At 44.2% G+C, this 288,358-nt stretch overlaps 2 protein-coding genes across 6 annotated transcripts; one reads left to right on the forward strand and one right to left on the reverse strand.

Moving 5' to 3' along the window:
* Positions 1 to 11,534: 11,534 nt before the first annotated feature.
* Positions 11,535 to 29,069, reverse strand: Cep55 (centrosomal protein 55). Of its 2 annotated transcripts, none has more exons than XM_051199829.1 (9): positions 28,953 to 29,069; positions 26,258 to 26,452; positions 24,042 to 24,317; positions 22,087 to 22,155; positions 16,875 to 17,025; positions 15,189 to 15,499; positions 14,080 to 14,151; positions 13,113 to 13,238; positions 11,535 to 11,830 (listed from the first exon to the last, which is right to left on the reverse strand). In XM_051199829.1, exons 2-9 carry the CDS (start codon positions 26,438 to 26,440, stop codon positions 11,630 to 11,632), a joined length of 1,389 nt encoding a protein of 462 aa, XP_051055786.1. In that variant the 5' UTR covers positions 26,441 to 26,452; positions 28,953 to 29,069; the 3' UTR covers positions 11,535 to 11,629. The 2 variants fall into 2 exon arrangements, with proteins under 2 accessions (XP_051055786.1, XP_051055785.1); XM_051199828.1 differs by lacking the exon at positions 28,953 to 29,069 and adding an exon at positions 28,758 to 28,796.
* A 10,304-nt stretch (positions 29,070 to 39,373) lies between these two features.
* Myof (myoferlin) lies at positions 39,374 to 177,889 on the forward strand. Of its 4 annotated transcripts, XM_051199900.1 has the most exons (55): positions 39,374 to 39,498; positions 60,385 to 60,440; positions 63,301 to 63,392; positions 83,917 to 84,025; positions 86,988 to 87,075; positions 92,364 to 92,530; positions 93,132 to 93,260; positions 93,473 to 93,535; positions 93,615 to 93,665; positions 94,652 to 94,682; positions 95,198 to 95,313; positions 96,066 to 96,192; positions 98,340 to 98,443; positions 101,815 to 101,883; positions 101,979 to 102,022; positions 104,324 to 104,406; positions 106,715 to 106,753; positions 108,186 to 108,310; positions 109,527 to 109,643; positions 119,069 to 119,246; positions 120,275 to 120,399; positions 122,792 to 122,898; positions 124,730 to 124,922; positions 126,412 to 126,567; positions 127,957 to 128,088; positions 129,957 to 130,120; positions 134,087 to 134,201; positions 135,064 to 135,169; positions 136,350 to 136,495; positions 139,372 to 139,545; positions 140,929 to 141,037; positions 142,576 to 142,653; positions 144,448 to 144,629; positions 144,723 to 144,881; positions 144,979 to 145,077; positions 146,066 to 146,227; positions 147,401 to 147,566; positions 149,051 to 149,127; positions 151,766 to 151,822; positions 153,256 to 153,267; positions 153,721 to 153,819; positions 155,291 to 155,416; positions 156,834 to 156,989; positions 157,500 to 157,591; positions 161,760 to 161,930; positions 162,640 to 162,788; positions 163,625 to 163,764; positions 165,777 to 165,865; positions 165,954 to 166,049; positions 169,410 to 169,551; positions 171,749 to 171,848; positions 173,268 to 173,458; positions 175,111 to 175,220; positions 175,625 to 175,772; positions 177,361 to 177,889. In XM_051199900.1, exons 1-55 carry the CDS (start codon positions 39,411 to 39,413, stop codon positions 177,397 to 177,399), a joined length of 6,243 nt encoding a protein of 2,080 aa, XP_051055857.1. In that variant the 5' UTR covers positions 39,374 to 39,410; the 3' UTR covers positions 177,400 to 177,889. The 4 variants fall into 4 exon arrangements, with proteins under 4 accessions (XP_051055857.1, XP_051055859.1, XP_051055858.1 ...); XM_051199902.1 differs by lacking the exon at positions 151,766 to 151,822; XM_051199901.1 differs by lacking the exon at positions 106,715 to 106,753.
* The last annotated feature ends 110,469 nt before the right edge of the window (positions 177,890 to 288,358 follow it).

The following is a 288,358-nucleotide window of genomic DNA, read 5'->3' on the forward strand; positions in this document are numbered from 1 at the left end:
TTCCACAACACCAAAATCAACCCGGAGAAAAAGGGGGAGAGAAGCAAGAAGGATGGTACAAAAAAGAAGTAAAGTTGTCTCAGAGACACAAGGAAGCACGAAGTCCAACGGGCGGGTCCACTCTAGGCACATCTGGGCTGAGCTATCCAAAGACTTGGCTGGGTATCACCTGCTTCCTCCTCTGGGTTGGCTTTGTGTCAACACCAAGTCTTACAGGGGAAGCAAGACCACAGCAGCTCTTGCCTGCCTCCTGTCCATGCCACAAACTCTTTTCTAACATCACTGGCAGGATTTCCAGATAGGATGTCAATGGCGGGGCTGGAGTCACCCACAGCTGGAATCTGGACAGGGACTGGAGGACAGGTTTCCAGTGCTGATACCACCAAAAGGTGGAGTGGTGGACTCTGGGTAGCTAAAGTAGCAGGGCAGCGCAGCCAGCTCGTCTATGAAGCGGCATAGAAAGTGGATCCTCCAAATCCAAAAGCAAGCATGGGCATCCAAGGACCAGGAATGGCTCTGGAGATCTGGTTGTCCCCAGCTGCCAGTAATTAGCCAGGTTAGCTTTACAGATTTATAGAAAAGATCCTGTGGTCCAATTTTCTGGAGTTGTAGAAATCAAATTAGACCTTGAATTAAAATGCATTTGAAAGAGTCGGATGTAAGGGTACTACGCTGTCCCTATGCATATCTTCCATCTTGGTTGGTGAAATCAGCTTAAATCTGACTTTTTTTTTTTTCAATAAATCAAACAAAAACTGCCGGTCTCTAAGATAGTTCCCAACAAAGGGTGAATCCTGGCCATCATGCTCTTGCATAGTCTTCTCCCCTGGAATCTAGCTTAATCTTGTGGCCATTTCCAGGTAACAGGAGGCAGTAGATGTGGCACTGAGTGGCCAAAGCTAGGCCACAGGATGATCCAACTTCAAATAAATGAGAAGCTAAAATGGACCAAGCAGCTGAGCCTGTCAGCCGAGGAATGTGTGAGTGGAAAGAGAAAGACTCTGCTGCTACAAGCCAGTGGATCTTGGCCAAGAGTCCCACCAGTTTGTTTCCAGGACCACGAGGCTGTATCCAGCTCAAGCTTGGTGACTAAAATCTGTTTCTTTTGGAATTGGAGAGACAGCCTGCTTTTCATCATCCTCACCATCACCCCAGAAACTAAATAATCCCTCTGTAGCCGTCAGCAAAATAGGCACAGAAGTGGGACCTGACTCGTCGCCGAGTTGGATCAGTAGGTATGGTACCCAGCAGAATTAATCCTCCATACAGTTTGGCCACAATGATGGTGACAAATCTTACTGGTAGTGTACCTCACTTGCCAGAGTTCCTTAATTAAATTTCCTGGAAAGTATACATCAAGCTTCCCTATGTATTTTAACCTCTTTTTAAATTATTTATTTTTGAGAATATAATTACATCATTTCCTTCCCTTTCCTTTACCCAAACACTTTTGTATACCCTTCCTTACTCTCTTTCAAATTCATGGCCACTTTTTCCATTAACTGTTATTATATGCTTATATATGTACATTTATGTGCATATATATTCCTTAGTACAACCTGCTTGTTCTGTATAATATTAATTGTGTGTATGTATGTATGTATGTATGTATGTATGTATGTATGTATGTTTTAGGACTGGCCATTTGATATTGGATAACCAACTGATGTGTTCTTCCCTGGGGAAGACTATTTCTTCTGCTCTCAGTATTTCTTAGTTGACCCGAGGCCTTATGGGCCTCTCCATCTACTTTGGCATGCCTATTGTTATCATCCATGTTCAGCTCATGCCTGGCCAGTCATGTTGGAGGGACTTTATGCATGCAGCCTCTGGCAGTCCCAGGAGACATGATCTTACAGCAAACCCCCTGATCCTCTGGCTCTTGCACCCACTCTTTCTACCCCATATTCAACAATGCTCTCTGAGCCTTTGGTGCCAGAGGTGTTTTATAGATGTATCTACTGGAACTGAGCTTCACAGCTCTGTATTTTGATGGTTGTGGTTTTCTGTCATGGCCTCCCCCCTGTTACAAAGAGAACTTTCCTTGATGAGGGGTGAGAACTACACTTATCTGTGCGTGTAAGGATAAATGTGTAGACTCTAGTTAGGGATAATGCTGGTTTAGTAGAGATTGTTGGTTCTCCCCCGAGATCCATGACTAGCCCTGGGTAGGCTGGGTTTCCAGTCCCAGGCATTGTTTCCCTGTTGTATCAGCCACCATTGCTGTGACTGTGTGCTGGGCACATGAGAAACTTTTAACACCAGCCTTGGAGAAGGACTTTCAGTTGCAGTCCCAAAGCCAGGAGTCTTAAGGCACCTTGAGTCTCCAAAGGTGAGTTCCTTTAAAGAGCTGCTTTGCCCAGGTCATGTCATTGAGCAAACATTGACTTTATGTATGGCCACATATATGAGGTCTGCTTTACAGCCTCTTTTACAGTCATGTTTGCAAGATGGCTGATTCATACCCCTACTCTGCTACGATTCTCCTGGAAATTCTAAAGACTAAAAAGCCAGGCAAATTTCATACACAAATGGTTGACGTCATTATTTATAAAGATGCCCATGCTTATTGGGGTTCCTAAAAACATCTGTGGAGCCCACACCATGTGCCAGGCATGAAAGATGGAAGGGAAACACAGTCTCCTACCTTATAAAACCTTATAAAAGGGATGGGAGGGTGACATGGCAAGTGAAAGATGGCTGTGATAATGAGAGAAAAGGACTATGCAGAGAGGCACAAGAGAGACCATGGACGCCGCACAGAGGAGATTCTTCCTTTTTTTTTTTTTTTTCATCCTTTCTTTTTTCTTCCTTTCTTTCTTTCGTGTTTTTTTGTTTTTGTTTTGTTTTGTTTTGACTATATTCTTCACCAGGCTTCTGGTCTGGTGATGGATCCCTAAGTCTCTTCTTCCCCAGCATCTCTGAATGACTTTGTGTAGCATGGTGAGATGCATCCACCACACTATCTCCCTTCCTGGGGCGATTGTCCCTTCCAGTCACCTCTGCAGTAAGTGGAGCCATGGGACCAAGTTCTGCCTAATCAGAATGCATCCCTTCTGGCCTAGAAGTTAGAACTAGTGTGCCACTTTCACCCCTCTCTCCCATGCTTGGAGGTCACATATTCTAGGTGTCATAATAACACAGTGAAGGAGACCCTTCAGAACCCAAAGACTGTGACACAAGTAAGGAATAAGCCCCAATGTGCCAAGACACTGTGATTTCAGGGTGTACAGGGTACCAAAGTCTAGCATGATCTTTGTTAATATACAACATTCTAGTCAATAGAACACAGGGGACATGCACCCTGGAGTTTCTATATAGATCCATTATTCCATCTAGCTCTCTTCATGGTTTTAGATACAAGTAATTAAACTGTGAAAGTAGGAGCTTCTGCGGCCTGAATGCGAACATGAAGAAGAGAACAACAGGATTACAGAATTACAGACTTAATAGTGTGCAATTACTGATATAAATTGGTAATGTCTGGGGCCATATTTCATTTATCACTTTTAAGATTTTAATTAATTAATTAATTACTGGAGTAGGGCACATGGGTGCCACAGTGAAAATCAGGAGACTACTCTGACTCCCCACCTCTGAGGCAGCTTCCTGTTTCTGCTCTCTGTGCATTCAGGCCAGCTGGTCCACTGTACAGGGAGAATTTCTCTGTCTAGTCTATCTCAGTCCCACTGGACAGGTTTCTCTCTACCCACCCAGTCCCCACAGCCACAATGAAATAAACACTCAGAGATTTAATATATAATTGTTTGGCCAATGACTTAGGCTTCTTACTGTCTATCTACCTCTTAATTATTATACCATTTCTATTAATCTGTGTATCACCATGTAGCCTTGGCTTACCGGTGATGCCAGGGTCTCTTGACTCGCTTGCAGCTACATGGCGTCTTCTCATTCTGTCTTCCTTCTCCCTGCCTCTCTGTTTGGAATTCCCACCTCGCTAAATTCTGCCTATCGGCCAAAACAGCTTTATTCATCAACCAATAAGAGAAACACATAGTCACAGCATACAGAGGACATCCCTCATCAGTCCACGAGCTTCCAGGCTATTCTCCTGTCTCCATCACCCATATCACTGTAAGAATGTTGGGTGTATGGATTCATACCACTCCACATCTGTCTTTTCACATGGCTTCCAGGGATTAAACTCAGATTGTCAGTTTGTAAAGCCAGTGTCTTCATCTGCTGAATCATCTCTCTGGCACATTTATTTTTCAAACTTATTATTGTGGGGGGGAGGGAGGTAAAGAGAGAGAGAGAGAGAGAGGCCAGAGGACAGCGTGATAGAGTCTGGTCTCTCCTTCCACTTTACATGGGTTCCGAGGATGGAACTCAGGGTACCAGGTTTGCGCAATGAGCATTGTTATTGGCTGAGTCGTCTTTTTTTAAAGCAATGAATATCCTTAATTGCATAGCTCTCTTCAGTTATACGTGTTTGAATGTCTCTGTACTGAGACTGGATACGGATGAAGTTTAGATGAATAGGCAAAACAAATGGGGGATCTTGGGGTCAGGTGGTGTCACCCTCTTCTCCTGTAAACCCCCTCCCCCATCTACACTGTAATCATTGCTGGAAAATAGAAATAATTCTGGGTGTTATCTTCATCTGCAATGTGCTCTCCCCTATTTTTTTTGGTTTTGAATGCTTGAAAAGTAGTGGCCACTGTCTTCATTGTTACCTTGAGCAAGTCACATTCTCCAAACACAGCTTTCTTACCTGTGTGATGATCACAGAATCAGTCACAGCATGACTGTGAGAATAAACCTACATGGCCCATATGAGGTGTCACTTGGGACTCACATAGGAGTCTCTGATAGAAAGCAGACATTGATGGTCAGAAGACCCTATAGTGCTAGCTGGGTGCCTCCATTCCTGTCTTGGAGCTGAGGAAACAGAAGTGCCTTCTCAGGATCGATGAGTACCAGAATTTCAAGCAAGGCCAATGGTTCCCTGTCCAGGTTTTCCCAGGGTATTGTGCTCCGCTGATATTGTCTAAGATACAAAAGAAACTTTCCAAATGGAAATGCTTCCCTCCTCATCTGCAATAAACAGACTCGTTTCCATAAAGTGCCTTCCTTCAAGGGGAGAAATCATTACTACAGCACACAGGCATTAAAGTCATGGAACACATCTAAACCTAATAAGCAGCTCATGAAGTTTAGACTGATGATGATATGCTGAGGAAGGCTGTCCTTGGTTCTGCTGTCCAGGCCTGGCATTCACCTCTACCTCCTGAAGATGAAATAAAGGTATATCTTCATCATCTTTGCCTTCATGCTCCTGCATCATCCATGGGAGGTAGTTTGCCTTCCTTGTCCATGTGAAGCTGCTTTTGTCACTCATGTCATTCATCATTCACACCAGGTTGCCTGCCTTCATCATCCATGGCAGGTGACTTACCTTCATCATCCACACAGAGACTGACTGACCTTTGTCTTCCTTACAAGGTGGCTCATGTCCATTAGCATACATTGTGACTGAAACAGCCAAGTGATGTTTCCACAAAACCCCAGCTAATTTATTTTCCCATATAACAAGATCAACATTTAAGTTTGCCTTCCACATATATATATATATATATATATATATATATATATATATATATATATAAGACTACGTGGCTCCCAGCATTAAGACACTAGGAAATGCCCTCTACTGTCAGAATCCGGGTCAAAACTATTGCCCTTCCCCTCAGACCTTGATATCAGAAAGTCACCAATATAACACAAGCCATGTTTTCTTTAACCTCTGCTTAGCTGTTCTCTTGTAACAACAAACATGATTCTTACTTAAAGAGTGTGCTTCCCTAATAAATCGGCCATCACCTGGTTTGGGAAGTCTATAGTCTCCCAACCTTGGGGAGATGTCAGATGGGGCACTCTAGGCGCCTCTACAGCTGTAAGGCACCTAATCTGCTGTAGATGGTTAAGCATTTGCTGGTCAAGTGATGAGGCCTTGGTTTGGTAGTCTCTGAAACAGGTAAGATTCTTCAGGAAATATATGGCAGCTTTTGGTCACTAGAAAAAAAATGGCTAAGCTCAACTCATAAAGGCAGTTTTATTCTGGGTGTTTCAGTCATGATTGGTGAGCCCTGCTTCTTTGGGGTGTGTGCATAGCTGGGAGCCCAGAAACAAGTGAAGACCACAGTCCCACAATCCCCTTCAAGAAGATGCCCAGAACATCTGAAGACCTCTCACAAAACTGTCCTTTGAAGGTTCTACACCCCCTCCCAATAGTGACACCCTGAGGACCAGCCCTTTAATGCAGCATCACCTTTCTGGCCCAGTTCAGACCCACACTATGGCAGGGAGCTTACCTGTGAGAGCTGCTGAGTGAGTGAGCCGGGAAGTAGGGAGAGTGAAGGTCACTGTCAGATGCCAACCTGTTCCTTCTGGCACCTTACGTTGTTCCTTCTCCGGTTGTTTGGTTTGGGTGACATTAAGTGAGTTTGGTTCTTTGGGGACTCGACTTTTTCAGGACTATGGGACAATCTTGGAGCTTTGTCCTCTCGGCTCACTCTATGTAAACCTTGTCCTTGGTCCTTGACCTCCCAGCCTTATTTGAGCATTTGCACTAGAAGCAGACAGACTTCTCTTGAATGCCAGCCTGGTATTTCTCATTCAACCATCCAGAACCAACATCACTAGAGCACAAAGGCGAAATTGGAGTGAGGCCCACAAATAAGTAGATCTGACTTAGGAAAACAAAATACTAGGGATCGCCAACAGAATAACTTCACTGGAATCATAACACATAAGGCCAGACAGTAAGTAGGACAGCTCCTACCTTGAAGAACCTTGGTTCTTCCCTCTTCTACAAACCTGCTATGTGACCTTGGGTAAGTAACTCCATCTCTGGGATCTGTTGTGCCACTAGTTGGATCAGTTCCAATCAGTAATGCCCAGAATGCCCCAGAGAGCTTAAGTATACACTCTTCCAAATATTCAGATGGAGATCTGGAGGCCTAGGATCACATTTACAAGAGGCTCTGAGGGCATTTCCTGGACCCAAAAATGTTAAGTAGATGGTCTTGAAGCCAGTTCCTCCCACTGCGGACCTTCCTTCTGTGTGGGACTGGGGGAACAGAAGGCAATCAGGAAATGCTGGCTGCTAAGTCAGCTCTGTCCAGAGATGTAGCCATTAAGAGTAGCCAGATGGCAGGTGGCAGGGAGGTTAGGGAGGGTTCTATTTGCCTTGTCGCTCAAACAGCACCTGTTGAACTCAGGTGGACAAAAGGAAACCTCGATGCTCACATGGCAGGCAAGAACCCTGTCCTGTCCTTGGCTTCCTTCCCATTGCAGGCAAGTCACTCTTTGAAAGTAGCAAAATGCAAGGGTTTTTTTGTTTTGTTGGAGGTTTCATATTTTCAAATTTCAGGTTTTTTCTCAGAAAAATCTCCAAGTTAAGCCATAGTGGTGGCTTTGATGAGAAACCACAGGCTGCAGTGTTTGGATGTTTGGTCCCTTGCTGGTGGCACTGTTAGGGGAGGTAGGACCTTGCGGGAGGGCGTGGCTTTGGGAGCTTATAGCACTGCTCCACTTCCAGTTTGCTCTCTGCTTTGTGCTTGTGGGTAGGATGTGAACTGTCAGCTTCCTGACCTGCCAGCCCGCCATGATGAACTCGTCCCTCTGGAACTATAAGCAAAAATAAACTGCCTTCTAGAAGTTGCCTTAGTCATGCTATTGCATTATAGCACCAGAAAGTAACTAATATGGCCATACTGTATTCACCGTTCTTGGACAAACAGCTCTCCTGTGAGAACATGCACTGTAGCAGCTGCCCTATCTCATTGCCCATCAGGCCCCTGAGAAGCAGGTATTGCAATTCTCCACTTTAAAATGTAGTTGGGGTAAGACAGAACAGACAGTTGGACACAGCCTGACCCTGACGACCGGGAGTTGCCTCTGGGCCTCAGGTTTTCACCTATGTCAAGACATTAAGAAATCAGTGTGTATTTATAGCAAAGTTGTTGCAGAGGTCACTGACCCTGTGGAGGCTCATTAGAAACAAGAATTCCTTTAGTCACTGAAAAAATACTGTTGGATAGTTGTCAGTAAGGATAAACATTACCTATTGTGACCCATTGTAAACATCCCCCTAATGGAAATGAAAAGATAGGCCCTCAAAAATATTTGCATAAGAGGATTAAGCGGTGTAGCTCAGCAATAATGCACATACATAGCAGGCATAAGGCTCTGGGTTTGGGTCCCACACCACCAGAACTAACAAGCAAGCAAATACCCATACTCATGCAAGATACAATGCAAAGTCCTACCAAGAGGAGTACAAATTAATAGAAATGTAGTGTTTATAAAATGGAATGTTATTCAGTTATTTAAAAAACAAACTGTACATGTATTTGTGAATGTATTTGTGTGTGAATGTGTACGTCACATGTGCAGGGTGCAGGTCATCATGAAAAAGGAGAAAAGTAACCTTATTTTTTTGGTGGTGGTGGGGGACAGGGTTTCTCGGTGTGACAGTCCTAGCTGTCCTGGAACTAACTCTGTAGACCAGGCTGGCCGCAAACTCAGAGATCTGCCTGCCTCTGCCTCCCAAGTACTGAGATCAAAGGTGTGTAGCACCACCATTCTTCATATCTTAAGAATGAAAAGAGAGAATAATGCAATGCATGTGGATGAAAGCAAAGGTCAGCAAGAAATAAATGACAAAAAAAAAAAAAAAAAAAAAAAAAAAAAAAAGAAGTAGCAAGATACTTATATATAAAGATACTATAATGGAACCCATTGCTTATATGCTAACTTATCATTTTTAAAGAAGTATTGAAAATTTAAAACATAAAAATATGGACGAGTTTGAAGGCACTAATGAGTCAAAGAAGAAAGATCCAATATGGCATATATGTGAACAAGACCTTATAAAACCAATGCATGGTAACAGATACAAGACTGCTTCTGTGAGGAAGGGATTCTGCACTGGAACTGGAATAAAGGAACTTTTAGGAGCGGTACTGTGGTCTGTATGTCTATTTAGCTGATAGTTAAAAGGATGCATATGCCAAAACTCATTAATTTGGTAAATGGGGAGATGGCTCTATGGTTAAGAGCACTGGCTGCCCTTCCAGAGGACCCAGGTTCAATTGCCCAACTACATGGCACCTTACAACCCTCTGAAATTCCAGTCCCAGGGGATCTGATGCCCTCTTCTGGTCTCTGTGGGCACTGTAAGCATGCACAGATATCCATGCCAGAAAACGCTCAAAGATAAAAATATTATTTTAAAACCTCCTTAATTTGTACATATTATGCATAAAATATTGTTTTTCTGTGGGGCTTTTTTTTTTTTGTCTTTTGTTATTTGGATAAGTCTTGCTATGTAGTGACTGGCCTGGAACTCAGGTCTCCTAAATCAGCATCCTGTGTGTTAGGACCACATGTGTGCACACCTTGCTTCCCATACATTAGTGATGACCGAGGTGCACATTTTTATCTGCACATGGTACTGGTATTAGAACATACTTCACAGAACTGCAATTAGGAATAAGTATTAAACATCCAGCAGCTTCCGGTGCAGCATAATTTTATACTGTCCTGCAGAACCAACCATGGCCTTAGCATGGGTGGCTGTATGCCATAAAAAAAAGGAAGACAGCGAAGAATGTATTTGACTCTTCAAGGGTTTTCAGGTCTTTGTTTTTCAAGGCAGATTTCTCTGTGTAGCCTTGGCTGTCCTGGAACTGGCTCTGTAAACCAGGCTGGACTCACAGAGACCCACCTGCCTCTGCCTCCCAAGTGCTGGGATTAAAGGTGTGCACCACCAACGCCCAGCAAGAGTTTTCAGGTCTTGATTGCTTGACTGACCCTTGCGTCTGTAACATGATCCAGGAAAAATAACTCTTCCTGTCCTAAACATTTACAGATGAAAATACGTAAAAGAGCCAAATATGGAGAACACTTACTTCAGAACTGTTCCATTTTCTTGACATCTTCCCAAAGTACGCTTTATACTTGTGTCCCGATGGTGCCTGAAGCACACAGGGGAAGCACCCGGCTCCAGCTCTCTAGTGAACCACAGAACTGTACCCCAGGAGTCAGATTCAGGGAATGCCAGATCAGAGGGGCTGCCAGCCCTAACTTCTGCCCAAACAGGCAAAGACCAAAGGCTTGATCTCTACTTTGGAATGGACAAGCCATTACCCACTGTATGGACAAGCCATTCTCGGTATCTATAATCTGTATCTAATGCCTGGCTTACTGAAAAGCTGCGAAGGGAAAATTGTTCTTATAGCACACATTTAGAATTAAATACTGTTGCCTCTAACATAGCACTGTGGGTCAAAGTAAGAGCTACCTAAATGAAAAGTATCCTTCATCTTTTGTCCAATTGCAGTTGAAGATACTAGGCATCTGGGATTACTAACACCAAGGCTTTTTTTTTTTTTCTTTTCTTTTTTTTAACATTAACAGATCTATACAATTTTTCTGCCCCCTAAATTCAAAAGCCAAAAATCACATATACCTTCAGACTTGCTGCTTTGCCTTTGTAACCAACAGCTCAGGAAAGTATCATTAAGAGCTGCGACCTGTTTGGCAGAGGCATCTCCACTATTCCTCCTCCCTCACAGCATAACTCTGGGGTCTCTCAGTTCCTGTCACCCACGTGTGTCAATCGAGAACCCCCAACACCGCTCTGTGACTAGAGATCTGAAGACTATATAGGGACACATATACAAAGCAGACAAGGTAAAATTATTAAATAGTTTTATTATTTCCTCCTTCATATTGCTGATAGTAGCCCGGGTTTAAGCATGTTAGAAAATTTAAAGAGAACAACTTTTGGCTTACATAACGCATATATAAAAATATCTATTCAGAAAACAATATCTGATAATTACACTGCTCAGCCAACTTTGAAAAGGCCAAAAAACAAAAACTCACCAAGATATAATAAAAATACCTGCCAAATGAATGAGGAGGCAAGATAGCTTTGTTAAAGTTTTATTCATTTTGGCATTTTAGGGAACCGATCTGTGCTGATGAAATTTAAGTCAAAGTTATGGTCAGATAATACAAGTGAAAATGTGCAGCTACTTAAAGGCATTCTTCAAACAAAACCTGCTTTGTGCTTAGAAGAGTTAACAGCAATAAAGATTACAAAACTCCCCAGCTTTCCTAGTAACCATTCGACAATAGGAAGAGGTAGCAAAGTGGAGTGTAGTATACTAAGCACTTACATGAAAAAAATATCAGCACAGTGAGAGCCATACTTAATTACCTTCTCTTAAAACCCCAAAGCATAAAATATCTGCTTCCTGGTCACAGCTTTAAGCCATAATCAATGACCCAAATAGCTCTTGTTCACCAGGTACTAGAACAGTATGAAGTAAGTGCTTGTTAGAAAAACAGTATGAAGTGCTAGTACTCGGGGTACCCACTGCTCACTGCAGCCTCATGTTGAAGCAGCTAAGGGAGATATCACTACCAAGGAAAATGCAAAGTGGCCAGAAAAACAAGGATGCCCTCATACACCAGAGTGCCAAGGGCAGACAGGGAGCTTCTTGTGCAAGAGATGTAATCTGTGATTCAAAGTGCCCATAAACAAACAGGATACAGTGCGGACTTTTTCAGTGCAAAGGCAAGTACGGTCCTGCTACTTCGTGCAGTATTCAACATGGACAAGCAGGTCTCGATGTTCGTTGGCTGGGTACTGTACACTGCACTTGGGACATTCCACCAGGCTTTCGTTGAGTGCAGCAGTGGGACTTCTGGGTGAGGTACCTTTCATTCTGTTTTCAGGCTCTCTCTGGAGTGGGAATGACTGCTCTGTGAAGGCAAAGCCATGAAGCTGCTTCTGCAGAACAAATTTCAAATGCACACGTTTGAGCATAATATAGTGTTCAGCAGCTTTAACTGCTTTGTGCATCTCTGCATGCTTCAGCCCTACAGACAGCTTATTTTGGATTTCTGCTCATTATTATTCTAATGGTAACATTTGAGGCAGTCATAAATAAGATGGATATTATATTAATTATTCAGGAAAGTAGTGAGTTAGTGCTCATAAAGATAGGCTTTGCTAACAGGCATAGAGTCAAATGTAAAGGGAAGACTATCCCTTTTTAAAATTGTGTACAAAATGGGATTCCTCATGACATTTTCAAGAGCGTGTATATATTTGCCAGTATTGTAAAAACAGAAGTAACTTAAGGAATAAAGAAGTGCAAAGTTCCCAGCACCCAGGAGGTTGAAGTGGGAAGATGGAGATGTTCACTGGGGAGTGTTTCACACCCTGGAGAGTGAAACCATGATGCAAAGAGAGAGAGAGCAGCAACAAAACTCTACACAGAATAGAGAGCAGCAGAGAATTCCAGTAGCTCAGATAGGTTATATACACAGATGAACAAAATGCTACATACCTTTGAGACTCTCCTGCTTCATTTTTTTAAAAATAGAATTTAGAATAGTCAAGAAAGCTTAAACATTCATATTTTATAGCACATTATGAAGATATGTATGTATTTATTTATCTGGTGGTTTTTCAAGATAGGGTTTCTCTGTGTAGCTTTGGAGCTTGGCCTTGAACTCAAAGATCTGCCTGCCTGCCTCTGCCTCCTGAGTGCTGTGACTAATGGCGTGTACCAACACCACCTGTCAAAGATATTTATTTTAATAGCATACAAATTGTTACTTTAACAATTGCTTCCCCCCCCCTTAGAAATTATAACTTATATTTACACTATTTCCCCATTTCCAAGTATTCTGCAGTTCTAGGACAATATATGAATGTGCACTAATGGGAGGGACTTCTGGGCACATTCACAGACACATAAATGCACTAAAATTCATTAGAAATATGAAAAAAAGAATGCCACGATGCTCTATTTCCTACTTTCTGCCTTTTATGCAAGGCACTGTTGGACAGCTCTAGAATGGTAGCAGTCAGCTTGGTTGGGAGACACCAGTATAGTAACTATGAGCAAAAGTATCATAACGCCCCTCCTTCTGAGTCCTAGATTGACGTAAGGTTAGGCGTCACATAGGGGGCAACTACTGATCAGAGAACTGAGCTGACTCATCAATGGGGAGGTAGCAAAAAAAGAATGAAGGATAACTTTTATTAGCCACTCAAAACTTACCAAGGATTCCAACTGTGTTATTTGACTTCTTGCTTTTCGGAGTTCCTTAAGAATCACATATAGTTGGTGCTGCATATTCTGGCGGTCAAGTTTTTCATTTTCAAAGTCTAGAGTACATGCCTGCATCTGGAATATGTCAAGACAAAGCAGTTAGAGCTGGTAGATCCTACCCAGTTCTCATCACTGAATACTTTGACTTCATCAGTACAAGAGAATACTTGCTGAGTCTGCTTATCAAGAACTCATCTGAGCACAGCAAGATTATTAATTAGCAAATGACCAGGTAGTGGTGGCACACACCTTTAGTGCTGAGGGGCAGAGGCAGGCAGATCTATGAGTTTGAAGCCAGCCTGATCTACAGAGCTAGTTCCAGGATAGCTAGAGTTTATTGTACAGAGAAACCTCATCTCAAAAAAAAAAAAAAAAAAAAAAAAAAAATAACAGTAAAATTATTAGTAAATGAAGTTTATGGCTAAAGAGCTGGTTTATGAACTAGCAAACCAAAACCTAAGGTATTGATGAGTGGAGGGCAGCTTAAGAAGTTACTGGTTAGAGTTATTCCATCACATTCTTAGAATTTTTGGTGGGGGATGGGAGATAGCCACTCTCTATTTTGAAATACATTAAGAAATTCTACTATACATTCTGAGAATGAATGGCATCCACTCTGCTTGAACTCACAGGGTACTTAGTGAGAGATCCTATAAGGGTAGAATAGAAACTACAGTCATGGGAGAGCCACATTTGCCAAAGCCAAGCTTTCAGAAAAGCTCCCACCATGCCTCTGAATCGGTTGAGCCTAAGAACAGTTTCAGAATACGTGAATGGTACAGTCTCTAAGAAAACATGTGTGTTAGTCTTTTAAAACATTGCATTTTACAACTTTCAAATAGTTCTCCACAGAACAGTATAAATACCAGAGGAAGTTTTAGCAGCTCAATGAACTTTCAAGCATCCACAGAAGTACCTGCTGCTCCAGCAGAGCTACCCTGGTCTGTTCCTCTTGGTGCTTTAACAGAGACTCGTAGAGAATGCGGACCTGGAGGATACAAAGAGAACGGGCATTACCTCATCTGCCTGTTCTCACTAGGGCAGACAAGAAACCTACATCGAAAGTCCCACCTCTAACCAGGACAACGCCTACTGAGCGGATGACTCATTGCAGCTGGCTATCTGCGGCCTTCTGCTTAAGCAGGATGAGCAGTATCATCCTGAGTTCCCTGAGAAGCCAGACAGAGTGATGGACACAGCTCTGTGTGGCCACCCCCCCCCCTTTCCTGGAGGTTTTGCTATCAGCCATTGTTTCAGAGCAGGATAACAAAGAGGGTGTGCCTCATCTACATACAGAGCTAGAGCAAAATTTACTTATTTTTATTTAACCTTTCCAAAATGTCACCACTCACACTTAGAGGTCAAAGTTAGCAATGTGAACAAGAAGGAAGAAAATATTAGGATTACTGACTCTTCCTCAGCTCTCAACTTCTGCAGGATATTAAAAATTACAATGATTGTAGCAACAACCTCCACTGGCATCTACTGAGTTTACGAAGCGCTTTCATATTGCTCAGTTGCCCCATACAACAGCCTTCTGAGGCAAGTAGAGATTATTATTCATTTGACTAGTGAATGCTGTGTGAATCAGAAGACAGTTGATTTGCTGCAGGCCATGTAGTCTAGAGTCCAGGTGTGAATTCCAAACACTGTTCTATGGGTTTCTATGTTCTTTCTAAGGTGCTCTGGGAATTCATCTGAACACACTGCCTTTACTTCCCACATAATCTACCTCTTCACTCATGTGATGTTCTCCACTGAAGGGGAACTCCCAGAGTCACTGTGCAGGATCCCACCATCAAGTCTCTAAACACCATCACTTCCATGAATGAGGCCGCCACAGACCCTGTTTCTTCATCTCACATCACCATTGACTTGGGTAATAACTCATGGTCTGCCTCCTGCTACACTATGAATGCCCAAAGGAGGCAGGGACTGTTCTGCTCCTTGCTGGCTCCCCAGTGCTCTGGGCTCCCTGACCCTCGGTGGAAGTGTGAAGAACAGAGAGCTCAGAGGCTGGCTCACCTGAGATAAGAGCTCTTCAGACTTTTTCCTCTCCTCTTCCAGTTTCCCCTTGAAGATACTGCTCTCTTCCCTGAGTTTCTGGATCTTCTCTGTCTTATGTCTATCCTCTTCCAGGTGTTGTATGTCTGCCTTTCGTTGCGAACTCAATAGCTGATTTAAATCGTCAACCTCTTTTTGAGTTTCTTCATATTTTCTTCTAAATTCATCAAGTTCTGAACGCAACTGAGTTATGGTTTGTCGTTCGACTTCAAGATCTTTTTTGGCACTTTCCAATAGATGATCATATTTTTGTTTCTCCTCTCTATGATAACCTGTAACAAACAACATTAAGACACAATGCATTTTGTAATATTCCAAGAAATTAAACCTCCAAACATATTCCTACAAATGAGACCTCAACATTTCTTCAGCTTATAAAATGAAGTCAAGAGGTGGGGGCTGTGACTGGCATTTGAGATGTGTAGTGATATATATTATTTACGATTTATTAAAGCTTGATTGACTAAAGATTCAGAAAAGCAAAGTCAGCCTCAAGCTATGGTACACACCTTTAATCCTAGGACTCAGGATTAAGAGAAACAGATCTCTGAGTCCAAGGCCACCCAGATCTACACAAGAGTGAGTCAGTCTAAAAGAGAATTATAGCTCACATTTTTAATCCCAACATCAGGGAAGTATGTAAGACAGCAGCAAGGTCTCAGTAGAGGTATTCATTCTCCAGCCACACGGAGGAGAGGCACCAGTTTGAGACTTAGTGAAGAGCTGCTCATTCATAGATCAATCAGCCCCTTCAGCCTGAGCTAGAGGTGAGAGCTAGTGGCTGGCTGCTTTGCTTTTCTGATATTCAACCTTAAGTTTGAACCTCAATATCAGTCTCTGAGCCATTTATTATTATTTTGTGTGTGTGTGTGTGTGTGTGTGTGTGTGTGTGTGTGTTACATATATGATAGATCTTTTCTTCCTAGCTCACTACTGTTGAGCCTATTTCTTTATCTGTTAATTGAGACCCTTCTGGACCCACCTCCTAAGAGGTGTTGTCTAACTCAGGAAATCAGTGTAAGGAAAACTGTAGAACATTGGGCAGAGAGACAGCATCATGGGTAACTACTCCAAGCAGAATTAAATGGTCAAGGCATCATCTACATAGCCTGTTCTTTCTCCTGGAGCTGATATAAAAGCCAAAGGCAAGCAAAACAGAGTGACAACTGATGTCCACCTATAATTCTAGCACTCAGGAGACTGAGACAAGAGGACTACTCTGAATTGGAAGCTAGCCTGGGCTAAATTTTAAGTACCAGGCTAGCCAGGATTATGTGACAAAACCTTATCTCAATTCATCATCCAACCCATCTACCCACCAAAAAGGAAACGTGCCTAAGTCAGCTCTGGAGGGGCTGAGAAGAACTTTGAAAAAGGGGGAAGGTGTGCATGTAGGGGAAAATCCCCACGACTTCAGAACTCTGTGATGGATACTCCCTCACCTGTGGCCTCATATCTGAAAACAAGGAGAAAGGAAACAGACTTGCCAAATGCTATTTCTCACTTCAAGCTTAAAGGACATGATGTTATTTTACTTCCTAACATGTATCTACCAAAAAAAAAAAAAAAAAAAATCTAAATTTGATGAATCACTCCTGTTGGAAAATGTCAGGCTTATCCCAGAAGAATACTTTCGTAGCTCAGTACCTTCTGATTCAGTCTTTTTCATATGCTGTGGGAGTGAAGTAGCGGCTGTTTCTATTCTCTTCTCCAGCTCAAAGATCTTTGCTAAAAGTCCTTTAACGTAGGCCTCTCGCTGCTGGTCATACACAAGCCACTGCTGATTTTTCTCCAGAGCCTTACAGTAAATGAAAAAAATCAACAGTATAAGAAAAAGCCCAGACCTTAAAATGTGTAAGGGGAATCCCCATGACATTCTCTTTTCCAACACATACAAAATCTTATGGCTTATACAATACCTACTGGCAGCCACTGCATGTACTATCCCTTTAGAATACATGACAGTCAGTTTCCAGGGGATTAATTTTGTCTGTATGCTACTTCCCATACACAGCTCACTTTGTGTTTATTATACATTATTGCCTGTGAACTAGCATGTTCAAATCTCACTTCTAGAAAGAGTTTTGACTCTAAGTCTCTATCCTTTACTCGTCTCTTGAAAATTTAACCAAATCAAAACAAAAGGAGTCTGTCAGGCAGCCCAGCCATTCCTACAAAACACATACTACTCCTCCTTGGTACCTTTCACCCCTTTTTGCTAGGGAAGGTGACAGTTTTGCTACTGAAAATAGGGCATGTTCAAGTGAGTAGCTACACAAGGGCCAGGCTGAAGCCTGTAACCCCGGCACCATAGAGTCTAAGGGAAGACCCTGAGTTGGCTATGTGGTACAACCTTGTTTCTAAGTAATTAAACAGCTGGGTGTAGTGGTGCACATTTAGTCTTAGCACTGGGGAGTCAGAGGCAGGAGGATCTCTATGAGTATGAGACAAACCAGGGCTATATAGTGAAGACTATGTGTTAGCTAGAGAAAACTACAAACCTGCTGTTAATGGGGAAGGGGACAAAGTCTAGAAATTCTAATACGCAATACACAATAACATTACAACTCCTTCCAATCTACTTGTTCAATCTAATAGAATAGATTAATTGTCCCCTCTTGTTCTATGATCCAGAGAGGCTAGAAATAAATCTAAACAATTATTTGTACAAAAAGGTCATGCACATCCAAACCTGATACTAAGTGCATGTTAAATGTTCTGGGTAATGCATGCCTTAAAGTGTAACATTCCTTCACAATGGTCAACCTCCTCTGGATTGAGTCCTGAAGAGTTTTGGCTCATGTTCAAATTTAACACTGTGTGTTACCAGGTCTAGTAGCACATGCCTTTAACTCCAGCACACGGGAGGCAGAGGCAGGTGAATCTCTGTGAGTTGGAGGCCAGCCTGGTCTACAGAGTGAATTCCCAAATACCCAGGGATGTAACACAGAGAAACCCTGTCTTGAAAAAACAAACAAAACAAAGAATACCATGTAACCAAGAGAGCAGATGTGTATATCTAACTACCTATAAACTGCAATATTACATATTAAAGATATCTAATTTTCTATCAAACTTTATACTTGTCCATCTTTAAGAAGTAGCAATACAAATAATTAAAATCTACATTAGTCATCAATGTTTTTCAAATGAACCTGTTGATACTTTACTCAAGTATATGAACTAAAAATATATTTAAGATTTCAGTTACAGGAAATTAATGATTGTTGACAAGGAACCAGTCTTTCCCAGGATGAGCCTCCTAACTGGCTATCCAATACCAAGTGATGAACCCTAAAAACAAATGGGCAACATTAAATGAACTGCCCATATTGTATTTATATTATTTATATGTACACATATATATAAATAAAGACAAAAATCTTTTTAAAGCATTAAGAGGTAATGCTCTTAAAAGCCACACGATGGCAATGTTACGTAACAAAGTAAGCTCTTCTTACTCCTATCTTTGCCTTGCACCAGCTTAAACACACTATTGTGGCCTGGGCAGCCTTTGACCTTGTAATCTTCCTATCTCATGTCCTCAAGCCACTAATATTACAGATCTAAGTCACCATGCTCATCTAACCAAACATTGTTTTCCTCTCCAGTTCTTTTATGCATCTACCCTTTCTTCTCTAATACTATCAATGACCAGCAAGAAAGCTCTCATTGTGATGAATGTCTCTAAACATTCATGGCTTTGAATGTTTAGAGACATCATCACATTAGTTATTCCTTCTAGCTTTGTGTCATCTATGCATACAGGAGGCATGACTTACATTTACCTTTAAAAAAAAAAAGTGATCCAGGTGTTGGTGCACACACCTTTAATCCCAGCACTTGAGAGGCAGAGGCAAGCAGATCTCAGTGAGTTCCAGGACAGGCTCCAAAGCTACACAGAGAAACCCTGTCTTGGTGGGGAAAAAAGTGAAGAGCATGATGAAGTACATTCCTCCTTTGGTGAGGATCTGCTAAGTACTCTGTGAACAAAAATTTCAAAATGCAAGCTGTACTGGAATAAAATATGTGAGTTCATTTGGTAAGACTGGATTAGGAATGGTAGGCTATGAGTATTATGTCTATGTTAAATTTACTAAGTTCCTGTGTAAAATGTAAGAAATGCATATGTAGGCAGGGCTAGATAATTACAGATAAGTACAGCTCCCTCTTAAATGGCTCAGAAAATGAAGAACTTTGTGTATTTGTGTAAGTGAAAGGTAAAAGGAAAAAAACTACAAAAACAAGATTAAAAATGTCATAAACAGCCAGGCAATGGTGTCACACACCTTAATCCCAGCACTGGAAAGCAGAGGCAGGCAGATCTCTGTGAGTTCAAGGTCAGCCTGGTCTACAGAGCTAGTTAGTTCCAGAACAGCTAGGGCTGTTACACAGAAAAACCCTATCTCAGGGGGAAAAAAATTGTCATGAAATTACATTTAGGCAAAGTATAAAAGTGATACGTGTTTCATTCTCATTCGTAGAACTTTTCTATTAATTTATATTTTTCTAAAGTAAAAAAAAATTAAATTACATACCTTTTCTAAGTCATTTAAAAATCCAATTTTGTAATGTAATGAAATGCCTACTATTTTCAGCTAGTTTTTAAGTTGGTAGTTGTAAAAAAAAAAAATGGTAACAGTTTTGACATTTGACAACATTTATGGCATTACTGATAGCTTCCTGCACAGACTATACTTCCCAGCTAGGCAACCCAACTCCAGAAGGGAACTGCGGGGGTGGGGATGGGGGTGGTTAATAAACTCATGGTAGTCATTTCCAATCCTTACCATTTTCCATGGGCCCGCATGCTGTGAGATGTTTGGCATAACCACTCACATGGGTGAGTTCTGCAACTTCCAAAACATGCAAGCCACATAGAAAACACTGGGACAAGGTAATTCATTAGACTTAACTTGGTGAAACCCCAATTATGTTTAGCAATCCCCATATTGCTCTAAGATTCCAAGAGCTTTCCAATGGCTAAGATTGGCTGAGAACTCCTGGAATTCTCCACTGACCAATAGCTAAAAGCTCTGGGAACCTTTCACTGGCCCTGCAGCCTCTTTGAATCTGAGATGATAGAAGGAGAAGATGTACCCCCTATTTTTATGGGGCATATGGCTCAACCACCCTCATGGGTGAGATCATGCCTCCTGGCTATGTGTCTACCAATAAACATGATCCTGCCTAAGGTCAGATGCACTGACCCTTCTGCCTTTGCGTATCTTTAAGATGCCTAAGAAATCTAACAATTATTACTAGGTAATTATTTCAAAATGTCTGACAGATCTAAATGGTGACTGGAAAATAAAAAACATACACATGCAGCTGAGCACTGGTGACCTACACCTTCAATCCCAGCTCCTGGGAGGCAGAGGCAGGCAGATTTCTGTGAGTTCAAAAGTCCAGCCTGGTCTACAGAACTAGTTCCAAGACAGGCTCCAAAGCAATACAGAAAAACCCTGTCTCGAAAAAAACAAACAAAACAATACACATGCGTACTTCTCTGGGAACTCTGAGATGGGATTAATTTCCAAGCTCTAACGAGGTGATCGCACCAGTGTAGAATGAGGAGTGAGTGGGATGAGATGTCTCTTTCCTGCTCTCCAAGTCTCCCAACTACAATTTTCTCCTCCTCAAAGATTTGCAGAGATCATCAAGAAACCAGAAGAGCTGAACTGCCTGGAGCTCTTCAGAAGTTAGGAATGATCCAAATGTGCTCTGGGACCAGCAGCTAAAGCAAGCAGGAAATGCAGCACTGAAGTCCCAGCCCAGACCATTAAACCTAAATCTAAATGTCAAGAAAATCATCTAGATTTTCATACACCCTTAGGAGCACAGCTGAGATTAGATTTAGCCTGCAGATGAACTGAGTTAGAATTTACTGCATTTGTGTAAGTCTTTCTCATGTAAACAGAGCTCCTAGCCTGAGAAAACATTCAGCAACAAGGCTATTCCTTTCAAGGAGTGGCTGGAAATCCAGCAGGACAGAAGGACACAATGAGAAAATGAAAGGTGTATAGGTAAATTCCCTAAACACAGGCATCTAATTGGTAGGTACTAGTATAAACAGAGGATCCAAAATCACTGTAAAATGACACTAAAATAAACCCTATTTAATAATTTTTTAAATTATATATATATTTCAACTACCTCCAGGTAAATACTTTGATAAGGTATAGGCAATCAAGATATTTAAATTCCTCTTTTGTAAGTCAAATAAACTTCAAGGGATACCTGCTAGATTAAATAAAACAGGAGTCTTAAGAATGTGCTTATCAGTATCAAGTGTAGACACACCCAGAGACACAGTTCTATAATCAGAATAGCTACCTAGTTACCTAAAAATAAAATCAACAACTTTCTACTTCACATATTTAATCTAAAACTTGAAAAAAATACAAATAGTCCTATGCCCTCAGTTTTTTCATTTCTAGAAAAACTTACTTATCCATTTATAAGCTTGTAATAATAAAGCTTTCTGATACATCTAACCTTATGTCTAATTCTAGAGAACTACTGAGTATACACAAAACATTTCCAGTCTTCTCAGAGAAAGACTTGAAGATAATTAATGAATACATACCAAATAGATTAAAAAAGAAAATTAATTAAAATAAATTACATTATAATAAAAGCAACTATTTAGGCAAATTAGATTCATGTGAAAAAGAATGCTAAGGTAGTTGGACGCTTTCAGAACTTTCTAGTCTACAGATACTCGACAATGATCTCGAACACTCAGCTCTCCAGCCTCAATAGATTTGTTTTACGTCATAACATTAATGCTTCCAATTTCTATGAAATTTAAGAACACATAAATTAATCCTCTTTACCCTCCCCCCAAAAAACTTACATCTTTCAGCTGCATTTCCTTTTCGTGAATACTACTCATTGATGAGTTGAAGCAGTTTGCAGGCATGCTCTGTAAATAACCCAATATTAGTTAATATCCACTTAACAAGTTTCATTATATTTAGTTCCATAAAAATACAAAATACTTCTCAAAGCATCCCAAACACACATTTGTACTACTGGTGAACCACTAAGGTGAGAATTACCAAGGGATTAACTACTGCCAGAACTAAATTCACAGGTAATGTTCCTAAGCCAACAGTTCTCAACATGTGGGTCTCGACCCATCTGCTAAATCTCTATCTCCAGAAATATTTACATAACGACTCATTAGTTATGAAGTAGCAACTAAAATAATTTTATGGTTGTGGGGGGGGTCACAACATGAGGACCCGTATGAAAGGGTTAAAGCATTAGGAAGGTTGAGAACCACTTCAGATATAATTTTACTCTGAGACTTCTGGATCCCACAATCCCCAAAACAACCTTTACTACATATAACTAGACCACTGAGTTTTCATCAAAAGGAGTCAAACAACTAGTCTATTTCAAAGAAATACACCAAACTGTTCAATATAAAGTCTTAGTATAGGTAGAGTATTCCTAAACAAAAATGGGATGGGACTAAACTCTGTATGTATGTGAAATTCATTTTATCTTTCCATTTGTTTGTTTGTTTGTTTTTTTAAGACAGGGTTTCTCTGTGTAGCCCTGGCTATCATAAAATTCACTCTGTAGACCAGGCTAGCCTAGAATTCAAAATTCTGCTGGCTACTAATGTCAGGCTATTTGTCTCATATACACATAACCTTTGACAAAATGTTTATAGTGTGCCTGGATTCTGGTTGTGTGTGTGAAATTTTCCACTTGATAACATTCAAAAGTTTCAGAGTTGGGAGACTAAAAATATTAATAAGTAACTCTTCAAATAGATTTCATGGAACTCAAAACTATTTCATAATAGCTCGCCTTTCTTCTTTCTCCCATAGAGATAAAGAGGGAAACCAAATGGCTATAATCCGGGACTACCGAGCAAACTCTAAAAATCCTACTTTCTGGACTTGGGGGGATTTTGGTGTTTTTCTAAGTACTGTAAGGGAAGACCTGTGTGGACATCAGGGCTGTTTGGGAAGACTGGAAACCTTTAGGGATGGAGTCTTGCTGTAGGAAGTGGGTCATGAGCGTCAGCCTTGAAGTTTTATAGGCAGGACTCCATTTTTTGTTCTCCATCAGCTTCCATGCCCTCCCCACGGTGATGGAATGATCCCCTCAGACTATAAACTAGAACAAACCTTCCTTCCTTAAGCACAGTCACAGGAAAAGTAACAGCATCACAACACAGAGAAATTACAACTCAAACTTATTCTTCTATGTACAGTATTACTAGTTGTTGGTAATAACCACGTGTCAAAAGAATCAATAAGTAAGCACTCAGTATATTCCAGGCTTCCTGCAAGGCGCTCTTCACTGGTTTTACTGATTCGAAATCAAGGCTTATAAAAGGACACTGACCAGCTCTAGCACTCTGTCCTTCCAGAGAAGCTAAGGGAATCACTCAGCTGGCAAAACTTAGTTCCTCTCAAACAAGAGGGAAAGAAACTGTATGTGCACTTAGGAAAAACTATTTGGTATAACTCTTTATCTCAAATAGGAAAACCAACCAAAACTTAAACCTAATAATACAAACTATAGAAAAAAGTCTCAGCAAAATCGTTCTGGACTATTGTAGTTACAGCATGGACTGTCTTCTGAATACCCATCTGGGTGAAACAATTGTGTGGGAGTGCAGGGAACATTGTTTTTATTTATGGAAGAGGACTAGACTAGAAAAACCAAAAGGAAGTGATCTGCAGGTGCAGGTGCATCACTTCACAAACATTAAAAAACACATTCTTCGTAAGAACTATAAATTGTAACAGACAGGGGGAAAACTGAGTTTAAAGAAAGTCTCAGGACCTGTGACAGATGGAGTGTACAGGCTTTGCTTTCCAGTTCAGAAAGTCTCTTCGTCGTGGCGGACAACTGCTTCTTCAGGACATCTGTCTCCTTGGATAAGGACTCTAACAGTTGCTGCTTCTTCCCACACTCCTTTGTCTTCTCTTCCAGCTGCTCGAGCAATGAGGAGGAACTATATTTTGCCTTTAGCTGGTCTTTGAGTCTCTGTATTTCTTTGTCCTTCTCTGTGAGGTAATAAACATTCTTCTCTCTCTCAGCTTCAAGAACTTGAATTTTCTAAATAAAAACTAAGAAGAATCTGAGAACTCAGCCAGGTCAAGCATCCAGCTAAACAATGTATTTCTGTAAGCATTTATGAAGTATTTACTACACATCAAATTTGATTTTATGACATCGGGACCAAAAGAATAAGGTGAAGCTCAGTGTCAGCTCACAGACACACAAAGTCCTTACATTCATGGCAGCTGTGTTCAAGTTAGCACATACACACACTGAAGAAAAGGCAGACAGAGAGGAAACCCATCTGCCTCAAGGGTGGTGGTGGGAGGAGGCTAAATCAATGCTTGTCACATTGCTGCAGCAAACAAAGCAAAGAGCCAAGAGAAAGGTGATTAAAAACAATTGTCAGAATGAATAGGCCAACAGGGCACCAATATGAATGTTAAGAAATGGGTCTCTAAACATTTACAAGGAAACCTCAATACTATTTAGTACTTTGAAGTGGATAAACCACTCAGGTATCTTAAATGCATAGATTATATATTTTTTTTAATTTCGTGAACTTATCAAATATAAAATAAAATCATGTAATATTTGAGAAAATATTTTTCTTCAACTATAGTTAAAAAAAAAAGAGAGAATGGCATAGCATCCCAAAAAGCATGGAAACAGAACATATAATTCCAAGTTATATAGTCAATAAAAATTATAAATGGTAAGCCAGTGTGTTTTACAGTCTTAAATACAACATGCTACAGCTTAAGTATGAACCCTCAAATGTACTTAACCCTCAAAGCAACAGTGTCAGACGTAATGGGATCATGAGGGCCAGACCTCAAGTGGATTCATGTGGTTGTCACGAGTCACTTATCAGTTACAATGAATTCAGCCCTGGCCTTCTTACATGCAAGAACACAGCTTGATCCTTACCAGATACTCTGTGCTTTTGGACTTTGTAGGTAAATCAATCTCTGTCTCTCTCAATACCCAGTCTGTAGCACTATTTTGTAATAACACAAAACAGACTGATATTGTATAACACATTTTTATCAGGAGTATTAAGAGAAGTAAGATAAACTTTCAAAAAGTTTAATGCCAGGTGGTGATGATGCATGCCTTTAATCCCAACGTTCGGGAGTCAGAAACAGTCAGATCTCTTGTCTGTGAGTTTGAGGCAAGCCTGGTCTACAGAGCAAATTCTAGGGCAGGCTCCAAAGCTACAGAGAAACTGTCTCAAAAAACAAACAAAGTTACATGATGAATACATTAGTTTATTAGTTTGTTTTCAATATTTGAAAACATATGTTAGGTGTAATGGCACATGCCTATAATCATAGCACTTTAATGTGGAGGGAGGGGAACCAGAAGTTTCAAGTCATTCTCACTTAGTTAACTCAAGTTCCAGACCAACCTGGGCTGTGTGAGACCCTATCTGAAAAAGCAAAACAAAACAACAACAAAAGTATGAGGGTTTGAAGAGTTGGCTCAGCAGCTGAGAGTACTTGCTGCTTTTGCAAAGGAATCATGTTTAGTTCCCAGACCCCTTATCATCACTTATAACCATCCAAACTCCAATTCCAGGGGATCTTCTGACCTCTGCAGGCACCAGGCACACATATGATACACATATATACAAGCAGGGAAAACACTCGCACACATAAAGTCAATCTTTTTTACAGTGAGGGGGAAAAACAGATCACAAGATCACAGCATCATACTAAAAGTACAAAACTATTAATCACAATGTCTTATTTCTGAAACAACTTAGTATCTGATAACCTCAAAACACATACTCAATAACTTTTAAAAGAGAGAATAATAAAGTACATCTAAAGGTTGTTAAAGTCAAAGTAGGAACCTAAGATTCCAATTCCAGATCAACTCTCAAGAACTAAAGAACAGGTCAAACAGGGACAAGAGAAGGAATGAGAATGCGGCATCCGCCAGCCAAGCTTTCTAGAATGTGTACACATTTAAAGGGCTCTGTGACCATTTACCTCCAAAAGTCTGCATCTGTCCTTATCAGTCACTTTTCCTTTCCCACTTGTGATTTCATCCAGGGATGTTTTAAAGGCTGCAATTTCTCCCTTAAATTTCTCTAATGCAGTGTCCGATTTGGAGCTGCTAGGCCTTGATCCCCACTTGCTTTTAATTAAATCCTTGGGACTTCTGGAAGACATCTTTGAAATGATCTGTGAAAAATAAATAAACTGATTAATTAATATTTTAAATTCAGCTGCACTTGAAGTTTAAACATTTGTATTTCAGACCTGGAAGAGGCCTTACGCCTGTTTTGCTCTAAATAGAAGTGATTTATCTGAATCAGTGGAATCCAGAAAGAAAACCGAGGGAGATTTCTGGGATGTTCTAATGAATCTTTTTTTAAAAAAATCTCAGGTAGTAGATACAAGGGAAATATCTACTTTCTAGAAATATGACAACTTGTATACTTATATTTGCTATTGTTTGAGTAGGTCTTTTAATACAGCCCAGGCTGGTTTGAAACTCACTATGTAACCAGGATGGCATCGGACTCACATCACAATCTTCCTGCTTCAGCCTCCTAGGTACTGGGGTTATAGGCTTGCACCACTCTGCCTGGCAATAACTGTAAATTAACAGAAAGTTTTTGTTTACAAATTAATGGAAGGGTTCCCAAACTACATGGTCAAGGAGATTATACCCAAGAACAAAAAAGCCAGTGGTGATCAAATTCTAGCTTATGGGCATTATAAGTCATTAATGTGTCCTCTGTTTTAGAAGGTGTGTCTAGTTAAACTCTATCTTAGTAGTCTTTTGAGAGGACAGTGGGAAGAAGTGAGGAAATCCAACATGAGACGTTTATAGAAAAAGAGGTACAACAGTCAGAAATTTGGGGATGAAAGGAATTAAGAAACCAAATGAAATAAGAACAAGTTTCATATCTGCTAACAATACTAGATGACAGTTTAGAAGCAAAGGTGTAATACAAACTCTAGCAGGCAAATGTATAACAAAATGTACTGTACATATAGGTTAAAAAAACAAACATTTTTCTACCTTGTACGTCCTGTGATAAAAATGATGGCAGTGTGACTAAGGAATCTAAAGGAAGATGAGACCATTAATTTATGCATTCAACGATTACTACAGAGCCAGGCGTGTTGAATCCCAACACTCAGGAAGTGGAGGCAGGATGACCAGGAGAGGAGGCCAAGGATAGATAGTCTCATTTGCTATCTGTGCAGGCTGGGCTGCACAGAACTGTTTAAACAAACAACAACAAATTACTACAGAGCCTATTTACCAGATAAACTAATAAGAACTGGGTTAAAGCAACCAGAGGAAGAGAAGACAACTCAGGAGGAGGAGAAGACAACCGGGCTCTGATGCCAGGAAGACTTCAGTACAGTGAGGCAGGCAACAGCAATGTAACAACAGAACCACAGATTCACACATTCTCAAACTGAAAACAATCAGGGGAAATAACATAGCCATAAAAGCAGCCAATAAAAACAGGTGATGCATGCCTTTAATCCCAGCGCTGCTGGGAGGCATCGAGAGGCAGAGGCAGGCAGGTATCTGTGAGTTCGAGGTCAGCCTGGTCTACAAGAGCTTCCAAAGCCAAAGAGAAACCCTGTCTGGAAAAACCAAAACAAACAAAAAAACAGGGAGATATACTTAGGGTGGTCAGTGTGAGGTTATCCTGTGTGAAATCAGCCTAAAAATAACAGAACTGTATAGGCTAAGTAAAATAAAGGCTCTCTCTATATACACATCAAAGCATTCAGCCTCGATTTTTTCCCATTATCCCGTCAAAACACTAAGTAAGGTAGCTGGTACAATCCACTGAAGCAGACGCAATTATGTCTTAGGACCTGCTACTACAAAAGTCTCTCCCTGTGCTTCTGCTGATGTCACCAAGGAGGACTAGAAAAGAAACTACCTAAAGTCATTGAGACAAGGAAGGAATAGATCAACACCATTGCAAAGAACCTTCAGGACATTTGCTTCCGAACTTTGGGAGAGGCCTCCTAAATGACCCGTGTTCCTGACTCTGGTCTAGACCGACCTAGCCCATTCTTCCCCACCTGCAGCCCTGCTCACATCTAGTTCTACCGGCTTCCTTTCCCAGGACTTCCTATTCCACTCACTCATAAAGTTCCAGTCAGGGCCTCGCCATACATACACAGGCTAGTAGTCATAGTAGTCAGTTATACCTGCTCCCAACATTTTTGCCAGTCAATAATCGTTCGAAAGAACTGTATTTTAATTTTCTTTTATTTTTTTTGGTTATCCAAGAGCTTAAAGGCAGATGCTCGGAAATTTCTGAGTGGGCTGAAGAAAGAGACCAAAGAAGTATTTCCATTCAGTAAATCGCACTAATTATCTATGTGGAGGCCAGGAAAGAGACAGGAAAATAAAACCTGCAAAGAGAAGCGCTTGCTAACAGCAAAGGCCGAAGGCACCAGAGACCTGCGTCAGGTCACTGGCCTCTCTCTGCTAAGCGATAAATACCGCCAAGTCGAAATGAATCGAAAGGATGGTGGTCGACGTCGACGGAAACAAGCATGGGTTTCAGCGAGCCGAGACGGAGTCCAGAAGCCGCGACCTGCCCTCCGGCACCGCCCCCTGTGCGGTCCTGTCGAGCCCTGGGGCTGCGGCCCCGCCGTCCTCTCTACCCTCCCGGCCGAGGCCCGGGCCACTCAGTACCTGAGACCAAACACAGCGCTCGCGTCGCTGCGTCAGACCCCCTGCAACTCTCCAGTCTGGACACCGCTTCCGGGAGTTTGAATCCCGCGGCTACGCGACGCGACACGTCACTGCCGGCTTGGCACAGGGCGGGGCCTGCAATCAGGGCAGGCGGGAGAGGGCGGGGCCTGCAATCAGAGCAGGCGGGAGAGGGCGGGGCCTGCAATCTGAGACAGGCGGGAGAGGGCGGGGCCTGCAATCTGAGACAGGCGGGAGAGGGCGGGGCCTGCAATCGGGGCAGGCAGGAGAGGGCGGGGCCTGCAATCTGAGACAGGCGGGAGAGGGCGGGGCCTGAAATCTGAGACAGGCGGGAGAGGCGGGGCCTGCAATCGGGGCAAGCGGGAGAGGGCGGGACCTGCAATCGGGGCAGGCGGGAGAGGGCGGGGCCTGCAATCTGAGACAGGCGGGAGAGGGCGGGGCCTGGAATCGAGGATGGAGGCGAAAGGGAGGACCCAGGAGCCTGAGGGCGGGGCCTGGAACCTGAGGCAGGCGGGGCGAAGGCGGGCTCTGGGATCTGAGGAAGGGGCTTGGAGCTACAGGGCAGGCTGGATAGGGGTAGTGCAGGAAACTTTAGAGCTGGCGGGCACAGACTGAGACAGGAGCACTGGGTCTCCAGGCTAACCCGAGTGGGACTACGTGTGTGTGCATGTGTGTGTGTGTGGGTGTGGTTCGGGGAGAGCCGGGCGTGGGGCCTGGGGATGGTAGGAACAGGGCCAAGGACAGACTCGGACACCCCGTTAAATCTGGGACTGCCTGCTTTTCTCTGCGGGTTCTGACTCTGCTGCTCCCCATAAGACTAGCTCTGTGACCCTCGTCTGGGAATGACCAGTGGTGTGCGTTCTTTGAGAACCAGCTTGTCTCTGTGTAAGATGTGGAACCCCTCCATCTCCAGGATAACTGGGTTCCCCAGGGAAGAACAGCTTCCTACTCTTCACGGTGGACCGCCGATTTCCTCTAAAGTCATGAGCAGAGTGGGTCGCTGCGCTGATAAGATCTCCCAGTTTGAAAACTGAGATTGTGAGCCCCAGCAGCCACTTCAGATTGCTGCTCTACTGACGGAAGTGTCTTTATCAGTCAAGTCTGGGTCTTGGTTGGCGTCCTTGAGAACTTTATTGTTTGCTAGGGCGTTGTCTTTCTAAGACCGAAGGTAAACATGCCAGAAATTTACAACGAAAAATTCAGTAGAAAAAAAAAAAAAGAAGAAGAAGAAAGAAAAAAGAAAAACTCAGTAGCAAAAGCATCCTGGGAAGGTTCTGTAGTACAGGGGTTAAACTCCTGAATGCCTTTTATTAGATGTATGACCTTGAGTTCAACAGGTAGCCTCTTGGAGTCTGTTTCCTGATACTATCTCATAGTGTGGCTGTGAGGGTTAAATGATAGAATCGATGGGAAATGCTTAGGGCATAACAAATGTAGTATGCTAAGTAAAAGATAACAAACCCTGGCGTTACTGAGTCAAGTGAATGAGAAACCATGTAAGGAATTTCAGATTTTTTTTTTTTTTTTAAGGAGGAAGTTGGCAATCCAAAAAAAACAGGATTCTGCTTCCTCCTTCCTGAAGTCCATGGATGGAGAGGCAGAGATGGAGAAGGAATAGTGTATTATGTATTATGATTTGTTAAAGCTCGCCTGAGGATTCAGAAAGCAAAGTTAGCCAGAAGCCATAGAAGCCAGGCACACATCTTAAATCCCAAAACTCAGGATGAAGAGGTAGATGTATCTCTGGTAGCTCAAGGCCACACTGAGCTATAAGAAATATATCCAGTCCTAAAGATAACAGCTCATACAAAGATGGTCTCAGCACCTGGGATCACATGCCTTTAATCCCAGCACTAGAGGGGTATAAAAGATAGGAGCAGGGTCTTCAGGAGTCAGTATCAGCAATTGGAGGATTCATTCTCCTGTTACGTTGAGGATAGGAAGGATTCATTCTCCAGCAACACTGAGGATAGGAAGACATTCAGTCTCAGGATTCTCTAGCCATGCTGAGGAGCGGCAGCAGTCTGAGATTTGATGGAGTCAGGATTGCCTTTCAGTCTGAGACAGAGTAAGAGCTAGTGCCCAGCTGCTTTGCTTTTCTGATCTTCAGCTTGAACTCCAATACCAGTCTCTGGGCCTTTTATTTATGTTTTGTGTGTTACAGAATAACCTTATTAACCACATGGTGACATACTAGAAGGCTTTTGCCTTTCAATGGTCATCTGACCCCCAGTCATGTTTTTCAAGTGAAGGTATGCAGGCCCCAAATAGATGGAGTCTTTAGCAACCCAGTGTTCCAAAGAGCAGCCTGTTCTGGTGTGCTGGTGTAAGGATGGAAAATACAGCCTAACTCTCCAATGATCCCAGGAAGCTAGAAATTTAAAAATATTATCTAAAAAGCCCTAAAAACCTCAAATTCCAGACCCTGTCCTCTGCCAGTAAATAGGCGAAGGTCACACTCCTTGTTGCTTAGACAGTCAGACCCTTGAGTAATCCCGGCCTAGTAAGATAACAGAAAATGGGCTGACTAACCACTTATCTGACTTCGTAAATGGCTTGTGAAACCCCCCCACCCCAGTGACCTAAGTAACTGCCAATTATCACTCCACCCAAGAGCCCACACCAATATAGCTATAGAAAAACAAAAAAATTGATTGGCCCACACCATGTGGGATCTTGACACTTTGGGATGATTGTTTTGGTGTGTGGGCTTTGTTTTAAGCTCTATAAAAACTGTCTCAATTCTGCTCTCGAGGTCCTCAGTCCTCTACCCCTGCGTGCTGTATGACGGTGAACCCCAGTGCACTTGGAATTAAAAGTCCTCATGCTTTTGTATTAAGACCGCTTCTCGTGAGTGATTTGAGTGGGAGCGTGAAGGTTCGCGCTCTGCAGGTCTTTCACTGGCTGTTCGCATCTTACCATTCTTTACATAGAGCCGTAAGGAATGCAGGTCAACAATTCCGTGTCTGGCTGTTGTTGTGACCAGCTTTTCTGACAAGCACCCTTTCCAGCAAGTTGACCTCTCATGACTTGGGACTAGGGAGTGCTCAGGAGGGGGAGGGTTGTGTTTCTAGCTGACTTCAGTGAGCAGGTGATCTATCTACAAAAGCTGGATTTCAGTGGGCAGCTAATTCTGGAGAGTACAAGATGGAGCAAGCAGAATGGGGGCGTTGTGTGTGCTTTCATTTCCAGGAAACAGTTTTGGTTATCTTCGTATTTGTGTGTTAAAGTGTCAGAGGGGATTGGGGGTGAGAGAAAGTTTGTCACAATGAAGGAAGATGTGAATATTTGCTGCCCAGCCTCCAGATAAGAGGGAAAATTAGAATAAAGTGTGGGGGTATGACACACACCCACACACACCCCCACACACCCAGCGGTGGGGCTTTAAAGCCAAATGGGAAGCATAGAATAGAGGAGGCATAGGGAAGAGATGGCGGCAGGAAGGTAACAAAAGTACACCTGACTGGTACTGGAATCTATGGGACCAGACACTGCAACTCTACACCTGCCCTTCAGGACCTTGGTTCTGTTGGGAGCTGCGCTATGAATAGGAACTACTAGAGAGAGGAGCAGAGCAGAGGGAGGCTCATTGGGAGGCTTGGTTAATTGTTTTGTTTTGTTTTTCAAGACAGGGTTTCTCTGTGTAGCACTGGAGCCTATCCTGAAACTCACTCTGTAGCCCACACTGGCCTCGAACTCACAAAGAGCTTGGTTAATTTTGTAAAGGCTGTCGTTGGATCTAGACATCAGTGTTTGCTCTTTATAGACAGGAGCTGCCAGTCAGGAAGCTGCTGCAGCTGGCTGTTTCCAAGCTGGTCACATTCTCAAGGTGATGCTGCCAGTTCATCCAGGGCTCATCTTTATTCATGAGAGGAGAAAACTGGGACAGGCAGCAGAGAAAGTCTTTATCTCAGCAGGAGAGCTCATTTCCTCCCCAGTAGGAAAGTGCTCTTAAGAAACAAACACTGTCAAAGGCTACTGCATGGCTTCAGACTCACTAATTGGAAATCTGGAGGCTCTTTTGATTTGAAGGATTGCATCTTCCAGAAGGTCTTTCATGTGTCCTTTGGACCCTGCCTGAAAACAGGCCTCCATGTCTCATAGAACATTCTGCCATGACAGAAAACTGCTGGTATTGCCAAGCAGTGATGGCACACGCCTTTATTCCCAGCACTCAGGAGGCAGAGGCTGGCAGATCTCTGTGAGTTCAAGACCAGCCTGGTCTACAAGAGCAAGAACCAGGACAGGCTCCAAAACTACAGAGAAACCCTGTCACAAAGAAAGCAAAAAAGGAAAGAAAACTCTTGGTGCTCTGTCCAATATGGCAGCCTTGGCCTTGTCTGGCTGATGACTGCTTGTAGCATGGTCGCTGTGAGAAACTGAGTTTTAAATTTTACTTAGTTTTGTTTTAGAACTGACACCTAATTCCATTATTAGAAAAAAAATTAAGTATGTTTGCAAAAACATTTGGATACAGGAGCTAGTGAGATGGTTCAGCGGGTAAAAGCTCAGGCTACCAAGTCTGAAAACCTGAGTTTGATCCTCAGGATCAACACAGTAGATGAGTTACTGACTCTATAAGTTTGTCCACATACAAATTAAATTGATGTGATAAAAAAAAGGGGGGGCATGTACATATCTTTTGAGCTGTAAATCTTATAAAATTTAAATATAGGTCAAATTCTTCTGATGAAAACTTTATGTCCAAAGTGAGATCTTATACACATAGCAGATTTTAAAGACTTAGTATAACAATAGAATCTAAAAGAGTATACTAATCCTTATTTATCTTCTTATATACTCAAAACCATAATATTGTGGATTGACTAGTTAAAATAAAACACTGAAGTCAATCTTAACTATTTGTGTTTATTTTTCAGTGTGAGTACTGGGAAGTCCAAAATGGTGAATGTGACTCATGTTACATTTCTTTAGGACAGCACAGTTATGTATATAAGAAAGGTTCTTTACTGCAAGGTGTTTTGGTTGGTTGGTTGGTTTTTCGAGACAGGGTTTCTCTGTGGCTTTGGAGCCTGCCTGGAACTAGCTCTTGTAGACCAGGCTGGTCTCGAACTCACAGAGATCTGCCTGCCTCTGCCTCCTGAGTGCTGGGACTAAAGGTGTGTACCACCACTGCCCGGCTATCATAGGTTAATTTTTAAAATATGGTTGGTGATATAGCTCAGTGAGAGAGCACATACCTAACAAGCATGAGGCCTTGGGTTTGATCTCTAGCAAAGAAAAAACAAGGGAGAAAGGAAGGGGAAGGGGAGAGGGAAAGAGATTCTTTTTGGATTGTATATGTGTATATGTGTGTATATGTGTATTGTATATGTGTATATGTGTATATGTGTGGGAGTGTGCTTGAGTGTGTGCATGTGAATGCCAGAGATCAGCCTTGGGTGCTTTTCCTCAGGAGCCATCCATCTTGTGTTTTGTTATAAGGTTTCTCACTAGGACCTTATCTTAGGGTTTCTATGGCTGTAAAGAGACATTGTGATCACAGCAACTCCTATAAAGGAAACCTTTTAATTGAGGTGGCAGCTTACAGTTCAGAGGTTCAGTCCATTATCACCATGGCAGACAGACATGGTGCTGGTTACATCTTGATCAGAAGGCAACAGGAAATGGTCTCCCTATCACACTGAGGGAAGCTTGAGCAAAATAGTCCTCAAAGCCCACCCCTACAGTGACATACTTCCTCAAACAAGACCACACCCACTCCAACAAAGCAACAAAGCCATACCTCGTAACGGTGCCCTGCCTATCCCTCTCCTACATAGCTGTTGGCTGTCCAGCTTTTTTATAAGACCAATCAGGTGCCTAATGCAGGCAAGGTGAAACAAATGTAACACACCTTTACATAATTAATTACACATCCTTATATCATTAAACAAATACAGCATAAACAAACGTAACATAACTTTACACAGTTAAAGTAATATTCTGTAGCATAAACAATGCAACACATCTTTGTTTAGTTAAAGTAATATTCAACACCACCACACAGCCATGATTTTCTGCCCAAGATATCCTTTCCCCAGTTTAGTTATTTGTCAGTAGTCAGGACCCATGAAAAGGAGTCCATTTCATCCATGAGATTTGTGCACTGCCCGCTGTGATTTGTTTTTCTGGGACTTCATCATCCCCACTGACATTAGCCTAGTTCTGAAGCAGAGTGTGCTGGTTGGTTTTTGTCAACTTCACACAAAAGAAGTAGGGATTTCTCTGATGATGATTGATGGGGAAGGGTCCAGTTCACTGTGGGGATATTATTCCTGGGCTGGTGGTCCTGTATGGTGTAAGAAAGCAAGCTGAAGAAGCAAGCCAGTAAGCAGCACTCCTCTGTGACCTCTCAATGTTCCTGCCTCATCAAGTTCTTGCCCTGGCTTCTCAGGTGATGAGCTTCAGTGTGATAAGATGAAGTGAACCCTTCCCTCCCCATGCTGCTCATGACCATGGTGTTTTATCTCACCAATAGAAACCCTAACAAAGTCACAGAATCTCTATCTATTGATAGATAGAGGACTGAAGTTCTTACAGATGAGAGTAGCTTTCTACCGGAGTCTCTGGTGTTTTCAAAATACGTGTTATCCAGGACCCTAGCAGTAGGATGAGGTTCTTCTGGCCTTTGATGTAGATCTAATCTATCATGTTCATTTCTGGGGTGCTTTTTCACCCCACCTTCCACTGCCTGCTAGAGAATTCATGTTTTTCCTCCTAACTTGAGGTAGGCTGGTTTTGTTTTGTTTTGTTTTGGTTGCTTGTTTTGATAATTTTTTTTATTTAAATCTGAAATAAGCTTGTTTTGCATGTCAATCTCAGTCCCTGAACTCTCCCATCCTTCCCTATCCCCCACCACCAACCCCCATCCCATCCTCTTTCTGCTCCCCAGGGAGGATGAGGCCTTCTGTGGGGAGTCTTCAGTCTATCTATCATTTGGGGGAGGGCCTAGGCCCTCCTATGTGTCTAGGCTGAGAGAGTATCCCTCTTTGTGGAATGGGCTCCCAAAGTCCATTTGTATACTAGGGATAATTACTGATCCACTACCAGAGGCCCCATAGACTGCCCAGTCCTTCTAACTATCACCCACATTCAGGGGGTCTGGGTTGGTCCTATGCTGGTTTCCCAGCTGTCAGACTGGAGTCCATGAACTCCCTCTTATTCAGGTCAGCTGTTTCTGTGAGTTTCTATAGCCTGGTCTTGATCCCTTTGCTCATCACTACTCCCTCTCTGCAACTGGATTCCAGGAGGTCGCCTCAGTGTTTAGCTGTGGGTGTCTGCTTCTGCTTCTATCAGCTACTAGATGAAGGCTCTAGGATGGCATATAAGGTTGTCATCAATCTCATTATTGAGGACAGGCATTTAAGGTAGCATCTCCAGAGGTAGGCTGTTGTTATGAGTAGAAGTCATCCTTGTAGTGCATACACCCAGAGTCCAAGGTGTCCTTAACCTGTGAAACTCATTGCAGCACCCTTGGTGAGTGTCTACATCCATTTATGTTCTGTGCCATTCCTTGAAGCAGTACCTTGAAATCTAGTCTCCTGGGCATGGCACAGCCATTGCAGCCAGGAACTCTCAACAACTGCAGATGGGTACACCAGGTTGACATAAGAATGAGGCTTTAACAGCCAGCCATGGATGGAGGATGGGCTCAGGAAACCCTACTCCCCCTTAATGGACTATTTGCTTCTGACAGATTCCAAGTCAGGAGGAGTCATTGCCTTTAGTTATCTCCCTACTGGTAACTCCACCGGGCTTTAATGGCTAGTCCTAATTCAGTGGCCCCACAGATGGCTCTGGTTAAACCAGACAAGTCACAAAAATAAAAGTCATAAATCTAGGAAAGGAGAAAGCAAGGATTGATGAGAGTAACAATGGTCTAAGAAAGGGCTGGGGAAGCTGAGTGGTGGTGGTACACTGACTGCTTCAGACTACCCCAGCAGGTATGGGAGTTCCATGGGTTGAGGGTTCTCGAAGACTAGGTGGGTAAGGATTCAGCGGTGACAAAAAGAAACAAGAGGCACTTTGAATCTGAATTTTGCAGTTTTCAAGCAAGGTTTTTATAGAGATATTTTCTCAGGGGATGTTTTTGTTAAGCAAACCCAAACATATGACATTATTGTTACTTGGCACAGTAATGCAGAAATTCAGAACTTGAAATCACCCAGAGTTAATCAAAACATAGAGTCGTCCTTGGTTAACATAGAATCATGCAAGGCTAACTGCATATTTCTTAAATCAAATTAATATATTTTGTGGTCAGTTATTGTTCAATATCTATTACCTGGTTCTTGTGAGTTTTTGAAATATTGAGCTATTTTAACTCTTTCCTATTAAAAGTTTTCTTTACCAGACATTTAAGCCCACTCTCGATGACACGTGTGCAGCCATATGGAATTTTATTGTTGGGAAAGTTTTTACTATTTGTACTTATGTGAATGACGTGAATGATTTGGAAAGTGCTGCTTTTTCTGGAGATGAGGTCATGGCTAGTGACCCCATCTCAGGGGGTGGTTTCTTATCTATATCTCTCGCTTGAAATGTCAGTGTAGGCTTTCAGGAACATTTCATTAATATGAAAAAGGAATAGAAGAACAAACAGAAATTGGCACAAGAATCACAGCCCAATATTTTTCTATGGCTGAGAGTTTCACAACCAGTTCCTGGAGACCTCCTTCTTTTGAAGTTATCTCCTCAGTCTGTGGAACTTGTCACACAGAATCTACTGGATTTAATGTGACAATACACACTTTTCAGGCCAGCATTCTGGAGGCAAAGGTAGGTGGATCTCTGTGATTTCAAGCCTGGTCTACATATTAAGTTCCAGGACAGCCAGGACTAAGCAGAGAAACCCAGTCCTGAAAAACCAAACAAAGAGGAAAGGAGGGAGGGAGAAAGGGAGGAAGGGAGGGAGGGAGGGAAGGAGAGAGGGAGAGAGGGCCTGGGAGAACATAATTATAATGCATTATTTACAGGTATGAAATTGTCAAAGAACTACTTTAATAAAGGAAAATTGGGGTGATTTTCTAGTGGACAAAAATGTCTTTCACATGTGGGGTACAGCCATGGTCTTGTGCAGTGTGACATCCGCAGGGGGTAGTTATGTGGTCACATTTAAGATGTATTCATTTTTAGAGAAACATGTTTCACACTAAAAGGAGAAAACCCAACTAAATTAAACAAAATTAATGTTTTCTAAATTCCATGTAGACTGTCCATGGCCACCAAATATAATTCTGTATATAACTCCATACTTTGTATAAGACTTGAGAAACTTAACGGAGATAGAATTCTGTAAGTTTAGTTCTACTTTTCCAATACACTCGGACTGCTTGCTTCCAGCTGTTTTTTCTTGGTTGTATGCCAGAAGCAAAAATAGGTTCTATGCTTCCACAGCCTGATGTGGTCATTCTGAAACACAATAAACTGATTGACTGACTTGTGTTAACAGTAAGAATTATGGAATCATGAAATTCTAGCACGACAGTTGTGATTTTCTACATGCGTTCTGCTAGGTTCCAAAGGACTTGCGTCTTACAACACATATCTATTTATATCTATTACAAATAAGGACCTGGAAGGAGAGAGTGGCTAAGAAATTTGCTCCCGCAAAGTAGCTCTAAGTCATGTGCTCTAACCATCAGGCTGCATAGCCTTACGTCACTCTCTTTAGAAGTAGACAGTGCATACTCAGAACAGTGGACAGCCACTTCTCCATTTCCACTCAAGACTGTTAACTTTCCGTGGTCTAGAGAAGCTGGGATCTTACTTTCGAAGGGTTCCTATGGCAAATCTGTTGGGAAGGAAAGGGACCAAAGAGAGTTAAATCTGTATAACCCTTTTCTTCCAGTTCTAGGTCATCAGTTCGTCTATTCCTGCGCTACGCAGCAGGGGGCGACTCTTGGCAGCTTTTTAAAAGCCTTTAATGTTTCGGAGGGGGCGTGTCCACCAGCGCCAGAAGAAAAGGCAAAAGTAAAATTAAAAGCCAACTAAGTAGTTTTAAAACTTCACGAAATTAGGCCAACAGTGCAAGAGATGGTAGAAAAACAACGAATTGGGTTCCACGAGTTACTGCTCAGAGGCAAATAATATTTCTGTGGTTTTCCTGCAGTTCGTCCCAACCCCATCGTTGTTTCATTTGCTGCACAAAGTTACTTTTCGCCGTGGTGTCCTTTTTCAGGCTCACATTTTCTGAATTCATAAGCCGTGCCTGCGGCCCTTCGTGGACTCCGGGAGTGTGGATATCAGTTTACACTGGGCTTTCAGCAAATAACCCTCTAGAGCGCCCCCACCCCACCCCGCCTCCTCCACCCTCCCCGCCCTGGAGAAACCTCCCCTAGCCTAGAGACATCCTCTCCCAGGGCGGAGGGCCCAGCGCCAGCGCCAGCGCCTGCGACTTCTCCGCTTCTTGGCTCCCACTCGCTTTCTCCAAGAGCCATGCTTCGAGTGATTGTGGAATCTGCCACTAACATCCCTAAAACGAAATTTGGGAAACCGGATCCTATCGTTTCTGTCATCTTTAAGGGTAAGGCAACGTTTTCTTCTTTTTCTGAAACCTTTTCTGGAAGGCTAGGCACTTGGATCTCATTCCTTTCAAGTAAGCACTTGGCGGATGGTGAAGCCAATCCTCTCTGTTTCCCTGGCGGTTCCAGGTTTACCTGGGCAAGTCAGGATAGGTCACTGCTGAGGGTATTTAACTTTCTCCAGGGCTTTGAGGCTCACTGAATGACCTGGTGTTTCTGTAAACTCTTGGGGTGACTTCTATTTGTTATTCTCTAGATTTCAGGTATGGTGTTGTTAGTTCAAAGTCAGTGTCCGTGGATGAGGGTGCATTTTTAAAACTTTCTCTCCTTGTGAGAAAAGAGTAACGGAGGAAGAGGGGAATTCATTAACTGCCAGAGACATCATTGCACTAATGACCAGTTTGATGCCTCTTTTACTGTCATTTGGGCTTTCGGTGCGTTATGAAATTACTCATGTTCTCCATCTCCAGGAGTTGGGTGTTTGGGTATGTTCTGTAACTTTGGGATTGCCCACCGGAAGGAGCTTCTCTGAAACACATCTGCAGCTTGGGAGTCTGGCTGTGTGACCTTGGGCAAATGACTTCATCATTCCTCTATGTCTTTATGTTCCTCTGCAAAACAAGGGAGGAAAGTTTAGACTGGCTGGTCTTGAAAAGGCCTCTTGGAATTCCAAGCAGTTATTTATGACACTAACTGTGATTGCATTGGAGGGGTCCCAGTGGCTGCTAATGTAGGATGCTCGTCCCCCACTCCCCACCCCCACCACACACACTAGGCGGGGCAGATGACCCAATCTGGGGTTGGAGGGCTGAGGCAAACCTGGACTTGGGAGGTTCCTCTCTTTTCTCTGTGGCCATGGTCCTAGTAAGATCGCCAACTCACTTCTCAGTGGGTGGACCCTGCTGGACTAGAGCTTTGACAGGCAGGCATTTCCTTACCACACCTTGGCACAATTCCCTCCAAACCCAGGAATCTGACAACTTCTCCCTCACAGGGTCTGTGTAGTTTACCTCTTCCTCCATTCTTGTGTCTATTTCTATTTCTCTTCTCAAATCTTTTTTCCCCCAAGGGTGGGCAAGAAAAGGGAAGACATAAAAACTCAAAGCTGCTGAATGGCTGTTCAGTTAGAAAGATAAAAAGGAAGGGAGGGAGGAAGGGAGGGAGGAGGAAGGAAGACAGGAAGGAAGAGAAGGAAGGAAGAAGGGAAGAAGGAAGGAAGGGAGGAAGGAAAGGGAGAAGGAAGGAAGGAGGGAGAGGAAGAAGGAAGGAAGGAAAGAAGGAATGGAGGAAGGAAGACAAGAAGTAAAGAGACCTAGAAAGCAAAACTGAGACCCTTTCAGGACAGTTTGTTTTACATTTTACTCTGGATTACGGGAAGTCATTTGACTTTTAAGAACCTATTTATCTTAAAGCTGTTACCCAACACTGACACAACATGAGGAATTTGTGCTTTTCATCATTGGCATTGGCATTGGGACTGAGAGGCCACTTTCGAGGCAAATTGTACAGATTATGGAATAATCCAGAATTACCACTTAAAATCTAATTTACACAGGAAGAATATGGAGTAATTTAAATTTTTAATTACCTGAAAATATGTTGATGAATGAAAGCACTCAATTGAAATGGGGAAACTTTTAAATTGGCAAATGTGGTCTAACCAAACAATCACATTTCTGATTCCCTTTGGTTGTACAGATTGTGTGATAGTCATTCATTCATTTATTCATTCATTCATTTGGCACAAGAAAGATCACTGAACTCAATTTGGGAACATCTGAACTGTTGGCATGCATTTCTTTTTGATGGGTTCTCCCCATTTTTCCATCCTGGGGATCAAACCTAGGGTCTTGCACACACTGCCATTGAGCTGCATCTGTCCTGCACATCTGGACACTGGCCAGCATTCCTAAATATCTGATAACCTTGGCTATCCCCACTCTAACCTGTGGAGTATCAGCTTTCTTAGCTCTGGCATGTACAGCATACTCTCTAGCATTTTTTTTTTTTTTTTTTTTTTTTTTTTGAGACAGGGTTTCTCTGTGTAATCATTGGCTGTCCTGGACCAGGCTGGTCTCGAACTCACAGAGATCCTCCTGCTTCTACCTCCCTAGAGCTGGGACTAAAGGAATGTGCTGCCACCCTGGCCTCTCTTTCTAGCTTTAAGATGCTGTAATTTTCTAGTACCAAGACTTTGACCTCTGCTCTCAGTGAGTTCTGAGAACAAGTGTCTTAGAAGGTATGGGAAAGACAGTAATGGATACAATTTCTCTTGCCTTCCTTCTTTCCCAGTAGTCTGAAAACCTTGGTGATGGCAAAGCCTTTCTTTTGTGTGTCCAGTTTTGAGCGCTGTGTAAAATCAAGTAGGATTGAGTCCTGATAGAACAGAGGATCTTACATGGTGGTATCAATGTTCATAAATGACCAGGGGAGAAACCAGCTCTGCCTCCTTCCTGTGATAGTGGGAAAACATGGCTGATGATGCTCGTGTGGATATTGTGAGGCTGTGACCATCAGCTCTCCAGCCCTGTGACAAGGATGGAGATAGCCACCCAGGAAGACGGAACATTGCTTTGACTCAGAGTTTTGGAGTTTCAGTCTATAACTGAGCAGATGGATTGCTTTTCAGCCTGCAAGGGAGGAAGGGGGGAGCACTTCCTGGTAGGAGTGTGTGGCAGAGCAATCCTGTTCACATCATGGTCAGAAAAGGGAGGGAAAGGAAGAGATAAGGGTCTTGAAACCTCTCCAAAGACACACCCCAGTGACCTAAATCCTCCCACAAGTCGCCAGCTCTTACAAGCTCCCACCACCTAGGTTCTGCCACATCATAGGCTGGAGAATAAGCCTTTCACTGCTGGGACTTTGAGGACCACATCTCTGAACCCCAGCAGAGGCCCTGCTCGCCCACAACTACACTGCAGCTGGGAGCATTTATACTAGTCACCAACTAGCTTGGGGCTGACCTTAGGCCTTGTGTAGCCTTCCACTGTGGAGCTGTTGCTCTGAGCCTCATAGGAACCAGGAAGGCTGGTTGCGTTTCTGCTGTTGGAATTTGGATGAGCATATTATGAAGGCAACAGAACCCATGTCATTTTTCTCCTTCTTGGGTTCCACCAGCTAGTTATAAATTTTAAGCCAGCTTGGCTGAATGCTACAGGTAGCCGTCTGCCTCCAGCACCTTGTAGACAACCAGAGTGTGCAGCTGGGGCCTGGCATGGGGATTCATGCTTTTGGGATACCAGCTCCTTCCGGGTGTTGTCTGAGGTCCTACATATGGACTGATATGTGGAGAGAAGAGGTGTGCTCACTCTCTTATGTGGCAGTCCAGAGATCTGATCACAGCTTCCTGTATCTCTGGGGCAGAAGATTGTGGAGGCTCTCTATCTTCATTGCTATGCTTGAGTGTTCCCCAATAAATATTTGATATCCTTTTATTTTGGCTCTTGTGGACTTCCTTATACCAGCTTACAGGGACCAACAGGAATTAGACCGTATAGACATCAGAGACCTCTAAACTCTGAGACATAACCATTTGGAGATTTGTTTTTGTTTTTTTTGAGACAGTTTCTCTGTAGCTTTGGAGCCTGTCTTGGAACTCACTCTGTAGACCAGGCTGGCTACAGACTCATAGAGATCCACCTGCCTCTGCCTCCGGAGAGCTGGAATTAAAGGTGTGGGCCACCATCACCTGGTTCCATTTAGAGATTTTAAGTATGGGCTCAATGGTTAAAAGAGCTTGCTACCAAGACTGAAGGCCTTAGTTCAGTCCCCAGAATCCACATAGAGTAAAAGAACATACTCCTGTAACTTGTCCTCAGATCACCCCTACCCCAACACACACACACACACAAACACACACACACCACACACACACACACACACACACACACACACTCATACACACAGGAACACAGGAATACAAACGCAAATGCAGACACATACACACATTGACAGACACACATTCACACACAAGCACATACACACACATAGACACTCACATATAGACAGACACACACTTCAGACACAGACACAAACATACACACTCACACACAGACACACACACACAGACACACATTCACAGACACATACACACAGACACACACTCTCAGACACACACACAGGCACACACTCACAGACACATACACACAGACACACACTCACAGACACATACACACAGGCATGCACACACATATACACTCACATATAGGTACAGACACACACACTTCAAACACATACAGGCATACACACTCACACAGAGACACACACATCCACAAACATACACATACACACAGACACACACACACTTCAGACAGAGACACACACAGGCATACACACACACACAGAGACACACACTCACAGACATACACACAGACACACACACAAACAAAAGAAAATATTTAAATTTTAGTTAATATCATATCTTAATTCTTCAAATATCAGCAAAATAAAACAGAACACTATAGAAGGGATTATACAGCTGAAAAGTGAAAATTCCCATTCCAGCCCTTACTATTGTTTTCACTCTTCTGGGAATCACTGGTCCAAACTAGCTGTTTGTTTGTTTGTTTGTTTGTTTGTTTGTTTGTTTGTTTGAGGCAGGGCTCATGTAGCAGAGCTCAACCTTCAAGTCTGTAGGTATCTGAGGATGACTTGAAATTTCTGATCCTCTTCATTCCCCGTCTCCCAGATGCTGGACATCTGGTTTATTAGTCTGAGCAATTGGGTTTAAATCTCTTCCGGCCCCTTGCTGGGACATGCACACTGTTCCAGTCCTGTGAGCATGCACACTTCTGAAGGCCTGCCACTGTGGGTTTTTTTTTGTTTGTTTGCTTGTTTGTTTTGTTTTGTTTGTTGGCCTGTAGTCTTTTTTAAAAAGTTGTTTTGGTAGACGGATGTTACCATGCACTTTCATGTTCCCTCTGACTCATCCCTTGCTTCTGTGTGACAGAATTCCCTTGACAAGGTTAGTGGAGAGAAACCCTTCTTGTCTATCCCTACCCTGGTGTGCCTTTACGCCGTGGCAGCGTTTTATTCATGGAATCACCCCTCTCCTGGGAAACACGGTTGCCACATAGCAGTTTTGCTATCCTGTCCTGATGGTAGAGTCATTCCTGTCTTCTTGCCACTTGCAGAACTTACTCTTGTGGGAGTCTACTGCAACTGTCCACTTGGTAATTGTTGGGTTAGTATGTGAGTTTTTTGTATTCTTATTTCCCTTGAACATTTTTTTTTTAGTGTATAAGTCTAGATATTTTTAGTGCCTCTTCCAATCAGCACATCCAACTTTGAAATCTTTTTTCCCCTTTTTAATTTTTTTCTTTTTTTGTTTGTTTGTTTTGTTTTTGTTTTCAAGACAGAGTCTCACTACACAGCTCTGACTGTCCTGGATTTACTCTGTAGACCAGGCTGCTCTCCACCTCACAGAGATCTGCCTGCCTCTGCCTCCCTAGTGCTGGGATTAAAGACACAGTCATTATGCCCAGCCCCAACTTTGAAAACTTAAGGAAGCCACTTCCTCTCCTTAAGAATCTTTGGGTGTGGGGGTGGGAGTGGGGATCAGTAATGGTCTCTCTGGAAGGAATACATCTGTGGAGATTTTCATAGCCTGTGGGTCTTCTTACCTGTTCTCATTTACCTACACCCCGAGCCATCTCACTGGCCCTGTTTCTTAATAAGATCCTCTTTGTTATTTGAAATTACTGCTTGAAACTGTAGTATAAAAATTCTTGCAAGTGAAAAACATCCCACACTAAAATTAATCAGACTGGAAGTCTATGAATCTCAATGAATTTCACTGAGTAGTTACAATAGCCAATCAAATAGTTTCATCATCATCATCATAATAATAATAACAAATAAATGCAATGATGAACCAGAATCAAATAAATAAAAAGAAATTACTATCTGAAATTTGTCATTTGATTTTATTTTCATTTGGAGATATAATACAGAATGTGCCTCTGAGTGTGTGTGTGTGTGAGAGAGAGAGGCGGAGAGAGAGACAGAGAGAGAGAGAGACAAAGAGAGAGACAGAAAGAGAGATATTCCTGCTGCAAGTTTGTTTTCTATTTTTAAGTGTAATTTATTTATGTGGCACAGTGATGGTTTATACTTTTGAGATATGGTGCAGCACTGCAATACGGTGTAATATGCCAGACTACTGGGCATGTGGTACAGAGTGAAGGTTTGAATTCAAAGCCAGGTTGGGGAACATAGTAAGGATATTGTGTGTGTGTGTGTGTGTGTGTGTGTGTGTGCAAATTGGCATAATTACTACCTTAAGATTTTTTATTTCCTTGTATGAGAAACATTCAAAACCCTGTGACATTTTCTTTCCTTCTTTTTTCCTTTTCTTTTTGTGTGCATGTATCTGTATGTGTGTGCTGTGTGTGTGTGTATACAGTGTACATGCCGGTGGCGCATGTGTGGAGGTCAGAGGTTAGCCTTGAGTGGGGATTCTCATCTCACAGTCTATTGAGGCAGGTTGCTTGTTTGTAGCTGGCACACAAATTTCTGAGGATTCTCCTGCCTTTTCATGAAAAGAATTGGAATGATAGAATCACAATGTGTACAGCTTTATGTAGGCTGTGGAGATTTGAACTCAGGTCCTTGCCCTTGCTCAGCAAGCACTTTGCCCACTGAGCCATGCCCCTACTGTCCAGGGATAACTTTTAAAAAGAACTTTTAGATAAACTTTAAAAACCTGTGAGATTCCACTAAGAATGGTGAAATATGATGGATGAAAGATCTCACGAGGCTTATTCACTGTAGTCATATAGAACCTTGATCTACCTATGGTACATTATAGAGTCTAGAAGATTCTTCCCAGCTAATGATGGTCATGGAACATGGGTACTTCAATAGAACCATGATATTGTAATGGCAAATACTCAGGAAGGCAAACTGTTTAATCTACTGAGTCATTCTCCTCACTTCCGGGAGAAACGGGCTTGGACACTCACTACTGAAGGGTGGTGGCCCCACCCTGCCGAAGCATGGAGACTGTACATTTCCCAAAGGCACATTCTTTGGCTCTCGGTCATTTGCAAAACCACAGTTGCCTTTTAGAAATTAATTAGCATGCCCTATTCTTCCTTCCCTTCTCCACAGCATAGCTCACCACTGTGCCCTCAGCCAGGGGCACTGGCACTTTCTGGTTTCTCCCTGCCCCTAGGGGTTCTAAACCCTGCTCCAGTGGCATGGCATGTTTATGCCTTCACCAACAGCTGACACATTAATGTGGATATGCTTTTTCAGTGTTGACCATTGAAAGCAAAGAGCTGGTAGTAGAGGCATCTTGGAGTAATAAAGCCTATTGTTGTTGTTATTATTATTATTATTTGTAATACTGAAGGGGGGCATGGTGATTGGCCCATCTTTTGTTCAGAAGAGTTAACACTTAAAATTCTCTCGGTGCTTGGTGGATGGATTTGGGAAAAGAGCTACTTATTGCTCCGCACATTCCTGAACACTGAGCATAGCCGGTTGGTAGCATGTGCTATCCAGACAAGTTGACGTTTGCATTCTTATACCTGCGAAGAACTATGAGAAGCTGCTGCCTTCCATGCTGAAAATTTGTATGTGAAATGTGTGCTGATCTCCAGCACAAACGCTGTCTAGAACACTCTAGTGTTACAGCAGCCACCGAACAGCTGCTCTGTTGAACACGGGTGTACTCTGAGCACAGTTCTCACAGACATAGACGTGGGACATCTGTCACCTTAAGCCTTTATCAACTAACTTCTAATTGGCTATTGCAGAGCAAAGGCCCTGGGCTCTAGAGCCAGCCAGGCCTGAATGAGAATTCTAATTGCCACTTATTTTGTAATTGCTCAGGAGCCAATGAAACGTCTTCAGTGTTTTACATAATACTCAGTGTTAGTTTTTTTTTTTTTTTTTTTTTTTTTTTTTTTTTAAGCAACTTGACACAAACTAGAGTCACCTGGGGAGAAGGAACCTTAACTGAGGAGTTGCCTGCATCAGATTGGCCTGTAGGCAAGGTTGTGGGGGCACTTTCTTGATTAATGATTGATGTGGGAGGGCCTAGACCACTGTGGGTGGTGCCATCCCTGGGGAGATGGTTCTGAGTTAGAAAGTGAGCTAAGCAAGGATAGTGAGAAAACCAGTAAGTAATCAGTGCTCCTCCATGGTCTCTGCTCTAGTTCCCAGCTCCAGGTTCCCACCTTGGCTTCCTTTATGATCATTAGGGATCAGAACATGCAAGCCAAATATACACAGCACCAGAAAAGCAAAGGAGCATAACCGCCTAGCTCGCAGGGTTACCTGAGGGTTCAGTGGAAACCCAGAAGGCCTTGCACATAGGAATTCTAAATTCCCCTCCAGTTTGATAAGTTGCTTTCATGGAGTCCTACAGTGTACCAGACAGTTGTAAAGAGCCAAAGTGAAAACCAGACTGAATATGTTCTGTTCTTCTAGGCCTACCAACCAATTAGGACAACCAATTAGGACAACCAAAATAGGACCAACCAATTAGGACATTAGCATGAGATACAGACTAGAACAAGCATGGGAAATTTGCAATTTAGGAATAAAAAGAAGACAGAATTGGTGGCATATTCCTGTAACCCTAGACCTGAGAAACAGATGCAAGAGGATCACTACAAGTTCAAGGCCAGCCTGGTCTACATATCTAGTTTCAGACCAGGCATATATAGGGAGACCAAATTAAACCAAACCAAAGCAAGCAAGCAAACAAACAAAGAGTAAATAGAAAACGAAACTTTGAGGAGAAGATGTTGACATTTAATTTGGTCTTAATTAAAGGAAAAGTAGAAGTTAAGAGGCCTCTGGAAAAGGTTTACATCTTAGCATCTGGGAGCCTGAGATAGGAGGATCAAAAATTTAAGGCCTGAAGTGAAGTTCTAGGAATGAAAAAGAGAGAGAGGGAGGGACAGAGGGAGAAGGAAGAGAATATTCCGGGCTTTGAAACAATCACAAACGACTGGAATTGTGGATTTATGAGGTGAGGTGAACAAGAGTAGTCTGGTTAGGGAATTGTGATTCACTGGTGACTACTGGGAAACCTCTTTGTGAATGGCATCCCCAATAGTCTGGGAGATTGCTTGGGTTTATTGAGTCACATGCTCCCTAGGGCAGAGGGAGCTCCTTCAGCTGCCATCAGAAGGGAAGAGCTAATGAAATATACAAAGGAAACGGCCTGATTGATCCAAATTAGTGAGGAAACCACATCTCAAAGGTGAATGGGGCCACCCTTCTTGCACTTCACCGTGAAATGAAAACACCAGACTGCCCTGTGCCCTGTCCCAGTGTTTACCCTGTGGGTGAGCGGGGTGGGTGGGGTGGCTCTGTGAGAGACCATCAAAAGGGAGGCAACCAGGGACAACAGCTTAGAATGTGAAAGTGATATCTGAAAACAAACATAGCTGGCATTTCCTCAGCCAAGCTGAGATGTGGGTCTCATTCACTTCTTTCCCCGAACCTCTGTCCAACTTGGAAGGGTAAGCTGTCACAGTCAGGAGTCATTCTGCCAGCACAAGCCTATTTAAACTTGTTTGAGGGAACGGTGGACATTTCTAAAGCTACAGAGGAATCCTTACAGAGTCCAGGTTATGGGCTTCACAGGAGCAAGACTCATGTCAGGCAAGACTTATGTGCTCTCTCTTTCCCTCCCCTCTGTCCCCTGAGTGATTCCAGCTGGCTCAGTTGTTGTCAGATTGATTCACCCCAATCCGCTGTGGCCAAAGAGTGTAGCAGCCCAGGACATACAAAGCAGGTATACCAGATGTATCTACTGCAGCGTGAGACCTGAAGACCTACAAGTTGAACCACTTGACTCATCTCCTTTCAGCCCAGGGAACTAGGCCTATCTTCAATCAATCACTTGACCCGATCCCCTATACAAATGGCCCCTTCATTCTATGATCAACACAGTGTGGGGAAAGGGATGGTCTTTGGACTAGGGAGGTCAAGTTTCACCCCTGTTTTTATTACTAGGAGGTGAATATCTTTGAGCACCTATACTTAAAGCTTTCAAATCGTCGTCTATAAAATGTTGGGGAAAATGTTCCCCTCCTAGGGTGTTATAAGGAGCGGTAGAGATAAAATATCTAAAATACTTTCAAGAGTTCATACCCTCCCTCTCTGAGATCTCTCCTCCCATCTCTGGAGGGATGCACAGAATCCTGGGGGACTTTTCTCAGGCACAGCCCAGGCTTAGTTGCTCAAAATAAGTGGGATCCCCTTTAGCTATGATTGCACCAGATTGTTTTTTTTTTTTTTTTTATTTTGATATTTTGAGACAGGGTTTCTCTGTGTAACAGCCCTAGCAGTCCTGGAACTCACTTTGTAGACCAGACTGGCCTCAAACTCACAGAGATCCGCCTGTCTCTGCCTCTCAAGTGCTGGAATTAAAGGTGAGTGTCACCACTGCCTGGCTGCACTAGAATCTTAAGGCAGAGCCTATTTCTGACTTATTGGTGTGAGTGTACCAGGACCTCTCTTAAGCACAAGGTTTTGTTTTTAGTTGCGGTGAAAAGCAGCATTTACCATCTCAACATACTTCTGTTATTACATATTCATGATGTTTCTCTTACCTTTAGGCTATGGTGAATAATGCCACTATGAACAGTGGGATGAAAAGATGAGCCTATGTTCATTTTCTGGGGGGGGGGGTAGGAAGTCAGAGTTGGAATCACTGGATCCTACCATCATTTTGTTTCTAATTTCCTGCTGTGTTCCACAGCAGCTGCTCTATTTGCAGTGCATGGAGATTCCAATGTCTCAGCTTCGTGGACAACACTGTCTCGGGTTTTTGATAATATCTGTCTCAATGAATGGGCCAGGCAGGTTCATAGGTAGCAACCCCCTTCGTAGTGAACTTTCAGCTCAATTGCCTCATTAGCACAATGTAGACAATGGCTACAGTGATTGCTGAGGTTAAGTGGCCAGAGTTGTGCCAGGGATTAAAGGCCTGCGCCACCATACCTGGCACTAGAGCTTTAATCTTATGAGTTGCAAGAACCTCTCCAAGCCTCAGTTTACCCAGCTGTCCTAATATCTCTTTATAAAGATAAAACAAGATGGTGTGTCTCAGGTGTCTGGACCTAAAAGGAGGTTTATCTTCACCTCACCTCTTGAAGTCTGGATCTCTTTGCCCATTGACAAGTGAAAAGCCAGTGAGCGAAGTTGGGTACTAAAGAGACAGTAAATTTGTGTGTATACCTGGCAGGAGCTGGAAGCTCTCCTTTAGAAGGCTGAGCTGAGTCTAGAGTGGTTTTCATGTCGTGTTAAAATGACCAGTCCACGTGCTGAAATCAGAACAGTTAGTTAATTTTGAAGATGCCATTCTTCAATCACTTTCTGCAGACCAACTGTGTGCACCATTATCTAGAGACGCGCTATCCAATAGAAACTCTTATGACATAAAAATAGTCAATCGAGATCTGTGCCGCTGTGCGATCCACTAGCCATGTGTGGTTGCCACTCACCCAAATGCCGCCACTGTAACCAAGGGATTGAAATTCTAATATTAACTGCAACAAATTTAAATGTACCTAATGTGTGTGTTTACTCATGGCCTATAGGACAGCACAGTTAATGGGATGGCCGCAGTGTCCGAGAGTCCATATATCTTCTACTTGTTCATGGTTGTTAGCACCTCCTGATCCCAGTGACATCATCTATCAAATGGAGAGTCATTACCTCACACAGCACAGGTGTGAGGATTTACACTCTGGCCGTGAGAGCAGAGATCACACTGAGTGCGTACTCCGATGAGTGTTGTGGAGCCTTGGACTAGATGGCCAGCCTGAGGGATCATCACATGCCACTCTAGCGCCCCTTGCTCAGCGCTCCTGCGTGCTTCCACGGTGTGCATTATTGAATCCCCATTGTTTTCTTAGGGAAGTCTTTCATCTTCGTGTTGCATGCAGGGAACTTGGGCATAGGCAGGGCTGGGTTTAATTGGATTCCAGATTGATCCCTGGGCTCTGATGGAGCTCAGTGTAGATGAGGAGACCCGCACATAGTTGAGTCTGATACCAAGTCAAATGAATACTCTGCCCCCCTCTACAAGGATTGGGTTGTCCAGTATGCTGGGGTCATTCGGAACTAGTCAGAAAGCAGGAGAAAGTTTACCAAGAACAAAAAGTATTTCTTAATAGAGAGAGAAGGAACAAAACCTAGCCCTCATGGCTGCCACAAGGTAATGCAAACATTTATGACAGGCTGTGACTCAGAGGCCCAGAGGTGACACAGCTTAGCAGTGTATCGTTCCACTGATAAGTAAGATAAGACTATTTTATTAGCAGGAACTGAGGCCTAGTTTATTATACACTAAGTATTCTTTAATCTCACATTTAACTGGCAGGCTGGGGCCTCATTTCATTTCACCACACGTTTCTATTTTTGTTGATTTTTTTACCTACACCACATTTTTCATCCCAGCAGCACTACATATGGATTGGGAAAACAATTCTGCTCGTTTTCTTTCTTTCTTCCTTCCTTCCTTCCTTCCTTCCTTCCTTTCTTTCTTTCTTTCTTTCTTTCTTTCTTTCTTTCTTTCTTTCTTTCTTTGTGTAACAGCCCTGGCTGTCCTGAAACTTGTTTTGTAGACCAGGCTGTTCTCAAACTCACAGAGACCCGCCTGCCTCTGCCTCCCAGTACTGGGATTAAAGGTGTGCGCCACCATGCCTGCTACTATCTTTCTTCTAATAAACAATGTAAAACATTATTTTTCTGCTCATCCCTCCTCACTGCCTAGGCCCTCCCTATCTCTCCCTATTGGTGGTATCTGCTTGGGCCTTATAAACATGAATTACTCAATAACTATGGGTGAGGGCTCTTTGGAGAATGGGGAGCAAGCTGAGCTTACACCCTGCCCACAGGCAGCCAATAGGCTGCTCTGTAAGCAGAGGGGAGTTTGATTAATCGAATGTTTTAAGCCTGGAAAATTGTCCTTATGTTGATGATGAGAACTTGGCAGCTGTTATGGACTGTGTAACAATTTTACATCTATTGGTTTCATTTTAATTAATTTATTTTGTCACTGAAAATCTGTAGTTTTTTGTTTGTTTTTAGTTTTTGAAGATGGAGTTTCTCTGTGTAGCCCTGGCTGTCCTGTCCTGTAGACCAGTCTGGTCTCAGACTCACAGACATCTACCTTTCTCTGCTCTCTGAGTGCTGGGTTTATAGTGTGTGCTGCCCACCACCACCACCTGGCAATGAAGTCTTTCCTTAAGTTGTGTTTGTGTGTATATGTTATATGTCTGTTTGTATGAGGTAGGCGTGCTTGATGAGCATGTGGAGGTCAAAGGAGAAGACTGAGCATTCTCTATTGCTCTCACCTTCTTCCTTTGAGACAGAGTCTCTCATTGAACCTTGCAGTTTTTAGGCTTGGCTAGACTAGAAGCTACCACTCTTTCCAATCTTCCCATCTCCCAGCTGATATTGCTGGTACAAACTCAAGTCCTCCTTAGCAAGTGCTTCCCCCCCCCCAGCCTGCTCTTCAGTCCAGAATGAAATCTTTTAGAGCTAGGGAAACGATTTTGGGTAGTGTGGATTAAGTATCTAGGTAAAATCTCATAGTAGGTGCTGAGGCTGCCGTTACACTGTTGTTTCTTATGAGGAGCCAAGTGTTCTCTCAGCCATGTCTATTCCTGACCGACGCTCTCCTACCCTCGGCACGTTTGGTACTCTATTTCTTCCAAAGGAGTAACGTAATATAGTTTTCTTTCTTTTTTGTTTTTCTAAATAGTGACTCCCTATGCAGCTCTGGCTGTCCTGGAACTTTCTATGTAGAGCAGGTTGGCCTTTCACTCACAGAGATCCCCCTGCCTTCATCTTCTGAGTTTCTGGGTCAAAAGCATGAACCACCGTAGCTGACTCCATGGTCTTCCTTTTCTACTCTTGCATTTCCTTGGGAGAGTCAGCTCTTGGGTTTCTTACCCTACTGGGGTCAGAGTCTGGGCACTGGGACCTTTGGTCTGGACACTTCTGACCTCAAAGGCTTTGTTTGAGACTTCCGATATTATCTATACGAGTAGCATGGCTTGGAGAAGAAGCCCTTCCTCAAACACAGTGTCCAAAGTCATTTCATGAGCTTGGTCTTATTTGTTGTTCACAGCCCTAAGAGTTGCTGGGGTATATTTCTGTTTTGTAAGTGAGGAGGGTGTGCACCTCAGCAGGACTGGGGAAGAGCAGAGCTGTGTAGCCAGGAAGAGGCAGAGAAGGAACAGAACCTGGACATGCATCAGATGTCATAGTCTGGGCATGACCTTTCCATCCGCTCAGTGCACAGTGAGTTCTCTTTGCCATGGAATCTCTCACTTTAATTCTACCCTCTGTTCCTTCCTAGATACCCCTGACAAAGAGCAGCCCACCTCCATCCCTGACTCCCCATTCTTTCTTAGATCTGCATCTAACAACCGGCCAGCTTATTCAGGAGCTAGAGGCCAGAGCCAACTGCAGCCTAGGAAGGAGAGCTGAGATGCATTAAATTGTTGGCAACGGTGAAGCTCTCCTCAAAGACCCAAGATTAACTGTGGGGTGAGAGGTTGCCTCTTGTGGAGCAAAAGACTGCCCAGCCCTTTTCCCTGTAGGAAGCCTTGGGCAAGTCAGTTAATATCGCCTGCTTCCATTTCTATAAAGTGGGCACACTAGTACCCCAAAGTAAGTTTGGGCATGTGTGTGATTATAGTACCCACACAGAGTCGTCTGGCTGCCAGTGGGGCTGGGGACCATTTCCAGGTTGGCTTTAAGTGGGGTCTTTTGTGAGTCTCTCATGCTGCCAGGGTTTACAAGTCCCTTGGAGGACTAGTGTTTCATTCAGGAGCTCACAACCCGAAAGGACATCTGAGAGGCCAGTGGGGCATTGGGCTGCAGATGGAGGAGCAGGAACCCAGCCTGCTTTGGCCTGGGGTGTTCCTGTGTCTATGTTATCGGCTGCCTCAGAAATATACAAAGCTCCTTCTTTGTATCGTGCTTGCGGTTTGGCCCCGGTGCACTTTCCTTGAACTTGTTTGGCAACATCTTTCTGAAGTATTGGGGCAGCCGGGGCTGGAATGAAAAAGTCAGGCATGCCTCCAGAAAGTTCTGCTGGCTGGCTTTCCGGGACTCCCTTTAACTCCTGGGGTCTGAGAAGTCCCCCTTTCCCCGCTACAGACAGCTCTGGTCCCTGGTCCTCATGGGATTGCCCCATCCTGTCGGTTGCCAGGCTGACTGACAATCACGACAGTCACTGCCCATGCTCTCACTACTCTGGGTGGCCACTGAGATCGAGAATGGAGCCATGAAGGATTATTCCACCAGGCCTGTCCCCTGTGGCTGTGGGGCCTGGGAACGCCCAAGGGAAGGCAGAATGGCGTGCTGCCCTGGTATCTTAATGAAAAACACTCCAATGGCTGCTGTTTGCTCAGTGCTTAGACTCAACACTGTAGATTCGTATTCATGCTCTCTTTTAATCATTAAGTCAACCCTACTCATCGCACTTATGCATACCCGGGATGTCCAGCCACACAAACCATGGAAAAGCTCTCTGTCCACAAGCACTCTGTGGGACACCTGAATAACAGTATTGATACATTATAGTCATGACCCTCAAGGAGTCCTATTCCTCTTTTTTGTTTTGTTTTGTTTTGTTTGTTTTGTTTTTAGGTAATTTAAGAGCTATCCCAAGTGCATCCTCCCCGCCCCAACCTCCCCTCTAGGAGTCATATTCTTTAAGATTGATTTTTATTGTTTGTATGCATCTATGTATGGGCATGTGTGCATGCATGTGAGTATGTATGCATGTGTGTGCACGTGTGTGTGTATGTGTGTGTGTGTGTGTGTGTGTATACACATGAGTGCTAGTGCCTGCAGAGGTTGGAGGTATTAGATTCCCCTGAGAACCGGAGTTACATGTGGTTGTGTGCTGTCCCACATGGGTGCTGGGAGTGAGACTCAGGTTTTCTTCAAGAGCAGTGAGCACTCTTAACTGATGAGCTGTCCATCCAGTCCCAATGAGCCACAGTCCTACCTTGATCCTCCAGCTTTGGAAACTGTCCTGTGTTTTAACCACAATGTTGAAATTCCAGGTCCACCATTTGCTTTCTGTGTGACTTCTGATAATGGGTGATAATCACAGGACTTACCACGGAGAACTGTTAGGATGGAATCGGATAACTCATTGGAAAGTGTGGGAATAATGGCCACTTTGAAAACTTAATAATTGTTAACCATGTGTAAAGGCTTAGATGTTCTGGGACATTGTTTAGCAAGATGTGGGATGAATTTATATGTGGCTGTCCATTTCTCAGAAGAAAGGGGCATAGACCAGAGAACCCAGAAGCTTTGATCGGGAGGACAAATTTAGATTCAGGGCTAAACTCAAGGTCTTTTTTGTATATGTATGTGTTTGCCTGAGTGTCTGCATGTTTGTGCACTGTGTGTGTCTGGTGCCTGAGGAGGCTAGAAGAGAGTACCAGATCCCCTGGAACTGGAGTTACAGACGGTTGTGGGCCCTGGGAACAGAGCCCTGGTCATCTTCAAAGGCAGCAAGTCTTAACCACTGAGCCATCGCACCAACCCCAAAATTCTTTTGTCACTGTTTATGAGAAAAGGCCTCATGTAGCCCAGGCTGGTCTTGAACTTCCTCTGCAGCCAAAGGTGACTTTGAACGTTTGATCCTTGTACCGTCACCCCTGAGTACTGAGATGACACATATCACCATGCTCGGTTTATGATCAAACCTAGAGCTTCAGGGAACTCCAACAACACCTCGAAACTGTAAAATCTACTAGGAGAGTTGGCCAACAACTATTGCTTCCCTGCATGGGTTTTAGGGCCACTGATGTGTATGTTGGAAGTGTGTTAAAACCTGATACCATTGCAGATGTTATTATTAAGAACAATGGCTGCGATTAGTTAACTAGGTCAGGTTCTCTGTAAAAAAACAATAGGGTGATGGGGATATATGAGTGAGTGCGCATGTGTGTGTGTTGGTGTGTGTGTGAGTGTGCGCGCGTGTGTGTGTGTGCACGTGTGCACGTGTGTAAATGAGAGGGGCAGAGAAAGAGACATGTTTTGTTTAAGGAATTGGCAGTTGCTTATGTGATTGAGCACTTGCAGGTCTGAAGTTTGACATAGGGTGACAGTACTGGGTGAAGGCTGAGGACTGGAGGGTGTGGCTGTAAACGCATGCCCAGAGCGTCTGTTGTATCTTGAGGTAGAATGTCTTCTCTGGGGAACTCTGGGTTTACTTTTAGGACTTTGAAGTGTTCAGATGAGGACCACCTACATGATGAAGGGTGTGACAGTGAATACCAACGGTACTTGACTGATTCCAGAATCATGTGGGAGACAAGCCTGGGTATGTCTGAGGATTTTCCTAGACTGGGTTGAGAACACTCACACTGAATGCGGATGGTGTTACTTCAGGGCTGAGGTTCCAGAATGAATAAAAAAAAGGAGGAGCCAAGCACCAGTGTCCATTTTTCCTCTGCCATGATGGACTGTCTCTGGGCTGTACACCAAAGTGAACTTTTCAGGTGCTCTCGTCACAACCACAAAAAAGTAACCCACAGGGAAAGTAAAGCTCTATTCCGACTCCACCCATTATAAACTGTCAAGCCTACCTGCATGCACAGCATGGCTGGCCTCTGCACAGCTGGAACAGGCTGGCCAGCCTTGAGTTCTCTCTCAGGCCTTGTGTGTAGGGTCTGTCCTAGATTCATTTCTGTTGCCATAAACTATCCTGATGAAAAGCAACATGGAGGAGAAAGGATGTGTTATCACAGCTCCATGCTGCATCCATCGTGTTAAGTCACCCTGACAGGAACTTGAAGCAAATAGTCATGACACATCCGTGGTCCAAGGCCTCAAGACATTAATTCTGCTGGCTTGCTGGCTTTCTCCTGAAGTGTATACACTTCAGGCCCTCATACCTAGGGAAGGCTTCCAGATGTCTTGGTCTTCCCATACCAAAGAATATAATAGGAGAACCCCCGCAGACACACCCACAGGCCAAGGCAACGTACACAATCCCTTGAGAGTCTCCTTCCCAGGGTATGTCTGGCTGTGTCAAGTTGACAGAGGGTCTCACACAGTGCGAACAGTGACCAGCCAAGCAGTTATTCTGTGGAGGCAGACAGAGGTGTCTGGCTGTCTGGCATGGAGGCTGGTACACGGCTTCAGCTTTTCAGAGCAGAGCCACAGGCAGGCTCCACTAATCAGCAAACAGGAAGTGCCCTGAAGAATGCTTCCAGCCGTGGCCCAAAGTGTTCTGCTTTTGAGTCTGTTGTTTTGTTCTGGGATGAAAGTGCTCAGTTCCTTTCCAAAGGGAGGAAGCGTTATCTTAATAACTGCAGAAGTGGCAGCCCACCGACGTAGGTGATGGGAGAAGGGAGAGGGCACTTCCGGCCATTTAATCTGATGTCCAGAGTCTGCCACTCTGACCTTTGGTGGGAAGAAAAGAGGTGGAATACACTGAATAGATCCAATAAATGTCTGCCTGTGGCTACTGATAAGAAATTAGTTTTTCTACTTTTTTCTACTTTTTTTGTTGGACTGATGTGTTTATGTGTGAGAGTAGGATTTTGATAAAATACGATGTATGCACCTTTTGATGCAAATCAGAACCTCCTCATTGGGAGAGATCCAGCTGAGTTTCTCCAAAAGGGGGCAGAAACCGATGTCCTCTTTCCTTCATCCTTGTTTGCTGGGTAGCTAGGAGAGAGCATGGGTTAAATAGAGGATCTTTGAATCAGACTAGGCCTGGCTAGAGGCCTTCTTCCTAGCTCTGTGATCTTGTGTAGGGTTCATAAAAGGAGCCTGTAGAAGTTCAGCAATGCCTGGTTCTCACTGACCCCACCCCCAACCCCCAAGGAAATGCCTTTAGCATTTGTCGTGTGACTAGGCTGGAATCTACTGGAAGTTCCAGGTGAATAGCTCCACCTGGTCTGTGGTCAGCCAGGTTCTGTTTGGCTTCACTGACTATCCATTGTTCTCAACATCTGCCTGGGCCATGTGTTCAGCAGCATGTGTTAGGCGTTTTGGGGGTAACTTGGTTTTCCTTGTTGGGTTGTGAACTTCTGAAAGTCCTCAAGACTGGATTCTAATCTTCTCTTTCCTTCATCGGCTTGTATCAGCCAAATGCAACCACATGGAATCCAAGGCTCACAGTGTGGCTGGCTATAACCTTCCTATGCAGCCTTTCATGCCCCCTGGCTTCCAGCCCACTGAGCTGTGCAGCGTCCCCAGAAGTGACTGACTTGCCCCCCCCCTCCTGCCCACCTCATTGCCACTTCCTCAAATGAATGTCTCATCAATCCCACCTTCTCATCCAACCCCGACTCTGCCTCTTTTTCCTCTGTGAGGTATTTTGTAGTACCCAAGCTTGGCATCACCTTTCTTCCCTCTGACTTTTCATTTTCTGTATCCCTTAGATGGCAACTGAAATCACCCTTCCCTTGTCGGTTACCTCTGGATTCTCCCCCCCCCCCCCTTAGACCACCTGAGGGTCAAGAGCACATACAGGCTGGTAATTTTGTATCTCTCCAGTTACCTCTGGATTCTCCCCCCACCCCTCCTTAGACCACCTGAGGGTCAAGAGCACATACAGGCTGGTAATTTTGTATCTCTCTCAGTGTCCAGTTCAATGCCTGGCAAGTGGCATTTATATATATTGCTGGGTGGAGGGATGAAGGAGTTGATTAATGTGTGTGGAAGACCTCACTAGAGAACCATTGCTGTGAGGTGCCTGGGCCTGAGCTGGCCGGTCATTTGTCACATTATTCCTCTTCCTCTAGGAGGGAAGCTAAGAAAGAAAGCCAGCTGGACCATGTGATGCCCTCTCAAGTGGAAAAGTTAATGCTTAGCAGAGTGAGGGTCATGACTCACAGCACTGCTATGCTGAGGTCTTGGGAGAATGAGGTGGTTAGTCCCCCACACCCTGCCCCCGACATTCCCTATCCCCCCATCCTCCCCCCACTGGCTGTGTGTCTGTGTGCTGGGAGCAGAAGTGATGTGGCAAGCAGCTGAGCAAAACCCACTACCCCCACACTCCTCAGTAGCAGAGCAAAAGCAATGATTAGGCATGACTTCAAAGTGCACCTGCCTGGGTTCAAACCCAACCCCTACCACTTAGTGATTGGGTAACTGTGAAATATGTTATTAACCTCAATTGCCTTAGCTGTGAAAGGAGGTATGACAATAGTAACCATAAAAAATACAACTTCCAAGGAGATGAGATGAGGCAAGCTTTTATTTTGGTAAGTAGCAGAGGATAGACACAGGGACCCTAAAACAACTTGAGGTATTGGCTGGATTTACCCATTTCCTCATTAGGGTAGATGGACTTTCCAGGCTCAGGCATAGAGGAAAAAGATCTTAGGTCTCCAAAGGTGGTCCAGGAGTGAAGGGAACCTCCAAGTTCCCCACTGGTAGCAGGCAGAAGTCCTTTCTGGATGAGGGTGTGGATGAGGCTTCAGGGAAGGCACCCAGCTCAATTGCTAAGCCATGGTGTTGTCTTACCAACTTTGGGACAATGAGGGTTTCTGAGTTGAGCTCTCAGGTTTCTATCAGGCCCCACTGTCACCGGTGAGGTCATTGTGTCATGTTCCATCCTCAGTGTGTTCATCTGTAGAATGGCCACCCACTTCTCAAAGGTCAGTCCCCTTGGATTCTTTCTGCAGCAAAGTGGAAAGGCCAGCTGGGAGGCCCGAGTGAGGGAGGGCGGAGCAGAGCAGCATCACCATGATGTTCAATTCTTTTTCCTTAACTCCAGGTAAACTGACTCTGTTCCCCACAGCTAGTAGATGAAAGGGTAAATGGTGGCTCTGAGGAATGGCTTTTTAGAGGTGTCAAATGGATGGTACATGATCTTTAATTATTTCTAGTTGATTGAATCGCTTACTTTTTTTTATTTGCAGATGAGAAAAAGAAAACAAAGAAAGTTGATAATGAACTGAACCCCATCTGGAATGAGGTGACTTCATTGTTTTTGCTTGTTTTTTGTTTTTTGTTTTTGTTTTTGTTTGTTTTGTCAACTTTGTTTTAAAGGGTAAGCTTTGTCCAGTTGTCTCCTCTTTGGACTGTGCTTGATGCTCTTCTTTGGAGGAAAGTCTCCACACCACACTCCTATTCCTTCCAATCCCCTCCCAAAGATCAGAGCAGCTCATTGGCCAGGACTTGTGCCCATTTCCTGCACACCAGAGATGAGTCCACAGAGCCTGGGCAGGACGGAGGAGTCCTAGCCTAGTCACAAGCTTGACCTATGACCCCATCCACTTCCTCAGTAAAACAGTGGACATTAGAACATTTCTAGTCTTGGAAAGCTCCCTGTAGAACCATGTACATGGCATTCATCAAAAGGCAATCCCTCCATACTTCAATTATCTAGTTAAGTAATAACATTTACTGATTTATGTGATAAAAGTAAAGTTCTCTAGTAGAAGTTGTAGGACTTGAGGTAAATATTTGTCTTAGTTAAGGTTTCTATTGCTGTGATAAAACATCATGATCAAAAGTAACCTAAGAAAGAAAGGGTTTATTTCAGCTTGTAGCTTCCATCACCCAGGGAAGTCAGGACAGGAGCCCAAGCAGGGCAGGAACCTGGAAGCAGGAACTCGCAGAGACCTCAGAGGAATGGATTTCCTGGTTTGCTCCTCATGGCTTGCTTAGCCTCTTATAGCACGCAGGACCACCAGCCCAAGGGTGGCACACAATGACCTGGGACCTCCCGCACAATCATCAATCTAGAAAACACACCACAGGGTTATCTGTAGGCCAGTCTGGTGGAGGCATTTTCTCAATTGAGGGTCTCACTTCCAAAATGATTCTGGCATAGTTGGGCATAGTGGTGCACACCTTTAATTCTAGCACTTGGGAGGCAGAGGCAGGTGGACCTCTGTGAATTCAAGAGCAGCCTGATCTGTCTAAATAACCAGTTTCAGGATCCTGTCTCAAGAAAGAAATTAAAAAGAAACCCAAAAAACCAAAAACCTATCTCAAGAATACAAAAAACAAAATGACTCTGACTTATGTCAAGATGGCATAAAACTAGCTAACACAGCATTACAACAGACACTTTGACCTAACCCTCTGGCAGAGTGGTTCTCAACTCGTGGATTCTCAACAATGATTCAGAAAAGTAGCAAAATTACAGTTATGAAGTAGCAACAAAAATAAATTTATGGTTGTGGGTCATCGCAAGATGAAGAACTGTATTAAAGGGTCGCCATAGTAGGAAGGTTAAGAACTACTGCTCTAGAAACAAATAGTTAACTTCTATATGTGTCAATAATTGCTTTCTCAATGAACATATTTGATGTCTGAAACACTATTATGCACTATAAATTAACGTGATTTCCTATGCTATTTCTTCTTATTATCATATCCCAAGCATGTATTAGTATCATTCAGAAGTATTTTCATGGCTATGTAATATTCTACTGAAAGGAAATCGTGTAGCTTATTTGCACCCCTAACATACACACACACAAACACACATACACACACTGTTGACTTTGCATTTATTTTATAAGTGGCTCAGAGTTTCATATTTTTACAGATAGATGAAATGTTTCGTTCTTCCCACAGAGTAAGATTTTCCCTGTTTGACTAATTTTTTGATGACAAGTCCCATTGTTCCTTTCAAAAGCTGGGCTAAACCTCCCTGGACTGGATCAATGTCTTTGTTTTCCCTGAGTCATCACAGGGAGACTTCCTTTTCACCCATCCCAAATTCTTCCCTTTGCCAACTTCTTTTATTATGTTTAAATATAAGGACTGTATCTTGGCATCATTGAGGTAAAGCTGAGAAACCTCTTGAAGCACCTGTGGGAAACCCTTGTTGTCTGCAGGTTTGTGAGGATGTCTACTTTCTGTAATTCACAACACAGCCAACTGAACATTAAGACCTGTGAAAGCAAGAGGTCCGTGGTACCTTGCTGTGCATTCCTAGGACCTGAAAAGGAGCTCCAAGGACAAAACAGAGCAAAATCACATTTGCATGCTTTCATTGCTTTTGAGTTGGATAATCTGACATGCCTCTCAATCCACATGACTCAAGAAGAGAGGTCTGTTGTCACATGAGGTCATTACCTACATAAAGTCCTCACCCACCTTACTCCATTTTGTTTCCAATGTGTTTCCCCCCTTTATTTTGCAAATGCAGTGAACAATTAAGAATCCTACCTGCCGTTTTGTAGCTGAACCCAAATCTCAGTGACATGCCAGCCCCACACTCCTTGGGACTGGAGGGTGTTTTCTCATAGGAACTGTGAGTTAAATTTCTCCTTCTATTCAAACAAGGGGGTTTGAATAATCAGTTGATTATCTAGTCAGTCAAGGGCATCCATGATGCTTTGTTGTCCCATTTGCATCTATTATTAGAAAACAAGCTACTGAATTAAAGTGAGGTGCTGAGAAATAAAAACAGCAACTAGATAAATCACAGCACAGAGCAAGTGGGGCTTAAAGTAAAGAGCTAAAGCATCTTAGAAGTTGGGTTTCTGGGCTATTCATTACTGTTCAATAGTAATGCATAAAAAGAACAGGGTTTAAAAATAACCACTGAAGGAAGTGTTTTCTCCACAGTTGTAGGCGTTAAGTTCATTTTTCTGACCATGAGTCAGAGGTTTGATGACCCAGCTATAGCCCCAAGATCTAGAAAATGGGAAGCCAGGAGTGACCCACAAATTCCCTGAATCTCTATCTAGTCTCTTTTCTTGGCACACAAACCCTAGAACTTAGTTATTCAAAAGATTATCACTAAAAACTGTTGTCCAGTATATCTTATATTCTCTTTAACAGCCTTTTTGTTTTCATAACCTTTCTGTGAACAGATTTTGGAATTTGACTTGAGAGGGATACCGCTGGACTCTTCATCTTCCCTTGTGATTGTTGTCAAAGACTTTGAGACAATTGGACAAAATAAGTAAGTTACTTCCAGAGACTTTCATCGTTTTACATATTGTGATAGTTTGAATGTAATTGGACTCATAATTGTAAGGAGTATGTTTTTCCTGCCTGCCGCTGGTCTTGTCCCGCCGCCGGCCAGCCCCAATTAACACACAGAGACTCTGTATTTGATATGATGCTGTTGGCCAGGTACTAGTTTCTTATCGGCTAGCTCTGCTGATCTATGTATTTCTCTTACCGGGGAGCCGGCGGCATTCTGCTTTCTCCAGACTCTCCATCTTGGCTCTCCTTACTCACTACTTCCTCTTTCCTCCTTGTCCCCTACTCACTCCTATCTTCCTTCCTATTGGCCAACAGTGCTTAATTCATTAACTAGTATGAGAAACATATATACATAATGGCATCTCCCATCACATAATCTCATAGGGAGTGGTACTATTAGGAGGTGTGGCTTTGTTGGAGTGGGCGTGGTCTTATTTCAGGAAGTGTGTCGCTGTGCGGGGCGGGCTTTGAGGTTTCCTATGCTCAGGATACTGCCCAGTGTCCCAGTTGACTTCCTGTTGCCTGCAAGACGTAGCATTCTCCGCTGCAGCACCACATCTGCCTGCACACTGCCATGCTTCCTAGCACGGTGATAACAGACCAAAACTCTGAAACCCTAAATGAGCCACAACAATTAAATGTTTTCTTTATAAAAGTTGCCATAGTCATTGTGTCCTTTTACAGCAACGAAAACCCTAAGATACACATTATTTTACTATTATTTTGTTGAATTACATGTTGTAGCATTTTTACTAACAAATCTCAGTATTTTTAATACACTAGTGCTTCGGTTCCATGCCCCCATGCCCTTCCCCTTCATGAGCCATGTCAGCCCAGTGCTGCAGCCAGGGAGGGGCAGGGCCAACTCAGCAGCCCTTTCCTCTCTGCTTTCAGTGATAACAGGTGCCGCGGTTAGTCAACTCTTACCTCTAGTCATTTATCTGAGTCGCAGCTACATTGGCTGTAACAAAGGTCCTTTCTCTGCTTTTTCTGGTTGTATGTGCTTTGTTAGTGCGTGCGTGCGTGCGTGCGTATGTGTGTGTGTGTGCTTTGTTTGTGTGTGTGTGTGAGTTCACGCGCGCCACAGTATGCATGGAGTCAGGGGACAACTTATGGGAGACAGTCCTCTCCTTTCACCATGCACACACAGACAGACACACACGGGCACGTGTGCTATGCAGTCCCCGGTCAGACACGGGAAGGCCAGAGGCTGACACTGGGATGTCTTCCTCAATTTCATTACTGCTTCATTTTACATTTTTTTCTTAACTTTTAATTCATTCTTTGTGGCTTTCACATCACGCATCTTAATCCCATTCATCTCCCCATCCCTTCGTGTCCACCCACTGCTCTAGTGACCTGCCCCTCCCAAATAAATAAAATAAAATTACCCTTTAGTCCATATAGCTTTACTCGCAAGTGTTCATTGCAGAGTCATTGTCTGGTTTGAGGCCTCTGGTTTCAGCACTGGACCCTCACTGGGCCTCCTCTTAGATGTTCTGTTAATGCCCTGTGTCATGGAGGTCCTGCAGCTTTGGGTCTGCAGGCCTGGCCCCTTCACATGCTCCAGAAGATCACAGATGGGGTGGATGCTGTGGTGGGTCAACTCATAGCCCTGGTCCTGGGCCTGGGCCCTGGTTCTGGGCCTGGGCCGGGGCCTGGGTGGTTGCTGGGTTGGTCTCCCATGCTCAATACCAGGGTGAGCTCTCCAACACAGCCTTGGCTTGTTTCCCCTAAGCAGCAAGGAGCAGGGCTGGTTCTCCTACTTTCTTGCCCTCAGGGCAGGCTCACCCACACCTACACCTTCAGGGTCAGCTCTACTGTGTTGCCCAGGTGAGGTGCAGGGGCCGCTCTCCCCAGAGCTGCTGAGGGGCAGGGCCGTTCTCATGACCCCAGGGCCGTTCTCATGACCCCAGGGCCAGCTCTCCCACACTCACATTCTCAGGGCTGGCTCCCATTCCCCCACCCTCTTACTCCCCACCCCCTGTCAACAGGGTGAACTCTACTGTGCGGCCCAGGTGAGGTGCAGGGCCTGTTCTCCTGTAGCTGGCGAGGGGCAAAGCCAGATCTTCCTCCAGCCAGGGAAGAGCAGGGGCCAATTCTGTGTAGCTCTAACCTATCAGTGGTAACAGGAACCATGGATATCAACACAGGACCACAGACCCAGACGTGGGTCTTGGCAGCAACCCAGGTCCAGACATCACCATGGCTCTGGGTGGTAAGCTACCCACCCCAGCCGACTGCTCATCACCTTCACCTCTTCAGGTCTGCCTCTCTTCGCAGAATGTGTACCTTTTTCTCTCTCTGTCTCTCTCCCCCATACTCTAACACATATTTGCTCACCATAATAGTGCCTTTGTGATGCTCAGTGGGCCCATGTTTTCCCCTCTAAGGCAGGCCACCCTGGGCAATCATGTGGGTCCCTACCACCCAGCCTTTTTGTTTTGGGGTTTTATTGTTTGTTTATTTGGTTGGTTGGTTGGTTTTTTTGAGACAGGGTTTCTCTGTGTAGCTTTGGAGCCTGCCTGTCCTGGAACTAGCTCTTGTATACCAGGCTGGTCTCATAGAGATCCACCTGCCTTTGCCTCCTGAGTTATGGGATTAAAGGCGTGTGCCACGAATGGCCATCATCTCTTTGGTTTTTTTGTTGGTTTGCTTGCTTTTCAAGACAGGGTTTCTCTATGTAGCCCTGGCTGTCCCAGAACTCACTATGTAGGCCAGGCTTACCTCAAACTCAGAGAGATCCTCCTGCCTCTGCCTCCTGAGTGCTGGGATTAAAGGTGTGCGCCAAAACCTGGCACCTCCTGCCCAGTCTTAATGACCTCATTTTACTTAGAAAAAAAATTTTGAGACAGGATCTGTCACTGAACCTGGGACTAGCTGGCAAATACACATCTCATTCAAATTCAACTCCTCAGACCTAAACAAGACTGCCCACTGTACTCACTGCCTTTTTGAGTTTCCAGCGGGGAGGGGGCCCTGTTGCTACCCAGGAGACCCTGAAGCACAAGCTTCTCCAGTACAGCTGCACAAGGCAGGATGGAACCCTCCTCATTCCCAGAGCAGGACATTGGCCTTAAAGTCTATGCACCCAGTCTTGGGTTCCTCATTCCAAGTAACAAAGTACTTTGATGAGGCTGTAACTCATGGGAAAAGAAGGCAGGTTGCTCTCAATGATGATTAGAAGGGGTCACTGTCTGTTGGGGGTACTGCTGTATTAAAACAGATTTGGGAGGAGAGCCCAGTGTTCAACTGAGTCACAAGAAATACCTTGACTTTCAGTGTTAGTACATTTAAAAATGGAAGACTTATCTCAGACACATTGGCACAATCAGAAGGCTGTGATGAGAGGAATTAGAGTCGAGAGTTAGGACACAGGCTCTGGTTGTATCTCCCAGCACAGTGATTACTAGTGCCTGATTTGCTTCAGGAGGGGGGGGGTATGGCTTCGACAGCAAATTCTGTGGTCAGCATCATTGTTGGGATTTTTTGCTTAATGATGTCGGGGAGTCTTGACAGACATCTGCTCCCCAGAAAGTGCTTTGTGTGTGTGTGTGTGTGTGTGTGTGTGTGTGTGTGTGTGTGTGTGATGCACTCTCAGTTTGAAAACGCAGAGGTCAGAGACTGGAATGTCTTCTTCAATTGTTTTTCTACTTTTATTATTACTGATTATTATTATTATTATTTGAGGCAGTGTCTCTTATTAAATCTGGGGCTTTCTGGTTAGACAAGGCTAGCTGGCCAGTGAGCCCCAGGACCCACTTGTCTCTGACCCCCAGCATCAGTGTAATATTACCATCAAACCTGGATTTGTATGTGGGTTCTAGAGATTCAAACCCATGCTTGTGTACTAAGAGCCTTACCCACTAACCATCTTCCCATTCCCACAATTGTGAACCTTTTAAAATACACCTTATTACTTCCTTATACCCCTTTTACTGAAACAGTTTTTTATAGTATATAAATTTATTCTGGAATGTTCAGGTCCTGCCCACTCTCTTAGACTAAAGAGCAACGTGTAGTCGGATTTACACTACAGCAATGTAATATTTTGTTTGTTTGTTTTGGAGATAGGGTCATGTGACCCAGACTGATCTCAGACTCGCTGTGTGGCAAGAGACGATCTTGAACTTTGCGTTCTTTTGCTTATACTTCCCAAGTGCCGGGATTGTAGGGGTGCATTACCACACCCAGGTCCAATCTAGCCTTTTAAGGTTATGTTGCATATGTTTTTAACCATTATGTGAACAGCAATCTTCCCCCTCAACCTCCAGAAGAGAGTTTTAGTTCCCATAATTCAAAGTTCTGGGGAAGTGGTTAGTAGAGCCCCGCAGTAGCCTCCGATTGTCAGTAGCAGTATGTACTCCCTTCTCTTCCTCTCTCTGCAAATGGAGGGATTGTCAGTATTCTAGACAAGTCCTCTCCAATAGGAATAGGTGCAGGTGTACCTGTCTTTTATTATTATTATTATTATTTATTTATTTATTTATTTATTTATTTATTCAAGACAGGGTTTCTCTGTGGCTTTGGAGGCTGTTCTGGAACTAACTTTGTAGACCGGGCTGGTTCTAACTCAGGGATCTAAATCAAGCTTAGCAGCAAGTGCCTTTATCTGCTGAGCCTTCTTTTCATACTTGTTTTTTGTTTTGGTGAGATATGATCTCATGTAGTCCAGTTTAGCCTCTAACCCCCTCTGTAACTGAGCTTGATGCTCCAGTTCTCAGCCTTCTGCCTCTATGCATCACCGTGCCCAGTTCTATTCAGTGCTAGGGATTGAATGCATGCCATGCAAACACTCTACCCCCTGAACTATATCTCCAGACCATGGCTGAGATGTGCTGCTCTTGTTTCTGGGTGTAAGAACAAATGACAACATGTTCACTATACAGACTAGATGAGCACGAACACATCAGTTCTAGGAAAACATCAAACTGGCCCTTCCAGTGACTAAGATACCCAATGTCCTTGACTTCCAGGGCTCCCATAGGGTACCCACCCAGCCTGTCCTTCTGTCTATGCCCCGTACTCTCTGCCAGTTCTTTTCCTCAGAGAAACTCACCTGCCTGTGGCTCCATGGTCTTCACAGTCCCACACCGGGTCCTGTCTAAAACCTTAGCTGAGTGATGGTAAATGGGCGCTAGGAACTTACACATGGTCTTAGTTGTGATTGCTGTGATAAAACACTGTAAGCAAAAATAACTTGGGGAAGAAAGGGTTTATTTTACACACAGTTTTTTCTTTTTCTTTCTTTCATTCTTTTTTTCCCCCTTTTCTTTGTTTTTTTTTTCCCTGAGACAGGGTTTCTCTGTGTAGCTTTGGAGCCTGTCCTGGAACTTGCTCTGTAGACCAGGCTGGCTTCAAACTCACAGAGATCCGCCTGCCTCTGCCCCCCGAGTGCTGGGAATAAAGGTGTGCACCACCACCATCTGGCCACACAGTTCTTTTAACCGTTCATCTTCAAAAGCAGTGAGGGCAGGAACCCAAGCAGGGCAAGAACCTGGAGGCAGGGGCTGAGGCAAAGGCCCTGGAGGGTGCTGCTTACTGACTGCTCAGCCTGCTTTCCTATGGAACTTAGGACCAGGCCAGGGTTGGCACCACCCATAATGGGCGGGCCCTCACCCTTCAATCACTAATTAAGAAAATGTCCTACAGCCAGATTTTACAGAGACATTTTTTTTTTTTTTTTCAATTGAGGTTCCCTCTTTTCAGATGACTCTAGTTTGTGTCAAGTTGACAGTACCAGCAAGCACACAAGCCACCATCACAGAAACACTAGGTTTTAGACTGAGGCTGACTCACCTGAAAAAAAATGGACAAAAAGAATTTTAGGCTGTCCAGCCGCACCATGGGGGCCGGTGTTTTCTTTTAATGAGATCAGCTCTCTGCCCTAAAGATGTCTCTGTATAGTCGCTTGCTATCTTGACATTTTGGCCTGAGTCACCTCAGCATGGAGCAGAGGATGTGTTTCCATCATCCGAGACTTACCCTACTAAGAGCGTGCCAGGGCCATGCATACCCTTTGGCTTTCTAGACATTTCCACCAATCCAGCAATACATCTATGCCAGTCAGATTACCTGTGCATTCAGGGAGGGACAGCCATCGGGGAATAAGCTGTGTGTTTTTTTGTTTTTTTTTTTGTTTTTGTTTTTGTTTTTGTTTTTTTTTTTTACAAAGTATCTATGTGTTTGGCTTTTTTCCAGGGATCTGCTCACTGCCGGGGGAGGGGTGGCTTCTCAGGGTGGGGCTGAGGGTTTTTTTGCCAGTTTGAGAATGTTCTCTATGCTGACTTACTTGTTGCCATGGAGACTGGCAGTACAAACTCAAGTTTCCACTTGGCTTCTGCCCTTCTATTGCTTAGGGCCTGTCAGCAAACAGTGCCAGGCTGCCTGGGCTGGCCTGTGCGAGGCGGCCACACCCACAGAGACTAGCCAGTGTGCTGTGCTTTGACTCAGCAGCAGGGGGGATATTGCTCCAGGCTGGGAGCCAGTTGGTTGTTCTATGCTGCTTGCAGCCTGCCCCCCTTCAGGCCTCTGAACGGATTGAGGGTGGGAAAGGAGCTGAGTGGGAGAGGAGGCAAAAGCCTCATGCTCTTAGGAGGCACATGAAGGGGTATTTTTAGAAGTCCATTCTGAGATGTCACAGTGGAACGATTTGTCCAGATAAAAGGTAGTTCCCTCTACAGACAAGCAATGGCTCCACTTGGAGACCAACAGCTAGCCCAGAACCCACAAACAGGCACCCAGTGAGCCAGGGCCTCTTTCTTCAGAGTAGTTTGTTCAAGCTCACTCAGCAGGCCTGAGATGGAGTCAGGCCATTTTCATCCAGACTTGGAGTCTTGACTTTTTTTTTTTTTTTTTTTTTTTTTTTGTTACTCTGGAAGTCTCAGACATGTTGGAACAAGATTGTAGGTAGAATGACAGATCCTGTCTTTGCTAAGATGGAAGAAATTTTTCTCCCTAGTTCTAAAAAAGAGACAACACCTTCCCTACAAAAAATAACCACCGTCAGTGTCGGAGTAGTGATGCCTTTCCTGGGCTCCCCTTTAAGAAGGCCTGTTTGTGCTGTTAGAGATGCTTATGCTCATACCCAGCACTGGTCAAAATGTGGTCCAAGATCAGATCTCATCAAATCTTCACACCGACCTTAGGAAAGCATAGGACACCTGGGGCTCAGAGACTCAGGGACCCTGATCCCTGCCATCCACTGGAGTTCCTACAGGACAGTGGCCTGGTTCCTGGATGGGCAGGAATGAGAGAGATTGCCAGGTCCTTGAATGTACACATGTGTACACACACATGCATGTACACACATGCCCATTCACAAAGGAAGCCCAGAAGGAAATGGCACCAAGCAAGGCATCTACATCTACTGCCTGGCCTACATGGGCTATTACACTGCAAGTGTGACATCTTCTCATTGGTCCTTAGCAACCCTGATCACCAAACCATAGCACAGGAGCCAAGCCTCTCCCTGCATCACTGTCCTGTCCTACGCAGCTCTGAATGAATATAGAGGTGATTTGGGAAAGCAGATATCAGGCCAGGCCTGAGATAAGTGCTCAGCACATATGTTATCTCCATAGCTGCTGTGTTTAGCTTCGCATTCAGCGCCATCTTCAAGGCTCTTGTGTAAGTTAGTCACTTATGCCCTTCTGCCAGAACGAGGCTGGTTAGAGAGCCATCACTAGGGAGTGGGCCTTGGGTAAACTGCTTACTGTCTGCCAGCATCAGGATCCCCATCCTTGAAGTGCCCATAGTTTAGCAGTTCTGCTTTAGTGAAGGTGATATTGCAGCAATCATATTTACCCTCCCACCAGACACAATCAAAACGTGTGCACAACCCAGGTGGATATCAGATATTCTTGACACAGTGCTGCGGTCCTGAGAGAGGGAGAGAAATGATGTGAGCCAGCTGAGTGCCCTAGCATAGTGCAGTGCGAATGTCCCAGGGAGACGTTCTGGCTGTCCCTCCGAGTTGGAGAGATGCAGGAAGGATTCTACAGATGCCTAGGAAAGTCAAGGGGGGGAGGGGCTACAAAAGGGAGAGAGGAGGAGAAAGGTTATGGACCTAGATGGTATTGTGATAGATGTGAATGCTGGACCAGGCTGTGGAGTTCCAGTCTATAGATTAAAGAAGATAGAGGAGTGTGTAGGCAGTAGAGACAAGGATGTTATAAACGGGATCCAAATTGGACTGCTGGAGAATGAAAATGACAATGTCTGTGATACAATGACCATAATTATCTCTGCAGGAACCTGTGTTTCCAGGGTTCTTTCTCTGTTTGCATGAGTGTTCGTGTTTATGCAAAACCACCACCACATCCCCCCACCCCAACACACACACACACACACACACACACACACACACACACACACAGTGTAAAGTTAGCAACAGTGTCAGAATGTTGGTCCCTGGGCAAGGTTCTAGGTTTAGCTGGGATTTCATTTGCCACTCACTAATTTCCTTCATCTTTACAAGGGTAACTAACTACAGTACAGTAGCTAGGACACATTTGATATAATTAGAGAAGCATTACTTTAACTTCCTGATGAACAATATGATTGCTCTTTTTGTGGGTTTACAGAAATCCAGGGATTGGGCTACAACTATTCCATGTAGCTGCACGTAGTCTCCACAATAATTCCGTCAGTCAGTCATATCCTCAATTGACAGATAAGAGAAGTATGGCTCAAGGGGTTCAGCAAAACACAGAAGGTCACCGGGCTCCTTAAGTGGAAGTGAATGGAGTTAATCGGGGAATGCTAACGTCCCCTCTCACAGAGGCCAGAACTGTTCTCCCTCTGTGGGTGCGTGCGTGAGTGTGTGCACACATGCTCTAGGGATTAGAGTCAGGACGCAAGAATGAGAGCGAGAGGCAGCCCGGTAAACACTAGTATGTAAGGATGCACACATGACAATGGCAAATTTAAGTTGTGAAATATACTAACTTCCTGAGCAAAAGAACACAGAAAAAACTGTGGTTTGCAATGAAAATAATTCTTTTCTGGGACAAAGTGTGGTGCTGCTTGTGAGAAGCTTTGCTTCAAAGACCTTGCCTGATGGACTTTAATCCTGTTTTTTCTCAAGGCTTTGGCTCCCTCCTGAGAATGATGCAGCTGTCCTGACCTCTCCTGAGAGCACTTGGTCAGAGGTCAGCAGCCATGGGCTATACGGTTTTCCTTAAAAGAGAAAAGCTCTCAGGAAAAGTTTTCTTACAAGAGAAAAGCTGGGAACAGCTTTCACACCAGCCGTGTGGAAACCTGAGCAGAGCAGATATGGAGAGGAATCTCTAGTTTTGATTAGAAACAACAAACAAAAAGTCTGTATTTTCAGCAGAGCAACACCTGTATGAGAAGATAGGGCTGTTACTGATGAATGTCTTTGGATGTTGGATAGGTCTCAGAAACATAGACAGCTGTCTGTGTATTTCTCCAGTATCTAGATTTATAAACTAACTGGTAAAGTCTTAAGTCATGGTGGCTTTGTTGGCAGCAATTTGCTAGATAATCCCTGTTTCCTTGATAGCCCTGAACCGAGACAATCACAGGTTCTTTTATCCCAACCTTAATTACTAATATTAACTCTCAGGTCCCATGTTATACGTCACACAATAAAAGTTTGTTTTCATAAGTAAGCAGGTATGTACACACGCACTCACGTTACATCATCACAGAATGGCTCCAAAGGGTTCAAAAGGCAAGGCATGGCAAAGAAATCCTAGAGGCCAAAGCTGGGAAACTGACAAAATATGATGGTGTCCTGCTGGGTGTGAGACAGGAATCAAATCCAGCTACAGAAGAGGCTGGAAAAACTGTTGGCTGCTGGCCGTAGAGTGGGAGTGCGGGGTCTACGCGGAGCTGCAGCAGTGAAGTGAGGAGGGCAAGAGATGGCCAGCTGAGCAGATGTGTGGACAGCAGGTCCAGGTGGGTGAGCAGATAGACCGGCGGATGACATTTCCAGCATCAGCAGTGAGGATCCAATGAAACTGAAGGCCTTGGGACAGTTGGGAGTTCTCTGTCTGTCCATCCCCTGGCCATATAGCAGGTAGTCAGATGACGGGTCACCATCACAGTATTGGAAGTCCATCTTTTTAATGGGGTACAGGAGAAGGGGTTGCATCCTTCCTTGGTCTATTGTGTCTGATAAGTTCTTGACCCTGTTTTTCCTACTATGACTTTAATATGCCCATGTGACCCTATATTCTCAATGGAGCTGAGAAATTTATAGTGCAGCAACACCCTTTACTCCAAGTTTTTGGTCTGTGATGTGAAGGTGTCAGATGGATGGTGCCATTCACATGTCCACCCGGATGCAGGGTCATCCTGCTTCCTCAAAATGGATTCAAAAGCTGCCTGCAGATGGAATCTCTCAGGGCAAGATGCAGCCTAAAGAAACCACTCCCTTACATGATGTAGGGGTAACTTATGGCAGGGCCCAGCCCTGTCCTAATAAGAGACTGAACTACAGGACCTCAGGGAGACCAATGTCATTCCTAAGAGTCCTAGGGCCTCCATTTTGGTCTTGTGAGCTGGTCAGCATGGAGCACTGACCTGGAGAAGGATGTGCTGGGAGGTGAAAGAGAATAGCAACATGGTCATTGTTGTTCTATTATTTTAATGATAAAATAAAGCTGGAGAAGGAGGGGGTGTCCCTGTGGGGGTCCCTAGATAAGGGACCACGTGGGAGAGCGTAGCGGGTTCCATAGCAGGAGAGGGTGACGGGGCGGAGGGAATAACACGCCAGGCAGACAGGGCTCAAGTGAGAAGTTTATTTAGAAAAGGGAGTGAGAAGGGAAAAGAGACAGAGACACTGGGAACAGAAGAGAAGAGAAGAGAAGAGGAGAGAGAGAGAGAGAGAGAGAGAGAGAGAGAGAGAGAGAGAGAGAGAGAGAGAGAGAGGAGCCGGGAAGAGAGCAAAGAGAAAGCAAAGAGCAAAAGAGAGCGTAAGGAGGAGGGGTGTCCTGTCTTTTAAAGGGGTCCTTTCCACCTGCCTGCAGACTAGTACTCCTGGAACCCTGGGCTGGCCAAGGTACTGCCTGAGTGTATTCTGCCAGGAGACAGGGGCAGGCCAGCATAATGCCTGAGTCCTTACAGCCATGGTCCCATTGCTCTTCGGAGGCTGAGCTCTTAGTAGAGGAAGCTTTATACCTTACAAACAATTTGCAAGAGTCACTGGACATCTCCAATGACAATGTCAGTTCACTCACTCATTCCACAAACACTCACTGATGTCAGCAGCAGTTCAAGGCTCTGGGGACGCCCCACACCTTTTATAGAGGTCCTGTCTGATCAGAGAGGGTCAGGGTGTTGTTCAGTGGAAAGGCATGCGGGCCTGGGTTTGATTCTCACCCCTGCAAAACAAAGCAAAAGAAAACAGTAACTTCTAACAGATAACCAACAAATAGATACATATATAGTAGCAGCAGATGATGAGATGCAGGAAGGTCTGAGTAGTGGTTGGGGGGGGTTGGTATAGATGTCCCATTTAGGGATGCACACTTATAAAACTTATTCTCAGCACTTTTATGCATCCTGCACTGACTGCTGCCCACTTCAGAGAAACTCTGGCTAAGGCTGAGGGCAGCACTAACCGATGGGTATAAGCATAAACATTTAGAAGGCATTTTGACAACCTGTCATTTAACAAAATTGTAGTAGGTTCCTCTCTAGGCCTGGGAGGTCCCAGCCTTCATTCGATGGACAGTTGATATATAAAAGCTTTTTAACTTCATGAGATCCTATTTGCTGATTATTGGCCTTATTTCCCAAGTTATCAAAACCCTGTCTAAAAAGCCTTTACCCATGCCTATATGTATAAGAATGCTCCTTAAGTTTTTCTCTAGTAGTTTCATACTTATTTTTCTATGATTTTTCCTGTATTTATTCATGTGTGTGTATGTTTGTATGGGTGCTTACATGCATGAATATGCAGAGACTGGAAGAGGGTATCATTGTCTTTCTGTATCATTCTCTGCCTGTTTCTTTGAAGCAGGGTCTCTCCCTGAATCTGAGGCTTTTGTTTTCTTGGCTAAGCTGGAAGCCAGCAAGCCCCAGTGTTCTCCTACCATGTGGGCTCTGAGACTTGAACTCTGGTCCTCATGATTGCAGAGAGAATGCTATTAATGTTAACCTCTGAACCTCCAGTCCCTGTTTGTTTGAGACAGTCTTGCTATGTAGCCTGGACTGACTGCAAACTCATGGCAATCTTTCTGTCTCAGATTCTAGAGAGCTAGGATTATGAGCAGGGGCTACTATACCCAGCATTTTCTAAGAGATTTTATGTGCTCAGTCATGCCCACCTTCTCTGCCCCATGTCTTTTAAGCTTTGGGTGGGGCATGGATCTAAGCATCCACCTAAGCTTCTCTTAGCTTCCTTTTCTAAAGTGGTACCTGAAAGAGTTAAAGTTGATTTTTGAGAATTTGACATGTTGTTAGTCTTTTTTTTTTTTTTTTTTTTTTTTTTTTTTTTTGTTGTTGTTGTTGTTGTTGTTGTTTTGGTTTGGGTTTTTTAAAATTTTCTTTTGAGACAAGGTTTCTCTGTGTAGCCCTTGCTGTCCTGGAACTCAGAGATCTGCCTGCCTCTGCCTCCTGAGTGCTGAGTGCTGGGATTAAAGGTGTGAACCACCACTGCCCGACTTTATTGCTATTCTTTTATCTTGGCACCCTTAGAGAAGATCTTTCATCCCCCATTTATAGATAGGGAATCTGGAGCTCCAGGAAATTGGTCTGCACATGAGATAGTACAAAGTTGAGTTCAAATTAGTTAAGTTTCTGTCTTCATAATCACTATACTGTGCTGTCCCCTTCCCTTCTAAAGTTCACATGAGAATCAATGAAGGAATGTGTTTATGAATGATAAAAACAGATCTAATGTCTAGGGAATTAGACAGCGAGAGTCTGGGAACTTCACTGACATATTGCAGAAGGCAAGCATAGAGTGAAACCCTTGAACACTGAGACAACAGAATTGGTCAGATAGAAAGAGAAAGAAATCAGGGTAAATTATATTTACTTAGGGTGTGTGTGAGAGAGTGTGTGTATTCAAGTGTGTGTGTGTGTGTGTGTGTGTGTGTGTGTGTGTGTGTGTGCATGCCGTAGTGCATATGAGGAAGTCAGGGGACAACTTGCAAGGTTCAGTTCCCTGAATCCACATAGTGGTTCACAGCCATCAGTAACTCCAGCTCTAGAGGACCAAGCTCCCTCTTCTGGTCCCCATGGTCAATAAGAATGCATGCAGTATACTAATGTACATGTAGACAAAACACTCGTACACATAAAATAAAAATAAAAGGAAAGGAAAAGAACTACCTTAAGAAATAATCCAACTCCAGGCTCTGGAATCTCCAGGGGCCTGCTGCTGCTGTTGCTACTGATGCTAATGCTGATGATACTGATGATGATGTTAATGCATCTGGAAGCTTTGAGAGTACAGATGGAGCAAGAATCACAGACCAGTGAGGATGAGCCCCTCTGGTGCAAGTGAATCTGAGAACTGAGGTCATGTGTCCTTTGAGGGGCCCTTACCTTGGTAGGGGACTCTGCTGTCATTGGCTATGTCCAAGAGGAAACTGTTCTGTGCCACTTGTTGAGAAAGAATACCCAGGGCCATTGCCACAGGTACAGGATGGATGGGCTACAGTAGAGGAGAGAGAGGGGGTTCAAGTCCTTACACAGCACAGCCAAATGTGAACTTAAAGCCAAGGAGCAGGGAAGGGTCAGTGGATGGAAAATTTCTGAGAGGAAACATCAGGCATAGGGGAATTCTGGCAAAGCTAAGAGGATTATCTCTGAAGGCAAGCCAGGGTGATCCCCATGTCACAGTCACGTGGGAGAGAAAGCCTGATAGTTATTAAAGGTGGTCAATCCAATATCCAGAGATGTGGACCTGTTAAACTCTGTGGGATCCCCTGCAGATTGGAACCCGATGAGGAAGCACACTTTCTGCCTAGGAGAAGGTCCTAGAAGAAACTCTGGCTTCCCCGCTACTCCTGCCAGTCTGGTTTGTCTTAAAGGAAGTGGTTGTCCCCTCCCTTCTTCTCAGTAACCAGGGGGAGCTTGGTGGTCACAGGCCCAGAGGAGGGAGCAGTGTCGAGGAGTGTCACAAAGCTGTACAGGCCCAGGCAAAATGACAAACTCAGGCAGCCAGAGCCCAGGCCTCAAAGACTGGGGTAGCATAGTCTCCCCAGATCTTCCACAGGAGACTTGGGAGCAACTTGGAAACTCGTTTTTGTCCCCAGCCCGTTGCAGGCTGCGGTTCCTCCCAGAGGACGGCAGTCCCCTGTTTATAGTCCCTAGAGGCAGCAGCATGAGTGTATGTGAAGGAATTTCCAGCAGTCCATGGTCTGTGTCCGGGCTACACAGAGAAGGGATCTGGTGTGCTGTGTATGTGAGCTTCCCTCACACCCCGGTGCTGGGCCCTCAGCCAGCATGGTCCTTACTCACCACAGAGGCATGTGGCTATAAATGCTGGCCCAGCCTGTGGGGAGAAGTTCCCATTCCTCTTTTATAACCACTTGAGGCTTCCAGAGGAACACAGCTTCTTAACTGACACCAAGTAACTAAGTTGACTAGTAACTTAGTTACTAATTACTAGTTCAGTTCCTCCTGCCCCCCCCCTTTTGCTCTGTCATTCCCGTGGCTTAGAATTAGGTCCATGTCATAGGAAGAGGCCTGACTCTGAGTTCTACCACAGTCACAGATTGCAGGGGCGGTGACTGGGTTTCCTTCAGTGTCAGATGCACCCGGAGCTTGTGAGTTCCCCAAAGAGCTGCAGAGCCAAGCCCTGGCATCCCTTCTACTGTAGTTTCCTTTGGGACGGCGGCCCATCTGTTATAGTCTTGGGGGCAGTCCACAGGAGGCGCTTATTTTTCTGTGAAGCACAGGACGAGGCGTCCTCATTACCGCCACATCATATCATCTTGTCCTCATTACCGCCACATCATATCATCTTGGTCTAGTTACAGCACATTAGTAACGGAGGAAAAGAGGTCCTTGGCTCCGTGTCACCTCCTTTAAAGGAAATCAGCTTATGGCCAGACTGAACGGTTCCTGGCCCTTGTGTAGGAGGCCAAGCTATCATTCCCCATGTTCTCACAGTTTCCTGTAGCTAGGCAATGGCCCAGAAAACAGGCCTGGGTGGCTGTTCTACGAGGAGCTGCAGGACTGGCTGTAGGCAGTCTTCCTTTAGTTGAGTCAAAGGTCTGGGGGGTTGGGGGAAGTGCATCTATTTACATCTCTCCTCAGCTCAGTTTCACTGTGAAGATGTCTTTGAGATTATCATTCCAGGCTTTTACCAAAACACAGTCTTTACACATTGACTCCCTCTCTCTCTCTCTTTCTTTCACTCACTCACACGCATTGCACGCATGCACGCAGGCGCGCGCGCGCACACACACACACACACACACACACACACACACAGAGTTTTCTTTTACAATTCCCCCTTATAAGAAGAAAGTAAATCTTAGGAAATGGGACTCAAGCTTTTTAAAAAAAAAAAAAAAAAAGAACGAGGTTAGCATTTATAATTGGCTACTTTACTTTTCTCCATTCCTGCCCAGTCATCTGATACTGCCCTCTCCTGGAGGGAAACCCGCAGGCTGAGTCAGAACAGGTTATGAACCACTGAGCAGCACAGGCAGGCTTCCTGTGTACTCAAGCCTCTTATTTCCAGTTAGTCACAAGTCCACTGTCTGCTACAGCATCGTGTAGTGCCACTGTCTCTTATGGTTCTATTCTGACCTCTTCTTTGCTGCTACAGCGTGTGTGAATTAGCTTTTATCTGTGAAATTATACAGCAATAATCTTGAAGGCGGAAACCCTGACTCTCAAAAAGTTTCCAAAGCAATTCTAGAAGATTTTAAATACACACACCAAAAAGCAGTAGTTACAAAATATAAAAGAAAAATTTAATATATAGTAGTTTCCTAGACAGACCTGTATGGGATACATCATATGTATAAGCCTAGCCTGTGAAATTATTCACTTCTGTCCATTTGTTTGCCAATAAAACAGAGGCGAAAAGAATGGAGGGACTAAGACAAGGCTCCAGAGAGAGCTGGAGCACAGCACTTGTGGATACAATAGCAAGAGTGCTCTACCGGGGTGAGAACAATTTTGTCCTCCAGGAGTCTAGGTAATGCACCTCATGACCACAGCTAAAGGGACTGTCCTGGGCATCGAGTAAGTGGATGGAGGTCAGGGGTTCTGCTGCATGTCTGGTGAAGTGCATGACAGCCCCCACAACATGAACTTTACAGGTTCAAAATGTCATTAGTGTCAAGGCCTAGGACGCTGGGCCGACCCCACACAAGGCCTTTTACTGTGGTCTTTGTCCACATGGCCTGGGCATGGCACCCTGTCCTGTTCTCAGGTTTATTTACTGCTGATAAGAGGTTCAGATCGTTCTGCCTCTAGTGGGCTTTCCCCAAAACAAATCAGTACATGCCAAGTATATGATGTCATTTTCTTAATCATAGAACTACACCATGAATCACAGACTGTGAAGGATAAAGTTTGTTTCCCCATCTTGCCAGGCAAAGAGCATGTTTAGACAAAACCAGACAGGTTTTTTTGTAAAAGAAGGGAGAGTACTCATTTTATTTTTTGTGTGAGTGCCTGTAGTGTGTGTGTGTGTGTGTGTGTGTGTGGTGTGAGTGCCTGTGTGGGATATATGTATGTATGTGTGTGTGCTCTGTGTGAATGCTTGTGGTGTGTGGTGTGTGTGTGTGTGTGTGTGTGTGTGTGGGCCTGTGTGGGATATATGTATGTATGTGTGTGTGCTCTGTGTGAATGCTTGTGGTGTGTGTGTATGGTGTGAGTGTGTGTGTGAGTGAATGGTATGAATCCCTGTGATCCGTGTGTATATGGTATGGGTGCCTGTGGGGGTGCGTGTTTCAGTAGCTGGTGTGAGTGTGATGTGTATGAGAGTACCTGTGATGCGTGTGTACGGAGGTATGTGTGTGTGAGTGCCTGTAATGGGTGTGTGTGTGTGTGTTTATGTGCTTGTGATATGTGTGTGTGTGTGTAGGTGTGTGTGTGTGTGAGTGCTTGTGATGTGTGTGTGTGCCTGTGATGGGTATGTGTATGTGTGTATGTGTGTGTGAGTGAGTGCATGTGATGGGTGTATGTGTGTGTAGGTGTGTGTGTGTGTGTCTGTGATGTGTGTGTGTGTGTATGTTGGTGTCTGTGTGCCTATGATGTGTGTGTGTGAGTGCCTGTGATGTGTGTGTGTGTGTGTGTGTGTGTGTGTGCCTGTGATGGGTGTGTGTGGGTGCACACGGCACTGTGCACAGTCTAAGTCAGGACAACCTTTGAGAGTTAGTTCTCACATTTCATCTCATTGAGGGTCTGTCTTGTTTTTCATTCCGTCTCCATGTACCGCAGGCTAGCTGACCCACAGGTGTCTGAGGTGGAAATGGTAGGGCCCTCATCCTGTTGTGGGGTAACTATTTTGTCTGGTGGAGGTGGAGTGAGGTGTGTATCTTTGTCTTCACCATGTTAGGAGAAAATAATGTTCCGGGTGTATTAATTATTGTTTTAATACACTGAGGTTCATTAAGGTATGGTATAAAGTTCTCAGCATTGTGTGGTAGACCTGACTGCTACAAGTCTCTTCTGCTGCTGGCTAGAGGCTGTCTTAAGTTTATCAGATGAGAGCCTGCAATGGTCCTCATATGCTAAGAGCTGTGTGTGCATACAGCTCCATATCAGAACATACACTCTTCCAAGAAACCATAGGCAAACAGCCCAGATTATTAGGCCGACTGTGTGAAAATGCCATGATGCTCTAGTCTTGGGCAAGAGAATCAACTATTCCCAGAGTAAAACAGCTCAGTTCCAGAAGTTATGAAGTATGTGGAGAGCCTCAGATCCTACAGTCTGAGGTCAGAGAACATGGATATGCATGTGTCTACTCCGACACCAAGGCTTCAGAGAGGATATATCCACACTGACCTCAGCTTTTGCTTCCTATTTTGTTTCTGGTGGTGCAAGAGATTGAACCAAGGCCTTGAGTATGGCAAGAGCTGTATTCCAAGCCTACTTCCTGTTTTGTTTTTTTTAAAAGAAACTAATACATTTTTATGATTTTTTGACTTATGCCTAAGAATACATTTTACATAGGGGTTACATGAAAGTAATCAGCCAATCTCTCCATCACATGCTGTTGTTGGGATGGTTTTGGAGACAGGGTCTTACTATGTAGTCCAGGCTAGCCTTGGACCCTTGATTACCCTGTCTCTGTCCCCTGGGTGCTCAGATGGTAAGTGTGTACTGCCATGCTTGGCTTACCCTGATTTATATACACATGTGTCAATACACATGTACACATACATACATATGTACATACACACACACACACACACACACACACACACACAGTGGAACATGGCAGTAATGCCAGCACTCAGGATGCAAAAGTAGAAGGAATGTAACTTTGTGACCAGCCTAGGCTATACAGTGAGTTCATGTACTTCCTGAGTTACTTAGTTAACCCATGTCTTAGTTACTTTTCTATTGTTGTGACAAAACACCATGACCAAGGAAACTTAACAAAATAAAACATAAACTGTGCTGACAGTTTCAGGGGATTAATAATGGTGGAGCAAAGGCAGGACAGCAGGAACTGCTTGGGTGCCCACATCTTGATCCACAGCAAGAGGCAGCGAACAAATACACTCTAGAAATGGCAAGTCTTTTGAAACCTCAAAGCTCAGCCACAGTGGCACACCTCCTCCAACAAGGACACACTTAATCCTTCCCAAACAGTTCCACCAGCCAGGGGCCAAGTATTCTAACATGTGTGCCTATAGGTACCGTTCTCATTCAGATTACACACCCTGTCTCCAGAAGAAAACAAACAGAATGAACAGAGCTATGAATCCCTTTTGGCCTGGAGATGTATGGTTCAGGGGGCTTGTCGGGCACCATATAAATTCCTGCATAGCACCATAAGCACAAACATCATCCCCATCACTTGGAGCTCAGTGGTTAGCTTTCTATTTTATTGCTAGTGATATTCTGTTCTGTAACATTGCTTCCTATTAATATGAGTCATTGCAAACATAGGCGAGCTGTAGGTAACCGACATCATTCCTCCTGTGTCTCTATCCCCTTTGCAGTCTGCACTTGAAATGCAGTCTGCATTGAAATGAAAGCATCCAGACTCTGTGCCTCTCTGGTCCCTTCCTCCACCCACATTTCAGGTTCCATCCTCCAAGTTACGGACAGTTTTACATGGGTTACTTTTTCCTTTAAACATGTTACTGTTAACTCCCTATGGATGTGTTAAAAAAAAAATCCTTTTAAAACAGGCCTTACTTATATAAAATGTTTAGATACTCATCACTCTATCTGTAGACTTACTCATTCTTCCCCTCATTCCACAAAGACCTTTTCGGTGTCTGCCATGTTTCAGACAATGGGTTGAGCAAAACAGAAGCAGCCAGTGAGCCCAGGGAGCATATGCCAGAGACAGGCCCACCGGGTACTTTTCTGCACATGAGTCTTGTGCAACAGGGAGCCAAAGAGTGAGTGAGAGAGGCCTGCAGTGATTCCTGGGACCAGGAAGAGAGAGCAGAGAGCACATTCCCATTTGAATGCTGCATCAGAGTGTGTGGGCTAGGGTGTCAGCCCCAGCCAGCTAGCCCAGGCAGCTTAGACTTAAAATAACACTTCAAGAAAGTTGACATGGGGAAATATTGTCCAGTTGGCAGTATCTGGGCTTCCCTTGGCTACTGAAGGCTCTCTCTCTCTCTCTCTCTCTCTCTCTCTCTCTCTGGAGTATAGGGGCCTATATTCGGTTGTTCCCTCACACCTCCCGCCCCCCCCCCCTTCATGATAGAATTCCGTGGACAGTTTTAGTTTGACTCTCACATGACCCCTTGTCACAGAGAAGTGACACATGTTCTTTTCACTGTGATTTTAATGAGATGTTAGAGTCAAAGCCTGGGCCCTGGTGGTCCTAATAAGCCAAGCTCAGCCACCTGTTGTCAGGAAACCAATTAAAGACAGAACTAATAACAAAAGGCAGAGAAAGGAGGTTTATTCAGCACGATCACACTGGGGAGAATAACAAATAAAGAGGTAGAACTGTCCTCCACCCCAAAGTCCATCATTGGGGTCCTGATATGTGGTTTATGTTGAATAGGTAGCAACAAGTACACAGAACTAAGTAGTCCTGATGGAGTGGCGTGGGCCCACCCATCAGTGACCAATCATTGCTAGTCTCCCATAAGTTCCTCTTCCGGCTGGTACCACATTTTTACCTTTTCCTTCTCCTTGCACGAGTCTTCTAGGGAAATTCCAATTTCTTGGGGACCATTGTTTCAATAGTCTGATAGCCAAAGGGAGGGGCATGTGTCTCCCTTTAGAGCATCTGCATTCCTGCCAGGGCAGTTACAAGGATGGATGGATGTGAGGGCGTTGGATGTTTGAAGGGTCGGTGGACGTGCATGCCCCCACTTAGCTTGCTGTGTGTGGTCTTGTCTCCCCTGCAGATTAATCGGCACAGCAACAGTCTCCCTGAAGGACCTGATCGGGGACCAGAACAGATCCTTGCCCTACAAACAGATCTCTCTGCTAAATGAAAAGGGACAAGACACTGGGGTGAGCTCTGTGCTTTCCTGGAAAGACAAAATAAGATGGTCAAGTAAAACCTCATCTAGGAAAGACTCGTTTGACAACTTAGCTCAGCTCACTACCTGAAATACTGAAAGTCTGATTTCATGATAAATGGATCCTCTTCAATTTTCAGTCATAGTTAGCAAATGTGAGATTTGATTTGCTTTGAAAGAATTCCAATCTGGGCAGTGGTGGTGCATGACTTTAACTCCAGCACTCAGGATGCAGAGGCAGGCAGATCTCTGTGAGTTCGAGGCCAGCCTTGGTAATGTATCAGACAAACAGAAGGTTTTTGTTGCCTTCTGTGTTAAGATGGTAATATCATGGCCTTTGTCACCACATTGGTTGCCAAATATTTTCTGATTTTAGGCTATCTAAAAAAGTACATATTATTGACATAAAACCAGAATTCAAAGCTGGGTATGGTGGTACACACCTTTAACCCCAGCAATCAGAAGGCTGAGGCAGGCTGATCTCTGTGAGTTTCAGCCTGATCTACACAGGGAATTCCAGGCCAGCCAGGGGTCCATAATGAGATCCTGTGTTTAAAGGAAAAAGAATTCAAGTGTGTTTTCCCCAAGTAACTCAGATTTAGACGCCATATGACTGCTAAGAAGTCTTCAAACACTATTATGCTCAGCCCATGACTTTTAACCCCTTCATTTTCCAACCAACTTACTTTGCTTGCAAACCTGGGCCAAAGTTTTATACTAAAAGCATCTCTATAAGCTTCATCACAGGTGAGGGCCCTGCGAACCCAGGCAAGAGGATGACAGTGTGGCTGCACTGATCTCTGAGGCCTTTAATCCTAGCAGAGGCAGGCAGATCTCTGTGAGTTCAAGGCCAGCCTGGTCTACAGAGTTGAGTTCTAGGACAGCCAGGACTACAAAGAGAAACCCAGAGACTTGCCAGGAGTCAGGGTTCTGATCATAACACCTGCATCAAAAGCACCCCACATCATCTGACCACCCAAAGCCCAGCCAAAAAAACAATGCTGCCCTCTGACATCTGACCACCCAAAACCCGGCTGAGACAAACGATGCCAAGGCAAGATGGGTGTCTGTGAGCTTCCCAGATTGCTGGCGTTTTATAATGCTCAGAAGAGAACTCATGGACTTTCCAAAGCAGCAGAACTGTTGGGACAGAGATGAACACTGCCACCGGGATGCTCTCACTCCTACTGAGATTCCTAAGCATCCCCAAGAATACTGAGGCGACTGGGACCTCAGCATGTAAAACAGCAGTTGGGGATGAGTTATGGTGGGCTCTGCTAGGTTTTAAAAGTACAATTCCTCACGTTAAGTTTGAGCCCCAAGGTGCCAGCACATAACCTTCGTGTTGAGCATTGGTCTATAGAAAAAATAGCCATAGATGCTGCTCTTGTGACTTGTGGCTTGCTATGGATGGGAGTGTGGGTAGGCCTATTGACTAATCTGTTCGGTATTCCCAGGCCAGTCTCAGGCACCAAATGTGCTGATCCATGAGGAAACATTTGCTGATGGACAGACAAGAAAAAACAGGAGCGATACAGACACATGTGTATATCCATGCATATGTGCTATTGAGAGTCACTAGCCACACCAAACCCATAAATGAAGGAAGAGAGGTCCACTTAGATTTGGACTTAGAAAAATAAAGCATCATTTTTAGTACTGATATGTCCTAAATATTAGAATTGTATTCTTTATTTTATCTTCTTTAAATTTTCATTTTGTTTTGTTGTTACTGATTTTCAAGACAGGGTTTCTCTGTGTAACATCCCTGGCTGTCCTGGAACTCACTTTGTAGACCAGGCTGACCTCAAACTAAAAGCATTTTTTAAAAAAATCTTTATTTTTATTTTGTATATGGTTATTTTGCCTGTCTGTATGTCTGTGCACCAAGTGCATACAGTAAGCACAGAGCCCGGAAGAAGGTGTCAGATCACCTGAAACTGGAGTTACAGAGCCTCCATGCAGGTGCTGGGGATCAAACCATCAAACCCCAGTCCTCTTCAAGAGTAGTTGGTGCTCTTAACCACTGAGCTACCTTTCCAGCCCCTGTACTTTATCTTTTAATCTGATGTGTGTGTTGGGGGTAGGAGGTATGGGTGGGGGGGTAGGAGGGAGGGGTGGGGGGGTCCTCATTTACAAGAGACTTCCTTAACTTTAAATTTTGTCTTTCCTCACTTTTATGCAATGATTGCGGTAGTCAATGAGCATGTGTTTGGTGAAATAAAAGTTAGCAACCCTGCTTCAAGTTTGAGGATGTAGCTAATGGGCAGAACACTTGCCTAGCATACGTGGGGCCCTGGTTCTCATCTGGGGTACTGAAGGGAAAGGGGCAATTAATTTTTTTTTCCTAGCAAGCTTTTTAAAAGTCTTGTAAGTTCATGAAATATAAAGATATAAACTTTGCTTTGTTTGATTCCTAGATATCTTGGGATCACAGTTAACACATTAGGGATGACAATTATGTTTAACTTTATGATTTGTGCATTTGTCTTTTCTTTAATCAGACTTGGTTTCCCTTTTCGTTCTGTCTCATGATTATGCTACTATATACCTTCTGGCTAGTTCCTTAAAGTTCTTTCCTGGAGTGAAATATAAAAATAAATCTCAGCAATTAGTATTCATGAGCAGCAGATGAAGTAATCATTCTAAATGGGCATCTCTGTTGGTAACTCTATGAGCAGAGCCATCTCCACTGCAGGGCAGAAGCTTGCTACAAGTTCACACATGCTTGTTACAGCTTTCCTGTAGTCAGTAAGGTTGCCCTTGGCAACCTGTGACAAAGAAGCTTTCTTTCTCACTCTGTCTTGGCTCACCTTGGAGAAGACAGGAATAGTCCAGTTCCCCACATTTCCAGCCTCACCTTCTTGCCCAGTCCCTACTGGACTGTTCGTACTGAATCTGTAATATTCTTTTCCCTGCATTGATTGTCTGTGCAATGGATTCTTTCCACACAGGCCACCATTGACCTGGTGATCGGCTATAGCCCACCTTCAGCTCCACATCCGAATGACCCGAGTGGGACCAACGTGTCAGGCATGGGTGGTAAGTTGACCTTCTTGGTGACCCAAGGAGAATCAGCTAAAGCACACACAGTCTCTAAAGAAACTGCCTTTATAGTGTCCATAGCACCCTGCCCACTAGACAGGTGCAATTCTTTACAAAATGCCCTTCCAGCAGAGAGGATGCTGAAACAGCTCCCGAGGCGAGCGCTCTGCCAGCGCTCATCCAGTACACACAGACTGCAAAACTATTATGCTTCAGTTTTGTGATCTCTACTGAATACCATGTCCCGGGTTGTGAGATGCAAGAGTGGCTTCTCTGCCCTCCTCCAAGCGTCACAGCTCCCAACGGTGTGATTCTGGGATGTGTTCTCAGCCACAGGCCCTTGGACTTTTTTCTTTCTCTGAGCCCTGACCCTCTTTCCTCCCGCAAACACCCACTCTGTCCCCTGTCGGTTGTTTCCTTCAGCATGAGCCACTTGTCCTCCTGGGACATCTTGTCATCAGATGTCACTCTAGACAGGGGCAGCCTGGGGCCTCAGGGAAGGTCTATAAGGCAATCCCGTCTTTCACAAAGTTGGGTTTGGCTTCCCTTGATGATGTCTGTGGGATGACAGTGGTACCCGAAGTGGGTTTTGTCCCAGTGAAACAGAAAGGGTTTCAGAACAAGCAGGATAATTCAACTGCCTAAGGTGGAGGGAGGTTTGGTCACTTTAGATCGGCCATGGGAGCCTAAACTACTGTGCGCACAAATATGATTTCCCCAGAGCGAGTCTCTGCTTCCTTAGAAACGAGCAACCCTCACAGGGATGAAAGCCCCACCCCCAAGACCCCCTTTACAGAGGCTGTTTCCCAGTGCTTGGCATGATGTCATCTGTGCAAGCCTGGTATCCTGGTAGCACCGTAGACTGGAGAGTCTGCCCATGCCCAAGAAGCTGCCTCCCTGCAGCTCGATGGCAGACACTGGGCAAGCAAGTGCCAGGTTTCCCACAGTCCTGACATGCTGGACAGAGGAGGCAATGAAAAAGCACCTGGATTCCTTGCATTTGGGTTTTAACCAACGCTATTCACAATGCTGCAGGAGAGCGGGCTGTGTCAGGGGACAAAGTAAATATAATACAACGAGGTGAAATTTCTTGATTTGGAAAAAAAAAAAAAAGAACAAAATCAATTAATCTGAAAGTATTCTTTGTGACGCAAAATGACTCCTCACCAAGGCTGGGTCAAGGGTGACATTCAGAATGCTGGCTTCACGTACAGGCTGAAAATGAGGATGTACAGAAAAGAGAAGGAAGACAGAAGGAGGAAAAAGAGTAGCGGAGGAAAACTAATTACGAAAGATAAGACCACAACCACCAATCGCTCTTACTACTGCACACCTTAATGGCACACGCAGGAAACCAGGGATAGGATCATCACCCCTTGCTTCCCTTAACTTATAGATATTTCCAAATTTTTGTAATTTTTAGCTTGTTATCTTTTTTGAATACAAAAGAAATATCTGGTTATTAAAATGTATGCATCATAGAAAAGACCTCAGAAGACACAGAAAGGGGAAAAAAAAATCTCCTTCTCCTGAGATAATCTGCCGGCAGCTTTTGACAGGTGTGAGTGCTGTTGAAGGCTTCTACTCACACAGTGGCTGCTGCACAGAAATGTGAAACCTTAACAGTATAGCACAAAGGTCAGATGGTCAGAGAATGAATACCCTCTGCAAATTGAAGAAATTGCTTATTATCATTGATGAAAGAATAGAACCCTGCAGGAGTTCCCTTTGAATGAATGCTTTCAGGGAGCCCTATGTCATCATGGTAGAGATTCAGAGTTTGGGGCATTGGTGGTTGATTGACAGTGTGTTGTATCTAAGATGTCCCTTTCACTAACCACCTTGGAGGCTGGTCCTATACCAGAAAGATGGGCTGGGCCAGTCTATATAGACTTGGCAGCCTGGAAACTCGTCACCATGGCAACTTGTTCACCTTCTGCCAGTCAGCTTTACTGGAGTGTACATTTCTGTGACTAGAATGAACTATTTTTAAAACCTCACATCTATTTTTAAAGAGCCATCTGTTAGATGTATACTTTGCCCAACTAAAGAAAAGCAAAACTTCATTCATAGCTTGACTCCAGCGTTTCAAATTTATGTCCTTTCATGAGCAACAAAGTGCTTTCGCTTGGAGGCATATTTGCTCGACTTCAGAAAAAAAAAAAAAAACAGTTACGGATACCTGTACATGTTGCATGCAAAGAGCTCGGGAAGGGCACAGGTGATCAAAGCTTGAGAGGATTTGACCAAGTAACGTTGTCATTGTTAGGAAGCAGAGTGGCATTTGTACAGGGACACAAAGACTCTGAGCTGCAATGAGTCAGCAGATCTGACTCTGAACATTGATGCATTTTCAGGTGGGTCACACTCTCTGATTCTCTAATTCCATGCACAATCAGGAGACTGGATTAAATGACACATAGGGTCTCTAACTAGTAAGCTCTATTTGTTGTTGTTTTAAGGCAGGGTCCCACTGTAGACCAGGCTGGCCTGTAATCCACTATGTAGTTGAAGCCAATTTTAAATAGCAAGAGGAGATAAGATCTATCTAAATGTGTGGTCTGAAGCTGGAAGTCATAATTATTTCAGGAGATAGCCTACATGTTAGTAGGATGGTTGATTTGTAGTTGAGAAAACAGAGGCATTTGCATCTGGGTTTTGTTCTCTCAATAAAATAAGTAGGATCATTAACAGAGAATGAAGCTTCCCAGGTAAAAATAACTGCTAGGTGTTGGAGGCTGGAAGTGTAGCCTGGAGTGGAACGCTGGGCATATTCTCAGCAATGCACAAGGTTGGAAAAGATGAACAGATTTGACCTTGGTGGCTTATAGTAGCCCTCTCAGGTCAGGATCCAAGAAAACTTTGTCTTAGCAATGATGGAGATAGTCAGGAAACCCCAGATGTCCACTTAAGATTTGTGAGACCAGTCAAGATGGTGTGTGCCCTTCTCAGCTGGGTTGAGCTGTCTAGATGAAGAGGGAGAAGTACAGAGTTGAGCAAGCACACAGATATGATACATGAGAGAAGATGGGTTGAAGGGCGTGCAGGGCAACCTCAATGTTAGATCATGGGCTCCAATGCCTAGGAGACTACCGAAGGGAAGGAGGGAGTACCAGGCAGGAAGGTGGTGTGGGTGGTGTGGACTGGGGCTGCTTGTTTAGAGAAGTAGTTAAGCAAACTAGGAAGAATCAAGAGATGCCTTCTCTGGTTGAGTAATGTCCCCTGAAAAGTCATGTGTATGTGAAACTTCAGAACCCATCATTTGGAAACAGTATGTGTATGTGGTCGGTAAAGTTGAGGCTGTCCTGGATTATGGCAAACTCTACATCCCTTGACTGATGTCCTTAGGAGATGAAGTAAGGGCACTCAGATATGCAAGGAGTAGGTCCCATAACCACGGGCGGTAATTGGATGAGGCAGGGCTGCTAAGAACCACTCACTAGGAGCCACTGTGTGGGAAGAGACAGGAGGACTCTTTCTCAGAGGCTTCATATGGAGTATGCCGCTGCCAACACCTGAGATTTCTCATCCAGAGTCTGGAGCTGCCAGAGAACATTGCTCTAAGCCATCCAGTTTGTAGATGTTTGTTAGGATAGCACTGGGAAGAGGCTACACCCATTCAGTCAGCAGTTCCTAGGTTGCCATTGGGTTTTGTGGTCATGACAGTCAGTCATTGTTTGTGGCTCTGGGTCACACCCATGCCTGGATCTTAGTGTACCATGCCACCATGCCTGGATCTTAGTGTACCATGTCACCATGCCTGGATCTTAGTGTACCTTGCCAGCACAGGCACTAGCATGTTGAAAGGGAAACAGCCTGTGCAGAGGGTGCATTCAGCAAGGGTTAGGGTTCCCTCATCCTTCGTGGAACACTTACTGTTCAGCCCTGAAGCGAGAGGTTCAGAATCCAAAGGTCGATAGAACAAATGCCACTGGCTTCATCTTCTAGGCTTTCTTAGATTGAACAAATGCCACTGGCTTCATCTTCTAGGCTTTCTTAGATTCTATTCTATAGAGAACCAGGAGTTTGAAGTTTTGCCATGTGTGTGTCTAGAGGTCAGTGTCGGACATGTGTGTCTAGAGGTCAATATCTGATGACTTCCTCAATTGCTCTCCACCTTATCATTTATTTTTTTATTTATTTATGTATTGCTTTTTCAAGACAGGGTTTCTCTGTGGCTTTGGAGGCTGTCCTGGAACTAGGTCTTGTAGACCAGGCTGGTCTTGAACTCACAGAAATCTACCTGCCTCTGCCTCCCTAGTGCTGGGACTAAAGGCGTGTGCCACCACCGCCTGGCTCCACCTTATCCTTTGAGATGGGAGTCTCTCACTGACCCTGAGACTCACTGAATCAGCTAGGCTGGTCAGCCAATGACCGGCAGGGATTTGTCTGTCTCTGGCTCCCTTTGCCGAATGAGCCATCTTACCGCCCCTTTTTGTCTGTTAAGAAATGAAAAGCTAAAGTTTGTCAGCAAGTTTCAAAGATTTAGTGAATGAACGAGAGGGAAGAGGAGCCAGGCAGGGTTGACTTTTGGTTTTTTAGGGAAAGTAAAGTTAGCGTGTAGCTGAAGGCAGGAGGCAGGTGACACTAAGAAAGAGTCACTGGGGGTATTTAAGAGTTAGGGGACATTTGTGGAGTAGGACCTAAGAGACATCAGAGGGTGGGACATTAATTAACCTGCTAAGTGGGGAGAACTTTCTCCCTTGAATCTGTGAGGTGGCTGGGGGTTAAAAGAGGGGACAGATGCATGTTGAAGGAGCAGACAGAAATGCAAGGGGAGGACATGACCACTGTGGCTGCTTGGTGAGAAAAGGAAAGTCTTCATCTGCCGTGAGGGCAATCTTGGTGATCCTGAATTAAGAAGCTGAGCAGGGGGGATTCCCAACGTGGCTCCTGGGTCAGTCTCTCTCGAAGGACCTGCAGTGAGAAAGCGATGGGTGGGAGATGGGGGGGGTGTTAGGGGCAGAGGCTTGAAGGGCATCTACAAGTTTGGTTCTCCATGACATTTCCCTAATCTCTCTAGCAAGCTGGCTGCTGAGATGAGAGCTCACTCAATTATAGCCAATCCAAGGTCACAATAATTCTCTCCCTGTGCTCTGTTCTTCTGTGTCATTGATCCTAATACCCTATGAATGCATTTTCTTAAAACAGCAGTGTCTGCACCATAACTTGCGACCCCAAAAGTTCACCTGCTACCTTGGGAACAGGACATGACCAGGAAACCAGGGTGCTAGACAGTTGCAGACTAAGGACCATCACTAACTTGGCCCCCTTCCATATTTCAGAAGAAGAGGAAGAAGACCAGGGAGATGAAGACAGAGTAGATGGCATGGTCAGGGGCCCTGGACCCAAGGGGCCGGCTGGCACACTGTCAGAGGCTCAGCTTGCTCGGAGGATCACCAAGGGAAAGAATAGCCGGCGGATGCTGTCCAACAAGCCACAGGATTTCCAGGTGGGGAGGGCTCCATGCTCTGTGTATTTATTGTTATCCCATGGCCCATGGCCCAGACACCGTCACGATGTCATCATAGACCCATTCCTATAGTCCGGGGCTCATCTGCTAAAAAGGATAAGGGCATGAACCCAGAAAGGAGAGTCCCATGTCCTACAAGCACAAAGGGTTTTGTTAAAGACAAGCTGTTCAGAGGGATGTAACCAGAACCTTCCTTCCCTTTGGAGCTGATCAGCAAAGAGCAATAGCTCTAGCACCTGTTGCATTTTTCCCTGGCTCTCAGCATGAGTGTATCACAGAGACACCCGGAGGCCAGGCAAAGGGCTACAGTGCTGGGACCTCAGCCCGCCCTGCTTTTCTCAGGCTCACTCTGAAAACCCTTTCTCCTGCTCAGCTGATCTGGGTTGGGAAACCCAGCCGCAGTTCCCATGTTGGAGAGGGTCAGAGATAGCCCCTTCCAGACTGAGGGTCTCAGTCCCATAAAAACTGCCTGCTTGGTTTCAGCCATCCTTATGAGCCAGAGAGCTAAGGAGACAGCTGAGGATTCCTTTGCACCATACGGCCGGGAAGGTTTGGTAACAACACTGTGTTGTGATTGCAGATCCGTGTCCGGGTGATTGAGGGCCGGCAGTTATGTGGCAACAACATAAGGCCCGTGGTGAAAGTCCACATCTGTGGTCAGACACACCGAACAAGAATCAAGAGAGGGAACAATCCATTTTTTGACGAGGTGAGTGGGCGGAAAATGCATAGCCCTGCTCACAGTTCATAAAGGTGGGAAACACGGGGCCTGAGAACTAGAAAGCATTGTACAGGCTCTAGTGTTAAACACAGGGGAAAGCCACGTGGGCTTGAAGCCGTCTAACTAGCTTCCATTGATTTCTGACCTGGACCTGAGTCACTGGCTAATAATATTCACGTGTGTTCTGTGTTGTTTGACAGTTATTTTTCTACAATGTGCATATCACACCTTCCGAACTCATGGATGAGATCATCAGTATCCGGGTAAGGGGCTGGGGCAGGAGGACACTGCTCACTGACCTCTGGATGAAGGCCATCGCCTCACCCCTCTCCTGTCTTCCAGGTCTATAATTCCCATTCCTTGAGGGCAGACTGTCTGATGGGGGAATTTAAGGTGAGTGGTAATAGCTTACTTATTTCAATTGTGTAAAGATGAAAATTCATAACAGGGAATCTGATTCACAGCCAAGCCTCAGGACACACATCTTGGTGATATCTTAGGGTTCTAGGGAAAGGGTAGACACCATGATTTTTATGGAAGACCTCGTGGGTCTTATCTATATAATACCAATAGTTAAATAATTCACCATAACCATGGTACCTTGGTGTGTCACTGAGAGGCCTTGCCAGCTTCTATCTGTGGATGGAAACAAAGTCATTGCTACAAAGGGTGTGCTGGGTGCTGGCAAAAAGCACCTCAACTAGCTGTACTTGCCAGTGGCCCCAGAGCTCTGTCTGCGAAGCCAGTTGTACATCTGAAATGAGAAAGGAACATGGAATTGGCAAGAGATGCTACATTTTTCCAGGTAGTTTTCAGAGGATGAGCTACTTCCAGTCACTGAAATGCTCCTAGCATGATCTGGGTCAGACAGACCTCCCCGGTCATACCCCTGCCTGCCTGTCACCTGGGTGAAATCTCTTAACCACCATGATCCTCAGTTGCTTCATCTGCAAGATGGAATCATCATTATGAAGATGTGGAAAGAACTATCCAATCAGGGATTAGATTAGTGTTCACGTTAGGACTGACTGGAGAAGAAGGAGTTTGGACAGGAGACAGGGCCAGGTGATGTCCTGCAGGGTGATCAATGGTCCCAGTTTCTCTGGCACTTTCAATGCTGAAGCTAAGAAAGTCTCAGGCAGACTGGGACAAGTGAGTCACCCTGCTTTCATGGTCTCTTCCAACCCTAAGTCTAGTTCATTCATTCAATAGTAATTCATTAAGAATCTTCCCCATCAGGCTCAGTGCTGATATCAGAGAGGGTGATGTGAAAATTTAGATCTTGGACCTTTTAAGAGCAAGGATGTTGTATCTAAATATAATGCTGTTTTCTTTAAGTTGAAATACTGAATTTTAACTTGCTTTTAACTTTCCCCCAGATTGATGTTGGATTTGTATATGATGAACCTGGTAAGTAATGTCCTCCCTATCAACTTGAAGTCTCAACTCCTTCTGATTCTGAAGAAAATTCTAGAGCTTATGAAAATCTCAGAGGTTGAAGAAATATGTTCTCCAGTGGTGGGGATCTAGTTCAGGACCTCCTACATGCCAGGAAGAGCTCTTCCATTGAGGCCATCCATCCCAGGAGTAGGAAAACTCTGCTGCTGTGGTAGGGAGGTGAATAGTGAGAATAAATAACAGCAGCTTAATGCAGATGTCTAAGTTTTATTGTAACACTCATAAGTAGGTAATGTCTTTATTTTGTGCTGATCTCATGATCTTATTAAGATCAAATAGTGACACTGTTACATAGCTTGGGAGAGAGTCTTGGTAGAATTACACCAGGGTAGGAGGGTGGGACTAAGGTGTGGGCAGGGCATGGATATGAGATGTTGATACATGGACTTGGTTGGGGAATTAGAGGAAACCACAGATCTGCCACCACATCTTTAGAATGTCCCTGTCCTTTTGTTTCCTTATTTTAGGCCATGCTGTCATGAGGAAATGGCTTCTTCTGAATGACCCAGAAGATGCCAGCTCAGGTGCAAAAGGTTACATGAAAGTCAGCATGTTTGTCCTGGGAACTGGAGATGAACCCCCTGTGAGTCCCTTATCCTCTACCTTCTGTTATTAAAAAAGAGTTAAGCTGAGAAACAGAGCTAAGGCTCCAGACTCACGCTCACCCCTGATTCTTCCAATTTCAAGAAGCTGCCCTTTTCTGCTTACTGATTATCAGTGTAGCTCAGATTCCTTCTTGATGCTTCCTAGAATTAGTGGGCAGGATGCTGAGTCATGGTGTCATGGTCTCATGTAGCCCAAGCTGGCTCCAGATCTGGCTATGTAGCTAGCTAAGGTTAGCTCTGAACCTCTGTCTTCCTGACTCTCCACCTGTCATGTGCTGGGATTACAATTGAGCACCACATCACCCAGAAGGAATAAGTATTTAATTCAAGAAATATGTGTGTGTACAATGACTTCCTTGCATCATTAGGAAGACTTGAATTCATCTTCTGTGCAAGGATTCCTTACCTCATCACGTCCTTCTATCTGAAGGGTTAGTGATAGCTTTGAGAATTCAGACAGTAAACTAGGAACAGGAATGGGCCAGAAAGAAGCCAGAATACAGGAAAACACACACATCCTTAACGTGGGTTCTCATGAGACAACAGAAGGATGCAGAAACATTGAGACATTGATTTGTAGAGGTTTTGAGGCTGAAGGAAAATCAATGGGTGAACCTTTAAGCTCCAGACATTAGCGATTGTAACAGAAGCAATCTGAGCACCAATAGCTAGGTTTCTTTTGGAAATGCTTCTTTTTATATGTGTGGGTTTACCCCTGTGTCTCTGATAGCCTGAGAAACGAGATCGTGACAATGACAGTGATGACGTGGAGAGCAACTTGTTACTTCCAGCTGGCATAGCCCTCCGGTGGGTAACCTTCTTGCTGAAGATCTACCGCGCTGAGGATATCCCCCAGAGTATGTACTGCCTTAGTCATGCATGGGGTTTCGGTAGTCTTTGAGATGCTACATGTTGAACTCACTCTAAATGCTGATGGATGCTCCTTCCATACTTCCCCTCTGAAAGGCCTTCCTGAATTTACTTCCACTCATCTGGCCCCACTGAAAACTTTCAGAGCAGCTGCTGGGTGGCTGTTGCTCATCCATGTTCCTTCTTGAGCCATTCTTCTGTGTCCTTTCCTTCTAGAGACTGCTAAAGAGAAGTGAGCAGTCAGCATTATACTACTTTTGTTTTTAAACATTGCATTTAGTGTCTCTCTCTCTCTCTCTCTCTCTCACACACACACACATACACACACACACACATGCCACAGTACACATGAAGTCAGAGGACAACTTGTGGGAGTCTGCTCTCTCCTCTATCCTGTGGGTCTTGTAAGCAAAGAGGCAGTGGAACCCTGACCTGGACCACTCTATGGGCAGAAAGGTTTATTGGGGCCAAATTGCCAAGGCTCTCTCTTGGAGTCAGAGAAGAGCAAAATGGAGGAAAAGCAGGCAGATTTTATATGACAGTCATCAGGGTGGGGTATTTGAGCTGATACAGTCTGTTCAGATTGACTCGGAATTAGATGTCCTTGCCTGAAGTAGGTGACCTTTGAAGGTGGACTAAGAGAAGTTCCTGTTAAGCAGAAACCCATCTTTAGGCCTCTGTTTACCCAATAGCCATCCTTTTGTTTACATAGACAAAATCCTTCTGTTTAGGACATTGTCACTAGCACTGCCATTTGGGGGCCTGATATGGACCTAACAGACCTCAGATTGTAAGGCTTGGTGGCAAGTGCCTTTATCCACTGAGACAGATCACTGGGACCCTATCAACCTCTCTTTGTCTTAAAAAAAATGTAAAATATAAAACAAAAAAATGTGTTTACTATTGAACTATTAAAGATAGCTGAGCAGGGGCCATGAAGATGGCTCAGTGGGTAAAAGTGTCACTCTGCAAGCTTGAGAATCTGATTTCAGATGCCCCAAACCCAGGTAAAAGCTGGCTTATATGGGGCGATTACCTCTGAATGGTGGGATACCAAGATAGGGTTATAGCCTGGATGGGCCCACTCACCTAGCATTCATAGAAGAGAGGCAAACAACTCAAGAGACCCCGCCTCAAAAACAAGTTAGAGGATGAAACCAGACACCTAAGGTTGTCCTCCTCTGACTTCTATACATAGTCACGGTATGCATGTACCCTCACACATAAAACATGTATGCACACATCATACACACACACACACACACAATAAGTAAGCAAAAATATTAAAGAGGCATTGAGCAAAGGATAGTCAAGTCTCAGTCGCTATGCATGCTTAGTGAGGGATTGGACACTTTAAAGCCAATGGCTTAGAGATTCCACTTGTGGCGACCAAGCCAACCACTGCCTATCATTGCCGCCAGCACAGCGTCACTTCTGTCTCCTCCGCCTGGCTCTGGGGCACAGGACTCTCCCAAGTGCCCAGGTGGCAACACACACCACTGACATCTTCAGGATTTGCTTGTTCTAGGAACCCTTCCCTCCTTTCAAAGATCCTAGAATCTTCCTATACCATCTTTCCCTCAGAAATGCCTTCAATAGATTAAATTTAGCTTCACACCATTCTTCCTACGGTGGCCCATTCAATTGGTTTCTGTCCACTTTGGAGTTGGACGAAACAGAGACACCCCAGCTCTACTGTGTCGAAGTGTGAGAACTACACTATTTATGAGTAGATTGACTCTTCTTCCAGTTCTCTAAAATGCCATATTGGGCCTATATCGTCTTGACCTGCTACACATTCTCCAAATTGGACGAAGAACTGAATTTGACAATTGCCTCTTACCCAAATCAAATAGATGTCTGGAATCCTATTTCTTCTTTTATGAATCATCGGGTTTTAAAAACATAATTTATCGGTTTATTTTTCAAGGCATTCTTGATTATTTTAAAACTTCAAAGGGAGAAAACATTTCCTTCCCCACACCCCTCCCCATCTCACAAGACAGTTGCTCCTGCTTGCCACCCCAAAGAATCATTTTTTTTTAATCTCTTTTGATGTATTGGGGGAAATGTTGAATTTCATTGTTTTAAGAGAGTAGGTTTGATTCCTGCCATGTGACCTGTTCCTTTCCAGTGGATGATGCCTTCTCCCAGACGGTGAAGGAAATATTTGGTGGCAACGCAGATAAGAAAAATCTTGTGGATCCGTTTGTAGAAGTCTCCTTTGCTGGGAAAAAGGTTTGTATGTGATCTGAATGTGGGCATCTCTTAGAACAGACATTCAAAGTGCCATGATTTCCTTGGGGGAGAATGCCTAGTTATCTTTGGTAAGCAGTCTCTGGTCAGTGGGCCACCCTACATAGAGACTGGTTATTTGAATCTGGCTATACCAGCTTTCTCTGCAACCTTATTTGGGAAATAAAAACATACACAATGCAAATAATTGGAAAATTCCGCCTTTCAAAGATTAGAATAGTGAGAGATACCACTGGAGTGTTGTTATTTCTCAGGTTCAACTATTCCCTTAATCTTGGTCAAAATCCCCAGCCAGTCATTAATCTGCTGTGATAAAATGCTCCAACTAGATGCCTTTGAGGAGAAAAGGATTTGTTTCATATTCCAGACAAGTGCCCATCATTAAGGGCAGTCAGATAGGGATTCGAGCAGGAACTGGAAGCAGAAACCACAAAGGAACACAGCTTACTAATTCAGTCTTTGGCTGGGTCCCAAACTGGCTTTCATACACAGCCCAGTACCACCTACTCAGGGAATGGTGCCACCAGCAGTGGGTTGGACCCTCCTCCATCTACTGACAACCACTACGATTCCCCACAGATGTTCTCACATGCCAGTTTGATCTAGGTAATTTGTGAAAGGGACTTCCTCTCTTCAGATGACTCTAGACGGTGTCAAGTTGACAACCAAAGCTTACAAGGACACCCCCAACTCCTCTAACACTGTGCCCTAACAAGTTGTTGAGACAGGAGAGTGGAGCAGAGGAGCCTCGTCTCAGACCTCTGGAAAAATCATAGAGCCCCTTGTTTATAGGGGAGGCCACATCTGCCACAGAGATGGCCAAAGATGGAGACTTTTATTTCGTAGAAAAACATGCCCTGGACATGTATGTTACATACATGTTACAGGTATGAAGAGCCAGCATCTTCTTTGTGCTAGTTAGTCATTAATGCAGGAATCCTAAACAACATACATAGGACTGGATATGATTTCCTAGGAGGGTCATTGTAGATGCAGTGTGAAAGCCCCTGCCCCTGGGATAAGATGAAATCTGACCTGAACTGCAGACTTTATTCTACTCCACAGTCAGCCTTACTTCTGATAGTTTCAATTTCCTAAACTGTAAATGTGAGTGCTAATGATCTCATAGGATCTTTGAGTTGGTTAATTAGCTTAAGAAGTAATCTGTCTCGTTCTGGAAATGTGGAAATGAGCACATGGCCAGCCATAGTTCTCACAGAGCCTAGAAGACACACATAGTCTTAATCTGTTTTCTGTTGCTGGAACAAAATACCCGAGACTGGGTAGTGTAGAAATCTTCTTGGCTAGTGGCTTTGAGGCTGGACAGTCCGTCGTAACTATCTGTAGTAGCCTCACGTTGCAGGGCCAATTGGTTGTAACGGGTCTTTTGGGGACTTCAGTCAGACCCAGCTGACTTGCCCGGTTCTTACCTGAGAGGAGAGTGTGGATTGAGAAATGGCAGATAAAGATTCTAAGAAAAAGACAGAGACACAGGATAGAGTCAGGAGGACAATCAGTGAATACTGAACACTCCAAGTTTATTCTTCAACATTCTTAAGTACCCCAACCAAAAGGGATACATGACAAAAGATTTCACCATGTATAAGGAACAAACAGAGTTTCTTCCCTTAATCCTCCAAACATTTGATAACCACACCTTAGACTCAAGTTCCCCTTATCCAGCCTTGAAGGTCAATGAGTAACCTCACTTCAGACCAAATCTGTTGTTATTTAGATAAGACATCCACTACCAAGATCAAACATCCTACAGTAGCTACGCCTTAGACCTTTAGGTCTTATGATTTTAATAACCTGAGAAGATTAAGAACAGTTTTGAACTCTCTGACCTTGAGTCAAGATGAAGCGAAGCATTCTTTATGATCCCCCACAACAGTCCAAAAGCACAGCACGTATGTGCTCAGCATCTAGTGAGGACCTTCCACTGTTTGGTACTATGACAGGGATGACTTGACAAGAGAGAGTAATAAATGTGACAGTTCAAGTCTCTCTTCTTCTCCTAACAAAGCTACTAACGCCATTGTGGGGACCTCACTCTCATGACTTCACTTTTAATTTTCTTCAAAGGTCCCACTTCCAAATACTATGCACATGGGAGTTTAGACATTAAGTTTTCAACCTATGAACTTCAGGGGACTTATGAAACTATCACATAGACAACAAACAAGCAAACAGAAACTTAACGGTTTTAGTCAGTGCTTAGAACCAAACAGAAATCAAAGTGACAGTGAGTGAAGATGTATGTACGGATGTGTATATCTGCATGTGCACACGTGTGTATGTATGTGTGTGTGTGTCTATGTGTGTATGTATACGTGGGGGTAGCTAGTGAAGTTAGCAGGTGGGACACCTTGGAAGAAGTAACATTTGAACAGAAGCCTGGAGGTGTAGAGACCCTGAGAGCAGGGTCTTCCAGGCAGGGAGAGGAGCATTGGGAGGAGCTATGAAGGAAGCATCCTTGCAGGGGAGGAAAGCCTATGTGCCTAGATGACAGCAAGGAGAAAGTAAGACACAAGGTCAGTGAGGGTGGGGTACAGAGGGCTTCCTGAGGTAGAGAGCTCTGAACTTCATTCTAAGTGGATTCTGGAGGACCACAGTAGAGTGGGTAAGAGTCAGGAGGCAGGGAGGGAAGTGAGTGCCAAGTGCAGATGCTTGTGAGGAAGTGTGTCAGGAGCTTTCTCCTCTGTGAGGAAGAACGTCAGCATTACTGACAGGTTGGGTGGGATGGGGAGAGGAACGGAGAAAGGTGTCCTCTGGCCAACTGTAAACCTAAGCAACTGAGTGACTGGAAATGCGGAGACAGGAGTAGACAGGAAGCTGGTGAGTGGCGTTGAAAGGCCTGGCTAACAACTATGAGATGTTAATCAAATAGTACATAATAGAATGTTCAGTGACCCCAGTCCCCATTACAGTCACCCGCTAGACATTTAGCAAGTGAAAACTTGAAGACATGGCTAAAAACGCCTTTTGGTGGACAGAAGGAACAAAGACCAACAATAAACTCAAACCCATGTCATATTTTAGTCTGAGGTGTAGAGTACATGTACACACAGATATATGCAAAGCCCTGGTTCAGTCCCTGTCAGCAAGACAAAGGAGAGGGATTGGGAGAGAGGAAGACAGAGAAGGAGGAGGAGAGGGAAAAGAGAGAGAAGGAAGGAGGAAGGGGAGGGGAAGGAAAGAGAAAGGAGGGGAAAGGGGAAGGAAGGATTACAGGTTACTAAATATAAAATTAGTAAGTAGACACTAAAGTCACAGTCATAGGCACACACGTGAAAAGCTGTTAGCAGTTGGAAATGTGACTGCCTACTGTTTTTCTTTGGTGATTTTTGCAGGTTTGCACAAATATAATTGAGAGAAATGCAAACCCCGAATGGAATCAAATTGTCAATCTTCAGATCAAGGTTTGACTTTCTTTTCTTTCAAACAAGGAATATTGACTCGACTAGTTAATGAATAAATGGAGAAATAATTGCCCTTTTCTGTTTTATCTTTACAGTTTCCCTCCATGTGTGAAAAAATAAAACTAACAGTATTTGACTGGTGAGTTGAAAGTGTGTTGGACTCAGCATTAAAGAGTTAAACCTCTGGGGACTGAGTACATTGCTTTAGGTGACCTAACTCACACCTTTTGATATGTTTGCTCTTTTTCTACAAGAAATCCAGGTTGGAAGTCGGTGGCAGGGGTTAACACACACACACACACACACACACACACACACACACACACACTAAAACAATAACAGCAATAATAGTAATAGTAATAATAGAAGGCTTTTCAGAAAAGTTTTGGATATCTTAGTTCATAAACAAAATAAGGGAGATAGTTACTAGAAAATACTCAAAAGACAAGAAATTAGAAATTTTAATTCCATTAGGCTGTCCAAAATATATTTTATAAAGAGAGTAAACCAATATTTAGGGGGAATAACCAAAATATCTGAAAATAATTCTTTGTTATTATAAGAAAGGAAAATCAACAAAGTTGCTTACCTGAAAGCAAAAAAAAATTTTTTTTCCCATTAAGTTAGGTATGATATCACAGATCTGTGATTCCAGCATTTAGATGGCTGGGAGATATTTTATGAGTTCTAGATCATCCTGGGCTACATAGTAAGACCAGAGCTCAAGAAAAGAGGGGAAAAGGGAGAGAGGAAGGAGATGGAGGGGATTTATTGAAGTGTTTTTACTAGATGGCCATCATAAGACCACTCGTAGAATGTTCTTGTTGGATGGGGTGTTCAAATGACAGCCCTCAGACCTCTGAGGAAGAAGCTTGGGCAAACTTCATCATCATTTCCATGGTGATTCTGTGGGGCAGGGACTGCCCTCAGCTTCACTTTACAGAAAGGACATTGAAGCTCAGAGAGGCCAGGGGGCTTGCCCACAGATACTTGGTGACTACAGACACAGTTGATCTCACATATCGCCTGGTGACCCCACGTTTTTCCTTTGGTCAAATGCATTTGACTCTCATGTTAAGGCCCTATTGGTACCACAGCAAGATGACATGCCAGGTGGAGGAGAGCATCACAACTAAGAGTCGCAGCTGAGATCTGAGGACAAAATGTCCCCTTCTTTAATGTAAAAGTTGCAAGGCATTGGGGATCTCCAGGTCATATACTATAGGAGATTCCAGGGCCCAAGGGACCCTCAGGCGTATGGAGTTAGACCCTACATGGTTCTGGTACCCACTCTGGCCTATTGACCCTAGAGCTGGGGGAGTGCAGGTTGAGCCAGCCCATCGTTGTCTGTGGTCTCTGTGAATATGGGCTTTCCTGCCCTCTCCTGCCCCCTCTAAAGATGAGGATACACAAAGGGCCCCAGTTTCCTTGGACCCAGAAGAACAGACAGGAAAGGTTCAAATGTTTGAATTTTATGTTTGAATATTATGACTTAATAGCTGTAACCACTTAGAGTGGTTACTTCCTATAAGATATTACACTGTGATCTTCCCCCAAAACACTGAGCCTTAAGCTTCAGAATGGACATGCCACTAGATGGCTAATGAATAAAAGGATTGAAACAGATTGATGTTCATAGGACCGAAGGCCTCTCTAGGGTGCCCACAGAAGGGAAAGAGATTGATGTTCATAGGACCGAAGGCCTCTCTAGGGTGCCCACAGAAGGGCACATATTGGTATTTGTTCTTGTAGTGACTATTTCCCCACAATTTAGGTAAACTTAAACTTTAGTCAAGTGGCTGTGTTCCTTGTTCTGAGAAACAACATTTGTCATATAGTAGGTACTCAATGTACATTTGCATTGAATTAGAAGAGACTTTTACTTTCTTTGATAGGTCTCTAGATACAGCTCATTGTACTCATAAAGCAACATCATATAAACTGAAGTGTGGCCATTTGAAAATCCTTTGACTTTTCTGTGAATCTCAACTTCATGACAGCAGAATGAATGGTCAGACTGGATCAGGGATTCTAGAGTGGCTGGAGTCACCAGCAATAGACATGCAAGTTGCTATGTGTGCTCCTGGCTGCTAGCTCAGGCTTCCAAAATTGAGCTTGGACAGATGAAGGTAGAAACTTTCTACATAGTCCTTAAGTACAGTAAAGCTTGAGGCCACTGGACAGAATTCTTCTAATTCTTCTGTTATTGAAATGAGCCAGGCGGTGGTGGCTCACGATTTTAATTTCAGCATTTGGGAGGCAGGGGCAGGTGGATTTCTGTGAGCTTGAGGCCAGCCTGGTCTACAGAGTGAGTTCCAAGACAGCCAGAGCTATTACACAGAGAAACCTGTCTCTAAAAATCCGAAACAACAACAAAAAAGATTATTGAAATGAAGCTATAACTTCACAGGCAGATGGCGTAACCTCTTGTTTCACACAGGGACCGGCTTACCAAAAATGATGTTGTTGGGACAACATATCTATATCTTTCTAAAATTGCTGCCTCTGGGGGAGAAGTAGAAGGTAAGTCGCTTGAGGGTCAGGATGAGACCCTCTGGAGAAGAAGGGGCCGAGGTGTTCCAGCAGTGCCTTAGCGAGTAGAACTTATACAGCAGGTGTGAACTGAGTGAGGCACTCACCTAGAAAGAGGCTTGATGTCTTAAAAGGCAAGAGTATCTGGGCCTGATGACCCTAGTTTCAGAGGGGACTGAGACAGAAGAATCACATGTTCAGGGAGGGCCTGCCTGGGCTATGTAGGAAGTTTCCCTGTAACCTAGGCAATTTGGCGAGATACGATGAAAGATGGGGCTGGCAACGTAGCTAATCAGTAGTGTGTCCCTGGAGAATATAAAGCACTGCTCTCAATCCTTGGTATCCTCCCCGCCCCCACCCTACCCCACCAACAGTGAGTCCAGTGAGCCACACCAGCAATGTTTTGGTCTAAACAGCAAACTGATTAACAATGGAAGCAAATAACATTTTTAAAATGTTCGGCTTTCTTGCTTCTATCAAACCCCCTTTGCCAGGAGCTGTTGTAGAATCGTCTTGGTTGTCAGTATAGAGTGGCTGCACATTGTTGTACCTGTTGTTAAGGTTTGGTGCGGTGCGTACCCAGGGAGTGAGGTGAAGAGACTGAAAGCAGTTGAAATGATAAGGGGAAAAGATTGATGTAAGCACACCAATACCCGCAGCTTGAGTTCCCCAAGGGCCGGTAGATTAAACACACTGAGTAAATGGAGTCATTTGGAACAAAGTTTTGTCTTGAGAAACTGAACTTTCCTTTTATCCTAATTCTCTGTGTTTTAAGAAGAACAGAAACATGGAGGTGAAGGGTTGGCTCAGCACTTAAGAGCACTTGCAGCTCTGGTTTGGTTCCCAGTATTCAAGATGGCTCACCACCATCACTTAAGAGCACTTACAGCTCTGGTTTGGTTCCCAGTATTCAAGGTGGCTCACAACCATCAATCAGTAACTCTAGTTCCAGGGTCTCTGATGCCCTCTTAAGGTCTCTGCAAGCACTGTACATGTGTGAGCCACATATATACATGCAGTCAAAAACACATAAAAAAAGAAATAAATAATATCAATCCCAAACAATGTCAAGAACATGGAAGGTCCTAGAGATAAGATTTTTTTTTTTAAAGGCATTACTTTCAGATCTTAAAAAGAAAGGCAATTATAAATCTCAGGAGAAACTAACAGAAATGCATGGTTCAAATATAAAGCCACGTGTGGCATTATTTTGAGCAAACAGTTGAAAGTCAGAATGACATCCCACCTTCATTCTCTGCTGGAAGGATCTTAAGACTGAAACTTCAGCAAAGGAGATGGAATTGTGGCCCCTTTCTCTGCAGAAAGCAGGTAGTAAAATGGTGACTATAACATTCAAATTGTTTACTTTCTTCCTTTTTTAAACCCACAGCCCTAATTCTGAACAGAACATAAATGCCGTCACGCTTCTCAATTGTAAAACACAAGCACAGAACATAGAGATTAGAAGTGGACAGAGGAAGAGTAGGTGTGTGCAGAGCCTCTTTTTGTGGTGTAAGCAATGTAGATGTACCCACTATAGGTTAAAGAAAACCAACAGAAGTCCAAAGGGGCCACATCTGTAGATAGTGGACTCAACCCGTCCACTTATTAAGTAGGATGTCACTAAAAATATCTAAATGTAGTAGTTCAAGAAATACCAGTAAAAGTACTCTAGTTCGTGATAACATCAAAACCAAGCCCAGAAATTGTTTCTGATAGTTTCAACCCTCTTCTCTAGGAATTTCTGCCATTACAGGTCCTGCAGGTAGCCTGATTCAGGGTCTCAAAAACAACAAGGAGCTGCCTTCCCCACTCCATGCCTCCCCCACCCCCACACACAAAGAAACAAACCATGCTTTCGCATCACATAATCCAGGGTTTAACTACAGCTGTTTTTGCGTATTTACTTCAAACCAAATTAACTTGCATTTTCTGGCCATGGGCCCAGCTAAAGACTTGTCAGCGTTTTATTAAAAGCATGCCATGTTGTTAACTTCACCTGCTTCCTATGGTTGTGGGAAGCCAGCTCTTCTCAAATACCGGCTCCTTGGAGCCGGTGAATTCGGGTTATCCATGTGTGCTGGTTCTACCACTTATCACAAAGCTTTGAGCCAGTTGGCATTTAGCTGGTAAGACCAGTGCAATGAATTCAAAAGGCTCCTGGGATTTGGGTGTGAACTGGGATTCCCTGCTGTTGCAAAGCTGCTTATTCAGCCCAGACTACAATTAACTTTGCAATGTGCATTTTATATTGTCCATGTTCCTCTTGTTTCTAACCAATCATATTTTTACTACATAGATTTCTCCTCTTCGGGAACTGGGGCTGCGTCATATACAGGTTTACGCTTTGTAAAAATTTTGCTGTCTTCTAGAGCTTCCTATCTACTGTCATCTTACTAAGGATGTATTAATCGATTGCCTTAGGACCCTTCCTTTGATGTTTCATTGTCTCAAATACGGTTTTGCTAGAGTCAGAATGTTGCATGAGTCAGAATGTCCTTGTCCTGCATGGCTAAAAATTTAAATTAAATTAAATTTGATAGCCAGACCTTGCGCCATGTTTCATATTTCACCTTGATGCACACCATTCTGTGTGGCTTTACTGCAAATAATTGTTTGTGAGATATAATACGTTTTGTTACTGTTTATGTTCAGTGGGTAGAGATGCTGGGCGCTACTAAATCAGCAATTCCAGTAATGTGCAAAGCACTTTTGCCTCACTTTTGATGTGAATCTCTAGGTTGGAAGAGCACTTCCCACTTTTCACTCCCCAATAGGAGACATCATAACATGAACTTTGGTTAGGGCAGTGCTTGCCATTTTTTGCAAGTTTGCTTAGTGTCAGCCATCACAATTCTCTTAAGGTAGATGTTATTATCCCTCTAACAGATGAGGGCTGTGGGTTAGAGAAGCACTGGCTTTAGCAGCCGTCTCTTATGCATATTCTTTCTCTGATACTCTGCTTCAATCTTTTATTCCTCACCAACCCTATACCACTGGATGTTAAAGACAAAATCAAATGATTGAGCCAAATTTGACCTCTATGTATTGCCCAAGAATGCGCCTAACTCTGCTTTTTGGAGAAAAATCCACCCCTCTCCCATTTGAGAACTATTCAGACTGTTGTCCCCGTAGTCACCCATGATTTGGGTGTTGGATTTGGCTGTTGCCTTACATTGCACTCGGTATCATTTATTGAGGGCTAATCTTGCTGAGTCCAAGTAGCAGAGACAGAGTTTACCAGATGGTCAATGGAGAGAGAAAGTAATAATGGCAACCTGTTTAACACTTCCGAATATCGTATGGTCTTACAACCTAAAAGAACTCATTGGTTCACTTAAAAATGTCAGTGTATTTTTAATAGCACCTACAATACTACTTGAGGTTAAGTGACATACTTATGGGTGATATTAAGTAAATCTGGTACATCGTTTAAACAATATCATCTTTTGCTCCAAATATGACAAAATATTTAATATATAAGTTATAAACTTGCAAAAAATGTGAAGATCAACTTATGATTCTTTCATTCAAATAGCATTCTTTTTGTAAGGATAAGTTTTCTGAATTATCCCTTTTTTGTTTAATAGCTTAGGGTGATAATAAAGTGAAAATATGGCAGGTGCCATGTTATTCATAGTTTTCGCTAATACGACTAATTCACAAACTAGAGGAAAAACTTCATCTTACCTAACTGACTAATAACTAATATTTATTTCCATAGCTTGAATGTTAAACCCTGAAATCTAACGATGATGTTTATGTCTCAGCAAACACAGGAGAGACAGAGGTGGGCTTTGTCCCAACATTTGGACCTTGTTATCTGAACCTCTATGGAAGTCCCAGAGAGTACACGGGATTCCCGGACCCCTATGATGAGCTGAATACAGGGAAGGTTAGTTTCTCTATGAAGGCTATGATTATGGATACTGGTTAATGGGATTCCTTCTTATAATAGTAATAAACATCTCATGTAGGGACACTAACATTCCCCACCCCTAACACAGACCTACCATTCAGCCTATAAAGTGTTAAAGGAGAGAAGTCTTACACTTCTTAAGACTTACAATTAAAGAATAGAAAAGGGTCCCGGAAGGCCGGGCCTGGCAATACACACCTTTAATCCCAGCACTAAGGAGGCAGAGGAAGGTGGATCTCTGTGATCTTGATGCCAGCCTGGTCTATATAATGAGTTCTAGGCCAGCCAGAGCTACACAGCAAGACTCTGTCTAAGGAAGGAAAGAAACAGATTTTGATGACCAAGTAACAAGCAATGGGGTAAGTGGCACGCCCATGTCTGTCTTCAACCTCACATGAGTGAGAAACATCAGCAGCCAGTGCTGGCCTCCTCCATAGTCAGGCCCTGCACTGCTTTGTTCCAATGCATGTTCCAGGGTCGCAGTGACATGACTGTGGTGACACCAAGCTGTCCTCGAGCTTCATTTCACTGATGGGAAATTCCCATTTGACTACAATAGAAGTCAGATGTCTATTGATTATCCCCCAATTATATATATATATATATATATACATATATATATATATATATGACCCTGAGAAAGGAACAGCGAAGACAGAGAGGAATTAGGAACCTTCCATTTCTCTCCAGCAGATTCTATGGGCAACCACGGCTGAGTATGGTGAGAGGAGTATCCTCTCTTGACTTGTATGTTGGCATACCCAGAGCATCCTTTGTTTCCTGGCCACTCTGAAACTTGCTTGGTTGCCACATGGCAGTTTCGTTATTATGAGAAGAGGAGAAAAGAGATCCAAGTTGTAAATAAATATAAATGTAGAGCTGTTCTGATGAACTAAGATGGAGGAGACTTCAATTCTGTTCTCCTCACCATCCTGCTTAAGGAACTCCCTCCAGATCCATAGCATGCCTTCAAACCATGAAGATAAAACTCTTTCCTTCCCTAGCATCTCCTGGTGTCATTTAGAATCCATCTGAAGGTAAATGGTTCATCCATCAGATATTCAAAACTTAGATTAGTAAGTAGGATTTGCTAGCTAACTCACTTAGTAGGTTAGAACCATGGATAAAACAGTGTGTGTGTGTGTTTTGTGGTTCCTGCCCATGGGGATAATCCTATGTTCTTGTTTTTCAGGGAGAAGGTGTAGCCTACAGAGGCAGGATCTTGGTTGAACTGACCACTTTACTTGAAAAAAAACCACCAGAAAAGAAGCTTGAGCCCATTTCAAATGACGACCTTCTGGTCGTTGAGGTAAATGTCAGTGTGAACATTGCCTGGGATGGAAGGGATTGGGGACACTAACAGTTATCTATGGGAGAGTTGGAGAACGACCTGCTTCATAGTATGTCCCTCCAAAGTCCCCTGATATAGCCATGACAATACTGTGAAGATAATGAGACATTCTTCAGCCATTGAGATGTTAATAGGTACATTAGCCTCTAGCACCCTGACAAAAATTACTGAACACAGACAGCTTCAGGGCAGAAGGACTCATCTTGTCCATGGTTGTACAGTCCCAGGCAAACTGGACAGAACAGTATCAGGGAAGGAGTTTGAGGGCTTCTTCATCGTAGACAGGCAGCAGAAAGAGGGAAAACAGAGAATGAGGCCAGGCTCCCACAGTCCCTGTGAGCTACTTTCTCTGCCTCCCACTGTCATCAATTACTGATTAAGCCATCATGATATAAATTCAGCAAGGAATAATCATTAATTATATCCAAGACCTCATGATCTATTGCCTCTGGAAACACAAAGAAATACCGAGAGGCATGACTAATCTCCTAGGGTTGTTAAATCACAGTCAAGTTCTAAATCAAGACTGGCCACCACATACTCTTCTGTATCTGGCTAAAACAGAATGCCAAACAGCCCCCTTGGGTGGAGAGGATGTGAGGAAGAGCCCCTCCCCCTAATGGCATAGGTACCAGAGTTACCCATCCCCAATTTCATAGGCAGCAGTGACGCGGTTCACAGTGATAAGGTCATGCCTACTTCCGACTGCCATTACACCGGCTCTAAGTCCTTTCCTCCTTCAAGACAAGAAATCTAAGTTCTCTGTGTTCCTGAGACTTTCGGGTCAGTGTTCTTAGGGCACACAAATCTGAACTGTGTGGATGAGCAGCTGGCTTGCCGACACTCCTCTGCCCAGGGCCTCTCTCCTGGCTTGCTTTAGATTGCCCTGGGCCCACCAACTTCCTTAGGCTGCCACACCCTCCATTCTGAGAACTGGACAGGACTTTCTCTCATTTTCCCAGGTTATAGAAAAACTAAGTAGCAACTTTATAAAAGATGTCAGCTCTGAATCAAGTAAACAGTAGATGGCTGCCATGAAGTGGCTGTTCTCAGAGCCCATGAGCTCAGGTACCTTTTGTTAATCCTGAGACTGGCCAGAGAAAAAACAGCTCCACCATTTTAGGCCAAATATAAAACAAACTTTTTTTAAAATATTAAATACTGACAAAGATGAAATTTGGTCAGGACCACTCTCTGGAGTGGCCCTTAGACACGTGTTGTCGGGGGCTTTTAAGACAAAACATATAGGCCACTGTACTTTCCCATGAGGCTTTGTTGTTATTTTCTAAGAACTACAACTCCCAGAATCCCAAGAAGTTATCTAGCCCTTGGGCAGGTAGGGCTTACATGTTAATTTAGGGTAATAATACTTTCTGAATCCCTTATTATCAGCCTTCCTGTCCGTTTCCAGCCTGCCTTCTTATGGCTGAACCCAACTGGTGCCTTGAACACTGTAGCTTCTCATGAGTTCTCAGCTGAGCCAGGACAGTTTTCTTCCTTGAAGTAAATTAATGTCTGCCTGCTGTACACTCGGCTGCCCTTTAGCGAGACTGACAGTGAGAACATCTACTCATTGTAAGGAGACTCCTCCTTCTCCGCTACACTCACTCCATGGCCTTGTTTACTGGCTTGCACTAGGACAACGAAGTCAGGCTAGTATCCAAAGCAGGACTTTTCCGCCAGACAGTTTGGAACATCTGGAGCTTGCCATCGGGCTGCAGCAGCCCTTTCGCTCCTGTAAGAGCAAAGCATCCATCTACTCCACCCCCTCCCCTCGATCTCCATTCTCCCTGAGATTGCCTTTCTCTTCACCCCTCACTTACCTCTTATTTATCCCTCCTGGGAAACAAGCCACAGGGCACAACTCTACACAGGAAAAGAAGTATTTCTTCCCCACCCCTCCCCAGGTTACCAAAGATCATGGTCTGGACAAAAAGTCTCTCTTGGGAAGTTTATGTTTTAGGACAATTCAATTTAAGGTAATACAAATAGTAAACGGACCATAGTAGGCATTTGCTTTTAAATGTAGTTAAGGACTCACCCACGAAAATTTCCGAAAAGAATAGATGATCTCTACCTTGAATGTAAGGTCTCATGTCTGCTTCTAGAATCAGGAATTGCTTCCAGCTCTTCTAAGACAGCTTTTCTATGTTAATGCATCAAGCTTAGCAATCTCTTAAAGTAGCTTTACAGGCTATTAAAACAAGTCTTTAGGAGATAACTATTAAGAAATTTTTAGTCCATCATCACTCTACCCCCCCCCCCCGAGACATTTCTCCAGTTAACACCATGGTGCTATTCTAATATTTAGATTTTGATGGCCCCGGAGTCATCCCAGTCTCTTGGTGTATCTTATGGAATGGCTGTGCTGAGGCTTTAAATCAAGGATCCTCAGAATGAGCATGTGGCCCGCTGGTATAGTCAAACAACCAGACATGCCCACCGTGAGAGTGAGGTCCTATGGTCCATTAATCCCAACGCAAGTACAGCAACTCTGTATCAAGATCTGAAAGTGCCCCTCTACCTACCCCTAATTTTCAGTTACGTTGTTACAATTCCCATGGCTATCCCAAACTGTGGTGGAGCTCTTGTATTCTGAGGATGGCCATTATCGCAGTCCTTGTAAGTTGGTCTGGCCTGAGTGTTTTTGTCACCCCAAAATTCATATGCTCAAACCAACCCTCCAAGGTGAAGGGTTAGGGATTAAGGCATTGTGGTGGTGATTAGATCATGAACGCTCTAGGCAAAGGATGACACTAGTCGCCGTGTAAATGATGCTCTGAAGAGGTATTTTCCTCCTACCATGTGAAGACATATTTAGAAGATGCCATCTCTGAACAAGACAATGGCCTTCACTGGATACCTAATCTATTGGCTCTTCAGAACCATAAGAAATAGATATCCATAATTTACTAGTCATCAAGATGATGGTATGGTATTTTTGTTGTAGAAGCCTGAATGGACTAAGATATAAACATACCAGTTGATCAGCAAAAAAAGATTAAAAGTTACCAAATGCCTAGAGTGTGGGACTCATCCTGACTTTCCAATCTAAATCCTGCAGAGCAGGCCCTTCTCAGACCCTTCTGGAAGAGCCTCTTTGATTCCATGAGTCTATGCTATGAGATACATACAAGGCAAGTCCATTTTCTGCTGCTTCTTACTTGTTATGGAGACACAGCTCAAAGAAAGTGTCTCCCACCTACACCACTAAGGTCTATAAAGCCCAAAGATTTTCTACTACATATTGAAAACAAATTAAGGAAAAGGAAAAAGAGGAGAGAGAGGGCAGGTTGGAAAGTGGGGTGGCTTCGTGCTATTTAGTGTACAATTGTGCAGGAAGCTAGCTACACTTGTCCTGTGGACCTCCAAGGAAATCCAAAGTAAGGTAAGTGACTGCTTCGCATTAAGTCTGAGTAGTCTCAGAATATAGCTGGATTTTCAATCTATTGTTTGGAATTAGGCTTATGAAGAAATGTCACGATGGATGGACCTCCAGCCATTATGATACCTCATGGATCTTGATTTGCCTGTTGCTTTTGTTTTGTTTTACTCTGTCATCAGAGTGCAATTTAAATCCAGGTTCTTTCTCTTCATTTGAAACAACCATAATGAGAGAAGAGGGAACAGAGCTGTGTCCCACTGAAAATAGTAATTAAACAAAAACACCAGCAACCAAAGAGCTTATTTCATTCATTTATTTAAAACTAAAGGCAAAAATGAAGAACAAAGCACGGACAATGCAGACTGCCCATTGCATATGGAGGTGATAGAAAAGAACAGCCTTTTATTAACTTGGGTATGAAGCAGACTTTGTCTCCTTTGTTCCAAATAATTAAACACAGAGAGTGAAATAGCTTGTACCAGGCATTTAATTAAAACCAAAATGTGTGAAACAACAACAACAACAACTAACATTCTAAGGCAGGAGAGGAGCTGAGAGTCTAATCCCATCCCACCGTGGACCAGTGGGAGCCACACGAGAGTGAGGTGAGCATCTCTGCCCAGTGAGTGGTTAGCTCAGCCTAGAACATGATCCTGGTCATTGTCCCACACAGGTCGCGTGTCTGGGTAGGGCTGGCGAGGCTGGAACTTGTCAAAGAGCCGAGAATACCCCACTCCCTAAAGCAGAGCTGGCCTTGTCTGGGAAGGCCTGGTGGACGATCTTACCAGGTAGCAGCTACAGCGGGGATGGTTCCAAGCAGAGAGAAGAAGATAGAGTGTTGCAAACACAGCATTGTTCTAGCACCTTCTGCCTCCTTGATAGATTGATTGATTGATTGATTGATTGATTGATTTTTGGTTGTTGTTGTTGTTCCCAGGTCTGGGATCTGTTTTTATTTATTTTTTATTTTATTTATTTATTTTTTATTAACTCATGCACAATTACTTATTGTCTGGTTTTGTTGAAGAAACCAATCAGACAATTACTTGCTACAGTAATGCCTGTCAAAGTGGCTGGCAATAAACTCTCCAGAACCACATGCATCTTAAGGGCACTCTTCATAAAAACGCCACTAGTTTGGCCATTTTCATCTGTTATCACAAGTCAGCTCAGCCACCTTGCCCCGCCTTCATTTCTGCTTAACCTTCTCGGGAGTCGTGTGAGACTGCTTTTCCCAATGCTGCCGCAAAGTCTCAACACAAGGTCAATGTCTTTTGAAGGTTATAGTCAAAGTATGTCCATCGTCCAGCGGCTTAGAGGCAAGGATCAACCTTGGCTGAGTAGAAGGAATTCCTTCCTCATCCTGGATCTCCATCCTGGATCATTTTCTGTAAGGTCAGAGGGTTCGAATTTGAGTTTGACGGCCTTCCCCATAAGGGTCTTTATAAAGAAAATCTGTGTGTTGGTGGTGGCTCCATCTCCTCTGGTGGATTCTCTAGGATCTGTTCTTGAACCATATTGTCTGTGCTCCTCCTTCCCAGCCTCCTTGTGTATGACCTAACATATTCCTCCAGCATTTTATGAGCTTGCATTTCCCCTCAGGCACAGCTGAGATCCCCTTGAGGTTTCCCAGTAGTCTGGACAATATTTAAGGGCTCAGTAAATGTTGCTCGAAGCAGCGTGTTCAGATTCTCCCATTATCTCAGCCAGTTGTTGGCCCAAACAGACCAAAGGTGGCAAGATGTGTAGTTTTCATCTCCTGTTTCTTCTTTGTCGCTGAGCTTTAGTCCCCGTGCCTGTGGGTCTTCAGCCACTTTCAAGGATTATACCAGTATCCTACTTGACAAAAGTCACCTCCTTCCTCAAATTTACTTTTGAAATGCCAGCCTATGCCACCTTGTCTGCCTTGTGCTCCATCACCAAGACCCAGAAACCCTCAGGGCTCCATCATTAAAGACACATCCACCTGTTTCTAACAGATTGTAATTTACATTCTTTAGCTTTCCCTGACTGTAGGCTGTTTTGTCCCAAGATTTGCTATGAGAGAGGTCCCAGAACCCAAACTGAGTTATCCATCTTCTCCAAATAGTGTTTGTCTTCTCTTCCTCTCTCCACCTGTCTGTACTCTGAGATCACAGGGAAAATGGGAAAGGATTGAGTACAGGCAGAACTCTCAGTTACCCTAATTTAGAGCAGCTTGACTCTGGGGCAGGTAGCCATAGTCCTCTGGGAGCTTAGATTTGCACAGTGGTCCAAAGGGGCCTCCATCTCCAGCATTTGCTGACAGTATATACTCTCTCAGCTAATTGTGGCAATTGCAGGAAGCCCAAACTTCTTTCAGAGGTCAGGTACTCCAGGGTGAGGATCCTTGGAAGGCTTCTGTGGGCAATGTGCAGTCATTGAATGAGAACACCCAGGGCTTTCAAAGGGAATCTTGGCTGGAATGGACTTGTGCAGGACCAACTCAAGCCAGACACGGCATCTCCCAGATGCATGGAGTCCATGCTTTCTTTGTCCTCTACAGACCCTGGCTTACTTGTTATTCCACTTCAATTATGAACATTATTTCTGGATCCTATATTGGTATTGGGTTTTTGTTCATTTGTCTGTTTTCATTGCTGTGACAAAAGCAACTTTAAAACGGAGTTGAGGGTCGGTAAAATGGTTCAGGGGTTAAAAGCACTGGCTTCTCTTCCAGAAGACCTGGGGTTCAATTCCCAGGACCCACATGGCAGCTCATGACTGTCTGTAACTCCAGGAGATCTGATATCCTCACACAGACAAATGTGCACATAAAATAAAAAGTGGGTTAATTTTGGCTTACAGTTTGAGAATATGGTCCATCATGCTGAGGAACACATAGTAGTAGGAGTTTGGGGTAGCTAATCACACTGCATAAGCTGTCACAAGGCAGGATGAAGCGACTGCCATGTTCAGCTTGTCTGTTTCTTTTTAATCAGCTCAGGACCCCAACCCATGGGAAGATGCTTCCTGCATTTAGGGTGGGTCATTCCATTTCATTCAGTTAGCCAAGTCTAGAAATTCCACCAAAGACATGCTGAGAGGTCTTCTAGGTGACCCTGGATCTCATCAAGTTGACAGCCAATGTTAACTATCACAGGCTCTGACTCAGGCCTCAAATTATGTTTCTTCCTTCCTTCCTTCCTTCCTCCCTCCCTCCCTTCCTTCTTTCCTTTCTTTCCTAAGAAAAACTTCCCTTTTCTTAAACCATTCTTAGTACTTTATAAAGAAGTTATGCTGTGTGTAAAATTATGACTAGAACAAATAACTTCCTGCTTTTAAATCCTTGGATAAATTAAACTTAAGCTTCCAATTCTCTCAGCATTCTTGAACCATGAGTAATTGAGGATGCTTCAACAGGCTCCTGATAAACAGCATCAGTGTTCCAAGCTTCTCTGCCACTGAGTCAGTGGACTAAGATAGAGAAGCCTTTAAGGCTAAAGCTCCCCAGGTGATTGACCGTAAATCTGAGGTTGCAGCCAAAGATTTAGAAAGAATTCTGTAAGAACTCAGAGCTCAAAGGAGTGTCTAAGAGAGCCATCTTAGAGGGCTCTGTTATGTCATGTCAAAATCACCTTTCATCAAAATGGTGACTTCATACTCATGAGCTAGGGGACTGTTTCTACCTCTACAAGACTACAGACTGAAAGAAGTTCTCACAACAACCAGGCATGGTGAGGCATCCTTGTAATGCCAGCACCTAGAGACTGAGGCAGGAGGATTGAGTCAACCTAGGCAGAGTGAGAGCCACTATCGAATCTATCAGTGTACTTCTAAGTGCAGACAGACTCAAAGGGTTTGAATGCAAGAACTCACATAAACTCTTGCACACCCATGTTGAGAGTGATGTTATTCACCAAAGCCAAAGGTGGAAGGTGCTGGTGTGTGCATCACTGGGTGACTGGATAGGTGTTTTCATGTAGCAGGATAGTACTGACATGCTACATCATGGATGATATAGAAGGCAGTGTGCTAAGTGAATTATGCCCAGTGCAGGATACATGATAACTGCATAGCACACATTCAAGGAAGCTGACATCAGAGACAGAAAGACAGTGGTGGTGCCAGCAGCTGGAGGAAGAGAGACATGGGGAATTTTTATTTGATGAATGTAGAATGTGTGGTTTGCAACGTGAAAAGAGTTCCGTGCCTACAAGGTTAGTGATTGTAGCACAACAATATGCATTTACTTGATGCTCTTGAGCCAGACTCTTAAAGTGGTAAATTATATTATATGTATTTTGCCATGGTTTTTTAAAAGTATGGTGTAATAGGAAAGGTGCCATCTATATAGTGATGGAGACATACATTTATGTTTTGTTAGAAAAAGACCATTGGCCAGGCAGTGGTGGCACATGCCTTTAATCCCAGAACTCGGAAGGCACAGACAGGTGGATCTCTGTGAGTTCGAGGCCAGCCTGGTCTACTGAGAGAGTTCCAGAATATGCTCCAAAGCTACAGAGAAACCCTGTCTTGGGGAAAAAAGAAAAGAAAAAGACCATTATTTTGGGGGTGAGGGCTGGAGAGATGGCTCAGCATTTAAAATCACTTACTGCTCTTGCAGAGGGTTTGGTTTCCACTACACTTATGAGGGCTTACAACTGCCTGTAATTCCAATTTTAGGGTACCCAACACTCTCATATGACCCCTATGGATCCTGCACAGACATGACTCATGTACTTACATTCAGGCACTTACATACACATATATAAACATTTCTTTAAAAAGAAAAAAGACAGTTTAAATAAGGCAATAGTTCTGCGAGGAGCTGAGAGAGGGTGAATATTATACATTGTATAAAATTTTCAACAAACTAATAGAACAATGATAAAAAAATTAAGCCATGATCAATGGCTAGCTATCAAGTTTGATTAAACTGAGAAAAAAACGTTTCTAGATGCTGATAGGTGTAGAGGAATTCTGGTCACTGTGCTAGACAAGATGCCCAAGAAAGGCTTTAACATAATGTTTTCCTGAAGTGCTTCATTTAGTGATGGAAAACAAACCTCTTCAGGAGCACTTGGGATTGGAGTGACTGCTGTGAAAGCTCAAAAATGGAAATGTCATCAAGAAAGACAGGAGAATAATTATGTCTGATTATACTTAATAAAAAGGATCTTAGGGTTTTTTTAAATGTTTTTGAAGAAGTTGTCTGGGTATCTCCATAAATAGGAGACCAAATTTTTGACTCATACAAGTCAGACCACCCCCCTACACACACACAATTAATGATCCATTCAATTGAATAAAGCCATGGTATAAATAGAGAAGGAAAGGGTCATCAGTTAAGTTACTAATGGAGAGAGAGAATACAATTTCACTTATTTTTAAAATGAAGATTAAAATCTCGATTGCTATTTCTGATTATAAAACATATACTTCAGTGACTCAAAATCATTCATTCAAAATAACAAACATGTATAAGTTAGAAAATAAAGTTACCATTATCTCTCTGCCTTCTATGATAATGTTACTGTTAGCAATTTGAGTTATTCTTCCAGACCCCCTTCATGTGAATCAATATTAAAAACATACATAATTCATTTTAAACGTCCTTTTGGAGCTGGGGATGGAGCTCCGTGGTGGAGTGTTTGCCTACCATGTATAAGGTTCTGGGTTTAATCACCAACAAGATTCAGTAATAATAAAATAAAATACTCCCATTTTCTATATTTGCACTAGGGATTTACTTAAGTTGTTGTGGATTTTTATCCTATTATGACAGTAACATGTAACATAACTTGTTTAAGCAGTGTCTTATATTGTTTACCCATCTTTTGGTCAGTTCCATGGTGATGATCTTAATACTTCAGTCTCTGCCCACTATCTGAGAAGTGGAACCAATGGATCCAAAAATATTCTCCTCCAGCATTTAATGCAGCGCTAATTAACTGGGCTTAGAATTGTATTTGCTGGGAATCCACATATAAATACAAAGGAGCTGATACTGAGCCTTGTATTTACTCCCGTTTTATAGAAATACCAGCGAAGGCGGAAATACAGCCTGTCTGCTGTATTCCATTCAGCCACCATGTTGCAAGATGTTGGTGAGGCTATTCAGTTTGAAGTCAGCATTGGGAATTATGGCAACAAGTTTGATGCAACCTGTAAACCCTTGGCGTCAACGACTCAATACAGCCGTGCGGTATTTGATGGTAAGACTGGTGTTGAGTGTTCTCTCTCATATACTCTTGCTTATAGTAGATATATCCCGGGACAAGAAGTAGGCACTGTACTTTTCCTCTGGTGTCATTGTGCCCAGCGCCTCGTTAGTTAATGTAAATGAGAAAGGATTGGAGTTTAGGAACCCACGCGGTGGCTAAACTTGGGGCCAACGAGGTGGCTCAGTGGGTAAAGTAGATTGTCACCAAGCCAGACAACCTGAGTTCAATCCTCAGAACCCACGAGGTGAAAAGAGAAAACTGCTTCCTACAGGTTGTCCTCTAATCATCCCATTGTGTGCTAGCAGGGAAGAGGTGGGGATGGCCAGACCCAGATCCCAGCAGCTGAATCCCAGTTTCCCAATCCTATGCCCAGGCCGGACACCAGATCTCATAAAATAACAAGCCAGTGACCCTACTAAATCCTCATTCCCTAAAGCAGCTGTACCCCACCCAGCCCAAACCTCCCTTCGATTCAGTAGATGACATGGAGTGTACCCGGCTCAGATGCTGGGAAAGCCAGACTTCTGGTCCTCTCACTGTTACTCACCCACTCCCATGGGGTGGTTGCTTCTCTCCCAGCCAAACAATAATTTAAAAGAACGTTCTCATGGAGCAACAACCATCCTAACCTCCAGTGTGCTCTATTCTTGTTACAATGTATATGACCTAACCATCTTGGATGTTCAGCTGTGTGATCCTGAGATTATTGCTCGCAATTTGCTGGTTATTTTAGGGAGATTTACAAAGCAGATGAATGAACCACCTATTCCTCTGTTGCTCGACTGAATAAGATTGATTAATCAGAATAATGGCAGGGTGTGGCTCGGTAGTAGAGAATTGTTCCAGCTTGTGTGAGGCCTTTAATCTCCAACACCTAAAACAACAAACAAACAAAATCTGGCCAAGATCTTTCCCCAAACATGTAGATTAGTAAGTAGCTCTGTCAGCCTGTCTCTTTAATAAATACGTTGCCCACTTCAAGTGTCCAGCTTTCACTGACTTCTGACATTCCATCCCAGGGAACTACTATTACTACTTACCTTGGGCCCACACAAAGCCCGTGGTCACCCTGACTTCCTATTGGGAGGATATTAGTCATCGCCTGGATGCAGTGAACACTCTTCTAGTCATGGCAGAACGGCTGGTGAGTTATCTGTTCTGCATTTTCTTTTACCAAACAGTAAGTTAAGCACCCGTTAATGTGCAAGCTTGGCAATTGTAGCACAAGATCTTAAAACACAGTGGTCGACAAGGTAAGAGCAAATTCTGACTAAGGGCTGGGAATGGTAGGGAGCTAGCAGATGTTCATTGGTCCTGGGGCCCAGGCTCTCCCTGTGGTTGCTGTACTTGTTACCTCAGTTCATCCCATAGAGACAGCTTACCCTGACATGCACCCTCCAGCCTAAGGGGGGGGGGCAGGGTGAGGAAAGGATGACAAGGCCTTCTCGCTGGGAAAAGCCCAGATGTCATACACTTGATTTCTGCTCACTTTCCATTGGCCAGAATCCAGTAATACATCTAACCACAAGGAAGTTCAGTCCCAGGCTTGTGCAAGCACATGCCAGGATAAAGGTTTTCTTCCCGAGAAAGACAGGAGGGTGCACAAGGCCGGAGGACAGAGGAAAGGGAGCTCATGGTCTCACCATGATTTGCCCACAAAGAGTGCTGATGCTCTCAAGGGTAGCAATCCTGCTGAGAAAGAGAGGCGAGGGCTGGGTCCTTATAGGTTCTAAAGTCACAGTCCGGTTTCTGTCTGTGATGGGAAAAACGGTTACACTGGGGCATTTGCGGTCATTGATGAATACAGAGCTGGGAAGTTTGTCCTGAACCTCACAGGTAGTGTGTGATCTCAAGTGTGGGCTATCAGCCCCAGATTTAACAGGAAACAGAATAATTTGTTCCCATCCCATCACTTTGGTTTCATTTTGCTGACAACCCCACATGCATACACACACACAGATACATGCATGTTGACTTCTGTATCTATTAAAACATCGATGACCACGATGGTGCCTCTAATTTTAATATTCTACCAAGGACTTAGTCTAGCTTTCCTACAGTGATACTTCAGTTTCTGCCAGGGAGCATCAGAGACCATGGAGAAGCAAACATGATTATAAATAAAATGCCTCCATGTGTTGGGGTGGGGGCACCAATATAATTGAACCTCAGTATAAAACTGAGGGGACTAGATGGAACTCTGTGATTAAGGATGCTTTCCACTCTAACAGAAGACCCAGCATTCACACGGGTCATACAACTCACAACCACCTGTAACTCCCATCCCAAGGGATCTGATGCCTTCTTCTGGCATCCAAAGGGCTCTCCGTACATGTGTGGTGCACAGACATACACTCAGGCAAAACACTTAAGCACATAAAATAACCCAGTCTAAAACAAATAATAAAGTTGAAATTGAAATGCAACATTCTTATTACTTTCCAATTCCCTTCCTCAAGGGAGTTGGTGGAGAATTGGTCCCATCTTTTTTCTAATGATGTTTGGGATATTCTTCAGAGCTTTTTGTTTTCTTTGTTTTTCCCTGGTTCTTATAATGTCTCTCCTCTGGCCAAGCTGTCTGAGCTGCAGGCTAATCTTGACAAAGGTAGTGGCTTTTCCATGACCAGGACTTTGGCTGGCACAGAGGGCACTCTCTTCCTTCTCTGCTGACAGCTGTTCAGCACTAGCACGCTAGTATGTTCTGGGCTTCTCTTATACTTTCGCAGCCCGAGTCCTGAAAGAGCCATTCTTCTCAATAGCTGTGGTTACTTTAATGAGAAGTGGCATTAAAAAAGAAAAATCTGGGTACCAGAGTGCTCATGGCTACTGGTATATCATTGCTTATGGGCTTTGCCAGCCAAGAAACTCATGCACACCCACATGCATACACACACACAGATACATGCATGTTGACTTCTGTATCTATTAAAACATCGATGACCACGATGGTGCCTCTAATTTTAATATTCTACCAAGGACTTAGTCTAGCTTTCCTACAGTGATACTTCAGTTTCTGCCATCCTAAATATAATCATTTGTTTGTTCAAACTTAAACTCTGTCGTACATCAGCCACTGTGAACAGCAAGCCTACTATTTCGACTTTAAGACAGTTTGGATCGCATTTATTTTGTAACTCAGGATAAATAGTCAGAATGCTATTGTCATAAGTTACATTGGTTAGTTCAACTATTCATCTAAAATAAAACTAAGTCCATACTGTTTCTGATTATATCCTTTTTAGGCTTCCCCCACCTAGTCCTGATTTTCTTCTTTCTGTTTATTTTTGGATTACATAAAATATTTACATGGTTTCAAAGGTCGAGATACATGATAAGATTTTCTATTGTTTAAACTTTGAATTCTGAAGAAAGGAAAACAGCTATGGTAAATATTACTAAGGAACGAGGCCTCTGGCTTTTCTGTAATTATATCTTTTTATGCCCATACCCCACTCTCTACCCCACCTTTGAAATGATGCTTTCTTGGGTATGACAGCAGAGTTACCAGCTATCTCTCCTCTTTCTTAATTCTGCAGCAATCGAACATAGAGGCTGTAAAATCAGGGCTCCAAGGCAAAATTCCTGCAAACCAGCTGGCGGAGCTGTGGCTGAAGCTGATAGATGAAGTTATAGAAGACACGAGGTACGGCGATCTTTCTATCTCCACATCCTAAGTGCTTCTAGATTCTTCTCGAGTATTTCTCTGAGAAGTGCATTCGAACATTGTTTTGGGCTTCCTGTAAGCCCCACCCACACTGGGGGGGGATTTCTGAATCATCTGGAAAAGCACACTTCTCTGGTTTGTTGTCAAGTCTAAGGTAGCCCAGGGAGGTCCAGGTTGGACTCAGGAAGCTGATCTCAGAAGCCCCAGGCAAAGCATGGGGGATGGAGGGAAGAGCAGAGTTAACAAGCCTGAGCCACCCTCCTAAGGGACTCCTGACTTCCACAGGAAGATAGGAGCATGGGTTCCACCACACTCAGAGCAGTGTTCTAATTCGTGCTTTTAGAAATAGCTTGCTTTTCTTTTTTTTTTTTTTTTTTGTACTGTGTCTCAAGCACTGCACCTGCCTTTAGCAGCAGCATTTAGACTAAAATAGGAGCAACAGAGATAATTAGAGTGGCCCCTAGCAAGGATGACAAGCAAATTCATGAAGCATTATTACATGTTAAAACAACAACAACAGCAGCAACAACACACACATACACCCCAAACCAGGTTAGACAAAAACCGGTACATAGACTTAGCCAGAGGACATTTCATTGCTGTAACTTGGAGAAGTAACTCGGGTCTTTTGGCATTTAGAAATCAAGGAGGAAAGTGATTCATCCCAGACTCATTTGAAATATTGCCTAATATAGCCATGGATGGGGAAGGTCGAGAAGAAGAGCACATTGAGTAACTGCTTGCTCAGAGGAGCCAGACATTTCTCCCTCTAGGGTACGGCCTGCCTTCCTGTGCCCCCTAGTGGTTTAGTCAGGTCACTGAAGGGCCGCTGAAGTCAAGCACCACTGGCTTTGTGAGCACTCAAAGCTCAGGCTGAGAGACTGGCGGATACTAAGGGGTCACCTCTTAATTACAGACTAGAAAACAGAGAGGCCCCGGTGCCACAGTGATGCTGAGAATGACTGACTTAGCCTCTCATCCCTGCCGCTCCGTGTACCATCTGCATCTCACTCTCAAAGGGCCCCGGGTGACTTTCTCATGTATCTTTGCTTTACATGGCCATTGCATGATCTTAACCCTTTACACACGTGCTAGCTACCACAGCCGTTAATGAAATCAAACCAAAACGTGGAGTTACAGCTTCCACTTGGGAAATGTCTGTGAACTGTAGGATTTGCTGAACAAAGCAGGCCACATCTGGCTGCTCTTAAGCTTACAAAGAAATGTCTTTTAAATGCTATGGAACAGGCAATTCTGTGTTTGAGGAAAACCATGCTAGATATTCTTCATTTAAGGAATTGGATGAAATGCGGATGACTGGAAAGTCTAGGAGGGGACAATATGAATCTAATTTCCTGTACTAGTGACCCTGTGGTCTCATGTACTGCCACAGGGAGAGGGAAACATAGATGGGAGGGGGCTAATCTGAGTCCCTCACTCAACCACCCCTCTTTTTCTTGGGGGATCCCACCGCTGGGTCTTAGGTGGAAATTGTCATATACAAGCAGTACTTCCTATTGTCCGGAACTCTTTGAGAACCTTCTCAGATGATGATGGCAATAGCGAAGATGATGGTGGTGGCAATATTATTTAGACTCTACTGCTTTGAAGTTTATATTCCCTTTTCTGTCCTGCCAGTGCCACAAAGGTGTCCTCAACTCTAGCTTAAACCAAGCAGCATCTGTAGCATCAGTGCAGACATTTCAGTCTTCCTAAAACGTTTGCAGACATACATTAAACCCGTGCAAACATTTCTGATGCCTAGAATGTCATTCTTCTGTTCTCTTTCTTTTCTCTCCCTTTCTTTTAGATACACCTTGCCTGTCACAGATGGAAAAGCCAATGTCACAATTCTCGATACTCAGATCCGGAAGTTGCGGTCCAGGTTTCTCTCCCAAATCCACGAGGCAGCTATGAAGATGAGATCTGAGGCCACCGATGTGAAGTCCACCTTGCTGGAAATCGAGGACTGGCTTGATAAATTAATGCAACTCACTGAGGAGGTAGTCCTTGGAATTACACTAATGTCATCTGCTTCCAGGAGGATCCCGTGGATAACACCAAGGGAGAGGAGGGATGGTGGATGGAGCATCTGGCGTAATAATTGGGACTGTGGATGGATCTGGTCAATGGTTGAAAAAAAAAAACCAAGTCACTGGCTGGGAAGGCTACTGAGGATTGGGGTGAAAAGTCACTAAAATCAGGACAAGAATTTTGAGTTGGGTCCTAGAGAAAAACATTCTTTTCTTTCTGTCTCTTTTGTTTGTTTATTGTTTTAAGACAGGGTTTCTCTGTCCTGGAACCCACTCTGTAGACTAGGCTGTTCTGGAACTCATAGAGATCTGTCTGCCTCTGCCTCTTGAGTGCTGGGATTAAAGGCATGTGCTACCACTGCCTAGCTGAAAAGCTTCATTTTCATAGTGCTGTCACAGAGTGTTTTGAGTGATGGAATAGTAGAACACAGCATTGAGAATTAAAATACCACTTTAGTGTGGCTTAGAGAGGCGTAGATTTACATCTCAAATCATTTGTAACCTTGGGCAAGCTGTTCGGCTCACTTAAGCCCTGTTTCCCTACCTGTAAAGTGTAGAGACAGTGTTTACATCATAGTACTGTTTTGGAAAGACTTAAAAGCGACAATGATGATTATACACAGGGACAGCACAGTGCAGGGCATGCAGTGGTTGCTAGATAAGTGTCAGATGTCCCTCATCTCTGTGACCAAAGAATGGAAGTAAGCAGACTCCTCTGTCCTTTGAGTGTCTATGGTGGAGTGTCTTAGTTCCTTCTCTGCTGCTGTAACAGGATACCACAGACTGAGTAAGCTATAAAGAAGAGGCTTACTTACTTCCTTCAGTCTAGGGGTAGAGGTATTGAAGATTGAGAGGTCTGAATCTAACAAGGGATCTTGTTGTTGTTATTGTTGTTGTGTTATTTCACTGCAGAGGACTAGAGTGAGAGCAAGCAGCTGGGAACTGAGTTTCCCGTCATACTAGGCCTATTATGATAACTAACCCACTCCCGCAACAGTAGCATTAATCTGTGCTTGAGGGTAAATCACTCACCACCTACTCATCTCTCACTTGCCCAATCAACACTGTTGAATAAAGCTGTGGACACTGAACCCTAAGAAACACATTCAAACCATGTCCTCAGATGGCTGCATGCAATCTTTCCAGCCTGCTGATAGTTTTCTTCAAATGATGCTTAGAGATGAGGGGGTATTTTCTGAAATACCTTTTAGACCAGAGTGGGCTGCAATTCTACATTTGCTGCCCTGTGTACCCCCTTCTCCCACCCCCACCCCGGTCTGGCCACTCACAGCCCACTCATTAGCCCCGTGTAACTACTGTGTGACTGTAGAAGATGTGTCTCCTGACTTTGAGACACACTCTTGACCACAGCCCCAAGTGTCCAGCCTGCTATTTCTCCAGTCTCCCTACATATAAACTCATCTGTTTTGCTTTCTTTTCTATCCAACCCACTGCCCAGCCTCAGAACAGTATGCCCGACATTATCATCTGGATGATCCGTGGAGAGAAAAGACTGGCTTATGCACGAATTCCTGCCCATCAAGTCTTATACTCCACCAGTGGTGGGAACGCTTCTGGAAAATACTGTGGGAAAACCCAGACCATCCTTCTGAAGGTACATCTTCATTGTGGAATGGGAAAAACATGCATGTTTCTGCTCTAAAGGAGGGGTTGCTTTGTCATATTCTATCTGTTAAATGGCTAAGGATTTTATAATCCACCCTAACTTGTTCTGATCTCTTCTGGGCTCATCATTTTTAGAGAATGACATGAGGGTGACTGGCATTCAACCACAGACACCTCTCTAGATGTCTCTGACATCTAGCATGGCGTTGTCATTTGCTTTCTGACATGAATTTTCCACTCTTAATGTCGCATGTAAGCAATAAGTTTCTTCCATTGATGCTAGTAAGTGTTGGGGAATGGGTGTGGTGTAGCCAGTCATGGAATGAAGTTCAAGGCCAGCCTGGTCTTCAGAGCTAGTTCCAGAAAAGGCTCCAAAACCACAGGGAAACCCTGTCTCTAAAAACAAACAAACAAACAAACAAAAAAGAAGAAACTATGTATTGTTGACCTTGTTAACCTCATTATCTTATTTTAGTCTTGGTGTCTCTTTGTAACATTAAAAACATTGTTGAAGACTACAAAGGGTTTTATTTATATAGCTTGTATCCCTAGTATCTGTTGTAATAGAAATTAAAATCTAAAAATAAACACGGGAGACTTTGTCTCAACACACACACACACACACACACACACACACACACACACACCTATCTCCAGGTCCATTTATAACAGAGCCTCTTGTGCAAGATAATGGCCATATGCTAACATGTGTGGCAACCTGTGAGAACGTCCTCATTTATTATGCCAAGTGTTAAGCAGCCAGGAACTCAAAGGTGGGAATTTAACAATACTGGGTTTAAAAAAAATCCATTAAAAATTATTTTTTTAGTTCTTTGGTAGGTTTTTTTTTTTTTTTTTTTTTTTTGTCGTCAAAGGAATTCTTCAGTGGGACTGGCATTTCATCTTCTGTACTTGAGAGTTGAGTGCTGTTACTACTGATGGGTACAGTGGGATATCACTGTCTCACTTGTGCAAATGTCAACAAAACAAGACAAATGTCATGTTGACGCTATTAGGAAGAGTGTTCTGCTTCTGCTCTTGTAGACCTCCTGAATCGGTCTCAGGGACCGGTAGCAATCTACAGCTAACACTTTGATTGACTGAATGAAGAAAAAGATGCTCTTGAGAATGGAAGTGAGCCAGAGAGCAGGGAAAGGCCCAGCCCTCTGACAGCTGCAAGGAACTTTGGGACTTACTGCTTTAGCTTCTATTTCAGTCTTTGCTGCAGGGTCATTCACCAGTTTTAACCAAAGCAAATACAAACTCGGTCTGGTGGGGGCAATGAGTAGAAGCTGAGCATGCTTTGGGCTGTAGCATGGTGTCACAGTTTATGTGGTGTCCGTCCCATGCCACCTACAATGTTTTTGTTCATCCACAGTATCCACAAGAAAAAAGCAATGGGCCCAAAGTGCCCGTGGAATTGCGAGTGAATATCTGGCTGGGTCTAAGCGCCGTGGAGAAGAAGTTCAATAGCTTCGCTGAAGGCTCCTTCACCGTCTTCGCTGAAATGGTATCTTTAATGCCAGTCCTTTCTTCTCTCTGGTAGGGTCCAACTCCTTCTTTTTACCCACCTGTGGCTGTCATTTCTACCTCCTGAAATGCCTGCCAAAGAATATTAGCCTCACAGGTGAGGAGAAGACCCTCCTGAGGGTTATTGACACTCCAGAGTGACCGCCTCCTTTGTGTGATAATTTGAAGAGGTAACCTCCAACCAGTGACCTTGAACTTGCATGGTTTATGCCCATGATTATGGCCCTAGAACCAGTAGCAGTTTGTTGGATTGATGCTGACGTAGACACACTAAGCAGGATACGCATACATACATGCACACATGTTTCTGGGTAGCTTTGAAGTGCTTCACATGTGCCTGTTCTACTGCCCCAGCCACTACTGCTGTCACAAGGCCATACCCCCAAAGCCACTGAAGGTCGACACTTCCACTCGTAGTGAAGTTCTGTCGTCCATGCCAAGGTCTGTGCTTGGATTGTATTAGCATCATGTTGGCTTCCAAGCAGAAGCGACAAGAAAACCTTGCTCCTCCATTCTGCACCCTTGTCACATGCATTCTAGTTCGGTGGATCCTTGTCATACCCACATAGGTGCACCTCCTCTCCAGGCTCAAACACCTGAGACTATGCTATTGTGCCCTTCCTCTTGCTATCAGTGACATACTCAATTTCTTGCCTCCCTTTGCAGTAAAAACTTACCTGTGCCTTGGGCAATTCATCTTCTCTATAAGATCAACAACTTAAGGGGTGGAGAGATGGTTCAGTGGTTAAGATCACCAGCTGCTCTTCCAGAGGACCTGGGTTCAATTCCCGGCACTTACATGGCAGCTCACAACTGTCTGTAACTCCAGTCCCAGGGTACCTGACACTCTTATACAGATACTCATGTAGGCAAAACACCATTGCACATGAAATAAAAAATAAATCATTTAAAAAGGAAAGATCAACATCAGATAGACATATGAGTTTGAGACCAAACAAAGACATCTACAACCCTGGGAAGCCTCACCTATTTCCATGGTTGAGAGCATGAAGATCATACCATCATGGATTTATAAATGCTAATTTAGAAGGGAATGGCTAGGGTGGAGAGATGCCTCAGTGGATACAGGTGTTTGCAGCTGAGGCTGACAAACTTAAATTAAACCGTGGGACCGATATGGTCAAAGGAGAGAACCAACTACCAAAATTTGTTCTTTGACCTCTATATACGTCAGGGCTTGCACACACACACACACATAAAACATTTTCTCAACTTAAAAATGATCACTGTAAACTAGAGTCAGCCATTGCCATCAAACTTGCTTTCCAGAAAGTTGTTCTTCTATCTCTTGTGCTCCAGGGGAGGCTCAGAACCCTCAAAATCTCATAAGGAACTCATGTTTCTGGTGTGTTCTCTGAGCACTCCCGGGAAAGAATAACATCTGTTAATTATTCCTGTGGAGAAATGTGTTCTACTCTAAGCAGTAAACTTGCAAGCAAACTTTACGAAATCCACACATTCCTAAGTTGAGGATTGTTGTGGATGCTTCTCTGATGTCCTCATACTATGTGCTCATCTGCAAACTGAACACAATGCATTTCTTACACTTATTCTAGAGTTCGTGTGTGCAAACGGTTGTGCGTCCTGTGAGCCGTGATGCATCACAGAACGCACAACCGTTTGCGCACGTTGTATCTTAGGAGGAACAGCTTGCCCAAAGCCACCTGAGCACTGGCAGGCCCGAGTCTACGGCCATATTTTTTGGGTGTATACCTGTTTTGCTTTCTGTCATTATCTGGCCTCCAATCTAGGAAGACCTGGATTTCATGGCTGACTTGCTTCCTCTGTCTCTGACAGTATTTCTCCAACTGTGTCTGTTTTGAACAGTATGAAAACCAAGCTCTCATGTTTGGGAAATGGGGCACATCTGGACTGGTGGGACGCCATAAATTCTCTGATGTCACAGGAAAGATAAAACTCAAAAAGGAATTCTTTCTGCCTCCCAAAGGCTGGGAGTGGGAAGGAGACTGGATAGTTGACCCCGAAAGAAGGTGAGTGTCACTTACTTTGTTGAGGTGTGTGTGTGTGTGTGTGTGTGTGTGTGTGTGCTTATGCTTGTGTTCAGGTGTTTACTTGCCATAGCACACCAGTGAACATCAGAAGACATCTTTTTAAGAGTAAGTTCTTGCCCTCCACATCGTTGAGCCTAGGTCTTTTGTTTCTGTTCTTATACTGTGTCCAGGCTAGCTGGCTCACAGCTTCTGGATGATTCTCCTGCCTCTGTCTTCCAACTCGCTTTAGGAATTCTGGGATTACTGATATTCACCACCTCATGCAGCTTTTTCCTGTGAGTTTTTGGGATCCAGCTCAGGCCATTAGGCTTGAGTGCTGACTTGAAATTTTACCCATGGAACCGTCTCCCCAGCCCCCTCCATCATTATTCTTACTAACATTAATTTTACCCACTAAGTGGGACTAGTGTCGAAAGATACTATCAGTCCCAAAGGGCAAAAATAAGAGGTACCTAGGGGAATGTAGGGTGCAGGTCTGTGAACCCCAGCTACTCAGGGGCTAAAGTAGGATTGTACATTCCAGGTCTGCCTAGAGTCCAGCAGCTTCCAGGACCCAGTCTCGAATTACGAAGTAGAACTCAGGGAAATGAGCAGGGACACAACCCAGTAGAATACTTGGCAGAATGCTTGTCTCTCATGAACAAGGCTATAGGTCTAATACCCAGTACATCTCTGTCTATGCCTAGATCTAAATATGTTTATATATGTTTGTCTTAGTTGGGGTTTCTAGTGCCATGCAGAGACACCATGACCAGAGCACCTTTTATAAAGGAAAATGTTTAATTGAGGTAGCTCGCTTACAGTTCAGAGGTTCAGTCCATTATTGTGATGACGGGGAGCACGGTGCATGTAGGCACACATAGTCCTGGCTATATCTTCACTAGAAGGCAACAGGAAGTAGATTTTTAACTCTGGGTGATATCTTGAGCATATAGGAGACCTCAAAGCCACCTCCACAGTGACACACTTCCAAAAAGACCACACCTCCTAATAGTGCCACTCCCTTTGGGATTATAGAAGCCAGTTACAGTCAAACTACCACAATGTGTGTATATGTCTATGTGACAGATGTGCCAAGTGTTAGTCTCACTCCCCCCCCCCCACACACACACACAAATGGCTGAGATCCTAGTTAACATGTCAAAGCAGACTCTGGTTCTTAGCAACTGCTTGCTGAGTAGCCATCCTGGCTGGCATACCCGCCCCTACCCTAAACTCCCCAGCTGGGCTTCCCTTCTCCAGGCTTCTCTGAATCCTAGAGGACCCAGGGCTTTTCCCCTGACCTCTTGGTCACTTGATCTGCGGCTCCTCTCTTAGCCTGACACACCCTCTCTCTGTCTCTTCCTTTCTCTCTCTGGTACCCCATGGCCCGTTCAGTTTGGACCATTCCAGAGGGCTTCTTCTCTCATATCTACAATAAACCTTCCCCTCCCCCATACCTAGGAGTTTCATTATTTTTGTTTGGATGCATCTGGTACATACAGAAAAGCCATAGGTCTTTTTTTTTTTTTTTTTTTTTTTTTTTTTTTTTTTTTCTTTTCTTCTTCTTCTTTTTTTTTTTTTTTTTTTTTTTTTTTTTTTTTTTTTTTTTGCCAGAGATAAGGACAATGACTTTTAGCAGGCAGAGACTATTTTCTCAAGTCCCGGAGGGAATGCTGGCTTTTGTCTAAATGTCAGACTTTGGGAAGGGGAATTACTTGAGACCAGACTAAGCAGTGTGTTGAATACCAACACCATCTTATTTAACCTTTACTACAGTCTTCCCAGATAGGCAATAGTAAGAACTGGCAGCACACTCCTTTCATCCCAGCACTCGGGAGGCAGAGACAGGCGGAGCTCTGTGAGTTTGAGGCCAGCCTGGTCTACATAGTGAATATGAGAACAGCCAGGACTAACACAGAGAAACCCTGTCTCAAAGGAAAACAAAACAAAACAAAACAAAACAAAACTGAAAGATATTTGCGGTAATGAGGTCGTTAGCCCATGGGTCCTAGCAAGAAGGCCTTGACTCCTGGTTCAGAGACAAAGGACTTTAATTGCCATAGCAAGAGCAGTGGATATCAGCTTTTTCTCCAATTCACTGTGACAGGCACAGCAGCATGGCAGCCTTTTGCTCTAGACAGGGACGTTAGTTATCTCGGTCTTCCATGACTATTCCCCATATAGCATCTTCGAGAAGCTAATCTGTCAAGGCCATCAGGGCTCAGCTGGCGAGATGTGCAGAAAGGCAAGAGATTCAGGGAGAACCACCTCCAGACACGATAGTGCAAACTTCACTTTGCAAACAAGAGAACAGATCTAGAGAGATTAAGAACTTGTCCAAAGGCCCAGGTTAACGTAAATGGTGTCTCTGGGCTGCTGCTTAAGTCTGCCAGGGTACCCGAAGCGACACTCGGTCATGCTTGAACATCCTTAGAAACGCGTGGACTGTATCTTAAAAGTTGTTATTAAAAAGAGAAGAAACATGCTCTGGGGATATGTATCTCAGTGGTTCATTGCTTTCCTCACATATGTGAGGCCCTAGGTTTAATTCATACTATCCCCTCCCAAAAGAAAACAATGGAGTAATAAGTCCTGGGTGTGAGCTACAGTCCCAAATAATCCAGGTGTACTGGAATAGACCCGTATTCCCAGGACTCTGAGGATCAGGAATTCAAGGTCATCCTCTGCTACACATTGAGTTCAAGGGCAGCTTGAGCCCCGTCTAAATCAATCAACAATCAGTAAGTAAATGAAAATGTTGCTGGCAGCATTAGTCCTAGAGCTCCCTCTTCTGACCACCTTGTGATGGTTCGCTCCGTGACCTCTATTGTCTTGAACTGTAGCTTGATCTATGGAGTCATCGCATGGGCCTTAAAAGGGGAGGAGAATGAGTGTGTGGTTTTGCCAGGCCTGGTACCCTCACATCCTTGCTTCTGGTGCAGAACTGTTCACTTTGTCTGGGGTTGTGGAGGTTGGTGAGGAGAGGGGATGGGGAGTTGAATTAGACAGAAGGAACGGGGTGAGGACAGGAAAGGTAAAGAGGGTTATAACTGGAAAATCACAAGGCTGGGGTGCCAAGCCTTGGGGTCTTCTCTGGGGTGCAGAGATTCTAATTTATACAAATGGTTGGGACTGTTTTTTAATACCCTTCCAGTGCTTGATTGCAGGGAGCCTAGAAACAGTAAAAGAAAAAGATCCATCATAATTTATACAAATGGTTGGGACTGTTTTTTAATACCCTTCCAGTGCTTGATTGCAGGGAGCGTAGAAACAGTAAAAGAAAAAGATCCGTCATTTGAGGGTCCCTGGAAGAAAACTTAAGGCAAAGTTGGAGCCTCTTTACCTTCTCCTGTGGGTTTTTGAAGTAGCTTTAAATCCAAGCAAAAGCTGGCCAAGCATCAGCACAGAGCACTCGGGGCCCCAAGGGTCCTGGAGTCTGAAGTAGGCTGTCTGGGCTGTGTGCTTAGAAACATTGATCTATGTCGTATGGAGCAAGCAAAGCCATGGGCACACATTTCTACACAGCTTCACTCCATTTTTAAAATAGAAAGGACATGAGGAGTATTTCCCTGTTCTTTGAACTGTCAGCCAAGAGTTTTACTGAGAAAGAGCTGGAAAGTCTATACTGCAACAAGTGTGGAAGGCACTCTCCGTGCTCCCCACGGGGAGCTGCTCACAGCCCTGTTTTCCTGGCTCCATCCTAATTACTTCGAAGGAGAAGCGACCCTGCCAATGTGCTGAGTCCTCTATAATTTAGGTCTCGCCGGCCCAGCCCCCTCTCCAAACGAATGTCAAAAGCTTTTAGTTCAAAGTTGAATTTGGAATGGAGAAACCAAAGGTCTCAAGCCAGAAGGGAAGTGGTGTCATTCCAGGCCGTAGGAGTCTCCTGAAGTGGGAAACAGCCGGGTTTGCTGGTCCTGTTTCCATTTCTCCTCAGTAATAGGAGTCCTCTCTCGCCCACAGCCTCCTGACTGAGGCTGACGCAGGTCACACGGAGTTCACAGATGAAGTCTACCAGAATGAGAATCGCTATCCTGGAGGCGAGTGGAAGCCAGCAGAGGACACCTATACGGATGCGGTGAGCCACCTGCATGTCCCATCTCTGTGCATCATGGGACATGCTCTACCCCTCGTCTGCTACATCCCCCATCCCAAATAGTCTTCACTTTGCATTCTCTCACTTTAAAATGAAGCTGAGTGTTTTCCATGTTTACGGCCACCTTTATGTCTTTTATATATGAACTTTGTTATCATAACCCTTTGTGAGTTTTAATGTGAACCGAAGTCAATGTTTCATATAAACATTGCTCAGCTTCACATGATCAGCATCATGAGCCCCTGGTAGCGTTTCCTAAACTGGAACACCCGTGTCTCAATGCTTGATCTGTTCTCTGTTTAGTTTTTCCTGAATAAACTTTTTTAAAGATTTTATTTAATGCATACACACACACATATTATATATACACAGTTATCTGCTTGCATGCTTGCACACCAGAAGAAGGCACTATATCTCATGATAGGTGGTTGTGAGTCACCATGTGGTTGCTGGGAATTGAACTCAGATCTTTTGGGAGAGCAGCTAGTGCTCTTAACCTCTGAGCCATCTATCTCTCCAGCCCCCGGCCCCCGAATAAATTCTTAAGAAGATGAGTGACACCATCTAAGAGTATTAATGAGACCATATAGAATGCTAATGTTTCATCATTTTGGCAAACAAAACCAAGAATTTCACATGGTTCAGTTTAATGCTATTCTCTAATAGTAAAAAAAGAAAGTACTGGACCAAAGACAAGTGATTTTCATGTAGCATTTGTATATAAGTAAAGGTTAGAATTTTCCCGAGTAAAACGAATCTCGAAGATGAAGACACAGATTCTGTAGTTAAGTGTCAGGAAAGTTTCCTCGTCCTTGGATCTCATTCATGTCTGTCTGTCTCTCAGAATGGAGATAAGGCAGCATCGCCCAGTGAGCTGACTTGCCCTCCGGGTTGGGAGTGGGAAGATGACGCGTGGATATATGACATAAATCGAGCAGTGGATGAGAAAGGTAACTTGGATATCTGTTTGCCTGAGTGTGAGTCTGCAGAAAGACCTTGGTTAACCAGAGCAAAGTTTCCATGGGAGGAAGAGCCCGATCTCTGCTGGTCTATGACAGTTAGGTCATGTGGTGTTATCCATGACTAGTCATGGATAGATGGATGCTGGGCGAGGAGATTTTAGAAGTGGGAAATGGAGATGATAGGACCAACCAGCTGGACGTTGGTATACTTAGAAATCCAGAGTAAGAATATAGGTGAGATTAAGAGCGTGGAGTTTTTTCTTTTCTAATCACACTCCATAAGCTCCCTGTGATAATCAAACCTAGAGGTCTTATAAATAACTCAGACAAGAGGATGGCAGGTCCATCTGAATTTACTGTTTGTAGGGAAGGTTGGTACTGCTGTACTTGGAAGCTATGTCAATCACATGACTGCTGGTGGGATGACTTATAGGACATGTTGCCAGTCTCTTGGAACTACCAAGAGGAAAAGTATAATTGACTCTTTTCTCTAAGAGGTGATAATATGTTAGCAGAGTAGGAGTGATACATTAAGACTCCAAATGGATGGTGAATTCTGCATTGATTGGGATGCACACACCAGGTCTTATAATGAAGGCATTTATTGAGCAATAACAAGGTACCAACCACATATTATGTGTCTTTTACCTTTAAGGTCAACAAGTTGGAACATAGACAGGTTTACTGACTTGCAGGAAACACTACTGAAGAGTTAGGAATGTAGCTCAATAACAGAGCACTTATCTGGTATTCACAGGGCCCTGAGTTTAATATCTGAAGAACAGAAAGGTTGAGTACCTCTTACCCAAAATTATGGGCCCAGAGGTAGTGGTTTTGGTTTGAGAAATGTTTAGCTTTTGGAATATTTCCTCTCATGTGTGCCCACATGCACACACACACACACACACACATGCATACAAACACACATGCACACAAACACACATATATGCATACATATATGCATACATACATAATACATATACATACTTTTACATTTGAGCCATGATGGCAATGTTTTGGCATGACACACTTCTTCTTTTCAACCTGTGGCAATCACAACAGCAGAGAATTTCTGTGAGCAGAGAGGAGCTGTGTATTATCCAGCAAGTTATTTGCTGATCAGGAAGATGCTTCTCTATTGAGTAACTATCCTCAAATTCTCTTGCAGGCTGGGAGTATGGAATTACCATTCCTCCTGACAACAAGCCCAAATCCTGGGTTGCCGCAGAGAAAATGTATCACACGCATAGACGGCGGAGACTGGTCCGAAAACGCAAGAAAGATTTGACCCAAACAGCTTCAAGTACTGCAAGGGTAAGAGGAGTGGTAGTGGGTGCTGGACCAGGTGCTCTGCCTGCCACACCATGCAGGGTTCCAGCTGCATGGCTGTTTCTGCAGAGCCCTTCGCAAATCAAGGGTCTTAGAAGAAGGATTCAAATCCTGACTCTACAGTCTTTCTCATTTGTGAAATCAAAGCAAGATTTAGAAGCATCTATCTTAGGTACAGTTTCCCATTGCTGTGATAAAACACCATGACTGAAAGTGGCTTGTGGAGGAAGGGTTAGTATTTCAGCTCACATGTCCTGATCACAGCCCATCATGGAGGAAATTGTTTAGTGCCTGGGTCACCAGCCTCCAGCATCGCAGGGCTCAAAGGGAAAAGGGGAAAGACACTCATATACTTTCCTGATGGTTTCCTTCTTCTGTAGTCTTCATTCTGTATTCTATATTCTCTTTTCTTATATCTATCCCTTCTGCTCTCTTCATGTTTTCCTCCTAACTCTATCTTTATTCTTATTCTCTTTCTTTATTTTCCTCTACAGTTTATATATCCCAACAAAATCTTTCAAGCAATATAAAAATTACTGTGGAGTTACATTCTAGTTTTCAAGTGAGTGATTACAATGAATACAAGTAAAAAAAAAAAAACATGTTTTTCATGTTTTCCTTACATGATTTAACATTTAACATATTACAGGTGAAAAACAAATTATCAAAAGAGCTCACATACATTCACACCCAAGCAACTTGTTATAGATTAACTGTGTGGTCGAACAAGATATTCTTCTCAGTTAGGTCTTTCACTGGCAGGCTGCACTTTGTGGTTACAGAGAAAAGACCAATTGTTTTACTACTTACCTTGAAAGGTAATCTTATAAGGAATCTTAAAAGAATCACAAACCTAAGCTTTTATACATGAAACACTCAGTCAGCTCTACTTAAAATCTTTAAGATACATACCCACTCATCAATAGTTTTTTTTAATATCAGAAGATTGAGGACAGAAATAGGTACAAGGAATTAATCACCTTTGATTGTAGTATGAATGATAAAAACCCAGACACAGATACTGGGGTTTAAGTGGGAGATCAGAGAAGCAAAGCAGCCAGCCACTATAGAGTTCTCCCCTCTACCAATGCTCAGACCGAAGGGGAGATCCACTGAACCTCAGATTGCGTCTTCAGACTGCACTGCTCTCCTCAAAGCCTCGGAGTCCCAGACTGTCATGCTCTCCTTTAGGTGGCTGGACACTAATTGCCCTGAGACATTGTGCTCTTGTCTTTTATATACCTCTCTGGTGCTGGGATTAAAGGCATGAACTCTGTTATTCTTGTAGGTTGATTCACTTTTATGTAGCCCCGAGTGGCCTTGAACTCAGATCCATCTGCCTCTGTCTCCTGAGTCCTGGGATTAAAGGTATGCACCACCACTGCCCAGCTTCAATAGCTAAATAGTGGGGCTGGCTTTGCATACTTGTCCCCAGTGGCTGTATTAGATCATAAACAATATATCAGCACATTTGGTCACCAACCGATTCATGCAAGGAAAGCACATCAGCCAGTAATAATTGGGTTAGAACAATACTAAACAGGAATTCTTCCTATTGCTCAAAGGCTCAATGCTAGTGGGTGCTGTGAAATTACAACATTTTATTCAATGATTATCTTTCTGGGAATGAAAATGAAGCTACTTCATCTTGGTGTTTGTGTTGCTTAGCAGCCTGCTTCCAGTACACCAGTACAGGGTGTGGTAGAATGAATGTGTATTAAACCGACATTGTGCCACCCTGATTGGGTGAGAAATTTCTGGACGTGTTCCACTTTCTCTTTTCACGAGTACCAACGTGACTCAGATACAGCCCTGGGCCACTGATCAGAAGCCCTAGTTCCACTCAGGAGCTGTGCCCAGACTTCAGTCATGCCCTCTAGCCTGCTTCATTTTCAGCTACACAAAACAGGCCATCGTTACTGTTTACCCTGCCACTGAGCGAGTTACAAGATCGTAGGAAACCTGGGTTTTATGTTTATTTGAAGTGGGGTAAAAAAGACCATTGGCTAATCTCAACCCTCCATGGAGCTTTTATTTCTAATCTCATCAGTAATATTCAATACTGTTTTCCGTTTGTTCAATCTGGTCACACTTGTAAGACAAGTTATGTGTTTTTAGACACTTTCATGTCAAATACGTGGAGGTAAAGGCCACATCTACCTTTTTCTTCAGTATTACCTCAGCCTTGAATATGATTCCTTTAAATAGATAATGTGCATATAAGTCATGTTGAACTTGAGAATACTGTTCTTGGGCTGGGCGTTGGTAATGCACACCTTTAATCCCAGCACTTGGGAGGCAGAGGCAGGCGGATCTCTGAGTTCGAGAACAACCTGGTCTACAGAGCGAGTTCCAGGACAGGCTCCAAAGCTACAGAGAAACCCTGTCTGAAAAAAAAAAAAACAAAAAACAAACAAACAAAAAAGAATACTGTATTTGATTAGTAGTATAGAAATAATATGCTCTGGTCTATCACATCATTACTAATTATAGCAGCTTTTAGCATAAACAAGACATTTAAATCCTAAGGGATAATACCATTTTACCCCATGTATAAAATGCAGATAGCCATTTTTTCCCAAAAAATGTCACATCACTGTTCTTATGAGCTCAGTCTGAGAAAGAACTCCCTCTCACACACTTCCCCTGTCTGAGTGGTTGCTGTAGTTGCCTCTCTGGGTCCTACAGTCCACCCGCTCTGCCAATTCAGAGCTCCCATCTTTGCTGTCTTTGCTGTGTCCTGGCTCCTCACGTGGTACTCGGCCGAGAGTGGACTGCATATTTCCATTGACCTAAATGGCCTGCTTTATCAGTAGGAGGAAGATTATTATTTCTCATTAAAAGTTATGCTGCTGTCTTAGGCTATGGAAGAATTCGAAGACCGGGAGGGCTGGGAATACGCTTCGTTAATTGGCTGGAAATTCCACTGGAAACAGCGCAGTTCAGACACCTTTCGCCGCAGGCGCTGGAGGAGAAAAATGGCTCCTTCAGAAACACACGGTGCTGCTGCCATCTTTAAACTTGAAGGTGCCCTTGTAAGTAACCAGAAGCAAAGGTGTGAATAATGCTGGTGTAGAGGAAATGTGTGTGAGTGATGGAGACAGCGCAGACAAGTCCAGAGAGGCCCCTGTGCTGCACAGCTGTGAGAAGTTGGGGGAAAGGTATATACCCTGTGTCCAATGACATGAGAGGTCCTCAGAACAGTACTGCAGGCACATCTATTTCTCCCAGATTTCCCCCAGTATGTCTGCCAGGGCCCTGGTTTCAGGAAACATCCAGTAATTTCACAGGCGCAAATGGGTTGGAGATTGTAGCTATTTAATAGACCGAAAGAGCTGAATATGCAGATTCACAGGGAAAGAGAAACAGAAGGATGGCTCACAAAGTTAAAAGATGACTCACATGACAGTAAAGGAGGTAGGTGTTGGGGGTGGGGTGCAGGTCAGTAGAAGGAACGAATAGAAACAGCAATGGGCGGTCTGTGCAACAGGGCGGCCAAGATTCATTTGCATGGATTGGGAAGAAGGCTCATTGGTTAAGGATGTTTGCTATGCAAGCCTAAGGACTCATACCCTGTACCCATGTCAAAAAGGCTAGGTGCATGTGGCAGTGGAGGACTGTCACCCCAGCACTGAGGAGTGAGAAGTGGTGGCAAGGGGAAACAGGAAGGTCACTGCGGCTCTTCACAGGCAGCCAATCTAGCCAAAAACTAGTGAGCTCCTGTTCAATAAGACCCTGTCTCCAGGGAATGAGAAAGAAAATAACAGCTGGCCTCACACACAGCTGTGCATGGATACACACACATCCTATTCACACAGACACACAGGAAGGAAGGGAGGGACAGGGAGAGGGAGAGGACCATTTCTAAGCATAGTCTGTTTTCTCCTCTGTATGCTGACCCCACCACACTCTGCTGCTCTTTGCCTTCCTCTTCCCAGCCTTGGAGAGCAGCCATTATTTCCCCACTCTTTCAACAGCAGGGTAAAGAACTAGCTCCCACTTCCTGCTCTGCCACCTTCTAGTAAGGTGACTCTGAAGAAGTCACTTACTGTCCTGAAAAATGGAGTGGTTGGTGATAAAATTCTCTTCCAGAAACCACTGTTGCTGTTGCTTGTTAGTCTCATCTCTTGGCTTGCTTGTTTTTAGGTTGTGGTGATGTTGGTGATGATGTTGATGATGTGGGTGATGATGATGTCGATGATGGTGATGATGTTGGTAATGATATTGATGATGTTGGTGATGATGATGGTGATGATGATGATGTTGATGATGATGACAACAATGATGATGGTGATGATGATGGCAATGATGGTGATGATGTTGGTAATGATGTTGATGATGATGGTGATGATGTTGGTGATAATGGTGATGATGATGTTGTTGATGATGATGACAACAATGATTTCTTCCTACTTTAGGGGGCAGACACCACAGAGGATGGAGATGAGAAGAGCTTAGAAAAGCAGAAGCACAGTGCCACCACTGTGTTTGGAGCAAACACGCCCATTGTCTCCTGTAATTTTGACCGTAAGTTTTAAACACAGCTGTGAATTCTACATTTGTCACTTCCATCTCTAGAAACCTCTTCCGATCATGTAGTGTGAAAAAAAAAAATCTCCTGGGATGAAAGTGACTTTCAAATTCTTCCCTTAATGAAGATTTTAAAATACAGTCTGAAAAACCGTGTCCTATTTGGGATGAAGAATGATCAAATCACTGATTATGTTGTCTGTCCAAAATACTCATTCTAGCAAAAAAAAAAAAAATCCTAAATTATTATCTTAATTACAGAAAAAAAAAAGCGAGAATTTTAAGGAAAGTCTGCTCTCAGTGCTAGCCTTCAAGAATTCCAGAATGTTTTTGATAATGGCACATTTTATGTAGGTCTTAATATCTACCACATAGTCAAGTATTCATGGTTCTGGAATTCAGTCACAATACTCTGCTTCCCCTCAAACTGTGTGTGTGTATGCATGGTCATGCATGCGTGTGTGTGTGTGTGTGTGTGTGTGTGTGTGCATGCATTAATAAGAGGAGTTTGAAAATTTTAAAAGTCAAAGAAGCATTTATCAGAAAACTATCCCAGACCTCGGTCTAACCTGGCAGGGAGGCCTTGCTCAGTGGCTGCTGGAGACCCAGGCTCATGGAGTCTGTGATGAGAAGCTGTGCACTAAACTAGTCCTGTTGTATCACAACAGGACTAGTGCTCTCCCATAGCCATGCTGTCATCGGGTTCGTTGCAGCAGTTACTCATTTGGTTTTATTTTATCTTTCAAGGAGAGTTTCTGTATGTAATCCAGGCTGCCCCTGCCTCTTGCATGCCGGGATCACAAGTGTGTAGCACCACACCTCACACCTAGTAGTTTAAAGTCCAGCCCCGTTACATTCTCCCCTGCCTTTTATGTGCATAAGATCCACTCTAAGACTCCCCTCTGCCAACCCTGTTTGTAGATGGTCTCTCATATTATATGTGATAAAGTTTAATTTATAAATTATACACAATAACTGGTAAATAGCAGTAACATTATGAATATTAAAATAAACTATGATAAAGTACCAGTATCATTACTCTTGTGCTTTGGGCATTTATTAAATAAATAAGGGTTACTTAACACAAGCCCTACAATGCGACTACATTAGTCAGTTTGATAACTGAGTTAAGGAACTACCAAGAGACTAACAGGCAGGCAGCATATACAATATGGATACACTGAACAGAGGAACAACCCACATCCCAAGTGAGACAGAGACTGATCCCACTGTAGGACTTGCAATATGAAACTTATGCATTATTTATTTCTGGACTGTTCCACTGTTTACATTGGAATTTAGACAGATAGTCCAATGTTTGTGACCTGAGATTGATTTTGGGTAATTGAAACAGGGGGAGCAAAACCATAAATAAGGGGATTACTGTATGTTTTCTTTTATAAGAAACCACTATGTTGGGAATATTGTGCTCTCTTCTATGGGGACATAGATAAGTGACCCACATGTCTGAAACACATTCCAGAAAAATCTTGCTAACAGTGAGTGTCCTATTTCTTGTCGCCTCTTCTTTTCAGGAGTCTACATCTATCACCTGCGCTGCTACATTTATCAAGCTAGGAACCTCATGGCTTTGGACAAAGACAGCTTTTCAGGTGAAGGGGAAATCCCCAATACACTATTACATGGCAGGCTAGCTTGGCTCCGCTGCCCATCAACTAGTTTTGCATTTTGTTTTGTTTTCATTTTTTTACAAGAAAACCCTTTTCACATGGAGATGACTTTGGTATACTTGAAGAAAACAGCCCAGTTATTACTTAAGCAATCACCAACTGCTTTAAGAACTGTTCTTGGGTACTAGAATATACATGGCCCTTGAACACTAGTAATCACTTATTGAGCAATAAAGTGTCACAAAGAGAAACTTCTGTGCATGGCTGCATTTTAAATCTGGGTCCTGAGCCAATTGGTAAATTAAGATTCTTTACATTTTCGGTTATGTTCTCAAGGTGATAAAAAGATCACACAGTCACACAGTCAGCCCATTAGCCCAAAGCCCCTGACTGTGAGTCATGTATAAGACGTTTGGGTTTTTTTTTTTTCCCTCTGTTGCCTTATCCCACCCTCACCCCCACCCTGACCCAGCCACCTCCTAGCACTATATAACGATGAGGCGTCAACATGCTCCTGGTGGTTTTTTTGTCTGTGCTCCTTCCTCTAAAGGTGCAGATAGTGCAGGCACCGTCCTGGGGTATTTAGGGACATTCCAATTCAGAGACCTGCAAGCCCGCAAAGTTTGCCTGGAAGCAGCTCTTAAACACTTGCCTGATACTATCATGTACTTGTGTCAATTCTGAACTGTGTCCCAAGCACTCCTCTTACTCAGTATTTGTGAATTATTTCCTTCCCTAATAAATTAGACCATATTATCTAGACCTGGTCTATATATTAGATCTTGATCTCTAAATTAGATCAAGATTATCCTATTCTGTGGAACGAAGCTTCAAAAATGTTTTTGAAGACGTTTTCAAATAGTACCCACCAGGGGGCACTCCCTCACTGTAGATCCAATAGGAATATTAGAAAAGTCTTCACTGATGTTTGCATAAAACTTTAAGCACATTTCTTGCAGTCGGAGACACAAGATTTATCAAAGGAGCAAAATTTAAAAAAAAAGTTCTTGTCATGTGATGGATGTCTGCAATATTAAAAGCTTCCCCTTGGCATACACAAGAGCTTCAAGCTAGATGTTATTTTATTGCTGGAATAAGTCACCACTCTGGGAAACTGTGAAATGGTTTAGTGTAATTATTTATCATGTAGGAGAACACAGAATACTTCTTGGCATATAATATTGGAAGCACTTTTCTGCTTTTACAAGCTGTAGATTCTGAGGGCAGCAGAGCCTTTCTTATTTACTGCTATATTCTTAAAACGTAGCACTCAAACATAAAACTTTCTGGATAGGTTAACAGTAGAAGCAAAAGCATAAAAGTAACATATTTATCAGTGGTATGGCTAATAGGCTCTGTCCTGAGCAGCCTACTTTCTTCATACCATCTCATCTTCTACCCATTGGGAAACAGATACAACGTCATGGCACAGAGGAAGAAATCAAGGAAGATTAAATATTTAGGAATATTAAATGCTTAGGAAGATTAAATATTTTTTCTTCCAAGGTCATGAGCTCAGTCAGGTGCTTGACACCACATGTGTCTGGTTGCAAAGCTTATACTCTAGACTGTGCAGGTGAAAGAGTATCTGCTTGATTAGCCTTGATGGGGACAAGCATATCCCAGAGAGACACTCCTTTGCACACGCCAGGGCATTGTCTTCACATGGGTGGTGAAAGCATATGACCACCATGCCCACAAGAAAAAGCCTCGGGAAGAAATAAGCTGTCCTAAGCAGGTAGACTTCCCGTAACTTTATTGTTTTTCTGTCCTTAGATCCATATGCTCATGTCTCCTTTCTCCATCGAAGCAAAACCACAGAGATCATCCACTCCACCCTGAATCCCACCTGGGACCAAACAATTATTTTTGATGAGGTTGAAATCTTTGGGGAACCCCAAACAGTTCTACAGAACCCACCCAAAGTTATCATAGAACTTTTTGACAATGACCAAGTGGTAAGTAATATGAAATCTTAAGATGACCCAGGGACACTGTAGAGGCCCGCATGCTTATTTGATCAGGAGTTTGAGTGTGATTTACTTCTCTAGGGCAAAGATGAATTTTTAGGACGAAGCATTTGTTCTCCTTTGGTAAAACTGAACTCGGAAACAGATGTCACACCCAAGCTTCTCTGGCACCCAGTCATGAATGGAGACAAGGCCTGTGGGGACGTCCTTGTAACAGCCGAGCTGATTCTGAGGAACAAGGTACATCGCTTTGTTCTTGCTCATGTATTGCTTGAGCTGCCTGAAGCATCCTAGTAGAATGAAAGGGAAGTTTTGACAGCCTATGCTTGTTTCACAGGATGGCTCCAACCTTCCTATTCTTCCCTCTCAAAGAGCACCAAATTTATACATGGTCCCTCAAGGTATCCGGCCTGTGGTTCAACTCACTGCTATTGAGGTATGTATTCTCTCCAGGTTTTACTTGATCAACCCAAAGGGTAGAACAAAACAAGAACTGTTAACATAGGGAATGGCATCATGCTGCATGCCTATAAAAATCTTCCCCCAAAATAGAAATAGTTATTTTTTAAAAAAAATTGAAATCTTAACAGAGCAATAGGAAGCACATTTCTGAGATTGGGGGACATTGGCCAGAGATGATGGCCCAAGAGAAAGTGCCTGTGTGGACAGAGACAAGGCCTGCAAGGGAGGCAGAGGGAGGGAATTGGGAAGCCTGTGGACATGGCGACATGAGACATAATTAGGGCAGACACAGGCTAGTGGAGATAACCTTGTGTCCTGATAAGGCAAGCATTGTTAGCGTCTCTGTTTCACTGGGCATTCTCAAAGACAGACACAGGAAGCTTCAAACAACAGCTACCAGTTTGGAATGCCTGCAAGTCACTTACCAGAGAAGAGGTTTATGCTTGCTCCTCGAAATTGCCCCACAGTAGATCACACCATGATTCCTGTTTACAGAAGAAGCTGACTGATCTGCATTGACAGCTATGCTGCTCGTTGTTTTGGGGTTTTTGTTTTTGTTTTTTTGTTTTGTTTTGTTTGTTTGTTTTTTGTTTTTAGCTCTCCAAGAGAGGGAAAGGCTAGAGCCACTTCCTCTGCTTGTCCACAGGCTCCTAAAGATAACATTCACTGACATTTTAGACAAATAAGCATCAGTCCATCTTAAAGACTGTCCTGGTGATTGAGACTGGATTTCTGTCTACACGTTTTGTTGTTCTTGTTGTTTGGGTGTTTTTGTTTTTGTTTGTTTTTTGAGATGGGGTTTCTCTGTGTAGCCCTGGCTGTCCTGGAACTCACTCTGTAGCCCAGAATAGCCTTAAACTCAGTGATCCACCTTCCTCCAGGTGTGTGCCACCACCATCAGACTTGCATGATACTTTTAGTATGTCAGGTTTCCTTCCCTTCTCTTTAACTTGTTTTCCCAGATTCTAGCTTGGGGCTTAAGAAATATGAAAAACTACCAAATGGCTTCTATCACATCCCCCAGTCTGGTGGTGGAGTGTGGAGGGGAAAGAGTAGAATCTGTGGTGATCAAAAACCTGAAGAAGACACCCAACTTCCCAAGTTCTGTTCTCTTCATGAAAGTGGTACAGTATCTAGACTATGCGGGAGCCCCGTGTGTTCATGCCTGAAGTGTGGGTGTATATTCCCACGTGTGTCCATGCCTGAAGTCCGGATGTATACTCCCATGTGTGCTCATGCCTGCTATGTGTGTCCATATCTGAAATGTGAATGTATACCCCCATGTGTGTCCATACCTGAAATGTGCATGTATATCTCCCGTGGTTGATTCCTTTCCAGAATCTGACAGACAGAAAACCTAGTCTTATAATAAATATGTCAGAGGTTTCCTCCTCCTTAGATTACCTATAGCCAGTTTCTGAAAGCATCAAATAGCTCTAGTAACGAGGAACTATCTATGAATAGCACTTGTTCCTCCAGTGAGTGTTTGGTCTCTATCGTGGGTCCTTAGTCAACCCCTCAAGGCCAAATTATTGATTCCAAGGGATGCACCTACATGTGGACCAGAACTTTCCTGGGCCTGAATGTTTGGGGAAGGAACAGTTGTGGAGAAACCCAGAGTAGGTGATGGGGCATGGCCATGACTGTGTCCATGGCATGGAATCTTTCATGTTCTTTTGAAGTTACTTTTGGTTATTAGAAGTGTGGGACATCTTATAGGGCTCACATCCTCTACCTGTTATAACTACAGCAAGAGGAAACCACCCAACTTGTCCATTTTAAAGAAATTAAGTCCCTACAAATAAGAACGTTTTCATCTTTACCTTGCTATATCTATGTCTCCACCATTCCTAAATTCTGCTTAAGCCCTGGCTAGTCCATAACTAAAGTTCTGGGCAGTCCTTACCACTGAAATTTCCTCTCAGGAAGAAGATTGTGGGAGGAGAATGGGGTCAGTAACAAAGACTCATTTCATAGTATGCATGCCTTGTACACTCCATGTGCTTCACACGTGGATTCCATGACTACTATCAATGATGAAGTAACTGGACATAGAGGGTTAGAAAGTTCCCGAAGGTCATGTACTCTGACAGCAGAGGTGGGGTTTGATCTTCCAGAGCCCACCTGAAAGAGGATGCTCCAAGCGCTGAGCCAACTGCCAGGCATCCCAATCACTGAAGTACTTATGGAAGGTCCCCTGGGTTGTAGGGTCCCTTGGGAGAATTTACTGGCAAAGCTATCTGCAAAGCTATCCTTATCAGATCAGGGAAAAAGGACACCTGTTTTTGTGATCCTAGTTTTTACCCAAGGAAGAACTGTACATGCCTCCACTGGTGATCAAAGTCATTGACCACAGGCAGTTTGGGCGGAAGCCTGTGGTTGGCCAGTGTACCATTGACCACCTGGACCGCTTTCGCTGTGATCCGTATGCAGGAAAAGAAGATATCGTACCACAACTAAAAGGTACGTCAGTAGGCAAGCCTATACATTACATTTTTGTGACTTTTGCACCTGATCAGATTAAATGCTTCCTATTGACTTGATGACAGGAATGTCTCTGGATCAATATGTGAAATTGTTAGGAAGGTACAAATGCTGTAGACTGCCCTGTCCCTGGAACTGCTCACATGGGCCTGGTGCTCAGAGATAGGCTGGGCCCCAAGGCTAGTGCAACTGTATAATTAAAATGGTGTGCAAGCCATGCTTTGGAGTCACAGAAGAGAAAAGGCTGGTATTCTCTTAAACCTAATAATAGAGCCAGCGTCTGCAGAGTGAACCTTGGGTGGCCTCCCCTGAGAGCACTGTTGTGTTTTCTGTGCTGTCCCTCAGACTTTGCTTACTGGAGATAGTAAACTGCAGAAGTGACACTTGGAAGACATTTGCACACGGAGATATTCATGCATCCTTGCCATCTGGCCCTTGAGTCCTGTGTGGCTGGAGTAGTCTACAGTTGCAGATGAGCTTACATTAGAAGTTTCTAGGCAACTTGTCTATCTGAGGGTGCCAGGTGGATGCAAAACTCCACCTTAAAACAACTGATATGCCACAGATGCTCAGTAAATGTCCAGTTCCTTCCTCTACCTGAATGTTTCTCTGACATGTATTGAGTGCCTACTCTTCCCAGGGCTCTGGGGTGACTGATTACAAAGACTAACAGATCTAGTCTATGAACTTCTTTCCTTCAATCAAGGCTTAACCTGAAGTTTTCTTGTTGCATCAGTTTATGTTTGTATATATAAAATGGAGACTATAGCATATTTTAAGGATTATTAAAGGGTTGAAGGGGATCAAGTAAACAAAGTACTTAATTAGCCCAATGCAGGGAGCATGGGGTCTTCTTCAATGAAAGTTATGTTCCTGTGACCCCGCACCCTGGGCATCTGGCTGGGCTCTTGGCACCTGCCTTTGACTGAGTGAGATAAATGAAGTTAGTCCAGAGCCTGTTCTTAAACCCCTGATCTTACTCCAAAACCGGAGTTACTTATTCTGCGAAGCTGATGTAAGATCATGATGTGTGCACGTGCATACGTCTTTGCTGCCTATGTGAAGGGTAGAGAGCTGCTTGCAGGAATCAGTCTTCTCCTTCTACTGTGTAAATTCGGAGAAGCAAACTGAGGATATCAGGCTTAGCATCAAGCACCATTACCTGAAGAGCCATCTCTCTGGTCTCCAACACAATTCTTTTCCAAGCACATGTCATGGGCTTGACTAAGAAAAGTGGGTCACATAGAATCCCCTGTAAACTGTCTAAAACCATATGCTATTCTGGAAGGGTGTGAGTGTTGGGTCATTTCTACATTCAGACATTCGGTATGGTCCGCCACTGGAAAATCTCACCCAGGTTAACTCTATCATTCACCCTGTGGCTGCTCAACTTAATGTGGAATAGAATGTTCCCCAGTATATTGTTCTAGGTGTCCTATGTTATGATTTTTTTTGTCTTGCAGCCTCCCTTATGTCTGCACCTCCATGCCGAGATGTCGTTATTGAAATAGAAGACACCAAACCATTATTGTCTTCTAAGGTAGGTTGTATTCCAGATGTCTAAGCAATGTGTGAACTCAAACAATCATTCAAGGCTATTAAAATAATAGTCATCAAATCAATTCACAATGGCTGAATAGAAACAAGAGCTGAGTCTTGTATTCATACATAGCTACCATGACATTTTATCAACCCTTTTCACCTAAGAAATTTTTAAATCACCCCAGGTATAAAGGTAGAAAAAATAAAGTATACAAATCAAACATATATGGATAATTAATTATAAAAATTTATAAGTAATTCTTTGCTATACATAATTTTACCATTTGTCTAAAACAAAATCAAGTTTGTATTCTAATGAGATAGATATATTTGTTTATTTTTACATAAAGAATTAAATCTCAGCTGGATATGTAATACTGCAGGATATAGAGCATCCTTAACAATTTTCAGTGTTGATTAATATTTTGATTTTATAGTCATCAATGCTAAGACTCTGCTCTGCATAAATGTGCAGTACTAATACAAAATGGCAAAAGTATGTTTAACACCATTTCAGAAATGGTTGGAAAGTCTGTTCTAAATCCAAGACAAAATTCATTTAGCTTTTTTGGGGGTTGAGGGAGGGTTCAAATCAGCAACTCAAAGAGAAATCTTTAAAACTCAAACATCCTAGCATAATGCAATCCAAAGATATACTAATTTGATACTTATATGGTAACAAATATGGTGGGAAAATATCATGTCTTTGTTTTCCATAATTAAACCGTTACGTTTCTATGAGAGCAGAAAATTCGGTATGTAAAAATACTGCAGTTCATAGCATACATTGGTCTTGGATCTGAACCAAGGTGTTTCAGGAGGTATTCGCTGGTGTTGTGTGGTGTGACTACACGTACAGGGCAAAAATGCATGGGCTGTGGGTTCAGAACCAAGGCTGCAATGGAGTTGCATGGTGAAGTCTGGGTGAGTATTGTCAGAAATGCATCTTATTTTTAGTTAATTTTCAGTTGTTGCACATTCAGAAATCTTTCGCTATTGTCAAATTTTCGGAGACACCCTCCCTCCCTGCCACACACACATTCAGGTACCCAATCCCATATGAGATCATAACCTACAATTTAAGAAATTAGGGTATGGACTTGTGGCCTCATTCCCCCATCTAGGATACTTAAAACATTATCCATGTACACAGTTGCAACACATGTATGCAGAACTGAGAACCACCGGTGGGCACAGGGAGTGATACCATGTGTTAGAAGCTTCTAGAGCAAATTGAAACATTGCAGCAACAGTCAGAACAGGCATGTCAGGATCTCCCCCCATGTGAGGTGGGATTGTCATGGCATGGAATGACCCTGTTTGTCAGTGTATGGAACATGCAGGGTTTTTATATTCACCACGGAGAAAGTCGGTGGGAACCCTTATTCAGGACCCAGTCTGAAAACCATCCCAGCCACTTCTACAGGAAGGAACAAGAGAATTTCAGCCCAGAAAAAAAGAAAACTGTCAAACAGCTCCCTGTTTCTCTTGGCATTTAGGGTAGAACTTCACAGCATGCGTTAATATGCAAACTGGCTGGGAAATGCCCATGACTGCACTTTAATGTGTCATGTGCATAAATGGTACCTTTTAAAGCCTACTTCTTTCCCACTGCATTAAACTCACTAACAAATGGACTGTATTAAATGTGGGCTCCACATCCAGCACTGGTTGGCTGTGTGTCTGAGTCTACTATGTGGCAATTCTACACTGTCACAGATGACAGTATCAAATTCCCAACCCCATAGGGCAACATGACTGTGTTCACTTATTAAAAATAACCCCAGTTAGTCTCAATAAGACAGTCGTTGCCTAGGGAGAAGTTATGTATAATAGACTTAAGATTCTTCATGGTGATTTTTACAACTACTCTGGGAAATGTCAGTGTAAGATCCTACTCGATACACTGCCTCCAGCTTACCATCAACCATTGCCAATCAATCTTTCTGCATGCGTGTATTCAGTCATCCTCAGTAGGACTGGAGAACAAGGAAGATGATGCCAGTACTACATGCCAGTATTTCCGCTCCTTTCTTGACAGTGCTAGGCTACTCTAGCAACACACTATGAAATGTTCATTTGCATCAGCTTTTAACCAGGAGGAGCAGCAGGCCTGGGGATGGTTGTGCCAAGTCATTCCCATCACGCTATAAATGACTATAACCGGCATGCTCCCCTCACACCTCGTTGAGGTCCACAGTGTTAAGAAAAGGTGAAATCTTCTCTAAACACCCAAGTCCCTCTGTTTGTCAAGGTAGACATTACATATCTCCGTAAAGCCCGATGAGCAGTGTTGAGATTCGGAAGAGCCAATGATGAGCTTACTAATGTCCTTTATTACATGTATCACGTGTACATGTAATGTACACTTATTACCACTAACTCGATTTAGACTTTGTTTCTGGATAAACTGAAGGCGTCTGTTTATCTGTGCTGTTGCTGAAGACTGGAGGCCGGAGGCTGTCTTTCCATGGTGGCATTGTCCTCTGTGATGTCTGTGGGAACTCTTAACAGATGAGCTTAGCACTATCAAAAGAAAAGCAGGAAGTGAGGATGTGGGGCAAGTTGGTCAAGTGCCAACCAGACAGCACAGACATTCCTTCATGGCCGTCTCAACAACTGCCTTCCAATTGCAGTGCTTAAGCAGTATGTCAACAGCACTCAGCAAAATGGCTTCTCCAAGGACAGTGCATGTATGTATAATAAGATGCATGAGGCTGCATGGGAATGGGGGAGCTTGGTCTAAGGACTTGAATTCCTCCAGGGTCTATCAGTAGATTTTGGAGTGAAAGATGACCTTTAGACAATGATGTCATATTAAACCATGGGGAAGACCGGCCAGTGCCACGTAGTGCTTTGAATTGGATTTTCAAGTTCATTTATTAGACTGGAAAAAAAAAAAAAAAAAGAAAAAGAAAGGCACACGAGTTGCTGTCCTTCCTTTTCCGCATGGGATAATGAGCAAGCGGACATGAAGGAATCCTCCTGGGCTAGCTGTGAGATTTAAAGTCAGCAACTTGTCTTGGATGCTTTTTAAACACAGCCTGTTCTTTACCCTAAATCAGTTCTGTGTAACTGAAAATAAACATGAATGAACAGACTAAATATCTGGATTCAAGACATCGAGACTGTGAAAAGATTTTTTTTTTAAGTCCTCTCTCCAAAATCTCACTCCAACTGTGATTATTTAACCCTAATCTTGCTTTGGAATGGACCTAATAAAAAGAATTGATACATCTCTTCCTCTCTGCCTCCCTTGGCAATTCTGCTATAACAAGGGTCATTCTAGAGAGAAATACTGAGGAGCTGAAGAAGCCCTCCAAACGGCAACTACAAAAGTACAGCAGTGAGCGGTTGCACTTATATTGGAAATGAAGTTGGGGTTTCAGGAAAGGGAACTGGGTAGCATGTTCTCAAACTGGCCCAAAGGGTGAGCTTAGCCAGTGTCCCAGCAAGTACCAAGAGGAAACTCAAAGTCCAATAAACTCCAGCTCTTCCTTCTCTCACTCCTGGACATACCCTCCCTGGACATGCAAATTCTCCATGCAGAAATCCAAGTGGAAGGATCTGACTAAAGAGAAACCTGACGTCCTTGTATTAAAAGACTCTTCTCATATCAGTATTTATGTGGTATTCTCACATAGGCTTGGGGAAAACACAGAAAAGGTATTGACATGATGACCTTCAGTTATGCGCACCTTGTGACAGGAGAGTTCCTGAAGGCTTGAGAATGAGGTCACATTGGGGATATGCTTTTGGAGCTACATGGGATGAGAGGTTGGGAGAAGGAAGATGAGTAGCTTCCACCCTCCTCAGCACCCACTGTGCTAGCCAACCACAATACAGCCCAACCCCACTGAAAACACAACACAGGTGAATACCTCCCAGCCACTGAGGTGCTATGTGGAACTCCGGTGTATTTCCAGAGAATTCTAAGATATGTTCAAGGGTGAGATGCTCTTGACTAGAATAATTAGGTGATCTGTTAAATGTTGATAATGTAAAGTGTACAGGAAAATAATGTTTCTTACTCTCTTTCTCTTTAAACCTAATGTTCATGGGATCTTAAACCAAACATCATGTGACCCGCGTATGATTTTCCTTACTGCTGATCTCATGTGCTCAGCTGTCAGAAAAGGTAACTATTGTACATATTTTTACACATCTGAAACTTTTGAGGTTGGGGGTGTTGCTCAGGAGTTGAGAGCTTGGCTTGGCATGTGCAAAGCTCTTGGTTCAATTTTCAATACATGTATTTTCTGTCTGTAGTTTTTTTTTCCCCCAAGTCCAGGGATGAATTGATGATCTGCAAAGCGTAAATAACTTGTTGTAGCTGTTCATACTCTCTCTCTCTCTCTCACATACACACACATGCACGCACACACACACACACACACACACACACACACACACCACGCCATTGGTTGAAGTCTGCTTCTGAGCAGAATTATGAATGTGCTGCCCAGAGCGCGTATAAACAGAGACATATAATCTCAGAGCAATTAATAGTCTCTCATCTATTACACAGCAACTTTCCTGTATAAATCCAGACTGTCAGTAAAGACGTTTTTTCATTTTGACATGGCTTTAGGAAGAAGAAATCGTTGACTGGTGGAGTAAATTTTATGCTTCTTCGGGGGAACATGAAAAATGTGGACAGTATATTCAGAAAGGCTATTCCAAACTCAAGGTACTTGGACCTATGTTTGCGGGTGGGGAAAAGCCAGTCCCAGCATGCCTAGGGCCCTGGATTTAAAAGGCCTCACGGTGGGTGCTAATGGAGAGGAGCCAGGAGTACCTCGGGTCTCCTAGAGAACCCTCTCACAACAGGCTGACCTTTGCCAAGTACCAGGACTTGAGGAAAGCTGTTGAGGTATGGTTGCGTGACTGCCACATTAGGGCTTGAGGGCACCTGGCAGAAGGCTAGGAATGGGTTGGTACCATACTAATCAGGCCAACAATTATCCAGAATCATTTGGCTCAGGGAGACCCAGAAGTCACAGTGTCCCTGCAGCGCTATCAATGTCAGCATGCTTCCTTTTGTCTTCTGAATAGTGATCACCTTACTAAATGAAAAGTTGGTTCTGTTACATGTATGTGCCCATGGCTGTCACATCTCAACCATGACCGCAAATGTGCAGGAGGAAAGCTGCAGAACTAGGCAGGGATGGCCATCTGGACAGTTCTGTTCACGCTCTGAGTTTCCCAGTTCTCCGTTCAGTTGCTAACTCTGTCAGAGCAAGGTATAGGGGAAAAATAAAATTAAACGAGAAACATCTAGTTATTAAGATCACCTCTCTATCAAAGTAGAAGGACCGGTGTCCTTGCTTGCTGATGCCATGATATATTTGTGCAGCTTAAGGAACCCCAGTGTGCAAGCAATCACACTGAAAACTAATGAGACTGAGCCGAGGGGACAGGCTCAAGTTCCATCTTCCTCTCCTCCCTGACTCCCTCCCTCCCTCTCCCTCCTGTCCATCTTCCTCTCTTGTCCTTTTAAAAAACAAGATATAATTTGTATGCCAGAAAGTGATCCTTCCACGGAGCTTTGATGTTGTGCACACCAGTGCAAAGCGGGGGGGAGGGGGTGAAGGGGGGCAAGGGGAAGACCATTCCCACACACAGACAGCTCCTCTGCGCTCCATTCAAGCCACAGTCCTCTGGTGATCTGGCTTCTACCATGTTACATTGGCTTCTCCTGCTTGTATGTGCCATCAAACTGGAGACACACCATATTGGAACCATGCTCTGCCTTTGAGGTTCATAATGTTGTTTTGGTATTATTACTAGTGTGTCTCTTCTTGCTGAGTAGTATTGGGCTGGAGGCAGGTCAGCCCCACACTCAATCTCCCATCCCCCCCCTTCCCCTCCCTCCCTCTAACGCATTCTCCTGGCAACCGTGGGCATTCTTGAACCACATAGACTGGCTTCTGTTTCTGTTTGGTAAATTCCTAGAAACACCATTTCTGGATAGGTGGGTATTTGACTCCTTAAAGGAAGTGCAGCATTTCCCCACGTGGTTGATGCTGCACCCACCAGGAGAGCCAACATCCCAAGTGTTGCATGGCCTGCTCCTTCTTGCTTTCTGGTACTCAGGCCTGTTGACTTGAGATTCCCCCTGTGTTTTAATGAGAAACTGAGAGTCCCTTGGTGGTTTTCAGATCTATGACTGTGAACTGGAGGATGTAGCCGACTTTGAGGGCCTGACAGATTTCTCAGATACCTTCAAGTTGTACCGAGGCAAGTCCGATGAGAACGAAGATCCATCTGTGGTCGGAGAGTTTAAAGTGAGTAACTGTGTGTGTGTGTGTGTGTGCTGTTTAAACTCCATCTTCATTTCTTTCGTGGATCTTAGAGGAAAGACAGCAGATGTCTGCAGCTGAGCATGTCCCCTGCCCTCTGCTGGAGGGAAAAGCTGCCCATAGGAAAGGGGCAAAGGGGTGCCAGAGTATTGCTCTTCCCTGCTTGAATCCCCCAGGGCCAACTCTTTCCAAGGCCTACTTTCTCTTCTGCTACCTCCTCTGCTCTTCTGCCCTCTGGAGTTTTTAGCAGAATCACTGTGGCAAGTTCCCAGACCGAGATCCTCTCCGCCTTTCCCCTCACTGCAACCAAACCCGATCTGTCCTCTGAGTGGCTTAAACACTCTTGCATTTCCCAGCTCAGGTCTCAACTCCTTCCAAAGCTGCTCAGGCTTTTCACAAGCCATGCGTCCCTCCCGCTTGGAAGAACCACTCCCGAGTCCCAAACACACCTTGCAAGCTTCTCAATGGATGCGCAGAGCCTTGGGCCAGGCTGCTCTTCCTTCCCGGGATGCCCTTCTTCTCTGTGGTCTGACCAAGCCCTGCTCCTGCTCTAAGCCAGCTCGAATGTCAGTGTTTGTCAAGAGTTCCCTGGTTGCTTTGGGCAGCATGACTCACCCATGCTCTGGGCTCCCACAGGTCTGGGTTCAACTCCTGTCAGATTTGATTGCTGTGTCTCCTCCCAAGCACATTTGGCAGGGCCAGGGCACCTAACTCTGCCTTGTCCTAATCCTTTGCCAATAGCAGACATGGCTAATGGATCAGAGGGTTACACCTGACACAGGGTCTCAAATCCTCAGCTCCCCAGCCTCCCGCTAAGCCAACAATATGGCATAGAGTCAAGCCAACCTAGCATCTTGTGCCATACTCTGTTTCTTGAGCTGTGGATCCTCCATGCCCAGTAGTCAGTGGCTGCTTGATTCATGACATGTTCCCGAATGTAGCTGGCCAGAACAAAGGCCCAAGCATCCTAATCCTAACTCTGATACCTATCCCTGTACATAAACTATTTCAGAACAAAGTATGCAGTCTCTCTAGCTGAGACCTGAAGGTGAGCGTGGATTTCCTGGGAGTGGAGCCCAGACAAGTAGGGCCGCAGCGGAAGGGAAGCCACCTTGGTACTCCACTGGGCTTCTCCCGGCTCCTAAATAATCGCCACTCTTTGCCTCTTTTCGCCACCACCTTCCCTCTCACTGACAGCTGTGGGATCTCATCATGTTCCCCCACTGCAATCCCTCAAGAGCCAGTGCATGTTGTTTCTTCCACGAACACAGACCGGCATCACCCAACTGTGTGTTACTGAGGGTATCCTGTGTGCTCTGAAGAGGGGGACATTTCCTAAGAGCCCTTACTCAGTGGCCAGGGCCTTTGAAGTCATCACTATGTGTCTTTCTCTTTCTCTCAGGGCTCCTTCCGAATTTACCCCCTGCCCGATGACCCCAGCGTGCCAGCCCCTCCCAGGCAGTTTCGGGAACTGCCTGACAGTGTCCCACAGGAATGCACGGTTAGGATTTACATTGTTCAAGGCTTAGCGCTCCAGCCCCAGGACAACAATGGCCTGGTAAGAGTTTGGGTGTGGGGCCTTCTCCTGGAGCAGGATAATTACAGTCATCAGCCATGGTAATTGTCACCTTCTTTCTTGTTGGGCGTCTGTTATCTCACTAGGAGAAAGATACTCTATCAAAACAATGTGTGCAGGAGGATTGTCCCCATGGGGATTTACCTAAGAGCTTGGAGGGGGGGGATGCTTAGGGCCCTTTAGTTCATCCTTCTCAGGTTTCTGATGTGACCTAGGACAAGATTTGCTCCAGTCACAGGGCCAGCATGAGCAGAGCCAGGTCACCCCTACTTTCACCCCACCCCACCTTTTCTCCCACACAGCTGCTCTTGAAGGCACGCTGGCCCCCTGCCACCCAAAGGCCCTGCGCCGAGCTCATCTTAGGCCCACGGGTGCCCCAGTGCCACCTTTGTCATCAGTTGGGAACACGGAAGCACGCCAAGTCTATCCCAGAGCTTGACCTCAGTCTGCGCCCTGATATGATGTAACATCTCACCTGTCCTGTCTCCACAGTGTGATCCTTACATTAAAATAACCCTGGGCAAGAAAGTAATTGAAGACCGAGACCATTACATTCCCAACACGCTCAACCCAGTGTTCGGCAGGTAACACACAGCTCAAAGCGTTCCTCCTTTACCAAATGTGCCCTGCCCTGTTGGAGGCACTAATCCTGGGAGCATGTGCAGATACCCTCGCTGAGGGATAGGCAGAAGTAGAAGGACTGGAAAGTACCAAGAAAGTCACAAGATGAGCTTCTTCGGGTCGAGATTTGTCCCAAGTCCTTGGGGGGTGGAAGCAAGGCCCCATGGAACATTAATTAAGCACGGGGAGGGCCTCAGCTGCCACAAAATCCTGTTTTCACTTCCAGAGGCTAATTTGGGCTCTGTTTACTGGACTATTCTAGTTCTTTCCTTTTGATCCAGTGACTGCGTCACTGAGGGGAGGGTACAAAGTGACAGGACAGATAATCTGCTTTATTGGTCTTTAATGCCTTGGCAAGATCCTTGGCATACCATTGTTGTCTTCATGGTTACAATCCTGACTTGCTTCCAGACTACAATATCTGTATATTTAAAACATTTTTATTTGTGTCACTCTTAGGAACATGTTTGTGCACGAGGCAGTCAGAGACAACTTGGTCCCCTCCTTCTGTTGTGTGGGTCCCAGAGACCGATCTCAGGTCATCAGGCTTGGCAGCCTTTACCCAAGAGTCATCTCGCCAGCCTTGTTACATAAATCTTGTCAGAGCCAATTCTGTTATCAACACCAGATGATAGATTGTTAAGTAAAATAAGCATCACTCAGCTCTGAGCACTTTCCATATTCATTAATAGTATTTGCTGAGCGTTCAGTGTGAGCAGATCCTCTGCTGAGCCATTTATAGAAGACATCTCAGAAAAAACACAAAACTCTGTGTGTGCCTAATACACTGGTCACAGGCGGAGGCTGTACTTGAACCTATGACACCAGTGTCTTCTTCGTGGTTTCAGCACTGCACTCTGTTCTGATTTTCTTCTGTGTTGGACTCACTAGGCAGGCAGAATGGTGTTAGAAGCTCTGCATCTCAGGTGAGGACACAGGACCACACGGCTCTGTCGACACGCTGTGAGACCAGTGATAGAGACAGAAGAAGTCTGTGACTCCAGGGTTCCCCAAAGCCCTGGGCAGAATTTCACATGCATAGCAAAGCTGCCATCTGTAGGGAAATGTTCTTGTGCCAGACATTTGAGGAAGGGCTGGGGAGATGATTCCATGGCCAGCTGTGTAAGCATGAGGACTGGAGTTTGGATCCCCAGCTCTTATATCTGTAAAATAAGGTAGAGGACAGGAGCTATGGCTCAACGGGCACAAGATGTGGCCATAGGATTCTAAGAATCCAAATCCCATCCCTGGGATCCTTTAAAAAAAAAAAAAAAAAAAAAAAAAAAAAAAAAAAGCTACTGCAGCTGTGCACATCTGTAATCCCAGCACTCTTGTAGCCAGATGGGAGGAGGAGACAGAAGAAGAATCATCCAGAAACTCTCTGGCCACCTAGCCTGGAGTACACAGCACAGAGCAGAAACAAGAGAGACCCTGCCTCAAAAGGATGAGAGGAAAGAGCTGACTCCCAAAGCTTGTTCCACACATTGTTTCACACGCCTGCCCCATCACAAAGTTAAGAATTAAAAATATTTGTTCTTAAACTTTTTACAAAAGGTTGTGAACGATAAAGGAACACATTCCAGCCTCCACATGCACAAATGAGTACAACAGTTTGCACCTATGTACACACACACACACACACACACACACACACACACACATTTTGTTTGCCCTGTGCCCTACATATTCATTACTTTATGCCTTGTGTATCTTCCTCTCTGTCTTTTTCTGCCTCTCTGTGTCTTTCTCTCTCGTGCATGTTTGTATACACACACACACACCTTGGTCATCCAGTTTTAGATTCAAACAAACCATCCCCACAGGCAGGAACACACATGTACAAAGGACCACCCACTTGGCCTCCAGCATGTGTGTATTCATGCGCACACATGCATACACTCAGACACCTGCACACAAGCACCCTCCATGCTGCACACCCGTTGGCCGAGTGCTGGGCCCGGGGAGGGGAAGTAATCCTCTGGCACAGCAATGTGATCATTTTCCCTTTCTTCCGCTGATCCAGCCCCAAGGTCTAGACAGGAAAAGGCAAGCAGGGCAGGAAGGAGGGCTCTGTGTAAAGGAGACTGGGAAGCTAGCAGGCAGAGCCAGCTTTAAAGGCAGAAAGGCAGCCCTGTCTGGATGGCCTGTTCCAGAGGTGCCAGCACAAGCTTAATTATGCGGCAGGAAGTCTTTCTCAGCGCCTTGGAGGAAGGGATGCTGTCAGGTTCTGCCAGGCCAGTGGCTATCTAGGAAGATGCACAGATTTCTGTCCATCCAGCTGGTGGCTCCAGGCAGAGGCCTCAGTCTTGGGAAGTAGCTTGCTTCACAGCAAGAGACTCTGGGACAGGACTTGAGAAAGAAGCCACATGTCCTGTGTTCTTGGCCATTGTTCATCCTGGCTTCTCTAGATCGAATTAAACACTCCTGAATATTGTCCTTTGACCTCCATGTGTGGGGTTGTGGTGTCCACATTCTCCCACACATCATCTACACAATAATAATAAACTAAAAAATTAAAAACAAATAATTGCTATCTCCTGGGAGAAAAATATTTCTTAGTTGAACTTAAGCACCCAAGATACTTGGAGTTTTGTTTGGTTTGGTTTCCCTTGAAACAGGATTTCACTATGTATATATTCCTGACCATTCTAGAACTCACTCTGTAGACCAGGCTGGCATCAGATTTACAGCAGACCATGTCTGTGTCTAGACTGTTGTGATTATAGGAGTGCATCACCATGCCCAGCTTACTGTTTTTCCTTTTGTTGTTCTTTTTTTTTTTTTTTTTTTTTTTTTTTTTTTTTTTGAGACAGTGTCTTTGTACATATTCTGGCTGTCCTAGAACTCAATATGTAGACCAGGCTGACCTGCAGCTCACAGAGACCCACCTGCCTCTGCCTCCCAACTAGTGAGACTGAAAGTATATGCCACAACACTCAGCTATTTTTCTTTTTAACTTTTAAAACAAATTTATGTATATGGGTGCTGGGCTGCATACATGTCTGCGTACAGTGTATACCTGGTGCCTACACTGGATTTGAAGCTCTGTGTGTAATTGAGACACAAGTACCCCTGTCTCCGAGGTCACCTGCCTGCTGGAGCCTCAGGGTAGCTGCTGTATCTAGGGAGGTCTCTGAGATTGGTGCAGGAGACATTCAGGAGACTTTCTTCCAGAGTGCCATTAAACATACATCCCAGGCTCACTGGACAAAAGCCTGTCCCCACCAAAGAACAAGAGGAAGCCCACAGAAGGGGACCTTTCACAGTTTGCCCTTCAGTAAAATGCACCAAGCATCTGGAATGAGAGCCATACCTCCGGAAACAATGCAATACTAAGGCTAAGCCCTGCCTGTCTGGATCTGACATGAGCAGTCAGCATCCCCTGGACCACATAGTTCAGGCACCAATATGATTGCTGTTGGGTTATCTCTCTGCATCTCAGAAGTATTTACATTCTAATGTGGATTCCATGGGAAGGTTTTAAGAATTGAATGAAGTCTGTGGCAGGACTAGAGGTCCTGGCAGGCCCTCTACGTGGCACACTATACAAATTCATGCATACGCCCTGCTCCTTCTGAGGGATGAGTCAAGTTGTCTCCTGGGGCAGGGGTCTCTGATGAGCAGAGTACAGAATGAAGTGGGGTACAGAAGACAAATGGCTGTAAATCAGGTGCCTTATTGATTTTCCCAGAGAGAGAGGAATAGGGTGTCCCAGGTGATAGATAGGTGGTAAAACTAGCAATATAATGTATGATTAGAATACTGTTTAAATCACTACACTCTTACTGAATGTTTCCTAAACATTTCTTCACTTGGTTCTTAGAATAGAATAGGTGATGAGTGTTGTTATGACCATTTCACAGAGAAGAAAACTGAGGACAGCGAGGTTCAGTAAGTGGCATAGCTGGGATTTGAACATAGATACTCAGCCCTGCGCCTTTCTCCTGAGCAAACATGCACTCCCTCATTGTTTTATTACTAGTGTCTACCGTTTATCACATCTCCCCACCCACACCAGTTAGTTGTCTTCCCGAAACGTCGCCAGCGCTTGGCATTTCTTCGTTTGAGTCTTGGTTACTGGAGCACCGCAGAAGGCCCCAAACCGTTCTATATGTGCCTTTCTTTTCTTAGAATGTATGAACTGAGCTGCTACTTGCCTCAGGAGAAAGACCTGAAAATCTCTGTCTATGACTACGACACCTTCACGCGAGACGAGAAAGTGGGAGAAACAATCATCGACCTGGAGAACCGCTTCCTTTCCCGGTTCGGGTCCCACTGTGGCATTCCTGAGCAGTACTGTGTGTAAGTTGCTTCCCCGTGAATAGAGGCAGTGTGCTATGCCTGAGACTCACTCCTGGGGAGGCTGTGGGGCCTGGCCTCCCTCAAGTGCACTGCTCATTTGCTTCGTCCAGTGTCATTTTTGACAAGATTATCTCAGGGTGAGCCAGGGCCTCATTCGCATTACAGTTTGTCAAAAGGGTGCCGGCCGGAGCAGTGTGGTGCCCTCTGTGTGATACAAGTGTCGTGTCGGGTCCCTGAGAGCCCCTCTCCTGTTCTTGGGCTCCTGGATGTCAGGGACTTAGGATAGCCAGGTGTCACTGCAGGGATTCTCTAGCTTTTAGAAATAGGCATTGATTATTAATTACTAATTATCCACCTCCAGCCCCAGAGTCTATGATGCCTAGTATCCCCTGCTGCTAGCCAGTGGCTCTGTAAGCATCCAATGAGACAGCAAGCCACTTCTGGTTTTTTAATTTGCCTCTATGACTATGGTGATCCTAGGTTCCTCATTTTTATTGAAGAGGAAACTGGACACAAAAAGTAAACATGAAACCAAAGCGATACGTGAGTTTTACACCTCCGAGATAGGTGTCCAGAAGGCAAAGGGTGTAGACATGTCCCTCCCCAATTAGATGTGTGTGGTTGGACACACGTGCACTTGTGTGGAACATTGTGCACTCGGGGGGGGGGGGGGGCCTCAGTAACTCCAGACCTGTGGTGCTGTCCATAGTTCTGGAGTAAACACCTGGCGAGATCAGCTGAGACCAACACAGTTGCTTCAGAATGTAGCCAGATTCAAAGGCTTCCCACCGCCAGTCCTTTCTGAAGATGGAAGCAGAATCCGGTATGGAGGACGAGACTACCATCTGGATGAATTTGGTGAGCACAAAGCTGTGGGTTGTAAACGCAGCGTAACACACCCGTTCCTGTTCCTGCATGTAGAGGAGGGACCTGTGCCAAGGCCATGTGAGACTGTGTATCTGACCTAACCTAAACAAAAGCCACGGGAAGGTAGAGTATTTTGTCCATCAGGTGTCACAGTAGACACATTTTCTTAACAGTCTTAGGTTTCACCTGATCTTTCCAGGTCCTAGTCATGATCTGAAACTTTAACTATCTAGAGCTTGAACCATAAAGTCCAATATACTAACCAATTTTCCTGTGATACATAATTAGCTGGAAAAATGTTCCCATGGCAGTGAAAGAGATTCTATCCCAAAGAGATTCCATCATAGATGGGCAATGGCAAGACTTGCTGTTAGTCCTAGCACTCAGGAGGCAGAGGCAGGCGGATCTCTGAGTTTGAGCTCAGCCTGATCTATAGAATGAGTTCCAGGAAAACCAGGACTACATAGAGAAACCATGTATTGAAAAACATGAGAGGGTGACAGAGACAGACGGAGAGACTGACTCCATCATATTCAAACCCTTTCCTCAGAAGCCTCAGAGACACTGGAGGCTGCACAGACAAACCTGCTTTCTCCCCACCTGGCTCAAGTTTAAGACTGGGGTCCTGCCTGTTCATGATGCCTCCATTCCACACATACCGAGTTAGCCACACTGAGACAGTGACGGAAATATGCTTCATAGCATATGAGCTACAGGACGCTCCTATGGTCTCTAGGGAAGGGAATGGGTGGGACTCCCAAAGAGGGTCATGATGGGGCTGCCCTTCAAAGATGCCTGGTAAAGCAGAATGCCACTTTGCATTCCAGAAGCCAACAAAATCCTGCACCAGCACCTTGGGGCCCCTGAAGAGCGTCTTGCCCTCCATATTCTCAGGACTCAGGGGCTGGTCCCTGAGCATGTGGAGACAAGGACTCTGCACAGCACTTTCCAACCCAACATTTCACAGGTAAAGGGGGCCCCACCACCCACTCCTCAAACACAGTGACAACCACTGATGGACTAGACACACGAGATACAGAAAAGAAGCTCAAACTAGCTCCATCCCAAACGTGAAAAGAGTTTCGGGGCCCTCATTAACTACTGATGAGAGATTATCTGTGAGTCAGAACAAACTCAGGGCAGGGTCTCCCCTTGTCGTTTCTGTTTCTATCTCTGGTTCTGACGAACCCTTTCTCTTGCTGTTACCGCCTTCCTATGAGTCGGAGTGGTGCAGAGAGTCCCCGTGTACTTACTCCTGTGTTGTACGCTCGGGATTGGTTGTCCCACTGGGGCCCGATTGTCTACCATTGGGGCAGCCTGTTGTCACCAGGAGAGCAGTGTGAACTTGGCCTGGCTTGGGGGACAAGGTACCATCTGAGTCTTAAGAGTCAGGGAAGCATGGGCACGGTACACAAGCAGTAGGTCAAAGGGACTATGTGTACAATGATGGGGGACAAATCAACCCCCAGAAAATGGCCCATTCAGTGACAAAGTCATCCAGGTAGAAGCTTGTTAGAGTGAATGTTTTCAGGCTGTGTCTGCAGAGATTGGGGTACCAGAGGTCTGGGGTAAGGCCAGGAGTGTGAATTTGGATACACAACTTGAGGGGCTCTGATATAAGTAGTTAGGAACTCACACTTTAACAAATATTAATTTACCAAGAGCAAATACCTACTCTAAGAGTATAGACATGCTTATCACTCAGAAGCGGCCACATCTTGCTTCTATCCTGTGCTACATTTCTATTTCTTCTTGTTCTTATTCCTTCTTCTTTCTGCTCAAAGCCTATTCATCTCCCTCTTCTTCCTTCCTCCCATCAATCCTAGATGGAGACTCAAGAGTTGACAAAGTGAGGAAGACTTCTTCCTGAGAAGGTTCCAGTCTGCCTTCCCTTCCGCCTGCAGCATTAGACTCAGACTGCGGCTTAATCTTAGGCGACGCCTGGATGCCTAATGTCCTGTGGTGTGCCTGATGTATGGTAGAGCCCTGAGCCTCGAGATTAGTTGGGAAAGAGTCAGGGTTGTAGGGTTGTAGTAAAATATATTCCCTTTCAAGGGCTCCAGGTAATTCATTTTGATGGAAATGCATTAGGAAGCCAATCCAGTGGTTTCCTTGGCAAACTTCTCAAAGAGCAGTGTGTTTGTCTGAAAGCAGAGTCCATACAAGATCCAAAAATAACGTAGGGACTATAAATTGATTTGAATGGTTGGATAGTTTTTTTTGTTTTTCATTGGCATTCATACCTGTCTGGAAGAACATTCCAGTGAAGAAGAAGTGCTCAGTCCATAGTAGTCAAAGATCAGACCAGGGCCTCACAAGATGCAGCACAAGTGTCAGCCCTGGCCCTGCCCCTTCCTCTCACATGAGCCCTGCTGGGGCTGGGGCACCGCAAAGGCAGGCAATCACCTCACAGAACTGTGTTGTTTTTCTTTTACAAAGCTAATTGTCATTTTGTCACTCTGAGGTACGTGGGAAATACAGTGGGATTGAGACCGGTTTAGGTTAGCAATTGGACAACAGAGTGGCAGCACAATGGGGAAGGACTCATTTTAAATGTTCAAGAGCGAGTGTATGTGTGTGTACGTGTGTGGGGGCGGAGGGCGGGTGTGTGTTTGCACTAGCAGTTGGGTTGGTAAGCCCCTCGTTTAATTAACAAGGCAATCTCGTGCTATAGGTCGGTAAATGCAGCTATGCCACTCTTGGAGTGAGCATGGAAAGTGAGTGACATTGTAACAAGCTTAATCTTGGCTTGCTCTTTTATCCATCGTGGCCTTCCATGTGGAGTAATAAGTCAGCAAGTCCAAAGAAGTGGTTTCTCTTCAGAAGTGGGATGGGAGAAATGATTTTATAGCTCAGTGGAACAGGGCTCTCCTAGCATGTGGCAAGGCCTGCGAGCATGTCCAATGCTGCCAAGAAAAAGGAAAACTGTGGTTTCTCCCATATGTGACTCCAGCCTTCTTTCCTTCGTGTACGGTTTAGGGAAAACTTCAGATGTGGGTGGATGTCTTCCCCAAGAGCTTAGGACCACCAGGCCCCCCTTTCAACATCACTCCCAGGAAAGCCAAGAAGTGAGTAAGCCAAAGACCCTGATTACCTGGAGCGGAGACTCTGTCCAGGACTAGAAGATGTATACTTTCCAAATGTGCCGTTTTCCAGGTACTACCTGCGTGTGATCATCTGGAATACCAAGGACGTTATCTTGGATGAGAAGAGCATCACAGGGGAAGACATGAGTGACATCTACGTCAAAGGGTGAGGATGGCAAACAAACTCCCACAAGCTGGCAAATGCAACAGACCTCCTCTTCCACAAGGCACCGCTATTTGAGGTGCCCACCGATGTGTTCTTGGTTACCGGAAGCTGTTGTTTGCCAGGGTGGTCTGTGTAGGCAGTGAAGGAAAGCAAAATGCACAAGGGCAGAGAAGAAAAGAGAAAGCTGTCTAGACCGTGTTTAGGGGTAGGATCATCTCTCAACCATAAGAACTGATAAGCATTTCTTCATTCCTCTCCTTTAATTCTTTTTTGCTAAGCAGAGTTATTTCTGAGACTCCTTAGCAACATAGTTGCTTATGTCTTTATGCTATTGCAGATAATTGGCCTTAAAAACCCAGTAACGCTCCCCAAATTTTCTTCCATACATTTTCTTTTCTTTTTTTGCCAATAGCCGATGTTTGTGAAAAGTAGGCAAAGTTGGCAGGCTTTTAATACATAATACATCCCACTGACATTTGCTGAGTCTTTATCCACTATGAAAACTACCATGCTCATAATTCTCTTACTTGTATAATTCAATTCCAGGTGGTTCATGTTGTTGTTAGTTTCTGGCTCTGCCATGATCATAGATCCACAGATGTTAAGAATGGTACTATGTAGTGTTAAACAGACCTCCTGTATGGGAATCCTGGCATCTTCCCTGCAAGTTAAGGAAAGTCAGACATGGGCAGTTACTCGCCTGTGCAATGGAGATAATGATAGTGCTACTTCCTGGAGATAGCCAGAAGATTCCATTACTCAAGGCATGTAGGAGAGCCCCTGGCAGCTGGTGTGCATTACGTGGGTGTTAGAATTATTGCTATTCCACATGGACCAAGTTCTTCCTTCCTTGATACGTAGAAGATAAGATGTGTTGAAATGTGATACAGTCATCAGTGAGAACAAAGTTGCCTTCATGCTCCCTAGTGAACTTCAATCAAAGCGGAGTTAAAGACATAATGACTGTCATTCAGACTTACTGTAAGCTTCATCAAGTTCATTATTATTTGCCTTTCAGGACTTCATTACCATTCCCCCGGGAAAACTAATCCCAGCTAATTAGAGCTATGCAAATATATTTGACTGACATAGAATTTTTTTTTCAAAATCAAGGGAACAAACAAGCAATGATGGGCTGAAATGAAACTAACAGAAGAATAAAACTCAACCTAAAGTAGCTTGTAAAATCTGGAATTGCAATGTGAATGCCAGGGCTGGGAGCCCAGCTCAGAGGTAGAAGGGTTTCCTAGACTGAGAATCTGGGAGGGGGAATGTTGCTGCCATTAGTTTGTTGCTTGCTTATTAGTTTGTCTTTTAGATAGGATCTCATATAGCTTGGGGTGACATCAAACTCTATGTAGACAAGGATGGCTTTGAACTTTTAATCCTCCTGCCTATGCCTCCCAAGTATTGGGATTATAAGTGGAGACCACCATAAAATGCTGGGCAGAAACCCAAGGCTTTGTGCATGCTAGGCAAGTACTCTACCAACTGAGCGACTCTTCAACCCCTAAGAATCAGGGTTTGATCCCCAGAACTGCAGAGAAGGAGAAAAGGATCTAAATATATGTGAAAAGGTCAATGATGCATAAATACAATGACTAACATGACACATATGATGAAGTGATGCATGCCTGAACACAAGCCCATGTAACTTAAGTATTTGCCTAGTTAATGTGTCTTAAAATTAAAATGAGAGACGGCTTACAAAAAAAAAAAAAAAAAAGAGCGGGAAAAGTCAGAGACTGACTTGGGTCATAGGGTTGGGTCAAAAGGTAAAGATACTGGGGCCATAATCAAGAAAATGTGAACTCTTGAGTAAGTCAGTTTAAAAGTTAACAGTCAAAACGACCCATGGTGCCTGGGAGGATGGAGAGGATTTTGGTAGGGCAGGGGAGTGAGGAGATAAGAGGAAAGGTTGGGTCAGGGGTATGGGAGTGTTCCTTGGGGGTCTAGCCCTCTACCACTGAAATACCCAGCCTCAGGAACCTTCCAAGTGATTCATTCTGTCAGTTAATGAACTAGCAAAAGAGAATGCTCTGGTGGTTGACTGATAATGCTGTTGTCACTAACAATAGGACTTAATGTTTAGCAAATGACATTACCGTTCCCATAGTCTTCTGAAGGAGGCTATCAGATGTGGACTTTGAATTAGACTTACCTGGGAGTACTGGTCCCGTGACCTGCTGTGAGTCTTTAGTCACCTTGAGACTCCATTTCCTCCTGTGTAAACTGGAAATAGTTGCACAGCTGTTGAGGGGGATGAAGGGACACTAAGTACCTAGCTCACAGGTAAAAATCCAAAGTCTGAGTTGAGGACGAGATTCCTGGAGTTAGAACCTTGAACTCTGTCCTCACACTGACTCATAGAGGGCAGATGGGACCCCAAGGTCCACAGCTTCACAACCAGGCTCTCCCCTCTGTGCATCTAGGAGTTGGTATTTTTCAGTATTCCCCAAGTGATTCTAATGCAGTCCTACAGGGTTTCTCTGTGTAGCCATGGCTATTGTGGAACTGAGTTTTGTAGACCAGTGCAACCTTGAACTCAAATCCATCGGGGTCTCTGTCTCCCAAATGCTGGAATTAAAGTTGTGCACCACCATGCCTGGCTGAAAAGTGTTAGTTTCCTAGTCTCAAAACAGAGGCAAGCAGATGTGACAGCAGCTTCCTTCTGGACACATTCATTCATTCATTCCATCAACAGGGAGTTTATCTCATATCCACTCTGTGCCAGGCACAAGCAAAAAGAGATGTTTCCGGGGGTCCAAGTTAAGATGCTGTTGACAAGCTGCATCTTCTCAGCTAGGCATCTGGAAGTAACAGCTTGCCTCTCTTCCTTGCCTGGCTCTTTAATAAGATCATAGTGAATTTTAAGAATAATAAAAAGGGAAGCTGCAAGATTACTTGCTTGGTGCCTCTTTTTGTTTGCTTAAGTAAAATATGGGGAAGGAAATGCTAAAATTTTGAGCTAACTTGCATTCGTTGAACCTACCAGTCCTGATGATAGATGCTAATGAGTCATCATTGTGAAGCCCAAAATCATAGCCAGCAAGCTACAGCTTACCCAAAATAGAAGCTACATTGTTGATGATATTTTCCAGAAAATTTCACCTTAGCCCTGCTAACTACAGTCTAAAGGGTTTCCTGCCTTGGTTTTAAAGGAATTCTATTTTATTTGGCTCCAGCCTGGGTTGGATGCAACTGGGCGCCTCCCCTTCATAAATCACTCCCAGCCTGTGGATCACTGGAAGCTGTCCAGAGAATGGGCATTGTGCTTCTCTTCACTCCCCTAATCACTGCACAGTCTTGAGATCCCTTGTCAATCACAGCAGCCTGAGTCTGTTTGCCTCTGCTTTACAGCTGGATTTCCGGCAGCGAAGAAAACAAACAGAAAACAGATGTCCACTACAGGTCTTTGGATGGCGAAGGCAATTTTAACTGGAGATTTGTTTTCCCATTTGACTACCTCCCCGCTGAGCAGCTCTGTATAGTCTCTAAAAAAGTAAGCCTTGAAAGATGTGGGCAGGAGGTGGACGTTTTGGGTCTGCTTGACTCTGGAACTCAGAGGTCAGGCCTGCTCGGGAACTGGGAGGTCACTGAGACCAGCTCCCTGTTGGTACAGAAAAGGAATCCGAGACCAACAGAGGGCTAAAGCCTTGCCCATGGTCACATAGCTGTGACACGTATTTATTTGCGTATTTAGGAGTGTGAGGAATGCAGCTTCCTTTCTGCTACCTATTGGCAAGTCGGGGACAGGGCAGCACAAAGGCTTTTGTATCACTGTACACACATGTTCTGTATGGAATGAATAGATGGTTACTCTCATCTTAGACCTAACGCAAGCCAAGTGTTAAAGGGGAGGTGTCCCTTTTGCCTCCCTTGTTCAGCCTCATCATCTGCATTCCCTCACTTAGAAACACGTCTGGGAGGATTGAAGGCCCTGGTGGTGGATTTCATTAGAAAGACTTTCAGTTACAGAACTTAGACCAAAAAAGCGATTTATTAGTTGCCATTCCTAACAAGTCCGGGGTTGGCTCATTTCAAGACTGTCTGGAGCCCATGTAGAAGCAATGTCCTTGGGAGTTGGTCCCACATTCTCCTCCCTCTGCCCTCTGTCCTCCATGGACCTCACTTCTAGGTAGGCTCTTCCCTGGAGGAGGAAACATGGTAGCCAGTGGCACAGGTCAACATCTATCCTCCCAGCAAACCTCAGCACCAATAGAAGGAAGCCAGCATGGCACCGGCAGCATCCGAGAACTGGGCCCAGGGCCTCTGCCTATCAGAGACTTGTGTCCCTCCCCGAGGCAGACTCTGCTTCCCAGGCTGAAGTGCTCAGGCCAAGCACTGGGATTAGAGATGGAGTCAGGCTTCAGCTACCCCACTATCCCATCCCCACCCCCTGCCCAGACTGTACTAACTAGGGAAGGAAGAGTTCTCCAAGGGAAGTCTGGGGCCTGACACTTTGGTAAACAATCCTACGATCTCAACAGGTCTCCGGTCCCATTCCTACCTTCCATATTCCATCAGTCATCCGTACCTCTATCTGCTCACATCATCCCCCAACACCCTACAAAACTGTACCTGCCCTGAGTCCCCTTGCCTACTGATAGCCCTACCTACTATGGATGCTGTAGTGAACACCTGGCCTATGCCATGTGGAATGGAGTCTATAGAGGGGACTTTCTAGGTTGAGAGGCTCAAAATGGTGCCGAATCGTGTGTCCTTCCAGGCGGGAAGCAGAGGTGGGAATACTGGGGTCAGTAGGGCCTGAGAGATGCTTGCTTTTCCTTTTGACTCACACCTAAGGCTAGACCCCTCTTTCCTCGGTGGCGCTGAGAACACCCCACACAGGACAGCCAATCAGAGACTAGCTGTGTAGGCTTTCAGAGCCCCTGGAGCCCTAAGAAAGAGAACCTTCCAAGAATATAAAAAATGAGAGCCAGCCCCATGATCTTCTTTCAAATTCCCAAACCACTGGTAGAATTCCTGGTCTGCCCAGGCCAGAGGGACTTAGGTGCAACTGGCTGTGGAGGTATATTCTTAACTCGTGTCTGAAGTGAAGCAAGGACTAGAGGAGAGGACTTGGCCGTCTGTGTACCTGAGGGTCTCAGGTACTGTGAGACTGAGGGTCTCAAGTGGCCACAAGTGTATAAGAGTCCATGTTGTTTTTCAAAAGCTAAAAATCCTAGGACATTTTAGAATCTGTACTGGAACAAGAGTGGAATCTTAGCCCTAGACTAAACCCATAGTGTGTAAAATGAGAGACTGTCAATCAAGCCTTGGAGATGAGGGTAAGAGTGTCCTCACCAAGGAAAAAGACCCAGAGATGGATGACAGTGTGCGGGCTGGCCTAGAGCACCTAGCTTTGGGAGAGCCACAGTGGTCTTCAGGGGAAAGGTTAACTCTCTATACAGGCAGAAGTGGCAGGAGGAAGTCACCCTGATAGGAGTATTGTGAGAAACTTGTTGTTTGGGAACTTCCTGGGACATCCTTTTTGTCACCCAGCTGGTGGCTTTGAGACTTCCTGGAGAGTCTGATGGCCTACTAAATACCAGAGGAAGGGCAGGAGGTCCCACTGGGTGTGGAGGTGGAGATCTCAGTCTTACCACTGTCTGTGGCTAAAGTAAGGGTCTCAGAGTCCACTGACCGTGATATCCGTGATCGTGTGAACCATCCGTGATCGTCTTTTCTCATTTTAGGAGCATTTCTGGAGCATTGATCAAACAGAATTTCGAGTGCCCCCTCGACTGATCATTCAGATTTGGGACAATGACAAGTTTTCCCTGGATGACTACTTGGGTACTGCTAACCCTGCAATCACTCCTCTAATACTGTACTTGGAATTGCTGAAACCAATTACAATTTGGAAGCAGTTAGTTACTTTCCTGTAATGGGGGAGGCAGGGGATGTGCTCGCTGACTGGGTGTCCTCCAAGGGCTGTGGTCTGCTTGTGACTGTCACCCCTTCTCATGGGCTCTGTGCACCCTTAAGGCCTCACTAATAAGCTAGAAAGGCAAGTACTTGTGCTTGCCTAATCTGACCAAAGCAACATGTTCAATCCTCAGGACTTCGTAAACAGGGAATGGTGCTACAAGCCTTTAATTCCAGCACTTTGGGGGGGGGGGCAGGGGCAGGGGGTTCAGGAAGTCAAGGTCATCCTTGGCCATATAAGTGAATTAGAGGCCTGCCTAGTACAGAGGGTGCCACCGCTCTGCCTCCATTTCCAACCAGCTCATTCTCTCTCTTCTTGGTACTTTGGAACCATCTTTACCAGCTCACTCCTCACTCTCAATAGTTACTAAGGCCTGCGTGCCTCTTGGTCCCCTCCTTCTTCACACCCCTTCTGCTTAAGCCCACCATCCTCTGGCCTTGAGGTACTACCCCGCCTAATCCCTCCCCTTCTTGGTGTATTCTCCCTTCTGCATTTTAAATCCAAGCTTTCCCAGAAGCTCTCCCCGACTCTTCTGCTGCCCCCACCCCACCCCCACCCCAGTGTTATTTATATACACTGGCACTTCAGATGAAGGCAAAGTTCAACTTTTACCCATCATCAAACTGTATATGGCTCCTAAACCAGGAAAAATAAGCAGGGCTTCTCACAGCCATTAACAAAGACCTATGTGAAACTATCCGGGGACTGGAGAGTTAATGCCTTCTCCCAACCCAGGGCAGAAAGTGTGTCTCTGCAGACACCCTGATCCTAGCTGGGATTTCTCATTTCCTGGTGGGGATTTTCGGGTGAATTATGTTCCTTGAAGCTCCTGTTTCTGGGGTCACTCCAGAAGAGGGTTGTACCAGAATGTTCCAAGGAACATCCCACACTCCAAGCATCTAATTTTGTCTTTCCCCCCAAAGCAATGACCTCTCTTTAGGGTAGCTCAAAGCCAAAACTAGTACCTCCCCAACACAAAGGCCCTAGCTCAGTTGAGAGATGTTTAATTGATTGGCATTTATAGAAGAGCTGTTTATGCCCTTGCCTTTGAGGAAAAAAAAAAGCATGGAGTCCTCGGTGAGACACTAAGCAGTGGACAGCTTTCTTCTGCCTTCTCTCACCTATCTGGAAAGAATTTAAACATCGACCATGGTCCCTGTTGCTAAGTTACCCATCACCTGTTCAAAATCACTGTTTCCCCTGGACAAGGACATTCTGCTCACCTGAAAACAAAGGCATAGCCACTTGAAGCTCAGCTGCACCTCATGATCTGTTTCTGGTGACAGGTTTCCTGGAGCTTGACTTACATCACACGATCATCCCAGCCAAGTCGTCAGAGAAGTGCAATTTGGACATGATTCCAGACCTCAAAGCCATGGACCCTCTTAAAGCTAAGACTGCCTCGCTCTTTGAGCAGAAATCCATGAAGGGATGGTGGCCATGCTACGCAGACAAAGATGGCTCCCGTGTGATGGCTGTATGAGTATTTCCTAGTTGGGGATCTGCTTGGAGATAGGGGAAGGGCATGGGTTGGAATTGTCCAAAACCAGGATCAGTGGCGGCCCTCTATTTCCTTCCAGTTCTTTCTTTTACAGGGAGGTTACTGTATGCCAAGCATTCAGAGTAGGAAATGGAATTCCCAATGTGAGCTTTTCACATCCTAAAGAGGGTGTGCTGAGATAAAATCCGCATTTCACAAGCATCTTGAAGAGTTCAAGATAAGCTTTGGAAAGAAACAGCAGTGCAGTCCACCATGTCACCACCACTACCTCCTACAGTACAGTACTGATTGTTACCTGTTAATATCAACTGTCTCACGTGTGCGATCTCATTTCTAAAATAGCTTACCAGGCCATACTAATAGCATGTTGGAGTTGTCAGTGTGAGGTATAGTATGCACTAATCAAATGCCAACCTCTCTCTCTCTCTCTCTCTCTCTCTCTTTTTAATTGCCCCATTCACCACACACCCTCTCCAGTCTTTAGGCTGCATTTGGGGTGTAGAGCTTTCACACAGAGCATATGTTGTCTGGCTAATTCATCCCCAGAAGTTTCCAGGTCTTTGTTTCTCTACCCTGTGTTCAGGAAACTGTTGATGGACTCTCTGTCACCTAGAGATTAGTTTTCACATTATCTTCTTGGATTCTGCTGACAGGCCTTTGAGGTAGACTTGGTCCTCAGTTTATGGATTCAGCAAACATAAGAGATGAAACCATGGCAAGGTCAGGCATTCAGTATCACCTGGCATACAAACAGGGTCACAGTCCCGGCCCCTCCACCTAAACAACCTCTGTGTCTGTGTTTTCCAAGTTGTTGGAAACCTAGAAGGTTTATCTAGGTCCTAAAATGTCAATCACAATTTGGTGAAGGCTGGCTATTAAAGTTGGAATGTTTCCCGATGTGCTGGCACATACCTTTAATACCTACCTTTTGGAGGGATTAAAGAGGCTGGGGCAGGTGGATCTCTGAGAGTCTGAGGATAGCATGTCCTACATAGTAAATTCCAGGCCAGCCAGAGCTGCATAGTGAGACCCTGTCTCAAAGTGGGATGTTAGACTTTTTTGACCTTCGTGTTCTCATCCACAAATTGAGACAACAGCGCCTTTCTAAGGATGCCATGAGTGCTCTACAGGTTATCCACACCACTCTCCTCTCTGTGTGACTGCACCATGCAGGAACCTGTCCTTAGAGGAGGGGCCTCCATCCACCCACTGACACAGCTAACACGCCTTGAGTTCCTACCAAGCGCAAGTTCTGCTGCACACTGTAGGACTGCAGTGTAAGCAAGAAGAGGCATGACCCCATGTCCCGGAGCCTATGTTAGATGCTGTACTTAGCGGTAAACTCGCAGAGGAAGTGAGAAAGGGGGCGAGGAGATTGATGTGGGAACGCCGAAGCTGCAGGGAGCTGGAGAGGGAGAGCAATCTGTCCTCTCAATTTTCCCACATGGAGTCAGTTTAGAAACACATGGGAGAGGAAATGTGAGGAAATCTCGGGAGGAAAATTTGAGGCAATCTAAGGATTGTTTTACAAGAATAAAAATCGTAGCTTGGGGAACATTCCTCGGGTTGAAGTAAAAATATTTGTGAAACGTGATGTCATGTGTTTAACCTGTTCTGCTTTACTGAAGGGGAAAGTGGAGATGACGCTGGAGGTCCTCAACGAGAGGGAGGCAGACGAGAGGCCAGCTGGGAAGGGGCGGAATGAACCCAACATGAACCCCAAACTCGACCCACCAAAGTGAGAGGCCTTCTTTGTTCTCCATGTTGTCTGGTCCCCAAACACCTGCAGTCCGGAAGCCCCCCCTTCCAATCGGCTTAATGGGATGGATTAGCTATTGGCCCTCTAATTTCATTCTTCACAGTGGGCTGCGGGGGATGGAGTGGCAGGGGCTGTGGCCTCCTTTTAACCATTCCCCTTCCCTGGTGTGGGGACCTGAGCTATCCCCAGCCAACGGCAGATGCTAACAAAACAGGACTAGAGGGCACTGGGAAGGTGTTGGAGCCCAGCAGAAGAAAGGGAGGCTTAAACTGATAGCTCAGTTGTATCTTGTCCCGAATGTGTTAATTCACTGTTTCTGAACTGCTCCAGTCTGCTGGACAGCCCCTCACGAATTAAGTCGGGAACTATTTCTTGCTTTGCAGCCGGCCGGAAACCTCCTTCCTCTGGTTCACAAACCCATGCAAGACCATGCGCTTCATCGTGTGGCGCCGTTTCAAGTGGGTGATCATCGGCCTGCTTCTGCTGCTCATCCTGCTGCTGTTTGTGGCTGTACTCCTGTACTCATTGCCGGTACGAAACCTGGGCCTCGGCCTCTGCAGCCCTGTGGCTCCATAGCCCGTAGGCAGTGACCCTGTCACCGTCCTTCCGCTTTTGAGAAGTTTAATATAGTGTCCAGTGGTAGAAGTTGCATCCTTAGGTTTTAACAACTTGCCAGCAGCTATCATGATCTAAACAAAATAAGCAAACAAACTCACTGGCTTTGAGAATTCTAGGAGAAAGTCCCCAAGCCTCTATGAGTATTTGTTTTCATTCTTCTGGACAGTGTTTCCAGGTGACTTAATGCCTTCGCGCGCGCGTGTGTGTATGCACTTGTGCACGCTCATGTGGGTGTGTACGTGAGCATGTGTGGGTGTTATGTGTCTGCACTCACCCATATATATGTGTGTGGAGGCCAAAGGTCAATGTCTAGTGTCCCCGCTCTGTCACTTGCCACCTTATTTTTGTGATGGGCTCTCTCACTAACTTGGAGCTTACTGTTCTGCTAGGATGGCTAGTCAGAGCACCAAGAGCCGCTTGTCTCTGCTGCCTCTGCACCGGAGCCACCATGCCCTGATGTTATGTGGGTGTGGGGACCTGAACTCAGCTCCTCGTGCTTGCAAAGCAAGCACTTTGCCCACAAAGCCATCTCCCCAGCCCCCCGGCTTCACCTTTCTCGTTTCAAACAACCCTGTACTCAAACTCCTGGTCTAGACACTGGTGGCCCCCATGATCTTAACAAACCATGCACTCCATTCCAAACAGTTACTGACTTTGCCTCCCTGTGCCCACATTTTATTTTTCAAAATCTCCTTCTCAATGGTCCATATCACATGCAGCTACTCCTTAAATTTCTCTCAGTTACCTTAGTTATAAACAAGAGTCCAAATGGAAAATTTGGCTGTATGTACAGATGCTATACTTTTCTCCCTCCATTCAGGGAATGCATGGAACATCTAATTAAAATGCAGAGATCAGAAGAAACAGCCCGAGGGGAGGTGGCATAAATATGTACTGGCTGTGTGGACAGGAGGTTTTAGCTAGGAACAGTTGACTTTAGGAGCCCATTGCTAAGGACATTTTCACTGGTGAAGCCCTTAAGTGCAGTTCAGTCACTGAAGAATGGATGGTCCAGGCAGAGGAAGCCATGAGCAGAGGCAAAGTACATGGCTCTGGATGGAGCAGTAGGCATCCTTCTCCAACTCCCTTCCATTGCCTGTAGATACTATACATTCTGAGTTTGGAGACATGATCTTGCAGCCACAGTAGCATCTCTACGTATGGCTCCTGATTTCCCCTGTGTGATATTTTCAAAGTTGACTTTTATTATAGGCACAGTGTTTTCTGGTTGTAGATTATACAATCTGTCTTGACTATTAAAAAACAAAAAACAAAAACCTTCATTTAGTTATTTTTTTTTTCATGATTTAAATTCTACCCTGGTGTCACCCAGAGGGTGTTTATCAGTATTTAGGCGTGGAACTCGATGGGCCCACAGTAGGTAGAGGGAGGCCAGGGGTGGCTGTGAATGTCCACACCTGCCCAGCCATGCTAAGTGGCAGCATGTCAGGCAGAAAAGCCACATCTCCATGAACTCACACTGTTTCTGTTTCCCTTTTAGAACTATTTATCAATGAAGATCGTGAGGCCGAATGCATAACGAAAGCAAGGCCTTCATTCAGTCAGCAATGAAGAGCTGCCTCACACACCAAAGTGTGATTTCAAGCCCAAGAGCACCTCAGAGGGTGTGCGAAGTTCTTCACCAAGACACGTCAGTTCTTAGCAGGTCTAAACCCCCAAGACTCAGACAACAGGCAACGTTTTTATCCTGTTACCTTTTTGAAGTATTAAAAACTTTATTTTCTAAACTTTAAGCTTATTTTCAGAGTATTTTTAAGGTGGCTGGTTCCATTTAAAAATCATCTTTTTATGTGCTCTCCGACCTATGGTTCAAGTTTGGGAAATCACTGAAATGAATTTGAAATGCTGTGTCTTAATGTCATGTAGTTCTTATTTGTGACAGATACAGGGGATGGCTAGCACTGCTTATTTGTGCCTGCAACCATTGTTGTGGGATTTTGTACAGACAAACATCATGAGACTCTTTGAAGCCTCGGTGATGAATGCAAATAAAAATGTCTCACCTGGTATACATGCATGTGTGTCCTCTATTCTGTTTGGGTTGGGAGAGAGGCAGGCTCGGTTCCTCTGTTCCAGGCAGGCAGAATTCCATGGCATTCCACTTGACTATAAGCCCTTTATGAGTGTGCTGCCAGCCTGGGCCAGCGGATCCCATAATAAGGCTAACACTTACATGACTAGTGTTGTAACAGTCCATTGCCCTGTTTGAAATGCTGTATGTGTGTCACTCTGTGAATATGCAGTGTATCCCATATCCCATAAACTTAGGCTAACAACACTATTAGCCCCATTTTACAGTAGAAGAAATTGAGGGCCAAAGAAGTTGAGTAACTTTTCCAAGACCACACAACCAAGAAATGAGAGAGCTTGGATTTAAACCCAGGGATGACAGCTCAACATCCCCAGCTTCTCTTGAGATATACATTACATATACATATACATATATATATATATATATATATATTTTTTTTTTACTGTTTTGCATTGGTGTTTTTCCTGCATGTTTGTCTGTGTAAGGGTGTCAGATCCCCTGGAACTGGGGTTATAGACAGCAGTAAGCTTCCATGTGGGTGCTGGGAATTGAACCCAGGTCTCCAGTGAGAACAGCCAGTGCTCTTAAAGCAATTCTTACTTAGCAAGGAAGGTTAAGAACATCACAGTGTGTCTCCACGCCAACACCCAAGACACTCAGCATGCTAGGAACAAGTGAGAACACTGTTGTCCATATGTGTAAGAGAAGGTGGTAAAGTCACCAACAGTCCTTTTCAAACATCGCTCAAGACTAAGGAGTAACAATTCTACGTAGCTGGAAGTTTGGGTAGTTTATATCGCAAATGCAATCATTGACCTCATGTTTCGTGGTTTTGATATTTTAATTCTCTCTAGTGACCTTCCAAAATCCTCAGCAGTCCAAGCATGCCCAATAACAACAAACTATTAAGAAATAACAAATCTGGCTGCATCAGCATGCTTATCAGCCCCATGTCACCTGAACCCTCCCTCAGTGAGGCTGTGTGTGGCAGTCACCCTTGTAAAGGGCCTTCACTCCCATTCGCTGGCAGAACTCCTGAATGCCACCTTCTCCTTGGCACCTAGGCCTCAAGTGATTCTATGGTCTCAGAGGTAAATTGGTTATTTCAACATGTCTAGAGAAGTACAGACAACCGAAGTACAGACAACCAAAGGCCTACCCACATCTGTGTCCTTTGACTCAGCAACTGAGTATTAACTCCAAGGAAATAATCAGAAGGGTAGAGGAAGGTCCATGTACGAAATCCACATAACAGTGTGTTTACTAATTTCACTGGCTGTGACCTTCCTAACTATCCATTATAAGGTGACAAATGGCTAGATGATAGAGATCCCGTGGATACTTCATAAACTTGAAATTTATCTTTTCTCAGGGTGCATATCCACATATAATAAGGTGTCAGTATGTAGGTTATATAGGGAAAAGCATCAAGGTAGTGCTAGCACAAAGAGCCTATAACATTTATATTTGTACATTCTGAGATTATAGTTTGTGAGGGTAAATTGGCATTGGAGTTTCTTCAATCTCTTCCCACAGAGTCTAAGCTGGGTTTGAACACTGCTATTGTAAGTTTCACTTGGTAGCAGTGAGCTATGGTTTATCTTCACAGCTGACTGTAGTCTCCTGGAGGGATGAGAAGCACCTATAAGACCTCACCCCAGGGTACCATGGAGCCACAGGCTTGGATTTGCATCCCGAACTAGACCTCAGACAGATCTATGTGCCACTTGGAAGAAATAGTGTCACCTCTAAACTGGTATTATCGGACCTTTAATTAAGGCCTCCACAGGTGAGGCCCTCTGGTACACATTGCCTTCCAGCCTTCCAAGTCACACTGAACTCACACCCATACAATTACTTCCAGACACTAATACCCCACAGCTTTCATCTAATTTCAAGACAGTATTTTTTTTTTTAAGATGGTATATTCTTGGTTTTTTTGGGGGGGGAGGGAGGGTCTTGGGTTTTTTTTTTTTTTGTCTTGTTTTTGTTTTTTTGTTGTTATTTTTGTTTTTTTGGCTTGTTTGGTTTTTTTTTTTGTTTGTTGGTTGGTTTTTGATTTTTTGAGACAGGGTTTCTCTGTGTAGCTTTGGAGCCTTTCCTGAAACTCACTCTGTAGACCAGGTTGGCCTCGAATTCACAAAAAGAGATCCACCTGCCTCTGCCTCCCAAGTGCTGGAATTAAAGTCATGTGCCATCACCACCCAGCCAAAGCGATATATTCTTAGAGGTTGAAAAAAAGTCACTTCACAAACAAGTATTCATTGTTCCAGACACGGGATATTATTTGAAGATTTTCACAATTAGTGTAGTACTGGCATGGACCAATCAGAAAGGGAGTCTTTACACATCACGATAGGCTATTTAACATTCTAGAGCAGCCAGCCATAGCAGTAGGTGCAGACTGGTTATCAGCCTTCATTCTGGGGACTCTGGCTACCATGTCTCCACAATGCCCTGCTGAAAGAACACTTGCCAAGCAGACAAAGGGATGCTGATAGGAGAGTCTCTTCCTTGCCATGCCTACGGCATCACTTAGCATCCCCCTTTTGGCTGAAAGTTGGCAGAGCTCTGCTAGGATGAAGTGATTCATGGGGAGTCCAGGGCAAGGCCTTCTTGCCCTGCCTCAGAAAAAGCTTCGTCTTGTCACAAGATAATGGTCTCTCAATTGAGGTTGTTAGTGGCCTGGTGACCTATAAATGATAGCCAAAAGCTGGAACTAATCCCAGTCCAGTCTGATTGTGGCTTCACTGTGAATTAAATAGCATTCAGTCCTAACTCACTGTAGCAAGTGCTGCCATTAACACTAGAGCCTTCATTAGGAAAATGAATCTCAGTCAGTGCGGGAGAACTGAAGATTCTGATGGGCTAACACTCGATTTGCTTTTCTTCTGCACTTTTTAAGTTTGGAAAATAAAATATGTCACCTTCAGACCTTCCTGTTGGTTAAAGGGCTATTTAAAAGTTGGGCAAAGTTCTTAAACCCACAATGGGGCAGGAAGGGACCGGTCTGCCTGGCTTTCCAGTTGCTGGCCATGTGACAGCCCTACTCCCCTATGATTCCTACCCCGGCTCTAAAGGTAGTTTGTCCAAGGACTGGAGTTGTCTCATTTGTCCATGGAGCCAATGATTGCACTAATGTTGGACAGTGAGAATCCCTCCTAGGAACTTCCTTTTTGGTCCAGAAGGTATGAGCCTCCCACTCTGTGGAGAAACAACCTGATTGCAAAGCTTTAAACCCTCTACATCATAAGCATTCCGTGCTGAAGAGCTTCTTTGGCTGGCTGATTCACGGTGCACTCTGGACCATAGTCACGCAGCTTCTGTGGGCAGATGGGAATTCCATTCAAGGGATGCTTTGTAAAGTCTGCAGTGTGGAATGAGTTCATAATGAGTGAACGTTGTAAAGAGATTAAGTGCCCACCATCTTTGCAGCTGAGCCTTGTGTTTGTTCAGAGTTGAATGAGAAATCCCTAATCTTCCTTCAGTTAAACACGGTGAGGTCCCAAGTAAGATGAAAGGGAGGCCACTTTCCCCCTGGATATACATCCGTGAAGTGAAATGCCAGAGTTCACGAAGTTCAAGAAAAACACAAGACAGACATGTAGCTGGGACTAACTTTGAGGCTTAGAGAGTATGGGGATATAATGGGAAATGCAGGTCCATGTATGCTGGGCGCTCTCCTGACTACAGTACAAATTTCCAAGAGATGCTTTACCCTAGGTTTTAATGATCTGAGTAAACTGAATAAGGTGTGTGTGTGTGTGTGTGTTCACATGTGCATGTGAGCATGCATGCACACATGTCCCCAAGATAATGCACATATATAACTTTTGCATTTGACCTCAGCCAAAAGTCCAAGAAACAATGAAAAATAATCATAATTTTAGAACAGCTACCTTCTAGCATACTGAATGCTTCTCAGGGCAACCTGATTTTGCCAAAATTCATCTCAACTCCTCACAAGGGCTCTTTCAGCCTTTGATTAGTATTAATGTACCACTTCCATGTATTTTCACAAAGTCCTAGAGCCAAAACTATAATCCTCTCCCCTCATATTTCAGTGAAGTCCTGCCTGGGTAATTACCAGGAGGAGGACCAGGGATATCCAGCTGGATCCAGATGCGGCACGGCAGCCTCACAGCCGAGGTTTCACCTGGGTCAACGGGATAAACAAAATAAATGATGGAATCCTGTCTTAGAGCAGCGAGAGCAGGGGGCCAGGGGATTCCAGACGTCTGCGAGCCTGAGCTCAGCACGGCTTGGTCACAACATAACCCCAAGAGTTGGGGCATCTCCCCCAGGGAACCCAAGTTCCCTCACTGGGAAAGTGAACCCAGAGTTCAATGATCTTGTCTGTCCCCACATCTGTTCAGGTTCCTGCTTCTCTGTGGCTCGGTTTCATTATATGTAAGATAGGGACAATAAGCTTCATAGATTGTGAAGACAGAATAATTTAACATATGGAGGTGTTTGGGACAGAGTAAGCCTGCCTCTGCCTCCCGAGTGATAGTATCAAAGGCGTGTACCACCAACACCTGGCTTCAAAGCCACAGGGAAATGGTCTGAGTGTCATGTCTAGCCAGGAAACAAAGGCCCTTCCACAGAGGTAACTGATACGAAAGGCACCTCCCCATGCAGAGAAAGGGACAGACAGAAGTATGCTGTCCAGTGGAGCAGGGACTTCACATAACTTGCAGATACTGCCACATACATTGCCCATAGCAAAGCCAGACAGGAAGAAATGTCCATCTGTCCTCCACCCAAACCAAGCCCAAGAACACATTTGCCCAGGCTAGCTCTTTGCCAGCAGAAAAGCGAGGGTAGAGATGGCCTGAGCACACACAGGCAAGGAAGGAGGCAGAGGGGCTGCAGAGCCTAGGTACTCCACTCAAAACGATACGTGGTATCATTTGTTTCTCCATCTCACTCTGAGGAAATCTCAGAGAAGTTTTCCAGGAGCCCTCAAATTCCATATCAATTCCCTTGTGAAACTAAGATCCAGGCCTGAACAATTTGGGGCCAAAGCTACTCTGATCTGCTAACACCACTTTGAGATAGATTATAGTTTGACCAGATCAAACAAAGGGACCAAAAAAAAAAAAAAAAATATCTAAAGATGAAATCAAGTTACTTAACGACTGTCCTGCTTTGGTTTCTGGGACGGAGATAAACACTATGACCAAAACCAACCAGAGGAGGAAAGGGATTGTTTGGGTTCTAGGTCACAGCCCATCATCAAGGGAAGCCATGACAGGAGTTCAAGGCAGAACCCTGGCTGCAGGAGCTGAAGAATAGGCGTGGTGGCTCGGCTTGCTGGCAGCACAACTCCCCTGGACAACTACCTCACAAAGCACTATGGTTTCAAGTTTCCTGTAATTTGCATGCAGTCCTTTCCTGTGTCCTCTTCACACCGGTCTCTCGCAGTGGAGCCAATGGCCTCCACCTAACAGTCTCACGGGGCTCTTTGCTCAGTTTCCACACCTGGCACCCAGTGGCTGAGGGAGTGAGTAGTATAAGGGCCTGGTGTGGGCACGGTAGGTCCTGCAGGGAAATTCTGGAAGATGTGTTGTAGCAGGGGAAACTAAGCCTTTCTATACCACATCGTGGAAGGCTAAACACATTTCCTGTGAATTTTATCCTTTTCAATTATCACTTTTTAAGATTTCTAAATGGGGCCAGAGAGATGACTCCGAAGTTGAGACTATTTGCTGCTCTTACAGAGGAGCAGAGTTCTATTCCCAGCACCCATTTTGGGTGGCATACAACCACTCATTCTCCAGCTCCAGGAAATCCGATGGCCTCGGTGGATACTCACATTCAGGTACACACCCACAGAGATGCACACACACACACACACACACACACAATTTAAAGTAAAAGAAATCTTTTTTAAAAGTAATGTAATTAAATTCATTGCAGAAACTTTAAAAAACATACTAAAAAAAGAAAAATTGTTTAAGAAAAAGTTAAGATATTATAATGTTATCATAAATTCTCACATTAATATTTCTCAGTACTTACTTCTATTCTGTTTCAAAAGATAAAATTGGAGTCCTAACCCCAGGACTTCTTTGGATTCGCCTTTTTTTTTTTTTTTAATATTTATGCCCTTTTTTGTTTTTGTTTTTGTTTTTTGAGACAAGGTTTCTCTGTGTAATAGTCCTGACTATTCTGGAACTTGCTTTGTAGAACTGGTTGGCCTCAAACTCACTAAGATCTGCCAGCCTCTGCCTCCCAAGTGCTGGGATTAAAGGCATGTGTCACAAACACCCAGCCTTGGATTTGCCTTCTTAATACCTTAGTTTTATATTTTGTTTTTCTTCCCCCTCTTAAAATTCTAATTCATAAGCATTTTTCTACAGCATGGGAAATAGCCCATTATACTTGCACAGGAAAAAAAAGAAAAAAACAGCAATAATCCTTTATATTGATCAGCACTAGGCTAACTAACTTTGTCTTTGCTATTTAAAATCCTTCTTTAAACACCCATGGCCAGCAATCGCTGCTTACACTTGGGGGCTTTAGATCTCTTAAATTATTAATATCATAAGAGCAGAGATGACGCTTGCTTTAGTTCACCCAAATTTATATCTGAGACAGAGCAGCCATTGCTGAATGGTTGAATGATTTTTTTCTCATTTATTCTTTAAGACACCAAATCCCCAGAAGGAAAATGCCTAAGCTGAAGGGCAGGAGCATATGGAAACCCTAAGGACATGCTGCCAATTGCTTCCTGGACACATAGGAGCCATTTGTACACACAGCTCCCAGCAGAGTCTGAGAGCCTCCAACCAGGCCCGGGGCCCTTTCCTTGGCCTCCTCCATCCCTGTGTGTCCCTCCACAAGTCCTGGTTGCAGGACTCAAGAGATCTTAGAAAGCAGAGAAATGAGCAGGTCTTCTCAAAGGGTCTCCTGTGGGGTCCATAATTTCCCAGGAGAAGCAAAGACATCCTTTAATGTCTTTGGAAAAGACGCATATACTTGGGCTTTTTTTTTTTTTTTTTTTCACTTAAAAAATGTGATTCATCAAGCATCCCCACATACACAAACACAGAAGATGGCAGTATACTTGGAAAGCATGAAAGCGGCTCTAGCCACTATACTAAGACCTACACACCTGCCTTTGGCCTCACCAATTACTAAAGTAACAAATCTTAAGATTTTGCTTAAATGTTAAAACCAAGTATGTGTTATTTTATTTTAGCATCTCTTTTAAAGGAGGGGGGGGCTTTCACTTAGTTCACACAGAAGAAGCAGGGGGCAGAATCAATAGTGAAATAGAATGTCACAAGACGAAGGAAAGAGAGAAAAGTGCGTGTCCATAAAGGTGAATGTAAATGTTCAGATTTAGACTTCAAAGTGACTTAAACCATCTAGGAAAACAAGTGGGCAGAAAATGCAGCTGTTTTCACTTGATTTATAAACTGTTGAGATCCTCGGGGAATTAAAGACACCGAACCACACAGAACACCAGCCCCGTGGTAGAGTGGCTCCTGCCTATAAGAGCGGCACCAGGGGCCCAGAGGCCGAGGCCAGCCGACACCAACAAGTGTCATCTGCTTCAGAAGAGAACACTGCCACAAGCTACCATTTATTTTTTGCTATTTGAAAGGGGGAGGGGGCTGGAGAGATGACTCAGTGGTTAAGAGCACTGGCTGCTCATTCAGTGGACCTGGATTTGATTCCCAGCACCCACATGGCAGCTCAGAACTGTCAGTAACTCCAGCTCCAGGGGATCAAACACCCTCACACAGACATATATACAGGCAAAACACTAATGCACATAAAAATAAATTAAAATTGTTTTAAAAGAGCCTGGCGTTGGTGGCGTACACCTTTAATCCCAGCACTCAGGAGGCAGAGGCGAGCGGATCTCTGTGAGTTCAAGGCCAGCCTGGTCTACAAAGCAAGTTTCAGGACAGGCTCCAAAGTAATACAGAAAAACCCTGTCTCGAAAAACCAAAGGAAAGAAAGAAAGGAAGGAAGGAAGGAAGGAAGGAAGGAAGAGGAAGGAAGGGAGGAAGGAAGAAAGAGGAAGGAAGGAAGGAAAGAAGGAAGGAAGAAAGAAAGAGGAAGGAAGGAAGGAAAGAAGGAAGGAAGGAAGGAAAGAAGGAAGGAAGAGGAAGGAAGGAAGGAAAGAAGGAAGGAAGGAAAGAAGGAAGGAAGAGGAAGGAAGGAAGGAAGGGTCATGGAATGAACTCCCCCATGGGTAAAGCACTTGCCACTCAAACATGAGTGAGATCACCAGCATCTACATAAAAGCTAGACTTGGTCACATGCACGTGAGCTAAGCTCTAGGGGTGGGAATGGGAACCGTGACGAATCCCAGAGCAGTCTAGCTACAAAAGCAAACTTTAGGTTTAGTGAGAGAAAGAGACAAAAGGAGATATCTGATGTATAACTCTGGCGTCCATTTGTGGGCACACAGGCCAGTACACTCCCCTACCCACCCACCTGCACCCCCACGCTCCTCCTCCACCCACACCCCCCCACACACACTAAAGATAAAATCGTTTTCTCAAAATTTCAATATAGTTCCTACATTTGCTGAGTTCACAATCAAGGTAGGCTGGTATGTTTATTACTGGTGACAGTACAGAAGGGCTTCTTATTGACAATAATAGTTATTATAATTATTACTAGGAGCATTTAACAAAAAACAAAACATAATCCCAACAAATAATCCTTCAAAGGGCTTTTTGGCGTTTTGTTTTGTTTTTGTTGATCCGGTTGGCGTATGTACCTATGATGCAGAGCCAACCTCTTAATTCTTCCTGAGGCATTGTTCATTCCCACCAGGCCTTTTCGGGGTGAGGAGGGTGCTGAAGAGAACAAAGCCTCACACGTCAGGAAGGTAAAGCCTCAAGGTCAAATTGCTGATGACCGCAGAAGTCTCTGTGACCTCTGTGATCTGGGGGTGGCCTCGGAGGGGACCCAGCCTCCTCTATCCCTAGGCTGGCTTCACTTAAGGCAGCATCCTGGTTTTCTCACCACAGACTTGGTCCTGGGCCCACCGTCACCGCAGACTTGGTACCCTGCCCATCAGTTTCTGCTGCTCACAAGCCTGGTGCTGCCATTCAGCATGAGGATGCTAAATGGCTAATAAGTTCTCAGCAATATCCTGGTATCAACACAAGGATGCTGGTGCCTGGGACAGAGGGAAAGCAGGTTGGGTCTCTCTATAGTACCTGGTGGGGCAGAGTTTGCAGGATATTTGTTCCTGCTAGGCATGTCAGAGGCACTGAACAGAGTGGGTTTTTGGTTTTGGCTTTTTTGTTTTGTTTTGTTGTTGTTCAAGCCAAGTCCAAGCTCTCAGGGCATTGGAAGGGTCTCCCTAACCCTGAGGATCTATCTTGGCTTCACTGTTAAGACTTGCTCTGCCCTTAGCGCTTCAATTTCCTCCCTCCGACCCCTCTAGCTTCCCTCCCTTACCCCCTCCCCACTTCGCCTCTTTAAGCTTTCTGTCTCTCCGTTGTCTGTGGCCCTACCCACTATTTCTGGTTCTCAGAGCTGTGCTGCCTACCCCAGTAGGACAGGGACAGAGGTGCTGTCCCAGAAGCACCTGGTCTGATGAACGAGCCTGTCTTCTGTTCCAGAATGAAGTAGAAAGGACAACTGGCTGAGTTGAGTTACTGTGTGTGGCATTGTCTCTATACAAAAGGATGACATATGAGTATTTTGGGAACGGTGTCTCCAAATGCCTTAACACACAATAACACAGACCCACAAAGTATGTGCCTGCAGGTCTAAAGCTTTCTGTCAGCCTTTTATTAATGTGGTTTTTTTTAAATTCCATCTCATAGGCTTTTAAAAAGTTAACTTTTGATTTCATCTAGTACAAATATTAAAAAAACAAAACTATCCAAAAGTCTTCATGAAACACAGCAGCTACACTTGGGTAGTTCAGCTCAAACTGCAGACTGTGGCATGTGTGAGGCTTGGGCCTCCATGCTCAGGGTGCTGCTCTCCCCTGTCACTCCCAGACACAGAAGATGACTTCTCACATGTCAAGAGTTCCAAACAGAGCGCAGGTATGGATTTAATAATGGTTACAGCTCAGGCTGGAGAGATGGTCCAGGGGTTAAGCACATGCATTGCTCTTGCAAAGGACCTGAGTTCGAGTCCCAGCCTCCACATCACCTGACTCCTGTGATTCTAGCTCCAGGAGTATGCAACACCCCTGTGGGCACCTTCACTCATGTGCACAGATATATGTGCACACGGGGATATATATATATATATATATATATATATATATATATATACATATATACATATATATACATATATACATATATACATATATATATATATGTGTGTGTGTATATATATATATATATATATATAATGGTTCCAGCTCATCTGAGCAGTTCTAAGGAGAGTGATTCATGTAAAATTAGGTTGTAAGTAACTAATGCAATTGCTAAACACCCTGCTAAAAATATATATATCAATCATCAATTAGGATATATTTCAGGACTAGTGGTGGTAGCACACACCTTTAACCCAACACTTGCAAGAGCAGGGGCAGCCAAATCTCTTTGACCAGCATAGTCTACATATCGATTTCTAGGCCAGCCAGAGCTATATAGTAAGACCCTGTCTCAAAACAAAACAAAGAATAGACTCTAAGAACATACAGCATACCTCCTCTCCTGTGGGTTTGCGTCCTCCAGCAACACAAATGCACTCACTGGGCATGCCCAATACCCCAATTTAACAAATGTTTGCATTCTCCTAATATAACACAGAGCCTTACACATAGTTAGTACTCAGAGGTCAAGGACATAGCCCAGTTGTAGGATGTGTGATTGGCAAGTGTGAAGTCCAAGGTTCACACAGCCCAGCAAAACATGAATGAATGATTCAGTTTTTAAAATCTGTACTCAGTAGCTTTGACCAGTTCTCAGATCCCTGACAATTGGGGAAGCAAACTCTGAGACACAATCTGATCACGGGTACCAATGCACTGTCACACCAGGCCTTGACAGAGAAAGAAGGGAAAGAAGCAGTTAAGAAAGTGAGCAGTAAGTGGCCAAGAGTTAGGTCAAAGCAGATAGGTTGGAGGCAGATCTTGGTCGTATTAAACTGTCTAAAAGTCAATGAATATGATATTATTAATTTTATATCATAATAATAATTATTATTATCTCCACAGAAGAACCGAAGTAAGCTAAGAGTGACTCTGGAAATCTGGCCTAATGCTTTGCAAAGGAAAATATTCCGTTGTAGAACGGGCCAAAGATTCTTGGGAAGAAACAGAAGTGCATTTTAAATAGTGTCCACGAGATGGCAGCAGGTTCTCAGTTGGCACACAAGGCATTCCACTCAGTCTGCATTCCCCGGAACCCCACCCAAGACAGGCATCTCTGGGGCATATTTTAAGTGGAAGGTGACCAGCACCACCGCATCTAAAGGATGCCCTTTCTTCTGGAATGCTCTGGAAGTTTTCCACTAGACAGACAAAAATGCTCCAGCCTTGAGAAAAACTGGAAATCACCCATTCATTCACTTACTCCACTCACTCGTGGAGGTACTGAGACCCTGCTGAATCCCGTGCCTCCAGCAAAGCGGTGAAGCAGAGATCTGTTTCCCATGACCTCACAGTCAGTTTACACACAGTCTACCAAATCAGAAGGGTCTTCCCTCAACTAATCGTTTCTGTTCTGCGGACTGCTGCAAAGCACCATGGGACAGAATGCTCACAAGGACTCGCTTAGCTGTCGAGAACAGCAGGGAATTCAAAGTGAGAGAGCCCGAGGAGCTAAATCTGCAGCTTTGTCGTCTGTCCGTGTGTGTCCCCCTCCCTCTCCCCCGTGAAAATGACTTAAGTTCTTTTTTCTACAGCCTGCTCGAAGTTAAAAATCTGGGCCAGCTAATGGAAGCTGCCACCTGGAATGTCTGGGGCAGTAGTGCAAGGTTACATTCCAGGCTCCTAGCAAAAATGCCAGCAATTTGCCTTTTGTCAACTGCAAATTAAAGTAATTTCCATGCAGAAGGGTTCTCCTGCTGGCGGTGAGCACCCAAAACTCTGGGGAGTTAGCAGCATGCCTTGGCCTGCCCCCACCCCCCAGGGCCACCACACCTGAGGTTGGATGCACCTTGAGGCTGCAATGAAAGGGTGGCTGTCTTGCCTCTTTGGGCTCTGAAGTGCCAAACCAGATGGGCATTAGTGGGGCTCAGAGGAGGGAAGTTCAGAGCCCATCTTCTTAGTCTCTTGCCAGCCTTGTAGCACTTTGTAGAACGTAGGGCAGAATGGCACTCGGTTCTGTAGTTTCTGTCACACCTGGCACTATGCTCAGGATTCAGGGATAGAAGTGATGCTGGTGTGAACACATCACCCAATCCTCTGTGGTGAACCAGGCACTATTGTCATCACAGATGGGGCATCTTTGGAGCACGTCCCCATTTGTAAGTGAAAAGAGTAGAGTTTGAACCCTCATTTGTCAATCTCCTGGCTTCCTCAACCCCACGAAGTCAGCTAGCTGCAGGGGTGGAAAGTGAGACTTGGCTTCACCCAAACTTAACTCTGAGCTTAAAGGCTGGGGATCTACATGGGCTTTGCCCTTCCCTTGCACCAAAGGGGGAAGCCAGCCCCCAGTGTCCAGATGAACTGCAGATGGGTGCTCAATGTCTCTTCACATGCAAATGGCATGCTTGCCTGGTTAATCATGTCACTAAACACACATGCACAGAGAGAGAGATACACACACACACACACACAGAGAGAGAGAGAGAAACAAAAACACACAGACACACACACACACACACACACACACACACACCGTCCTGCATCCTGACTGATGAGGACCTCTCAGAGTTTGGAATCTAGAACCTCCTCAATCCTACACTTGTTCCTGCCCGTGGCTTCGGTCAGAGCCCTACACTCCATGACCAGCACTGGGATTCTATCATTTGTCCTAACCCGTGACCTTCCTGAGTCAACTTTTCCTGCTCTATCATCTGGTCAAATGACCCAAGGTCTCTTTCAGCTGAGACAGCTCTCAGCGCTACAATTTATGAGCCATGTGCGGTGCACCGGGGTGGGTGGTGGCTGGGTTCAGGTTTTCACAATCAGTGCCTTTTCCGATCTTCACGCGCACACCGCGAGGGCTTAGTAGATCAGGAAAACAAGACTTAGAGATAAGAATCCAGTGACTTCTCCAGGGTCACACAAACTGAAAGCCATCAGCAGAAACCAAATGGACTGACCCTTTTGACCCTTTCAGGGTTAATGAACAAAATATCCCAAACTGAGTAGCTTATAAACAGCAGCAATGCATTTCTCACAGTTCTGGGAGCTGCCAAAGTCAGGCAGATTGTCTCTCTGGTGAGAGTTCGTTGATAGAGTGTTTGAGCAAAGCTCCTCAAGTCCCAAAGGACTCTGCTTTGTCCTGTCCCAGTCCCAGTATGTCAACTAAAGGGGTAGGAGAAAGATTCCATTGGTGTTCTCAAAGAAGGAAGAAAAACAGGAGGGGCTGGTGGTCCCAGGCCTGTCTTTGGGTTACCATCATGAGACTTAGATTTAAATAGAACAGTCCTGGCGAGGACCAAAGAACTTGGGTCATTAAGCAGCCCTGGCTAAAGTGTCTGGTGGGTCACTGGCATTTCTGCTTCCGCAGAGTGGTGGGAAGCAGTTCTGGCTGCATGAGATCCTCATTGTTCCGGGGCAATGATTAGCCCTGCTCCAAAGGCCAGCCTTACCATCACAGATAACCATTGGGGCAGTGTGTTCTGCAAGCCTCTGGTGTTCCTGGAATCTAAGGTGATTGCAGGGTTAGGACTTGGACTGGAGACCTTCAGGCACCTTCTGGAGGTCTGGAAGAGGACATTGTAAGATGCCTCAGCCATTCTTATCTGTGTGCTTTCAACGTGGAGGGGGGCTAGGATAGGTTAGGTGTCACTGTTTCTAAATAGCTGCCCTGGGAGTGGCTAACATGCCCTTGTACAGAGGTTAAGCAGGTGACCCAGGCTAGAGAGGGCAGGCGTGAAAGGGAGGTACAAGCTAGGCCCTACTTCATCTGTTTTCAGTTACCTTGTGGGCCCAGGTGAGCAGTCAGAGCTCTTCAGCAAACAGGGCTTCTGAGTAAGCAGTTTCCGGGTTCAAAGGCTGTGTATTTGGGCTGTATTTTTACCCTGTGGGAAGGTGTGAGACCTCTTCCACAGAGCACTAAGTCATTCATGAGGGGAAGAGCCCCTTCCTAAAGCCTTACTTCCAGATACCCTGTACCAGTGGTGAGGTTTCATCATGTAGATCTGGGGGGACATAAACATTTAGTGTTCCTCACCTCCTCTAAAGGGAAAGACAGGGTTTCTCTGTGGCTTTGGAGGCTGTCCTGGAACTCGCTCTGTAGACCAGGCTGGCCTCAAACTCACAGAGATCCGCCTGCCTCTGCCCACCTAGTTCTGAGGTTAAAGGCATGTGCAACCACACTGGACTAATTATTTCTCTCTAACTTCAGGTGTCCTACTACCTTTCACGGCCTCCCATTCATCTTTTCCTCTTTCTCAGAGACAGTTTGTCCTGACCTCTTCTCTAAGCTGCCAGTCCTCCAGGAAAAACTTGCCCTTTCTCAGTCCCCACCTGTCCTCCGACCCTTCAAACTCCTAAGGCCACTTCCCAGAGCCCGAAAATCTGCTCAAGCTCCAGGCTCTACTGAAGTGGACTCAGTGGTGTCCTCAACCAGAGCTATTTCAAAACTTTGTTTAGATTTGGTTTGGTTTTCTTTTTTCTTGTTTGTTTGTTTGTTTGGACACAGGGTTTCTTGTATAGCCCTGACCATTCTGGAACTAGCCCTGTAGACCAGGCTAGCCTTGAACTCAGAGATTCACCTGCTGAGATTAAAGGTATGTGTCACCACACCCAGCTTGTTTGGCTTTCTTTTGAAATAAGGTCTCACTATGTAGCCCAGGCTAGCCTTTAATCCCCTTCATAGCCTCACAGCTCCAGCAACCCTGCTGCCTTAGCCTGCTGAGTTCTGGAGTTACCGGTGTGCATACCATACCCAGTTAGGAACACCATCTTCCTGTCTGTCTTCACAGGACCATCACTCCTCAGTCACCGACTCTTAGTGTCTGGCTCTAATGACCTTCTCTCAGTTCTTCTTCCTGTGACCTAAATGAGGAGAAAGAAATGACATCCAGAGAGACCAAGGAGAATGTGAAAACCACCTGAAAACCACCGGGCCTGGCAGGGTTTCCCCTTCCGTCTTGTCTGTTACTTAAGGTAGAATCCTTGACCGTTCTTTTCCTCCTTCTCCCTCCTTTCCCTTCCTTCCCCCCTCTCCACCTCAGACAAGGTCTTCCTACTATAGCCCCTGACAGCTTAGAATTCACCTCTTGCCTTCCCCTGAGAGCTAAGTTACCCCACCTACTGCTACGCCCAGCAGATCATATACACTTTCTCCAATCACATTTCAATATGGCTGTCCATTCCTCATCAAATTCAAGCAAAAAGTTTTCCTAATCACAGGGTCTCCATATCTGAAGCCTCTTGTGTCTTCTGAGTTTTGCCTGGTCATCTGGTTTTGGTCTCCTGTTGACCTGTCTTATGAATGAATGCTAGCCCTAATGGTGGTGGATGGAGCAGCCATAGTGCGGTTGCTGTGAACTCTGAAAATATCGTGCACAGCTCCACTATTGTTGGCCTTATTTCTCCCCTGTCCTGAATCTCTCCTGATCTACATGCCTCTTTAGTGCAGAGACCCTTATGTCCTCTAGAAAGCCTAAGAGCTTTCTGTGCACACAGTAGGTATGAAATACGTACCCTGGACTGCTTTGTAGCCTTGGGCCATTTCCTGTAGTTTAATTTCAATAAACCACAAATGTTATTTTCCACCCTGGACTTGGCTGCCTAACGGTTTCAAATCCTTTGAAAAGGAAAATGACTCCCTTATTTTTTACTTAGTTGCTGCAGAGTGAGAGGCCTTTGATGTTTCGAAAGCCTTTCAAGAAGGCCTCCTTAGAAATAGGAGCTTGGCTTTTGCCACGGGGAAGTGAACTTGAACCCCAAAGGTTGTGCTGGGACCCCAGAGTCCCAGGCAGGCGCTCCCTTCGTGGACTCCAAGCCTGACCCCCACTCAGAGCTCAGAGAAAATGCTATTTGCAAGCTCTTCAGCCTTCTCAAAGCTGTCATTTTGGTCAGCCCCACCGGGCATTTTGACAAATGCCTTTGCTAATTACTTAATTATTTTGGCCTGTACAAGTGTGGGAGCTGTTTGCTTAAAGAAAAGAAGGCTTAGCTAGTCCATTCTTATCCGCGCAAGGCCTGAGAGTAGCCATCCTCAATCCTATTAAAGTGTTTGGGTAGCCAAGCACCCCCACCAGTCAAATTAACTCAAATGCATTATGATGCAAGTCCCCAAAGCCAGCTTAGGCCAGCCCTTGCTTTCTTTTGCCTTTGGTCTGTTTCTTCTGGTTCAGGGTTCTTTTGCATGGGAAAGAATTCAGTGCTTATCTGCTGGCTTTCAATTAGAGAAACAATTAGGCTAAATGGTAACTGTGTCTTTGCTGGAATTAGCCGGGAGTGCAAGCCTGTCACCCAGCCATCAGCACGGTGGGGTGCGATGGTGGGCAGCGGGAAAGCCTGGAAGAGATTCCGCACCGGGTGGGAGGTTGACCTGGTGACCTGGCCAGCTGGCCAGACTGAGGGTCTTAATTTCTCTGAGAAATTCTCTCTCTCTCTAGGCATCGTCTTCTCCTAATGCCTACTAACAGCACAGCGCCTCATTGAATCCAGTCTGTCTTCTCCCTGAACAAAACACCCCCAAGTCTCTTTTATTGGCATCTTTACATGGGGGGGGGCACGTCAAAACAACCCTCCAAACAAACTGCACTTGGAGATACGAGTGATGCTAAGATGTCTACCCTGATAAACAGCCCATGGGCCCATCCTTAGGTAGGCTTGGTACCTGGCCCTGGATAGATGCCAGAAAAGCTGCTGATCATCCTGCTGGGGTCTCCCGGAGGGAGAGTTTGGGCACAGTCCCTGGGAGTGACTCACAGAGGGCTCCAATTAAGGTTGACCTAGGTATTTGTTTGCACAGCTGGAACCAGAGACACAGAACTGACCCAGGGCCTTTCTCATGAAAATGCAAGGAAGGCAAAGCTCTCCCTAAAAAATCTCAACATGAGGATCACCTCAGAGCACCTAGGGGGCTGAAATTCATCTGTCAGGAATAAGCTCTCTCCTCTCTCTCTCTCTCTCTCTCTCTCTCTCTCTCTCTCTCTCTCTCTCTCTCTGTGTGTGTGTGTGTGTGTGTGTGTGTTTAAAATTGTGTGTATGTGTGCATGCACCCACATGAGTGCAGGTGTCCATGGAGGTCAGACAAGCAGTTGTGAGCCACCTGACTGGGAAGATGAGAACTGAGCTCTGGTCTGCTAAGAAAGCATCACCAGCTAACGTCTAAGCTATCTCTCCAGCCCAGATCCTTTCCTCACAGACAGGAGACTGGGGCCTGGAGAAGGTGAACTGCGGCTTAAAGTCAGCCCAGTCAGAAAATGAGAGACTGGACAAACACACCACACCACACCACACACACACACACACACACACACACACACACACACACACACCACCCCCACTCAGACAGAACCCTTACCTGCTGTACAAGAGGCCCCAGCAGCCATCTCCATCACCACACAACAGACATGGACGTCAAACACCAGAATTCTGTATTTCATTTGTTGAGGAAGCTGAAAAGAGAAAAGGCCTCAGGGATTACCTCTGGGACTCCTGAGTGTGCAGGGACTGGGGGGTGGCAGTGAGGCTGGGAGACACTTTAAAACTCCAATGGCCTGTCAAAAGAAAAAAGGCTCATACTCCACACACTTCCCATTAAATATGGAGAGAACCAAGCCCTTGATGACATGATGTTAAACTCATCTGAAGAAAGTCCGAAGATAAGTAGGAAAGAGTCATCCTAATAAATCTCCAAATACGATCTACAGCCAGAAGTCTAGAAGCTCATAGCATCGGGATGCACTGTGGAGACAAGGTTGAGAGTTCCAAGCCTGCATAAGTCACACAGCAAGACCCTGCCTGGAAAGAGGGGCCGGGGAAAAAGATAAGAGGGAGGTGCATTAAAATAGAGGGACCGAGGGGCATTAAAACACATCAAGAAATTGGGAAGATATTTAGTGAGAAATCACGTGTGGCCCATCGATGAACCATAGGAAACACAGTGAAATCACACTTGTACTCCAGTCTTCAACCTCAGATAAATTTCAGGTGGATCAAACGTTTCAATCTTAAAAATGAAAGCAAAAATGTCCCAGTGAAAACATGTGGAACTGATCACTTAAGTGTAAAGAAGATTTTTCTACATTGATCACAAGAAAACAAACCCCAAAGAAACGATTATTTTATTTTATTAATAGTCTCACTATGGAGCCCAGGCTGGCCTGGAACTCAATCAAAATTGTCTTGCCTCAGCCACCATTGCTCAGCAAGTTGGTAGATATGACTAAACAAAGCAAAACAAAAAGGTGCAATGCCTATATGGTAATAATGTATGCAATTAGCAAAATGATATAAGTAAAACTGGGGAACTTGTTTATAATCTGTGGCTCAGCTGAAGGCTGCAGAGGAAAGGGTTTCCTGGGTTACAAAGAACTCACCCCAATCAGTAAGATCTCTGTGCACAGCTCAACAGAAGAATAGCAAAATAAGTGTGTGGACAGGCTGTTCACACAACAGAAGAGCCAGGGGCGCAGGGCAGAATTTACAATGGTACCACTCCAGCCCATTAGGCAATCTGTCCTGTGATTGATTTTTTTTTTTTTTTTTTTTTTGTGGATTGTTCATTGGCATTTGCTTAGTATGTTCATTGTTGGTTTTACTCTCCCTGAACCAGCTCTTCAGTACAAAGAGTTCCAGGCACATCCTGAGACAGGTAAGCCTGCCTAGAAACCCAAAGCTAGTGGCCAGATGCACAGCATGGAGTTTTCTGGGCCCTGAGCAGGAAGACCCTAGCTGTCCACCCACATCTGAGAAAGGAGGGAGGCCACACCATATTATATGTGTCCTATCCTGTCAATGCCCTAGGGCCCTTGACACCATAGACACTGGTGATTTTCACACTTTGCATGGGTTGGGCTACCTAGAGCCCAAACAACCCAGGGTGGTGGTGCCCAGAAACCTCCTCCCAAAAGGTCCCTTGTAATCTCGCAGAAATGATTCAATGCTCCTCCATCCCATCAACACTGTGTCTGCAGGTTTCTCTGATAGAGCATGTTAAAGATTGCAGACAGGGTGGGGTCTGCCACAGGGGACTGGCTGATTGTGGATCTGTCCGAAGCCCAAAACACCAAACCAAAGGCATATTTTACCCTGTAAGAATCAGCGATAGTGACGATTACAGTGTGTGTGTGTGTGTTTGTGTGTGTGTGTACACGTACATGTGTATTGTCACTTTCACTGTTTTCCCTTTGCAGATCAACCACTGGCTCACGATGACAACACCAGCGTTTGAAGTTCTGTTGAAAAACTTAACCAAAGTCCAGGGTTGGACCCTCCCCTAGTGCCTGATGGACTGGAGGGCAGATGGCAGCTATTATGGCAGAATTTCAGTTTCCAGACAAGAATCTCAGTTCTCCTTATTAGATCATCCTACTCTCTCTCTCTCTCTGTCTCTCTCTCTCTCTCTCTACACACACACACACACACACACACACACACACACACGTCAAAAATAAAGATTTAAGATCTTCAAGTTTTATTGAGTGTACAGGCAAAAACTCATTTTAACCCAATGATGAATAATAATAAAAGTTGCAAACTGAAGTTCTCAAGGGAAAAATAAAAACCCAAGACCCTATATCTGTATTAAAAATTGTACAAGGTTGACCAATTAAAACTTCGTGATTGTCGAAAGTTAGAATGTTGCAGGCTGGAAAGCACCTTATGAAAGAACAAAACAGCAAGATACGTTCAATACATGCACATTCACAGCGGGAGAGGGGAGCCCCAGTATGGGCTGTAAAAGGGTAGTTGACCCTCATTGTAGAACCTTTACAGCACGCATGCAGCACGCACGATGTAATTGTCACTATAGCTGAGTCTTTCAGTGAAAAATATGTCTTTGGTTTGGTGTTTTGGGTCTCGAACAGATCTACAATCAGCCAGTTCCCCATGGCAGACTCCATCCTGTCTTTCACTTTAGAACCTTCCGAGGTTTTTTTTTTTTTTTTTTTAAACACGTATTGCCCATTCCAGAAGTTAATTAATAGAAAGCTGGGCATGATATAGAAAGTATGCATCTATAATCCTAGCATTAGAGAAGCTGAGGCAGGAGGATTTACATGAGTTTGGGGCTAGTATTGGGCTAGATAAGTTAAAAAAATAAAAAAGAAAGAACAACCCACCCCTTCGGTTTTTGAAAGAGGGTTCCCCTTTGAAGTCTAGATTGCCCTCAAAATCACAGCAATCCTCCTGCCTCATCCTTCCAAGCACCGGTGTTACAGGCAGGAGCATCACATATGGGAAAAGGGAGATTTTAAAAATTATTATTAATACAGTAACTGGGTTCTCTTGGCTCGTGGAGCACCCTTCCTCCCTGGGCCCCCTAGATGAGCATCTGCACATAGGCTATCCTAGGCCCCGACGCCACGCTTGTCCCAGATTACAGGCAGGCAGGCTATCTCTGGAATGAACTTCACTTTCAGAAACGATGGGAGTTTGGAAAGCAACATTCTGGGGATGCCCTGCTCCCCAGTTGCTCCTACACCAGGCTTGGAAGTAGAATGTCCGGGACAGGGGGGTGGGAAGGTGGGGGAAGAGGACCCCCCCCCCTTCTTTATCAGACTTCCATTGCCTGCTTTTGCTTTCGAGGGAGACAAAGCCTCGCATTCCGCAATTAGCAGCCGGGCTTTCAAATGCAAATTCTGGAGGAGTTTAACCTCCCCAGAAGTGTTTCCACTTAGGTGTTAATTACGACCACCTCCTTCCTGGGAAGGACTCCCGACAGGAACAAAACACGGTGAGACGCTAGGCCAGAGGTGAGAGTCCTGGTAGCCGTGAGGGCGTGTCCCAACCCTCCCCCCCTCCGTAACCCCCTGCTCTCAACTGGGTTTGAGCTGCGATTGTGGCTCCCTCCCTCCACGAAGAAGTCTCCAGGCAAAGAAAGTTGGGTGAGAGAGGCACAGGAGGGCTAAAACTAGTTCTCAGCTCCCCTAGCTCCCCCAGCCCCCTCAACGCCTCTTCCCCCTCAGACTGTCTTCTGCCACTCAAAGTATGAACACACCTGAAGGGTGTGCAAGCCTCTGGAGAAAAGATCCAAAGGGCAGGAGATAGAATGATTCAGTCATAGGGATCTTGTCCCTAGTGGCCTCGGAGGACAATGGCTGAAGCCTCCAGGAGTGAGGCATGAGGACTTAATTCAGCCCTTGACTTTAACTAGTGCAATGAGTGATGCTTGAAGATGAGATGGGTAGGGGCATCTTAAACTACACCAGAGTCACTAGCGTTTAACTCTCTTCTCTTCTCTTTCTTCCTTTCTTTGTTTTGTTTTTGTTTGTTTGTTTTTTCGAGACAGGGTTTCTCTGTATTGCTCTGTAGACCAGGCTGGCCTCAAACTCACAGAGACCCACCTGCCTTTGCCTCCGGAGTGCTGGGATCAAAGGCGTGCTTGAACCACCAACACCCGGAGCTGGCTCTTTTCCTACAGTAATGAGATGATGCTATCTGCCCTGTGTGACACTCAGAGATAACTCTGTGTATGTCTTTCTATAGGGATGTATTTGGCAGTAGCTTAAATGTTCTGTGAAAAAAAAAATCAATTATTTTTTATGGATCCCAAAAGCAATGACTATCTTAGACTCTAAGAGAAACAACTGTAGGAAAACCTATAGAAATATAAAGAAAAGAGAATCCCAAAGCATCCACAGTCCTATCACTTTGCTCTGTTTGGTCTGTGGACCATGAGTGATAAGAGGAAGGGAGCACTCACCAGCAACTTGGTGCTAAGGCGGTTGTCTTCCCCAGACCTGAACCTTGCTGCCATGAATGGATGGGAAGGCACTTGTCCCTGAGACCACAGGCAAGATGTGTTCTGCTTTCTCCCAAGGTTGGCAACAGCAAGTCACTGTCTTTGCTAGTCTGCTAAGACCTTTGAAGATCTTCCCCAGCAATGGATGAAGAAGTCTTCGACAGCTTGAATCTGGGTGCGCCTCCCCGCTCTTGGCTCATAGCATCTCCCCAGCCTGAAGCACTCTCCCATTCCCTCATGTAATCCAAGGTCACCATGTGCTGTGGTTGGGATATGGCTGTCCCCTCCAAAATTCATGTGCATAGTGCTCTTGAGAGGTGATGGAACCTTGAGGGATGTTTGAGCCAAGAAAGGCCTGTAGCCAAATTAATGCCCTCTTACAGAGGTAAGCAGATCATTACAAGGAAGAGTCATTACTACAAGAAAGGCTTAAAAAAGAAAACAACCATGGTTACCTGGTTTTGTTTTCACACACACACCTATTTGACTATCATTCTGTCATGAATTGAAGCAGTATGAAACCCTCACCCGAAGCCATCAGTGCCAGGATTTTGAAATTCGCATCCTCCAGAACCACAAGCCAAGATAATTGAACATGGCTAAGCTCATCTGGTCTCAGAAGCCCAGCCCGGTAAGTTAGTTGGTTAGTTAATTCGGAGACTATACACTTCAAAGGTTATCTTCTCTCAGGCTTTCTCAGCAGGCTTACCTTGTCCTCTAACTAGTTCTTGCCAATCAACCATTTACCAAATAAGTTGCAATTTACAGCCAATCACGTAAATGTGTGTGTGTATGTGTGTGTTCATTCATTCATTATAGCTGTTCACTAAATCTTTCCCAAAGGCCAGGGCCGGATACAGCCATTCATTTCCAGGAACCATCTTGCCTCCTTAGAAAACTTTGTGAGCCTGAATTCCCAGCTTCCATTTTAAGAGTCTAAAGCTAGCAAATGGTTGTGGTAGTTTGCCCTTATAATCCGTATCCGGGAGGCAAGAGGATCGTGAGTTTGAGCCAGGCTGGGCTAGCCTCAGCTTGGTTGTGCTTCCCTTCCTTCTCACAGAGCTGCAGTCTCGCCAGGCCTAATGTGCCTTTCTGCTGGAGCCTTACCTCTCACCTTCTTTGGTGAGACTAGACCTTCCAATGCACCCACACGTCTGTGTTCTGTTTGTGGAAGTTCTGTTTGTTTCTGTTTTCCTTGCATCTGCTACTTTTTTTTCTCATTCATTAGTTCTTTCCAAGTTAGTAATTTCCACAGTAAAGAAGAATTTTATAATCCATCTCTGCTAATTTCACAACCAGAGGTAGATGCAGGCTGCTTATGCTATTTGTTCACACACACACACACACACACACACACAAGTTAAACATGGGCCTGTGCTAAGCAACTACACCATTGAACTCTAGCCCAACTTATTATGTTACGTCCCTTAATTTTAAGTTCCAGTGCATTTTTTTTTTTTTTTTTTTTTTGTTCTGGTCCCAATCTTAAATCATAGAAAATGCTTTCAAAAGACTCATGGAAACAAAATGCTCGGGTCATTCTTAAATCTCAGCCATTCGTTATGACATTGAAGCAGTCACGTCCACTGACTGCTTTTAACCTCATCTCTGTGCAGCTGACTTTAGGTCCTCACTCCTCCATCTTTAGCCATAATTCACCTGCTGCCCTCAGGCTTACATGACAGTTGTATGTAATGTCTATAATGCTGTCAAATCCACAACAGCTGCCATTCTCCCTATAGCCAACCTGTTACCAAACAGAAGCCTGCTCACTGAGGGCATGTCTTGCCCAAAGTCAGAGGAGTCAAGAGTAGAGACAAGGATGATAATCACATGACCCCCTCTTCTGCTTCTCTCATTTGGTGGTGACTCCCCAGTGCTCCCCAGTGCTCCCCAGTGATCCCAGTCCATTGAATCCCCAAATCAGAGCCCTGCTGGGCACTGGCAGGGAAAACAGGCTGTGATGGAAGGAGCCACCCTGCCTTGAACAGTTCAAATGGTTGGAGAATCAGTGCTCAACTCTTTGGAAATGAAACCAGGGTTTCCCAGCCCGGGAAGCCAGAAACTCCTGTGGTTTCTCTTGTGTCCCCCAAATGAGAAGAGGACAATCACCCAGGAAAGATGGGAGGAAGGGGGAGGGGCAGACCTCATTAACAGGAGCTTGGGCCTATTGGGTTCAGACCTATTGGGGCTAAAAGCCTCTAGAGAAATGTCACACCTACTTGTAGAACTCTTTACAGCAGGAAGTTAGAGAGACAGACCACTGAAGTGAGGTCCTAGAAAATACTGGCAATAGTCAGAAAATTGACATCTTGGGACCCCACCCCCCAGGAGATCCCAGGTAGGAGACAGTAAGCACCTTTTCAAAGATGCTCCATCCCCTTTGTCAGACTCCTGCCTGCTAGAGGAGATCAGGCATTTGCGTTTTCAGTGGAGAATTCTAATATGGATATGTTTAAGAAAGATCACCATCACAACTATGAGAACCTGCGGACCCCCATGAAAGAGTGACCCCAAAGGTGACAGGTCTGGTTCACATAGCCATTCTCCCATGCCGGACAAAGACTGGCAGGGTAACCTTTGGAAACTTGTTTAATTTCTTTGAGCCTCGGTTTCTTAATTAAGTAAAGACAGAACAAATGCTGTGTTGTATGTTGTAGGATGGTGTTAAAAGAATGAAAAGACCCCCAGAGCCCTTTAAATGTAAGGCACACAGCTAGCAATGCTGTCCTGCATTTGCCAAACAGAGTAACTGAGGCCCAGTGCAGTATCTTAATGAAGCACTATGTAGACTTTGGTTATTTTCCCAAGGATTCGGTGTCTTCATCTTTAGAAGGCCTATGTTATAATACAGACCATCAATATTTTCTCTGACAACCTTAGAGCCAAGTTTCAAGGCTTCCATGGGAAAGCAAATCTGCAGAGTGGCCAGGGCAAGACCCAGGAACCAGCCACATCGGCATTTCTTCCGGAAAATATGGGGTAATTACATGAAGTGGGAAAAATAAAAGGTGTGTGGTAGGGTAAGGAGAAGTTCAGCTTAGACGGCACTACAGGGCCAGGAACAATTTTAGACTAGGTATAGTGGTGCACACCTGTAACCATCTGGGCTACAGGAGTCCCTGTCTCCAAAATAAGTTATTTATTTGTTCATTTGCCATTTTAGTGTTTTAGGCTATGGATCTATAAAACCATCTCCCAAATGGCACGGAATATCTGGGAGTGGCGGTACACATCCTCGATCCCAGTTATTAAGAATGTTGAGGATCACAAGTTAGAGGGTAGCCCAGGCAATTTGGCAAGGCTCTGTCTCAAAATAAAGCTCAAGGAGATGAAGGTGTAGCTCAGTGGTAGAGTGCTTGCCTAGCATGTGTGAAGCCCTGGGTTCATTCTCTAGGGCGGTGCCAGACATAAGCAGTCTTGATTCAGTCATTTAAGCATCAAGAGGCTGTCAACTGGTGGGTGGATCTCTATATTCCAGTTAACTTTTAGTATCAGCAGGTCCACTGCCCGCCCACAGCATCATGAGCTGTCAAGTCATGGAGAGTATCCCACAGGTGGGTTGATCTTAGCATGCCCCAGGAAGAAGCCTTTCCTAACCTCGGTACCTAGTCTATGTATACTGTGCACTCCTTAGAACTCTTTATGGAAAACAGAAGAGGGCGGGACTCTGCAAGGGTGCCCCACATCAGCAGGTTGGACCAGGAAGCTCTGAGACTCCCCTAAAGCATCCCTGAGCTCCTATTAGGTGGTCTTGATTCTGGGGCTTATGGAATCTGTGCCAAAGGTTATTTCAACTGAGAAACAAGAAGATGATGGCTCTTTATTGAACACCAAAACCCTGAGGGCCGGGCAGGTAATACAGAGGAACAAAGGCGCCTGGGTGTAGCTGACAGTAAATAGAGCAGTGCCTGTCCATTCCAGATGCCACCCACGACTTGTTAGCTGTCATACAATAATTATGCCTGGTACTCACCAACCCTTTACCTTTTCATGAGAGCTTGAAATTCAAACTGTGAAATGCCCTCACTTTTTTTTTTTTTTTTAAGGGGGTCGTGTTAGAGACAGGGTTTCTCTGTGGCTTTGGAGCCTGTCCTGGAGCTTGCTCTGTAGGCCAGGCTGGTCTCGAACTCACAGAGATCCGTTTGCCTCTGCTTCCTGAAATGCCCTGACTTTTTACCTACTGACCATCCACATCTCTGGACACTGTAGAACTCTAATGAAACGCACCTGCAGGCCTCCTATCTAAATGCCCCCATGACTGTCATTTGACTGAGAGTTTGCTTTGTGTGGGGCAGAGCTGGCAGGAGCTCTGTGTGCTACACTCAGTCTTACAGCAACCTTGGAGGAGACTCCATTGATTTGTTTACTTTTTTAAGAGATGAAGGAAGGGCTCTTCATGTAGACCAGGCTGGTCCAGACCTCCTGGACTCAGGAAAACTTGAGCCTCTCCACACCACTGTGTGAGGGACGACACACCACTGTGCCCAGTCAGGTGAGACTATCAATGACATTTTACAAAACAGAAAAACACACTCAGATTATGAAGTTAGATATGCTGGTTAATGTTCTACATGTCAATAACAGTGACCTTAGGGCTGGAGAGGTGACTCAGCGGCTAAAGGCTAGGCTCACAACCAACACATCAAAAGTGACCGTGGAGGCTCTCATTTTACAAACAGAAATAATTTATGTCTTCACTGGAACAACTCACAAACAACTTATCAATCTTCAACAAGTTAATATCCAAAGTTCCCTAACCAAACCTTAAGCAATCATGTATTGTCAACACAGGCTGTCAGGACCAAGTCCCATGCGTCTGGCTTCAGCAGTGGAAACATATCCTCTCACGGGCCCTCAAGTCCGGGATCAAGGTTTGGGGACTGTTTTGGGCAAGGGCTCTCTTTCTGCTTTTCAGGTGTCTGCTTTTTTGCTGTGTCCTCGCCTGGCATTTCTTCAGTATGTTCAGACTGGGGTCTGTCACAGGGACTGACTCCTATTTGAGCAGGGCTCTACTCTTTCAGCCTTACTCAACCCAGTTTAATTCCATAGAGTCATATACCTACCTCTCTTTTGGTGTGTGCTTGGTGCAAAGTAGAGTCATTTGAGAAGAAGGAACCTCAATTGAGAAAATGTCCTGTAGGCAAGTCTTTGGAGTCTTTTATTTCCTTCCTTCCTTCCTTCCTTCCTTCCTTCCTTCCTTCCTTCCTTCCTTTCTTTCTTTCTTAAATGATTGATGTGAGAAGGCCCAGCTCACTGTAATCAGTACCATCCCTAGGCAGGTGGTCATGGCTTGCATAAGAAGCAAGCTGAGTGAGCCATGAGGAGCAAGCTAGTAATTAATGTTCCTCTGTGGCCTCTGCTTCGGTTCCTGCCTCAAGGTTCCTGCCTTGAATTCCAGCACTATTTCTTTTCATGATGGACTATAAACTTCAAGATGAAATAAAACCTTTATTCTCCAAGTTGTTCTTGGCCACGGTGTTTATCAGAGCAATGGAGAGTAAATTAGGGCACCTCCAAATGCAATTACCCTGGGAATGAAGGCTTCAGCATATGAATTTGGAGGAAGATACAAATATCCAGATCTGGGCAAAGAATAAATAGTAAGCGAAACAAAATGATAACTCCCATAGCATCAGGAGGTCTATGGGTGAGCTTGTTGGGTGGTTCTCCAATGTGTGTTTTAAAAGGGCATGTAATAACTGTTCTGGTTATTCCCAAGTTTTGGATAATTTCTCTTAATGAGAACTCTGGGGAGCAAATCCCAGGCCTCATGGATGCTGGGCATGAGTTCTACAGCCCAGTTTCACTGAGACCCTAAAGCAAACTAACGTCATCATTGAATAACTCAGGAAAGCTGTCTCAGTCACATGAAATCAGTTAGCACAGAAAATTACCAAAGACACAGACAAGTGTAACTATTGATTTCCTGTTTTAACGATACTCTTTTTTCTTTTCCTTACTAGGGTTCTCTGTGTAGCTCTGGCTACACAGCTCTGAGACTAGGTTGGCTTGGAACTCAAGAGATCCTCCTGCCTCTGTCTCTGCCTCTGCCTCTGGGATCAAAGGTGTGCACTGCCACCACCATCTGGCTTTGATCCCAGTTTTCTTATTTAAAATATTTTTCAAACAATGTGTTTTGATCATATTTCCCCTCCCCAGCTCCTCCCAGATCCTCGCTGCCTCCCTCAACTTCACAACTTCATGTTCTCTCCCTCTCTCTGCTTCTTTTTGAAAAAAAAAAAAGACACAAAAAATGAAAAATCAAACCAAAAAATATTAATACGACCGAAAAAAAAGCCAAAATGAAACAAAAAAACCCTTTAAAACAAACAAACAAACAACAAAACAAAAAAAAAAAAAAAACAGAGTTCATTCTGTTTTGGCTAATTACTCCTGGACATGGGGCCTTCCCTGAAGTGTGGTTGAGATACCCAATGACAATCCACTGGAGAAAGCTGACTTTTTTCTCTGTCAGTAGGTATCAGTTGCAGAGAGCTTCTTGTTAGGAGTGGTACCTGTGTCTATTTGCCCTTCTCAGTGCTGGGACCCCATCTGGCTTGAACCTGTGTGGGTCTTGTGTGTGCTGCCTCAGTCTCTGTGAGCTCATGTGGGCATCACTCCTGCTGCATCTGGAAGACGCTGATTCCTTGAAGTCATCCACCCCCTCTGGCTCCTACAGTCCTTCAGCCTCCTCTTCCACCTAGGTCCCTGAGCCTTGAGGGACAGGGTTTGATGAAGACATCCTGCTCAGGACCGAGTGCTCCGAAATCTCTCACTTTCTGAACATTGTCCAGTTGAGTTTCTGCATTGATTCCCATTTACTGTAGGAGGAAGCTTCTCTGATGAAGACTGATGGTAGATCCTTTATCAGATGTATAATTGGTAAAGGTCCTTTCCCATTCCCATTCCCACGGGCTGCCACTTCCCATGGACGATGGTGTCCTTTGCCATACAAAAGCTTTTTAACTTCATGAGGTCCCGTAAGTTGATTGTTGGTCTTAGAGCCTGTGCTATTGGAGTCCTGTTTAGAAAGTTGTAGTATTCCATTTGTGGGGACTTCAGTCAGACCTAGCCAACTTGCCCAATTCGTACCTGAGAGGGCGAGTGTGGATTGAGAAATGGCAGGTAAAGATATTAAGGAAAAGACAGAGACACAGAATAGAGTCAGAAGGGCAATCCAGTGAATACTGAATGCCCCGATTTTATTCTTCAACATTTTTATTTACTCCAACCAAAAAGGGGAAGACTTCTTTATCATGATATAAGGAACAAACAGACTTTCTTCCTTAATTCTCCAAACATTTTTTAGTAACCATGCCTTAGATTACATCTCTCCTTATCTGGCCTTGAGGGTTAAGAGTAACCACACCTTCGATCAAGTCTCTTGTTATTTAGATAAGACATCTACACCTAAGACCAAACATCCTACAGTAGCCACACCTTGGACCTTTAGGTCTTATGACTTTAACCTTGGAAGAATAAGGGCAGTTCTCAACTCTCTGACCTTAAGCCCAGATAAAGCGAAGCTATTTTTATGAACCCCTGACAGAAAGTTCTCTCCAATGCCAGTGAGTTCAAGACTGCTCCCTATTTTCTCTTCTCTCAGATTTAGAGTGCCTGGTCTTTTATGCTGAGGCCCTTGATCTATGGAGCTGAGTTTTTGCAGAGTGATAAATGGGAATCTATACTGATCCCATTTTAAGGACATGAAAAGTGATATTCACAGCTCGCAGCTGGTGAACAGGGAGACCAGAAGTCAGACCTTTGATTTCTTACTCCAAGACAGATGTGCTTTGTGTGGCTGTACAGTTTGGGTATTATAAACATTACATAGGCAGACTGCAGCCGCTATTATTAATTAAACAAAGGTGTGAACACTATATTGCTTGATATCACGAACAACAAATACAGGGAATGTGATGGGCAGAGTCCCTGCCCTTATAGTGGTTGGAGGCTGAGGGTCAGGTTATCCACTTTGTCATTTCATCCAACCTCTGCCGACCCACTGACACTTCTTCAGGCACCTTGACAGTAACCCCCCCCCCCACACACACCCAGGGAAAATGTTTTCACAACCACTCTAATCCTCACACTCGAACTTTTATGCTACAAGCACAAACATATTCCTTATAGTCAAAGTACGCTGATCTGATTGTGGTAGTTCCTGTTTTCATTAATGAAGATGTGTTGTAGCTTAGTTATGATGATCTAAAATTCAAGGTTCCATAGTGCAATTTTTTTCTTGGCACAGAGAAGAGCAGCTGCATATGAAAGGATGGAAAATACAGCCTAACTCTCCAGTGACCCCAGGAAGCTAGAAGTCTAGAAATACTATCTATCTAAGAAGACCTAAATAACTTAAATCCCAGACCCTGTCCTCTGCCAGCAAATAGGCGAAAGGTCTAGGAGCCTGTGCAAATGCAGACTCTGGGGCTATAGAAAACTGACTGGTCTATAAGGCGCGAGCTTGGATGATTTAAAATGAATGGTCTAAAAACTATAAAATGGTTTAAATTGATTGGCCCGCACCGCGTGGGCTCTTGATGCTATGAGATGATTGGTTTGTGATGCATAGGCTTTGTTGTAAACCCTATAAAAGCTATCTCGATTCTGCACTCGGGGTCCTCAGTCCTCTATTGCTGTGTGGCGTATGACTGTGGACCCCAGTGCACTTGGAATAAAAAAAGTCCTCATGCTGTTTGCATCAAGACCACTTCTCGTGAGTGATTTGGGGTGTCCTCTTTCCTGAGTCAGAGTGTGAAGGTCCACGCTCTGGGGGTCTTTCACATACAGTAGACTCTAGAGCAAGACAATGCTTTCAGGATAGGGATGTGATAGCAGATGATAGGAGAAAGAAGTGGGTGTGGCTCAAGGATGGGTTAGCTGAACCAGCATTCAGGATGGCTGTCCCTCCCTCCCTCTCTCCCTCCCTCCCTCCCTCCCTCCCTTCCTTCTTTCCTTCCTTCCTCTCTTCCTCCCTTCCTTCTTTCCTTCCTCCCTCCCTTCCTTCCCTCTTTCTTTTCTTTTCTTTTTTTTTTTTGAGACAGAATCTTGTGCATCATTCTGAAACCAAAGATGGCCTTGATCCTCTGATCCTCCTGCCTTTTCCTCCTAAATGCTAGGATTGCAGGCATATACCACTATGTCTAGTTTTTATGTGCTGGGAATGGAACGCAGTGCTTTATAAGGAGCCTATGCCAGGTTAGCATTCTACTAATTGAATTACAAACCCAGTCCTCAGGATGTCTTGACTCAGTTTTTCTCTGCTGTGTAGTGAGAATATTTTCCTTTGTAGCCACACATGGCTTGGACAGTCCTGGGAATTTGAAAGCATCCAATGTCTTACCATTGTACTCCACGAGGCAGATCAGAGTTTGTTGCAAGTGGTTAAGGATGAAGACACACACAAGCGTGCCTGACCCATGCCCATGCATTCATTGTCCTTTGAACTACTTTTATTCCTTACTTTGTCTCTGTGGTAGTGTTCTACAGTCCTGAATAGCAGGGCCTACCTGATGTCTCTCTTCTCTGAATGTTTTATTGTTATATTGTCTCCACGGCCTATTGATGTCACAGGGTGAAAATGCCTCATTCTGAAAGGGATAGTGTGTTTTTTGCGGGAGGGAAAGGAAGAGTCATATTGATTTTGATTGTTAAATGTTAAGAATAGGTTCTATCATCTCTATTTAAACTCAGTGAAATGAGAAAACGAAGCTGCCATTCTGAATGAAGGATCTATACTGCATAAGTAGTGTAATTATAGAGGGATAAGTAGAGAGGCACAAACCCCAGAGGCCAGGGACAGGCCATAATGCCACCCAACTGCCAGGAAGAACGCTGTCTCCATGATGCAGCTTGTTCTTCATCTACAAAATAAGAGATGGAACCTGAGTGCCTCTTCCTGCTTCCTGACTCTTCTTCCCGGAACCTTGCTGCTTACTCGAGTTATGGGACCTCCAAAGGGAAACCCTGACAAAGCAAAAACAAAACCCTGGGGTCGTCTCCTCTCCTTGCACTCTATCTTCTCTCTGCCAATCTCGAGCACTTTTTTTTCTGTTTTTTTTTTTTTCAGGATTACTATCTTGCTGATCTGAGCTTCACCCTCTCTTCCTCTTGGTTACTCTCCTAGGCACCCCTGTGGCCTATTGCCCACTTATCCCTGAAAAAGGAAATAATAATAATAATTTAAAAAAATATATATGACTTCATAGAAGCCACGAACCGCATGTTGAGTTCAGCGGATAACACACCATGGGAAAGGCTCCCTGGGGGGGGAGCAGTGCCTGATTCTATTAAGCCAGGTTTCACATGAACATGGTTGAACGTTTTAGTTTTCTAAACAGAACGTTTACAAAAGAATGCACTTGCGACAGGAGAGCAAGGCTCCAGGTTCAGGACTGCCTGTGGCAGTGTTGGTGGGGGTGGCCCGGTGGCAATGGGCTGGGCCTGGGCCACGCTGAGACAAATCATAGCACACCCAGGCTAAGGGTGGTCCGTCTGCACCAGCCCTAGTGCACTGTGACAATTGATCCCAGGACATTGAACAACTTGGATAGTGTCTTCAAAAATCTCTTGAAGACTCCCCAAATTAAGGCCAGCTAAAAGAAGGAACTGCTTCCAAGGCCAAAAACCTAAGTTGATTCCCAGGTGACAAAAGAGAGAACCAACTCTCACAAGCTGCTCTCTGGCTTCATGAACATGCTGTCACATGTCACCAGATAACATCTGAGCTCTATAGAAAAACTTTCTCCACCTTGCTGTAGTCACCTCCCTGATACACCTACCAATGCATTTTAAGCATGCCCTAACTCATGAGTTTCTTCGTTCTGTGGGTCAGAGCCACTCAAAATGGCCCCAGTGTAAAACAAACAAACAAAACTTTCTATTATTCCCTTTTGAGAGCTATGTTTTCACATCGACAGGCTATACTCCTATCTGCCATCTTAACCATTTTAAAATATACAATTTGATGGCATTTAGGATATTCAGAGGCTGTGCAATGGCCATGCCATTACTTACTGTCTAGTTCTAGAACATTCTTATCACCTCCACAGGAAATTCTGGGAAGTCACTCACTATTTATCTTCCAGAACCTGGCAACACTAATCTGCTTTTGGTCTCCATGGATTTGGCTATGCTGGGCAAAACATATTTAGAATTATGTAACATATATCCATTCATGACTGGAGTGTCACTTAACATGTTATCAGAGTTAACTCATGGTGTAAGAAGTATCAGTATTTCATTCCATTTTGTGAATGAATACTATTCCACTCCATGGATATATTACCTTTTTCCTTTCAACCCTTGTCTATATATTTGTGTTTCCACAATTTTTATTCAACTTTATTTGTATGTTTATGTGTTGGATTATGTGTGTGTACACCCATGCCATGGCATCAGAGTGGAGGTCAAAGGACAAACCTGTGGGTGTAGGTTCTCTGTTTCCACCACATGAACTCTGGGGACAGAACTACGTTTGCCAGGCTCAGTGATGAGTGCCTGTACCCACTGAGCAATCTCAGCAGCCCTGTTCCCACATGCTGACTATTGTGAATGGAGCTGCTATGGAAAGTGTGCAAGTTGGTGCTGTTGTTTGCTGTGCTGGAGGTCAAATTTAGGACCTTGCACATGCCAGGCAGGCAAGCATCCTACCACTAAACTACACAGGAATGAATTCCTGTTTGAGTGCCTATTCTTTTGGTTGCATTCCTGGGAATAGAACTGCTGACACTTATTGTATTTCTGTATTTTCTTATATTGAAGAAAAGTATATGCAATTTTCTCTCACGATACCAGATAACAAGTAGGAGTCACTATTAATTTGTTGACATTGATAATGGTTGTCACAATACTGATGGTCCTTACTATTTTATTGAGATATTTGTTTAATTACTAAACTAATATGATGATTAAAATAGATGGGAATCCAGTGAAGTAGTAGCTTCCTTCACAGAATTTTCACTCCTGTTCTGCTTGCTGAGCAGGTAGCGAGCCTGTCTCTACTCTAGAGGAATTAGGCTCCACATAGTCACTCTTCATTAACTGCCACCTGGAAGATTACACCACTGCCTTTGAAACACTGGCTACATTGGCCTCTACAATGATAGTGGGAGAAATGGGATTTCTATGGATCACACGCTGGTAATTGTATTCATTTGTTCTCTCTGCCTTGGTTCTGACATTCTAAGAAACAGCCTATCAGCTGGTCATTTCCCCCAGGAGCCAAAGGGTGATCTGGTTGGCTTTGACCTTGCCTTATGGTCAGTAAGGCATGAAGGTTACCAGCATGCTTTGGATCTGCCCAGAAACACCAGCTACCTTGCACAACTGACTGTATTTCTCTTTTTGACTTAATGGGAGACATTTCTTTTTGCCCAAAAAAAGTGTAAAGGAAAAGTTATCTTAGAATGAAAGGGGATGGCCTTTGGGACCAGAGCTTCCTGACTGAATCCCCGCTTTCATGTGGGTAGTCAGCTGACCCTGTTAGCCTATCTACTACCCAGTGATAGAAGACCAAGGGCAATCAAGATGGCTTAGCAGGTAAAAACACTAGGTGCCCAAGCCTGATCGGAATTTGATTCCTGGAACCCATGAAAAAGCACTCATCTGTCACCATGGTACTCCTCACCCAAGATGGGAGGCAGAGGCAATACATAGCCAGGATGCTTGTGGGCCAGCTAGCCTGGAGTATGAAGAAACCCTGCCTCAACAAGGAAGAAGGGAAGAACCAACTCCTAATCTTCACATGAGCCCACACTCACCCCCCCAACACAAATAAATAAATAAATAAATTTCAACAAGCGTAATAACTTGGTAACCACAATCTTACTAGGAAGCAACTGCATATGTACTGTTTTACTGTGTTCTATACACACAAAGAAAAGGAGTTCTGGGTTTCTGAAGACAGAGAGACAGACAGACAGTCAGACAGACAGGTAGGTAGACAGACTGATAGATAAACTGAGAATCAAATCTAGACACATGTATGCATGTGTGTGTGAATGCTTGTATGTGTGTGTTTGCCAGTGTCTTTGTATATACGCATGTGGGTATAGTGATACCTTCGATGAAACACAGAGCTCACACATGCTAGAAAGGCATGTGTCATATCACCGGGCTACATCCTCAGCTCATTCTCCCACACTTTCTATGGGAATGGTGCTTTATTATTGTATCCCACTCTCAAATAGAAGTGTTGCAAAAGAGACCAACCAATAAACAAACAAACAAAAGACATGCTATTATAGTTCAAGATAGCCTGAAACTGGCTCAGTAACCAAGGTTGACTTTAACCTCTGATCCTCCCTCCTCTACTCTCCAGTGCTAGGATTATAGGTTTGGGCTGCCATGTCTGGTGAATAAAGTAAGCTCAGGGCTTTATATATTCAAGGTCAGCTCTCTCCCAGCTGATGGCTGATTCTTGCCATTTCCCATCTCATATCTACTAATCAAATCAGTCCTTGTTTGACTTTGACTCTCTTGACACAATTTTCCTGAATTTTCAGGGAATTCACATATACAGCACTGCGTCTACTCATGGTCTTTTCTCTATGAGATGCTGTGTCCAATCCCCACTACACTATGGCCATCCCTGGAGAGTCTGCTGGTGGTCTCTACAGGCAAAATGGAAGGGGTATGGAAAGGGCTAGCATTCGCTCTGCTCAGTGTGACATTTTGTCCCCAGTTCTGTATTTGACAGGGTCTCAAAAAGTCCCTTACAAACACAGATCCATCCCTGATGAAAGCCCTGTGTCTCCAAAGAAAGTCCATTCCTGATGCTTGTCCTGTATCTACACAAGAAGATCCATCCCTGATGCTTGTTCTGTATCTACACAAGAAGGTCCATCCCTGATGCTAATCTATTATGAGTAGGTGTTTCCCTATTGGTCTGGTCCCACCACCATGCCAGCCCCAAATAACACACAGAAATACTGTATTAGATAAAATTCTGTTGGACAGTTACTATTTTCTTATCGGCTAGCTCTGTCTTAAATATTAACCCATTTCTATTAATCTGAGTACTTCCGCGTGGTCTTATCTTACCGGAGAGAAGGGCTGGCATTCTTCTCTGTCCGTCCTTCATCTTGGATCTCCTCTCTACTACTTCCTCTCTCCTCCTTGTCTCCTAGTCCATCCTATCTTGCTTTCCTATTGGCCAACATGCTTTATTCATTAACCAATAAGAGAAATATATTTACAGAATGACACTCCCATCACTAGTCCTTTATTTACACAAGAAGGTCCATCCCTGATGCTTGTCCTGTAGCTACACAAAAAGGTCCATTCCTGATGTTAGTCCTGTATCTACACAAGAAAGTCCATCCCTGATGCTTGTCCTGTAGCTACACAAAAAGGTCCATTCCTGATGTTAGTCCTGTATCTACACAAGAAAGTCCATTCCTGATGCTAGTCCTGTATCTACACAAGAAAGCTGAAGCTATGATCTACATGCTCTCCCTTCTCTTCCTCCAAGCATGCTGAAAGCATTCTGGGAGGTCAAATGAAGTATGCATCAACACATTCAAACAGCCTGGGATGAGGAGGTCAGAGTGGCCCAGCTGGCTTAGTCCCAGCTCAGCTTAGGCGATGACTTTCATAAACACCATCCCAGTTTGCAGTGTTATTGTTTTTTTATAGATGATGAAGAAATATCACAGTGTGAAATGTTTCACATTAAAAGGAACAGGCCAGAAATCTCCAGAAGCTGCTAATGTCAGGGTCCTCGGACAGGCATTTGGTTATCTTTTGGCACATAGCTAGCATGCCTAGATGTCTTCGAATAAACTTCCTTGTGGCTCCTTTCTCTAGCTAATTGTTTAAGACTTGATCTTCTATCTTCACTGGCCGTGGTCTTTTATGGCTCTTGATAGGATCACAGACCACCCCTCCCTCATATAAAACTTGGGTTCTATGACAACAAGATACCAATCTCAGCTCCCAAAACACTGAGCTGGCAGAAACAGCCTGGGTCTGGTTGCTTTGTTTACCTCTGATGGCAGGAGGAAACAGGGTTCTTGAAGACATGGGTGCAAAAGACTTCTATTGTACCTCCCTTTAGGTGTGGTTAGAGACCTAGACAAACCAGGGCCTTCCAAGCTCTGGGGCTACAATCACACCATGACCTTAGGCTTGCAGTCATTGCAAAAGTTCTGAGAAAAAATTTCCAGGAGGTCCTAGCTTAACATTTTCGTTTTAACCCATTGTTTTCTTTGTATGCTCCAACCACTCAAATTTCTTCCTTCCTTCCTTCCTTCCTTCCTTCCTTCCTCCCTCCCTTCCTTCCTTTAATGTGCACTGGTGTTTTGCCTACCAGAGCATGTATGAGCATGCCAGATCCCCTGGAAGTGGAGTTACAGTTATGAGCTGCCATGTGGGTGCTGGGAATTGAACCCTGGTCCTCTGGAAGAGCAGTGAGTGCTCTTAACCACTAAACCATCTCTCCAGCCCCCTAAAATTATTTTTAAGTTAGTTTATCTTTAAAATATATTGGTGCCGGGAGGTGGTGGTACACACCTTTAATCCCAGCACTTGGGAGGCAGAGGCAAGCAGATCGCTGTGAGTTCGAGGCCAGCCTGGTCTACAAGGGCTAGTTCCAGAACAACCTCCAAAGCCACAGAGAAACCCTGTCTTGAAAAAAAAAAAAAAAAAAAAATATATATATATATATATATATATATATATATATATATATTTGGTTGGGCATGATGACACACACCTTTAGTCTCAGCACTCAGAAGGCAAAGGCAGGGAAATCTTTGTGAAACCGAGGCCTGCCTGATCTACACTGAGTTCCAAGCCAGCCAGGGCTACATAGTGAGCCTTTGTCAAAAAAAAAAAAAGTATAAAGTAGTTATATATCAATATAATTGTTTCATTTCTATTTGTGCTATGTATAGTTTATTGTAAGCATCTAAAATAGCGCTTGCTGCATTACTTACAGTAACAGAAAGTGGTCATTGATGGGTGGATGGCTGAACAAAATGTGTTCTACTCATATAGCTTCCTATTACTCAGCTTTGAGTATGCTTCAGCATGCATGCGTGTGCTGAGGCAAGTTCTCATGTAGCCCAGGCTAGCCTCAAACTTACTATGTGGCCTAGTCCAGTCTTGAACTCATAATTCTCTGTCAGCCTCCCCAGTGCTGGCATTATAGGTGTGAAACACTATACCCACCTCTTCAAACTTTAAGGGAAAAATAAAGGCCATTCTGAGGCATGTTTCAATATGGATGACTCCTAACGACCTTGTGCCAACAAATTGAGCCAGACCCCCTAATACAGAGACAGAAAATAGAATGGTGGTTTCAGGGGTGGGGAACACAGACAGGAGATGGTGGTATGGGAACAGGAAATTGTCTCAGGGGATAGTTTCAATTTTGCAAAACAGTAGGAGCTTTGAGAGATCACAGAACAATATGAGAGCCTCTGATGCCCTGAGCCTAAAATGGCTAAAATGTCAACTTTCAGATTGTATGATCTTATTATTCTTATTACAGTTTTAAATAAATAACAAAACTAAAAAAGTTTTTGATCAAAGATCCATATACTTTAATGCTGCCAGAGGAACCTGACACAAAGAAACATTAAGAAAAATGTTCTTAGAAAAATGACATAAATGGGTAATGACCTCACCGACACACATGCACACACACACAGATACACACACACACAGTCACACACACACATACACACATAGACACATAGACACACAGACAAACACACACACACACAGACACACACACACACAGACACACACACACACACATACTCACACACACACACGGTGTTGTATAGTCTAGCCTAGCCTTATACTCACAAAGCAGTTCAGGGTGAACTTGGATTCCCAGTCTTTCTGCCTCCAGCCCAGGTGCTAGAATCGCAGGCACGCACCGCTACAGCTGGCTTACTGGATGCTAGAATTGAAACCCGGGCTCCATGCATGCTAGGCAAGCACGCTGCCAGTTGAGCTGCAACCCCACTGTTCACCCTCTATAGTCTAGCCATACATTTTCCTGGTCCCCTCTTGCTTGTAGAGGGAAGAAGTCCAGGAGCCAGGGACGTCCTTCTGTCACAGAGTAGCCAGGTGCCAAGCGCAAGCACACAGCCTCTAAGTTTATGCTGCTTCAGATGGAGGTGTCCCTATGGCTCTTTTTTTCTTCCTGGGGCTGATGGGAAAAAAATCAGTGCAGGCAGTGAGATCTGCTACCGCCCTCACAGTCATCCTGTTCCTGTTTGTCTTAGCCACTTTGGCTCAAGAATCAGCTCCAATTCTACCTTTGGTTATCGATCTCCCATCCATAAATGTACACCCCAGCCAACCAATAATCAGGAACAGGACTTTGGAGTTAGCCAGAATATGGGCACCGATTACGACCCAAAGTTGTGTGTGTTCTCAGTGGCCAGCCTGCCACTCAGCCCTCCCCAAACCTGAGTCTTCACCTACCAAGCAGGCAGCAAATAGACACCTCGTTACAATTCATCAAGACCAAAAGCACATTTAATTATGTAGCCCAGAACATAGTAAAATTTTATAAGCCGTAACTCATACTGCTATGGGTCTTAGACAATACATACTTTCAAACATGGGTAAAAATTTGTACCCCACAAATCTCTAGACATGGCGATGAAGCTGAGAGATACAGCTGATTTGCCCAGGATTGTTACACTTGAACCTCATTCCCAGAAGGTGTGAGATAAGGGAAATTAAACTCAAATGTGATTTTTTTTTTTTTTTTAACCACTCAGCAAACCTTCCCTGACTGGTCTGATTGACACCTGAGGACCTCCTCTGTTCTGTCTGGGTATTCCTGCTCAGGGTGCCCCCACCTGGGCTCAGTCCCCTAACAGCGGACACAGGACCTGCCTGGTGGGGCAAGGGGCAGGTTCCCCCTGTCTCCTTAATCTCTAAGACTCATCTCCCCTGCCCCCCCCCCCCACCTCTCCATACTCTCAGCAGGAACCAGAAGCTCCAGCTCTGGAAGTCATTTCCAACACAACTGGTACTCCTGAGGCCCCAGGAGCAGCCCCCACAGGAACCTGGGCTGCCTTGGTCTCCATTCACCTGGACTGCAGACCACACCCCCTTTGCCTGGGAGTTGGAGCTACCTCAAGAGGCTGTTTCACCTGAGCTGTCCTGAGACCCACCTCTCCCTCATACCTGCCAACTGTGTCCTGGATTCTTCTGCTCCCACATGCTTTGCTCATATGTTCATTCCATGAATTCTCTCCATTTGTTTTCAACTTGTATTGCAAAAATGATAGTGATAACAGATGAAGATAATTAGCTATTCTTAGTCGAGGACCTACACTGTGTATGCTAAGCATCCTATTGCCTTTTGTCATTTATGAACCCTGTAAAGTGTTGTTGCCCCAGCAATGATAGACAGAGAAGGATGTGTACCAGGATTTGAGTGGGATTTTTGTTGTCCTTTTGTTATAATTATTGCCTATGAAACATAAACTCGAGACTCAGCACCCACGTGGAGTTTATTGAGAGAGGGGAGAGAAAAGGGAGGTAGCTGGTGGCCAACCGAAAGCAGGGGAGAGAGAGAAGAGAAAGACAGAAGGAGGAAAGAGAGCAAGGGAGAGAAGACAGAGCGAGAGAGAGAGAGAGAGAGAGAGAGAGAGAGAGAGAGAGAGAGAGAAAGAAGGAGTGAGAGAGAGGCGCACTTGGCGTGCTTGCTTTAAAAGGAAAACTTGTGCATGCATAACTGAGTCCCCTGGCAGCCAGGTAAAGCTTGAGCAGCCAGGTAAGTCATGAGAAGACTTGGCCATGAGCTTCCTGCCCATCATCAGGGGGCGGGGTCAGCAGACTGCTGGTTCCCAACAATTATGGCTTACACATGAAGGGTCTCCCACGGGCTGGTGAGTTGAATTCTTGGTCCCCAGCTGGTGCGTGCTTTGGAGAAGTTTTGGGACTTTTAGCAGGTGGGACTTAGTTGGAGGAGGAGGGTAACCAGATGTACCTTTTTTTTAGGTGATGACTGGTCCCTTCCTTTTCCCTCAGTGTCTGCTTCCTGCTGCTCATTGCCTCCTCTTCCTCATGCTTTTATCACCCTGTCACTTCTCCTCATGGGGCCACAGTCAACAGCAGCAAGGACTAGGGACTGTCATGTCTGAAATCCTGAGCAAAAATAAACAATGCTTTCCTTTAGTAAATTTGTTCAATGGTGTTTTTTGTCACCACTATGTAAAAAGTAACACACAGAACCAGAAAGTAGCAGAGCCCCCAAGCCATGTGTCTCCAGAGAACATCTCTGAACCTTCCCTATTCTACACCACCTCTAAGATGGGCATAAATAAAACCACAGGAAATGTATGAGCTGGACACAACATAAAACCAACATGAAATAGAAACAATAAAGAGCTTTCCTGTTATCATACCCGCCCAACTTCAAAGAACATAGCCTAGGAAAAGACACAGGCTTTCTCGGTCTCAATTTCTCCATATTTGTCACCTTCCTGCCTGCCTGCCTTCCTTCTTTCATTCCTTCTTTCCTTCCTTCCTTCCTTCCTTCCTTCCTTCCTTCATTCCTGCCTGCCTGCCTTCCTGCCTTCCTGCCTGCCTGCCTTCCTTCCTTCCTTCCTTCCTTCATTCCTGCCTGCCTGCCTTCCTGCCTTCCTGCCTGCCTGCCTTCCTGCCTTCCTTCCTGCCTTCCTTCCTTCCTTCCTTCCTTCCTTCCTTCCTTCCTTCCTCTCTCTCTCTTTCTTTCTTTCTTTTTTCAAGACAGGGTTTCTTTGTGAACCTTACCTGTCCTGGAACTCGCTCTGTAGACCAGGCTGGCCTGGAATTCACAGATCTGCCTGCCTCTACCTCCTGTGCTGGGATAAAAGATATGCTCCACCATCTGACACATTTTTCCTTTTCTGTGACAGAGTCTCATGTAGCCTAGGCTGACCTCAAATTATCTATGTAACTACAGATGACCTTGCACTTCTGATACACTTCTTGTGCATTGTACCACTATGCTAAGCTTATTCTGCACTGGGGACCCTGGACTTTGTATATTCTAGGCAAGCACTTTACCAGCTACATCCCTAGTTCCTTGTGGGGTTATTGTCAAGGTTAAATACAATAAGGAGATATGTGCTTGACCTAGTAAGTGTGTGTGACTAAGTATGACCATAGCTGCCTCTCTCAATCTTAAATTGGAACCAATTGGCCTTGGCAACAACAATAAGGAACTCGGTCTTGCAGAGAGTGACACAGATTCACATCTGGTCTAACACTGGTGTCCTGTGCCGAAAGCTAGTGGCAGAAGGAGGGAGCAGAGCAGCAGCCTGTGTTGGCCTTGGTCTGGTGGCCACTCTCCAGTGCTGTGGTACTTGATGGGTGGGACACTTGGTACCATGGAAGGAATATATGATGGTTTAAATAAGAATGACCCCCATAGGCTCATAGGATTGAATACTTGATCTGAAATTGATAGAACTGGTTGGGAAGGATTAGGAGGTGTGGCCTTGTAGGAGGAGGTGTGTCAGGGTTTTGAGGTTTCTTTCAAAAGTCCATGCCATTCCCAGTAGCTAACTCATCACCTCCTACTTTTGAATTAGTAGGCAAGCTCTCTGCCATCATGTCTTTGTGTGGCGATATATTATTTATTATTTATTAAAGCTTGCTTGTGGATTCAGAAACCAAAGTCAGCCACAAGCCATAGAAGCCAGGCACACACCTTTAATCCCAGAAGCCAGAAGCCAGGAGGTGGTGGTTACACACCTTTAATCCTAGGACTCAGGAATAAGAAGTAGATGAAACTCTCAGAATTCAAAGCCATGCAGGAATACACGAGATTGAATTAGTCTAAAACAGTAACAGATCACATGCCTTTAATGCCAGCACTAGAGAGCTATAAAAGATTGAAGCAGGGTCTTCAGTATTGAGTAGGAGGCATTCATTCTCCAGCCACTCTGAGGAGAGGCACAGGGTCAGCCCATTCAGCCTGAGGTATTGGGGAGAGCTAGTGGCTCTCTACATTGCTGTTCTGTTTTTCAGCTTGAAGTTTGAACCCCAGTATCAGTCTCTTGGTCCCTTTACTTTTCTGTTACACCTTTGTTCAACCATCATGAATTATGTGCTGGCTTGTCTTCTGTCAACTTGACATACAAACAAGAGTTATCTGGAAAGAGAAAGGAGGGACCTTAGCTGACAAAAATGCTTCTATAGGACCCAGCTGTAAGGCATTTCCTTAATTCGTGATTGATCAGGAGAGCCCAGTCCAGCCATGCCTGGGCTGAAAGTCCTGGATACTGTGAGAAAGCAGGCTGAGCAAGCCACAGAGAGCAAGCCAGTAAGCATTCCTCCATGGCTTCTGCATCAGCTCCTGCCTCCAGGTTCCTGCCCTGATTTCCTTTGATGATGAGTAGCAACAATATAAAGTGTAGGCCAAATAAACCCTTTCCTCCCCAACTTGCTTTTTGGCTATGGTGTTTCATCAAAGCAATAGAAACCCTCGTTAGGACAGGCTCTCACCCTCTGAAACTGTAACCCTAATTAAATGCTTTCTTTTATAAATTGCCTCAGTCATGCCATTCTATCACAATAGAAAATTAAGTAAGACATGCATTCCTGGCCTTCTAACACCTTGTTTTCCCATGTACTCATGTTCACTAGCATGGATCTGAGGCTGAGAGGGCAATCTGTTAGCAGACATACTCTGCCTTCCTGGCAGGTCCAGGAAGGCAGGATAGAAGGGAAGCAGAGGGAAAACTGGAAATGAACAGAGCCAGTGTCTATTTGTAACTCAATGGAATCTGTGCAGCTCTGTGACTTCTTCAAGCTGATAAGATTTTGTCTAGGTCTCCATACCCACACAATGCCCACATAACCACCAGCATGACCAGTGTAGTGCCAAGTCTCTCCTGTACTTTACCATGCCCAGCTGGGCATTTTATGTGCCAAGGACAGCTAGTCCTTGTCAGTGGATAGCTCAGGCTTTTCTCTCTATACCCACAATGAATAACAATCGACTTCAAGAGGCCAAGATAATCTTCAAGAGTAAAAAAATGCCTTGCATGCAGCTCACCACAGGCCATTTTTAAAGCCAGTTTTAGCATGCACCTGCAATCTCCACACTTAGGGAGTCTGAGGCAGGAAGTTGTCAGTTTGGAACCAGCCTGAGTTGGTATAGTGAGATCATTATCTTAAACAAGTAAGCAAACACACTTTCTCGAGGACAGACTCCATCACATGCACCTTCTAAACTTAGTTGTTTCGTTTATTTATTTATTTATTTATTTATTTATTTATTTATTTATTATTGGAGAACAGGACATGTCATGGGTGCATGTAGAGGTCAGAGGACAGCATTGATGAGTGAGTTCTGTCATTCCTCCTACTGTGTGAGAATCAATGATGTAGCTTTGCAGGGTCAGTGCCTTTACCTGCTGAGCCCTCTGCCAGCTACACAACGTGTGTGTGTGTGTGTGTGTGTGTGTGTGTGTGTGTGTGTGTACATGAACGTATATATATATATATATATATATGGGAGGAGGGAAGGCTGGTCTTGAACTCCCAGACATCTGACCACCTCTGCCTCCTGAGTCCTGGGTTTAAAGGAGTGTGTCACCACACTTGACTGTTATGTGCATTTCTAAAGCAACCTCTAATGCACAAGAATCTTTGTCTTTACTCTAGTTTTCTTATCTTAGCAAAGGGAATGCTACCAGTTCCAAACCAGGACACTGAAGTTCCCAACTTTCCACCCCAAAGGTGCCCGTGTCTCCCACACTGCATGAGCCCCCCACCTGGTCTCCTCCATCATGCCCACTTATACATGCCCGGGCCCACTTATACATGCCCGGGCCCACTTATACATGCCCGGGCCCACTTATACAATCCCGGGCCCACTTATACAATCCCGGGCCCACTTATACAATCCCGGGCCCACTTATACAATCCCGGGCCCACTTATACAATCCCGGGCCCACTTATACAATCCCGGGCCCACTTATACATGCCCGGTTGCTGCCTCACATCTAACTTGATTAGCATGTAAGCCTCAAACTGAGCTCAGTATTTTAGAAATAAGACCTAGAAATAAGAATATTCAGGGAGAAGAAACAAACTCCAAACACTCTGTAATCATACTTTTTTTTTTTTTTTTACAAAGAGGAATGCACACACACACACACACACACACACACACACACACGTGTATATATAAATGGATGTAAAAGAGTCCTTTCATCTCAACTCTATAAATGTTTAAAATAGGATTGGTGATAATTAATGTTTCTATAAGTGTATGCTGAAGCAGCCGCTACAATCAGCCTTTGTGTGCTCAAGTTGGCAGCCTGGACCACGGCGTTTCAAAAGGGAATGTTTGGGGGTCATTTTTGCATTGCCTCACTCCTGGCAATTTGTGAGCTGCTATAATTCAGCCAAAGAACATAGAGGGTTTCCCAGTCAAGTTCCATCCTGATTTTGATTATTGTTTATCTCCAGTCCCTGTCTGAATAGTCGTAGTAAAATAGAGGAAGTTTCAGCCCTGAATCCAAGGTCAGCTTGTAATGAACCATGGTTTCAATTGCAGGAACAGCTGCTCCTTTATAAGTCTGGGGAGTTCACCTATAGTTCAGGGGGACACAGAACTAACTTAAGAACAAGACCGCCTCTATTCATTTCTTTATTTTTTTTATATATATTTCTTGAAGCATTTTGACATTTGAGTGGCTGCAGAATGTAGATTATTGACTAGACTCAACAGGGGAAAAAAACCCAATAAAGCAAAAAATAAGAGAAAGAAATACAGTATCCCTTGACCCACCTTCCACCCCAAGCATTATATTAAAGTTTAATTTATATGGGGAACATTCAAATAGTGGACCTCACTTTCTTTTTAAAGGCAGGTTGGATGTTTTACATTTTTTACACCAAATACCTTCAGAAAGGTCTTAAATGAGGCTTTAAAAAAAATGAAAACACTACAGTGTGGAATGAAAAGGATGTTTTTTTTTTTTTTTTTTTTTTTTTTTGTGCAGCAAATATATCTGGCACTTGGCCAACGGTAGCAGGCTCCCTTCCTTTACATCTGGAGAAACCTTGCTGCATACACAGCCCAGTCCAGACCAGCAGAAGGAATTACTCCTGCTGAGACCTAGTCCCAGAGCCCAGTGACCAAACACATCTCCTTCAGGTAGAACGTTCCAGGTCTGGTTCTTTTCATTATTTACCTTTTGGACTGTCTACCCTGCTTCTCCTTTGTGGTGCTGTTTTGAGACAGGTTTTCACAGAACCCGGCTATATAAAGGAATATGATCTTGAGCTCCCGATCTTCCTGTCCCCACTTTCTATGTTCTGGGAGCACAGGTACATGCCTCCACACTCAGTAGGCTTTATCTCTTAAACCTGGGTGTTTTATTCCACTTCCAGAAATTAATCCAACAGCAAGAACTGCACGTATGCAAAGTGACCTCAGGTACAAAGATCTGCATAGTGTAAATGACCTATGCCAAAGACCAGTTAAAGAGCCCTAGACAACCCTGTCCTCTGCTAGCAAGAGCCCACACACAGTGCATGTAACTATGTGCCAGGCCAGTCCTAATTGTTTTTATGTGCTTGATATTTGTGCCCATTCTACTATTCTATGTATACATGGCAAAGGGACTTGTCATAGAGTTTGCTGAACAAACATAGGCTCGTGGGGCAGGTTATGCCAAGAAGAAACAATGTTGGCTGGGAGGTAGAGAATGATGGAAGGGGCCACTCTGGTTCAGGTAGACTTTTTGTCTCTTAAACATGAATGGAGTAAAGGGGCCAAGCTGTGAGGCTGACCAGGGTAGACTGACTAAAGTCCTGGCCATCAGCATAAGAGAGGTGACTCTGCCCAGCTTTGGAAAGTTAAGCAAAGCCTATGGGGCATGGGAGGTAAACCGTGGGGACAGTGTGCAGATCGAGGAGAGGTGCAGCCACTTTTGGAAAAGCACACTTTTGTTGTGTTTGTGGAACACACTGACATCAAGGAAGAACTTGAAGAAAACAGAGAACAATGGCTGGGCAATCCAAGTGAGACCCACTGTTGTATTTCTTCCTAACAGTGATGACATTTATTATAGACTATTCAACACCTGCAAGAAGATATGGGCAACATATGTCCAAGTTATATGGTACAATTACTTTAAAAATATCAAGAGTGCCAGTGGCCCCTCCCTGCATAGGGAGAATGCCCTCTCTGGAACCTTTCCTCATGCAGTCACATCTTTGCATGTGGCCTGTCCCCTCTCTGAATTTCCTAAGAGTCAAGGCTTTACTGAGATAGAAGGCATACATCACATAACCTTCCCATTTGAAGTACATATTTCAGTGGTCGTTAGAATGTTTGTACAGTTGTACAATTGTTACTCTATCAAATGTAGACTCTTTCTTCCCCTCCCAAGGAATGCTTTGCCTAATAGCAGTCACCCCTATATCCTCTTAGTCTGCCTTTGAACCACCAAGGCAGCCAGGAGTCTATTTTCTCTTTCTTAGTCAGAAATTGCATGTGTTAGGTGTGTCCAACCTCTTGACATTGTGATACAACACTGTCATCTACAAAGTTTACACTTGAGAAATATATGTGTGTGTATGTATGTATGCATGTATATATGTATATCTATATCTCTATATATCTGACCACATCTCCAATTGCCAAAACAACTCACAATATTTCAAGTAACTTTATGACTTTGTACTGAGCCACATTTATAGCTATCTTTGGCAAAATGATGACAATATACATGGTACTTTCTCACTAGTTTGCTTACTTGTATCATGCTAAATGTAATATTTTGAACATTCATCCATATTGTGATATGTTCCTTTTGTAACTAGATCATATTGTATTCATCCATTTAGCAATTGAAAAAATGGTTTTTAATTTGGGGCTACTTCTATTACACAGTCCACCAGAGATGACAACTTAGTCACAGCTTATGGCCAATTGAAAGGTTTTGGTTTTTTGTTTGTTTTGTATTTTTTTTTCAAGACAGGATTTTTCTGTATTGCTTTGGAGCCTTTCCTGGAACTAGCTCTGTAGACCAGGCTGGCCTTAAATTCACAGAGATCCGCCTGTGTCTGCCTCCTGAGTGCTGGGATTAAAGGTGTGCACTACTAATGCCCAGCTTAATTGAAAGTTTTTATTCTTGTTGTCTGGGAGTGCACTGAGAAATTAGGTACCAATGTGTAGCCTTAAATAAATATTTAGACTAAAAAGCCTTTTTCCTTTTTATTTTATTTATTTATTTATTTATTTATTTATTTATTTATTTATTTATTTTTTGGTAGCTTAAGCACAATTTTTGTTTTTTGAGACAGGGTTTCTCTGTGTAGTCCTGGCTGTCTTGGAACTCACTCTGTAGATCAGGCTGGCCTCAAACTCAGAGATCTGACTGCCTCTGCCTTTACCCCCACCCCTAGTACCAGGACTAAATGGTGTGCACCACCACTACCCACTGACAAGGTGCTTTTGAAGACAGAAGCCACATTTGTTATCTGACCCAGCAGCTGCACAGTGAGGTTTGCACAAGCCAGCAGTTTCACAGAAGCTAGGATAAGCCAATAGCTGGAAAGAGAGGTTCTGAACAACAGACAGAAAAATAGAAGCTAAACTAAGATAGCTGGGGCTTCTTGGCCTTGGGTACCCAGAATAGAGTCAACTAATTTTCTCTGTGGCTTTCCATCAGGGAGATCAAATCTGGTTAAACCTAAAATGCCCTCAGCAAGCATGCAAGACGGAAATAAATAAATAAATAAATAAATAAAGAATGCAAAACAGAGGAAACTCCATATTGTTTTGCCCTGTTACATTACAAATAATAGTGCTTCTTATATTTTTAAAATATTTATTATATAAATATCCTTATGTAATATATTGCTACATCTGGCTTGCTTTTGGGGTAAATAAAAACTCTCATCCAGTCCTAGCAATGTAATTATTTGTGTGTGTGTGTGTGTGTCTGTGTGTGTGTGTGTGAAGAATTACAGTTCTGAATGGGCAAAGCCATTCAGGTGGAGCCAGGAGGACCAGGAGTTCAAGGTCATCCTTTGCTATCTGATAAGTTTGATGCCTTGATACATGAAACCTTGCATCAATAAAACAAACCAGGCGGTGGTAGCACATGTCTTTAATCCCAGCATTCATGAGGCAGAGATGGGTGGATCTCTGTAAGTTAGGGGCTAGATGGTCTACAGAGTGAGTTCCAGCACAGCCAGGGCTACACAGAGAAACCCTGTCTTGAAAAACCAAAAAGCCAACCAAACAAACAAAAAGCAGAGTAACCCTAACCAGTATCATGGGGTGATAATGTAGCTTTGTGGGCAGAGTGCTCGCCCCGCATGTTCAGGCCCTGAGTTTGACAGCCAGCACTCCAAACAGAAAACCGTGCCAGGTGCTCTCTGGGCCTCTATAATTTGTCACCTTTCCCATGTTGGCTGTGTCTAGTGTTTTCATTTTCACCACTATATACTATTCTGTACCAAACAAGCGCTATAATTTACTTACCCATTCTCCCTAATTTGGTGCTTACCGTCTTGTCCAGCGCATTCTTATGACATCTGATACAGAAACAGAAGAATATCACTGAATTGTAAGTCTAGAGATGCTGGGTTGTGGAATATGTTGCTTTTCCATGTAGCTATTCTACCAGCCCTTTATAAGAGCATCATGAACCACATCTTACATAATGACACCTATTAAAATTTGTATCATGTGTCTTCTATAAAAACAAGACAAAACAATAACTGACATCTGCCTTCCTAAATCTGACCACTGGCTTTCACTGGATCTCTCTCTCTCTCTCTCTCTCTCTCTCTCTCTCTCTCTCTCTCTCTCCACACACACACACAAACAGGAACACTGGATTCTGATGCTGCATGTAGCAGGTAGGAATGCTGTACTCTGACATGGGTTTAAAGGCAGTTAGTTTCCTTGCCCAATAAAATTTAAGAAGTGTTGTGGAATAATCTTTTTTATTCACTGTGAAGATATGTCTTTGCTAAGGTGACTTCAGATTGACTTAATAAAAAGCAGAATGGCCAATAGCTAGACAGCAAAGGACAGGTGGGACTTCCAGGGAGAGAGGAAGAGGAAGAGGAAGAGGAGGAATCTCAACTCAGATTTTTCCAGCAGATTCAGAGCAAGTTGGGTGTACCACACTATGGAGAGGTAACTGAGCTACATGGCACATTTAAAAATATGGGTTAATTTGAGCAATAAGAGCTAGTTGGGGACAAGCCTAAGCTACAGGTCAAGCTTTTATAAATAATAAAAAGTTTCCATGTCCTTATTGGTGGACTGTCTATCCAAAGATCGTCTATAAGAAAACTGGTTGCAAAGAAGAAGAAATGTTGAGAGGATTTCCCTCCTTTAATCAGATGTGGAGCAGAACTTCCTTCAGGGACTGGGAGGACTGATGTCCAAAAGGGCATCTGTGGACAGAGAGCCAGGCCATCTAAGCGAAGGCATCGAGAGGTCTCTCTTGGCTGGAGAACTTCACTATAGCAGCCCACGCTATGACTTCAGAGAGAGGTCACAACTTCAAAGAGAACTTTCTGAGAAACATGAAGACCAAGCTGTCTGAAGGGAAGTCAAGGACTTGGGCTCTGGTTCCTGTTTTCATTCACTTTTGTTTCCTCTGAGCTGCTTTCCTCATCATCATCTCTGTTCTCACTATGAGAAACATGCCTCATAATGTTTCTTATTAGTCATTACAACTGCAGTGTGCATGTTCATTCAAGTCTTGCCTTTCCCAGAGGTTTCAGCCCTCAACTCCAGAATAAAGCTTGGAGCCCAGATTAAAGAGGAGTCTACAAAGAAGAGGGAACCTCAAAGGAAGTAGTAAGCATGTTTTCCTTCTCCTTTGGTTTTTGTTCATTGTTGTGTCAAGAACTACAGACCTGAATGGCCAAAGCCAAGTGAAATATTACCAGATAATGTGTCTCGTCAAAGGCTGAGAGCAAATGTTCTTATGGTTATAGTTGGTTAAACAATAGCTAAGATTTCAATTTGACAGATGACATCATGTATAACCTTCAAAACACTGCAACAAGTGGATACTGTGTCCACCTTTCCAGAAAATGAGACCAAGTCTTACTTGATGCTCAGTTTCAGAAGCTCTGACTGACCTGAGTTCACACTCAGGAGCAGGCATGGCCATCCCTGATGATTCTGATTCAATAATAAATGCCAACATAATCCGAAACAACTTTTTATTGTTGCTTTCATATCCCTGCCACCAAAATACCAGAAACATCTAAGGGGAGAAAGGATTAATTTGGCTCATGGATTCTGGGGATTTCAGTCTTTCAGAGAGGCCACGGCAAAGTGACTCTGTCTATAGTCGCAGGAGCAGGCGATGGGGCCAATTATGTTGTATGGACCATAAAGCAGAGAGCAGTGGATGCCAGGGGCAGAACTGTAACCTAAAAGGCTTACCCCTCTCCAGTGACCTTCTGCAAGCCGGGTCTACTTCCTAAAGGCTGCAACACCTTGCCAGCCAGGGGACAAATACTCAAAACCTGAGCTTACTGGGGACATTTCAAACCACAACATTTTGCCTCTGTCGCCCAAAGAATTGTGTTCGGAGTTCTTGTTTCCAGCTGGTTGTGCCATTTGGAGAGTTCATGGAACCTTTAGGAGGTGGACTTGGCTGGCAGAAGTAGGTCACTAGGGTGGGCTTCTGTTTCCTGGTCTGTGACCATGTGAACAGCAGCCATCTCACATCCTATTACCATGGGTGGAGCTGTTCTTCTGGGCCTTTCCTGCCATACAAAACCACCAGCCAAACTAAATCATTCCCCTCTGAAATTCTTTCTATTCAGTGTTTGGTCAAAGAGACATAAAAGTAACTGACATAATACCTGTCCCCAAACACTGCCTGTTGGGGAATCAGCCCCTTTCATGGCAGTTGCTTTCCTCAGTGAACATTTCTATACCACCCATGCCTGGATACAGTTAATTAATGGGACAAAAAGTGGCGTGTAACCCAAAAGGAGGCCATTCACCCATAAATTAGACAGTAATGTGTTATGGCTGGTTCTTCCCACCAGCCTGGTCCCACAGCCTCATCAGTCCCAAATTAACACACAAACGCTATATTAGTAATAAACTTGTTGGCCCCTGACTAGGGCTAGCTTTGTCTTAATTATTAACCCATAACTATTGATCCATGTAGTTCTACATGGTCTATCTTACCGGAGAATGCCTGACTCGCATCCTCTCTTGTTGGGCCCACATGACAACTCCCCTCTGCCTATACTTCCCAGAATCCTACTTGTCTCCTAGTCCCACCTATCATCCTGCATGGCCAATGAGTGTCTTATTCATCAACCAATAAGACAAGCATATATACAGAGAGACAACTCACGCCAGAAACCTCTGTCTTAGATGACTGAGTATGATCCAACGAGGCAAATCAGCTACGTTTCTCTGTTGAGAACTTAAAATAAGTCCCTGGGAAAGGAAATGACCAAGGGCAGGTGAGAGTGGTCCTGCCCCTGAAAATCCAGGCAGAGCTGAGGCTGGGCAGCTGTTCCAAGACTGTGGGAGAACAGAAATTAAAACACACAGGGGAAAATGGGGGAGGAAGCGAAGGGGAAGTGCCGTCCTGAGAGAAAGCTGAGCGGCCAAGAGAGGTCGAGGGAGGACACCCTGCTGGACTCCCAGCCACAGACGTCTCAATGTTTTCCTTTTGGGCTGTGAAGGCAGGGTCTCCCTTCTCAAGCATACTCAAGTGGGTCTCTGTTCTCTGAAAACAGATGGGCGATGACTAGAATCTTCTGCACTCCCAGGACAAGTGTCTTGTGCCTCCGGAGAGCTCAAGCCCAAGCATCCACTGGCAATCCTTTTATATCCCAGCAGTATCATTAAGAGAAATGTTTTCAGGAACCTAAAAAACTCCATGGGTGTTCTTATTTGTTTGATTTTTAAAAGGAACACAGATATGCAAATATATTCAATAGTTTTGTCTAGGAGCTTAGAGTTCCAAAACTCTGTTTAAGAAAAAGAAAATGGAGGCTGGACAGATGGGTCAGCCCTTAAGAGTGGGTACTGCTCTTCTAGAAGATGCCATACCCACACAGAGAAACAATAAAAAATAACAAAAAACTTCTGTATCCCCAATACTTAGAATAATACTGAAAGCATGATTATTTGATTAATTAAATTTTCACTGCAGTTTCATTAGTTTAAGAAGATTTCACACACAACGGTGTCTTTGAGGTTTATCTTTCTTCCTTTTTTTTTTTTTTTTTTTTTTTTTTTTTTTAGACAGGGTCTCCCTGGCTGGCCTAGAACTCTTTCTTCTTTCCTTCCTTCCTTCTTTTCTTTCTTCCTCTTTATTTATTTATTTTATTTGGTCTTTTTCAAACAGGGTTTCTCTGTGTAGCTGTGTTTCTCTGTGTAGTTCCAGGTTGTCCTAGAACTCACTCTGTAGATCAGGCTGGCCTTGAACTCAGAGATCCACCTGCCTCTGCCTCCAGAGTGCTGGGATTCAAGGTGTGCACCACTACCACCTGGCCTAGAACTTTTCTTTTTTTTTTTTTTTTTTCAGAATTTTTGTAGAAATAAGATCTTTTATTCCATTTCTATATTCGCTAAATAGGAGTGCTTTGGCATTTATGAACTATTGTGCAGTTGCTTAGGAAAAGGAAGAAACTCAAAATTTTAGGAATTAAATTACCAGCAATTCTTCTTTTTAATTGTAATAAAGAGTGAACATAATTATCTAGGTCATTGAAGATCTTTACTTTTTTATTTAAATTGAAACAATATTATTTTACATATCAATCTCAGTTCCCTCTCCTTCCCATCTTCCCATATCCCATAACTAACCCCCATCCCATCCCTCTTCTGCTTCCCACGGAGGGTGAGGACTTCCATGGGGGGTATCAGAAAAGTCTGTCACATCATTTGGGGCAGACCCTAGGCCCTTCCCCATGTGTCTAGACTGAGAGAGTATCCCTCTATGGGGAATGGGCCCCCAAAGTCCCAGGCCTCCTAACTGACGTCCACATTCAGGTGGCCTGGTTCAGTTCTATGCTGGTTTCCCAGCTGTCAGCTTGGGGTCCATGAGCTCCCCCTTGTACGATCAGCTGTTTCTGTAGGTTTCTCCAGCCTGGTCTTGACCCCCTTGCTCATCATTCCTCCCTCTCTACAACTAGATTCCAGGAGTTCGGCTCAATGCTTAGTTGTGGGTCTCTGCTTCCATCAGCTACTGGATGAAGGCTCTAGGATGACATTTAAGGTAGTCATCAGTCTCATTATAGGGGAAGAACATTTAAGGTAGCCTCTCCACTATTGCTTAGAGTCTTAGTTGGCCTCATCCTTGTAGATCTCTGGTCATTTCCCTAGTCTGCTAGAACTTTTCATGTCAGTGGTGCTCAACCCATGGGTCATGAACCCTCTTGGGATTGCATATCAGATATTTACATTTTGATTTGCAATGGTAGCTAAATTGCAGTTATGACATAGGAGCAAAAATAATTTTATGGTTGGGGGTCACCACAACATGAGGAACTGTATCAAAGGGTTACAGCATTAGAAAGGTTGAGAAGCATTGCTCTATATAGACCAGGCTAACCTCAAATTCACTGAGATGTATCTGCCTCTCCCTTTGCTTCATACATATCTAACCCGAGGTATGCTTGGACCTCACAGTCAACGAAGTGTACTGGACTCCAGGTCATGATTTAGACCCAGCTTTAATGCTTCCCACATGTGTGATAAAGCTTTCTGACTCTCATAGCCCCTACCTCCAAAGCTTCCAGGAAAACTAGACCACCACTAGTTTGGTTTGCGCTCTACTTAGCATCAGGTTCTCAAGTCCTCGTGTCCACAAATGGATCCAGTGCTTGGGGTGATTTTGGATGTAGCCGGCCAGTTTCCTTCCCTCACAACACAGACAGCTCTCCAAGAAGCCCAGGGAGACAGGGGCTGGGCTGTGCTGAGAACCTGCCAGCCCGGCACAGACTCTCCTGGAAGGTTCCCAGACCACATTCCTGATCAAACACCCAGTGTCTGTGACATGAAAGTACCTTTCCAACCTCAAGACCCAAGCCGAGGCTTGACTGTTTAACCTACTCAGAAGTGCTAAGTATTACTTTTCACAGCTGCCTTAAGCGTAGGCAGAAGATGTTTGTCTTTGTGTGGCTAGAGTGAGCATACACACACATGTATGTGTGTGTGCACATAGAGGCACAAGGTTGATGTTGGGTGACTTCCTCAGGCTTTCTTCTTGCTTCTTAGGTGTATTTTTATCTTATTCCCTATTTCATTTAAATTGCAGTTTATTATTCACTTGTTGCTGTTGTATATGATGCTGCTTTTTCAATGTAAATTTTTCTTTATTTTTGAAAATTTCATACATGTACAGGATGAAATATGGTTACCTATTCCCCATATCCTCCCTTTATTTTTTAAGTTATGTTCAACAAGAGGCAGCTCCTGCAAGGTCATATGTACTTGGTTTCTATACTCCATTTCCAAATTCAGTAGACCTGGACATTTCCTTCAAAATGTGACTTCTGGGGCCCATTTTAGAATGACTGAAAGAGAAAGTTGGGGTGTAGAACCTATTGATGTGTGTCTTAATAGCACTGCAAGTGATTCTGAAAACAGCTGGGATTAAGACACAGTGCCATCTCTGTCATCTTGGAATTATGGGAATATCCCTAGAGGATAGTTTTAGCACTCTGCAGTGGAGATGAGACTTCTAGAATGCCACTTGTGAAGTAGCTCCTGGGAAAGTGTCAGGAGTTCCTGTCCTGGGACAGAAGGAGGTACAGCCACTAAGGAGGAGTTTCTGTATCTTCCAAGTGTAGGGCTGAAGGACTCCTTCAGCTTGAGGGGCTCCAGCATGGGAACTCACCTGTGGGAAGACTTGGATCTTTCCTCTGTCCCCAGACACTATGCCTAAGGCACTGCCTACTCTGGACAGCCTTGTACCAACATAAATTGCCATATACAGATCAAGTTGCCAGATAATTGTTTATAGCCATAAACTCACTTTCCCAGAACCTTTTCATTTTGCGTCCCACCCACCCACCCACCCACCCTCATCCCTGAAATCATGCTGGCTGTTGAATATAGGTTCTCATGTATTTCAGGACAGTGCTCTACCATAAGCTACCACCCCCCCAGTCCACTTTTGATTTTAAAGGTTATCAAGTCCATTGGCTGTTCTCCATATGAAGGTAAGGGCCTATTGCTGAAGACAACACTTATTATCTCATTAAACAAAGAGAAGTTGAACTGGTGCCTAAGTATAGGCTTCACCCCTACTGACTATATTTTATCGTACTAGAAGGTTCTCCGCATGCTACAAACCCCGTGACCTACAATGGCCGCCTGTGCCAATGCTGGTGGCTCAGTAGTGACAAGAGCGTTGTTGGTATAACCAACCACTCTCTGGTTGAGTTTAAGATCATGAGATTGACCCCTCCCAACACTGCTCTGGTGGTCAAGAACAGAAACTACATACGCCATGGACCTCGGGGGAAATCAAACACTGTTGCTCTACTAAAGGAAGGTAGCAATAAAATGACTCCCAATGGCATCCTGCTATACCCGTAGATCAGCGACTCACTCAGCCATCACCAGAGTCATCTTCTTACAGTAGATGGGAGCTGACACAGACATTAACAACTGGACATCGTGCAGAGAGCCTTTGGGGTAATCAATCCTAAATGAAATGTTTTCATCGAACCCCTCCCCTCAGGGATTGGAGAGGAAGAGGTGGAAAGATTGAGATGAGGGACAACTCCAAGGAAGCAGTCTTTTCCATACGAGACACACATATAAACTCAGAGACAAGTGAGCAGCATGCACAGGGCTTACACGGATCCAAGCTAGGCTGGGTCCCAGCACTGAGAAGGGGGAAATGGATTCCCGCCCCTGACCAAGAAGCTATCTGCAACTGATAACTGCTTGCAAAGGAAAAATTAATTTAACCAATGGAGTCTCACGGGATGTATTAACCACACACTTCAAAGTAGACCCCATGCCCAAGTGTAGATAATCAATACTGAGTTAGCTCAATAGGATTGTTGGAGACTTTTTTGTCTCATGTGCTTTGTCTGCCTTTTTTTTTTTTTTTCTTTTTTCTTCTTCTTTTTTTTTTTTTTTTTTGGCTATATTGTTCTTTTGTTTATATATCTTGGTTTTCTGGGGGGTTTTTACATATGCTTCTTGAATTTTGGGTTTTTTGTTTGTTTGTTTGTTTGTTTTTCAAGACAGTGTTTCTTTGTGTAACAGCCCTAGCTATCATGGAATGAACTCTGTAGACCAGGCTGGTCTTGAACTCACAGAGATAGGAGTGCCTCTTCCTCCCCAAGTGCTGAGATTAAAGGTATACACCATCTGCCCCCCACACATTTGTTTGCTTGTTTTTTTAAAGAGACAAGAAGAAAAGAAAAAGAAAAAAAGATTGGGGCGGAACAGAGGTGGGAAGGGTCTGGCAGGAGTGGGAGGAAGGGAAGACTCTGATCAGAATCTATTGTAAAAAAAAAAAAATAGTAGAAACAGTTACGGAGTCCACAGAACCGTTACGGAGTCCACAGAACCGTTATGGAGTCCACAGAACCGTTACGGAGTCCACAGAACAGTTACGGAGTCCACAGAACCATTACGGAGTCCACAGAAAAGTTGTGTGCTGGGAAAGCACAGTACAACCCACCTTGGATACTCTTTACCTAGAAAGTTTGGTCACCAGTTCAGCCTGTTTGTTCTTAGATGTTTTCTTTCTGTTCTCTTCATGCAAATGTTTCTTTTCCCCTCATAATCACTGCAGAATAAGTAGCAGACATGAAAACACTCTCCTCAAGACTTAGGCATTGCTTTGCAAAGCACAAGAACATTTTGTTTCTAAGTGTAACCCGCACACTCAAGCGAAAGATAGAAAGGAGTTGGGATTTCTTTTGAGACAGGGTCTTATTTTATACTCCAGACTGGCCTGGAACACTGGCCTCAAACTCGGACATCTGCCTGCTTCTGCCTCCCCAGTGCCGGGATAAAAGGCATGTGCTATCACACAGGGAGAAGAAATTTCATAAAAGACTAGAGATGCAAGATGCTCAACAGTCGGCCTTCTATCACCCCTGCTGAAAAGGAAATTTAATAGAATATAGTACTCGTCCATAATGTGGATTCCTACTCAAATTTGTATTCTCTGAACTATGCTCTCTCTCTCTCTCTCTCTCTCTCTCTCTCTCTCTCTCTCTGTGTGTGTGTGTGTGTGTGTGTGTGTGTGTGTGGGTGGGTGTGTACAAATGTACGCAAACATTAAAAAACCCAATCAGGCCAGGTGTGGTGTCACATGTCCTTATTACTAGTATTCAGGAGACAGAGGCCAGTGGATCTCTGTGAGTTAAAGGCCAATCTGGTCTACGTAATGAGGCCCCTGTCTCAAAAACAAATATATATTGTAACTTGGAAACATGCTTCAAATTTAATTATTATAAAAGCTTTTCCCCCTCTTTTTCATCCTTGTGATTTTTAAAAACTATGCAGACGAGTTATTTTGTAAAATATGCCTCAGTTTTGGGCTTGTCTGATTGCTTCTTTGTGATGAGGTTCAAGGAGAACACTTTGGCAAGGATTTGAGCGAGGTGGCCTTGTGTCTTTCCCAGCACCTTCCATCAGGAGGTGTATGCGGTCAGTTTGTCTCATTGTAGGTGACATGTCAGTTTGATCATTTGACACGTTATTTTTCCCTTTAAGTATGGACTTCAACAGGGTGCTATTTTGAGACTGTGTAACTATCCTGTTCCTAGTGGTTTTAGCCAGTGCCTCTAAAAACTGATGACTTTACATGTTAAAATGGTCAGAAAATAACTACTTCCTAATGTCAGTCAGTTTTTACAGCTATTTGATGGCACTCTTCTGTTAGAAAAGATTTCACACCCGACTTCACATCTGATTAGTATTATTCAGGGATCTCACTGAACATCCTGGCTTTCCCCCTACATTATTACTTATTTCTCTCAGTAGTCCTTCTTCCGTTCCTTTTGGAAACTGTTTCATGCTGGCCTGAAACTCTTGTTCCCCTTGCCTGAGTGCTGAGATAATGATTATACATCACTGCATCCAGTTTATACTGTGCCAGGGGTAAAACTTGGGGCTTCAGGCATCCTAGGCAAGTACGCTAGCAGCTGAGCTCCTCCCCCAGTCCTCAGAATTAATGCTATCAGGATTAACTGGCATGGGCCCTTCAAGGTGGCTTCCAAGTGACATCTCACCAGTTTTGAGTGCTTTCTTTGAATACAGCAACCTGGAAGCTTCGCCTTGCATTTTCCCTTTCTTCAGAGACGGATGGCTCTGGGTAGGGCTTATCATCACTCCCCTGTCATTGCTTCTAGGCCTGTCTTTGATGTGAGCAGAACTGGGAATTACAAGTCTATTTTTAAAGGTTGTATTTCTACCGATATTTCTAATTCCTGTCAAACCCCCAAGTTCTCTTCTTCCACAGTAAAACCTTAGTTTTTCCAGATGACAATCTGTGTACTTGTTTGGTATGATATGCAAAGGACAGATGGGAATGATTTCATCACAGTCACCATCTACCACACATCTAAAGAAGGATAAAGGCTCCTGGAATTTGGCAGCCTTGTTCCCACAGGGTGGGCAGTTAGTGGACTTCAGAACCCTCTTGGGTTAGTTCTTTCTTCTTTGCACTCACACAACATCAATTTGATCTACTATTGAGCTTGATTATTTTTAATATTGAGGACAAGGTTAAGGTCAAAGGCAGAACCTGGAGGATAAGGACATGCATGGTTAATTCGATGCAAACCCATGGCTTTGGTCCTCAATGGAGCACATCCTGCTAGGGAGATGAACCACCCCCCCCCCTTCTCTGCCATGTGATGTAAAAATGTCAGAAAATGAACGTATCACACTCCTGCAGAGCCCATGCCAAGCAAAATGTCCAACCCAGACCTGTTATGAGAAGTTTTTCCCTGCCGGTCTGGTCCCACGGCCGCACCAGCCCCAAATAACACCAGAGACACTATATTTGATATAAAGCTGTAGGCCAGTTACTAGTTTCTTATTGGCTAGCTCTATCTTAATTATTAACCCATTCCTATTAATCTAAGTATTTCCATGTGGTCTCATCTTACCGGAGAGAGGGGCTGGCGTTCTGCTCTCTCTGTCTTCCATCTTGGATTTCCTCCCTACTACTTCCTCTCCCCTCCTCGTCTCCTAGTCCCACCTCTCTTGCTTTCCTATTGGCCAACAGTGCTTTATTCATTAACCAATACGAGAAACGTGTTTACAGAATGACATCTCCCATCACAGACCTTCAGGTCAAGGTTTGTGTCATCGTCGCAGAGCTTCCAAAAGAAAAGGAAGGGACCAAGGAAGGGGATGAGAAAGATGAAGGAGAGAGAGGAAGGCCCTTGGCGAGAATGCCAGCTGACTCGTACAGGTGGGGGGTGTGGCACCCTGCAAGGCGCAGACTGCCTCGGCCCAGGCTAACCCCTCTCTAAGTTCTCTGGAAAGTAGGCAGGTTGCCATGGGACAGTAAGTCCCCCTATCTGGGCTGGTTAGACAGCTGGAAGCCCCTTACAGAGTTCGGGTGCTCTGTCAGCCAGCCCCGGCCAGGGAGATCTCAGCAGCCCCTCCCTTGTGGGCACTGGGGCGGATTCCCTGTTACCAAGGTGCCACAGGGTGGTGCTGGAGTCCTTGTGCCAGCAGGGTAAGAGGTAAAGGTAAGATTCTTTGGGATGAGAATCAGCTCTGATTAGGGGTCTTTCACTCATGACCATGCCTTGGGCAGCAGCTAAGAGCCACTCTCTTCATTCTAGGGTCTGCTTTTTTTTTTTTGTCTTGTTTTGTTTTGCTGCCATGGCATTAAAAGAATCTAGAAAATCCCAAAGGGGAACTGTGCATGAGAAGCCCAGGTTAGGATAAGGGGGCGTGGAGAGATTATTTTTGGGCCAGATGTGTCAGTCCCATTGAGAAGCCCAGGTTAGGATAAGGGGGCGTGGAGAGATTGTTTTTGGTCCAGATGGGACAGTCCCCTCGTGGTGCTGCCCTCCCACTGACAAAGCTGCCTCTGGAAAGCCCGTCACCCCTCTGTAGGAGCTCAGGGACTGCTGGCTTGTGAGACAGCTCTGTACTCTGCCTCTTACACCCACACCCTGACACCAAACCAAAAAAGGACATGAAATTGGGAGTGGGTAGGGGTCTGGGCGGGTGAGGGTAGGATTGAGAGGAGTTAAGGGGGATAGGGGATGAACATTATCAAAGTATATTTGTGAGGAATTTTCAACAAATTAATACAAATATGTATTTATAAATAATTTAAAAATATAAAGTATGACCTCCTCCAAAAGAAGTGTTAAATGTTCACAACATATCTCCAGGCTGTCATTAGTGCAACAGTTGGTTCAGGCCCAGGGGTCTTCAGAACTCCCTTCAATACTGAAGACACATAAGGCTGCTCAGAAGTGAGAGCTGAGAGACACTGGAAGGTTCTCTTTTCCTAATTAATTAGCTGCCATAGAACTTCTGAGCCTGAGTAAATTCAGACACACAATAATATTTATTTCAGTAATAATCCAGCCAAAAAAGCTCTCAAAATCCTGCCCTAACCACATGCAACAACAGTGCTAACACAAAACATTGCCAGGGTCCAGGCAAAGTGCAATAGTGCCACACCTCTTCCTCCACTTTTTGTCTGGCCTGAACTGTCAGCAAAATCCTCTTAAAGAAACATGTGAGAGAAAGGGGCTCAACACCGGCATGGGACCAAAGACTTGAGCTAGAAAGGAGCCATTGCTAGCATGACCTGTGGGTCGTGACCCCTAGGAATCACCTAACACCGTTGGAAACCACAGATACTTACATTGTGATTCTTAGCAGTAGCAAAATTTACAGTTGTGAAGCAGCAATGAAAATAACTATGGTTGGGGGTCACCACAACATGAAGAACTATATTGAAGGGTCACAGCATTAGGAAGGTTGAGAACCACTGCTAACTTGTGACCAAGAGAAGGGTGACTTTAGGAGTACTATCTTCCGGGATATGTCAAACTCGGGGGAGAGCAGATAGGTTTACTAATGGGGAAACTGGCCCTGAGAAAAACTGCTGGAGGATGTAAGGCGAGTTACCCAAAAGTTCAAAGAAATCCAAGCGGGGGGAGGGGGGAAGAAATCCAACAATAATTAGTTCCAGGAAACTGAAAATTAATACAATAAAACAAATATCGTGATGGTGCACCATTTGGATCAGCATTAAACAAAATTAACTGTGTGCTTTGATTTTTGATATTAAAAAACTTGTTAGCATTATTTAACTGTGTTTAAATATTATTTTGATAGAAAGCTACTTTGAAAGCTTTTAGTGACTTGAACGTCTCAGATCTTTTAAAGTAGAAGGGGTCTGAGTTCAGAGTGGCATTGGCTGAGTTACATGGTATGTCCTGTGGTTTGTTCTCTGTGCCCCTCTCTCCAGATGCTTTATTTCAAAGAGAAGTTAGGGGTTTTCCATAGGGCTTTGCACCACATCCCCTCCGGGCAATGGGGACACCCTAAATCGCCACCTCTCAGGGTTCAAGAGCATCAGGAACATTGTCAGACTGCTTTTGTTCTTGGGGCACCCTGGATCTGAGCATCGGTGGACAGCACTCTGCCAATGCCAAATTGAGAGTCTGCAGGCCTTTTCCGAGGAGTTGGTGATCAGACAGCTTTCAGCTCATCTCACGATGACTTTTTTCATCCTGAATTGGGAGGACCAGAACCCTCAAGCCTTAAACACAGACTGAAGGACTTTTCCTAAGGAAGCAATCAGCCTCCACACAGTATGTGTGTGCATATATTAGAGGCCCACTTTCCCCTGGCTGGAGGCAGATTCCCCCAGGCTCCTGGCTTAGCCGCTGAGGAGGCTGAACCAAGGTGAGGTGCTTTTGTGAAGCAGAGCTGTCTCTGATGGGAAGGATGCTGCTTTGAAAGCCAGAGCAGAGCATCCGTGACTCTGAAGCCGCGTTGGGTGGGGCTTCCAGGGAGCCCACGCCTGACTCGTCAGCATGTGACAGAGCCACAGTGACCACAACACAGGACATTCTGGGAGGGGAGGTTCATAGGCCTTTGACCGGGGTTCTCTGTCTTTTGCAGGAGATGAATTAACAGCATTTTGACGAACAGATTCCCTTCCCAGAAAACTAAAGTTTAATGTGGACAGAGAGAAGACCCTATCCCCACCCTCACATACCCACCCCAGCCCCACTGGCTGCCACCCCCCCCCAGCCCTCAGCTCAGTTTAGCTCCTGCCCTCTGCAAGACCTGGAATCTCCAGCAATTCTATATATGAGAAGTGGAGTGGGGGGTGGGAGAGGAGGGGGACGGGGAGAGGAGGAAGAGGAGAGCAAGGAAGGTTCCATATTCCCAAGACACCCCTCAGGAACCAGACCTCTTGTTGCCACCCATTTCACTCATCTACCCAGTTCACACCCATGTTGAATGCGGGCCCGAGTGTGGTACTAGGATGCAGGCATGAGGCAAGTGTGCACACACCTGTTCTCTGTGGCACTTAGGCAGACAGATGGTCATCAAACTAAATACAAATACTAAATGGAAATAGATACGAAGACAGAAAGGAAAAAGAACCCTCTCTCTGGGCCCATGATGGGAACCTGGTACCGTACTTGGAGGGTCAAGGATTGTGAGACTAAACTATCATCCCTTTCAAAAGATTCGGATCTACAGAAAAGCTCCCACCCAGTCTGCCTAGGAGGGCCTGGCACCCACTGTCTAGTCAGCCGTCAGTTGAGATTCCTTTTCTTCCCTCCACAGTTTCCGGAAGCTTCAGTGATGATGCCCCACTCCTGAACCTTCCAGCACACGAGTCCTCAGAACAGGATCTTTCTGCTGCCCACAGGCGCACATCCAGTACATTTACAATTAGGACATAGACGGATTTCACCAATACTCAGACTGTTAGGAGCCCGTTTGTGTCTCTGCGGTTGACATGCTCAACTTCTCATACCTTAGAATGTTGTTGTGTGTGGAGAGAGGTTGCTGAGGTAAAATGAGATGGTGTGTGAGGATCCTAACCCCACAGGACCATGCCTTTTGTAAGAAGAAGAAATTCAGCACAGACACAGACGAGAAGGAAGAGGGCAGAGGTCTTGAGGGGCCCACACCTGCTGCCATGGGACACTAGGCTACAGAACTGAGAAAAATGCATTTTGATATGTCGGGCCAAACAGATTAATATTCAGATCACAATTAATTTTCTCTAATCATCCCAATATCATCTATATCATTAAATAATCCAGGAATCACTCAAGAACCACATGGCACAATGTGTTGCCAGTCCAGTCTAGAATAGTCCAGGTAAAGATGCTCTGTATGTAAATTGAGGGGTCTTTTTAGCCATCTTCCCTCAGGTGCCATTGAAGTCTTTGAAGCTGAGGTGTGCTCACTAGTATTTGGTCAGCTTGACAGGCTAGAGTCATCTGAGAAGAGGGAACCTCAATCGAGAACAGGAGCCTCCCTAAGATTGGCCTGCAGGCAAATTTGTGGGTAGATTTTCTTGGTTAATGATTGGTATGAAAGGCCCTGTTACTGTGGGTGGTGGCACCCCTGGGTAAGTGGTCCTGGGTTCTATAAAAAGCAAGCTGAGCAAGTCATGAGCCGCAAGCCAGTAAGCAGCGCTACTCCGAAGCCTCTACTTCAGTTTCTGACTCCGGGACCCTGATTTCCCCTCACGATGGACTGTAAGCTGCAGGATGAAATTAACCATTTTTCCTGCAAGCTGCTTTTGGTCATGGTATTTATCACAGCAATAGAAAGCAAACAAAGACATGTGGTGTTCTGTGGTCCAGATTTGTCTATTTGTTATATTAGAATCAGCTATGATATTTCTGTCTAGAATACTGTACAATACTTAGAGATGAGGTAATTACTGGAACAGTCACTGGAACCCATGAGCAGAAATTATAACAGCTTTTGTCAATAGAGCACCTGTCCAGAGAGCAGCAGGTCCTACTAAGAGCATCATTGCAGACTGTCTGAGAGACTGGAGGAGGAAGCACAGATTCCCGGAACACAAATTTGGCCCAACTATAGAGGTGATAACGGTAAAGTTAAGGTAGTTGGCTTTTGACCAAAGGCTTGGAAACCTCCATGGAGGGACCTGGAGTCCATGCAGCCAGGGGCATGTGGGGGACTGGGTACTCTAGACAAATTATGCAACATGGCAGGGCTGTTACTGAAGGCCAGGACTCCCATACAATTTTCGTGCAGCTGAAAATTTTCCTAGGGCCTGGTGTTGTGGTGACATCATAGCATAAGACAACAAGCCTGGTTACTGCACTGCCAATTATATAAAAGTCCAGTACATACTTCTTTAGTACGTAAGTCTTGACAACAAACTGCTCTGTTCTTGGTTTACATACATATGCTATATTTATAACAATTAGAGTATACTTTAGCTTATTAAAAAGTGTTAACTGGTGGTAGCAAGATGGTCCAGTGGGTAATGCCGCTTGCCTCCAAGGCTGACAACCTGAGTTTGATCCCCGGAACCCACAAGGCAGAAGGACAGAAGCAATTCAATGAGTTGTCCTCTGACTTCCACACACATTGCCTCTGCACACTTGCTACTCTCCCCCAAATAAATAAATGGAAAAAGATGTTTTCTTCTGTAAAAGAGTGTGCTTTTATATTAGCAGCAGTTCTGTGCATCTGTGTTTCCAAATATGCCACACGGCCTAAGTGTGTGTAAGTTCCTGTGTGGTTGTTTGGGAGCCAGCTGGCAGGACAAAGCTGACTGTTGGTACACACAGAAAGGTGCGCTTACAGGTCTACAGGCAACCTAGGCTGCAGAGAGGGGCTCAGTAGGAGACATCCAAACCCTGAACTGTGAGCCAGCCCAGGCCAAACATGGCAGTTGATCATGACTTGAGATGCCACAGACTTTGGTGTCATTGGAGTCTGATGCACCTGCCAGGAAATAGATAACAGGGATAGAGGGTGCTGAGCTCAAGTCACCTGGCTGCTCAGCTGCTCCTGTGTCCATTAAAAAAAAATGATCCACAGAGGCACGATTCCCCCAAACCTTTCCCACATTCTTCTTGGATAAGAGCAGAGTCACAGTGAGCAGGACTTAGGGAAGAAACAAAATCCTAGCACTGAGTCAGAGCCCCTCAAGACCCAGTGCCTATGTGAAATCTCCTTCATCATGAAGTCATTCAGTGGAGATCAGCCACCAGGGTGCTTTGAGGGTTCCACTCATGAAGAAGAAGGCAAGTGACAATCCCAATGTTGTACCTGGCTTGGCAGGAATTCTGAATGTATGAATTGAGATGTAGAAAAAGCAGAGCATAGAAGAAAGAGACAGGAAGGAGAGAGGAGGAAAGAGAGGGAGGATGGGCAGGCACTAATGACCTCGCTGTAGGGGCTTGCAATGCTTTGGTGTCAGGGGCAAATGTCCTGAGTTTTAAAATTAATAGTCTTCTACACCACGAGAACGCACGAACTTCTGACAGGTGGCCAGAATGAGCCAGAGACACTTCTACCAGAGTAGCCCTTCAGCCTCACAGGACAGTCTCAAGGTCCCAGAGATCTGCAGGAGTGTTTCAGGCCACCTTCCCCACCCTGCTGCCTCCCTCTGTTTATGCAAATCACCGCCCTCCCCTCATTCTGAGCCAAGTATGCATGATCATGTGAACTTGGGGTGCCCCAAACAATGTGCTTTCTTGTGGGAGTGGGTATATATTCTCTCTATAGTCTCAGAACAAAGTGAAGTCATAAACCAAGGCATTTTTCACATGTACTGTTGGGGACATTATGTACATGAGTGACATACAACAAAGCAAGGAAATCTGTGCTCTCGGTCTTGGCCTGTCTGATGACATTCTTGGCTTTGGGGTGGGTGGAAACTAATTGTCTGTTGAATTGATGTTTCCACCTGACACTGGGCAATGAATAGCTATTGAAAGAACTAAAGATAAGCCCGAGATACTTTCTCTGGATCTGCAACATCCCGACTTTCCGTTTCCAAGATGTTCTAATTAGCCAATTAGCCTTGTAGATTCTTTAGTGTAAGCATGGTGACTTCCTGGGAACTTCACACCACTCACCCTGTCATGTGACCACCTCCACCTTGATAGGTCTCAGAGACTAGCATACCATTCTCAAATTGCACTTCCATTCATTCGAGTATGTCCCTGAGCTGTTCTAGACACACAGCTCAATGTACAAACAAAGTTAAAAAAATAAAAACGTACTTAGGACAATAAATTCCAGTGTCTGAGTGGAATCCAGGGTTAGTTAGGGTCTGCATCATGGAGAGTCCCTACCTCCTTCAACTATCCCCCCCTCCATAACCAAGCAGTGGGAGAAGTTGGAAAGGAAGACAACTAGGGAGACGAGAAAGAAAGCAGAGGATTTCCCAGTCCATACCATCAGATAAACAGCCAACTTCTCTGCCCCGAGTCCACACTCCTGCATTGTGTACAGAGAATAGGAAGAACACTCCTTACAGGAGAAGGCAGCATCATCCTAGATGGGCCCAAGGTGCCAGGTTCCTGGATGCGGCAGGTCTGGGGGAAAGGAAAAGCCCAAACCTGTCCCTCTGAAGCATCTCCAGGGATCCTTCCTGGTTCTATTGCATGCCTCAGAGAAGAGTACAGTAAAGGCAAGGGCTACCGTCCATTCGAAATGCCTCCATGAGAACTCCATCTTGTTTTTTATAATCATGCATTCCAATGCATTATTTTATCTGTAACTTGGCCAGGGGAAAAGAGGCCTGGGGTCCCCTTAAGATGCCACTGAAGGTCCTCATGTGACAGGTTCCATTTGCTTTGTATGAACACTGATGCTCAAACAGCTGTGAAACCTCGTAAGAGTGCAGTCTTCACTTAAACAAAAAGGGAACGTTCTAGACCTCACCTAATGTCCCTACAACTCTAATGCCTTATCTTTGTGCCCACCCAGGACAGTGACTCCCGGGAGAAATACATCATGAGGCATGTATATGATTTCAAAGTTTCTGGGCACCACATTAAGAAACAAGAAGAAACAGGTAACAGTAATTTGAATGTATTTTATGCAACCCTTGGTATGCAGATTATTAGCACCTCAACTAGTAATCGGTGTTTGAGAAACAATATTTTACATTCTTTTCTGAAGGGAGTAGTCTACGCTGACAGGTGCACATCAACTCCTAGGATGAAATTTCCCTGGAAATACTTGACCTGCATTTAGAGTTTTTACATTTGCAGCTGTAAAAGTGAAGGGCATGAGCCAATCAAGAATCAGCTTTTAAATTAAAGTGAAACCCATCCACATGTGACTTAATGATAAAGGGACGTTTTGAGAACTGTATCGTTAGATTTCATAGTTGTGTGACCATCAGTGAATGAATACTTATGTTCAGGCCAAGTGCCCCACTACACACACTTAGGTCGTGTGGCATATTTGGAAACACAGATGCACAGAACTGCTGCTAATATGAAAGCACACTCTTTTACAGAAGAAAACATCTTTTTCCATTTATTTATTTGGGGGAGAGTAGCAAGTGTGCAGAGGCAATGTGTGTGGAAGTCAGAGGACAACTCATAGAATTGCTTCTGTCCTTCTGCCTTGTGGGTTCCGGGGATCAAACTCAGGTTGTCAGCCTTGGAGGCAAGCGGCATTACCCACTGGACCATCTTGCTACCACCAGTTAACACTTTTTAATAAGCTAAAGTATCCTCTAACTGTTATAAATATAGCATAGTAGGTGTGTAAACCAAGAACAGAGCAGTTTGTTGTCAAGACTTACGTACTAAAGAAGTATGTACTGGACTTTTATATAATTGGCAGTGCAGTAACCAGGCTTGTTGTCTTATGCTATGATGTCACCACAACACCAGGCCCTAGGAAAATTTCAGCTGCACGGGAATTGTATGGGAGCATCTGCATATATGTAGTCTGTCATCGATGGAAACGTTTTTGGAGATAGAGCCTCTCTCTGTAGTCTAAGCTTTCCTGGCACTCACTATGCAGCCAAGACTGGCCTTGAACTTCTGATTCTCCTGCTTCTATCCCCCTCATGCTGGGATTTTAGGTGTTCTGGCTGGCCCCGCCAGCCAGAAACAACCCTGTGCAGTGGATGTGTGACTTTAAGTGCAGTATGGGCCATACTTGAGGAGCACTGTTGCTACTACCATTTTGGACAACATGAACTGGAGAATGAAAGAGAAGTGGGGGGAGGGGCAGAAGCCTTACTCTCCTCCCCCCACCCACCCCCGGGCATGCTTTCCACCGTGCTGGACCAACACCAGCAAGAGCGATGAAGCTGGAAAGATTCCGTGGGCAAAGTCCTCCCCGGAAACACCTGCCGCACCACCTCACTATTGGCACATCAAGGAGAAGCCAGACCAGAGACCTGCTCACTGCGGCCACGGAAACACTCCCCAGCTCCTTTCCATCGCAGACTGCCAACGTTTCCGCAGGTGGAGGCCATGTTTCCAGATCCGAGGCAAGGCCACGGGGCAGATGCAGGGCAGGCGGCCGTGCTTCCTCACAGAGGAATGCCAACCCGGCAGCCAGCCTGCAGCATCTCAGACTCTACGTGGCACTTTGGGGATTTGGACCTCATTGTGAGCCAGATGCAGTCATGGGAGCCAGGTGTAAAGGTGCGAGGGGCACAGAACCAGGGGGCACTGAACAAGCACTCGCGCCAGCTGCAGGTCAAGTGGAGGGCACATCTGCCTCGGGCGCCTTACAATTCACAGCTACAGGGAGTCTCTAGACTCCAGGAATTCTACCTGGAACCTCAGAGCCCGCACTGATGGAAGCTCTCAAAGACATCCATCCCTATGACCCTTTTATGCTTCCTGGGTGTATGTGTGTGTGGGGGGGGGGCACTGCAAGCATTGCAGGTATTATTCTGTTCCTGGAAAATGGAACTCAAATAAACAACGTGCCTTCAGCTTCAATTCAGTTACAAAAACGAATTGAAATTTGAGGATTCCCCAGTATGACAGTGCTAGCCCATAATCCCAGAATTCAGGAAAGAGAATAAGTTCAGTCTTGACTACATTACTGACCAGGCAATTTTGGAGTACATGAGATCCTGTCTTTAAAAAAAAAGAAAGGAAGGAAGGAAGGAAGGAAGGAAGGAAGGAAGGAAGGAAGGAAGGAAGAAAGAAAGAAAGAAAGAAAGTAAAGAAAAGAAAGGAGGGGGGAAAAGACTACAAGTATTTTACTTACAATCAAGCAGAGTGGACTCTTTCCATCCATAACGTGTAATAGCCGCGGGTGACGGTTACTGAAGAACTGGCATGTCTTGCGGTATGCCATGTTCTTTATGAAAGTGAACTTGTGGAGCTGGAGAGTGGATCAGAAATGGTTAAGAGCACTTGCTGTAGCAGAGTGTGGCGCTGCACGCCTCAGTGGGTCGAGGCAGGCATAGCGCTGTGAATTTAAGGCCAGCCTGGTCTACATAGTGAGTTCCGGGACAGCCAGGGCTATGCAGAGATACAATGTCTTCCCCGAAAAGGCCACTTACTGCTCTTGTACAGTACCAGGTACCCATGTGGTATACATGCACACATACACACATGCAGGCAGAAACTCACACACATAAAATAAACAGTGAACTCATTTGTGCTCAAACTGCTTCTGTGAAGTAAGACCTTGTGCTCATTTTGGATAAGGAAAACCAAAAGCCTTAAAACTTCTACATGATGATGCAGAGATGCAGAATCTGAGCTCACGTACTCAACATCTCACAATGCCTCTTCCTTAAGGATGCTAGTGGCAGCTGATGCTGCTGACGTCCATCTGAGCTCATCGCAGCCAGGACAGCTTCCAGCCCACAGACAACGTATGATCTCAGGTTCTGTGTCTTGGTTCTCTGCTCTCTGACTGTGGGCTTCCATGGGTCCAGGAAGAAGTGCGGGGAGCTCGACATTGTCCATGGATTTGTCTAGAGCTGCTGTAATAAAATCCCCAAACTGAGGCAGCTTCAAATAACAGAAATTTAGCCTGTCATCATCCCAAGATCTAGGGGCCTGAAAAATCAAACCCTCAGTGTTCTTTCTGGAGGCCCCAGAGGGCCTTCCTTGTCTTTGCTTACTTTTCCTGGTTGCATTCAAGTTTTGCCATTTCTTGTGGATTACTACAATCTCTGGCCATCATCTTTCTGTGCCTCTCATCTCCTTTGGGAAGAGATTCCATCTTACTGAACTAAGGGCCTAGCCCACCCTAGGATGATCTCATATTCTGACTTCGCGGATATAATACCTGAACTCTGCTCAGCTCAGTGGAGACCCTCTCCCACTTCCAGACACTTCATCTCCCGACAGCATAATTCCCGGTAACCATCTACGTAACTTCACAAAGTGTCCCAAACTGACCTACCGCAGTAGCCCCCAAGAGCCTGATCAAACTGTACCCACTGCTCACTTTTCTTATTTCTCTGTATTGCTTTCCCTACTTCCTTTGTCTTCCATAGAAACTACCTTCTCTGGCTTGTTTTCTCCTTGGAGGTCAGAATCCAAATGTGTGGCTCACTTTAGATTAGAGATGGAGGCCTCTTCATTCCAGGCAACCATTAGACTTTGACCTCTCCTGGGCAAGCTGATGGTCACTTTCTCTGCTTCTTTTGTGTCAGTAGATAGTTGAGGACCCACAGACCCCTTGCTTTTGACCTCTGGTAGGGGAAGCCATGCTTGGAAGAATGAGCTATGCCTTAAAGCTGATAGGCCCATGGAGTTACATAGGTTTTGCTGTTGGCTGTGTGATCAGTGTGGAGGATGGTGGTTAGTCATTCCAGAAAAATGTTTCACAGCCAGGTGTGATGTCACAGGCCCCTAATCCCAGCACTCCGGAGGCTATGGTAAGAGGTCTATGAGCAAGGTCAGTGTGAGCCCATGGCAACTTGAGGACAGTTTGAGATGCATAATGAGATGGGGAAAAGGAGGATGACGGTGGGAAGGAAGACATAGAAGATGGGAATAGAGAGGTGGTCCTGTAAGAGAAATTTTCCAGGACTGTCATATTTTGTACCCACCACAACCTTGGTTTGGCTCACAACAGGTTCTACTGTCACCTAGTCTGATCTATCTTTCTTTTAATTATTTTTATATTTATATTACTTGTATGAGCATTTTACCTGCAAGTATGTATGAACACCATGTATGTTCCTGATGCTTGCAGGAGTCTCAGATCTCTCTGGACTAGAGTTACAGATTGTTGAAACCTACCTTGTGAGTGCTGGGACTCTAACCTGGGTCCTCTCAAAGAGCGAGCGCTCTTGACTGCTGACTCATCTCTTCAACCCCAAACATTTCCTAAAACAAGCCCCACAAGTTGTTCCTAAGGAAAGACAAGGTTTCTATCCAGTCACATACATGTATGCTATTACTCTGTGCTTCTTTTGAGAATACATATTAAAAGTTTTAAGACAATGCTCTTGAAAATAGAATCAAGTTTAATATTACTAACAGTTTACTCTGTCATGGGACTCTTCCTTCATGCATGGGCCCCGCCTTGGGAACCCCCACTCTAACCAGCATGTTTGTAAAGGTGTTTTCGCCTAGGGGCTGGGAAAGGAGAAAAGCACTTGCTGCTCTTCTAGAGGACTCAGTTCAGCTCTCAGCACCCATGTTAGGGAGCTCACAATGGCCTGCAACTCCTGCTCCACAGGCACCTGAACACACGTGGAGTATACACACACACACACACACACACACACACACAAAGAGAGAGAGAGGGAGAGAGAGAGGGAGGGAGAGAGAGAGAGAGAGAGAAACAGACACAGACACAGAGGCACACACATAAAAGTTTTTCAAGTGAAATCGTTTTAGGAGTTCTTTCCCAGCCTGCAAGGCCTCCGTGCTGTGCGATGAAGCATCACTTCCGTTTCTACCTCTGTCCCAGTCTTCAGTCTCCCTTCCTCCTTTTGTCCCCCTCTCATATTTGCTTTAGGTCACTGGGACTTTGGGCAGTAAGTTAAATCCTCCACCCCTTCAGATAGCCAAGAGTCCTGTAATAACCATCCTGGGTTTCCTCATCCCGGCCTCCCCCAGGTTTAGAAGGTTTGGGATCCTCTCGGGGAAGCAGAACTCTGCTCAGTGGTGTGTCTGTTGCTGGTGAGCTAACTTTAGCACCCAGCCTGCTTTAGACCTTCTGCCTGGCTAGAGACATTGAAACCCCTCTCTGAGCATGGAGTCTGATGTAGATTGAATTCTGTCCTCCTAGAATTTGTATGCTCAAGTCCTAAGCACTGGATCTCAGAATGAAACTTTATTTGGACAAAGGATTGCTGCAGATGTAAGTAATTAAGTAAAGATGAGGTCATATTGGAGTAGGGAGGGCATCTAACCCAACATGGCTGGTGTCCTTATATAAAAAGGGGGGAAATTTGGAGACAGACACGCACAGAGGGAGATCACCATGTGAAGATTGGAGAAACCCTGACACAAGCCAAGGATCTACCAGAAGCCAGGAGGGAGCCTTTGTCCCCAGTGCTTTCCAAGGGAACATGGCCCTGCCGAGACCTTGATCTCAGACTTCCAGCCTCCAGAATGTGAGAAAAGATGTCTGTTGGGTAAGCCTCTCAGCTTGTAGTGCAGTCCTGGAAGATGAACACACTGGGCAAAGTCTCTATTCCAGACTCACTAGTGGATCTGCTCCTGACCCAGCTCCCTTGGGATGGAAGGAGGTGAAAGATGGGAGGAATTGAGCCCCTGAGAAGCCCCAGTGCCAAACCCTCTTCATCAGGATCCTGCCAGTTCCCATGATGCCTTGGTAGCAGCGGCATGAGTAGACTTGTTTGTTTCTGTTCTGGTCTTAACTTCCATTGTGTCTCTGCCCTCTGGTTTATCACCCCAGACTCTTCTCATGGTCTGTGGAGGTGGCACTGTGGCTTTCCTCCTGATCTCTGACAAAGTGGGACACTGTCTCACCAGGAAAGCTGTGCCACACCAAACTCCTACCAGATGCTGGAATGGGATCCTGGATCTTGACTCCCTCAGAGATGAGGCCAAAATTTCAGGCTCTCTCACAACATTATCAGACTGCGCCCTCCACATTTTGGGGGGTACAGCATGGAGATACCTAGGCTGCAGCTTGCCTGTATCCAGTACTGACAAAACACTACACCTAGGGCATCAGATGAAGCCCCCACCCCCAATCTCAGTACTATTGACATGTGAGCCAAATAATTCTTGGTTGCGGGCACTGTCCTGTGTATGGCAAGATGCCCAGCGGCATGCCTGGCCTCTCTACACTAAATGCCAGCAACAACCTCCCTCTTCCAAGTGATGACAACCCAAAAATGTCTCCAGATGTTGCCAAATGTCCTGTGGGGGACAAGGTTGAACAGAGTCGAAATCCACTGACCTGAAGCAATCTCAGAATGACTATCCTGAGACCTTCAATCCACAGTCATTTGATTTTTTTTTACTTAAATGACTCTAAGAAAGTATTGCCTGTTTGTTCATATCAGTTATATAAGAAAAAACTTCAAAGGAGGCAAAAGAGACTAGAAGAGTGTGGTAATTTTGATTGTCTTGAGTTTGGGGTAGCAGATTTTCAAGTGAATTGTGTTTCCTTTTCTGAATTTTTCCTTTCTTTCTTCCTTTTATTCTTTTCTTTTCTGGGGTGGGGTGTTTGTTTTATTTTGTTTTTATTGTTTTTCAAGAAAGGGTTTTTCTGTTTGCAGCCCTGGCCTTCCTGGAACTTACTCTGTAGATCAGCCTGGCCTCAAACTCACAGAGATCTGACTGCCTTTGCCTCCTGAGTGCTGGGACTAAAGGCATGTACCACCACGACCCTGCCTGTATATATTTTTATTTGCCATATTATGTACTAGTTTATAATTGGGGAAAAACTACTTGACCATTTACATTGACATTTTATGCTAATAGTTAGGCCCTACTGCACACAGGGTACAAATCCCAGGTAAGAACTGAAGACGGAAGGTAATAAAGAGAAGCCATGGTTTGAATCCCAGGCATTGTTAAGATCCACCTTCCCAGGAAGAGCGAAGCCTGAATGTGGGAACAATTATAAATCAGAGAGATTTATAATTGGGGGTTTGCATATTGCTGAACTCTGTACTACCTCAAGATTCTCTTTATTCATCTTTATACTATAGAGTGTCTGCCAGTGGCTATCTAGTTACCATGCTCTTGAGAGGCCCACTAAGATAGATGTACTCTTTTTCCTAACTTCTCCAGACTAGGACCTTTTAAGGAAGAAGACAATGACAGTCATCATTCATCATTATTGCTGTGTCCCATATCTGTCACAAGTGACCTTTTTTCTTCTCAACCACCTATGGAGTCAGAATAGTAATTCCTTTTTTAGAAATAAAGACCCAAACTCCAAGAAGTTACATGACTTCTCCAAGGCTACATTGCCTTTTAAGAGCCAGCATCAAAAAGCCCAATTGCATCACCAAAATAATCCAGTCCTATCACTGTCCAGTTTTACAGGTGACAAAACTGGAACTGGAATGAAGCCACTGACATGCACGGTCACCAACAAACAGAACTGTGACTGAGAGTCAGACTCAGCATCTCTGCAATGCTCTGAGCACACACAGCAGCTGCCATCTGAGCAAGAAGTAAGGGGATGAGATTTCAGCAAAGGATTGCTGAAGTCAGGATAACACCGTGGTTTAGTTATTTATTTATTAATTATTATGATCACGTGTGTGGCGTGTGGCACACACATGTGGAGGTCAGAGGACAATTTTGTGGAGCTGGTTTCCTCCTGCTGCCTTGACATGGATTCTGGGGGTCACACTCAGGTCACTAGTCTTGCATGGCAGGTGTTCTCATCTAGATATGACAGGCTGAGGTCATATTCTGTCCCCTCCAGACAGATGGAGTGGCCCATGGTACTTGCCACCAAGCCTGACAGCCTAAGTTTGATCCCCTTCCACAATGTAGAAGGAGAGAATTGATCCCTGGAAAGTTTCCTCTGTCTTCTATGTATAAACTCTGGTACATATACATCCCCTCTTGCTGCTATGCCCTACAAATAAACACACTTTTTTTTTAAATCCACCTTTATCTCCTACCCCAGCTATCACTTGTATTCTCTGGGCTTCTGTTTTTTTTTATCCTTAAGAGAAAAATGTGAAAATACTTATGAGGAAATAAGTTAATTTATCAAAACACTTAGACTATCCTTGTAAACTGAGCATTTGGGAAATATTAGGTGAATTAAATGTTACCAAATGAGCTACTAAGAAAATAGACAATGATTTGTAGAAAGTGTGTTTCTTCTGATTTAAAGTAAACTACTATCGGTGTGAAAAATCTGGGAAGGACAAATAAGAATAAGGGGAATAAGGAAAATCACCTGTGGTGGCAACTAATTTAAATTTATTTGTTATTGTGTGTACAGGTGTGTATTAGCCACTTTTCTATTGCTGTGATAAAATAGCAGGGCTAAAGCAACTTATAGATGAAAGACTTTATTTGGGGCTTATGGTTCCAGAGGATTGGAGTCCATAAGAGTGGGAATAGCAGGCAATAGGCAAGGCACCTGGAATTGGCAGCTGAGAGCCATAAGCTTACATCTCCAACCACAAACAGGAAGGCAGACCAGACAAACTCAGAACAAGTCTTTAAGCTCTTAACCCCGCACCTCCAGGGACACACTTCTTCCAACATGGCCTAAGCCTCCCCAAACAGGGCTACCAGCAGGGGACAAGACATTCAAATGCCAGAGGCCAGAGACTTTATCAGTGTGTGTGTGTGTGTGTGTGTGTGTGTGTGAGAGAGAGAGAGAGAGAGAGAGAGAGAGAGAGAGAGAGAGAGAGAAAGGAGGGGTATATATGCCACACCATGTACCTGGAAGTCAAAGGACAAATCTGTGGAACTCATTCTCTCCTTTGACCCTGAGCTACAGAGATCAAACACTGCTCATCAGGATTGCTTCTGCCGGCCCAAAGGTAGCTATGTTAAATAAAACAAAAACACTTTTTACTTTCTGCCAAATGGAAGAATGAAAAAGATCAGACTGGGAGAACCCTGGTAACCCCAGCTTCCTTAAACACTAACTTTGGGACAATCCTTTCCACTTACAGCATCATTCACAGTTCCTTCAGTCCCACCTTCAAACTTTTGAAGCAAATCCCTGCCCTCAAACGATTTCATTTCTCTATGTTTAGTACATATCTCCAAAATCTGTACCTTCTCCTTTTAAAAGTTATAATACAATACCACACCTTTAAAAATTAATAAAATTTTAATATCGTATTACAGTATCTGTATTTCCCTTGTCACATCAATGTTAATTTGTCTGAGTCAGGATCCAAATTGCACCCACATGTTGGACTGGCTAACATTTCTTAAACTTCTTTTAATCCGTAAGTCTCCCCTCTGTCTCCTTCTCCTGGAAAGTGCATTTGTTTAAGACACAGAGTCATTTGTTCTGTAGGTTTTCCGTCTCTAGATCTTGTTAATCTCATCCCTATGATATTACTCAGTATGTTCTGCTGACCTGCATGTTTCTTGTAAATTAGTTGTCTTACAGGCTTAGTCCAATTCTGAATTGATTTGGAGCCAAAACTGCATAATGGGTAGTATGATGGATTTCCACTTTGGAAGATATGTGTCTGCTTCATGGTTTCTCCTTTGAAAAGGGATCAAGTTTTGATGAACCTAGCTTAGATCCTTGTCGTTTGTTGGGAGCTACACAGATTTATAACCTAAATTTGTCAGTAGTTTCCATTTATTAGCTGGGATTTCCTATAAAGAAAAATTTACCTTCATCACGAGATACAATTCGCACAGGAAAAGCAAGATAAATATGTGGGGGGGGGTTGCATAGTCAATTCTTAAAATAAAGATCCAGGATGGGGACTGTGGCTCAGTGGTAGACCAGTTGCCTCACATGTGGGTCCACAAATAATAAACAAAAAATAAACAAATCCCTGGCATAATTCAAAGGTGACTAGTGAGTTTTGTTGCTTTGTTCTATAATACCACCACTTGGTAGCTGCATATTAAACCATGGGTATAAATATACTCCATCCTGTTGGTAACTTTATTAATGCTCAAATGGCTCTTAAAGCAGCACTGAATTACTCATCTATAAAGGCCTGCTAGACTTACCCCATGTGACTATTCGGGCTTGGGTGCTTTCTTGTAGGGGAAACTATTTTCTTACATTAATTGGTCTGTTGACAGTTTGTGTGTCTTCTGAGACCATTTTAGGTAGGCTGTATTATTTTAGAAAATTATCCATTTCATCTAAATTTTCAAATATTTTGCATACAGCTGAGAAAAACAGTTCCTTGTGTTTGTTCTTCAACTTTCCCCTGCTTTGATAGATACTACTGCTGCATATGAAGTGGCCAGTATTTCTAACTCTGGGAGTTTGCACTTTCTTCCCCTTCTTGTGACCATTTTAGCAGTGGTTTGTATATTTTATTCATTATTTCAGCCTTGGGTTTATTCATTCACCCTATTTCCAATCCATTCATTTCTATTTTCATCTTCATTAATTCCTTCCTTCTAGGCTATTTGGCATTACTCTGCTGTTTTTTTGTATTTTGGATGGGATGTTTGATTCGCTTAATTTTATATTTAGTGATATCAGTATTTAATGTTAGACTGCCCTCTAGTAACTCCTTTAGCTGAATACACAGATTTAATCATTTGTGCTTCTATTATCATTACCCGCCCCCTCCCCCAGAAATTCTGTATTTCCAACGTGTGTATTTGGCAGCTGCTTAACTTCCCAGGGCTGGGAAGATGACTGGATGGATAACACAGGATGCTCCATAAACATGAGAACCTGAGTTTGAATCCCCAGCATCCACAAAGCCAGACGTGGCTGTGTATGACTGTAACTTAGCATTGGGTCACTGACATAGTGGATTCTGAGAGCTGTGTAGCAGGAAAACAGTGAGCTTTGGTTCAGTGACAGATCGTTCTTGGGGCAGCGAGGTAATAGCAGAAGATACTCTCTGGCCTCTATGTGTCACACAGGTATGGTCACTTGCATGGTCACAATTCTGCCTTGTCGGAAATTAAGACTACAACCTGTGCTTTTGAACTTTAATTTGCACCTACCATCTTTGTCTGGTCTCTATTTTTATCCTTTCTGACCTTAAGAGTTGCCTCTTGGGTAGAGTTGGATTTTGCTCTCAGCCAGCCTGGGAATCTTTTTCTGAAACTCTTTTTTTTTTTTAAGAACTGCATGTAAATTAAGACCATTTACATTTCCCGACCTGATTGATGTGCTTGACCCCAGCTCTGACATTTTATTTTATCTTATGATTAACTTTTAATATCATTTTTATCCCTGAAGCTTCCCTTGCAGTCTGGTAATCCCCTTCACTGGGCAGAGTTCCACGCGAGTCTCTCCGGTTTCCACCATCCTTCATGCTGCTTTCGGTGCTGTTTTCGAGTTCTCACCGATCATGTATCATAAAGCTTGGAAGCCTCAGGCTGTTAAATCACTTAGAGTCAGAGCCCATTGGCCGCAGGGTGCTCATCGGGAACGAACTGGTTGTATGGAGACCCAGCCGGCCGGCCTGACATAGGAATGAACCCAGAGTTTGAGAATTAAGAGACAAAGGGTGTTAGGAGAGCGAGCTGCTTCTGGGAGCCTTTCCCCTTACTTAATGAATTACTAGATTTGTGGCTGCCCGGTCTGTCGGGTCCATCTTTCAGCCTGTGGACCCAGAGGTGTCATGGGCTCGCTGTGCTGTATCCTTGCTGCCCTTTCCGTGAACTGTGACACTTCCTGTCGCCGGTTTATTTTCTCTTCTCCCCTGGCAGCTGTCCACCGCAATTGGCATGCATTTGAAATCATTTGCTACTTACTCGAGAATTCACACGAGGGGAAAGGGGGAGGAAAACAGACATTTCTGGGGACACCGCATCGTCAGGAGTCAGGAATTTGAAAGCAAAGTCTACTCTGAAGACTTGCTCCTTTTTCCCACCTAAAAGAGACTAAGGATTAAGGGAGGGTGCCAAACAAACTACAGAAGGGAAAGGAAAGTTCAAGTCAGTGTCTGTGGGGGTGGCGTGTGCCAGCTGCAATCCCTCTAGACCGCCGGACCCCTGCAAAGTAGTTGGGCGCACAAAGGAATTGAGCCTCAGCCCATTGTCACCCCCTGCCTGCCACATCTGTTCTGGAATTCAGGCCCTGACTGACTCACAGGCCAGAGGCAGAAATTGCACTTTGATTGGGGGTTTCTGAAGAGCTTTGATTTGGTCTTAGATGCAGGGATTTTGTTGTTGGTAAACTAGAAATACAGGATATTGAATCAAGGAGGAAATCTCAGAGGAAAGCAATATGGTCCGCATGGGGACTTTGGTTCACACCATTTTGCATTCAAATGGTTAGCTCTGGCACCCTGTGGCCTCTCTGTGCCTGGGCTTCCCCATCTAACCACTTAGGAATAGATATTGCACAGGGTTTTTAAAGCCTGAAAGAGGTAAGTCGGTGGTCCTCACACTGTGGACCCCAGACCAGCATCAACACTAGTTGGGATGTCACTACAGCGCAGCATCAGGCCTGTACAGACACACTGCTATGGCTTGAATACAAGCTGTTTCTTCTGAGACTTCCATCCCTCCCATCTCCCTTCACTCCTTCCTCCCCTTCTCTCCATGCAGTGTGGGACTGAAACCAGGGCCTGGAACACACTAAGCAACTCTTCTGCTGTGAGTCTTAGCCCCATCCCTTCACACCGACATTGTGGCAAGTATCCTTTAAGAATGATTCAGTCTTTAATGCCCTTCTTGCCAGGAAGTCACCCTCCTACTTCCATGACATTTTGTGTGTGTGTGTGTGTGTGTGTGTGTGTGTGTGTGTGTGTGAGAGAGAGAGAGAGAGAGAGAGAGAGAGAGAGAGAGAGAGACCCTGCTGAGATTAATTAGAGCTCTTTGCATGAGTGTGGGTGGGAGGTTATTTACAGGAGCAAGGGCAACTTATCACTCACTGAATCACTGAAGAAGTGCACGGCCCATCCCCCAGCAATAAATGCTAGGGAGGTTTCCAGCCCTCAGTGATGCTTGGCTCATTCTTGCTCCTTAACATAGTAAGAACTCCTTGGCATTCAAAAACAAATTACCGGTCTTGGCTTAGTTTGAACGGAGGTACTTTCCACAGGTGTGGGAGAGACATATAGTGCTCCTCTCTTAAAGGTAGGCTAGTAAATAAAAATCCCAGTGGCTGCTATGGGGTACATCTTTGTAAACTGTCAGTTACATGGGTCCCAGAGATCCCCTAAACAACATTGTCATTGCTCTTGGTTGCCCACCGAAACTTGATAGTAAGACCCTATTGCTGTGGTGGGACATGGAAAAAGATACCCGGATTCAAGCTGGAAGCATCATCCCAATAGCTAACTTTCAGGGTGGCAGAGGTGCCATGCACACTGCTGAGGGAGAAGTTATTGACAGTCTCACACAGCTGTGAACCCTGCAAACTACAATGGTTCTTGACCCAGCAAGATGTGCCTATTGGTGAAATAGTAGCTAGATGGTCATGGGGGAAACCAACTGCTTTCTGATTGGATTTAAGGGTTGCCCCCATGGGGGAGACTTCTGCCTGGTACTGCAAACCTGATCAGAGCTGGTGGCTGAGGAGATTAGAGGGTCTAGAAAGGAATCTACTGCTGTCACTTTGCAAAATGGATGCTTGGGCAAAATGCCATCTCAGGACACGTATTTGATTCCAAACATCGCTGCTACAATGCTCAAGCATGGTCAGAGAAGCCTCACGTTGCAGCAGGTAGCCAGCTGTAAATGCTGAGACTGGAAAGTGGTCAAAGAGTTCGAAGACAAGGGACAGTGGGGTATTTGGCTCTGAAGTACACCATGAAAGGGACAAGAAATATCAAGGAAGAAGGACCAGGAGGAATGAAAGAGCTAGGAGAAAAGGGTGCTCCTGCAAAGAGACGTCTCTAGGACATGACATGCTAGTGCGCTTGTGAACTCGCTGAAGCTATGACTGTCCACAGGACCAGCACAAGCTCGGGCTCATCAATGTTTCATCATGGAAAGGGGAAGGGCTCATGAAGCCCCACGCCTCCCGGCAGGGCGGTTGGCAGTGTTACAGCCACTAACAAGTTGCCCACATTCCTACAAATAACCTCTAACCCATGATCATATAAGCAGCCCTGAGTAAACTTGGTGGGAAACACACACAAATAAAGATACAAAATTAGAAAGGAGACTTGTTGGAAAGAAAGAATTCAGTAGGAGCAGGAGACCCGAGAAAGGGTAATAGGTGGGGTGAAATGACTTAAAATTACATTGTAAAAAAATGTATGAATAGCCACCAGTGGTGCCACATGCCTTTAATCCCAGCAGAGGGAAGCAGAAGCAGGCAGGCAGATCTCTGTGAGTTCGAGGCCAGCCTGATCTACAGAGTGAGTTCCAGGACAGCCAGGGCTACAAGGAGAAACCCTGCCTCTACAAACAAGAACAGAATCAAAAATAAAACAGTATGAAACTGTCAAAGATTTTAGAAACTTAAATTTAAAACGTTAAAGTTCAAATGGGTGTCGGGAGATGGCTTAGATGATAAAGTGCTGCCATGCAATTAAGAGAATATGAGCTCTACTCCTCAGCACATAAGTAAAAAGCTGGGTACAGCAATATACACCTGCAGCCCAGTGTTTAGGTGTGCGTGGGGACAGGTGTATCTTCAGAGCTCACTGGCCAGTAGGCCTAGCTAAATCAACAAGCTCCAGACTCAATGAGAGACTCTATCTCAAATAATGGGTGGTGGGGGTTGGAAAGTGCTTGCTGATCTTCCAAGGACCTGAGTTAAATTCCCGGCACCCATATCAGGTAGCTCACAAACACCTATTGACTCCAGCTCCAGAGGGGTCAGACGCCTCCGGCCTCAGGGGACACCTGCACTCATGTGCACATACCCAAACACAGACACACTCATGTGCACATACCCAAACACAGACACACACACTCATAATTAAAAAGAATGAATCACTACAAAAAAAAAAAAAAAATGGATGCTAAACATCACGGTCCATGCCTTTAATCCCAGTACCTGGGAGACAGAGACAAGAGGATTTCTGTGATTTCAAGACCAGCAAGGGGTCTACACACACACACACACACACACACACACACAGAGAGAGAGAGAGAGAGAGAGAGAGTTCAAATGTATCAGAGTTTTTTGCCTCTCAAGGAGCACAGGTTAGTATATGTTCATGTATAACACAGTTCTAGGTCAAGGACCCCTGCAGTAGAGGGGCTGGTGGGAAAGGGAAAGTGTGTTTATCCCCATTCACCCAGGTGAAGTCTCCTGAGTGGCCAGAACGGAGAACAGAAATGTGTACAGTAAGGGGTGGGATGACTAGAATGACACTTGGTAGGGACAGCATTTTAGGCATGTCTACCACAGGCCTACCGTTGGAAATACGATATGGCTTAAGAGTATGGTGTGGTAGATGTGTTGGCGTCAAAAAGAGAAGTGTTGAGTCTGTGCAGCTCGTGTGTTTTAGCTGGTGGGGAAAACCACTTGTGCATCTGTTGGTTTTCCCTAAAACATCAAGTGTTGTGGGTCAAGTCTATGTTTTGTCACCTAATAAAGACGTACTCATTCCCAGCATGGTTCAAGTATGGCCCAGCTGTCACTGTAGCAGCCCATCAGCCAAGGTGGAAGTGTCCCATTTCTTGCTCCCAAATCCTACAGACACTTTCTGAGCTTCTATTCTAAGAAAGTACATATCGTGTCTATTTGTCTATATTATTTGTTACATAACGTCACCCCCCAGGACTTTGTTGTATGAGATTTTGATTGCATTCTGAATTTGCTTTGAATGAGAGGGCTGAGCTAGCCACTAGCTGGGCAAAATTAACCATAGAGGTGTTGGATGACTGAGGGCAGGAAGTAGTAAGGCAGTCCTTTTCTGTAGAGGAATGGAAGAGATGGGAGGCCAATTCCCTGCTCCTTCTCTGATTCAAAGCAGTCTTTGAGTTATTTATTCAGAGAATTTTTATTGTCAGAATGCAATCAAACTATCACACAACAAGACTTTGTATCTTAAACCATTTTTTAAAATTCTCTTACATTCTTATAGATCAAAGTTTGGGTGAGGGGACAGCTCAGTTGAGCCATTCTGACTGGGGGGCCTTTCCGGAGTCACAGTCGGGTACTATCTGGTGCTTCATCATCCGAAGGCTTGATAGGCTGGCCAATCCTATTCTGTAGTAGACCTCAGTCCCATGGTTGGTTGTTGGTTGACAAACCTTGGTTCCTCTCCTTGTGGATGTCACAAAGCTGTTTTAGTTTCCTCAGCACATAGCAGCTGGCCTTTCCCAGGGCAAGAATTTCTGAAATGAGAAAGAGAGAGAGAGCCAGGTATCCTGTTCACAATGGGCTAAGACAGTGCTTCTCAACCTGTGTAGGAAGGTCACATATCAGACATCCTGCATATCAGATATTTATATTATGATTCATAATGATAGCAAAATTGCAGTTATGAAGTAGCAACAAAACAGTCTTATGGTTGAGAGTCATCACAACATGAGGAACTGTATTAAAGGGCTCCACTATTAGGAAGTTTGAACACCACTGGTCTAAGAAGCCACATAGCATGACTTCTGTCACATTGTACTTGTTAGGAGTGAGTCATCTGTGGCCAGCATTCAAGGAGGGGAAATGAACTCCACCTTCTCAAGGAAAGCATGTCAAAGTATTTGAAAAACACATTTTAAAATCACCACAGCAAATAATGTATCTGTTTCCCTGGGAACAGAAAGAAAATGACCATGGTTCTTTCTTCTCCAGTCACTGTTTGCATATCTACAATCAGGAAGGGCTAATTGGATTCAGATCCCATGTCAGCCCTCATCTATTGCTCATGGCTTCCAGGGGCACAGTGTTGCAAAGGATTCTGAGGCACAGCCAAGTTCAGCAGGGAAAAGTGCTATGGTTGATTAGTGATGCCTGCCACAAATGCCAAAGGAGGTGGCACTGGCAGAGAAGGCAAGGGTTTGTTATTTTTGTGGTAGGTGTTTAGCCCAGTGACAGGAACAAACAGGACTCAGACATTGCTCTCTTACTGTTTATGGTGTACTCATTAGACTTGGATGCACTCAATGAGCTTCCCACTAAAGTCCAATCACCCCACACCCTTCCCAGACTCCTTTGAAGTCAAATATACCCCAGTGTGAAAATTTCTCCAAGGTAAGGAGGGGTTAATGCTGCTTCTGGTCTGATACCAGCAATCCTACCAGGAGATGGTGAAGACAAAATATGGATTGTGACTGTAGAGGATGTCAGTAACCAAACTGTCACCTGCTTCAGGACATTTACAGGGGAAAGGAAGGAAGACATGTTTCTGTTCTTGAAGTAGCTGGTCTCTTAGCAACGAGTACGGGAAACAGATGTGACATACAGAAACAAACCATGAAGTCTTCATGTAATAAGAAACAACACTGATGCCATCATAACCCCAGGTAAGGATCAAGTGAACCAGACTGAGCATGTAGTACACACCCAACAGCAATAGAATCTAGCTGTACATAGTAAGTCCCCTAGATTTAACAAGAGGGTTAAATGAGATGTAGTTACAAAATGCTTTCTCTGGCAGTACACAGGATAGTGTAACTGTTCAAAGAAAATCAATACTTTCTCATGGTTCGTTTAGAAGTACTGCTTCCTTATTTTGGCAAAAACATGTATGATAATTTTTTTGTTGTTGTGATAAAACACCATGACCAAGGCAACTTATAAAAGAAGTTTCAAATTGATCTTACAGTTTCAAGGATTGGAGTCCATGATGGTAGAGCGAAGGAAAGTTTCAGAGCCTATCCTGGAACTCACTTTGTAGACCAGGCTAGCTTTGATGTCACAGAGATCCACCTGTCTCTGCCTCCGTAGTGCTGGGATTAAAGGTGTGCTACTATCACCACCGCCAGGGTTAACTCTCATTCCTAAATAGAGATGAGTGCTCATTTGGAAAAAGAAAAATCAAACTGAAAACTCTGAGCCCACAGCCAAGGGCAGCTTAAAATCTCACAGCTCAGGACAAAGGATCTCTTCTTGTGAGCCCAGCTGGCCCCGTTAGAAGCCAGAGCTAGAAGGCCCCAGTGGCCTGGACTTGGTTTTCTATTTGTGGTTGGGAATTGCTCATGACTCTCAATTCCTTTGTGTGTTGTGTAACAATGTACATTCCAGGGCTAGGTAGAGAAGGAAATATGCCACAAATCTTTTTTTTTTTTTTTTTTTGGTCTGAACAATATGAAGGTGTGTGTGTGTGTGTGTGTGTGTGTGTGTGTGTGTGTGTACTTTAAGTTTGCTTTTTAAGAAGGGAAATGATAAGAAGGAAAAAGAGAGAACTCTGGTGTCCTCAGACACCAGAAACCCCAACCCCTCCCCTAGAACTTCACTCTAGCCTTGCACTGATTCTATTCTAAGGCAACCAAACAAAGGCATTTAGTGTGTGATGCCTACAGTCTTCCATATGTCTGCTCTCGCTTGTCTATGACTCTTCATGGGATTTCTTATTGAGATCTGGAGCTTTCATAGCTTGCCTCTGCTCCTAAGCTGGCTTTGTCTTCTGGCAGGCTGAGCCCTTTCACCTGTGTTTGAGATGTGAGAGTTAAGTTGAGGTTAAAAAAAAAAAAAGTAGCTTAAAAAAAAAAAAAAAGCCTCAGACATTTTTGGCTAAGCCATAAATCAACAGTGGTTGAATTAAAACAGATCAAGCTTGGCTTGGGTTGAGACCTCCATGAGGTCTCTGGCTAAGCTTGAAGGGGAAAAAAAAGTTAGTGCTGAAAAGAAGAAAGTCAGCTCCTGTGCATGTCCAGTTGGAAGACAGAAAATTCTGCCTAATGAGTCGGCCCTTCTAATCACTGCTCCATTGCATCTACGTGACATCCTTCCCTCCACACTGACCCCAGACTAAGTTCTCTGTCCTTTCCATTTCATTTGCACCAAGACTGACAAAGAAGACTAGAATCTGTTTGAACAATCCAGAGCCTACCTTTCAGGTAATGTCCACAGAGTTAGTGACTAATCTTTTTTTTTATTTGTTTTCCTTTCTTTCTTTTTTCTTCCTTTCTTTCTTTCATTCTTTTTTTTTTTTTTTTTTTTTTTTAGACAGGGATTCTTTGTGTAGCCCTAGTTGTCCTGGATCTATTTTTGTAGACTAGGTTGGCGTCAATCTCACAGAAATCTGCCTGCCTCAGCCTCCCTAGTGCTGGGATTAAAGGTGTGAAGGTGTGAGACACACCACCCAGCCTAATCTTTAATCTTAACCTTCATGAGAACACATCCATTGACGGGTCCCAGGTTTGGAACAGAGAACCCACCATAATGACCAATGATTCAAGGCAGGGAGTGGGAGGAGGTTTAGCAGGCAACTAACCATCTATTTCTCCGGGGGGGGGGGGGGATCAAATGTAATGGAAATAATTGTTTTCAAAGGCAAAAACAAAGCTGAATTTATTCGAAAGTCACCTGCAATTTTTTTTTTTCCTTGAGATGGTGTCTACACAGAACCACTACTGTTTTAATCACAAATCTTTTTTTCCTAAGGAGAACATGAAATTTCCAGAGACCCTGTATTTTTGAGAGTACATTGTACTCTCCAGGCACCACCACAGCATTCTATTCTGTGGGTCCACAGCTTTGGAATTTGTATTATTTGGGAGTTGTAGGTATTTTAGAATTGTATGTGGGTTTCCCCAACTTGTTTTAATTCTATTTTTTAAAATTTTTGTTACCCATGTTTAAGGTTTGGGGACATATCTCCAAAGGAAACCTACACTGAAGTTATAACCATCAAGGAGCCTGCCTTGCTTTCCTTTTGGCTGACATAATGACCATAATGGTTATTTTATGGGCAATTTAAGTCCTGGAAAGCTGAAACACAGAGAGATATTTTACCAATATTTACATAAGACAGACAAACATCCAACCTAAAAATCTCTACCTAATCCACTTATCCAACATAACTTCAACCGCATCACATAAAGGAAATGAGAAGGTCTAAGTACCAGGAAGGTATATTTGGTTTCTGGTATTGTCTGTGAATATATTTTATGTCTCTATTTAGTTTGTTTTTTGTACATTTATTCAATTATTTGGAAGTGGGGCAGTTTCATGCCATGGCAACACTGTAAAGGTCAGATGATGGCCTGGGGGATGCAATTTTCTCCTTCTATCATGTGGGTTCCAGGGATGGAATTTAAGTCAGCAGGCTTGGCAGCAAGTTACCTACTGAGACATCTTTCCAGCCTCTTTTTATTTATTATTTACTTACTTACTTACTTATGTGAGACAAGGCCTCACACTGTAGCTTGTGCTGTCCTATGTAGCCTGACCTGGTCCCATATTTGCAGCATTCCTCCCAAGGGCTGGGATTAAAATTATGAGTGTGAACCACTACACTGAGCTTGCTTTGTCTTTTCATGCAATATTTCAAGAAGTTTTTTTCTAACTTGTTGAAACTTAATCAACTGTCATGAGATGGCCGGAGTCCATCTTGCTACGAGTGGTCATGCTGACTCTTTCCAGGTTCCTAGAGTGAGTCTCTGAGAACTTTCTTTTTCTGAAATGATATCACTCTTAGTTTGCTCTGAGAGTCCCAAAGCAATCCACCTCTTCCCCGCTCCTTTCTCCCCTTTCTGTATCTGCTCTTTGCCGTAGATGCAGATGGCTTAAGTATGGTCTCTATTGCTGTGAATAGACACCATGACCATGGCAACTCTTACAAGGAAAACATTTAATTGAGGTGGCTTGCAGTTTCAGAGGTTCAGTCCATTATCATCATGTCCCTGAGCATGGAAGCATGCAGACAGATGTGGTGCTGGAGGAGTAGCAGAGAGTCCTACATCTTACAGGCAACAGGAAGTCAACTGCAACACTGGGTGGTATCCTGAGCATAGGAGATCTCAAAGCCCGCCCCCACAGTGACACACTTCCCTCAACAAGTCTATACCCACTTCAACAAAGCCACACCTCCTAATAGTGCCACTCCCCATGGGGGCCAATTTCACCCAAACTACCACACAGATCATGTCTTTTCTGTAGTTGTCAATTCCTTTCCTCTAGATATGTAAGCACTTAATGCTTACACACATAGAAGGTAGGTGCTTACCTGTTTACAAGTCAAATCAAATCCACATAATTACATACATTAAATACAGATTCCACTGGCACACTAATTAAATTTCAAAAGCACGGGATTGTTAACATGCTGTTTACTTTTCACACAGATACCAGGTTGTAAATGATAACTACCAGGCTAAATGGCTCTCAGAACAGCACTTTTTCCTACTCTCAGCTGAAGGAATGATGATATTGTCTTTTAGTTTCTAATGATTCCTTTGATTTACTCTTGGAATTCCAACAAATCCAGATGCAGGGGTGCCGCCATTTTTCCTCATGCAGCCCCAGGAACCGGAAGAGGCCTTTGACCCAGCAAACACCTCCAGCACCCCATAGCAAAAGAAAGCTCTCCCCCTACTTTTCTTCCATTGTGCCAGATGCGGGACAGTCACAAGAAAGAAATGATAGCAATTCCTAGCTTGTCTACATTTCATGATTGGAAACTATGAAACCATCTGGAATTCCAGTTTGTTCCTGTTAATTTGGCAATAATGGGGTGTGGGAGATGGGTCTGTGAATAAAGTGTGTGACACAAAAGCATAAGGCCCAGAGTTTGGATCCCTGGCATCTATGTAAAAGCTGCATGTATCTGTAACTCCAGGACTGGGAGATGAAGACAGGCAGATAGATGCCTGAAGCTCACTTACTAGCTAGCTTAACTGAATCCATGCCCCAAGCCGAGAAGCCCTGTGTTAAAAACTAAGATAGAGATGGACCTTAGAGGTGGTTCACCAGGTAACAAGCATCCTTACAAACCTAATGATCTGATATCCATCTCCAGATCCCACCGTAGAAAGAGAAGAAGACAATCAATATCAGTCTCTGGTCTCTACACACACATGGATACACATGTGGATACAAACACATACACATGCATATAACACACACACAAATGACAATAAAATATTTCCCTCCGCCTTAATTACAGCAACTCTGTGCCTTAGTTACAGCAATGACTCAGTGAATTGTTATAAAAATGAAATGAAAACCCACCATGGGAGCTCAGTTCTATGGTCAAAGTACTCAGAAACCTGAGGCAGGAAGGATCTTGTGAGAGCAAGGCCAGCCTGGCTACATGCTAAGTTCTAGGCCAGCATGGGCTACAAGATAAGACTTTCCAAGAAGGAGGAGGAGGAGAAAGATGGGGAGGAGGGGCAAAAGGAGAAGAAATAATTAAATGAGATACATGGTGCAATAGCAGCCATGGTTTTCAACCCTTGTCTCCCTCCCTTGTGGTCCTTGTTGGTGACAGAACTTCTAAATCTAATCTCAGCCTCTCCCATCCAATCTACATTGAGCCTTTCAGGGTTAGATGCCTTCCCAGCACACCTGTACTGTCTGCAATGGAACCTTTTGCTGGATAGCTACCAGCCATGCACAGGCAGATTTCTCTGAGTAAAAGCAATCAAACAAAAACAACACCTGTGTTTTGGAAGAGGGTTTGGTGTACCCCAATTTCATCTCTGCTGCCTCTGACTTGCAGTCACAAGCTAAGGAGTTAACACTAGACCCCCAGCCAGGATGGGAGCTAGGACACCAGAGAAGTATCTTTGGTAAAAACAAGTTTGGCTCTCTTACAATGAAAGCAAAATTATGAGACTGGCACTTGGATAATGGTTGAAAGCAATTTTAAGGGCATATGAATCTCCCCTTAAGTATAGATTCCGATGCTGGGAGTACTTTTAAACTATCTTGAAGATACTATGTAGGGCTGGATATGGTAGCCCTGGCTATAGCCTGAGCACTCAGGAGGCTGAGGCATATTTACCATCAGCCTGGGACACACAGCAAAATCCTGTCTCAAAACAAAATAAAATGAAAGTGTAAGATAGTGTTTTCCAAACTTCAGAGTGTCAGCCACTAGCATGGTTTGAAATCTCTCCAGCAGGACACACTGGTATCTTTAAAACATATGAATAGAGCAAAACACAGTAGGGTAGGATAACAGAAAATACCAATGTAAGGTAATGCTGAGTTTTGTTTTATGAAACAGGATTTTGAGAGAAAATGCTTCTTTAAAGATTGTATGCTACAATGAGAAGTCGAAAGCCACTGAGACAGACTTAGAAGGGCCTTCGTTCTTTCTATGGTATTAGCTCCATTGAGCAAGAACAATTTTCAGCTTTGGAAGTTCTTCACAGAACCCAAACCATGAAATAAAAATAGAACCTCCTCCCACAATGAGATTTCCCTTTCTTCCTTTTTCTTCTTACATCTTATTGTGTTTTATTGGGGGGGGAGGTTGCAGGGGCAGAGGGTGGAGGTGAGATGGGTGGGGTGAGATGGGGATGCATGATGTGAAAGGCACAAAGACTAAAATAGAGCCCCCAACATGGCAGCTTCCAAGTCAGAAGCAAAACCAAACAAGACTGCAGTGTGTTAGATTCAGAGAGGCACTGTCAAACCAAACCAAACTGAAATTTTACAAATAAGCAAATAAAGGAAACCAATAATTAAAGCAAGAAAACAAGTATATCAGGGTTATACAAATACTGGCCGGAGTGGGGAGGGTTCCTTAGAATGCCACTGAAAATTAAGAGGTAAGGTAACTACTACAGCGGTTGGAGAATAAGTAGGATCTTCTAATATGTAGTTTAGTACCACGTGACTATTCCTAAAGAAATGAAGATGATGTTGCTGCAAAGAAAACCAGCCATGATTTGCAGAAAGGATTGGACTTTTAAGCTAGGAACCCTCTTGACTGGTAAAATGGCATTTAGTGAGAGTGTCAGGAACAGTGATCCGAGCTGTTCCTCATTGGTGTGACAGAGTTGGCACCTGTGTAAGTTATACTCTTAATTGCATGCATTCTGTTCACACAATCCATCCTCTGCCATCTTCTGCCCTGGTCTAGGTACTGTATTTCTGCCACAAATGATCTCTTCTCCTGGCTCCCTCCCTCCCTGGCTTCTGGTTGCCTGGTAGAGATGAGCAGTTTGGAGAAGAAAGAGGCAGCATGATTTCTTCCTGTCTATTCTTCTACCCTAAAACCTTGCTTCTGGTCAAGGCTGCAGCTTGTCGACATAATGGCTCCTACCAGCTCCTGCACATCACAGCCTTCACTGAAGCAAAACCAGCTCCTCCCTTGTCTTCTCAGACCCAGGTCCATTAAATGTCTCCATTCCCCGTGCAGGTTCCCCCAACCCTGACCGTAAGTGGTTATTTGGCACACACATAAATCTCTTATTTGAATTATCTGAGATACTGTTTCCTGCGGGCCCTCATACATGTGTTAGTTATTTTAAGTTCTGAGACATGCAGGAATCATTTTAAATAGTATTTACTACTGTGAGCATCACAACCGTTAGGTTCAGGTTGCTTAGTTTCTGTATAAAAAATGTTCATGGATAGGAAGAGAACAGAATGGGGATGACAAGGGATAGGATAGGTTGAGTGAGATGATGAGATGGGACAGAGTGGGGTGGGGTGGGGTAGGATGGAATAGGATGGTGTCTTAGGGTTACTACTGCTACAGTGAAGCACCATGACCGAAAAGCAAGTTGGGGAAGAAAGGATTTTTGGGCTTACACTTCCACACTGTAGTTCATCACTGATGGAAACCAGGACAAGAAGTCAAACATGGCAGGAACCTGGAGGCAAAATCTGATGCAGAAGCCATGGATGGGTGTGCTGTACTGGTTTGTTCTAGTGCTGCTTTCTTACGGAACCCAAGACCACCAGTCCAGGAGTGACACACCCACAATGGGCTGGGTCCTCCCCCATCAATCACTAATTAGGAAAATTTTCTCAAGGCTTGCCCACAGCCCCAATTATGGAGGTATTTTCTCAATCAAGGTTTTTCTACGCCCACATATCAATAGTTTATATCAAGTTGACATAAATCTAGCCAGCACGAAAGGGAGGGATTGGATTGCGGGGTGTGTGTGGGTGAATGGGGTATGATGGTTGCTGAGGTCCATTTGGGTGTCTAGAAAAATGTCATAGAAGGAATATGCAAGTCAGTCAGAACTTAACATGGAGAGTTTGATGGTCACTAAAAAGAGGGACAGGTGGATCTGGCTTCCTTTCCCCAAGAGTTTCAATAAGGAATGGAGAATGAGAGGAGATTCTCCAAGAACAGAGCAATGAACAGAGACACAACTCAAAGAAGTTGCTGGAAAGAGACAGAGCATGGTCTGTGTTTAGCTTCATCTGCTTTGGTCCTGTTCTCTTTGATCTCTTTCCCCTTGTTGGTGTTGGCATCAGTGTCATCAATCTCAGCCTCTGGATGGACTCAGTCACCCTTCCCCAGTGCACCTTTACTTTCAGCGTCACAGGGCTTGTACATTTGGATATTTTTTTTTCAGTGTTTCATTTCCAAGCTGTCAGATCTAAGGTGCTAGAGTGGCTGGCACATTTGGTGATTGGATGTGAACCAAACCATAGCCAGGCAGTGAAGGCAGAAAGTCACTCTGTCCCCTAAAAGCTCCCTAGGTTCAGGGTCAGACCTTTCTTATCCATTGCTGTTCCCCAGTGCAGGGAAGAGGATAGATGTCCAATACATATCCACGTAGCATATTTTGGTGTCAGATATTGATCAATAGCTTATTAAAAAACAAAACAAAACTCTTCAGGATGGGTTGTGAGCCTAAAGGCCAGGTGAATAGAAAGCACATTCCCCTAAAGTTGAGGGACTTAACTTGAAACACTTCACCCAAGATTAGAGCCACCATTGAGGAAGTTCCTTGGACTTACAGAGGCTCATGTATCCTCTCCTGCCTCCCTCACCAGATGAAAGGGAGCCCATCTGGTACAGGCTGGAAACCAGATGTGCACCAGCAACCAGCATAAAGGTCCCCTGTGCTCACGGTTCCTGTCTAGAAGTCAGAGAACTTTTGGGAAATGCAGAGAAATGGCCAAATTGGTTTGCCATGGAATGTAGAAACCCAACTGACCCCATGATTGGATTTCATCCTCTGACCACAAGAGTGCCAGGCAAGGGAAGTGACTGAAGTTTTCCCCCATCTAAAGCCCATTAAGACGGACTGATTGACTTTAAACTTTCAGGTTTTAATTTGCCTTCTACCCAGAAAGTCCCTAGGGAAATCTGGAAGCAGCCCTTCCTCCTAAAACTGGTTTAACTCTTTTACACATTGGTTTCTTTGGGGGCAGCACTGTGTGAAGGAAACTTTTAAAGCAATACATACACTTTTTATAATTGTAAAAGAAGTATCATATTTACTGCAAAAAGTGCTAGGAATCCCAAGAAAGTATTAAAACATTTAAAAATAACTGTAACCCTTCCACCCAAAAACAACATCATCATTGATAGTTTGACATATTATTATATTTTATGAGAATATAGGTGGGTGTGGATGTATATTTTAAAATCAGTAATAATATTTTTGTAGTATATATTACCTTGTTATATTGAATATCCTGGAACATCAACTCTTTCTGCATCTCTCACTACTTTTCCCTATACTTGATTTTTTTCTTTAAATTAATACCTGTCAGTTTTTTTCCTTTTTCTTTCCTTCTTTTTTTGAAATTATAATTTGATTACAACGTTTATTCCTCCCCTTTTCTCCTTCCAACCTTCCCATATACCCCTCCACACTCTTCTTCAAACTCACAGCCTCTTACTTTTTTTACTAATTGTTCGTGTATGCTTGTGTATGCGTACATATACACATATATACATATACACACCTATAGTTCCTAAATATAACCTGTTTGTTCCATGTAATGCTACTTGTATGTATGTTTTTAGGGTTGAGCATTTGGGACTGGACAACCAATTGGTGTTCTCTTCCCCAAGAAGGCTACCTTTCCCATTCTCAGATTTCCCCCAGTTACCTTTAATTATGCTTGGTTTTCAATAGGGATTAGTTAGCAAGGCTTGGTCACACTTGCACGGAACCCCAGGGCAGAGGCAAGATTATGAGTTCAAGGCTAACCTGATCTACAGAGTTGGAGGCCAGTCTGGGCCATAAAAAAAAAAAAAAAAACAAACAAAACAAACAAAAAAAAAAAAAACTTTTTTTTTTTAATTGGAGAAAAAGAAAAAGTATTCATGAATCAAAGACACAAACATTGTTAAGAGTCATAACATACACTGTTGAATTGTTCTTCAGGAAGGTTGCATTGACTTCTGCTTGCTCTACTACTGGCCTGATTTCAGTTTTGAAAGGATTTTCCTTCCTTCTTTCAGAGCATCTTACAAGCTGGGACTCTAGCTTGGCAGCTGAATGGTAGGATCTGCCCTGGGGCGATTGGTGTAGTCCTGTGTATATTCTTTATTTGAGCACTAAGGAGGCTGGGGTTGGATAGTACTAACAAGTATTTTGTTTATTATAATTTCACGACCAGAAATAAAACCATGTAAATACTTGCTGAGGGATGGGCTTTTTGTTTGATCTGTTGATAATGATAATAAAACAGCCAACTAGGAGAAAGAGACAGGACTTTATATACCTTACTAAAGGTCTTAAAGGGGGGCTGGGGAGATGGCTCAGCAGTTAAGAGCACTGGCTGCTCTTCTAGAGGACCTGAGTTCAATTCCCAGCATGGAAGCTCAAAACTAACATAACTCCAGTTTCAGTAGATCCAGCACCTTTACAGAGACATATATGCAGGCAAAACACCAATGCACATAAAATAAAAAACAAATTTAAAAAATGGTCTTGGAAGGAAGGATCAGGCATGTATGTTCAAGGTCCAGATTTCTTACCGTGGTAGATATTTGGTGACTTTGGGATACTCTATGATATTTTTTCTCTCCACTTTAGTTTCTTCTCCCCATGTGAGCCTTGAAACAAAGGGTGTTCCCTTCCTCCCAAAAGCCAAATACTTAATTCCCCAGCATCTCTTATAGTAGAATGGGGCATATGACCCAAATTGAGGCAAGTAAATGCTCCTCCCACCCAGACCAAGAACTAGGAGCTGGTAACTTCCAAAGCTAGATGAAGAAAAGATTCCTTCTGAAGAGTTGTCACATTTGGCAACATTCTATCCTGAAGCAGCAGTAGGGCTGGTAGCAGTAGCCCCAGGACCCAGGACTAGCAGCTCTGAGAATGCATGTGTTTCTGGATAATTTCTTCAGAGCCCATCCCTGCCCCGTTTTTCAGAGTAAAGAAATCAAGTCATTTTGCTCCAAGCTGTTGATAACCTTATAGTGGTTATAATAGCCATTGATGGAGTGATCCTCTGGGCACACACACTCTGTGCCTCCAGTCCTCACAACACAGCTCTGCAAGGCATGCACCCCTCCTATTTCTCAGAGTAAGAACCCAGCATTCCAAATAGTTAGACTTTGGGCTACACTTTCACAAGGAATTTAAGTCTAATGGAGGAAAAACTGAAAGGACCATGTAAATGCTTAGAGGATCCTGAGACTGACAACACCAAGACATCCCACAGAACCTTCTCAGTCATTCTGACCAAACCAAAGCAATGAAATGGTTTGAGAATACGGGACCAAAACCTGGACCTGGAACCCTGTGAGTTTAGTCAGAGGGGCCAAATCATATGGAATGTGACAGACACATGGTGGTATTTATTAGTGTCATCTTAAAAATCCTTGTGCTAAAGACATACCTGTCCCCACTATCATTCCAGAGAAAAGGGGCTGAGTGACAGCTACTGATCCCCAAAGCCAGTCTCAGATGTTCTGCAGTTCAGGGAAACACAAGATCTTTTTTTTTTTTCTTTCTTTCTTTCTTTGTAGTCTAATAGAGCTTTACTGTCTCTAGGCATTAGGAGAAAAAAAAAATCCAAAGGTCAAAAATAAAAATTCTGGTTTCACCCCATGCAGCTAGAGCGGCATTGAAACGACAGGAAAATGTGAGCTATGTGAGCCAGGGAGAGAAGGACATGCACACACACAAGCTCTGCCTCTCGAGGCTGGGACTCACAGCTCCAGGCATCTAGAAGGCTCATCTTTAGCGCCCAGGAAGGCCTTCTGCCTGTCTGCATGTCTTAAGCCGGTCTACTTTGGCTCCTGAAATGAAACATTACACCAAAACAAACGTCTGACTTTCCTTAAGCACCCTCTAAAGGAGCCTTCCACTAATTTAAGGGAAGGTGTTTTGCTTAAGTGTTTTCCTCTTTGGCAAGCGAGATTCTGAGGAGTTGGGCAATGGTTGAGCCAAGTGAAGGAACTGTTGGAAAAGGAAGGAGGGAAAACATTATGACATTTTTTTTCCTTTTTATATATATATATATTTTAAAAAAAATCTCTGATGCAATTGACCAGAGAAAGTAGGTTCAGTATACAAAGAAGCTGGGCCTACTCCTGATGCCTTGAAGGGCCATGTGGCTGGAGCAGGGGAAAGGGCGGAAGTGGCTTGGACAGGTGCCACACTGAGCAGCTCGTGAACAGACCTGAGTTTTGACAGATTAAAGATGGCTCCAGCAGATAGGGCAGAGGAGCAGTGCTGTCTGGGCGTTCACCCAAAGCTCGTGTCAACAGTGGCAAAGCGAAAACGCACATGGACAATCCTGGATCAGCGGTGAAGATTTTGGAAGGAAATTTTAGTGAGAAGCCAGCGCAAGAGACGGGAGTGATAAATCAGGCCGGGGGAAGTCTGGGTTGAAGGATGCTGCTGCCCAGTGGCTCACGCTGGGCCAGCGGGAAGCACACGTGGGGCCCAGCCGGCGTCGACGCCTGCACCCTCCCAGCTTATTCTGGCTCTGAGAAAATGAGAATATCTTGGCTAAAGATATCAGGGCAGTAAGAGATTTTCAATTAAAAAAAGAAAAGTCTTTCTCCAAAAGGAAACCAAAGGCCCGTGGCTTCTCGCATCAAGAAATAAGGGCGGTACCTCCAGTATGGCGGCTGGAAACTAGGGATCCCAAGGATCATTTTCTTTGTCTGAAAAGCTGACAGAAACACGGAAAGGGGTGATAGGAAAGGCAATCATTATCTTTCATAAATGCCTCCTTGGGCATCACACTGCTGTGTGGATAGGTGGAGAGGTTTGGCTTAATGATGAAATGTCAACAAAAACAAAAGTTCTCAGTTGATACAGGGTCACGGTTAAAAGCCTGCAGGACATCAGGCTCTCCATCCACAATGAGTGTATAATAATCCCCGACCTTACCATTTAGACACAACCCGGTCATAGCAGCCAGAGTCAATGCATCCGTTTCAGACAAAGGCTTCTCTAGAAAGGACAGCTCTTCAAGGCAAAGACACCTCTTTTCCCCAAAGTCCTAACTGAACGGCCCAGGGAAAGCAGAGAACCATGTGTTAGTTGTACGTTGGTAGAAGTAGATCCGCATTAGAAATACATACATCCTGGTCTGGCAGGAGGACTCCCAAGGAAACGGTGCTTGCTGCAAAAGCCTGGTGTGAGGCGTTCAACCCCTGGAACCCACACAGAGGGGGAAGGAGAGAAGCAACTCTACAACCTTGTCTTCTGACCTCCATACACATCCCGGGGCACCCTCCACCCCCCCATCATTTGTATACATGCACACGGTAACAAAAATACTAAATAATTTAAAAATCAAAACTTTCCTTTGTATTCTTAGCTTCTGTATCTTCAAGCTACCCCAGCCCCTCCCCACTACACTAAATCTGCATAGAGACCTGTGAAGGACAGTTAGTAAAAAGCAGGCATTTCTTGGGGGAGGGGTAGTGGGTCTCGTTACCAAACTATAGGCTGGCTTTTAAGGCTTTTAATACAAAGCCAGGCCTGCTCTTGGTGCTCGTGGTGGGTTGACGGCATAACTTTCTGTGACACTCTGACTAGGTCTTTCCCTTGTCTAGAATTTGGCTTATTTCTTCAAACACAAAGGAAAAGGCTTTACATAATATGGCACCAGCCTCCACTCCACCCCCAAGCAGTGCCAAAATAACCCATGCAGGTAAAAAAGTAGGCCTACCCCCACACCCATCCCTGCCCAACCCTGGAGAAGGAGGTTTGGGAAAGATTTAGAAACCGTTGCTTGTTACTACACAATGTCAAGCAAATGAAGGATGTAACTCACATGTGTGTGGTGTGATGGGTGGGTAGTCTCCTGTGACAATCTAGCCCCAAATGCCAAAAGCCACCTGTGGCTTCAGCCTCTCCAGTCTACAGTCAATGGCTCTGATCTGTGTCCCTGACACACTCCCCGTCTAGAATGCTTGTGACTCATAATTTTCTATTCCACTTTCTCTTACTCAAAGACCTAGCTTGGAATTCCTCTCTCCACAACAGAGCTCACAGCTCTTCCTTTAAATCCTCCCTTGAACTGGCTGGCTCCCGTGGGGAATCCTATTCGAACATATGTTGACACACCTGTACCTGCTCCAATGGCTGAGAGATGAGCCTCACTTTGACATTCTTGGTGACACTCATGGGGCTGTCACTATGGCGACCCGGTAGAGCCTGATGGAGAACAAATGACTCCTTTTAGCCTCTCTTCTTGCCTATGAGTGAGCCAGCCATCGGGGACAGGAGTCTATCTTCCCCATGAACTGCACAACAACCTTCTAAGAAGTTCCATGAAGTCACATCGCTGCTAGCGTGCCCAGACCCCTTCACTGGGAGATGTTACTAAAACATCTACTCTTCATCTCTTTCCCATTTCCCCCCCCCTCTGTGAACTCAATGATATTTTTCTTCTGGGTCATTAAAAGTTGTTTGATTTGGTTAATGCCTTATTTATTTAATAACGGATTCCACTCTGTAAGCTAAGTTCAAGAGCGAGGAAGCAGGGTTGCTATTTCTTTGATAGAGATCTCCTTGGCTCCAGTAATCTTAGTCCAGGCATGCTCTAGGCAACAGACCCAAAGTGAACATTTAGATTCCTCAGGAAAGTGCTATGGCTGTGGAGACAGACAGAAATAGCCATTTGTAAAGTGGAAGGTTGACAGTGCCAAACAGAGGGAAAGGTGCCCTGCTGGGATAGTAGGGGCGCTACATAACGTGTGACAAATGAGTAGAACCCAGCAATCAGTTTGAGGATGGAGAAAGCAGCAGAGACACAAGTTATCCAGATAATAATCATCTTTGTGTTAACTTAGATGCTAGTGCAAACTGTGATTGTTATAGTCAGCTGTCTGACATTTATTACTTGACACATTACTTGGCCACTCTGCACACTGTTATGGGGCTAGTATTCTGAAAACAGACTTCATGCCTGCCCCACACATAGTTAGTGTTCACTATCATAATCTACATACCAAACTCCAGTATGGGGGTGTGGTGCAGTTGGGAGAGTACTTGCCTAGCATGCAGAGGGCCCTAGGTTCAATTCCTAGGCCCCAGAAAACTGTATGGTAGTATACAGCTCTAGACCTGGAAGGTAGACATAGGAGGATTATAAGTTTATAAGTTCAAGGTCATCCTCAGTAGTGTAGTAATTTTGAGGCCAACCTGGGCTACTTGAGACCCTGTCTCTAAATAAATGAGTAAATAAATATGTATGTACAAAACTCCTGGACTTGGCATCCGAGGGTTCCCTTAAACTCCTACTGCCCCAGCCACCCTGTACCAATCTGCCTTTCTGAGCAAAGTGATTGGCTGACTGAACATGAAGAAGAAATCCTGTCACCTTTGTGACCGGCTATTTGTTTTCTTTGCTCTAGACTCCTCCAATACTGCCTTTTCAAAATGTTTGATTTTTTTTTCCTAACAAAGACTCAGTTTCCCAAGCCAACCCTCCCAGAGTCTCAACCAGGTTCTGAAATGTCCTCTGTCAGCTGCATACCCCATGAGCCCTGATCTAGAGTGGCTCAGGACTTTCAAACAGCTTCTCTGATCTGTCACCTTCAGCACCACAGGCCTGTCGCTGTCTCTGAGGATGGAATCAAAGCTTCAAAGCCTGCTTTAGCTTTTCTATTCACTGACAGGTTTCCCCAAGTCCCCCCTGAACTGAATTTAAGAAGCAAGTTAAAAAGAGTTTTAGTCTTTTTTGTTGTTGTTGTTGTTTTGTTTGTTTGTTTGTTTGTTTGTTTAGTTTCTTCAAGACAGGGTCCCATTATGTAGCTCTGGCTGTCCTGGAACTCACTATGTAGACCAAGCTGGCCTCAAACTCACAGAAATCCACCTGCCTCTGCCTCCCAAGTTCTGGTTTTAAAGACATGTGCCACTACTCCTGGCTAGTCTGTTTTTATAGTGTCCTAGTGGGCAAGAACCCAAGTTCAAAGCTTTGTCCTGTGATGGCTATAGAAGGGATGTTGAGATCACCTGGCAGAGGATGTCACCCAACACAGCCAGAAACTTCTCAAATCCATTCGTGGCATGGAAGTACAGACCTGAGCAATCCCTCTGGTAGCCTGAGGCCATCCACAAGGCCAGTTATTTCTATGCATAACACTCCAGGATTCAGATGAGGTTTCTTTCTCATGGTGAACTTAGGCTAACCTCAAAGCTGACTCCTAGATCATCTCCACTGTATTCTAGACAAATACAGCTATGTCATTTAACCTCTGTGTCTTCATTCCATCAGCCATAAACTCCAAATAAGACTCTTCTTAGACTAGAGCTGGAAGATAGATAGGTAAGTAGATAGATAGATAGATAGATAGATAGATAGATAGATAGATAGATAGATAGGGATGGATAGGACACAGAGAACTGCTGATTGTGGTGACCTCTAGACAGTTATTAGGGTTCCTAATAGCTAATCAGAACTCCAGACAGGCAGAAAGTCACAAGGACACAACATAATTCCACAGTGAGCAGGAAAAAGCTGGGCTTTATTTGCATTTAAAGTTCATTTTCTATTCTATTCTACCACTCACTATGACACAGACCTGCTCTAACCTGACAGCTCTCCACAGGACTCTGGAGGTCATGTCTCTGATCTGGTTTCCTGTACAGCCTACAGTTTTAGTTTTTTTTTTCAGGACACTCAAAGCCTCGCACACACTAACCACATGTTCTACCCAGTCCACATCTCTCATATTGCTGAAGTTATCACTATGTGTGCTTTAATTTCTTGAAAATCCACATGCCCTTCTCACCGTGTGGGACCAAGGGTGCAGCAACATCAGCATCACTTCGGGTGTTCCTCTCCTGTTCCCATACAAATCTCTTCCTCCTTCTACGACCTCCTGACTCATCAGTTCCTAGCCATGGCTCCCCTGAGGTGGGCCCTTCGTAAATACCTTTGGAATGAACAAAAACAGTCACTATTCACTCTCTTGCAGGCCCTTTAAAAGAATACCACCAACTCAGTTCCTGGCCTGGCCTCATTGGGAGACATGTAGCCCCTCTGTGCAGTGCAGGTCAACCAGAAACAGAGCTGTAAAATCTGAGCGGCCCAGTTCACGGAGCCACAAAAGCGGCGAACCTTGTTTTTCCTTCCAGCCTCATAACCTCACCAGAAAGACGGACCACCTTTAACTAGGTCAACCCAATTTCACAGTCTTCACTCAGCGCTCGGCCCTTCATTATTGAGGTTCTCAGTTGGAGGCACAACATTTACTGTGATGATTTATGTTTGGAAGAGTGAGGGATTTGTCCATTCTTGACTGAATTGTACAAGACCTTCCTGTATGGAAAGTACACCGTGGAGGACAATAGGCTAGCACTGGCCCATCTCCACTGGGGGATTTTTCTGAAAGGAATCTTGGCCTGGCTAGAGCTAAAGCCCTGGCAACTTGGAGGTAAAAGTCAGGAAGAAAGGAAAAGCACTTTAGTGAAACTCGTCCTTTTTGACTCACAAGGAACCATCCATCCGTCACAGGACTTGACCTTCTCACCCCATCCCTTCCTCTCACTTCCAGAATGCCTGAGCGTGTCTTCCCCCCTGTAGACCAACCCTTTGATAAACACAGGGAAATAAACAGCTGTTGTACAAAAATGCCTCACTCATGTGGTCCCCCTCACCCGAGACTGTGCTGTGACTCCCCCCTCCCTCCATTTTCACAGATGCGACACAAGAACTCAGGTGAGATATAGCAAAGAGTGTGTCCCTGCATCGTGAAATCTTACTCTGTGCAACTGAAGATTTCGCTGAGATGAAGCCGAAAGACGCCCTGACCTGACATGGTGCTTGTATTATGCCAGAGAATAGTCCGCAGACATATAATGCTTAATGCTTTCAAGATGAAGGGTTCTTGAACTCTGTGTGCATGTATGCATATCTATTAATGGCCGAGCGCAATTGCCGCATTATTCTCATTCCTGTGAAAACGTCCCTCCACCTACACTTGTGTAACCAGGTCAAATCAAGCCCGAGTTGTATGAGAACGTGGATTTTAGCTTTAACAAATACGCGAAGTCATGACCCCTTTGTTTTGATGGGCTGTCTGTTCCAGACGGGCAGAAAAGCCACCGCTAAAACCAAGAGGTATACAAGACTTCACAATTTATTAAGAAGATTAGCTGGCTTTCGTTTGTCCCCGAACAATTAGTCACTCAGTGTGCATTCCCTGGGAAGCCTCAGCAGTCAGGTAACTCAAGGAATAGTTTGTTTCCCTTTCTTTTTTTGATAAGTCACTGGGCTCTGGCAATGAAGGGTTATTCTATACACACCTTTTCTGACTGTATTATATACAGTGTGACAATCCCACCTGAAATATTGCATGTTTTCTCACTGCGAGTATATTTGTAGAACTGCCTGCTGTGAAATCACAAAGTTCATGGTTCAGCTGAACTTTTGAACTCAAGAGAGGATTTGACACAGCAAAACAATCTAAATGAACCCAACTCAAAGTTTTCATAGTCGAAATGGCTTTTCAGCCTATTGTCTGGGGTAATTGGGTAGGAAAGTTCTTTATTGATGTTGTAAAAGCTACCCGTTTAACAACGGGCGGGAGAGGAGGTGAGTAGATGCACCTTGGGAGAGTCTAAAAATCTCACTTCCTTGCTAGCTCTCTGAACTCTACCTGACCCCACAAGGAAGGTCTCTCCAGGACAAGCCACCAACTCAGGGGTTTGTGAGCCAATGGCTGCAGCCTGCCAGTTCTTGATGCTGCTGTGCAGGGTGACTTTTCAACCCCTCTGTAAAATATAGCAATATTCACTTCAAGTGTAATCGCGGATCCAGTGCCACTCATAGTGACACCAAATGCATCTCTGCAAAGCTGTAGGATGGAGGTAAAATCGACACCGTAGAGAATGAGCAGTTGTCATCAAATCACAAGCAAGAATTTGGGTTCTCTGCCTCGGTTTTTATCGTCTGTAAAACAAAAATACTCCACTGAGCAGTCTCGGACTTGGCATGATAAGTGTTTGCCTATGCCCATGCCACAATTAGAGAGGGAATGGTCCATGAAAACAACAGAAACACACTGCAATCCTAAGACAGCCCCTAAGGCAGGTAACATCACCCAGACTCTACTGATAGACTGAGGTTAGTAGAGCCAATTGACTTGCACAGGTCACACAACTGGCAAAAGCAGTGTGTATAAAATCTCCAGCTCGGGCATGCCTGGTCCTTCCATCTTGCTGCTCCAAAGCCAGCATGTGATTCTGTGGATCTCCTCAGCCTCCAAAACCTCACATTCACTTTGAGCCTTAGAGTGAAGACTGGTAGCCAAGAGGTGGGTGAGAGAATTTATTTTGTTAGATTTCTTCAGTGCTTGTATCCTAAAGGTGAAATAATTGCCACTTAGACTTAGGGTGTGGAGGAGTGACTATAACCTGAAAAGCCTTCACTGTCCCTGTGTTCATTCTCCTTCCTCTTGGTGTCTGAGTAAGTGACAGGGAAAGCCCACATGACACTAGTAAATCTGGGGCTTGTCTAGTCCCTTAGCAAATGCTTACAAAGCCATCTAGCTGGCCGGTGAGCTTCCAGGGATCTACCTGTCGTCCCTACTTCCAACCACAGTGTCTCTGAAATTACATGGGTTCTGGGGAGGGAACTCAGGTCTTCAGCCTAGCAAGCCTAGGGCTGTACTGACTTAGCCATCTCCCCAGCCACATCTTTTTTTTTTTTTTTTTTTTTTTTTGTCTTTTAATTGGAGACTTCTTCCAATTACATTCATGCAGTTACTAAGTTTAAAGCTGCCATCCTATGATTTGTTTTCTGCATTGTTCTATTTGATTTGGGTTTTTTTTGTTTGTTTGTTTGTTTTGTTTTTTTTTTTTTTGTTTTTTTTTTTTTGGTTTTTTTTGGTCTCCTTTCTCGGATCCTTCTGGGTTAATCAAATATTGTTTTACTATTCCACCTGTCCCATTATCAGTTTAGAAAATATACTCATTGTTAATAGATTTGGGGGACTACTATCAAGTCTGAGTATAATCAGGATGCTATAACAAAAACCACACACCGATTTTATGAACAGATTCGTTCTTACGTCCCAGAGGCTAAGGCCAAGGTCAAAGTGCCAGCACATTCGTTACTTCTTAGGCTTTGCTCCCTAATTCATAGCACCCTCCTTATGTCCTCATGTGACAGAAGAGTAGAAGTCCTCACTTGGGCCACTCTTCTAAGAACAGTTGTCACTTCGGGTCGCCTCTGTCTTCACAGCTGCTCGCTCCCAGAGGGCTTGGTTCCTAACTGGGTCTGTGTATGAATGTGGAGAAAGGAGGGCACTGGGTTAAGATTTAACTGGCACCCTTGACTGATCAAGTGGCAGTGGTTTCATATTCTCACCAATTCCTTATTGCCCTTCCTCCATAACGCTGTCATGGTAATGTATTGTAACTTTTATAGAAATACTACTTAAATTTGCCACGTACTTTTTGTTGTTCACATTTGGAGCTGTTTCGTTGTTCGGCTTCTTGGAGTTTATGTGAAGACATTTGGAGGCTGTGAGGTGACTCATGGGCAGTTGACACCAACCTTGCGAATGACCTGGGTTCAATCCCCAGAAAGCTCTTCTCTGACCCCAACACATGGGCCCTGGTACACATGAGCTTCCCCCTGAATAAGTAAATAATGGTGCGAAGCTTCTTCTTCTTCTTTTTTTTTTTTTTTTTTTTTTTTTTTTTTTTTATTAGTCCATTTTGTCTGAAGAACTTTTTTATGACTCCTTTTGAAATAAATGGTGATGATACATTATCTTAACTTTTTGGTCTCATTCTTTTATTTATTTATTTATTTATTTTATTTTTTTGAGGCAGGGTTTCTCTGTGTAGCCCCGGCTATCCTGGAACTCACTCTGAAGAGCAGGCTGGCCTTAAACTCAGAGGTCTGCCTGCCTCTGTCTCCCAAGTGCTGGGATTAAAGGTGTGTGCCATTGACCTCATTCTTGAATGATAAGTTCCAGGGTTTATCACAGCATGCTACCAGCTGTTTTCTCTTAGCATATTAAAGATGCATCCCTCTGTTTTCTTCCTTCCATTGCTCCTGTTTAGAAATCCCTTGTTGCTTTTTCTGAGAAGAAGCAGTCTTGGTGTTCCTTTGATGATGTTTCTGGAGCTGTTTCAAGGATTTTTCTCATCTTTGAATTCTAGCAGTTTGTGTGAAATATCCCAGGTACATTATCTGTTTGGGTTAAATCTGTGGTTTGATGATTTTTACAAGATTAGAAAAATCCTTAACCTTCATCTCTTCAAACTTATGTCTGTTCCACATGCTCTCCTTTTAACTTCTGGAATTCCAAACACATGTATGTTATTAGATATTCTCACTACTTTTTGTCTGTTATATTCCTTTCTATATTTCTATATTTTCTGTTTCCCTATGCATCATTCTAGATCTTTTCCACTTATATATCTTTCATTTCACTCATTATTTTCTTCAACCATGTCTAATCTTTTACAAAGCCTATCAAATATATTATTTTTAAGTTCTAGATTTACTACTTGATTCTTTTCCATATACTTATATGCTATGGTTTAGATTTAGAGTATCCTCCAAAAGGCTTATATATAGAAAGTTCAGTCCTCCGCTGGTGGCTCTATTGAAAAGTGACTAAGTAGACCGTGGGGCTGCAAAACTAACCAGTGACAGATTCCTAGTTTGGTACATTACTGGGAGTCAGTCGGTGGGAACTGAGGCAAAGGGACCTAGTTGGAGGAAGTGGGTTGCTGGGAGTTTGCCCTTGAAAAAAAATACAGTATCTTAGTCCTTTTGCTCCTTTCACTGCCCCCCCATGCCCACCATGAGGAGAGTCTTTACTCTCTCTACTGGGTATTGCATGCTTCCTGCCATGAGATTTCACCTCACTAAGACGGAGCCCTAGAGCAGTGGCGTCAAGTGACCATGAGCTGCAACCTGGAACCCGTGAGCCACAGCAAACCCTTCTTCCCTTCAGTCATCTATTGAATACTCTGTCCTAGCAATGAAAAGGAACTAATGCCCTAGATTACTACAGAAAGTCTCAGTATTTCCCTTTGAACACCAAACCTAGGTATTCAAAATCTGTGTTCAAGAATTCCAACATCTAGGGTTTAGAGATGTAGTCTGCTGGCATAGTACTTGTGTGCAAGCACAAACCCTTGGGCTTGGTCTCCACCACTGGCAAAATAAGAATTCCGGTATCTAGAGATTTTATACGGGACAGTTCTATTTCTTAATGTCTTTTCTGGTTCAGTTCATTTTCAGAGTCTTCCTCTGTGCCTGACTATGTACTGCACATTGTGTTTGTAAAATTATTTGTAGAATTACTTTGAGGCTTGAGGTATTAGAAAAGGTTCACATATACGTATTCCATTTGCTTGGGTGCACTAGAAAACCTTAATCCAAATTCTCACCCTGCTACCATTTAAAGTTTGACCAGAAAGCCCACAGTCCACTTTTACTTGTAGAGGTGGCCATTAAGTCTCTCAACCCAAAGATGCAGTAGTGGGAGGGGTCAGATAACTACTCTTTTGTGTATGTGCTGCCAAAGCAAGCACCAGACAGCTACTTCTATAGTCTTAAATTCCGACATTTATTCCCTCTGCCCAGGATCCTGTAGGAAGCACTGGTCAGTCTTTTGGCTACCTCATCCAGATACTGCAAACATTCTGAAGGCCAGGATCGACTTTTGGAGGTTTCCTCTTTATTTTAGAACTTGTATCAGCAAAGTGTCAATATCTCTTTGATGTTTTTTTAAAGATGTCTAAAACATAGTTAATATTTGACTTTTTAAAAATTTTATGTGTCTGAGTGTTTTGCCTGCATATATGTCTGGGTACCACATGCATACCTGGTGTCCACAGAGGTCAGAAAAGGGCATTGGGACCCCTGGTACTAGAGTTACAGGCAGTGAACCAACATAATAGTTGCTTAGCTTTTAAACAGCAGGGGAGTTAATCCAAAATGCTTCTTCTATGATTGTTGACAATATACATCTTCAAAAATAATTTTAAGTTTTTATTTATTTATTTTATGTATGTGGGTGTTTTACCTGCATGTGAACCTGTGCAGAATGTGCATTCAATGCCTGGAGAACCCAGAAGAAGGCATCAAATTCCCTGGAACTGGAGTTACAGACATTGTGAGCTGCCATGTGGATGCTGGGAATCAAACCAGGATCCTTTGAAAGAACAACCAGTGCTCTTAACCACTGAGCCATCTCTCCAGCCTCCTAAAATAATTTTTAATGTTCTTCGTTTGAAAATAATTCATAATTCTTTTTATATCAAAATGTTATTTTATGTTATGCAGTGATGATGAGAATGGATGAAACTTTTAGTATGTTCCTTTTTAAATTTTATTTAATTGAATTAATATCAATCTAATATCAGTCCTCAAAGTTCATCTAAACCTTGAAAGATTTATAAAAGGCATAGCTGTATAAATACCTACTTAATTACCTAATTACAATTATAACATTGTTATATAAATTTTTTTTAGAGTGGGAACTATCATTACTCTCATTTTCATAGTTTTTTTGGTGTGTGTGTGTTTAGTTTTTCAGGACAGTGTTTCTCTGTGAAGCTTTTGCTGTCCCAGAACTCACTCTGTAGATCAGGCTGACCTCGAACTCAGAAAGATCCACCTGACTCTGCCTCCCCAGTGCTGGGATCAAAGGTATATGCCACCACTGTCTGGTTGCTCATCACTCTCGTTTTCAGATGAAGAGACCAGTTAATAGACATCTGTAGTGAAACTTCCTCAAGACCATGCAGAAGTAAGTGTGGAGGAAGATTCCAAACCCAGCTTTACTTCCTCTGGAAACTGAGCTTTGGTTATCTTTACTGTGGTTTAATATGAGTTATATAAAGTCTATCCTTTCAACTGTCCTTAAACTCAGGCATTAGTGGTATTAAGTGTGTTTGGACTGTTGTGCAGTTATCATACTATTCTTCTGCAGGGCTTCTTCTTCCCCAACTGCAATCCGTGTGCACCAAACACTAATTTTTCATTTCCACCACCCTGCAATCAATGCAAACACCATGCAACTTCTTATCTCATAAATATTTAGTATAGGTGGAATCACGTTTGTCCTCTTGAGAGTAGCTTGTTCACCTGGTATAATGTCTTGGGTTGCTTCCATCTTTTACTTGCAGCTGATTTGCTTTACAAATTTTAGTGTCTATATTCAGTCATTTATTCATTTACTCAATAAATATTCATGAATTCCTATTACAAACTCAAGGGTTTATTGTTGTGGAGTATAACTTCAACTATGTAAGGGTGTGTTACATTTGTTTCCCCTCCCTGGCTAACTCACCTTATTGGTTTAATAAAAAGCTGAGCAGCCAATAGCTAGGCAGTAGAGGGATAGGTGGGGCTGGTGGGCAGAGAGGATAAGTAGGAGGAGGAATCTAGACTCAAGGGAGAAGAGAGATTGAGGGAGAAAGTGAGGGAGATGCCCAGGGCCAGCCAGGCAGGCAGTCACCAACTACTCAGACATGGAATGGGACACACAGAATGAAAGGTAAAAAGCCCCAAGGCAAAATGTAGATGAAGAGAAACAGGTTAAATTAAGTTATAAGAGCTAGCTAGAAATAAACATAAGCTAAGGCTGAGAATTCATAACTAATAATAAGTCTCCATGTCATGATTTGGGGGCTAGCAGTCCAAGAAAGCCTACCACAGCTTATGGTTGTCACCATGCAAATAATCCATTTGCTCTTGTGTAGATATTATATTTGTAGGAGAACAAATGGTAGACAAGCAAATGTGTAAATTACATAATAAAGTCTTGCCAGGCAGTATAGTCAAGTGTGGTGGCTCATGTCTGTAATCTCTCACGGAGGCAGGCGGAACTCAACGAGTTTAAGGTTAACATGGACTTCACGGTGAGTTTCAGACCAACTAGAGTCACAATATTAGAGTCTTGATGTGGAATATCCATCCTTCTGTATGCTGTGAATATGTGTTACTTTGATTGGTTGATGAATAAAGCTGATTTGGCCAATGGCCAGGCAGGATAGAGCCTGGCAGAAATCCAAACAGAGATATGGAGTGAAAAAAAAAGGCAGAGTCATGGAGACTCCATGTACCACTGGAGAAGCAAGATGTGAGGTAACAAGACATGAGCATTGTGGTAAAATATAAACTAAATGGGTTAATCTAATTGTGAGAGCTAGTCAGTAATATGCCTGAGTCACTGGCCAAACAATTGTAATTAATATCAAGCCTCAGAGTGATTATTTTATAAGTGACAGCAGGGACCAGCTGGCAGGAGAGAAACGTCCAGTGGGAC

The sequence above is a fragment of the Phodopus roborovskii genome, unplaced genomic scaffold (genome assembly GCF_943737965.1).
Source record: "Phodopus roborovskii unplaced genomic scaffold, PHOROB, whole genome shotgun sequence".
Taxonomy (NCBI): Eukaryota; Metazoa; Chordata; class Mammalia; order Rodentia; family Cricetidae; genus Phodopus; species Phodopus roborovskii.

Bases quoted from the DNA above. Each gene is read 5' to 3' on its own strand.
- Cep55 (XM_051199829.1), bottom strand. From the start codon at position 26,440: ATGTCTTCCAGAAGTCCCAAGGATTTAATTAAAAGCAAGTGGGGATCA. The intron at 15,500-16,874 runs GTACTGAGCTAC...TGTTTGTTACAG, and splicing joins GAAAAAGACTGAATCAGAAG to GTTATCATAGAGAGGAGAAA. The intron at 11,831-13,112 runs GTAAGTTTTGAG...TTTGTTCTGCAG, and splicing joins TAACACAGTTGGAATCCTTG to AAGCAGCTTCATGGCTTTGC.
- Myof (XM_051199900.1), top strand. From the start codon at position 39,411: ATGCTTCGAGTGATTGTGGAATCTGCCACTAACATCCCTAAAACGAAA. The intron at 101,884-101,978 runs GTTTGACTTTCT...TTATCTTTACAG, and splicing joins TTGTCAATCTTCAGATCAAG to TTTCCCTCCATGTGTGAAAA. The intron at 147,567-149,050 runs GTACGTCAGTAG...TTTGTCTTGCAG, and splicing joins TATCGTACCACAACTAAAAG to CCTCCCTTATGTCTGCACCT.